Here is a 243,793-nt window from a genome sequence, read left to right as displayed (position 1 = left end):
GCTCTTCTCTGTTTGTTGCTTTTTTTTTTTTTTTTTTTTTTTTGCAGTACATGGGCCTCTCACTGTTGTGACCTTTCCCATTGCGGAGCACAGGCTCCGGATGCGCAGGCTCAGCGGCCATGGCTCACGGGCCTAGCTCCTCCGCAGCATGTGGGATCTTCCCGGACCGGGGCACGAACCCATGTCCCCTGCATCGGCAGGCGGACTCTCAACCACTGCGCCACCAGGGAAGCCCTGTTGCTTTTTTTTTTTTTTTTTGCCATGCTGTACAGCTTGTGCAGGTGTTGATTCCCAGGCCAGAAGTCGGGCCTAAGCTCCTGTGGTGGGAGTACAAAGTCAAAGCCGCTAGCCTAACAGAGAACTTCAGGTGCCAGGGAATATTAATTGGTGTGAGGTGTCCTGGAAGTCCTCATCTCAGCACCAAGACCTGGCTCCACCCAACTGCCTGCAAACTCCAGTGCTGGATGCCTCAGGCCAAACAAGCAGCAAGACAGGAACACAGCCCCACCTGTTACACACACACACACAAAAAGGATGAGACGACAAAAAAGTATGTTACAGACGAGGGATAAAGGTAAAAACCTATAAGACCAAATAAACGAAGAGGAAATAGGCAACCTACCTGAAAGAGAATTCAGAGTAATGATAGTAAAGATGATCTAAAATCTCAGAAATAGAATGGAGGTACGGATCGAGAAAATACAAGAAATGTTTAACAAGGACCTAGAAGAAATAAAGAACAAACAAACAGTGATGAACAACACAATAACTGAAATGAAAAGTACACTAGAAGCAATCAATAGCAGAGTAACTGAGGCAGAAGGACAAATAAGTGAGCTGGAAGATAGAGTGGTGGAAGTAACTGCCAAGGAGCAAAATAAAGAAAAAAGAATGAAAAGAAATGAGGACGGTCTCAGAGACCTCTGGGACATTATATGCAGCAGCATTCGAATTATAGGGGTCCCAGAAGAATAGAAAGAGAAAGGATCTGGGAAAATATTTGATTGTAGTCGAAAACTTCCCTAACAGGGGACAGGAAATAGCCACCCAAGTCCAGGAAGCACAGAGAGTCCCATACAGGATAAACCCAAGGAGAAACACGCCGAGATACATATTAATCAAACTAACAAAAATTAAATTTAAGGAAAAAATATTAAAAGCAGCAAGGGAAAAGCAAAAACTAACATGCAAGAGAATCCCCGTAAAGTTATCAGCTGATTTTTCAGCAGAAACTCTTCAGGCCAGAAGAGAGTGGCAGGATATGTTTAAAGTAATGAAAGGGGAAAACCTACAACCAGGATTACTCTACCCAGCAAGGAGACCATTCAGATTTGATGAAGAAATCAAAAGCATTACAGACAAGCAAAAGCTAAGAGAATTCAGCACCACAAAACCAGCTTTACAACAAATGCTAAAGGAACTTCTCAAGGCAGGAAACACAAGAGAAGAAAAAGACCTACAAAAACAAACCCATAGGGCCTCCCTGGTGGCGCAGTGGTTAAGAATCCACCTGCCAATGCAAGGGACATGGGTTCGAGCCCTGGTCCGGGAGGATCCCACATGCCAAGGAGCAACTAAGCCCGTGTGCCACAACTACTGAGCCTACGCTCTAGAGCCCATAAGCCACAACTACTGAGTCTGTGCACCAAAACTACTGAAGCCCCATGCCCTAGAACCCATGCTCCACAACAAGAGAAGCCACCACAATGAGAAGCCCACGCACCACAATGAAGAGTAGCCCCCGCTCGCTGCAACTAGAGAAAGCCCGCACGCAGCAACGAAGACCCAACGCAGCCAAAAATAAATCCATAAAAATAAATAAATTTATTAACAAAAAAAAGACACATGCACCCCAATGTTCATTGCAGCACTATTTACAATAGCCAGGGCATGGAAGCAACCATTGACAGATGCATGGATAAAGAAGATGTGGTATAGGGACTTCCCTGGTAGTCCAGTAGTTAAGACTCCATGCTCCCAATGCAGGGGGCCCAGGTTTGACCCCTGGTCAGGGAACTAGAGCCCACATGCCACAACTAAGAGCCCGCATGCCGCAACTAAGACCTGGCACAGCCAGATAAATTACATAATATTCCATTGTACATATATACAATGGAATATTACTCAGCCATAAAAAGGAACATAACTGGGTCATTTGCAGAGACATGGATGGACCCAGAGCTCTGTCATACAGAGTGAAGTAAGAAAGAGAAAAACAAATATCGTATATTAACACATATATGTGGAATCTAGATAAATGGTACAGATGAACCTATCTGCAGGGCAGGAATAGGGATGCAGACATAGAGAATGGACATGTGGACACGGTGGGTGGGGGAAGGGGGCTGGGGTGAATTGGGAGATTGGGATTGACATATATACACTATCCTGTGTAAAACAGAGAACAGGGAACCCGCTGTATAGCATAGGAAGCTCAACTCGGTGCTCTGTGGTGACCTAGATGGGTGGGATGGGCAGGAGGAGGGAGGTGCCAGAGGGAGGAGATATATGTATACATATAGCTGATTCACTTCATTGTACAGCAGAAACTAACACAACATTGTAAAGCAACTATACCCCACTTAAAAAAAAAAAACCTTGGGCTTCCCTGGTGGCACAGTGGTTGAGAGTCCCCCTGCCGATGCAGGGGACACGGGTTCGTGCCCCGGTCCGGGAAGATCCCACATGCCGCAGAGCGGCTGGGCCCGTGAGCCATGGCCGCTGAGCCTGCGCGTCCGGAGCCTGTGCTCCGCAACGGGAGAGGCCACAACAGTGAGAGGCCCGCGTATCACACACACAAAAAAACAACACTTCAGTTCCAGGGTCAGTTTGTTCCCAACTCTTTTATTTATTTATTTATTTATACTTTTGGCTGCATTGGGTCTTCGTTGCTGCACATGGGCTTTCTCTAGTTGTGGCGAGCGGGGGCTAATCTTCGTTGTGGTGCGCAGGCTTCTCACTGCGGTGGCTTCTCTTGTTGAAGAGCACGGGCTCCAGGTGTGCAGGCTTCAGTAGTTGTGGCTCGCAGGCTCTAGAGTGCAGGCTCGGTAGTTGTGGCACACAGGCTTTGTTGCTCCTCGGCATGTGGGATCTTCCCTGACCAGGGATCGAACCTGTGTCCTCTGCATTGGCAAGCAGATTCTAATCCACTGCGCCACCAGGGAAGTTCTGTTCCCATTACTTTGAGGCCAGCTTTTGGAATTATGGCAGCTTACATCATGGCTACAGTCTGGTCATCATGTAGTTTTCTTCTTCCACCTGGTGGGGTTTTAGTATCTAGAAGACAGCTCAAAGGATATGGCTCAGTATATTATCTATAGCCCTTGAGGGGGAGCTAAAGGTCCTTGACTTTGCTTAATGACTAACCTATTATTATTTAGTCTTGTTGGACTGTTTTCCTTTGTTTCTACATTTTCTCAATTCTCTGAATAAACTTATTCTTTGGCCAAAGTTTTTCCACAGGCAAAAGGCAGGTTGAGGATATGGGGGGCAAGGACCATAGGGGTCCTGCTCCATTTCAATTCCACACAATTTTTTAAATTTTATTTATTTATATTTTGGCTGCATTGGGTCTTCGTTGCTGCACGCAGGCTTTCTCTAGTTGCGGCGAGTTGGGGCTACTCTTTGCTGCGGTACACAGGCTTCTCACTGTGGTGTCTTCTCTTGTTGCGGAGCACGGGCTCTAGGTGTGTGGGCTTCAGTAGTTGTGGCTCATGGGCTCAGCAGTTGTGGCTCACGGGCTCTAGAGCGCAGGCTCAGTAGTTGTGGCGCACAGGCTTAGTTGCTCCACGGTATATGGGATCTTCCCAGACCAGGGATTGAACCCATGTCCCCTGCATTGGCAGGCAGATTCTTAACCACTGCACCACCAGGGAAGTCCCGATTCCACACACTTAATCCCCAAAGACAACTTGGTCACACTTGCCACAATGGTAGCAGATTCAAAGCAGTAATCAAAATGTGTACCCTCAGAGATCTGACTCCACCTGGCAGTGGAGGACAAAAGAATATGGGCAGTGTAAGAAGATAAGCAGTAGTTATGGCCATGTGACCATGTGACCAGCTGCAGAAAAGAGAAGTATAATAATTTCATCCTCATTTTTACACAAATATATTTGTGTACATATGAACCGATTTTTTTTCTCTTCTCTTCTCTCTCTCACTCACCGTCTATCATAATATGTGTTAATAGTGGTTATCTTTCTACGTCGGCATGTAAGTTACAGGATACATAAGGGGGGTGTGACTCAGTTGGAAGAGGGCTGAACATCACCCAGAGATGGATAAAGGGACTTTACGTCACCTTCTGGGGAGAGGGTAGCATGTATTTGGTTGTGTGTTGTCGGTTGAATTATGTCAGGCCGACTTTGCTCTTGGCTTTACTTGGAAGTGAAGTTAGACGGACTGGGGTGGATTTGTATTGGTCAACGTAAATTGCGCAAGGCTGAACCTAGGGTCCCAGACTCCTTTCCCCGCACAGTTCTGAGTTGGTGTGGAACACAGGGGACATTTCGCCCAGGATTTGCAGCCGTGTTCTTTTTGCACCTGGAAGGGTGATGCAGCGATTGAAGTGGTGTCCTAGTGATGTCCACTTCCATCCCATGATCAAAGTTAACAACACCAGTGATGGGACCGATCAAAATGGTGCCAGCTGATGGGATGCTGTGAGGATGCAGTGTCACTTCCATGGTGCTTGAGACAGAGATGCACAGCCTGCAGCTAATTACAAGGAAACACTGGGAAAGCCAAACTGAGGGACTTTCTACCAAACAACTGATCTATATTCTTCAAAAGTATCAAGGTCATAAAGGTCAAGGAAAGACTAAGGAGTGTTCCAGAGTGAGGAAGACAGAGAGACGGGACCTCCAAAGGCAACATGTGACTCTGGACTGGACCCTTTGGCCATAAAGAACTGGAGTGGAAGTCTCAGCTATGCCAGACAAGCAGGTTGTAGAGACCTATAGTTCACAGCTGGTACTGAGCACTGGGACTCTGTGTGAGAGGTGCCCTCACCACAAACACAAAACCAATGGGTATGAGGAAACTTGGGGGTGATGGATATGCTCATGCCCTTGACTATGGTGATGGTTTCACACAGGTGTTTGCATATGTCCAAACTCATCAAACTGTATACATTAAATATGCATAGTCATATATATCAATTAAACCTTGATATAGCTTTTTCTTTTTTTTTATAAAGAACATCATTGGGACAACTTATGAAAGTTGAATGGGAGCTAAGGATCACGTGGTAGGGACGCATGGTGTTACTCTTCTGACTCTGACAGTTGTGCTATGTTGTGATGGTGTGTGTTATGTTGTGGTTGTGTCTATGTATTGTGTGTTTTTGTGGTTGCGTAGGACAATGTCTTTATTCCAAGGAAACAGACACTAAGCTATTTAGGGGTGATGGAGTGTTAGTTTTGCAAATTACTCTCAAATGGTTCAGGGGAAAAGAATTCTTACTATCCTTGCAACTGTGAAGCTTTTATTTCAAAATAAAAATCATCTTTGGCATTTGAAAATGTGTCTGGAGTGTAGTGATGGCCTTGGCTGAGTGAAGCAAGTGCTGCTGGGTGTGATTTGGGTGGGTGTTGATGGAGGTAGGGAGATTTTTTAAGCTGTGGGTGTTTGGGAGAACACTCCCCAGAGGGACCTCTGTGTGGTCTTGGCCATCACCCAGGGGCATCAAGCCCAGTGCTTGCAGGGACCAGTTCCAGGCTATCTGACCCCAGCCAGCCAGGAAGGGGCATGTTCCCCACCCCAGGGTTTATTTTTAGTTTCTTTTCCAAAACCCAGGATGGCGCTTCTGGCTGGCACCTTTGGGTTGTGGGTGAGGACGGTGGCCCCTTCTAAGGAGACAGGTTTCTGCGAACAAGGAAGCAGAAGCTGCACTGATGCCTGGCCCCGCCTAGTGCACCCAGTCTTCCCTCCTCCAGCCAGCCCCCGCCCCCCCCACCACACACAAACCTGCCTGGCCCCCCAGCCTGCCCCAGCCTAGGCCTATAAACCCCCACGCCCTCGCCTCCTGTAGTACAGAGGCTGGGAGTTGGCACCACACTGCTGAATTTCAGTGGCCTTCGGGCCCTGGTGACAGGGCAGGGAAAGATGGGTGTGAGCGAGGCAGGTTGGGGGTGTGTGAGGGGCCGAGGTTAGAGAGCAAGGTGGCCAGACCCAAAGCCTCACAGGCCCATTATGCGGCCTGCAAGTCCCTTTGTGCCTGAGCCGGCTGATCTGGGCCTGGACTGCTCCCTACCACCCAGCAGGCCCCATTGGGACAGGATGCTAGCCTCTCGCTGGTCAATCCAAGAGCCCTCCTGTGAGGGAGGCCCTCAGAATCAGTCTGGGCAGATGGGGGGACCCAGCCAAGGCCTCTTCCCTCAGCCCAGCAGGAAGGGGCTGCCCTCTGGGCCTCCCTTGGCCGAATCCCGGCTGGCCGGACCCCTGACCCCCAGGCCACCAACCTCTGGCCAGCACTGTCTCACCGCTCTTTCCTGAGCAGCAAATCCGCAGCCTTGGCGCAGACATATTGCGCCATCTGGCTGCCCTGTGCACCCCTGCAGGGATCGGGTGGGACACCATGAAGGCCCTGCACGCCTCAGGAGCCAGAGTGGTGGCTGTGAGCCATACCAGTGCCGACCTGGTCAGCCTCTCCAAGGAGGTGAGGTGTGCAGCCCCACCATGGGCCAGGCCTGTGACCCTCTGGGATGCCTCACCAGCCTGCCAGGATGCCCCCTTTGGTCACTGGCCAATGCCTTCCCACAGGGCCCCGGGGTAGAGCCTGTGTCCGTGGACCTGGGTGACTGGGAGGCCATGGAGCAGGCGCTGTGCGACGTGGGCCCTGTGGACGTGCTGGTGAACAATGCCGCCATGGCGCTGCTGCAGCCCTTCCTGGAGACCACCAAGGAGGCCTTCGACAGCTGAGGAGTAGGAGAGGAGGTGGACTGGGGAGAGGGCTGCTGAGGAAGTGAACTGGGTGTGGCCATGGTGTGTCTGACTGTCCCCTCTCCCTCCAGGTCCTTCAGTGTGAAACTGCACTGTGTTCCAGGTGTCTCAGGTGAGCCACCGGGAGGATGTGGCCCAGTGCAGACATGGCCCAAGCGGGGGTGCGGTGGGGTCAGGGTGCCCCCTCTCTTGGCTTACAGATTGTGGCCCGGGGCATGATCAGCCACGGAGTGCCTGGCTCCAGCGTGAATGTCTCCAGCATGGCGGCCCACGTCACCCTTCCCAACCTAGCTGCCTACAGTGAGTCCCTCTGCCCAAACTTGAGCCCCCATTCCATGCAGGAGCAGCTGGGCTCCTGGGCTGGGCCTCATGCAAAGTGGGCTGAATCCTTAAGGGTCCTCAGTGCTGCCCTTTCCCCACAGGCTCCACAGAGGGTGCAATGACCATCCTGACCAAAGCCATGGCGCTGGGGCTGCACAAGGTAGGCATGGGGGAGCTGGGGGTGCCAGCTGGACTGGTGCAGTGTCCAAGGCCTGGGAAGGCACGAGGTAGGCGCAGGGTGCGGGTGAGGTGGGGGCTGGCGGGTGGTGGGCAAGGCGTCGGCTGGGGATGAAAACGGGGGTAGGGGGCGCCAGGGGGTGAGTAAGCAAGCTCAGTGGGGTCTGTGAGGGCGGGGTTTGTGCGCCGGCTGAGACCGCCCCGCCGGCCCCTCGGCCCCAGATCCGGGTGAACTCGGTAAACCCCACGGTGGTGCTTACCGCCATGGGCCAGGAAGCCTCGTCTGACCCCCAGTTCGCCCGGAAGCTGAAGGAGCGCCACCCGCTGAGGCAGTTTGCAGGTCAGCTGGGCTTCGTGCAGTGGCGGGCGCGGCTGGGGCGGCCGGGCCCAGACAGCCGGGCCGAGCCGTGCTGACCCCGCCCGCCACCCGCCGCAGAGGCGGAAGACGTAGTCAACAGCATCCTCTTCCTGCTCAGCGACCGCAGCGCCTCCACCAGCGGCTCGGGAATCTTTGTGGATGCCGGGTACCTGGCCTCCTAAGAGCGCGGTGCTCTGGACGGCCAGAGGGATGGTGCTCGGCTCCGCCCGGCCCCGCTTCCACGCCCCACCGCCCCGCCCCCAGACCGCCAAGGCCACCAGCCCACCACGCCCCTGGACCCATCTACGCCCACGCCCCGACCCTCCCCGCATCTCCCACGGCCCGGCCTACTGCCCCCGCCCCGCGGCTCGGCCCCACCTCCACGCCACGCCGCGGCTCCGCTCCACCAGCCCATCCCGCATCCACACTCACGTGCCAGGAGACCCCGCCCCTGTCGTCCCCACCCACTGTGTCCTCAGCTGTGCTGGAGTGGATTTGCCTAATTAAATGGAGGCCTTTCTCCTGCGGCTAGCCGTGCCAGGGCTCTGGCTGGACATGCCGCGAGGCTGGGGAGGGGAGGATCAGGGACTGGGGGGCACCGGTTAACCTTAGAAGAAGTAAAGAGAGGGCAGATCCGAAGCCCGCCGGATTCCACCGCTGACCCTGCCCTTGAGCTGAAGGGCCGAGATTCCTTGCAAGAAGATTCCTCGTGTCCACGCCTTTACCGCAACACCCAACCTTCTCTGGGCGGAGGGCAGAGGGCAGCGTGCAGCCACCTTTCCTTCCCTGAGGCTCTGGCTCCGCCCTTCAGCCCAGCATGCCCCCCCCCCCGCCGCCCCCACTACCGCCGGCCGGAGAGGGTAGAGGGTCTGAGGAGCTGCGGGGAGATGCTCTGGACCATAGGCTATCCCTAGGGAAGATGGGAGTGAGCGCTCAGCGCCCGGCGTGAGGGGCGGGGTGCTGGACCATTATAGCTTATCCAACCCTGAGCAACCAGCTCCTCCTTGGGGCACACCTTCCCCCACAAGACCACCCATGAGAGGGCAGCCCCAGCTGGGGAAGGTTCCACAGCTGCTGCTCTACCTACTGTCCCTGGCCTGACTCCAGACAAAACAGCCCTGCAGCTGTGGCAGCTAGAGGGTTTTGCAGGCCCTGCTGGGATTCAGCTGTGCTTACCTGGGTCAGGTTCCACATGACCCATGCCTTCTGAGTGTGGGTGTGATGAGGCCTGAGGCGGTCAGTCAGCTGGACTGGTGCAGTGTCCAACTCAGGGCAAGGGGGCAAGGTATGAGGGGCTGGGGTGGGGCCCTCCAGGCAATGGTACCACTGGGCTGAGAGAGCAAAGGGCACGTTGCAGGGATGGGGAGTGCTGAGGGCACTTCTAGCCAGCCTCAGGGCCTCCCAGAGCAAGGTTTGTGCCAAAGCAGGCTTGGCTCAGTCCAGCTGGTCCACTGAGGATCACGGGGCAAGTGAAAGGATTTGGACACCATTCTGGGGGCCAGGTAAAGACAGTGAAGGGACCTAAGCAGATGTCCCTTTCAGGAAGGACAGGCTGGGGGCTGTTCCCCGCCTCCCCTTGGCTTCTGGCAGGCAGACGGCAGGGTCCAAGGTTAGCAGCAGAAGGCAGGGTTTGCCCAGTGCCTAGAGGGTGTCGGCTGCACCACAGTGCCAGATCTGGTAGGGAGGACTCACTTGGCTATCCTCCAGGGGCTTCTCAAACCTGTGCCTCCTGCTGTCCCCAGCCACCCTCTCCTCCAGACTGTCCACCTCTCTGGGCCCAAAGCCACAGTGACCCAGAGGCCCTGCAATCACCACTTCCTTACTCCTGTCCACAGAAGGTCCTCAAAGGCAGTGTTTCTAGACTTTCCCACCATAACCCACAGAACAAAGTAGCTTTTACAGGAGGAGCCAATGGCACACATGGACACGTGAGCACACATATATCTCTGACCCTAAAGCTGCAGGAAGCAATGCTTGGCCACTGGGTACCCCATGACCCTAAGCCTATCCCTTCCCATCCTATCCAAGTTTTTAAAGTCCTGGTGGCCTTCTGTGGGTTGGTGGGGTGAGTCAGCGTTTCAACTCCCTTTGAGGCTAAAGCACACCTTTGCTGGCCTTGGCCTCTTCTTCAGGCTTATTGGGTTGTCCAAACCCTTTCCCTCTAAGCACAAGTGAGCCTGCATGAGCTACTCCCAGGTTTGCCAAACTTTTCTTCTCAGAAACAAAAGAAAGAAATGTTGGGCTTCCCTGGTGGCGCAGTGGTTGAGAGTCCGCCTGCCGATACAGGGGACACAGGTTCGTGCCCCGGTCCAGGAGGATCCCACATGCCGCGGAGCGGCTGGGCCCGTGAGCCATGGCCGCTGAGCCTGCGCGTCCGGAGCCTGTGCTCCGCAATGGGAGAGGCCACAACAGTGAGAGGCCCGCGTACCGCAAAAAAAAAAAAAAAAAAAAGTTAACCCTGACTGAGATCTCTTTCACGTACAGCTACGTATAATTACGTATTAATTACCACATCTGTTTTTTTGTAATAATCATCTTGTTAGGGGAAATATGCTAGCGGGGCCCACTAAACCTATTTCACTCTGGTTCGAAGGGTCACAACAGGGCAGTTTGAAAAACCCCGCCCAAGAGTCCAGCGGTGACCCAGCCTGCCCCGCCCCGGCCTCGCCCACTCCTTTCGGCCAATCGCCCCCGCGGGGAAGCCTCTATTTGAATATTCCCTCCCTCCCTCCCCAGGACACCGCCCTGCAATTGGCCCGCCGCGTCCCGCCCCGCCCCGCGCCCTCCCGGACAGTCGCGCGCAGCTGGACTCGGGCACGCAGTTGGGCCTCAGCAGTGCACAGGGCCGGTTCGAGCCTCATGGAGCTGAGCCTAGCGGGGCGCCGGGCGCTCGTCACTGGGGCGGGCAAAGGTGGGCCCGGGGCGGCGGCCAAAGGTGGGCCTGGGAGGGGGTGGCCGGGGAGGGGCGCCCGCACTGAGCCGCGCCCCTCGCAGGCATCGGGCGCAGCACTGTCCAGGCGCTGCACGCGGCGGGTGCACAAGTGGTGGCTGTGAGCCGGACCCAGGCCGACCTGGACAGCCTGGTCCGCGAGGTAGGCGTCGCCTTGTCCCAGCCCAGCGGGCGGCGGGCGAGGCTGAGGGCGGGCCGGGACTCGCGGCCGCCGGGCGCTAGGGTTCGCCAAGGACTCTTGCACACCCTCCCCCACGCCGGGCGCACGGCCTCTGTTGGGGGCCGACGGGTTGGGAGAACGACTCCTCCCCCTGGGCTTAGGAGCAGGCAGAAATGGCTGCCTTGCAGGCCCGGGGCCAGACGCGTTCGGGCGCTGGGAGGAAATAGACTGGCCGGAGGCGGGGCCAGGCTCCCGTTCCCGAAGCCCCGAGTTGCCCAGTGGCCCAGAGGCCGAGTTAACTACCCTCCACCTGCAGCAGCCTGGGATTCTGAGCCCCAAGAAGGTGACTGGCTCCTCTGGAACCCCAACCCCTCCCCCTGTCGAACTGAAAGGCCATGCAAACCCAGCCCTTCTCCCTCGCATGCCAGAGGCCCAGATGTACCCTTTCTTGGGCATGGATCCTCTGGTAGATGTGCCCCCTTACCACCTAATACACACAGTGCCCAGGGGTAGAGCCTGTGTGTGTGGACCTGGGTGACTGGGAGGCCACGGACCGAGCGCTGGGCGGCGTGGGCCCTGTGGACCTGCTGGTGAACAATGCTGCCGTGGCGCTGCTGCAGCCCTTCCTGGAGGTCACCAAGGAGGCGTGTGACACGTGAGTCAGGGTGGGGTGGAGGAACTCCCGGGGGGGGAAGGGCTGTCTCCTGCTGCAGCAGTCCCAGTCCCTGACCACAGTCTATCCATCTACTTCCAGGTCTTTTGACGTGAACCTTCGGGCTGTCATCCAGGTGTCCCAGGTGAGCTGCCTTCAGAGCCGGAGTGGGAACTGGGGGGTGACACCAGTTCTGCCTCATGCTTCCTCTGCAATTCCAGATCGTGGCCCGAGGCTTAATAGCTCGGGGAGCCCCGGGGTCCATCGTGAATGTCTCTAGCCAGGCCTCCCAGCGCGCACTGACTAACCACAGCGTCTACTGTGAGCAAGCCCCGGCTGTGCCCTGCCCCCCACCCCCTACCCCCCAGCCTGAGCAGCCAGCTCAGGCTCCACACAGGCTGTCTCTCCTCACAGGCTCCACCAAGGGTGCCTTGGACATGCTGACCAAGGTAATGGCTCTGGAGCTTGGGCCACACCAGGTGAGCCCCACTGGGATGGCTTCCCATCACCCAGCCCACGTGCCCAGAGAGCCTCAGCCCACCCAGCTGACCCCCTTCTTGTTCCAGTACAGATCCGTGTGAATGCACTCAACCCCACAGTGGTGATGACACCCATGGGCCAGGCCAACTGGAGCGACCCCCAGAAGGCCAAGACCATGCTGGATCGCATCCCACTTGGCAAGTTTGCCGGTGAGTCAGGTGGGAGCCCAGCTGGGAGTTGCATCAGTGGCTTGCTCAGGTGAGGGGTGGGAGGGAAGGATAAAGGGCAGCTCCTTTCAACCACATCCTGAACCCCACCCCGCCCACAGAGGTGGAGAACGTGGTAGACACCATCCTCTTCCTGCTGAGTGACCGCAGCAGCATGACCACGGGCTCCACTGTGCCAGTGGATGGAGGCTTCCTGGCTACCTGAGCCCCTCCACCCACACACACACATGTTCCATGCTGAGCCCACTTTTACCCCCACCCCCCTTCCCCATCCCTCCAATAAACATGATTCTTCTGCCCAGCCTGCACACTCATTCCTAGGCTGCAGTCAAGTGGCTGGAAGATGTAGCACTCAGGGCTGGGTGTGGGGATGAGTCCCAGGTAGAGGCAACCATTCAACTCACATCCTGGGCCAGTGGCAGCCTGTCCCTCCTGTGAGAGATTTTCAGGCCTGGCTAAGTCCCTGGCAGGACTGGGAGGTAGAACCTTCCAGAAGGCCAGCTCCTAATGAGGGTGGTGAATTTGACCGAGGATGGCCTTTGGCCCTGTCCAGAGGTCTCTGGTATGGAAGCAGTGGTGTGTTTAACATGAGTGTTGGTTGGCATTCCTGAAGTCCATGCATAAGACAGACGTGAACTGAGGATGCTGTGTGTTGGGACTTCATTACTTTGTTGATGACTTGAGCGACTTCTTTGCTGAATCAGATGACAGTTTTCAATTTTCATTCCCTCAACTTTGTGAGTTATTCACCACGTACTGAGCACAAGCTCCAGCTGTAGAATTTGCCAACTTCTATGGTAAAATACTCCCGCCTGTTTACTGTCCTTGAGGTGGAGCTGGGGAGAGACGCGTGTCCCCCACCTTTGTGTGGTGTCCCCACCACACAGATAGAAAAGCCTTACACCCGATAGCACAGATAATAGTAATATGTACAAAAACATTTAGGAAGTGATGTGTTTTGAGTATTTGTTAATTTCATTTTTTTTAATACAACTAATGTAAGTTTATATAATTATTAACAATAGCTGTTTAAAAACTGGCTAGCAAAATTCCTGAAATTCAGCAGTCCACCCTCTACACACCATTGTGGGGGTGCAGTGTGGCTTCTCATCACACCAGAGTAGTGCCTTGTGGCCTCAGGGGTGAAGTCCTAGCTCCAGGCCAGGCCCGCCCCTCACCTCCCACCGTTGTCTGCCCAGCGATGCCAGGCTGTTGGCCCACCTGCAACCCCTCCTGTCCTCTCCACACCACGTTTGTTCTACCTCCACGGCTGCAGGGTCCCTCTGCCTGGACGTCCTTCCTCTTGACGGTCTGTCTTCCTGAACACTCAGCTAGTGTCCCCTGGCCTTGCCCTGGGCTCCACAGGGCCCCATGGGGCCTGACTTGCAGACCATCCTGCCCCTCGCTCGCCTGGCTGTGCCCTCCCAGAGGCCTGAAGTCAGCGTGAGAAGGGCTTTCTTCATCCAGAAGGGACCAAATGCACTTGGCCCCACTTTGATCTGGGTCCTCCTTTGGAGACTGAGAGAACTCCGCAAACTTTTCCTCCTCTCCTCTGGCGTGTGTGTGTGTGTGTGTGTGTGTGTGTGTGTGTGTGTGTGTGTGAAGCTCACCTGCTCTGTACCCGTGGATGGTGGGGGTTGGGGGCCTGGCACCCTCAGGGTGCAGGAGCAGGCAGGGGGAGACAGGAGCAGGGCAGGTAGCAAGACAGCAGGAGATGATGAAGAACGTTTATTGTATAAAATAAAAAGGGGCTGCCCCATCCTGGGGCACAAGGACAGAACCCACCCCACAAACTCCCCCATCAGGGAAGCCCATCCTGGGGCTGCCCTGGACCTGCCCCTGCAGCCTGAGGGAGACCCTGCTCCCTTCCGGACTCCCTGGGGGCCAGGGAAGGCTGGAGCTGTACCCCCAGGTAGAGGAGGCAGAGTGGACAGGACCCCATGGCCCCAGCACCACCCCGGGAGCAGCAGCCTTGTCCCCGTGATTCTTCCCCCTCCCCACCCACAAAACTTCCCCACAGCAGACTCGGGGACACCAGACATCTCAACACAACAGATACAGGCGCGGGCGGCTGGGGGCTGCTCCTCCAGAAGTGAGGGCTCTAGAAGACCGTGCACTTCTTCCCCGGCTTCTTCACAGGAGGCGGGCAGAGCACAGCCCGGATGGCCTCATCAAACACAGTCTTCAGGCCCCGCTGGGTCAGGGCTGAGCACTCCAGGTACTTGACAGAGCCTGGGGACAGCAAAGAAAGAGAAGAGTGAGGGTGGCAGGCAGCACAGACGGGCAGCGGGGGGCAGCACAGGCGGGTAGCGGGGGGCAGCACTGTGCCCCCCATAGCGAACCTCTCCTCCCTGCACCGGCAGGCCTGTCCGTGCCCACTCACCGATCTCCCGGGCCATGGCCAGGCCCTGAGGGTAAGTGATGGGCGCTAGCTTCTTATCCCGTAGCCGCTCAATGGTGTCCTTATCGTCACGAAGGTCCAGCTTGGTGCCCACCAGGAGGATGGGCGTGTGGGGGCAGTGGTGCCGAACCTCTGGGTACCACTGTGGGGATGAGAGGCTCTGATCCCTACCCCTTGAGAGCTTTACCCTCAGCCTGGCCCAGAGCAGGCCATGGCTCCCAAAGGCCCCTTCCTTGTGCCTAGACCCACACTTAGCCCTTCTTGTTTCACGGGGCGACCACTGGGTCTGGTAGGGGAATGACCAAGAACAAAAATACCTAGCCAAGACGCTTCCAGGCCCGTCAGGTCCTCTCAGTCAGGGCCCTTCCTTCTCTGAGAGCCTCACTCACCACCCCTACCCCACCCCTGGCCCCTCATCACCCTCTGGGCCACTTTAAGACCTCACACCTGGCAATCTCCAAAGGACAATATGTCTCTGTAAGGCCCTCAAGCAAGAGACCCCTGCAGTCTAAGGGCAAGTCCTCTGGGCAGCTTCCTCCCCTCCCAGAAAGACAACTCTGCTTCTGGCCCTTTCCTACCTTGGCTCGAACATTCTCAAAGGAGGCTGGGCTCACCAGGGAGAAGCAGATCAGAAAGACGTCCTTGGGAGAAAGGGAGGGAAGAAGGGAAGAAGGGAGGGTACCATGTAGGAATGGTCAAAGAGGCTCCGAATGGCCTCTGCTCACCCCCGCAACACACATACACGCATGCACGCACGCCGGGCCCTCTGGGCCTCCACCCGAGCCACCCGGCCCCTGCAGGCAGCCCTGTGGTCCCCTACAGTTTGGGGGTAGGAGAGTGGCCGAAGCCGGTCGTAGTCCTCCTGCCCAGCGGTGTCCCACAGCCCCAGGTTGACAGGCTTCCCGTCCACCATCACATTCGCAGAATAGTTGTCAAAACTGCAGGAAACAGAGTGAGAGAGATCCCCCCCGTGTCTGGGTTCTCAGGCCTGCACAGACCTGGAGCTCTGTCAGCACCTCGCCTCACCCCGGAACCCAGACCAGGGCTACTTGGGCCCGACCTCGAAGCCCAGGGGAGCCCTGCACACAGGCATCCATACCCTCCCCTTGCCAGCTCTGGACCCGCCCGCCTGCTCACACGGTGGGGATGTACTCTCCAGGGAAGGCGTTGGTCGTGTAACTGATCAGCAGGCAGGTCTTCCCCACGGCGCTGCGGAGAGAGGGCAAGCCCACGCTGCTCCCAGACCCACCTCAGCCCTCTGCCCAGCAAGGGCAGCCCCCTCCCACGGTGCCCAGGGTGGGAACAGGGTTGCCTGCCCAGCAGATCCGCAGCGATAGAGGACCAGGGCAGGAGGGCCTCCGGGGTGGCAGAGTGGTGGGTGAGGGCTGGGGCGAGCTGCCTCAGAGCCCCAGGCAGTTGCCGGGAAGGTGGCACCGGCTGAGGGATCAGCCAAGGTGAGAGGCCTGGCCCCACCCACCGGGAGGCCAGGAGGGGCCGCTGGTTGCCGGCAGCATCAGGTGGGCCTGGGCTGGAGGCCTGCGCCCCGCGACCAGCCGGGACCCCGCCCCACCGCGTCCTCCCGCCGCTGCCCGGTCCCCCAACGCCCACGGGCCGGTCGGGGCCGCCCCGCCTGGACCCCAAGCCGGGATCCCCGGACCGCGCGCCGCCCCCTCCGTCCCGGCCGCGCCCCGGAGCCCCGCGCCCTGCCCAGGAGGGTCCCCGGGGCCAACCCCTCCCGGCGCGCCTGGCGCGCCAGGCCGAGCGGCCTCCGCCTCGCGCACTCACCCGTCGCCGACCACCACGCACTTGATGGCCTGCATGGGCGCGGGCCGGGCGGGCGCGGCCGCGAGCCGAGCTGCGGAGAAATGCCCGGCGCCGCAGCGGCCGCGGACCCGAGCCGAGCGCCGAGCCGAGCGGCCGGAGACAGCCGAGCGCCGCCGAGCGCCGGGCGCGGAGACAGCCGAACGCGGCCGGCATGGAGGGCGGGGGGCGCAGACCCGCCCCGACGCGCCTTCCAGGGAAATCTGGTGGGGGGCGGGGTCACAGGGCGCCCCGCAATCCGTGTCGAGCTTGGGCAGGCCCTCCCCAGAGCCCCTGTGACCCACGCCAAGGGGCGAGGGCAGCGCAAACAGGCTGCTCCCACCCACCTGAACAGGTTGTGGTCGGTGCACACAAGGTTTCTTCTAGGGAGAGGATTCCCAGGGCCCACCGAGGGAGGGGCTGAGGCCCACCCACCCTCTAACCACGAGACAGCTGGTGAAAACTCAGGTGTTTGCAGTCACTAGAGATCCACGAGGCAGGCAGCCCCCTGCCAAGCTGCCCCCATCCCCACCTGTCTGCTGCAGTAGCTGGACCAATCCCTACCTGGTAGCAGTTAGAAGGGGTGACCCAGCCACACCTGGAGGGCCTTTCCTGAAGGGCCCAAGCTTGGAGAAAAGACTGATACTGGATAAAGGCACTGGGGCCAAAATGTATCACAAATTGCAAAAGTCTGTATTTCAGAACACCCTGGAGTGAGCGCCGGGGCCTGCAGAACTCATGGTTGTGAAAGGTGACTGAACTGTGGTGGGTGGGGCCAGGAGAGCTCAGGCCTGCTCCCCCAGATCTCCTTCCAACATGGGTCTGTGTTCTCAGGCACATCATTCCTTGTGATTGGGATGAAGGAGTGGGGATGGGGATGGGGCCCTCTCCAGCGAGGTTCTGGACCCCCCGCAGGCGGGCACCCTGGTGGTAAGCTGAAGCCGTCCTGCTCTCACATCCATTCCAGCACTGATTTTCCAAGTCACCGTCTGTAGACCCTGCCTAAAGAGCCCGGACCTACCCATGGCCTGTCCCTTATAAAGAAGGGAGGAGCAGACAAAGACGTCCAACAGATGCCACCTTCCTGCCACTTTCAGATTTTCCCTGCCTCCCCTCACTTTTGGGGGCTCAAGGTCCTCAGGGGGGACCCCTGCACATAAGCCAGAACAGCATTTTGCAGGAAGCTGGCCCTTTGGGCCTCCTCATCCCGGATCCGGGCAATCTCGGCCTGCTTAAGGCGAAGCTTTTCACGGAGAGAGGCATTCTCGCTCTCCCTGTCCAGCAGTGCCTCCCGGTGGTCACTTGCGATCACTGCAAGGGAGGAAGCTCAGTGAGGAAGCGGCTCTGGGGACTGCCTGGGCTCCTGCCAATCCAGAGGTCCGCAGGGGGCCGGCAGGGTGGGGTTTGCTCGGGGTCCCCTGGGCACACACATACCCAGTCTCCCCTACCAGCACCTCCTGGAGCTGAGACCTAGGCCAAGCTCAGCTCTCCAGGCCAGCCTCCTCCTTCTCCTGTGGGATGACCCAGTAAGAAAGGCCCTGCAGAGAAGCCACAGGGGGGCGGGGATGGGGCTCAGCTCGCCTTTCAGCTGGCGTTCCAGGGCCGCCGCCTTCTCCTTCAGCGCTTCCTGGGCTGTCAGCTCGGCTTGCAGGCGGCCATTCTGCTCCTGCAGCTCCAGCCGCACCCTTGTCACCTCAGCCGCCTTTTCTTGGTCCTTGTTGCTCAGCTCCTGCCAGGCAAGGAGGTGGGGGGGGGTGAGGTGGCAGCTGGGGGCACCAGGGGCACCCCTGGGAGCCCTCGATGTCCCGGCTACCTGCTGCAGCTCCTCCAGGCGCCGCCTCAGGCCCTCCACCTGCCGGCCAAGCTGACTGGCCCGCGCCTGGGCATCGGCTACCACCTGCTTCTGCTGCAGGCAGGCGCTCTGAGCCTCGTCCCGAGCCTGCGCCAGCAGCCGCAGCTTCTCCTCCAGGTGAGCCAGGCGCTGCTGCTGCAGGCCCGGGAGAGGGGCTGGTGAGCTGCTTTCTGGCCTGTGGCCCTGAGCTCACGAGAGGAATGAACCCCCCAGCCCCACCTTCAGACAAAGAGGAGCGTATATTTGCAATGTGGAAACTGCCTTGTCACTAAAGTTATAGCATATGTTGCTCTGAATGGGCTCAGCTTGAATGAGGAGCCTCCCCCATGTCCCAGGCTGACACCATCCTGCCCTCTGGCCTCTGGTCCCCTACTTCCACCATGTGGTCACAGGCTGCACATTTGGGCCAAACCCCTTCCCCACCTTGGGGCTGGAGGACATTGGCTCTTTGCGTGGGCGTGGGGGGGGGCTGGATATGGTGCTGATGGGATGAGTGTCCTCGTCTAAGTTTTCTGCACCCCTGGACCTCCTGTTCCCTTGTCCCTCCCTACAGAGTCAGAAGACAGCCTTGGTCTGGCCCACTTAAGCCCAAAGGGCTGTGCAACCCAGGCAGCTCATGCCAACCCCTCAGACCTCTCTCCCCAGTGGGTGCTGCAAGCAGCGGACCGTGGCCCTGGGCTCACCTCCTCCAGGCGGACTTGGTTCTTGGCCTTGATGAGCTCCTCCTCAGCTTGGCTGCGCTCACTGAGTGCCACGGCCTTTGCCCGGCTCAGCTCCTACACCGCAGACAGTGATGGCTGGGCCTGCCCTCTGCCCCTGCCCAGGGACCCCTTCTGGCCACACCCAGCCTCCCTAGGGGAGAGCAGAGCCTGGCGCCCAGCTCACCTCCTCCAGGGACAGCCGCACAGCCTCCAGCCTCTGTACCCTCTCCTGCATGGCCCTCTCGCTCTCCTCCAGGTGGCGAGTCATGTGCTCCACCTGCCCAGGTGTGGGGTGGGGACAGGGCTGGCACGCTGGCTCCCCAGCCTTCCCCTCTGGGATCCCCACCCTGGGGGCAGGTGAATCTTGGGGACTCTGTTACTTCCGAGTGAGGGCTGCCCCAAGTGACCTCACAGGAAGTGAGGATGGACGGCACGTCCCAGTGCTGCACCCCAGGTGGCACAGAGCACATGGCAGCCTGCGCTCTGGCCCCAGCAGTCAGGGTCCCTTCTAGAAACTGGTGGGGAGGTTCTGGGTCTGACATCTACCAGGACTGTTGGAGAAATGCCACCAGCACCCCAAGGTTGTCGAGGGAAGCCTGGCCAGGAGTGCGCCTTGGGGACACCATGCCACACCGAAGTGTCTGCAGGCCCCGATGAAGCGGGGAGAGCAAAGGCCAGACGACACAACTAATGAGGCACCTCCTTGAAGCGCAGGTGTTCCGCGTCCTCCAAGCTCTGCCGGGACCTCTTCTTCTCCAGTTCCAGGCGTTCTGGAAGCACAGGGGAAGAGCGTGGGTAGGACTCCTCTGGGGGCCTTGGTTCTCAGGACCCAGTGGCAGGCCCGTGTGTGCCCACCTTCAGCCTGGACAGCCCGCATCTTCAGCTCAGCTGCCGTGTTGGTCAGCTCCTGCCTGGTCAGGAACAGCTGATCCTGCTGAGATTTCACTTTCCGCTCCAACTCGTCCACCTGGAAAACCGGCACTGAGGGAGGGAAGCTTTGGCCCCTTCCCTGAAGCCCTGCCCCAGGCCTTCCAGGGACCTGCCCCCACACCCTGCCCCCATACCTGGTTTTGCAAAAGCAAGTTCTTTTCATTGGCAGCAGACAAGTCTCTGAGGAGCTTAGACTCCCGCTCTGCAGCTTCCTGGGGGTCAGATGGGGAAAGGGCACCACTGGACACCTGCCACCACGTACCGCCTGCCTACCCCACACCCAACCACCTGCCCATCCAGCCCTCCCTGCCCACCTGCTGCTCCAGCCTGTGCTCCTTTGCCTGCCTCTGTGCCAGGCTCCGCTGTTCCTGCTCTGCGGTGGCCAGGAGCTCCCCCAAGTCCTGGGCCTTCTGCTCTGACAGAGCCAGGGCGGCCTCAGCCATCTGCAGCCTGCAAGGAGGGAAGGGCTAGCCCCACCCCATCCCTCCTCTAGACTCTGCTAAGTCCTTGCTGTTCTCACTCTTACCAGACTATTACCCCAGCTAGCGCCCACCTCCTCCAAGAAGCGTTCCCAGGTTACCATCCCAGCGGTCCCTCCACCTCCTTTGTACACTGGGGACTTGAGTCCTTGTCTGGACAGTCCTCCTCTGCCCTGTGGGCAGGTCTCTAAAGTGTTTTGAAGCCTCCGCACAACCCCGTCCTACTCTCTGCTCCTCCTTACTTGGCCTTGAGAGCGTTGATGATGGAATGCCTCTCGTTCAGGGCTTCCTGAAGCTGCCCCACGCGTGCTGCCGACGCCCTGTGGGCACAGAGGAGGGTTCAAGAGACCGAAACCCTGGCGCCCTCTGGGCCCCTCCCTGCAGCAGCTGCTGCTCCTCACGCTCACGCCACCTCCAGGTGTGGGCTGAGGAAGTCGCGGTGCAGCCCCTAACCCTCCAGCCAACTCCCTCAGTAAACACACCCCACAACCTTGTTCACGGGCAGGCGACGAGGCTCACGTCAGGTCACTCTAAGGCCAGAGTGAGGACCCGAAGCCCGGGTACTCCCAGCGCACCACCTCCCTGCCCCCTGGCCCTAGGGCCACACTCACTTGCTGGTCCTGACCATCTCTTCTCTCTGTCTGTCGATCGTCTCCATCAGGTCCAGAAACTGGGGACAGAGCCAGCCAGAGCCCGGTCAGGGCCCAGAGCCCGCCCACTCCCCACCGTCAGCGGACAGGAGGGCAGACATCCACTGAGGCAGCAGGACACGAAAGGGCTCGGCCTCATCCAAAGGGAGAGTGGCTCCCACGCAGGGAGGCCCAGAGGGGAAGCCCACCTACCCGCCCACCCAGCCAGAGGGCATCAGAACAAGAGGCTGCCTCCCAGGCCTGGGTATTGGCTGCTTGGAGAGGCTCCAGGGCCCAGAAGGAAGGAACAAGGCCATGGCACGGGGGCTGAGGGGGGCCCTTTGTCCATACAGCCAGGGCGGGGCTGGAGTCGGGGCGAGGCCCTGCAGTCAGAGGCGGCACTGTCCTCACCTGTTTGGACTTCTCTTCCCGGAGGTGCCGCACCTCCTTGCTGAGCACGTGGGCGCGGGCCTGGCTTTCCCGGAAGGCGGTCTGCCGGTCCTGGTTGTGATCCATGGCTTGCTCTGTTGGGAAGAGCCAAGTTGTCTACCGGGAGGCCGAGCCCCAGGAGTGGCCAACGGCCAGCCCAGCCCCATGCCCAGAAGACACTGCGCAAGGTGGTATCTCACCCCACAAATCAGACCCCTCAGTGCACTAGCAGGTGAGGGGCTCAGAGGGGGTGGGGGTAGGGACAACAGTGAAGCCAGGAGCCTGGGAGGGGGAACAGGCACACGGGGAGAGGTGGGGAGGCTGCTCAACTGCCAAAAAAGGTGGGCATTTGGGCTCCGCCCCAAAGGCCAAAGGCCAGTGTGTGACTTTTAAGAGGTGAATGGTGTGCTCAGCTCCCATGCTCTGGAAAGGTCCAGGCAGCATTTGGAGAGAGGCCAGCCCGAAGTGGCCACAGTGCCAACTGGGGTGACTCAGAGGCAGGCCCAAGAACCAAGAAGTGGGAGAGGACATGAGTTGGGCAGACCCAGCAGGTGGTGATGCCACACTAGATTGCAACCCAGGCTCGGGCCCTTGGGTGGCTGGCGCTGCCGGTGGGACAACGAGCCATGGGGAGTGGCAGAGTGCTCAGTGGGCTTGGGGCTGAGGAGTCAGGGTCATGACAGGCGGAGGCCGTGGTGCGAGGAGGGTGAGGCGCAGCACCAGGCAGTCGGCGCTCTGCAGGCTCCTGCTGCTGCCTTTTCTTCCCTGGAGCCTGCTCTCACTTCCTCTGTTTTTAACATGCTACCATCGTGATGCCGTGTTTACTTGTTCTGGCCCAAGTCACCCCTCCCTCAGTGGCTGAGTCTCTGACACAGGGAATCAGCTCTATGCCCTGCTCCAAACAGTGCAAGCCACCAGCGGCTCCATGTGCCCGTACCCACGGCTCTGAGGATGTCGCCGGGGATGCTGTTGCCAGCCAGCTCCAGCTTCCACAGGGTTCTGTTGCTGGGGAGACAGTTTACCAGGGCGCGGCCCCCCAGGAGGCCGATGTGATTCCAGCGCAGGTCTGGAGGGAAATCTGGTGTTGCCAGATGGAAAGCACGGGGCGGGGGTGGGAGGGCTGGCCCAGCCTGGAACACTGGTACTCCCTGTGATCGGCCACAGATCAGGAGCCCGGCTCAGCGTGCCCCTCCTCTCCCACCCCCACCCTTCTGGGAGAGGACAAAGGAAGCAGTGGGAGGGCTGAGGAAGCGATGAGATGCAAACCCTCCCCCTTCCCCCCCAGACCAAGACCTCCTGGCCCGGTCTGAGGACGAAGAGGCCAGTGCTGGCGGCCTCACCAAGCTGCTGGAGGCTGGTGTTGCTCTTCAGGGCCAGAGCCAGCTCCTCGGCACCCTTGTGGCTGATCTGGTTGTTGCGGAGGTCCAGCTGCCGCAGGGCACCATTGGCTGCCAGGGCCCCGCAGAAGGCCGCGAAAGCTTCTTCCCACGTGCCCAGGCTGTTCCACTCCAGGGTTAGGCTGCAGGAAGGGTGGACGTGAGGTGCGTGGCCCTGAAGGGCATCCTGCTCCCATGGGGTCCAGCGGGCTTGAGGAGGGGCACAGGCTTGGGTGTCTGGCAGAAAGGCTGGAGGCGCGTGAGTAACTCATACCCGCCTACTCCCCACCACAGAAGACCGGCATGAAGGCGTGAACTCTCATGTTGCAGAACCGTGTCCGCTGGAGCCAACCCAGAACCACGTAGAGAGAGAGCAGGGGCTCGGGGGAGAGCGGGGGCTGGGACCGCCACCCTACCTCTGAATGGACAGCCCCCTACCTCTGAATGGACTTGTTCTGTCGGAGGAGTTTTGCCAGTGCCTCGGCCCCTGAGGCGCGAAGGTTATTGCCCTAGGACAGGAAGAGGCCAGCCAGTCACTCCCCGGTATCCTGAGCTGGGCTCTGAATACCCTCGTCAGGCGGTGGGGGAGGCCATGGCGAACAGAAGGTGTGGCTCCTTTCAAATTCTGCTTTCCCTGCCCGCAGTGGCCTCCTAATGCAGGCTATTTCAGTTTGCTTGTGAGAACATTCTGGAACTCATGTTCCTGCCCTCAGAACACCGACACACGTGCGTGAGACCATGAGCAAATGGTGCGGAGCCTGTGTGCTAAGAGTGCTCACAGACACAGTCTCCGGCCACCATGCAGACCCCTGGTCGCCAGGACACCTGTATCTTCTCTACTCCTGCTCTCAGGTGGCACGCCCCTGAGTGCAGATCCACCCACCTTGAGATCCAGAAACCGCACGATGGTGTTGACACACAGCCCCTGCAGCAGCAGCACGGCCCCTGTAAGAGAGTAGGGCAGTCACTCTCCACCCCTGGTGGCTCCATCTTGGGTCAGCTCCCCACACATAGGGGAGAGACGGCTGTCCCAGTGGCCCCCACCAGCCAAGGTTCATGCCAAGAAAGAGTCACCCCACTCCTGTGTCAGGTTTGAAAAATCCGCCAGGTGTGGAGTCAGGTGGCTTACCAGCACAGCGGGACTCTCCTAAGTCAGGGGACACTAAGGCTTTCCCATTACAGAGAGAAACTGCCTTCTGCTCTTGGGTTTCCAGAGAGGATGCTGCTGCTTGCTTTATGACAGTAAAAGGGAGTAACCTCACAAAGAAGAGATCAGGTGGGACTGAGTTCTCTGCTAGAGATGCTAAGCACCAAGGACTGCGGCATGTGCAGCTAATAGCAGAGCAAAAAGAAGCCAGGGGAGCCCGGCCCCAACACTGAAGTTGGAAGGGCTGCCCTGGGCCGCCGGCCCTTGGTGCCCACCTTCCTCACTCAGCATGCAGTCACTCAGGACGAGCTCCGTCAGCAGTGCCTCCTTCTGTAGCAGCTTGCCCAGAGCCCTGCAGGTGTCCACTGTCAGGCTCTGTGTGGCCAGGTCTAGCCGGCCCTGCGGCAGCTGGTGCATTTGCTGCAGAACAGTCTCCTGGGGCTCGGCCCCGCTCTCCTTGCACAGCCGGCTGTAGGTGCGCCGGAACTCCTCCATGTCCCTGGGGTGCAGGAAGGGCTTCCCGGAAAGCGCCTAGACAGGCCTCACCAGGAGCCAGCTGGGACCGGGAAGCCGGGGAAGGGCAGTACGGCAGGGCCTCTCCCCTGGGGGCCTTCAGAGAGCCCCGGCGCAAAGACTCTAAGTCTTCAGCAGCCAAGAAACGAGGCGCAAACTGAGTTGGTCCAACAGGCGCGAGGCCCCAGGAGGGCAGGGGCGGGTGATTCTCAGCGGACCGCTGAAGCCTGGGACCGAGGAGGTGGGGCGTCCTCGGGGGTGGGGCCTCCAGCGGCGGGGCCGGTCCGTCCGGACGTCGCCCGTACCCCTGGGCTCCGGGCCCGATGCCCCAGCCCTCGCGCCGCTGACCCCAGCTCGCCCGTCGCGGCCGCCGCGCGCCTCAGTATCCAGGAAGAGCAGGGAGCGCCGGGAAGACCTGGCGGAAACTATAACTCCCAGGAGGCTTTGCGGAGGAGGGGCGCTCACCGCGGGCCAGTGAAGGCGAAGGAGCGGGCGCGCGCGGAGGGTCCATTGGCTGGAGGCGGGGAGACGGGGCTCCAGAAGGCGCGCTCTTTGTCGATTGGTTGGAGTCGCGAGGGAGGGTCTCCGGAGGGCGCGCTCAAGGTTCATTGGCTGGGGACGCGGGGGCGGGGCTCCGGAGGGCGCGCACCTTGGTAGCGGTCATGGAGGAAATCGGCGCCGGCTTCCGGAAAGTGAGAGAGGGCCTGCTGGCGGGGCGGGCTGGGGGCGCGGGGCGAGGCCGCTGGGGACGCTGCGGCTCGGTCCCCTGAGTGACCCACGTGCGGATCCTGAGCCAGCCCCCGCGCTGCCGTCGGGTGGCTTATAGGGTGAGCCCATTCCCAGAATCTGGCAATGACCCTCGTCCTGCACACCTTTCGTCCTCCGTGGATGGGATCCCGCGGCCGGGTAGCGGAAGGTTGGGTAGGCAGCCTGGTCTGCGGCAAGAGGGAGAGGGTCTGCAGAAATCGGGCAGGGGTAAGTGCCAGCACAAATGAGGGGAGGCTCAGAGAGGAGCCTGGGTTCCCGCCCCGCGGCTCCGGGATCCGCAGGACTCACCCTAAAGAGTTTAGCGTAGAGCACAGTGCGGCCCAGCTCGCGGGTAGTCTCGGCGCCTGCGTATTCTAAAGCTTCCTTTTGGCCTGTTTCCTATCACGCCAGCACTGTGCTTTGCGTCTCACTTGAGCCAGGCTGGCTTCGTTGCCTGGTGTGCACGTGGCTCTACAAGTGCTTTTCTTAGCAGCACACCCAGCATAGTCAGGCACTGTTACATGCACTTGAAATGGATTAGCCCGTGTAATGCTCAACACCATAGGAGATGGGTACTGGTACTACCCCCACTTGCCAGTGGGAAAGAGGCAGAACTAGGGTCAAACCCAGGCCATCCGCCTCCAGAGTCAGCCCCTTTGCTCTGCACCTGGCAAATGGGGCTCTGGGTGGGTGGGTGGTGAGGTCAGCTGCCTCCCACACCCCGCAGGCTGTAAGTGGTCTGAGTCTCACATTGTTGCTCTGTCTTAAGTTTAGGTGACATTGAGCCCTTGATATCAGGCCTTTGTGGGCAGGAGGGAGAGTCTCAGCCCCTCATGAGTACTTGTCCAGCCAGTCCCCAGTGGGTGTTCTCTCTCTATCACCCAGAATCGTCACTCTGCCCTGGCCTACAAGGGGTAAATAGTGTCAAAGGGAAAACCACCGAGGCAGGGGGTTGTAGGAATCCTCCACTGTAATAGCTGCAGAGGGGAGCACTGGGCTGGGCCTCCTTCATGCAGTCCTGCGCAGCTCTGGAGCCCTCACCCTCAGAGGGCTCTGGCCAGAGCTGGGGTTATGGTCATTACCCATGAGCAGGGCTGTCCCCGGGGAGGGGGAGGGGTCGTGATGCCTCCACACAGTGGGGCAAAGGCTGACCACATCCCAGGTCCCATCCTACCCTCTGCAAGTTTAGGGAACCTTCGCTCCCAGCTGGTGCTGACTGCTTTAGTTATCACGGCAACCCCATGCAGCTGCCCCCCAGCAGCAGCCTGGCCGATTTAGCTCTTCCCCGGGGTCCGGGAGCTGGCGGAGCAGTAGAGCCTTCTGTGCCTTTCCTGGTACCTTTCAGGTACACAGCAAGGAGGGCCAGCAGGTGGCGCCAAGCTCACGTGGTCACTGCTGGGAGGATGAGGCTGCTTCTTTGGTGCTGCCCCAAGTGACTGGTGAGGAGCTCTTACCCTCCTGAGCCAGGGCTTCGTCAGGGTCCGCTCCCTCCACTCTGCTCTCCAGCTTTGCTGAGCTGCACTGGGTGAGGCAGTGCCATCTCCGTGGCTAAGGCTAGAGGCCTGGTGGGTCCCCAGCTCACCTTCCCTGCACGACACCCAGTTTCTCCTGGGCACCCACTGCTGCTGTCCTCCCGCCTCCCCTGGCGCTCTGCTGGCTCCTCATTCGCAGCCTCTTCTGGCTGGTCCCTGCCCTCAGCAACCTCCCTTGGTCCACCCACGTGCTGCCACCTCCCAGATCCTCATTGCCAGCTTCAACCATCTCTGAGTTCCAGCCGCCCACTGGCCGCTCTGCTCGGGCACCTCACGTGTGTCCCTCATGCAACATGTTCCAAGCTGAGCTCCTGAAATGCTGATCCCCAGAATCTATCTCCGCTTAGTGGTGCCATACTTTGGGGCTCAAGCCTCTCCCTTGAGGAGTCTTGGCCTGGACCCGCCCTTGTCCCATCCTCATTGGTCAGGAAGTCCTGCAGATAGTCTGGGCCCTGCCCCATACCTTGACTGCCCATTGACCGAGGAGCCTGGCCCCTCCCCAGCTCTGCGGTTTCCACAGTGCCCTTCCCCATTACAGGAAGATCCGTTTCCACGTGTCGTGTTGTAGGCTCCAGGGAGGGACCTGGGATGGAGCTGACCCAGTGCCCAGAGCAGGGTCTGGCAAAGCCGGGCGGCATTGGTGGTGTGGACAGGCCTGTAAAGGGGCCCAGTGTGGGGAGAGCACCTCGTCCCTGGGGGCAGGAGCACAGGACTGCTCTGGATACCATGAGGACTGGAGCCCCAGAGAGCGGCAGGCAGGCACCTGGGCTGCTCCCACCGGTCTGCCACTTGCATCTAATTTCTGGCCCTCCTGGAGGCACTCACAGGGAGGTTTCTCCCCACTGCCTAATCCCCCCACCCTGGGAGAGCCCCACAGACAGCATTTCCAGCCAGAAATTACAACCCCATCCCATCCAGAACTAAATGCCTAAGGGGTCTGCAGCAGAGGGGCGGGGGTGGGGGCTCACTGACGCCCCCTCCGTCCCTCAGGAGCTGGTGAGCAAGCTGCTGCACTTGCATTTTAAGGACGACAAGACCAAAGGTGTGTGTGTGGTGGGGGGGGGGCCGGGGACTGCTGGGCACCTCTGCAGGGGCCAGAGCCTCAGAGAGGGCTGAGGTCGCCGGCAAGAGTGTGAGGTCAGCAGCAGTGAGGGCAGAGGGGGGCGGCAGGGAGAGGGTGTGTGTCTGTAACCTTCTCCCTTCACCTTGCAGTCAGCGGGGACGCGCTGCAGCTCATGGCCGAGCTGCTCAAGATCTTCGTTGTGGGTGAGCAGAGGGACCCAGCAGTGTTCTCTAGTATCCCACCCAGGCCCGTCCGGACCATTCACGACCGCTTTGCATTTTATTTTTCAGTGGGGTAACCAAGACACATTTTTCCAGTATTTCCCCAAGCACCTAAGCTCCCTGTCCCTGAAAAGCTCCGTGTTTCAGAGGCCCCAATCTCAGCCTTCTGAGCTGTCGGCTGGCACGGGGGTGGGCCAGCAGCCAGGGCTGAGGCGCACAGGGTTTAGGGTTCAAGGCCCCCCAAGCCTTCTCTGCCTCACTTCCCTCCTGCATCACGGCAGAAGCGGCCATCCGCAGCGTCCGGCAGGCCCAGGCAGAGGACCTGGCCCAAGTGGACGTGGAACAGCTGGAGAAGGTGCTGCCTCAGCTGGTAGGTGCACTTCCAGGAACAGGGCCTGGCCCGGGAGACGGGGGTGGGGGGGTGGCTACACCCAGGAGGCTCTGAGCGCTCCTCTCCCCCACAGCTTCTGGACTTCTAGGGGTTTCCACCCTCACTGTGGCCACCGCTCCACGTCACGGCCTCTGGCTTCAGACAGGACAGGAGCTGCTGATCCCCCAAGGTTCTCCTCCAGCTCCCAGGATTGGCCGGGTGCCAGCAAAGCACCACTCTCTTCCCCCTGTCGTCCCCTCTGCCTGCTGCTGATGGCCAGGATGCAGCAGATAGAGGGGTCACTGACAGGATGAGGGCCCTGGCACCTGGGTTGGTGCCCTCCCCTCATGCCCCCCGCCCTCAGGACAGCCGAGCACCCACCGATGTGGGAGAAGCACTCGGTCACCGGGAAGCAGGTGCGGGAGACCCGCCTGCCTGAGCAGGTAGCCTGTGTGTCCTCCACAAACAAGCAGAACAGTGTGGTTCTGCCACCGACATCAAAGCTTGTGTGTCACCTTCTAGCCATCTGATATTCCCCTCAAAAGATGCTTGCCTGAGCTGTATATTTGTTCTCACAAAGCAATGTCAGTAAATCAGAGCCACCTCCCCAGGCACAGCCTCCTGTTGCCATTAATCACCCAAAGTCAAGTTGCTTCAAAGCTGGGAGAGGACAGAATAACAAACAGCATGTGTGAGTGCCCTGCTGTGGGCCAGGCTCAAGAGACTGTGAAATCGGAGCCCTCGCACGTGTGGCTGCTCGCCTGGGACGGTGCCTCTGCCACAGGGCTGCCGTGAGTGTGGTGTGCCACCGGCCCGGCAGGGGTGCTGGTGAGGCAGGGGGAGTCACGCCAGCGGGAAGGACCACCGGTCCCAGGGCCACAGGGCCAGGCAGCTCAGAGCTGCTTGGGAGCCGCTAAAAGCCCAGTCGGGAGGCCTGGCTGCCCTCTGGGGCCCAGCTACCCTCCCCCGCCCAACACAGTACCCACCTCCCGTCAGTTCTGAAAGCTGCTGGGACTCATCAGCCCAGGACAGAAACACCCAGAGGGTCCTGGGCCCGGGGACCATGGGGTCAGGACTCACAGAGCTGGAGGACCTAGTTCGCTGGGGAGGGACGTCTGCCCCTGCTGCCACGGGCACCCAGGATGGCATGGGTGGGGGGCCAGCCCTCCCTCCCTAGTTTAGCCCCGCTGGCCCCTTCTTGCACCCGTTCCCCGCCTCTGCCCCCCACTCCCCTCTCCCCGCTCCTGCAGGGAGTCTCAGGGCTTCAAAGCTCTGGGTGCATGTGGAAGTCATTAGACCTGAGGGGAGAGGCTGGCGACAAGTGCCAGAGCCCGTGCCCCACAGCCACTTTGAAGTGCGCTCAGATGGTGGGGCGGGCGGGGCACCGGGAAACCCCAGGCCAGCCCTGCCCGGTCCCACCGCAGGGTGGGGGCTGCGTCCGCCCCTCTCCTGCCAAGGGCTGGGGGCCCAGCCTGAGATGCAGCCAGGCAGGCGATGCCTGGAGGTCCTTCTCCCTGAACTCGTGTCCTCCCTAGAGTAGGAGTCATGAACAACATCAGTGAAGTAAAAACCAAGGGGCAGGGGGTTCAGGGCAGACACCTGTGCCCTCGTTAAGGAGAACAAGCCCCAGCAAGCAGCCTCCCAGGCCCACGTCACCGTCCAGCCAGGCTGGAGGCCCGTGGCTGGGGACGCGGTGCAGGGGCAGCAGCAGGAGGGGGGCCGTGGGTCAGGACCGAGGGCCCCTGCCCTGGAAAGGACGACAGGAGGGTCTCAAGAGAGGCTTGCATGTTTATTCCCGCTCAGGGTGGGCAGGGGTCCTGTGGCTGGCAGAGTGGCACCTCTGGGCTGGCGGCTCTCACCTCTTGCTGGCTGCAGCGCAAACACATGGGATGACCTCTGGGCCCTGGGCTCCCGCCCAGCAGCCCCTCCCTTCCCGGCCACCCCCCATAGTACCTGGCAGCTTCAGCCACTTGGGCACCTTGCCCAGACCCCTCCTCACTGGCTGGGCCGTCCCAGGGCTGGGCTCAGGGGGGCCCACTGCTCCTTCTTCAGCAGTTGGCTCCAACTCAACGGGCGCAGGGTCAGGGGCTGGTGGCGGGGGTGGGGTTCCAGCAGCCCTGGACATGGACCTGAGAACGAAGGCCGAGGTGCCAGATGGTGGGCACTGCGGCAGCGGGCTCTCCCCACCCTCTGTGGACACTCACCTGGCCACCAGCACGTCAGCTGCAGACGGGGAAACGGTGTGTTCCAGCAGCGTGGGCTCCAGGTAGATGCCTGCAGGAGGCCCAGCCTACCCTCAGGCCACAGAGAAGGGGGTGCCCCTGCCTACTGCTGCTCTGCTCTGGGAGGGGGCGTGACCCAGCCTGAAGCCCCCAGGAGAAGGGTATGGGGGTATCGGGGCCACAGGTCTCCCTCCCAGACCCGAAGTCCCCTGCTCTGGGGCGTCTGATGAGCTGGGATGCGTGGCCCGGGGCTGGTCAGCAGCGGTGGGCAGAGGGGGGCCCCACCCACCTGTTGGCTCCTCAGGTCCAAAGTGCACAAGGGCAGCAGGGAAGAGGTTTGCCTGCAGGGAGGGCAGAGGAGAGCTCAGGGACCAAGTGGGCACCGTGGAGGATGGCAGAGAGGGCCGCACTGCACTTCCATGCTGGCCTCATGGGTGCTGCACCCATAAGGCCCAGGGCTCCGCTGAGGAGGGCTATGGCCCTACCAGGCCCCTCCCACCGCGCAGTCCGCTGCCCAGCTTCACCTGTTCCTCCTCTGGCACCAACCCCGGTGCAAGACAGGCCAGGGCATCAGACCATAGAATCCTAGGGCCAGCCCCAAGCACCAGCTGAACAGGAAGTTCTCGTGGTGTGTGTGCTCTGGCATTTTTAACTACCTCCCCTTCCTGCCCAGTTCCCGGGGTAAACAGTTGACATTCTGAAGGTGGGAACTAAGCTTGGAGGCCCCGGCCCTCAGCAGAGACTGCAGGAGGTCAAGAGGTCAGAGGAGATGCAGACTCACACAGAACTGCATGGGTGGGGGCACGGGTCACAGCCCGCCACGCCCCCCACTCCCCTCCCTCACCTGTGCTGTCCAAAGAACAGAGTGCGGGAGTCGGGGGCACTCCATAGGGACTGACATATGAGCCCAGGTGCACCGGAAGCAGCTAGACTGGAGACAGGAGCACCAGGGTAGGGACCCTCAGTGGCCCCAGCACAAGCGGAAGGTGGGGGGGGGGGCTCTGGGAGCCAAGCTGCTTTGGGAGTCCCAGGCTGAGAGGTGCCTCCAGGCCTACTGCCTTGACCCAAAAGCCCACAGGTGGGTTCCCTGACTCGGCACTGATCTCGCTTGATAAGGAAAAGCCAGTGCCAGCCAGTGTCAAGCCTGTCCTGCAAGGTGGGTGTTGCACTGGGGTCCCCACACCCCTCCCGGAGGCCTGTCCATGGGGCGGGGGTGTGTGTGTGTGCAAGATTTCTGCTCAGGACTGGCTCCACCTGCGCAGGTGTGGGACAAGGACACATCACGTGGCCCCCAAAACACCCCCGGAGGCCTCCCAGGTAGGGGGCTGGACTGTGGTGCAGAGTCAGGGCTGTTGCAGAGAATCCCGAAGCCCTCCAGTGTCATAACCTGCCTCTATTCCCGCCTCTGCACCCGAGGAGGACCATGGCTGTAAGCCCCAAAGCTGGCCTGAGGCAGCAGGAAGGCCACCGCCCAAGGCTCTGTGTCCTTAGCCCTGGAGGAAGGGCCACCGCTGCCAGCTGAGCGCATCCTCTCTGCCCAGCTCTGAGCTCCTGGCGTCTGGGCGGGGAGTATTCACAAGAGGAAGCTTCAAAGGCCAGGCCTAGGCACACTGAGATTGCAGTTGAAGCTGAGGTACAGAGAAGGGCCGTGAACACTCTGAAACCCCACTGTGATGCCTGGAATGATAGCCTGGTGCGGAGAGATGGGCTGCAGGGTGGAGGGCAGCCCCAGGGCCCTGGAGGCACCGGAAGCTGGGCGGGTGGGGAGAGAAACACAGGTAGGACGGTGCCTCAACCTTTCTAGGGTAGCGCAGTGAAGCCAGACCCTGACCCGGCCAACCCGCCAGGCACTGGGGCCACCCACCCAGCGGGCCGTCTGGGAGCTGCAGAGCTTGAAGTCTTGAAGGACCCATTTGGGCCCCTCGAGGCAGCTCCTCTTGAACCTGGCCTCCCTGCCTTTCCTCAGCACCTGCTGGAAGCCCCCTACCTGCCAGCCTGTGTCTCAGGGAATCCCATTGGAAAAGGGGTGAGTGGACAGCATAGAAGACCACCATGACCGCCAGGAGGGAGGGTGTACCCCTCTGCTCAGGCTGACGAGGTCTACATGGATCGTGGTGGTCTTCAGGGCCCACTAAGGGTGATGGAGGGGCTCTGGGCGAGGCAGTGGTGGGGGTGGCTGAGACGGGAGCTGAGTGAGCTCCCTGAGGCTTGGGGCAGCACCAGCACTAAGGGGGCTCAGTCCCAGGAAGCAGGTATGACGTGGGGGGTTGGGGACCTTTGTGTCCACGGACTGGGTCCTCTGCATCCTCCCATCCTTGGCCTCACCCTTTGGCCTCTCCCAACGAATAGTCACTCTCCTGATCCAGTGGCCAAAAAGGGCACTGGGCTGCCATCCCCCACACCCACCCTGAGCTGTCACTTTCTGGGGCGCAGGACCAGCTCCCGGGCAGCCTCCAGGGCAGCCGGCAGCCAGAACGCGGCCCTGCCAGGGACATGAAAGCCAGCAGCTTCCGCGCCCGCGCCTGCTCACCCGCAGGAGGGAGGAAGCCTTCCTTCCCTGAGCCCTGCCAGCTCTCTGATCGCGGGCGGGCAGGGACGCCACTCCGAGCAGAGGCCCCACGGCTCCAGGGCGAGCTGACGGATGAAAGGAGACGGCTGCTGGTAGCGGGGGCAGAGTGTCACCAGGAATCAGGCCACGTGGGCGGGACAGGCAGCACCCCAGGGTTCCTAATTGGAGGGGGGTGCCTGGACGCTGGCCCCTCTCCATCCCAAAGCATCCTCCAAATTCAATGTTTATCAACAGGCTGGCCAGCGAGGGAGTGGGGAGGGAGGGAGGGCGGGTGGGGATAGAAGAAGGAGGCCCAGTGCCTCTGGGGCTCCCGGGGGGCTGCAGACGGGGCCTGAGAAGGGGGAGTGGGGGCGGGGTAAGCACCCTGCTCCCACCAACCTTGACTCCTTTCCTTGGTGGGCTTCCAGCCTCTCTGCTGGTCTGGCCCCATCCCCCCATGACAGTGGCAGTCCTGAGCAGCAAGCAGACCCCCTTGCCCCAACTCAGACCTCTGCAGGGCCTGCTGGCCACTTAACAAAGGCCAGCCTCTGTTACTAATTAAAATATCTGAAGACACTTTAAGAGGAAACCATTAGGCTAGAGGGCTGGGGAGGCCTCAGGCTGCTCTCCTGGGGTGAAGGGACAGGACATTCCTTCTTGCTCTGGACTGCGGCCCAGCAGGGCACCGGATCAACGCTCCTCACCCTGGGAGCTCTAGGGGCCTCCAGCTAGCAGGGAGGGCCCACCACGGCATTCCCAGAGGAGGCCACAGGGCCCAGGGGAAAGGCAGGGGCAGGGCAGCAGGCCTGGCAGCAGCCCCTCCCGTCTGGGCAGCTGGCCACCTGCAGCCGAGGCCTCTGACCCTTGGCCCTTAAGGGGTTCCCCTAAGCAGCCCCACCTGCCAGCCCCTTCTCATCCAGACCCAGGGGCAGTCCTGGCTCAGGACGGTAGCAGCCAGCCGGGCAGGCCCGTCCCCACCGGGGCAGGAGGCAGAGGAGGCTGGAAAGCCCCACAACTGACCTCAGCAGCACTCTGCTCCCTCCTAGTCCACCCTCTAAAAGGCCTTATCATACTCCCGACTGCGGCCTCACGCTCCCTCCTGGGCAGGTGCCCCTCCCGGGCCAGCCTAGCAACACCCACCAGCCAGCCAGGCAGGCAGGCAGTACCTGAAAGAGGGTCAGCGTGTGGTCGTCCAGGATGGTTTTTGGAGGAGCAATGACTGCGGAAAGATGGTTGTCTGCGCTAGGAAACGCCTCGCTCCCCCCATCACCCCCCCATCCCTTGCCCATGCACCCCCTGCCCCAGGACAGGCCTGAGAGTGAGCACGAGGCCTGGGCCATAGGCCTCAGCTGAGGGATTTCTGAAGTACCCCTCAGCGCACATCCCCCTGTCCATCACTCTACTGCTGCAAAAACCCAGCAAGAAGCTGGGAAGAGGGCCTCGGGCGGACTCACCTGCAAGGGGACACCTGCCCTTCACAGTTCCTTGTGCAGCCCTGCAGCCTGACCCTTCACTACCCAGACGCCCTCCAAAGGAAGCCAGCAGCTCGCCCCTGTGCCCCCAGCCCCTACAGCTCCTGGCCAGGTGGGAAGCAAAGGGCACAGGGGCGCTGAGCAGGGTCAACCTCCCTCCCCAACTTCCCCAGTCCCGGACTCATGCTCGGACACCGGCACAGGACCTGCCTGCCCCATGATGCCGTTTCTGTGGGAGAAGCTGCTTCAAGCCCCAACTGGGAGGTGCCAGGGCTGCTGAGCAGGAGGTCCCAAAAAAGCACTTACACAGGTAGAACGGCAGCTTGGGGTTGCCCAGGTGGCTCCTCACGAAGTCCCGCAAATCCCCCACTGCAGGAGGAAGGGTGGGGTGAGCAGGGATCCCACACTCAGACCCACTCCAGGGCCGGGCCCCCTCTGCAATGGGATGAGCCAGGTCCAACCTGTGTGCAGACCCGCTCCCCAAGGTCACCAAGAACCCCACTCAGAACTGGTGGCACTGCTGCCTTCCTTCCAGGTGAGCTGCAGCCCCAGGCCAAAGACCCCGCTACTGGGTGTGGGGGAGACCTGGGTCCACCCTTCTCTGGGTGCCCCTCTGTCCCACCCATGCTCAGAACAGATGGGTGCACGGGGCCACCCAGTCCCACGGGTACTGCCCGGCTGGTCTGCCGAGCCTCCAACGTGAGCCGGTCCCCAGCCCTGCACCCGCTGCCTGCCCCATGGCCCAGAGGGAAGGAGCCTGGAAGAGCTCATAGGGCGCCCCCACCCTCCTGGATGCCCAGACGGGGCTGCTCACCGGTCTCGCTGGGGCGGAAGAAGCCCTGCAGGATGTAGCGGTCAGGAAACAGGACCCTCAAGACCACCTAGGCCAGGACAAGCCAGCTTGTCAACAGGACAGCTGGAGTCCAATCCAGGCATCCACACCCCTGGGCCCACGATGGCTAGGTCCCCCGGCCACACCAGGCCAGCGCCCCCTCACCTTGGCTGCCCCCTAACACTCCTGGCCCCATGGGCTGGACACAAGGACCAGTCAAGTACCCACGTGCACTTGTGAAAACACACTGATGTTTTTCATCTTAGAATGGGGCTGCCTGGCTCATTAACGAACCACGGCCGTGTAGGCCTGGGCTGAAGTACAGGAGACCATGGCCAGTGGCTTGTGGGCTGCAGGAGCCATAGGAGGCCCCAGTGCAGAGCCATGTGCAGTCCACCTCCTGCCCCAAGGTACCTTAGGGTAGCGCTGCAGCTTCTCCTTCATCTGAGCCTCTCTGAAGGCCTTGGTCACCAAGGGGGCTTCTTCCAGGCGCTTCCTGGGGTGGGGGGGTGGGGTAGGGGGTGGCAGTGGTGAAGGTCCCAAGTCTCCCCAACCAGAGCAGAGGCCCCACACCCGCTGGACTCTGGGTTTCTCCCTCGTCCCCCTGGACTTCGTGAGCTGCTCCCCAACATAGGGCCAGACAGGACTAGGAGCCCCCTGCCTGGGACCCCTCACCCTCTGAGGTGCTGCCAAGGGCACGGGTGTTTCTGAAGGAGCCAGGTGCACACCCACCGTTCACTCTTGAGCTGGGCCAAACGTCTTCTGACATCATCCACGGTCACTTCGAAGAACTCGTCAGGCAGCTCTGCAGGCCAGGCCTGGAGCAGCACCTCCAGGTCAGGGTGGCACACCACGGGGTCTCGGTCCACTGGCTAGGCAGGCAGAGGGCTTGGCTGATGCAGGTCCCGGGAAGGGCCCAGACCCCCGACCCCAGGGGGCTGGGGTGGCCTTGCAGACCCCGGCTGAGCCATGTGCTGCCGGCCCCGCCTGTTAGCCCATGGCCAGGGCCGGGTCTCCGTGATGGGGCACGGGACAGCCGAGCCTGTCCAGGACTGGAGCCCCTCCCACCATGCCTGCCTGCTTAGCAACACTGACACTGAGACCCTCACTCACCAACAGGGCACATGGCCCTGGGGTCTTGGCTTAGCCGGGTCAGCTGGCACCCTGACTGCTGGGGGGGTACTTGGGCAGTGGGTGAACAGCAGCATCTCTGTTCACTTCCTGTCTCCGTGGGGGCTCCTCACGAGCCCCAGGGAGCTACCTGTTATCAGAGTCTCCCAAGTGGGGAAAAAACTTGGGGAGCAGTGCCCTGGTCATGGCCATGTCAGCGGTTCCACGGGAAGGGCAGGAGAAGCGACAGACCCCAAATTACAGATTTGGCAAAAACCGGCCAGCTGCTGGCCCTATGGCCAGGCTGACCCCTCCTCCCTTCTCTGGGGGAGCAGCTGGCCCCACCCTCTGCCCACCGTGGGGACACAGGAAGGGACAGCGTCTCTCCTAATTGGCAGCAATGGAGAGGGAAATTATAAGGCAGGGCCTGCTCTGCTTGCAGTGCCTCCGGGTGGGTAATTGTAGCGGGTGTAGCCCAAGTGACTATGTGGGGAGACACCTTCGCGGCGCTGAGGCCGCCCATGGAGCCTGGCCCAACAGAGGTGTCCAGCTGCGCCGGCAGGGCCCATGCCAGGTCCTGCCCTCCCTCGCACAGAACACCCACAAGCCGTCTGGGGTGAGGTCACTTCTCTGCCTTCTGCTCCCGCCTGCCCCCTCCTCCCCGCCCCAGCCTGGCACCGAAATCCCACCTCCTGCCTTCAACACTCAGAGCCGGGCTCAGCGGGCTTCTCCGATCATCCCTTCCTGCGCTCCGGCCCGACCACAGCCCCACCCACTCTAGAGGTCAAACTCACCGACCTGGGGCTGGTCGAGGGCTGAAGCTGCCCAGTGCACCTGCCAGGTGTCCCAGGGCTGCTCCCCCAGCCACACCCGAGGCCTTGACTGCCCAGGCCAGCAGGTCTCTGCCATTCCTGAGTGCACAGCTGCGTCACTCCTCGTAATGAAGGGAGGTGGGTTCTCGCCAGGAAGCCCCACTGATCTCAAGGCACTGTGGCAGGGTGGCCAGGAAGGGCTGGCTGAGGCCCGGGCAGTGGGGTCTGTAGGTGGCTGATCGAGGCCCCTGGGGGCTGCCCCCTCAAAGCCACAACCCTCCTGCGGCCCACAGGCAGTCCACACCAGAGCTTTTTATAACAAGATGCCAGGCTGCCCCCCACAGCCACGGCGCCTGCATTCCAGAAGGGCTGAGCACTCGCCTGGGCTCCTGGGGGAGGGCGAGGGCAGATGTGGATGTTCCGGAGCTAGGCACCGCCGTGTCCACGAGTGCCAGGCCCCCCGGCGCTCGAGCACAAAGCCCACAAGCCAACGAGCAAGCTCTGGGACCTCCCTGTCCCAGTCCCGCCCTCCGAGGACCCAGTTCTGGACACATGAGTCACCCAGAGAATCCAGCAATTGGGTGACTTGTGATCCATGGCCTGGAGCTGAGCCTGACCATGAGACAGGCCCCCTGATCCCCCGGGGGCATGGCTGGGGAAGCCCGACCCTAAGTGCACGGGGCCACTCTGGCCTCCTTATCCTCCTGGGTACTTCCAGTGCACAGCCCAGGGGTAACCTGGAGGACTGCAGACTGCTAGCACTTCCCACAACCCTCCCACGACTTCCAGAACAGGGACGCAAGTGACACCAGCTGCTGGCTTCACGCTGCTCAGGAGCCACTGACTTTCAGTCAGAAAGTGAGCAGACAAAAATCTCTCTCCGTGTTGGATCTACCTTCGATTCACACCCCTCCTCCCATGCCTCAGCTCTGCTCCAGAAGCCCGTTTGTCTGTCCAAGAGCAGCCAGGAGCCGCGGTCCCACACAGGAACCAGAGCACTGGGAGAGAGCCACCTCAAGATCCCACTCTCTCATTCTCCTGCACCGCCCTGCGTCTTGGGGACCTCCCTGCTCCTGGGCAGAGGAGCCAGGGGTCCGAGCAGCCCCTGCTGCCCATCAGAGCCCAGGGGCCAGACCACCCAAGTCCCAGAGCTGCCGCCACGACCAGACCCCAGGCGGTCCCTGTCCCATGAGAACAGTGGATATCCATGGCTGGGCTGGTAGGACGGACCACCCTGTCCTACCAAATGACCGAGGGAGAAGCCAGGGGGCTTCAAACACCTCCACGAGGCCTGCCCAGCAGATATTTCCACCGCAAAGAGGAGAGAGACCAGGAAAGGAGGAGTAGGTCTGACCGCTCCACATGGGAGGAAGTAGGGCAGACACGGCACCAGCGGAGGCCAAGCCCTGGCCCTGCTCACTTCCAATGCTCTGCCGGCAATCTAGCCCTCATTTGCTGTTCCTTTACCCGCCGCTCCTTGGTCATGGGCAGTTATCATGCACAGCTCCCATCCTAGGTGGATTTATGGAGATGTTTTTGGATGGAGAATAGAGATCTAGGATGAGACACCATGAAGAAAAAAAAAAAAACGTATACAGTGGCCACTGTCAGAGGGCCTCAGCGCCCTCACCATGGGGACTGGGTTCCTGTGTGCTGACCAAGGGAGGGACACAGCCCCAGGGTCCAGGATGGGCCTCCAAGATGAACCTCCCAGTTGGTGCCCGAGGATGCTGGTGGGGTGGCAGGCCTAGAACCTTCCCAGCGCACCTGACAGCTGGCCCACCTGACAGCCCGAATCTCCAGGTCTGCTCCTCCAGATCCTACCAGGGAGCCACTCAGAGGACGCGCCTCCACTAAGAACCCAATGTCACCAGGCTTGGGTCATCCTGCCAAAGTTGCAGGTTCTCCATCATCAGCTCAAGGTCCAGCTCCTGAACGCTGTCAGTGTCCAGAGCACAGCCCCGGCCCCGTCTCCCGCCGCCCTCACCCCCTAACCCCAGGAAAGCCAGAGGAGCCGGTCCCTTCCCCGGTGGCCCCGACGCTGCGGGCATCTCACTGTCGGCTAGAAGATGGGCAGAATGAGGAGGAGGCAGCCAGAGCCTGGGGTCTGAGACCATGGGGCGGGGGGGGGGGGCGGCTACATGACAGATGAGAAAACAGGCACGGGCATGATCCTGAGGGGAGGAACGGCAGGTGTCTGCAGGCTCCAAGGGCGGGGCCACAAGAGACCCAATCCCTCTGGTGGAACGCCCAGCAGGGGTCTCTCATTTCCTGCAAGCACATGACCCTAGCAAAGACTCCCCTGTCCCAGCCTCCACCGAGGGTATTAAGACAAGAGAACACCCAGAAGACCAGAAAGGAGGGAGGTGGACGGAGAGAGCAGACAAGTCAGGCTGTCTGCGAACTGGAGGATACTGGCGAGGGGCCCAGAGGGCACTTGGGAGGGAAAGGACCCTCCAGAGGTGGGGGAACAGGAGCACCCTCTGCGGGTGACGTTCAGAGGAGGCCCTGGGTGACAGCCTGAGGCTGCAGACACTGGACTGACACCTGGGCCACTCAGCCATGGGGACTTGGGGACCCGCCACAAGCTGTGGACGGCCACCAGTGCCTTCAGGAAGAGCCTCTGTCACACCAGGATGGACCCTTCGAGGGAGACCCGAGGGGAGGAAGGTGTGAGGGCACTGCCTACCCTCAGCCCCATGCCACAGGCAGTGAGAGGCCAGGCCCGGAGGGGACCAGGGGACGGGGCTCTGGGCTGAGACGTGGGCCCATGGCTTCCCCCAACAGCCAGTGGACATGCTCCAGTAGCCGCCACACGAGTGGCTGAGAACCCAGTTGGGCACACAGGGGTCTCCTCATGTCAAAAGCGGCCTCACTGCCTGCTGAGGTTTCATTTTCTTGACAGTAATTTTCCAGGACATGATGACACAGGGAGAAAAAATGTAAAAACTATTTGGAGGTGACCTCAACCCCAGATTTTCCAGCTGCCCTGTGAGGGCTCTTGTTTTCCTCCCGCCCTCCCGCCTCCCTCTTACCCAGACTGTCCTCTGACAATGGTTTTTGGTAACAGGGAATGTGAAGCGTTTCCCCTTGAGGCTTGGAGCTGAAATGAAACACTACGCGGGAGGAAGGCGGGCCAAGCCTCCGTCACTCTCAGAGCCGGCCGCCCTCTGGAGGGAGCAACGCGCCAGCACGAGGCCGGGCCTGACCGGCAAGGCTGCACTGAACTCCAGCCCCTCATCTGCTGGGCCTGCCAGCGGCACAGGCGGAGGCCGCGCCTGCCCAGCCCTGGGCCAACGTCCACACCTGGGCCTGCCCGCCTTCCAAGCAGGAAAAATGAGAGCATCTTTAAGAAGAGGAGAAACGCTGGGCTGCGACAGTGACGCAGGCACACTTTGAAACCCGGTGGCTCCATGCCCTGGCGTGGCCCCACCTGTCTGTGCACGCAGTGCATGAACCCCCAAAGGACTGAAATAAGCAAATGTAAGGCATGGGGTGGCTCTCCTCATGCACAGGGGAAGACACCTGCTCCAGGCCAGCAAACCCAGGGGTGGACGCACACAGCAGACCAAAGGGCCAGGAGAAACCCCGCAGAGGGAGCCCCTTGAGCCCGATCAGGATGGGGGCCTGCAAACGAGGCTGCCTGGCCCTGCGGGCAGCTCTGGGGTTCCAGGGGGGTACTCTGGCAGCCGGGGCGCCCTGCCCACCGGTTCTCCATGGCTTCGCAGGTTGGGCATCTGTCTCTCCCCCAAGTCTAGTCATGGTTGAGACACAGCATGACAAGGACAGCTGGAGGGCACCTGCCTGTCACCAGGCTTTAAAAACCGCCTCAAGACTCAGTTGGGGCCTTCAAAGTTGCTGACCCATCTGCCAGCAAACCTCAAAGGGCATCCCAAGTTAAGGCCAAGGCCAGAGCCCCGGGAGTGTCCACAAACAGCGGCAGGACAGGGACAGGCTCACAGCACGCCCTGGGCCCACACACGGGGGGAAAGCGGGCTGTGCTCTTGGGGGCATGTCATGGACAGGCACCCCAGGCCAAGAGGAGGAGGGTGGCAGGGCAGCAAGGGGCACTGCTCTCGGTCCACCCCAGGCCCCAGGTCCTGGCCAGGCTCCCCCCAGCCCTGCGTGTTCTAAACCTTCCTGTAAACCGGGGACAGCCAGAGGCGAAGCTGACGCCTGCCCTGAGACATGGGTGCAAGGTGCGGAGTAAGCCCCCGGAGCCACGTCTTCAGGAGATGAGACCATACCCTGGAGGGTGAGGGGCAGGCACGGGAGACTGCAGTCAGCCCGCCCTTCCCAGGGGGTTGGGGCCTTTGATCACGAACCCCTGTGCCAGCTGCGTGGGGGGACGCCGGCTGGGAGCACAGCCCAGCAGCACAAAGAGCTGCGGGGCAGCCTCCTGGGCCAGCGGAAGGACTTCAAAGGACAGGCCAGGGGCCGCCGGGCAGCCCCAGCCTCTCTCCGCGCTTGGTTCTGACGGCCAGTAAAACTACCTTCTAATAATTAATGTTCTGACATCAAAGGCAGGAGCCGCCCGGGTCTGTAAACCATCCTGGGCCTCGGCCGAGGACCTGCCTGTATTTCATCCTGTCTCTTCTGACTCTTCATTCAAATCCAAAACCACACACAGGCAAAACATTAATGGGAAACTTGGAAACTCTTTTTGATTACTAAAGTGTACCTTTGAAGTTCCCCCAAAAGTTCTGATTTGTTCCCTTCTCCCCTCCCCCAGGACTCGAGGGGACACAAAGCAGACAGCATGTGGCCAGCCGGGCCTCCGGGTGCACGGCTGTCAGTGTGACAGGAGGCGCGAGGCAGGCGGGCGGGGGACGCTCCACAATCAACCAGCTGCTGGGGCTCCCAGATCAAAGACACGCACTGCTGGCGGCCAGGCGGACCCTCCCCAGGACTCCTCCTTCCTGGGGCCCCTGGGGTCAGCACTCGGGGATGCACTGGGACCCTGCGCCTGACAGCAACCACCTATCAGGCTGGCACCAGACCAGGCCACTCCCCACACAGCCCTGGGGAGTCAGCAGGCTCCCAAGAGATGCAGAGAGCCACAGCCTTTAGGGTGGGAGAAGGAGACAGCCAGCCCCGGTACTAGTTTTCTGGCCCCCAAACCTAGGGGTCCCCAGAAAGAGCAGGCCCGAAGGGAGTTGGGCCCCCAGCCCTGGCTCACCCCAACCACAAGGCTCTGCTTTCGAAAGCTGATTCTGGGCCCAGGTGACGAGCCTGTGAGACTGGGGGCTTCGTACTAGTGTCTAATGCAGCCCAGACATCAGCGTAGAAACCAGTGGGGTCCCTGAAGAGCCAGGGCACCACCACCACCTCCCCAGGACGGACATTCACGGGGCTTGGGACTGGCTCAGTTCCCCTCTCTTCCCCCATCCATTCAGCAAGGACACACAAAGCATGGTTCAGGAAGCAGGAGGAAGCCCCCGCCACCTGCCCCTCTGCAGGAACTTGGGCTCTGTCCCACCGCTGAGCCTCCGCACGGCCCACCCCGTGCAGGCACAGGTGCCTCTGTCCCTCCACCCTCCCCTTCAGGTATGTGACCTGAAAGCAAGAGTGAGGAGGGTGCTCTAGAAGAGACAGGATGCAGGCTCCAGCACTAAAATATTAGTTAACAGCAACTCAAGAGTGTAGCTAAACACATCACTGAAACTGGACTGACCCCTGGAATGCAAGGATAGCTTCGTGGGGGAAATCCATCCCAAACCTCAGCATGCAAACGAACTAAATGAGAGCGAAGGCGTGGAATCACCTCAGTGCGGGAAACGCAGCTCATAAAGCACCACTCTTGGGCTTCCCTGGTGGCACAGTGGTTGAGAGTCCGCCTGCCGATGCAGGGGACACGGGTTCGTGCCCCGGTCCGGGAAGATCCCACATGCCGCGGGGCGGCTGCGCCCGTGAGCCATGGCCGCTGAGCCTGCGCGTCCAGAGCCTGTGCTCCGCAACGGGAGAGGCCACGACAGTGAGAGGCCAGTGTACGGCAAAAAAAAAAAAAGCACCACTCTTACTTTTGATAAAGAAAAATTCTCAGAGAATCAGGAATAGAAACTCTTGATTTGATAAAGACTTTTCACAGCCCGCAGCATCTTTCACAGATAAACTAAGATTACTCCGTGTGAGATCAAGGTCAAGACAACGATGCCCACTAAATTTGCTGCTATTCAACAGAGACTCAATCACTGCAATACGACAAGAAAAAAAAAATGAGAAGTAAGGACATCAAGGAAAAAGATAAGCTGACATTATCTGCAGACTCCAATTGAAAATGAGAAACTGCTGGAACCAGTAAAGCAAGTGAGCAAGGCTGCTGGGTATAAAAACCAGCAGCATCCACTGCCCGGGTGGAGCCTCACCCTTCTCACTCCACAAGCTCCTGCTCCAGGCAGGGGATCCTGCAATGGCTCTCCATCGTCTGGAAAGGTGATTTGTAAAAAGGAATTCGTTTCAGCAGTGGCATCCTTCTCGTCACTTAAAACCTCAAGTGGACCCTGAGCGTTGGCACATGGAGCCACTCTGGCTGGAAGGAAGGGCAGAAGAGAGCAGAGAACCTGGAGGCCTCACTCAGAAGGTGCGGCTGCGTCTCGAATAACGCCCACATGCACCTGTGCAGCCTCAAGGGCTCCACAGGTGACAACGTGCAGCCCAGGCTGGAAACCCAGGCTGGCCCCACCGTAAGGTCTCTTTATTTGGAAAGACCCTCTCCAGCCACAAGCCAGAGACCTAAGCTGGACTCTGGATGAATGCCTGGGCCTCCCCGGGGTCCAACCCCAAGAGGCAGGCGGCCCAACACAGAGCAGGAGCCCAAAACGTTGGGAAATCTACAACACGCCTTTCCTGAAAACAGTCTGTGAGCGCTGCTGAGGGAGCAGTCACACAGAGGGACACAAAGAAGCCTGTGGGGGCTTCCCTGGTGGCGCAGTGGTTGAGAATCGGCCTGCTGATGCAGGGGACACGGGTTCGTGCCCCGGTCCGGGAAGATTCCACATACCGTGGAGCAGCTGGGCCCGTGAGCCATGGCCACTGAGCCTGCACGTCCGGAGCCTGTGCTCCGCAAAGGGAGAGGCCACGACAGTAAGAGGCCTGCGTACCGCAAAAAAAAAAAAAAAAAAAAAGAAGCCTATGGAAGCTCTGCCGTACGACTCATGAAAGCCCTACTGAAGAAAGTCCCAGAGGCACTCCAAGGAGAAAGTCCTGCCCTGGTGCCAAGCTTGAGCACCAACCCGACAGGCGCCACACCTGTCCTCCCTCTTAGGAGCTCCAACACGGCTGCAACTGCCCAGGGAGAGGCTGGCCTGACCCACAGAAGACCAGAGATGGCCTCCATCAGACAGCAGGGAGGCAGACACTGGCCACACGCCTGACTTCTGCAGAGGTGCCACCCACCTGGGGGTCCTCTTGCTCAGCGTGATCCAAGATGCAAGGCCCCTTCCACCCCTCATGTCTGTGTGTGGTCAGAGCAGGGGATGGGGGCAGGCATCACTGTGGGGGAGGATGTGAGACTAGGGCACAGCTCAAAGGTGCCCAAAGACAGATTCAACATCGAGAAGACAAAAAGCCTAACACTGCCCTAATGGTAGGTGTCTATTAAGTCGTACCTCAATAGAGCTGATCAGACTAGAAGACAGCGTCACAGAGGCAACCCAGGGCCTGGGCCGTTTCATCACAGCTCCGTGAGGGCTGCACGCCCTCCTCCCAGCCGTGGCTCAGACGGCCGCCAGGAACTTCCAAGAAGTCCCCACCAGAGACGTCCGAGGCCCCACCCACAAGCTTGTGAAGAGTGAGCAAACTCACCCTCTTCTGACCGTTTGGCGTGTTGCCCCACACGCCCACTGACCAGTGGTGGGACATAGCACGTGAGCTGCAGCATGCCTGGCTCAGGAGTCAATGTGGCGTGGGACAATCAAGGCCAAACCATCTTTCCGTCAAAAGCCAGTCAAACCCACCAGCCCAGGAGAAGGTGGAGGCGCCGCGTCCAAGGCTCTGGGAAGGATGGCTCTCTTGGCTGTGACATGGCCAGCCAAGACACACAGGTTTGTCAAAACCCGTCGACTGTACATCTAAAATGGTGCCTCAAGAAAGCTGATTTCAGGCAAAGCAAAACCAAAAAATCGCTTCCCTGGGAAGACGAAACCGCACCCAGCGACCCTGCTGCACCCTGGGCTGACCAGCCACGAGGTCAGGTGCAATTAAGAGAAAGGACCCCAGCGCCCAGCTTGCCCCTTACCAGCTCCGGCTCCGGCTGGGGCTCCTGGCCAGGCCTCGACTTCTTTGGCTGGGAGGGGCCTGCAGGGCTGGAGAAGGACTTTGGCAGTTTGGCTGAAGATGACATCAGAAGCCTCACGGACCCGGAGGGGCCCCCCAGTCGCTGTCCCCCACCCGAGAAGGGAACAAAGGGGGCTGGCGTGGGCTCCGTCGAGATCTGCTTCGCCTGAGCATCCACCAGCTTCGGGCCCAGGCCATCCACGCGGCCAGCCCCCGGGCTCGCTGCCTCATCCTGATGGCTCACATCGCCCTGGCTGAGCTCCGCTGAATTCAGTGGGAACAGAGGGCTGCTGGCTGCCTGGTCGGCCGACAAGGAAGGAGTCGGGCTTCCTGGGCTTTTGCTCCAGGAGACCCCAGGCTCCTGCTTGCCAGTGGAATCATGTCTTTTCATGGAAAACCTGAGTGGGTAGGCCCGGAAAGCAAATGAAACTCCATACACGGAGCCCCGTGTCTCACAGCGCCAGCATCGTATCTTCTGGTGACTACCAAACCAAATCCAATCCCCTGAAAGCACCCCACGGCCCTTCCCGACCCGCCTCAGCTCACGGGGGAAGAAGCGTGCATGGGGCCGCCACGCCAGCCCGGCTGAGGGCAGATCCCCCACCTGACGCTGCGCCCCATGGTGCCCAGCCCCCACAGACTGCAGGTGGGAGAAGCGACTGGCAAGGGTCTGGGCTTCCCCACATTTCCTGTTTCCTTTCCCTTGAGACCGCAGTTTTCTTCATTAAACCAGACTCAGAGACCCCCCACCTGATGATGGCACTGCCCCCGGTGAGGCCCAGTGACTGCAGCGTCGTGCTCTGCAAGGCGGCTCTACCGGTCACCTGTGAGGAGGGAACAGGACATCCTCGCTGCCTCCCCCAGCCTGGGCACTGTGTCACCAGCACCATGGGGTCCCCCAGCCAGCCACAGCTCCCAAAAGGCCTGGGTCCAGCCCCCTGCACCCCAATCTACACCCGAGCATTTGTTCGCTGGTCCATGTCTGTCTCCCCAACCCCACCCCATCCGAGGTCTGGGCGGGCAGGGCTCAGGCCGGGGTTAGGCACATCTGGCCAGCTAACCAGCCTTCTGAGGGCTGGAGCTGATCCAGGCCCAGGTGCCTGAGGCCCAGTGGTCTGTCTCCTCCAGGGGAGGACCCATCCCCCCAGGTCCCTCCCACTCACAGCCCTGGAACCCCTGCCCCACTGAGCCCTGGGTCAGGAACCTCAAACTGGGATAAATAGGTGGGTGTGCCCTGTCTACACCAGGGGCCCCTCAGGGACAGTGGCCACCCCAGGCCAGGAAAGGGCGCTTGGCCAGGGTTGAAACAAAAAGCCCCTGTGAGCCAGGGGACAAGTGCCAAGAGGGTCCCCCGTCACGGGCGGGCGGGCGGGGACAGGCAGGGCCTCAGTGCCAGGCCAAGCCTGCACCACGCCATACTCAGTTTTGAAAAAGATCAAAACTTTGAGCAAAGCAAATATTTATTAAAATGAAACCACTTTTGTGACTCTTGGGCTTTGAGAGAAGCTGAGAAAACAAACAGGGCTCTGAGGGAGGTTTGGGAGCAGCCCGGGCGGCCCGCAGTTGGTTCCAGCGGAGCCGGCGTCCTGCCTTTTTTCCATGAAACACATCATGCTTTCAGGGCCCAAGTCTGCCCATCGCTGCTTTGAAAGGTCTAAAGGAGTGAATTTTCCAGATTGGAAAGTGGGGCTGGGCCCATGTGGCGGCTGGGAGGGGGCGACAGGGCGCGGGCCCGGCGGGTGGGCCCACAGCTCACCTACCTCATCTCTCATGTACACGCAGACGGGGCTGGCCTCACACGGCCGGTCCAGACACTCCCTGAGAGGGGAGGGAAGAAAGCATCACAGGTAGCCACTGCCTGGGGACACTGCTGCCCTGGGGACAGCACCCTGGCCAGCCACTGTGGGGGACCCGCCCACCCTGGCCACCCCATGGCTGGCCATCAGCCCATGGCCTGGGGGTGTCTCCCACCTGCCCACGGCCTCCCGGCTCAAAGCAAAGGGAGGACACAGAACACGGGGACAGGCAGCACCAGCCACCTCCTGGACGTGCCTTGGGTTGCTGTCAACTGTGCCCAGGGTCGGCGATGAGAAAGTCCTGGGAGGGCATGATCTGGGCTTTTACCTGAAGCTGTCCCCTGAGAAGGCTGCTGCCCCAGAAGCACCAGGAGCACTTGGCACGGATCTATCACACAAACTCCGAGGAGAGAGTGGGGCAATGCCAGGACAAACAGGGAGGTGGGCAGCGGGCCCAGCCACCAACGCCCCTCCCCTATAAACCAGACCCTGAGATGGGAGGGAAGGGCCCCCAAGAAGCACAGCTGGGCAGGCTGGAGGATGGCAGGCATGCAGGCGCGCAATCGCGCACACACCCTCCGGATGGCCGACGCCACTCACACAGGCCTGCACCTCGGCAGCTGTACCACACAGGCCTGCGACGACCAAGGGAAGTTTATTTCTGCATTTCCTGACACATACCCGTAGAACTAGCCCCCAAATAAACGCGTGTCCCAGACCTAGCAGCAGTGCCCCAGGCCTGACCCTCTCCTCCGGGAAGGGTGACACAAGGCGTTGCGCCTGCCAGAGTAGGAGACCTGGAGCACCCTCAGGCCGTGCAGTGCTGCCCTGCCGAGCCCAGGGCTCAGACAAGGAGGTGGCTGGGATGGGAGACACAGAGGCTGAGCTGGTGACTGTACACAGACACTCGGACACTCGGCTGCCTGGGCCCGTCCCCGAGACCCGTGACACTGTCCTCTGCTCAGGTTCAGCATGTTTTCTCCCATCTCTCTTGTTTGCTTGCAGTTTATGCTTTTGCATATTCCTCAGGGCTGAGACACTCAAGCTAATCCAGAGGTTGCCGTGGGGGCCCCTGGAAGAGGTCCCTGGCCACCTCCACAGGCTGCCGGTCCCCATGGAGCTCACCCCGGGCTCTCCCCGAGGCTGTGCTCACAAAGCTGCTCCCCAGGGAAGGCTTCCAGCCCTCGACCAGAGCCTCATGGGGGCCGGCCACGGCAGGTGTGACCCCGCACACACAGCGTGACCAGGCCTCAGGAAAACACAAGACCCCAAAGTGCCAGAGAGACAACCCTGACCAGGCCTACACACTCTTCATCCTGAAGCCAAAACAGAGAAAGAGTGAAGGAAGATACTCCAGCAAACAAGATCCCAGGGCAAGAGAAGAGGAAGGCAGTGGGGAGACACAGGGGTCCTGCTCCTTTCAACGGCAACAGAGACAGCAGCTTTCAGGGCTGGGCTCAGAAAGCAAGCTGACTGCCCACCACGAGACAGGCAGAGTCCCTTCTGCTCTCAGGGGCTCTGGCCAGGCGTCCTCCCTCGAAATCCTTGTCCAGGGCACCCGATGCCAGCGTGGGGACCACAAATCACAAACAGGGACGAGAGCACAGCAGCACCCGGGAAGGCCTGCCTGCCTGCTGCCCTTGGAGGCCCCTGGACATCAAACAGCAGCTCAGCTTTGATGTCGGCTCCTCCAGAAGGATCGGATTCCCGCGTGTGGGATCTGAGGAGAGGCCTGTAAACACGCCGAGGGGAGGGGCGGCCGAGATCACTTCCAGACTTTCCTGGCCAATTAACAGCGCTCTCCCATCCGGCCGAGGACAGTGGACCAGGAGGTTCCAGCTCAACGGAGAGCCGAAGCCACCACTCCCTGCAACAGACATTGCTAAAGTTCCACGTGTCTCAGAGGGAGCCTAGAGGGGACCTCCCGGGGACCCTTGTGCCCCTGGACCTGCTCCCACCCCCCAGCCCAGGCAGAGCCACTGGACGCCACTTGGCCCAAGGGACGATGCGGGGGAGGAGTGGCAGGATCTCACTCTATCTAAGGCCGGCACACCTGCTCTCGGGGCCAGGCCTGGGGCCAGCAGGGTCAGCCAGGCAGGGCAAAGGCGCTGCTGCTGCTGTGCTCTTCAACCACCATGGAGGGTGTCACCCCATAGACACGGGCCATCCGCCCACCCAGGTGGCTCCTGGCAGGGCTCGTGGGGAGGTGATGCTGTGAACTGGGGGCAAGGCAGGCAGGCATCTGGAGCCCCTTCTGTTTTTGTCACCTGTTTGGGCCTGACCAAGTTGGGCTGGTACAAACTCAGGTGCCACCGACACAAGCCTGACACCACAGCACTCCCGCACAAGAACAACCAAGGGCTTCCCTGGTGGCGCAGTGGTTGAGAGTCCACCTGTCGATGCAGGGGACGCGGGTTCGTGCCCTGGTCTGGGAGGATCCCACATGCGGCTGAGCGGCTGGGCCCGTGAGCCATGGCCGCTGGGCCTGCGCGTCCGGAGCCTGTGCTCTGCAACGGGAGAGGCCACAGCAGTGAGAGGCCTGCGTACCGCAAAAAAAAAAAAAAAGAACAACCAAAACTGACAAAAACCAACTGAAACTAACAGAGCTGTGACTTCAGGCTCAGAGGGGTCCCTGCTGCCACAAGGAAGGCCAGGGTGGGTGAGGCCACGTCCCAAGGGGCCAGGTGACTCACATCCACCACCACCCAGCAGCCCAACCCACAAAGAGATGAGGTTGTGGCCGGAGGGAGCAAGGAGGCCGAGGTTCGGCCGAATCACAGAGACTCCTCCTCCAGAGCAGACGGAGTGGGAAGTTGCAGGGGGAAGGCAGCCTCTGGCCTTCCCAAACAAGACGGGGGGGTGGGGAGGTGCTGCACGAGAGCCCTGAACCTAGGCCTCTGGCTGCCCGCCCACAAGGCTCTGGGTCTGGGCACAGCGTGACCACAGGCCGGCCCCCAACCTCAGGGGCAGCCCCTCCCTGCAGCCCGCTGTGCCCTGGGGGCCCTACAACCCTGAGAGAACAGGCAGACACCTGCCTTTCCCAGGGACACTCGACTCCCTGCTTTTACTATCCATGGGATGAACACGGCTGAGATGGACCAGTGGGCTTGGCTGTGAAATCAGGCCAGATGTAGAGGGGCAACGGGCTTCAGGGAAGAATCCAGCCTGGCATGGCATGCCTGGAGCCCTCCCTGAAGCAGATGCCCGAGAAGCAGAGAGGAGGACGGGCCAGCCCACATGGAGCCAGTGCCATCCGTGGCGGCTGCCCATCCACACGGGTGCTGAGCACGCGCAGGGCAGCTGGCCCAGAAGGAGGCCAGCTCCAAGTGTGAGACACACCGGATTTCAAAGACCTCCTACCAACAAAGAATGTAAAATATCTCCTTTTTCCTGTTGATTACATGTTCAGAGAATATTTTGGATATACTGAGTCAAGTTAATTATATTCCTAAAATTAATTACACCTGTTTTTACTTTCCTTTGATGTGGCTACCAGAAAATTCTGAATTACCTCCATGTCCCGCACATGTGGCCCACATGGCATGTCCAGTGGACAGTTCATTGCTCCAGATGCTAGGGTCAGGGCCGGGCCACCATCCACCCTGATCCCCATGCATAGGACCTGCCACCTGACCAACAGTGGATCCAGGGTGCCAGCTCCTGGCCATGCACGGCACCAGCTGCTCTGGGACTCTTACCACTCCCAAAAGCATCAAGTGAGAAAAGCCAGCTTCCTACTTATCCCACTCTGTGGCGACTTGGACACTTGGAATTCCCAGAGCTTCCCGCCCCCGGCCAGCAAGGGAGCTGCTGTGAGCCAGCCGGAGCTCCCTTGCCTCACCGGACCTGTCAGGCAGCTGCCCCCCATGTTGGCAGGCCCTTGCAGTGGTGGGCAGCTGACGCAGCCCCTGCACAGCCCCAGCATGGTTTCGCCAGCTCACTGGGCATCTGGCCACGACGTTGGGGCTGAAGACGCTGCCCTCCCTCCCTCATCTGAACCTTGCTTCACGCTTAGGGAGTGCCAGCTTCCAAGGAAAGGCCCGGACCTGCACTTCTGGAGATGAAGCCGAGACAAGTCCCCATTTGCTGGGCCAGCAATTCTGCCTCCAGAGTAAATTCTCAGGGCGGAGCGGGGCACAGACCTCCAGCTGTCCACAGGATGGGCTGGGCGTGCGCGCGCGCACACACACAGGACAGGACTGCACAGCCATGGAAACGATGCTGAGGGCATTTCCAAGAAAACACGGAACAGTCACAGCAAGAAAGAGAGGGTGCGCGCCACGCCGTGCTCAACGCTGCATGAGCGTCAAGAATTCGTCCCTGCGTGATGACCCCTCCCAGGGCCCACCTCCTCCTGATGTCACCTCGCTTCTTATGCCGCTGTCCCCACTGCCCCCACATTCTGTTTCTTCTATCTTAAACCCAGGTTACTGAGTCAGTCAGTCCTGAGAGGCTCGTGTGAACCAGTGTTCCCAGCACCTCGGCCCCTCCACAGAGGCAGCCCCCAGACCGCCCAGCCAACAACTCAAGGGCCAGATGGGAGCATCAGGCTTCATCATGACAGGGCGACCCCGGCTCCCCAGGCCAACAGCTGAGGAACCACCCAGTCTTCCCGGGGGGATGGACCCCGTACCATGGAGCCCCGTCTCCTCCCTCTGGGTTACTCCTCCTTTTGGTGGTCACAGCCTAAGCGGGGGGCCTGGCAACGTGGGCTCCCACCACGCCTGTGTCTGGGGCCCACTGACACTCAGGAGGCCCTCGTCAGCCCCCCACGCCCCTCGTCTGCCTGCTTCTGGGTGGACCTGCCCGCCTGCCCTTTGATGGAGCAGTTAGCAGCTTGCTCAGAGGGTGTGTGCGGTAAATGGGTGACCTTTGTGTCTAAAAATGGCTTCGTTTCATCCTCACCCTTCAACAATCTAGCAAAATAGAGAATTCTAGAACAAATGAATTTCCTACAGTATTCTGAAGGCACTGCTTGGCCACCTTCCTGGTGGTGCCCCAGGGAGCCTGAGGCCTTTGTGCAGGACTGCTGTCCCTCTCTGAGCGTGGGGAACCATCGCATCATCTCCAGCTCCTGATGCGTTACAGTGATGCCACCAGATGAGGCCCCACCGGTACAGGCAGAGCCAGCCTGTCACTCTGGAAACGCATGCCCTTTGGTTCCAGGACGGTTTCCCACCATCTTCACCAGCTTCCTCCTGTGCTTCTGTTTTATTTCTAGAGACGCAGTATCAGGAGCCAGCGGCCTGTCCTGTCCCGAGTCCCCTTCCTCTGGCCTCCATCCTGTGCTTGGCCGCCTGGCTCTGTGGCTCCTCTCAGGAGGAGGGATGGCAGGGACCCTGCACCCCAGGTCCAAGCATCGGCTCCCAAGCCTCGAGTGGCCGACCCCACGTGCCCTCAGGCATTTGCCACCTCGGAAAGAATGCGCTCAGTCAGGCCGCAGACCAGCCAGTCACACCGGCTAACCCTCAGGCGCGTGAGTAGAACGGCATATCCTCAGGCCACCGGCCACCCCCAGACACACGGCACCCTGTCATGTGTGACAGGGATTGTGTCGTTTGATCCATAGCTGTGGCTGACCCCTGCACCTTCTACTGCAGCTTTCCGATCCGCTTCCAAGGGTTTTTTTTTTTTTTTTTTTTTTGCGGCACGCAGGCCTCTCACTGTCGTGGCCTCTCCCGTTGCAGAGCACAGGCTCTGGATGCGCAGGCTCAGTGGCCATGGCTCACGGGACCAGCCGCTCCGCAGCATGTGGGATCCTCCCAGACCGGGGCATGAACCCGTGTCCCCTGCATCGGCAGGCGGACTCTCAGCCACTGCGCCACCAGGGAAGCCCTTCCTTATCTTTGAATGTTTCTTTTTAATAGCATCCACTTCCAGTTCCAACAGCTTCTCCATCCTCGGAGAACAGGAACAAATGCTGTCACCCGTCCTGACAGCTGCCATCTCTTCCTGTCTGTCTGCATTGGCCTCTCACGTCAGCCTTGCTCAAATGTCTGGGAACCCTTGGCTGTGGGCTCCTGTTTATGCCCAGGGCTCTGGTCGCAGTGCAGCTGGCTATCAGTATCCAGGTGGTGATCTGGGAAGCCACCCATGCCCCCAACATTGGGAGCTTCCACCATTTTGGGAGCCACATGGGGGGCTCACGCTCACCTACCCCGGTTCTCGGGACAGCAAGGGCATCCCCAGTCCAGAGAGCCCCACCCTACCCAGGGAACCACCTCTGGCACCAGCAGCATGGAGTGCGAGGGGATCTAGGACCCCACGTCATCCAGCGCCTGCCCTGGCCACCCGCCCTGCCACCCCTGGCCCCTTGTCACCCTCCCCACCCACGTCCAGGTGCTGTCACTGCCTCAGCTCCTGCTCTCTCCATCCTCCAGGCTGTATCTCTGTAAAGTCCTTTAATGGCGTTTTAGTTGCCTTTTGGGAGGGAGAAGAATCACACGCTGTGTTCCATGTGTTTCTCCTCTCCTTATTTCTGCCCCAGGGCCTTTGCACTTGCTGCCCCTTTGGCCCAGATGTCTCCTCAAATCCTAGTGCAGCTGGCTCCTCCACGATCTTCCCCAACACCTCCCAAGGCATCTTCCCTTCTTCTTTGTGATAGCTTCTGATAGTTTCTTCTGGTAGCTCCGTATACCTGCCTATTAGCTATGGGAGACCAGGACTAACTTCCTACTAGAGCCCCAGCCAAGCCTGTGCTGAATAAATGAAAGAACGAAGTAGAAACAGAGGCAGAGGCCCCATCTTTTCAGCAGCTGAGAAGGCAGGTGCTGGCAACCCAGGCCCTGGGCTTTGAGAAGCCCCCTCCTCCCCTGGGTCTCTGTTTCTTCTTCTGAAAACAAGGGTAACAGCAGCCTGACCCCCCCCAGCTGACAGAGGAACCAGTCAGACAACAGGTGCCAAGAGCAGTAGAGTGAGGTGGCAGCCTGTGTACTCATCTTAGAAGCACTAATACTGTCAGAAGCCACCTGAGTGGGGGCACAGAGTTCTCTCAGGAGAGCATCTGGGTAGGAAGCAGAAGCTGGCTGCAGGGGCGGCATCCCCGGCTACCCAGGACCAGGCTCGTGGGAGGGGAAGGGGCCAGCTGGTCTTGGCACAGCAGCCCACCGTGGCTGTCAGAGAAAGAACTGGCAACAGGGGGACACCAGCACATCAGATACGGGGAGAGGAGTTCCATGGGAGCGGCTGAGGTGGGGGAGCAGGAATCTGGATGCTGGGACAGCAGGGGCAGTGGGTGCCACATCAGATCAGAGCAGGCTTTCCTAGAGGCCCTGTCACCGTGGTGGCCCTACCCAGAGTCCCTTCTTCTGCACAGACAAACCATGGGCAAGGTCCTGTTCTCGGCACTTGAGACACATTAACTCATCTGATCCTCACATCACCCCTGGGAGGCCCAGAGAGGGCAAGCAACTTGCCCACGGCCACACAGCAACCACTACCCCCTCCCACGGTCCCTTCCATTCTGTTGGTTGAGACCTTTAAAAGTGGACAAAGTCTTCCATCCCACAATGAAAAACCAAAACTTAGAAGACTACCATTTTGACACACTCAGAAATAAAGTTTAAACCATTAATCACCAGATAGAAACTGACACATGTTAACTGTCATCAAGATGTTTTCTTTAAATACGGCCCATTCTCATGACAAGGAAGTTTTACACCTGCAGCATTTATCAGCTGAGAAGCCCAGCACCCCACTTCTCCCCTGACTGCTCACCACACAGGTGGGGACCTCTTGGGTTCCCCACAAGCTCTTCCAGAAGGGCACGGCCTGGCTGTCATACCAGGACACCAAGTAAAAAAGATGAGCTACTGGTGACCAGCACCTGCTGGTATGAAGCCAAAGCAAAGCTCAGGCTTGTGGCTCTGGACTAGCCCCAGTGACCATGGCAGCATCCCCAGGGCAGAGGCCGGCAGAGCCCCAAACCTGCTCACTGACACTTACCTGATCTGGGCAAAACGGCAGAGAAGCTCCCAGAGTGTCTGGCCTGAGCAGAAAGTGTCTTGCAACCTGGAGCCATCATCCAACTGCAGAGCAATGCGCACCTGAGGGGCGAGATACAGGAACCAAGTCAGGAAGAGGAGCAGCTATCCCAGCTGCTGGTCTGATCCTTAGGGCACAGGCGGAGGGCATTGTGTTTGCTGAATTTTAGTAAGTGAGCACACTGCCTTACAGGATAATTTTAACAATTATCTCCCTAAATAGTGACACAAGTCTATAACCCACAAGGGGGTAAATTCTCCTCTGGTCCCTCTGTTGAACAACAGACACACTAAAGCACGAGTGCAGAGACCCTAGGTAAGGACCTTGCACAGCCCCACCTGTCACAGCCCAGCGCGTGACTCTCTAGGTCATTGCTACTCCTGCCCTTCTAGCCAAGGGACTCCTCAAGGGCACGTTTATTTACATTAAATCCCAATAACAAACAAAGGAGGAACTGTTCTGTGGGAAACTGCGAGGGGGTCTCCAGCACACCCAAGGAACCCACAAGGGAAGTCAGGGTGCTTCCATGTGAAAGGCTGAGAACCACAACTGTAATGGAAAAAGAGGTGTATTAATAAGCTCAGCCCCAGGCGCCTGACTCCTGGTGGGCTCTGGACAGAGAAGTAACACCCCAGGGAATGAGCCTCCTTGCCTCTCGACATGGATGAAAACCACTTCCCTGCAGTGTTGGGAGAATTTGCAGTTTTGTATGTAAAGGACCCGCTTGTGCACAAGAGAGCAGCTATCACCATGATTCTTGTCTCTATCCACAGTAACCCTAGTGTCATTCACTAAATCCCTAGGACATAAAAGTGACTGATTTGGTAGAAAGCAGTGGACTGCAGTCAGGAGACTCAGGCTGTGGTCTAGCCGAGACTGGTCAGAGGAAGCCTGCGCCCCTGAGCTGGGTGTCCTCGTCCCGGAAGTGAGGCTGCACTGGACACGGCACAGAGTCCTGTGGGCTCTAAGACTCTTGGTGATTTTCTGACCAGAAACATCAGGTTGTATGGTGGATGCTACCAGCACGCTGATACGGACACAGCACAATTAACCGCCTCTCCACCCCCCACCCCCCAAAAAAATTCAGCACAAAGAATGAGAAGTCTCACTTCCAGTCATCAGCTTTTGGAGTAGAAACGTGGCTCTGGCCTAACCTAGAGAAGGCAGTCTCACCCAAGGACGAGGACAAGTGCCTCGCCTGCACAGCCCTCTGGAACAGCCCACGCTCCACACCCCGTCTGCTCGGCCTGCTGATACATCCTGCAGCCCAAATGGTCTGAATGGAAGAGCCAGGAGGAGCAGTGCCACCAGTCCCTCCTTGAGAGCCACCTACCATGTTCTCGGGCCCCTTGCGGCTCCGGGAGATGGGCACCATCTCCAGCTTGGCGTTATTGGGCAGATTGGCGAATCTCCACTGGAGAGAGAGGTCAAGCACATTCCTCTGAAACCTGCAAAACAGACCGAAGCCACAGGCTGCCCGCCGACCCGAACACAGCCCAGCCCTGCCGGGACCACGGCACAAGCAGAGTGACGCCCACGTCTGGCTAGCAATTCCACAGCCCATGGCGCCAAGGCTGCAGGCAGTGACGGCAGGCAAGCCTGCAGAGACAGGGTGGGTCCCTGACTCCAGCAGTGGGTCTTCCAAAGGAAAGAGAGAGTGAGCACTGATACAGTTCAGGCAAGAACAGAGAGAACACAGACAGGTCACCCCTGGGGCAAACCGAGGGCCTGCTCTTCCAGACTGTGAAGCAGCAACCAGCCCAAGTACAAACTCAGAAGATAAAAGCTCCTGTGGGCATGACTAAGGGGTGTGCACTGTGCTCTGCGCAGAAAAGTTCTAACAGAACCATGCCTTGTCGTCACTGCTCGGAGCTGCAGCAGTCTGGCCACTGCGGCCACTCTCCCTGTGCTGCTGGCCATCAGCCAAAACAACCCGCTCCTGTCACTCCTGCTTCCTGCTACCCTTGGAAGCAGGGCCACAACCCCAAAGACCAGTGACAGAGGCAAAAGTTCTAGAGAACCACAAATGGAATGACCGGGCCTGAAGTCTCCATGGAGAGCCAGGCCCTCACGGTGGCTGAGATTCACAGATGAAGGGCTGAGACCGCCATTCCTAGCTCACAAAGCCAAGTCCTCCAACCCTGGAGCAGCCTTTCAGTCTCTCTGCCTGTGTCCTGCATGTTTTAGCTGCTGCACAGGGACCTGGCAGCTTAGAGCTTCCAACAGATGAGGAAGAGGCCCACATGGGCTTGCAGCCTCCTGACCCTCATGCATGGAGCTCCTGGATCCAAGGAGGGATGGTTCTTGGAAGGAACTGAGGGGAGCAAAGTGAACTGGTGAGTCAGGACGGAAATATCCACAGCCAGGAGAGGAGGGCAGGTGCAGAATCCAGGGACCTCCGAGACGCCTGCTGCTCTCTATTGACAGCCTGCCCTCCCGAGAAGCACAGTCAGGGTTGTGGTCACCCTACTTCACAAACAGGAAACTCAGATGAGAAGTGCCAGTAGGTAGCCCAGGCCACCCAAAGGCAGTGCTGGGACCGCAATCTGCAGCTCCTGATGTCCACCTCAGATCACACCTCTTTGGTGGACTGACAGGGAGTCAGATATCCACTCCTGAGAAGAGGAGAGAGAGGAAGGGGCGTGGGCTTTGAAGGCCTGGACACTGCCTCACCCGTGGGCAGGGAGGGTGGCGGTCAGGTGGCCCTGGAGCCTGAGTGACCCTGGGCCCTCTCCTCCTGACCCCCTTAGCTCCCAGGAACCCTACAGGAAGGAGAACCACCACTGTTAACCCTATAGATCACTTGGGTCTCAGAAAAGCTCCTGCCCACAGCAGAAAACAGTTCTGCCATGTGGCCTTGATTTTACAAGAGACAGACAGCAGCCAGAATAAATCACCAGGAGAGTGAAAAAGAGAACTTATTTATGCCTCTCAGAAATCAGACTGTGAGCTCTATTTTCAATGAACGTTTAGGGGGAAAACTACAGCACTAGTGAGAGAATGTGAGCTTTCAATATACACAAAGTGGTCACCCGATGGCATGAATGCCAAGATGCCTTTGGAAACAATGGTTTTCTGAACATGAATAGGGCGTTTACAAGACTTGGGAAAGAAACACCTTTGATACCCATCTTCAACACTGGCTGGAAATTGCCTTATGACAACCTCAACGTCAAGTGCAAGACAGGACAGAAGACCTAAGGAAAACCCGAGAAGCGGGGCTCAGAGCTCTGGAGATGAGAGGAAGGGGTCTCACACACGTGCACACACATGCGTGGGCAAAACACTGCCTTCGGTGGCAATGGCAGCAGTTTTTAAACAAATTACACAGTCGGTGGATACAAAGGAGACAAGAGAAAAATCAATACATGTTTTAACAGTCCAACCAGGCACCACGTGGAGATCTCAGGCAGGTTCAGGGAGAGCAAAGAAAGGGCACACAGCTCTGTGACAGGATGCCAGGGGACAGCCCAGCACTGGCCCTGGGATTCTCGGTGGCAAGAGGCAGAGACCTGGGATGACGTGAGGGCATCTCCACTCACACCTCCTCTACGTGAGAGGCAGCACGGGCCAGGTCTAGCAGAGCAGGCTCCCACCCCTTGGGCTCCTCTCTACCCCTGAATGTGAGGACAGCCAAACAGTGAAGGACACGCCGCTGCTAAGATTGGAAGCTCCCCATACGGGACAGAAATCCATACCCACCAGTGCGGGGTTTTGAGCCCTCCATTGCCTTAGACCCCACAAGAATCTGGTAAAAGCCCTCTCTTTGGAAAAATGCCTGCACACAAAGACCCATGCACACAACTCCAGGGTCTGTGAGCCCACCAGAACCCACCTACAGTTTGCAGGTTTCTTCCCATTTCTCCATGACCACCTCCTCTTGCCCTCAGAGCTCCACCAGGAACTTACACAACCAAATGCACAAAAGCCCTCTGCAGTGGGTAGAATGGTGGCCCCTAAAGAGACATATCCACATCTTAACACCCAGAACTCATGAATGTGCCTTATTTGGAAACAAGGCCTTTGCAGATGTAATTAAAGATCTTGAGATGAGGTCATCCTGGATTACATGGTAGCCCCTAAATTCAAAGACAAGTAGCCTTATAAGAGACAAAAGAGGAGAGACACAAACACACAGGAAGCAGGGAGGCAGAGACTGGAGGGAGGCAGCCACAAGCCCAGGGACGCCTGGAGCCCCCAAAAGCTGAAAGAGGCAAGAGAGGTGCCTCCCCTAGACCTCTGGAGGGAGTGCGGCCCCACCAACACCATCATTAGGGGCTTCTAGCCTCCAGAGCGTGAGAGAATAAACCTTGTGGGTTTAAGCCTCAGCAGGGCCCTGCGGGAAGGGTGGATGGATTTGGAGCCCGAGGCCCGGCCAAAGCACTCACTTCAGGTCGTACTCGTTGGGGTTGAAGTCCTGCCGATGGCACGTGTCCTCCAGGACCTAGGGGTGAGATGAGGGCATGAGCCACTGTATCTGGCCTGGTGGGCCCCGGCGGGGGTAGGCAAGTGCCACTGAGGCAGCCAAGGGCACAGAGTCCACCTCTTGGAGACCCGGTCGGCTCTGTAGGACTAAGTCTAATACAATCCAGGTGATGGACCGTCCACTCAACAGCTCCACACGTCTCACCTGCAAATCCTGCTCACTCTCCTCCTCCTCGCTGGGCCTGCTTTGTCAACCCAGCTCTGTGGGACCCAACAAACCGGGTCCCCAACAAACCCGGCACCACAGACATCTTCCTACACTCGGGGACACCCCACACACAGAGAATAAAGTTCAAACTCCACAGAGACCCAGCTCGAGTGGGTCCTAGGTGCCCCCCTGGGCGGGAGCCCCAGTCCCTACCCTGCACGCACTGAGTTACCATTCATCGTCTCAGTCCCCTGCACCACCGTGTACGTGCACCGTCCCCTACACATCAGGCCCAACAAGCATTTCCAACGTAATGCAATCGACGTCCGCCAGCTGCCCGGTGAAGTGCTGCGAGTGACTCAGCACACCCGGCCACAGCACACCGAGACGAAGGGCGACCCCGGGGTGGGGACAAGGTTCGGGGGCCCTCGGAGGCGGGCTCGTAGTACCGCGAGCTCCGGTGGGGGTGGCAGAGGCCGCGACCCCCGCCAGCCCCTGAGCGCGGCGCCCCCGCCCCCACGGACCCGGAGCCGGGCGCGGAAGTGGGCGGGCCCACCGCGCCAGGAGGCCGCTCATTGGACGTCACAGACCCCGCCCCGAGGGTCCCGCCCGGCTCCGCCCCCGCGGCCCTCGCAGGAACCGCAGGAGCGGCTGGCGCCGAGGCGTAGCCTTCGCATCCCTGCTTGCCGCCCGCCGCCCGCCCGCGGCCGCACCTGCAGTAGCACTGTGCTCGGCGTCACCTTCACCGTGTGGCGACGCCCGTTCGGGGCTAGCACCGATACCGCAGAGCCCCCGCTGCCCGCCGGGGCCGCCATCTTCTGCTCACGTGACCCGCCGCCGCCCGCCCAGCGTCAAATTTTATCCGCAACAGCCGGACGCACAGCCTCGCGGCCTCGGGGGCGGGCCCTGGGGCGGGGCGGGGCCAGCGCGCCTCCGGGCCCGCCCCTGCCTGGCCACGCCCCCAGTGCTTTCGCGGGGCCCGCGAGCGCGCACCCGACGTTAGGTAGGCGCGGTCACTCCAGCGCGGCCACGTGGCCCCGGTTCTGGGCCGGCGGTGCGGGCAGCGAGTGCGCCTAGGCCTCGGCTCCCTGTCCTCGCCGGCCCGTCCTGGGTCCCACTGCCCCCCTTCCTGCCCCCTCTGGTCCCGAGGGGTAGGGTCAAGCCCGGTACCCCTGCGGAGTGAATGTGTGCCGGCCGTGGGGTGGTGTCAAGGTCAGGGAGCAGCTGCCAGGAAAGGCCGACCAGAAACTCCAAACCAGAGAGCAGATTCAATGAAAGTCTGTGACGAACATTCTGCCTGTCCGTGCGCTCACTCTGCCAGCAGCTAAACTCTGACAGAACTTGTCCCCCAATTCCACCCGCCCAAGGCAGTGGAAGGGCCGGGAGGAGGGGCGTGTGGGATCCTGCCACCCCTCTGGTGTGGGTGCTGTCACGCCTTGGTGTAGCTGACACATCTGTCTCACAAGCAGTTTCATACTGACAAACAGACGACTGCATGCTTATGCGAGAAAACGGGAAAGCCTCAGGGTAGCCACAGCTCCACGGCCACCCCTCACAGTTTGCCTCACAGTCCAGAGGGCCTGTCTAGCACTCTGTGCAACCTCAGTGCCTCACCGAGCCACACACACTTCCTGGTCGCCATTGGCCAGTCCCCTCTCCTGAGGCCGGGGAACACCACAGGACACAGGACAGAGAAATTTTCTGGCTCAGAGACAGTGTCTGCTGACCTGCCCCACCCCCTCCTACCTGCTCACATGGGTCTCATCATCTATGTGTAGCCGAGTTCACGAGGCCTTGGAGCAGACACCTGTGGGGCATTTGTGACCACTGCCTGCAAGCTCTCAAACCCACCCTTCAGCCCAGCAGGGCCCCACATGCCGTTCTACAGCAGTCTGGCCCCAAGTTGCCCCCAACCTGGCCTCTTCAGCACTGTGGGGTTTCCTCAGAGCCTCATCTGCACTGGGACAGGCCTTTTGTGCCTGCTCACTTGTTTACTGGCTGTCCCAGGCCAGTCCCTTCTGTCTGGCCCTCCGCCGGCAGGCACGCAGAGCAGACCCTGGCACGGGGTGGGTGCTCTGCAAACATCTGTGAGAGGAATGACTATCGATGGGGGGAAAAAACGAATGCACAGTCCCCCGACATGTGCCTTCTCCTCCTTCTGCTGCCACTCACCTGGCAGGGGCAGGGTGCCCCAGGCTCAATGAGGTCTGTGTCCTGGCATTGGCACTAGGAGGTGGGAAAGGCAGAGCAGACCCGCCTCCCTTAGTGGCCTGGCTGGGCCAGACCTGGTGAAGACCAAGCAGGACAGACCAGACCCCACGGTGCTCCCATGAAGCAAGCCCCAGAGCCGACCCCTGGATGCCGGACCTCAGCTTGAGAAGCCTCCAGAGGCTGGAAATGCCCAGCAGAGGCTCCCCTGGTACAGGGGATTATTTCAGGCTGGAGGCAAAAATTCCAGGTTAACACACCAGCTCCACACCACAGCAGGAAGGACCCTCACCTGCCCGATGGCAAGTTTGCCATAGATTAGGACCCACACGCCTGGCCCTCCATTTGCTCTGTAGGGAGGCTGCCTCCTCGTGCTTACCTTCCTCAGTTCCTCACTGCAACTTGTCACCTTCCCTCAAGGCCCCATCGCCTCCTGTGGGTGGTCCAGGCACAGCTTTAAGGACGTGATCACAGCAGAGGTCACAGAGATGACTGTAGGGTCAAAGATCATCTTTGGGGGACTTCCCTGGTGGCCCAGTGGTAAAGAATCCGCCTTACAGTGCAGGGGATACGGGTTCGATACCTGGTCAGGGAACTAAGATCCCACATGCTGCAGGGCAACTAAGTCTGTGTGCCACAACGACTGAGCTCGCCAGCCTCAACTAGAGCCCACACGCCCTGGAGCCCTCACACCACAGCTAGAGAAGAGAAAACCTGAACACCACAACTAGAGAGAAGCCCACATGCTGCAGTGAAAGATCCCACGTGCTGCAACTAAGACCCGATGCAGCCAAAAATTAAATAAATAATCTTTAGGGGAAAAAAATCATCTCTGAGAGGCATTCAAGGCCCCAAAGGGGAGCCTCTTCTTCGTGCTCATAGTTCAGCCTCTCTCTGCAGCTCACATTTTTCTTTCCAAATTTGCCGTTTTAAAAAATAACAGATCTGTACATCAACTTTCACAGCAGCTTTACCTAATAGTCAAAAGCTGGAATGAACCTGGATGGCCTTCAACAGGTTGAGCAGTTAAACAATGTGGCACATCCACACATGGAGCACTGCTCAGAAATCAAGAGAAGGAACTACTGACACCGCAGCCTGGGTGAGTCTCCAGGGAAACACGCGGAGTGAAGAGAGTTGGTCCCCAAAGACTGCATACGGTACCATTCCATTTATATAGCATTATGGAAGTGACAGCATTTGCCTTTTCTCTCTGCATTAATATATGCATATGTATTTATATTTGAAAGTAAGTTGATGACATCCAGGCACTCTTCCCCCAAATACTGCAACAGCTCCTCCTAAGAACCAGGACCTTCTCCTTTTTAATCATAACCCAACACCACACCCAACAACCATGGATATAATGATATTATCTAATACACAGCCCACTTTAGACTTTCCCTTGTTGTCCCCAAATGGTCCTTTATAGCTGGTTGTCACATTGCATTTTGTTGTTGGGTCTGTTTACACTCCTTTAATCTACCAAAGTCCTGGGAATTCCCTGGCGGTCCAGTAGTTAGGACTCTGCACTTCCACTGCTCAGGGCATGGGTTCGATTCCTGGTTGGGGAACTAAGATCCTGCAAGCTGTGTGGTGAGGCCAGAAAAAAAAAAAAAAACCACCCTACCACAGTCCCTCTATTTTTTGTTTCGTTTTAATTTTTCATGACATTTGCATTTTTTAGAGCCCAAGGCTGGATCTGTGTGATCTTTTCCTGGAGTTAAACATTCAGTGCAGTGAGGCAGCACAGATGACAGCCCCCCAGGAGGTCCAGGATATCAGTTTGTCCCATTAGTGGGGACGTGCAGACTGAACCTCCATGTTCCAGGTCCCGTGTAGACTGAATAAGCTATGTGTGGGGTAATTCTTTGAGAGCACAAATATGTTTTTCCAAGAACCATTTACCCAGTGGTTTTAGCATCAGTTGATGGTCCTTGCCTGAATCCATCATTACATTTATGGTGCAAAATCACAAGCTTCCAACTTTATCGTTCCTCTACATTTAATAGGCATTTTTTGGTCAAGAATTTTTTTAATTCCTAAATATTAATATGAACTCATGGATTCTTTTTCTTCTTTCAGTTACTCTTTTTGATGCTCAAATTTGATCCAAATTTGGCCAGTGAGATACACACCCCCTTTAAGCTGGCTCCTGTGCTCCCTTGGGTGGGGGGGCAGTGACTTTTTATTTTCATATTATTTCAAACGTAGAAGTTGCAAGAACAGTAAAAGGAACTCCTGCATACCTCTTAGACAGACTCTCCAGTTGTTTACATGTCGCCCATTTGCTTCATCGTCATTATCTCTCTCTCTCTCTCCATATATATGTATATACGTTCTGAACCACCTGAGAGTAAATGGAGACATTGTACACCTCTGCCACTAAATACTTCAGTGTGTATGTCTCAAGAGCCAGGCCGCTCTCTTACTTCACCACTGAACTGTGATACAACATTGGGAGATCTGTCATTGATACCACACTCCGAGCTACTCTACCGTCACCTGTAGCACTCACATCTTTCCTGCATCTTTTCGATGTTTGTGTTGTTCTCTGAGCACTTCATCACTTCAGCCACAAGAAAGTATTTTAGGCCCCCCCAGGATGTCCCTGCCCCAGCCCTGAATGCCATTTCTCAAGGAAGCCCTAGTCCCTTTTCGAGGGGAATGAGATTTAGAAACCGAGGTCTGGAGCTGAGCACGTTCGTTGCTACCGGTGTGCCTCTGGTTTGTAGGCCCTCTCAGGGGACAGAACTAGCATCCTGAATTCACCACCCCTCAGTCTTCTTCTTCTTCCCTCCTTCCGTATTTATATTTGGTTGAATTGTATGAAATTGCCAATATTCAACCATTTTCAATCTACAAAAAAAGGTACAACCAAATATCCCCTTATCCACAGTGAGAACCCTTGTTTTCAGCAGCATCAATATATTTATTAATTTGCTCTGTTCCAAAATACCCTTCAGGGACTTCCCTGGTGGTCCAGTGGTTAAAACTCTGCACTCCCAATAGAGGGGGCCCGGGTTTGATCCCTGGTCAGGGAACTAGCTCCCGCATGCATGCTGCAACTAAAAGATCCCACATGCTGCAATGAAGATTCCCACATGCTGCAACTAAGACCCGGTGCAGCCAAATAAATAAATAAATATTAAAAAAACAACAACCTTCCTAATAGCTTTGGAATTACTACAACAATACTGCTAGTAACCAGACCTACTAAGGAAATCTCAAGATTTCTTTGTAGTTATTTTTGTCCTCAAAATATATCGTACAAAAGAAATACAGAGTATTGTGTTCAAAATTATTTGAATTAATTCTTTTGTGTGTGTGTGTGGTTATGTTAATTGGATACACATGTTCATTTATTACTGAATTTTAGGGTCTTTTTCACTCTTTTTTGATTTAATGTTATATTTTGATTATGAAAAATATTTATTTATTATTTGATTTGAATATTATTTGATTCAAAAGTTATAAGTATAAAATGACACATAGCCAGAAAAGGGTCCTCCTTCTTCATCCACTCCCACTCACACCCATAAGAACTAATCTTCTTCTGGTTCTGGGGTAGCTTTCCTGCCTTTTTGCAAAGATGAGCACATGCATGGAGCAGAGGCTAAGTGGACACAGATGCGGATTCTTCCTCTCCTTCCTTCTTACACAGCAGGTGACACAGAACATACCCTCATTTGTTCTTTTCTCTGCAGCCTACATGACCCACTCTGGGACCCCGTCTAACTCCGCTCCCCTCCACAGTGCGGTACACCCAGAGCACAAAGTCCTGGACGTCGTATAGGCTGTTACAGCATCCAGGCAGCCTAGGGAGTGGTCAGGGCATGGGGTCCCGGCTCCCCTACCTGCACCAAGCAGAGCTTTGACACCTCCTGGCTGCCCGGGCCTCCGTTCTTCATCTGTAAAACTCGACCCAGAGAGGTGGAGGTCAGCGCAGGTGAGCCAGACAGAACATCACAGGCGGCAGTTCCCCCCAGTAGCTGTGGGAAGCCCTGAGCCCAGTCAGAAGGTGAGGCTGGGGTCCTCACCCCAGGCTGCACAGAATCCTTTCAAGGTTGGCCTGGGTCCCACCTGAATGCTGGGGTGGGGTGTCCCTGGTGGGACCGAGGCTGTATTTTCCAAAGAAACAATGTCCCAGACTGTGGTTCTATTAGGACTTCAGGTCATAGGTTAAAGTTAAAAAGCCCATGGCTGGGCTGACCTGGGAACCGAAGCGCCTCGAACCTGTCTCTTTGGGAAAGTTATGGCTCATTCTCAGAGCAAGTGGCTTCTGAGGCTCTTCTGAGCTGGGCCCACGGAGGCACAGCCCTGCCCCACGCTGTGCTTACGGTCCAGCTGAATGCATTTAAAAATATGTTTGTAAAGATATATATAATTGTGGTTAAATTGCAGTTTAAATTTAATCAGCTTAAAATATATTTTTTTAAATAAATTTATTTATTTTATTTATCTATTTTTGGCTGTGTTGGGTCTTCGTTGCTGTGCGCGGGCTTTCTCTAGTTGTGGCGAGCGGGGGCTACTGTTCGTTGTGGTGCGCGGGCTTCTCACTGCTGTGGCTTCTCTTGCTGCAGAGCACGGGCTCTAGGCGCGCCGGCTTCAGTAGTTGTGACACACGGGCTTAGTTGTTCCGTGGCATGTGGGATCTTCCCGGACCAGGGCTCGAACCTGTGTCCCCTGCATTGGCAGGTGGATTCTTAACCACTGTGCCACCAGGGAAGTCCCTTAAAAATCTACTTTCCAGCATAGATCCTTTGGGAGTTTATCTGTATTATCAATAAGGCAGTGGCTTTCCACCGCCAAAGAAAAAAATGTAACTTCCTGGTGGCTGCGTGCTGCTCACTCTCACTGCTCTCCACAGCACAGCCTCCTTCAGCCCGTCCCCCAAGCCTTTCGTCAGCTCCCTCATGTCATGAGGGCTATGCCCACATGTCACCTGCTGGGGGACTTCCCTGACCGCATCCCACCTGCCACCCTCTGCCTGGTTTTCTCGTTTTCTCTCCCCTCCTGACAACACATTGTGGAGCCCCTTGGGCAGCTGTTTTCCATCATCTGCCCCCTCACCCCCAGCAGACAAGCCTGGGCCAGGGCTCCGGTGAGTGAGTGTGAGATCGTCAGGGACCCTTCCCCCGTGCATGGAGCTGCCCTACATCTGGTCTCAGTCGGTGGCCTCCAGGCAGGGCAGACACCTTGGACAGGTAAGAACCTCGGCTCATTCTCACACATGCAAGAGAGATCACACTATCGATTTCACGAAATGAGCTGCGTTTCTACGTTGCCACCCTACCCGCTGGCAGAATAATCAGTGCCCTTGACTCAGGAGCTTTCTGGGCCCTCAGCATTCTCCTCTGAGAGATGGATCCTGACTCCTAGGTGGAGGGTGGTAGTGCTTCTGCAAGATGGTTTAAGGAAAGTGTTCAGCATAGTTCCCACAGCCCTCTCACAAGTAAGCAAACACACTGGGGGCCGGAGAGGACAGGGAAGGCCACCTTCCTGCTCCTCCTCACCTCATCTTCCTCCCTCCCGGGCAGCGGCGAGACAGCTGTTCCCAGGCGCTGCTTTGAATTAAAAAGTGGTGTGGCCCTTTAAGAGAAGCATCCGCCACCCCCGCTGCCCTGCTGCCCCCTTTGAAGTCCCTGGCGCTGAAAGGCTCCCAGTGGCAGATCTGAGGGTTTGTTTCTGCCTCCCCAGAGGCCACGTGCGGATCATAGGGTGGGAGGGAGGGGGGGGCCGAAGGTCACAAGGCCGGCCAGGCCTCCCTGGCCGGCAGCCGCTATTGCAGCAGGCACTGAGGACCAGCAGGCTGCATGGAGGGGACCAGGCGGCTGGAGCTCATTAGGGCTCAGCAGAGCCAGCAGCTGGGAGAGCTAAGGAGGAGATGTCTCCCGCCCTCCCCGTGGGCCGGGGGCAGCCTGACTTCCCCAACGCCCTCTCACCTATACAGTGAGGAGCATGCGCTGGCACTTCGGAGACGCTCTGGCGACACCCCAAGAAGCCCCATCTGCACAGATGTGTAGGAAGCCCCTCCCATCGCCATGACCTTCCTCCCCCCAGCTTTGGAATATGGCTGGTTCCAGGTGGACCCAGGTGGACCCTGACACGCCACAGTTAGCTGAGGTCAGCTGTGGGTTGGCATCCAGGAGGGTTCTTCAGCCAGGACTGCCCACAAGCCAGGTGTGGCTGTGTGAGGGGGTTGGGCTGGCGCAGGGGCTCTCAGAAGCTGGCTCCCAGGGGTCGAGCCTGGGGCCAGAAAACGCTACTTGTCCTCTGTTCACCAGGCACCGGAGGATGGGGTTTGCAGCAGAGTGGCGGGAGCATCTTGGACTCAGCTTCCTCCCGCTCTCACCCATAAGTAAAGGGGGCTCTGACTCCCACATGTTCCCAGTCCTAGGGTGAGGTGTGTGTGGGTCTCTTCTGCAGGTGACCCCAAGGCTGCTCAGGCCAGGCCTGCAAATGGCCACCGATTCCCAGGAGAGGACTTCTTCTGGCATCATGCCTAGGAGCTGTCTATTAAAGCCTGTAACTGACCAGGTGGTCCCAGCCCCACCTTCCCCTGCCCCTGCACCAGATGGCTCCAATGGACTTTTCTCATCAAGGCCCCAGGATGTGAGGCAAGGGGGGTTCCTACTGATGGATGGGGGGGCTCGGGGAAACCAAAAGTGTTCGAGCTCTGTAATTGCACGGCCTGAGCTTAAGGCCCCTCCCCCAGCTCAGAGCCATCGGTGGGCTCTTGCCTGGCTATGGAGCGGGGTCTCCATTCAGGGCAAGCCACTGGGGGGAGTGCAGTGGTCTGCCCCACTTCCCTGCCCTCTTGGGCCTCGGAGGCCAGCAGCTGGGATGCAGAGCCGCCCAGGTGGTTGTGTGAGGCGGGGCGTCTGAGGCCCGCAGGCAACAGCTGGGCCCCAGACGGCAGGCAGCAGCTGCAGCACAGAACAGCCTTGTGCTCTTGGAGCCCTGGGCTCAGGGCCCTCGGGGATCGCCAGGAAGGAGCTGGCTGTGTGATATGGGGCCGTCCCAAGTCCAGGCGAGGGCACTGGGTCTGGAGCTCCTGGACATCCTGAGGACCTGAAGGCCCAGTCCCAGGTGGGATCCCCTGCACCACTGACTGTCCCCACCATACCTTCCTCCCCAGGGCCTGCCTGCCAGTCTGGGCCCCAAGCCTGCCTCAACTCGGGCCCTAGGTCTTGCTTCCTGAAATGTGCCATCTCTGACGCCCCCTTCCCAGGAATTGGGCACATGTCCATGTGTGGACCGCAAGTCTCATTGGCCCCCTCTGTGCTCCCTTCCTTATATCTTCCTCCCCAAGGGACCAGCCCCTGAACCCCCATCCTATACCTGGGGATGCTGCTCCGAAATAGGCAGAGGCCCCCCTCTGGGCTCTCATTTTCCCAGGCCTCCTTGCACCTGGGCATGCATGCGATCTTGACCAGAAGCACCTGCAGCCCACCTGAATGGGAGCCAGGAAGCCAAGAGGCAGGAATGATACAGAGCCCACCCTGGACATGGCAATGGGGGGGGCTGGTAAGCAGAAGGGTGGGTCCCACGTCCAGCATATGTGGTGTCCATGGCCCATGGGACCACTGCAACAAGGCAATTTGGGACATTGTTCCTGCTTCTCCTCCTCAAGCTTGAGTGTTGGCCCTCCAGACATTCCATGAGCCCCCGTGCCCAGGACCTCAGTCTACCTTGGTGTCTGAAGGATGGCCAGCATCCACCAGGGAGCAATAACTATCAAACAAGTCCTGCCTCATTTCATGCTCTCATGACCCTGGAAGGCAGGTACTATTCTCGTCTCCACCTTACACATAACAAGCCTGAGGTTCAGAGAGCCAGCTGCAGGCCCTGAATGCAGAGATAGGCTCCCAGTCCCGCAGCTACATCTCTTAGTGTGTGGGCCCCACAGACATCTGTCTAATGAGTGAATGGGGGCATGTACATCCCATGTCCCAGCAGGATCTCCAGGGTAGGACCAGCCCACCACGTTCATTCACCTGCCCCGCATCCCTGCCAGTCACCTGGTGCCTCAGGCCCAGCCTGCTGACCATCATTGGTTAGACCCATTGGTGTTTGGGGTTTTTTAGGTAAAATTCATAATATAAAACCGCTTCAAGGTGTACAACTCCATGGCATTTAGTACATTCACAGTGTTATGCAACCATCAACATGATCAATTTCAGAACATTTTCATCACCCCAAAAATAAACCCTGTACCCATTAGCAGTCACTCCCTGTTCCTCCCTGTCCCCTGGCAACCAAAAGTCTGCTTTTCTATCTCTATAGATCTGCCTATTCTGCATATTTCATGTAAATGGAATCATAAGGTATGTGGCCTTTTGTTTCTGGCTTATTTCACTTACCTTAATGTTTTTAAGGTTCGTCTGTGTCATAGCATGTGTCAGTACTTTGTTCCTTTTTATGGCTGAATAATAGTCCATTGTATGAATGGACCACATTTTATTTATCCATTTTATTCATTATGGACGTTTGGGTTGTTTCTCCCTTTTGGCTATAGTGAGTACTGCTGCTGTGAACATTGATGGTCAAGCTTTTGTTTGAACACCTGCTTTCATCTCTTTTGGGATTATACCTAGGAGTGGAATTGCTGAGTCATGTGATAATTACACATGTAATTTATCGAGCAGCCACCAAACTGTTTCCATAGTGGCTGTACCATTTTATGTTCCCGCCAGCAATGCACGGGCTCCAGTTTCTCCACATCCTCACCAAGGCGTGCTGTTTTCCATTTGTTTTTGTTTTTGTTTCTGTTTTTGGCCATACCACATGGCTTGCAGGATCTTAGTTCCCTGACCAGGGATTGAACCCGGGCCCTCGGCAGTGAAAGTGCCGAGTCCTAACCACTGGACCACCAGGGAATTCCCTGTTTTCCATGGTTTTGATCACAGCCATCCTAGTGGATGTGAGGTGTTATCTGAACTGCTGCTGTTTCACCAGGTTCCCCTCCCTCCCATGTGTCAAGGCCACAGTGGCCTCTGGGCTGAGTGCAGGCAGCCTGGAAGCAGAGGCCCAGAGCTGAGCTGAGTGGCTCCCAGAACCTGCTGTCCTAGAAACCTCCTCCCATATTTTGGGAGCTGAAAACTCTGAGCTGGCGGAGTCTGAGGTGCAGAAGGTAAAGCTGGCCCTTGAGGGGAGGGAACCCAAGGACAGAGCTAGTCTGTCTGAGTCGAGAGAAGGATACAGTGTGAACAGCCAAGGAAGGCTCTCTCAGGGGCTGTTACCACCAAGAGTCTGAGTTGGGGGTCTAAATCTTAAAGGGGAGGGTGTGGGGAAGGCAGAGACACAGAAGGACAGGGAAGTTCTGGGGAAGACTCTTCACTTCTGCTAGTAGTGTTGAATAAATCAAACGGATTCATTTCGGTCAAAGTGCAGGCTAAATCTCATTACAGCAATACTAGCGAGTCCAACATGCATGCTCCCGCCTCGCACCGGAATTTCATTGGCAATTGTAACTGCCATTCCCACAGCACCGAGCACTTTCATGCAAGGGCTCCCGTAATCCCACAACAGCCCTCTGATGGAGGTACGGTCATTGCCCCGCTTTAAAGAAGAGGAAACAGAGGCACACAGAGAGGTCACGGGCCTTGCCCAGGAGCTCCTGCCAGGAAATGGCTCAGAGCCAGGTCTGTGTGAAGTACAACCCTACACCGTCTTGCCATCCGGCTGGAAGCAGCATTTCCCTGCCTGGGACTTGGAATAACAGGCTCCTAGACGTAGAGGGTTCCTGGGGCGTGTTCTCCCCCATGCCTAGGAACACCTTCGCGTGGGGGACCTGTGTTTGAAATGCCTGCCTCTGGCCAGTCCCACGCAGGGCCTATATATTGACCTGAAGACAGGAGGGTGGCAAGTGTGGATTTCCAGATGAACAGCTCACTCTCAGCTCTTCTGCTGGCATGTCTGAGTCTCAGTTCCCCTCATCAGGAAAATGGGCGCCCAGCTGCACCACAGAAGCTTGTGGGGAGGACCTCTTTTTGTCACAGCTGCTCTCTCCTTCACTGAGTGACCCCAGCCAAGACCGACATCTGGGGCACCTCAGCCTGATGTTAGGCTTCGAGGTTTAATTTACCGCTTAAACCTCACACAGCAGCTCTCAAGGACCCTGTCTGGTCTCCTACTTTGTCTTCTGAGAGCCTGGCCAGAGCAGCCTGCTGTGTCTGTGCACGGGGTGGGTGTTGTAACGTTTTAACCCTCAGCCCATTACTCAGCCCAGGGACTGGTGAGGAGGACAGCTCAGGAGGCAAAGGCAGGAGCAGGGTCCCCGGTGCTGCCAGAGCCTCTGGCAACCTCTATTCTCCTGCCCCAGAGGGGCTGCAAGTGCCTGCCAGGGGACACAGCTTCCCCACTGCCCCGAATTAGGAGGGAGCTCAGGAAGCTCTACCTCAGCTCTAGACCCAAAAGGCAAGGTCTGTTTCCTGTCTTTACAATGGTGTAATGACATCCACGGAGCTGTGGCTGGGAGGGGAATGAGAGGTCTACCAAAGCTGTCTATGGCACTTTGTGGGTGTGTGTGGAGGGCAAATAAATGCCCTTTTTTTTCTTTTGTCTGCCCACCTAGCCGGGAGGAAGCCTCCTAAGTAAACAGCTGCCCCCTCATCCCATTTTGATTTCTGAGGAGGAATCTCCTTCTGTCCCCAGTGAGGTGCACTGGGAAGGTGAGGTGATGGGGCAGATGCATTACGGTGCTTGGAGGTCACTGAACAGAAACCAAGCTGGCAGCTCTTCCATCCACGACCACCCCAGGGGCGGCTGGGACTGCGGGAGAGGTTCTTGGGGGTCCTTGGCATGGGGTGCAAAGCGAGGGCGCACGCGGGGAGGATCCAGGACCCCGCCCCGAGGCCCACCGACCTCGATAAGTGGCAGCGCCCCCACTGCCCTCCGAGGGCCGCCCAGAATCTGTCCACCCAGGCGCGGGACAGGGCGACTCCCCCGTGGCGCCGTGCCGCGGCGCCCAGTCTCTCCCGCAGGTCGCCGAGGGCGCCGGGGCCTCGCACCACACCTGTCCGCTTCTCCGGGAGGCCCCGGCGCCTCTGCTGCCGGCCCCTCGGCGCGGAGCCCTGTGTCCGCCGTCGCTTTGATCCCGGGGGCCCCGCTGGATAAAAGTCCCGGGAGGCTCCGCGCCAGCGCCAGAGGGGAGGCAGCCGAGCCGGGCGTACCAGGAGGCTGGCGCTGGGCGAGCGACGCCGAGGAGCCGGGGCCGCAGGGCCGCCCTCGCCGGCCGCGGTGAGCGCAGGGCTCCGGGCCGGTTCGGGGTGGGAGTTGCGGAGCGGGGTTCTGGTCGCCCGTGGGTTGCTGTGGGCCTGGGCGGCGGGGGCGAGGGGACCCCGGCGGCTCAGGTGAGCGCTCCCCCTGTGCCCCCAGCCCGTCGGGCCGACCCGCCCCGTGGCGGACGGAGCTCCCCCCGCGCGGAAAAGCCCCGCTCCTTCCCCACCGGCGCCCCCCCACGCCGCCCCTTCCAGTCGCCCGGGGGCGGGGGCGGCGGCGCCGGGCTGGCCGCGATGAATGAGCCGCCGGGGCCGCCGGGCCGCGCTGCCCCCCACGGAGCCGGGCCGGGAGCGCCTCCGGCGGCCGCGGCGGGATAGTCCAGGCCCCTCCGTCAGGCTTGCGGTTTGGGAAGAAAAGGCGATGCCTCCGCCAAGAAAAGAGCGAGCGCGGCCCCCTCCCCCTCCGCCGAGCCCGGGCGGCGGCGGTGGCGGCACTTCTAACGCGCGGGCACCCGGGCCGCCGCGGCCCCCGCAAACTACGCCCAGGCTCGGCCCCCGCCGCTCATTGGCGCGGGCCGGAGCCAGCGCACCCAGACCCTGCGCTGCCCTCGGCCGGACGCGCGCGGAGCCCCAGCTGCCCAGGCCGACGGCGCCCGGCCCGAGAGCCTCGACGCCGAGCCGCCCTCGCCTCCTCTGCCGGGCCCAACGCAGGGAGCGGGGCGAACGAGCAGGCGCGGCTGGCGCCCCGCGGCCCGGGTGCCCCCGGCCCGGCGCCCTCGCCACCGCGCCGCCTCAAGGCCGCCCGCTCTCCGCAGGTGGCCGCGGGCCCGAGCAGCGCGGCCATGGGCCGAGGGGTGCGCGTGCTGCTGCTGCTGGGCCTGCTGCACTGGGCCGGGGGCGGCGAGGGCAGGAAGACCTGGCGGCGCCGCGGCCAGCAGCCACCCCCGCCGCCGCCCCCGCCGCGGGCCGAGGCGGCGACGGCGGCTGGGCAGCCGGTGGAGAGCTTCCCGCTGGACTTCACAGCCGTGGAAGGCAACATGGACAGCTTCATGGCACAGGTCAAGAGCCTGGCGCAGTCCCTGTACCCCTGCTCGGCACAGCAGCTCAACGAGGACCTGCGCCTGCACCTCCTGCTCAACACGTCGGTGACTTGCAACGACGGCAGCTCGGCCGGGTAAGGCCCGCACCCACCCGCCGCGACCGGCGCGCCCCCGCCGCTGGCTTCGGGGCCGCGGGCCGCCTCGTCGCCGGCGGGTTCGCACCACCCGCCTCCCTGTCCCCGCTCAGACGCACGAAGTCTCTGCACTGAACCCTCCCTGCTGGCCGCAGCGGTGCTCGCCCACAGGGGAAAGGGCTCCCGTCGGGTCTCGGAGGCGCTGGCCCCGGAAGGGCCCTGCTCGGAGGCTTGCCGCGCGGGGGTGGGGCAGCGCTGGCAGCGCTGGTCGCGGGCCAGCCCGGGCACTGACCCCTCGGCCACCGGTGCCCAGCCCCTGTGCTCGCGTCCTTCGTTCCCTGGGCGGGGAGATGGCAGTCCGCGAGTGGCCCTGGCTCCAGCAGGAGGAGGTGACACAGGGGGGCGGGGAGAGTCCTGCCGTGCCCCCACCCCCACACCAGCTCTACTCGCCCCGTCTGCTCCCTGCTGCTGCCGGGACTGCCAGGGAGCCCAGCCAGCCAGAGGGACAGGCAGGGGGCGCAGGTGGGACAGAAGGACCTGGGGTGCAGCATTCACCCCTCTCCAGACGGAAGCAGATAAAAAAGAATGAAAGGCTGAGAGTTGGGGAGGGGTTGGGGGCGCCCATGCCCTCAGCGACTCCACAGCCCGAGGAACTGGACGTTAGGTCGGGCCTCGGAAGGAAGGCTGCGACCCTGCCTCGCTGGCGCCCTCGCCCCTCCACGCGCGCCTGTCCTACCCCAGTGCCCCTGCCCCACGCACACTCCTCCAGCGAGAGTGCTTTTCACTCTCCAAGCGCCACTGCGCGTCCCAGGAGGATCCCGAGCCCCAGCGAAGACCCCCCCACCCCCGCCCGGCCGCCAGCGCCGAGGTTACAGCGGGTCTCTCGCGGGGCGGGCCGTGGGGATTTTCCACGGACCACACAACCCCTCGCCGCCCTTCCCCGCCCCGCGAGCGCCACCTCCCGGGACTGGCTGGCCGGGCCGGGCGCGCTCTGCGGGGGCCTGGCCGCTGGCGCCCCCGTGCGGTCCGCGCGCGCCCGGCGACAGGTGGAATGACCCCTTCCTTCCTGGAGCTGGGCCCTCCTGCAGCCCCAGCTGACCGCCCGCTCCGCCCACTTCCCTTGCAGCTACTATCTGAAGGAATCCAAGGGCAGCCGGCGATGGCTACTGTTTCTGGAAGGTGCGTCCTAGGTGCGGAGGTGGCGGGGTGGGGGTGGGGGTCCACTCGGCACTGGACCCTGAGGTGGTGGCTGTGCCCGCAGGAGGCTGGTACTGCTTCAACCGGGAGAACTGCGACTCCCGATATGACACCATGCGGCGCCTCATGAGCTCCAAGGACTGGCCGCTCACTCGAACAGGTCAGCATGCCAGGGACTGACCAGGAGCCCCCACGAGGCGGGGTCGGGGGGCGGTGGTGGTGGCGGGGGAAGGGGCTCACAATTGGAAGTCCTGGAAGAAGCTCCTCCTCTTTCACTCCCTAGAGGCCCAGAGAGGCCCCACCCCAACCATCCCCCCCCCAAAGTTAGGGATCATTCATTCTCACCTTTCATTCTTCTTCCACAGGTAACTTCCCAGGGGTCACCCTGGCTGTGCAGTACACAGCTGGTCCCTAGGTCAAAATATCTGGTGGAAGGGGGGAGGTTGAGGGCCATGTCCAGATGTCACAGCCTGGCTGGTCATCCTGGCCATGGGGACTCCGTGGAGTAACTAAACCCATCCATTCATTCCCCACTTCCTCAGCCACCTTGGTTCAGGTGGGTGTCACCACCCACCTCCTTGCTGTGGCCGAGTAGGATGCCCCCACAGCCCCACACCTTCCTATAGTCCTCACCCCTGCATGCCCCCTCCCACCAGAAAGACCCACTGCCTCTGTCCTCCCCTGCCACAGGCACGGGGATCCTGTCCTCCCAGCCAGAGGAGAACCCCCACTGGTGGAACGCCAACATGGTGTAAGAGGGAGCCGGAAGGTCTTTCCTTGGGGGTCCTGTCCTTGGGGGTCCTTCCTGGAGGATCCTTCCTGAGAGGTCCTTAGGGGGGAGTCCCTCCTTGGGGATCCCATCCTTGAGGGGGTCTGGTCCTGGGAGAGGTCTTCCTAGGGGGTTCCTGTCCTCAGGAGTCCTTTCTGAGGAGGGTGGTCCTTCCTGGGGTCCTCGGGCAACAGAGAAGCATGGCGGGCTCACACCATCCCTGTGTCACAGCTTCATCCCCTACTGCTCCAGCGATGTCTGGAGTGGGGCTTCATCCAAGTCTGAGAAGAGTGAGTCCCCTGCCTTCCCCCAACTCCCCCCCACCCCTGACAGAGGCAGGGCAGGGAGGACGGAGCTTCTGGAGAAATACAGACTTTCAGCCTTGTAACTCCCTCTAACCCGTTGATAGTGTGTCCCAGGGTGCCTGCCCTCAGCACCCATTGCCTGGCTTGTCCATGGCTGGCCTGACCCCGGGGCATCCTCACTCCTGGGTGTTCCCTGTGGGAGAGCCCCCAGCACAGCCTTGTGCACCTAACCCACCTCCCTCTAGTCTACCCAGACCCTGTTCCCATCCCCTCTAAGACCCTCCAGAGCCCCAGCTATAGCCCTCCTTCTGCCAACCTGGGGGTGGGAGGCCTTGCTCTGTGTCCAGGCCCCCACTTGAAGCCACCCTCTTTCTCTGTGCAGACGAGTACGCCTTCATGGGTGCCCTCATCATCCAGGAGGTTGTGCGAGAGCTCCTGGGCAAAGGGTTGAGCGGGGCCAAGGTGCTGCTGCTGGCAGGGAGCAGGTGGGCTGGGCAGGGGCTGGGGTGGGAGTGTGGATGGAAGGGAGAAGATGGGGCTGAGCCAGGGCAAATGCATGACCGGGAGGCTCAGCATCACGGGGCATCTCAGAGGTTCGGCTCCCAGGTGCTACGTAGCTGGAAGCTGTCCAGAGGATGCTTCTGGGTCCATGGTTGTTGGGTGTGAGGGAAGCCTTGGACTGCAGTGACCTAGGCAGTTGGTTAGGGGTTAGCTGTGAACCCATGTAACACCAGGGCTGGGGTCCCTGTAGGCAGGATCACACCTGCTGGTCACTGTATCCCAGCAGGCATGTAGGGGACCCAGGGGACATCCAAGGAATGGACGGAGGGGCCTGGGGCACCTAGTTCATCTTAATTTTCAGATAAGGAAACTGAATCAGAGAGAGAGAGGAAGGGAAGGAGGGGTGGGAGGAAGTGGGATGACCTGACACTTAGTGCTGGGTCAGTGCCGGGAGCTCTGCCAGGCCTTCTCTGCCTCCAAGACCTCGAAGGGCCTAGGGGACTTACACATGAACACAGAACGTGTTGGCAGCTCAGAATGCTCTCAGATCCCTGCCCGCTCGGGGATGGGCTTGGGGATGGGCTTGGGGATGGGCGGGCCCTGGCGGGTGAGTGTCCTCCTCATCTGCCTGGCCTGACATCCCGCCTTCCCTGCAGCGCGGGGGGCACAGGAGTGCTGCTGAACGTGGACCGCGTGGCCGAGCAGCTGGAGGAGCTGGGCTATCCAGCCATCCAGGTGCGGGGCCTGGCTGACTCTGGCTGGTTCCTGGACAACAAGCAGTACCGCCGCACAGACTGCATTGACACCATCACCTGCGCGCCCACGGAGGCCATCCGCCGGGGCATCAGGTGCCCTGGGAGGGAGGGCCCATCCTGTTCAGAGGGCCTGGGGTGTGGTGGCATCTGTGGGTGGAGAAGCTCATGGGAGGCCAGGGGCAGCCTAACCTGCGGCATGTGGCCTAGGTACTGGAATGGGGTGGTCCCGGAGCGCTGTAGGCGCCAGTTCAAGGAGGGCGAGGAGTGGAACTGCTTCTTTGGCTACAAAGTCTACCCAACCCTGCGCTGTGAGTGGGCATATGGGGCGGCGGGGGGTGTTTAGACTGTCTGCGCCTGCTGGAAACCCAGCCTGGAGTCCAGCCCTCAGAGGCTAGGCCCAGAGACCACTGTCCCACCTAGGATGGGTGACAAAGTCATCTGGGCTTGGCTGGGACTTTCCTGGTCTTGGCACTAGCAGTCCACTTGGTTCGAGGCAAACCAGGATGGTTAGTCATGTTTCCACATCCACGGTGAGGAATGCGCTTTGGAGCTGGATCCCAGTGCTGCCCCTGTGTGGGGCCTTGGCTGTTCCCCCCAGCCCCACACTTGAAGGGACATCATCACCATGTTTTGGTCAAAGTAGAGTCCCTGGGAGCCAGGCCAAGGTGCGGGGAGGGAACAAGGCATCTCTTCAAGGAAGAGTGCTGGGGATGCTGGGGGCCGGCACCCTGCACAGAGAGCCCGGTTGGCCTGTGAGCCTGCTATGGAGCTGACTGCAGCCTCGGGCCCCTGAGCCTGGGGTGGGGGGCAGAGCACCGAGGCGAGGCCCATCTGAGCCGTCCCCCCAGGCCCGGTGTTCGTGGTACAGTGGCTGTTTGACGAGGCCCAGCTGACTGTGGACAATGTGCACCTCACGGGGCAGCCGGTGCAGGAGGGCCAGTGGCTGTACATCCAAAACCTGGGCCGTGAGCTGCGGAACACACTCAAGGACGTGCCGTGAGTGTGTTGGGGACCCCACTCAGCCCCCACCCCAAATATACAGTAAACCACTTGACTTAAAAAGAGAGAGAGGCCTCAAAGATGGAAAACAGGAAGCAGCCAAGGGGTCCTTGAGTACGTGACAAACTGTGGTCTACGTAGACAAGGGGATTTTACCCAGCGCTAGAAAGAAGTGAGCGATTGAGCTGCAAAAAGACAGGAGGAACCTTAAAGGCGTGTTACCAAATGAAAGAAACCAATCTAAAAAAGCTACATGCTGTGTGATTCCAACTCTATGTCATCCTGGAAAAGGCAAAACTACGGACACAGTAAAAAGATCAGTGGCTGCCAGGGGTTGGGGGAGAGAGGTATGAATAGGTGGAGAACAGGAATTTTAGGCCTGAGGAACTACCGTGTATGGTATGGTACCACAATGGTGGATACACGGCATTATCCATTTGTCCAAACTCATAGAACGTACAACACCAAGAGTGAACCCTGATGTAAGAGTGAACCCTGATGTACAGACTCTGGGTGGTAATGTTGTAAGAGTGAACCCTGATGTACAGACTCTAGGTGGTAATGATGTGTCAGTGTAGGTTCATTGATTGTAACAAATGTACCAGCTGGTGGGGGTTGTTGATGATGGAGGAGGCTGTGCGTGTATAAGAGCAGGGGATAAATGGGAGCTCTCTATGCCTTCCATTCAATTTTGATGTGAACCTAAAACTTCAATTAAAAGCTAAAGTATATTAAGAAAGAAAAACAAAATATTCACCTGTCCAGGAGAGCCCCCACTCCGAGCAGGATTTGGAGGCCGGAAGGGACAGGGGTTAGTAGGGAGCATGTGTGCTGGGGGGGGACAAGGCCTTGGGGAGCCGCTGGCTGGCACAGCGGCAGGAGGGAAGTAGGACCCAAGCAGGGGACAGCCTCCCAGTAGAGGGGGCTGGAGCTGCTGTGACCTGTGGGCTTTGGGGGTGGGGAAGGGCTGAGGTGGGACATGGTTGCTCACAGGTTGTCTTCTCCCCAACAGGGCCAGCTTTGCCCCTGCTTGCCTCTCCCACGAGATCATCATCCGAAGGTCAGTGTCACCAAGCCTCAGGACAGCTCGCATCTATGACTCTCGCTCGAAGCATCTGCAGTGCCCCCACCCCCAGCAGGCCTGCCCACCGGCCTCCCCGGCTCTGGCTCCTTTCGGGGGCTTTCAAAATCACTTAGACAACCCACTCTGTGGCAAGAATTCACTGGTAGCAACGCCGTCCTCTGCTTTGGCCACACCTGAGTGACCCCCACCTGGGTTTCTGTCTGCAGCCACTGGACAGACGTCCAGGTAAAGGGGACCTCGCTGCCCCGGGCACTGCACTGCTGGGACAGAAGCCTCCACGACAGCCACAAGGCCAGCAAAGCTCCCCTGAAGGGCTGCCCCATCCACCTGGTGGACAGCTGCCCCTGGCCCCACTGCAACCCCTCTTGCCCCACCATCCGGGACCAGTTCACGGGGCAGGAGATGAATGTGGCCCAGTTCCTGATGCACATGGGCTTCGACGTGCAGACAGTGGCACAGCAGCAGGGCCTGGAGCCCAGTAAACTGCTGGGGATGCTGAGCAGCGGGAGCTAGGGCCCCGCCCACCTGCCCTCCAGGCCCTCCTGCCCTCCTAGGGCCGCAGGGCCCCGGCCATCCCCATCCTGGGTCTGGATGCCCTCCCCTGGCAGCCTTCACTGCCTCTTTCCCACTGCCTCTGGGAGGCCCAGCCTGAGATGGACCCACCGTCAGCCCAGCTGTGGCCCTGGGCCCCCTCCCATCCCTCCCTCCTGACTCCCGCCTCCAGCCCACAGTGGGGAGTCAGGAGCACTGGATTCCTCAGCCCCCAGCCCAGAAGGCCCCGCCCCAGCCCAGCCCCCAGCCTCGCCTGCCCTTTTGTAGTATTTTATAAAGTGACTTTTTTTATTACTTTAATTTTTTAAAAAAGAAAAATAAGCAAGAAATATATAGTGAATGATATTGTTTTGTAACATATTTTTTTTAAATAATGAAGAAAAAAGATAACAAAAGAGCCTCACCCTGTAGATGTGTTTATTTGAGGGGGCACTTTGCCCACTTCACACCCCTCCCCCAACCCCGACTCTCACCCCCCGTCCAGGGCGGCAGAGAGACTGGGGGTGACCACGGGGCCTCTTGCCCTTCAATCCCTGTTCCTTCTGTTCATCGTTTCAGCAAACAGCAGTGATGGGCTTGTTTCGGGCGAGCCCCCAGCAAGGTTTTATGCTCCCTTTCCTCTTTATTTTGTTCTTGGGGTGACCTTCACGCCGCAACCCCGCCATTTCTAAGTGCATGACTCAGCATTTGTACATCCACAAGGTTTGTCTCTACCAGCAACCTCCACTTTCAAAACTTTATCACAAAACACTCCCTACCCAGCTAACACTTTCTTAGAAGTTTGTATTGTGTTTATTTTCACTACGTCACACATGCACATGGTCCAGAATTTGAAAGAAGCAAAGCTTTGGAGGGTGAAAATTCTCCCTCTGGCCAGCCCCTGGCTCTGTATCTGTGGCTAGTCCCAGAGGACCTGGCCTCCCATAAACATGTACACACACACACACACACACACACACACACACACACACTACTTTTCCTTCCACATGTGACTGCATGCCATACACTTGCCGCCTGGTTTCTACTTCCCGTTGCATCTTGGGGCCGCGGAGAGCTCCATGCTGGCGGGACATGACCAGTGAGCAATGAGCTCTGTGCTTCATACCCTTTTCAGGTACGAAGGGTGCAGCGTGGCTAGCCTGTGTCAGCATCACTGCACGCGGCCGTCGTCTCTGTGGGATGCACCCAGAAGTGGCATGTGGGTCAAAGACAGTAAGCAAGCACCTGTGGTTTCAGTGACACACTGATAAGCGCCCCCCCAGGTGGCCAGGTCATGATCCTCCAACAGACGTGGCTTCCTCAGCACTCCCTGCATTAAGTGTCCCATGCACGTGGCACCCTGATTCCTCCAGGCGCCAGGCAAGTAGGTCTTATTATAAAACCCCAATTTACAGATAAAGAAACTGAGGCCCAAAGAGGATATGTGAAGGGTTGAAGGGACAGAGGGAGGATTCATGCCTGGGCTCTGCTCCCAGCCTCCGACCACCCAGCCTCTCTCAGGGAGTCTGCAGCCCCTGTCCCAGAGTAGGGAGAATCACAGAGACCCCATCGTCTCACTCGCGCCAAGACTGGGGGTGTCCCCTGAGGTCTCATCAGCTCTGGGCCCACCTGTGGCCCACTCATTACCAATGTCAGCTTCCCCAGGGGGAGCTAAGTGGCCCAATCATGGTTTTCTCTGTGGACCACTCTTGTGGGAAGCCACGGAGTCCCAGTGGCCAAGGGAAACAGTGAGGTCAGGGAGCGGGGTGGCAAAAGGCTAGAGATGAAAGAAGGGGTACCCAGGGGCAGCTGCTGGTTTGGGGGAGCAGCCCCATCCTTGGCCTCCCTGGAGGGCCATGGACAGGTCTCCCCATGCGACAGTGGGCTCCCAGCGGGAGAGGGGGCTGGGAGGACCTGGAAGGGGCCTGGCCTTCACCTACCTGGGGAGACTTGTTCAGAGGGAGGGGCCCACGCTTCGGTCAGAGCTGGGTGGGGGGGACCCCGGAGGTGCTGGCGCAAGACCAGTTCCTTGTGTGGAGAAGGGCGGCAGGCAGTGACATCAGCACAGATAGAGATGTCTTGCTCTGTTTGAGGTGGGCTGAAAAGAGTCAGAGGGTAGCTTTGTGTGTCTCAGGCATGCCAGGCCCACTGAATGTTATACTTGTGGGTTAGGCCCAGTGGGATTTCACCAAATGAATAAATCCCTTCTCCCCATGTTCCTGACAAAGAAGGAACATGGGAGAAAGGCCTACCTCCAGCCTCTGTGCTTTACCGTGGGGACTAGTGGCAAAATGAGCCCAGGACCCGTAAGGACAGTGGGTGACGCCAAACCTGCAGTGCTCAGTGAGCCATCGATGTGACACACTGACTTCCCGACTTTTCTTTTTCTATTTTTTGTCCGTGCCACGCGGCATGCGGGATCTAAATTCCCTGACCAGGGATCGAACTTGTGCCCCCTGCAGTGGAAGCTCGAATTCTTAACCACTGGACACCAGGAAGTCCCCAACTTTTCTAGAAATGTTGCTGCTTTACATTTTCCACATCACAGGCTTCCCGTAGCAGCAAAAATGCTCAGGACAGAAGCAACCAAGATTTCTTTTCAGTAGATGAACGGGTAAATAAACTGCAGTCCATCCAGACAATGGACCGTTACTCAGCACTAAGAAGAAATGAGCTATCAAGCCATGAAAAGACTGGAGGAACCTTAAATGCATATTATTAAGTGAAGGAAGCCAATCAGAAAAGGCTACATATGGTGTGATTCCAACTCTATGACATTCTAGAAAAGGCAAAACTATGGGGACAGTAAAAAGATCACTCGTTGCCGGGGGTGAGGATGGGGCTGACTAGGTGGAGCACAGAGGATTCTTAGGGCAAAGAAACAACTCTGTATGGTCCCACAATATGGTGGGTACATGTCATTACACATTTGTCCAAATTCATAGAAGGTACAAAACCAAGAGTGAATGCTGATGTAAACTGTAGACTCTGGGTGATGATGACAGATCAGTGTGGGTTCATCGATGGTAAAAAATCAATGGTACATCACGCTGGTGGGGATGTAGATAATGGGGAGGCTGTGCCTGGTTAAGGGCAGGGAGTATACGGGACTCTCGGTGCTTTCTGCTCAGTTTTGATATGAGCCGTGTTGAGAGCACGGACCCTTGACGTGACGTGGTGAAAACAGCAGCTCCAAGAGGACAAAGACTCTGGCCTCCCTTGTTCGTTGCTGTTTCTCAGCGCCTAGAATGAGGCCTGGCACTCAGCAGCTATTGCAGAAGAACTTGTTTAGTGAATGAAAACATTAATCAGAAGCAATAGAAAAAAAAGTAATAACACACTCCGGGAAATTTTAAAGCCACAGGGAGACGTGAAGAGAAGACACTCCAGGATACTTTAAAGCCACAGGGAGACGCGAAGAGAAGAAACCCAGAGGTTTTGGTAAAACCTGATATATGTGTACTACCTAGTTTTAATGACCTTTGCAGGCCCTTTTAGGAAAATTCTTTAAATATATTTTGAATAACATTGCTTTATTTGTACATGCAAATACTTGTTACAATGTGTGAAAGTTCACTCCAGCAGCAATGAGCACACCTGGCACCCAGACCTTAGTCTCTTACACCATCTCCAATAAGAGGAACCAGGGCTCCTTGGAAAACACCTAGCGGGAAACGTGCAGGATGAGCCCCGGGCATCTTGCAGTGCCTGCAGTGAGGAGGTGCCGAAAACCCCACCCCCATTGATGGGGGTACGTAAGGGGACACATAGAAGGCTTTGAGCAACAGAATAAAAAAATATAGTTTTGCACTATAACTCAAAGTATAAAATAAATGTATAAAGTATAAAATAAAATAAATTTATAAATAAATTATAAATAATTTATTTATAAATAAATTAAATTTATAAATAAATTATAAATAATTTATTTATAAATAAATTAAATTTATAAATTAAATATAATAAAATAAATTAAAATAAAATAAATTAAGTGGGGGAGAAAAAAAATCTCTTTGCAGAGTTCCAAATAATTTATGTCGATACTGTCCCCTCAAGGGGGGGAAGCATACACCCCCCTTAAGCGTGGGCCACGCATGGTGACATCCCACCCCCAGAGAGAACAGGATGGAAAGGGGGAGAAAGAGGAACTCCCCAGTGGAGACACCTGACAGACACACCTCAGCCAAGTGACCAAGGGCACAGCCACGGTGAGGAGTCATGTTGAGAGCACAGGCCCTGAAGGGATGTAATGAGAAGGGCACTTTCCCTCTGTGGTCTTCCTCCCCCAAACCCACAAGCCCAGACTGATAATGAGAAAGACATCAGACAAACTAGCAGAGGGACAGTCTGCACCTCCTTGCCCAGCCCTCCTTCAAACCGTCGGGGTCGTTCAAACCAGGAAAGTCTGAGAGACCGTCCCAGCCAAGAGCAGCCAGAGGAGATGTGGTGACTAAATGTCCCACGGGGGATCCGAGACAAGTCCTGGAGCAGCAGGAGGGCATGATGTTAAAACTGGGGAAACCTGAATAAAGTATTCACTTTGCTTAATAATAGTGTATTAATAATGATTTATCAATATTGGCTCATTAATTGTAACAAATGTCCCATAAGATGTTCCCAATAGGGGAATTCCCTGGTGGTCCAGCGGTTAAGACTCCACGCTTCCACTGCAGGGGGCCCAGGTTCAATCCCTGGCTGGGGAACTAAGATCCTGCAGTCTGCGTGGTGCAGCCAAGTAAAATAATAAAGAGAATTAAAAAAAAAAAAAAAAAAGGTGTTCCCGATAGAACACACTGGATATGAGGTATATGGGAGCTCTATCAGTGCAGTTTCTTTTTGCATCTACAGCTGTTCTAAGAAAATAAAGTCTATTTAAAAATTTTGTAAAAGGAAGGTTTTTTTTTTTTAATCTTTTTTACTTTTTTGGACGCACTGTGCAGCACGCGGGATTTTAGTTCCCCGACCAGGGACTGAACCCATGACCCCTGCAGTGGAAACTCAGAGTCTTAACCACTGGACCGCCAGGGAAGTCCTGTTTTCAATTTTTATTTTTTATTTTATTTTTCAAAGCAAGTTTTGTATTCATACAAGAATATAAACCTATTTATACTTCATTTATTATTTTTCATTTATTTATTTTAAAATTATTTATTTTTGACTGGGTTGGGTCTTTGTTGCTGCGTGGGGGCTTTCTCTAGTTGCTGTAAGCCAGGGCTACTCTTTGTTGTGGTGTGTGGGCTTCTCACTGCGGTGGCTTCTCTTGTTGAGGAGCAAGGGCTCTAGGCGCGCGGGCTTCAGTCGTTGTGGCTCTCCAGCTCTAGAGTGCAGGCTCAGTAGTTGTGGCACACAGGCTTAGTTGCTCCACGGCATGCGGGATCTTCCCGGACCAGAGCTCGAACCCGTGTCTCCTGCATTGGCAGGCGGATTCTTAACCACTGAGCCACCAGGGAAGCCCTACTTCATTTTTTTTTAATTATTCTTTTTTTCTGGTTTAGGAAGTAGTGCCTATTTATTTTAAAACTGGAAAACACTGAAAACCCAAAGAAGAACCAAAGCACCTCGGACGTGACAGTGGGGCATCTCAGGCTTTTACTCAGCCTTTCTCTCTCTTCAGAGGCACATGTGCCCACAGGTCCTTTTGTCTTCACGCAGATCGCTGCCCTTGTGATCTCCCACCACGTTACCTGATCTTCTATGAGGCGACTTCAGGGCATCCTAAGTGTCCCACATGTGGATGTGCTCAAGTTTACTCCCCAATCCCTACTGATGAACTTTAAGTGATTTCCGGCCAAATTTACTTTGTTGATATTTCCACGCTGTGGGAAGCTGTCAATTTAGAATCGCTCTGTTTCTGAAATTGTAACACGTTAGCAAAGCTCACGAGCAGAAAACATTGTCACCAAGTAGCCCAGTGGCCAAGCAGCTGGGAGTTGGTGTCTAGAATTGGGAGCATGGCCTATGGCAGGGTCCAGGAAGCCTCGCCATGGTCCAGCCATGAAGCAGCCGCCCAGACCGTGGTGGGGACCCCGAGCTACCCTGGGCCCTGTGGGCGGGCAGAGCTAGAACGGCAAAGCAAGGAAAGATGATTTTGTTGTGATTTGTTCTCAGATTCTCACGGCCTCTTTCAGAGAAGGAGCTGATAATTTTTAAATTATTTATTATTATTATTTTTTAAAGAATCATTTTTATTTATTTTTGGTTGCGTTGGGTCTTTATTGCTGCATGTGGGCTTTCTCTAGCTGTGGAGAGCGGGGGCTCCTCTTCATTGCAGTGCGTATGCCTCTCATTGCAGTGGCTTCTCTTGTTGCATAGCACGGGCTCTAGGTGCACGGGCTTCAGTAGCTGAGGCACACGGGCTCAGTAGTTGTGGCTCGCGGGCTCTAGAGGCCGCTGGCTGGGACACTTCAAAAAATTCAGTGTTATGAAATATTTAAAAAGCAGAGACTATTCCAGAATAAAGGAAAATGAGAGACATGACAGCCAAATGCAATGTATAATTCCAAACAGATCCTGGTGCAAAAATTAAAAATGCTATAAAGTGTAGTTTGGGGGCAGGTGGGGGAAAACTGCAGGACTGTATATTAGGTGATCATTCGTCATTTTCCCAAGTGTGGTCGCTGTGTTCAGGCTCTGTAGGAAAACGGCCTTGCTTTTAGGAGGTGTCCGTGGAAGTATCTAGGGGAGAACTGTCATATCTCCAGAATTAATTAATGTTATTATTAATTATTAATGGGGGGGAGAGAGAGCACAAACAGGGCAAAGTATTAATTATTCTTTTTTTTTTTGGCTGCAGCCCGCGGCATGCGGAACTCCCCTGACCAGGGATTGAACCCTGCGCCCCCTGCAGTGGAAGCACGGAGTCTTAACCACTGGACCACCAGGCAAGTCCCAAAATATTAATAATTCTTAAATCTGGGTGAAAGATATATGAGTGCTCATTGTGCTATTTTGCAACTCTTCTGTAAATTTGAAATTTTCCTAAATGAAAAGTTGGGGGAAATACACATAAGGCTGTATATATAGTGTGAGAGGGGATTGGTTCCAGGACCCCCTAGGATACCAAAATCCACTGATGCCCAAGTCCCTTGTACAAAATGGCATAGTATTTGTGTATAACTTATGCACATCCTCCCGTACACTTTATTTTTATTTATTTATTTATTTATTGGTCAAATTGCTCGGCTTGTGGGATCTTAGTCACCCGACCAGGGACTGAACCTAGGGACACGGCAGTGAAAGTCTCAAGTCCTAAGCACTGCACCGCCAGGGAATTCCCCTCCCATATACTTTAACTTATCTCTAGATGACTTATAATACCTAATAGAAAGTCAATGCTGTGTAAATAGTTCCTGGCTCATGCCAAATTCAAGCTTTGGTTTTTGGAACATTCTGGAATTTTTTCCCCCAATATTTTCAATCTGCTGTTGGTTGAATCCGTGGATAGGGAACCTGTGGATACAGAGGGCCAACTGTATACACGGGATGTTCATAGGGGTTGAATCTAGGAGATAGAATTACAGGCAAATTAATTACAGGCAGATTAATTGCTGGCAATCTTTCCTTCTCTTTTTCTGTGCTGATTGGGCCTGAGCGTGTACTACTTTTACAGTCAGAAAAATTTCTTTTCCTTTTCAAAAACATTTCATATACTTTTAATATTTTAGACTAAAACTGGGAGAGTTGAGTTTTTCCTAGGTATTTACATGTCTAGGAGAGACAAGTAAAGTGCTCCATTATGATCCCCCCAAATAATAACTAAAACTTAACTCCCCCAGGTCAGGCTGGGGGCTGTGAGAAGAATGAGGGTGGGCACCCATGGGAGGGGGCACAGGATCTCCACTCCCCTTTCCCACCACCTCCCAGGAATCCGAGCTGAGTGTGGGCCAAGGGACAATGACAATGGGGTCCTGAAACCATCCCAGCTCTGAACCGAGCCCTGCAGGGCTCCCAGATCCCCCACTGCCGCCCTCTCCTCCCTGTGCCCCTCCCCCTTGAAGCTGCTAGAGCTGGGTCGCCTGGTCCTCTCTGCTCTTCTCCCTCCCCCTCCCCCACGGGCAGTGGCACCGACTGACCGACAGAAGCAGGTGCTTTGGAGGTGGGGGTGGTGCCAGCAGCCAAGGGGTTAATGGTCCCGGCAGGGGCTCGATGGATCACAAGGGTCAGATGTCCCTCCTGGATAGGGACAGGCACAGGCACGCAAGCTGCTATTCCCGGGCTCTGATCACGGTCACCTATTTATAGAGCTGGGGGGGCCTCGGCCCTCCCCACACAGGCGGTGGAGAGGCTGCTCTGCTGCAATGTCACCAGCGTCACTGCCACTGCAGGCTGCTGGCGTGTGCCGCTGCCGCAGGCTCCGGGGCCACCAGGCACCGTGTGAAGCAGAGACTCGGCCGGCCACATGGGCAGCACCATGGAGCCCCCCGGGGGTGGGTACCTGCACCTGGGCGCTGTGACATCGCCTGTGGGCACGGCCCGCGTGCTGCAGCTGGCCTTTGGCTGCACCACTTTCAGCCTGGTGGCCCACCGGGGCGGCTTCGATGGCGTCCAGGGCACCTTCTGCATGGCCGCCTGGGGCTTCTGCTTCGCGCTCTCGGTCCTGGTGGTGGCTTGTGAGTTCACCCGGCTGCACAGCTGCCTGCGCCTGTCCTGGGGAAACTTCACAGCAGCCTTCGCCATGCTGGCCACGCTGCTATCCGCCACAGCTGCGGTCATCTACCCACTGTACTTCACCCAGCTGGAGTGCCTACCCGAGCCCGCGGGCTGCACAGCCAGGGACTTCCGCCTAGCAGCCAGCGTCTTCGCCGGGCTCCTCTTCCTGGCCTATGCCACGGAGGTGGCCCTGACCCGGGCCCGGCCAGGCCAGGTGGCCAGCTACATGGCCACAGTGTCGGGACTCCTCAAGATCGTCCAGGCCTTTGTGGCCTGCATCATATTTGGGGCGCTGGTCCACGACAGCCGCTACGGGCGCTACGTGGCCACCCAGTGGTGTGTGGCCGTCTACAGCCTGTGCTTCCTGGCCACAGTGGCCGTGGTGGCCCTGAGCGTGATGGGCCACACGGGGGGCCTGGGCTGCCCCTTCGACCGTGTAGTGGTGGTGTATACCTTCCTGGCTGTGCTCCTCTACCTCAGTGCTGCAGTGATCTGGCCTGTCTTCTGCTTCGACCCCAAGTACGGTGAGCCTGGGCGCCCCCCCGACTGCCTGAGGGGCAGCTGCACCTGGGACAGCCAGCTGGTGGTGGCCACCTTCACCTATGTCAACCTGCTCCTCTACGTCGCTGACCTGGCTTACTCCCAGAGGATCCGCTTCGTGCCTACCTTGTAGCCCGACAGGCAGCGGCCCACCCACCTCTGCTCTCCAGGGCCTCAGGCACCATGGGGGACCCAGGTGAGCCCAGACCTCCAGAGACAAGCCAGAGGGAGGCAGCCGGTAGAGCCGTGACTGGGCTTCTGGCAGTGCTCAACAGCTCATCTCGGGGAGGGGCAGAGGGGGCAGAACAGGTCACGGGGAAGGAGTCTCTGCCAGGCAGCTCCCAGCCCCTCTCTTTCCATGTCTATCTCTCTTGGTCTCTGTCTCTCTCCATCTCGCTTCATTTGCTGGCACACCCTGCCTCCGTGCTGGCCACTGTAACACATGAGAAGACTTTGAAGCAGGTGCTGTTGTGACCCACTTTGCAGATGGGGACCTTGAGGCTAGGATTAAGAAGTTGGCCCCAAGCGTCCATAAACGTCTGGAGACCACATTTGGGCTGAGTAAACTAAGTAGTGTGAAAAAGGAGCGTGGTGAGCCTGCGCTTCCTCTAGCCTTGAAGGGGCAGTTCCTGGAAACCTGGAAGGACAGCTATCCAAGCACGGCCCTGCTGGGGTATCTGTGCCAACTCGAGGAGGAGCTGGGAATCAGGACCCCGCCTTGCCGCCTCTCAGCGGCCACAGCTTTGGAAGCTGAGCAAGGACTGTGGTGTGGTCACACAGGACAGCCTCATCATGCTGGAGACAGTGCAGGCTTGGAGGGACCCATGGGGCGGCAACACTGACAAGAGCACAGCATGCTAAGGAGAAGCTGGGTTCCCACCCAGGCAGGGAGCCGCCACTGGGCCCCTGCTGTCTGCCCCGATGCGGCAGCTTCTGCAGTGCCTGCCATGGGCCCCGGGGGGCTGGCCTAGGGCAGCCCTGACCCAGGGGAGGACCAGCCTGGGGCAGCCACTGGGGCATGGAGCCTGGGCACCAGGCATCACCCTGGTGCTCACAGGCCCACCACCTCTGTTCAAGTGTTCATTTGCCTGGCTGCCAACCACGAGGGCCTCCTGGGGCCATTGCCCTCCACACTCCAGGGAGCTTCTCCCACTCAAGAACCCAGACTGGGCCAGCCCAGAGCAGCGCACTAGCTGCCGAAGCACAGCAGCCGCTCAGCCCATAGTCTGGCCCCTGGCCTTGAGCAGGAACTAAACACCAACGCTGATTTGCATGGAGAAGTTTCTGCTTAGGGGGTGGTAGCCAGAGGGGGTGGTGGCCAGCTGTACCTCCTGGGTCATCCACCAGCATGTTCCCAGAGAAGAGACTAGACTGGGCTTGGCTGAGGAAGGAGGCAGCTGCGGGAGGGCTGGGGCACTCTGGGGGTAAGAGTGGTCTCCTGAGGAAGTAGTGTCCTCTCCCCAGGTGGATGACAGCAAAGGGGAGGATGGGGGTGGGGAGCTCTCGGCACTCACCACCACCGCTGGGGTTTCCAAGGGCCCTGGGCATAGCAGTGGGCAGAGGGGCTGCTACACTCGTGGCAGCAGAGTCCAAGCAGCTGTTAGGCACGGGGTCCAAGGGCTCCCTGTGCTGGCACCATGCACAGTGTGAGAGAAGTGGCCTGCCTGCCCGCTGGGGAGGGCACACGCACAGGGGTCCTTTACCTGGAGAAGCCCGTCTTCAGCAGCAGATCCCTGAGGGGGCAGGGGCCCCTGTGTCCTGAGGCATCCTGAGGGCCCTGCTGGCTGAGGGAGGGCGGGGGTTGGGAGTGTGTTACCAGGTGACAAAGGAGCATATGGGCCACACCCTTCCCAGCTCACAGGGAGGCCTAGACAGTCTTCCTTTTCTAATCAAATTTCTGAAATGAGTTAACCGTCACCAACTCCCAATTTCCTCACTGTCCTATGGACTTCTGCCCCCAGAGCTCCACCCACCCTAAGTTTCAAAGATCCTGAGGGGGAGAGAGAGGAGGCAAGGGGTTCCAGGGCTCAAGATAAGCATGGCAGATGTCATCTGGCCTCCGGGAGGCTGCCCTGGGGATTGTCTTCATGCTATTCTCTCCCTGGATCAGAGGACTCTTGCTCTTTGGAGGAAGGAGTTATTTGTCGTTGTCACTTGAGAAACAATACTTTTTAAAGGATGGACTCTGTTCTCTGATTATATACAGTCAGTTAAAATGGAGTGGGACCCCCAAGTTTGCGTCTATGGGTTTGAGTCTGGGCCACTCCCTGAACAGTCCACTTTGGACCAGATCTTACTATAGCTCCTCCCTCAGAGGGTGAGTACTGAACACCAGAATAAACATACGAGGAGGCCTGGACATCTGCTGCGTACACACGCTCACTACACAGTGGTCTGGTGGTGTTGATGTTGGTCATTATTATGTCAAGAACTCACAGCCCTGCTTCTGCGGCACAATCGTCCAAGTAACACTGCAATTACATTTCAGAAGAGTCTGTAGTCACTTAAGATACAGAACCGAAAAAATAAAGCAGCTCGCCCCCTCCCCTGGTGGGGGGATGGGATGTCAATGATGATGCTTCTTACTTTGCCCTTAACCCTGCTGCCGACTGGGACCCCAGACTATCCTGAAACCCAAATGCAGACTCCGCTAAGACGAGCCCTGAGCACATCCTCAGGGGGAGATGACTAGAGCTTTTTTCTTCGGAAAACCTAGGGTCAAAAAATTCCAGACCCTTCAGATGAGATGTCAGGAGACATGGGTGCTCCGTGGAAACTGGGGGCACTAGGGGGTCATCTTCCTCTATCTACTGGTTGACCACCACCCACCGTGAGAGCCTGTTTGAGGAGGTTCACGTGATAACAGGCCAGTGGCCCCCAGTGTCATGCAGTTTTCAAAGGGCGCCTGAGCCTTAGAAGAGACTTGGAGAGCAGAAACCCCAGGTGGGAAGGAGGGAGTCCAGATCTCAGGGGGACCGACCTAGACCTCCCAGATGCCTCCCCGCTTTGAGATTCTGAGAAGGTCCGGGCTATGTCGCCAGTTTCCAAACCCGAGTGAGGGCCACGCCGTCACGGACGCCAGCCTGACGTGTCCGTGTCCATGTCCAACGACAGGGCTCCGAGAGAAGAGTCCTAGCCCAGGGCCACTCTTTGAGGGCCCAGCTCCTGCCGCCCCTCCCCCGGCGCTCTCAATCCTCAGGCGCGGTCCCGGGGGATGCGGGTGGGGGCGGCGAGGGTTTCGATGCGCTGGGGCCGAGACTGCAGGCGCAGGTTCGGGAGTGCGGGGGCGACTGGACCCAGCGGGAGGGGGCGGGGTGAGCGGATGATGCAACTGCCCCTCGGCGCCTCCCGCGCCCCCAGATTGGCCAGTTCCAGGGCGGCCGCGCCGCGGATTGGCTGGGGCGGGGGGGCCCCTCCGGCGCTGAGTGCCGCGTGGCGGGCGCGCAGCTGCGGACAGGGGGAGACTCGCAGCGAGTAACTGGGTATTTGGGAGCCAAGCTGTGGGTCGGGGTTCGGCTCGGGCGGGCGGTGGTGCCGCCGGGCAGAGGGAAATGCAAGTCCGCGCACTCGCCTCCGGCGTCGGGGGGGCTCGGACCTGGGGGAGCGTGGGCGTGGGGAGGGGATTCGGGCGTGGGGGCGTCCCCCTACCCCATGCCTCTTCCCGACCCTTTCCGGAGGCTGGCTCACCCCTCTCTGCCCCCTGTCTGGGACCCGCAGGAGCAGGTCGGGACGCTGCGGTGGGCGGGGGCACCGGAGCGGGGGAGAGTTAGACCCGCTGGGATGGGGGTCACCGGTCGGCGGTGGAGTGGCCAAGCCTGGCACTGTCCGCCTAACTTCTTGTTCTGGATTCTGCCCATCTTCCCGCAGCTGCTCCTGCGGAGACGGTGCCAGCTGTGAGGGCAGTGGGCGCAGGCCTCCAGACACCATGAGCGTGGGCTTCATCGGGGCTGGCCAGCTGGCCTTTGCCCTGGCCAAGGGCTTCACAGCAGCCGGTAGGCGCTGCGGCCAGGAAGGGGCCAAGCGTGAGAGGGTGGGCCAGTTACTCTTCCCCAGGCTGCGAGGTGAGGGTGGAGTCTGCATTAACGTGCCTCATTTGAGCACTGTGGGAAACGGTAGCCTTGGAAGGTTTGGGGTAAGGCAGGGTTTGCTGTCTTATCCTGGGTGGTGCGATTTCTGTTCTTCCTGAGGATGTGGTGGAGGGACACCAAGACTGGCCTTGAGGGAGGAACTCTGTCTCTCACAGGTGTCCTGGCTGCCCACAAGATAATGGCCAGCTCCCCAGACATGGACCTGGCCACTGTTTCTGCCCTCAGGGTAGGTGCAGGGTGGAGGGTGACCAGTCAGTATTTCTAGAGGCCAGTGTGTGATAGCCTTGACCCTGGAAGGCCAGGAGTAGCAGCCCCAGAGGGAGGCACCATGCCACAGTCCCCCACGCCAATGAGAAGAGGGTCCCTGGGCTGGAGTATTTAAAAGGCCCTGCTTCCTGGCTTGCAGATGGGTCCCCTCCCTATGCTTTTGGGAACTTGGTGACTGGCACATGTGCCGCTGGTGGTCAGGAATGGGGTTCCCCAAGTGGAGCCACCACAGGGGATCACAGTATGGGGGCCAGGAGAGACTACCTGGGGGCTGAATACAGTTTCAGTTTGCCATAACTGAGTGAGGGTTCCATGTCCAAGGGTGGGGGCAGGCTACCAGCTTGAGACCACTATCCACACCACCACTCGCACTTGACGAGGTGGTCAGGGGTTTGGGGGCTGCAGCCCTAGGTGGGGTGGGCTGGGACTGTGGTTTGGATGCAGTTTCGCTTGTCCGCCCACAAAAAAAATATCTTCCAGATCAGGATGCTTCCTCCACTTTTGGGTGGGAAGGGCAGTTAGACGGTGTCAGAGCCCCGTGCCTTGAGCCCCCAGCCCTGCCATGCCCACGTTCCCATCATCCTCTGTGCTGTTCTACACGAGGGGCTCTTGGCCTGCGGGGATACTAAGGGGGCCAGCCAGCCACATACAGCAGGCTGAGCTCGCCTTGGCGCTCCCTGCAGAAGATGGGGGTGAGCCTGACGCCCCACAACAAGGAGACCGTACAGCACAGTGACGTGCTCTTCCTGGCGGTGAAACCACACATTATCCCTTTCATCCTGGATGAGATTGCCGCCGACATTGAGGATCGGCACATCGTGGTGTCCTGTGCAGCTGGCGTTACCATCAGCTCCATCGAGAAGGTGGGCACTGCGGGTCAGGGTCCGGCGGGGTCTGGAGATGGGGAGGAAGTGTGCACTGCAGAGGGCTCAGGAGCCCTGTTGTGCTCCACACTTGGTTCTCCATCTTTGGAATGGGTGTGTTTGTATAGCTCACAGAACTCAGGAAGCATTCAGTTGGGTGGGCATGTTCACACCCGCACCCAGCACAGCATGCTGGGCAAGGGGCTGGGAGGGACACACAGCCAGTTTCTCCCCCAGAAGCTGACAGCGTTCCAGCCGGCCCCCAAAGTCATCCGCTGCATGACCAACACGCCGGTCGTAGTGCGGGAAGGAGCCACTGTGTATGCCACGGGCACCCACGCCCAGGTGGAGGATGGCAGGCTCCTGGAGCAGCTCATGGGCAGTGTGGGCTTCTGCACGGAGGTGGAGGAGGACCTGATTGATGCTGTCACGGGACTCAGCGGCAGCGGCCCAGCTTATGTGAGGACTGGGGAGGAGCGGGGGCAGTAGGCAGTCCCCAGGATCTCAGGGCATGTCTGCCCATCTTCCACCCTCCTCCTTGCTCTGGGCCCCTGCGGGCAGAGCTGCTGGGCTAACCACTGCCTAGAGGAAATGGTGAAAAGGCCTGGGACAGCAGCTTAGGTGCTTTCTCTCTGCAGGCATTCACAGCCCTGGATGCACTGGCTGATGGGGGCGTGAAGATGGGGCTTCCAAGGCGCCTGGCAGTCCGCCTCGGGGCCCAGGCTTTGCTGGTTAGTGTTCTTCCTGACCCTCTGGTGGGGGCCACTCCTTACCAGGACCAAGACTGGTGCTCTGGGGTGGATGGGTGGAGAGTCAGTGGGTGCTGCATTGGCTGGGGCTGGAAGCAGTACCCTCACAACCTTCAGCCCCCCCCTCTGGCTTCAGGGCGCCGCCAAGATGCTACTGGACTCCGAACAGCACCCAGGCCAGCTCAAGGACAACGTCTGCTCTCCTGGTGGGGCCACCATCCACGCCTTGCACGTGCTGGAGAGCGGGGGCTTTCGCTCCCTGCTCATCAATGCCGTGGAGGCCTCTTGCATCCGCACACGGTGGGCTCCCGCTGCTGCCTGCCCACTCAGTCATTCACTCACCAGATGTTTATCAAGCTCTGGCCTACCAGCGGGTAGGGTGCGGGGAGCCCTGAGGTTCCCTGGGGTGGCGGTGTGCAGCATCGCTCACCACTCTCCATCATCCTGTGAAGAGGGGCCCTCTGGGCCCACGCTGGGCTCCGCACGTGATTTCATCACTTGTGGCCTTCAGACTGGGGTGGTCATCCAAGCCAGGGAGGCAGACCAGGGGGAACCTCTGTGGGGCTGATGATAACACATTCCTCTTGGCCTTGCCGGGGAGACTGAGAGAGTTAGAAGCACAGGATGCGCTGGCACAACGACAGCACATGAGAGCTGAAAGAAATCCAAAGAGCAGGGGATGGACAGGCCTCCAGGATGGACAGGGCTCTTTCTCACCGTCCTACCTGCTCTCCAGTCCAAGCCCACAGGCTTCTCTGCCACTGCCTGACAGTGAGGCTAGAACGTAATGCTGCTCTCCTGGCACCAACCTGCAGGGGAGACAGATGAGGCATGTGTCCCGTGCTCAGGGCCATGAGGGCTCAGTGTCTGGGGGGCTGCTGGTAGATTCGGTGACCCTGAGCTGGCTTGAATGAGGTGAGAGGCCGCTGAACGGCAATCTAGGGGAGAGGTAGCTGGCGGCGGGAAGCGCAGGGGCAAAGGCCCTGAGGTGGGAGTGACAGCACAGCAGCACCCTAGGCTGGCAGGTGCTGGGAGCTGTGCGCTTCTTGCCACTTCCACTTGGACCCCTGGGCTCGGAAGGAGGCGGAGCCCTGGACACAGCCCTCCTCGCTGTCTCCCCAGAGAGCTGCAGTCCATGGCCGACCGGGAGAAGGTATCACCAGCTGCCATCAAGAAGACCATCCTGGACAAGGTGAAGCTGGACTCCCCTCCCGGCACCTCACTGGCCCCTTCTGGCCACTCCAAGCTGCTGCCCCGCAGCATGGCCCCGGCAGGCAAGAAGGACTGAGGTGTCCAACCTGCCCGCAGGCCACTCTCTGCCTTTTCCTCCTGGGCTCGGAGCTCTGTGCTGGGAGTGTCTAGCCCCAGGCCTCACAGGATGTCCTCACATCCCCCGTGGCTCTGGTCCACTTGGGTCAGTGGAGCTGTAGCCAGGGAGGGGGCACATCACTTCCCAGTGGGAACCTCCATGGTCCCCAAGTGTGTCCTGGTCCAGAACAAGGAAGGATTCTCTGACCTAAGCCTCCCCCTTCCTCTGCCCCCAAACGAGGTCAGGACCACCTTCCTCCAGAGCTCAGGAGGCTTGGGGGGCTTCAGCACCCAGTGTCAGCTGGCTTGGGCTTGAGTACAAAGGTCAAGGTCCCCCCCGACCCACCCCACCCCAACCATGAAGGCCCAGCCAAGGAGAGAGCTTGATCCCACTCCTGCCCTTTCTCCACTCTCCACTCCTTCCTCAGTGTGGGAAGGGCCAGAGGGTCCCTGGAATCCAGCAAAAGGGCCCATGGTTCTTGGCCAGCGTGACATTTGAGAAAAGGGCTCCTCAGATGGTTGAACATCCGAGGCCCCAATACACTCAGGCCATCATCTCCCATTCCTGGTCCAACCAACAGATGCTGTCATTTCTGTCTCTGACTTTTCAGGTTAAATAAATTGGTTTCCAGCCCCAGTGTCCTGACTTCTAACTTTGTCACCACCTGTGGAGGGAGGCCCAGACCTGTGCCAGAGGGTCATTGCTGTCCGATGTAACACTGAAGGCTGAGCCAGCAGCCCACAGGCCCAGAGCCCTGCATTCCAACGCAGCCAGTCTGGTTGGTGGGGCTGAGTCTCCAATGAGCAGAGGGGGAGGGGGCTTCTGGGGCCTCAGTCACTAGAGGCATGACTGGAAGCTGGCACTGTAGGCTGGGCTTGGGAGGCCCTGCTGTGGGAGGGGCATCAGCCTCAGCACCCTCTATGCCTCCTGGTTTGGTGGGGGCAGATGTCTCCCCGACTCACCCAGGCGAGGCCAAGGGTGGGTGAGGAAGAAGCTTCCTAGGAAAGTGTATTAGGGTTCTCCAGAGAAACAACCAGTAGGAGATGGCTTATATATATATAAGAGGGAATATAGAAACAAAAGACATTTATTATAAGGAGTTGGCTCACACAGTTATGGAGGCTAGCAGGCAGGCTGGAGACCTGGAAAGAGCCAATATTTCGATTCAAAGGCCATCAGGCAGGGAGGGCTCATGTTGCAGGTGACGTCTGAAGGCAGAGGCTGATGGAGAGTTCTGTCTTACTCTGCAGAGGGTTGGTCCTCTATTCAGGCCTTCAACTGCTTGAGTGATGCCCACCCACATATGGAGGACAATCTGCTTTATTGGTGAAAATGTTAATTTGGTCTAATGTTGAAGTCTACTGATTCACATGTTAATTTCATGCAAAAACACCCTCACAGAAACAGAATAATATCTGGTCACCCCATGGCCCAAAGGTTGATGTAAAATTAACCATCACAGGAGGCCCACAAGATCAAAGGAGCTGCTGAGGTCAGAACCCTTTATGGGGCCAGGTGGGCTCACATTTGTTTGATCAACAGTTACTGAGCACAGAAACAGACACACACACAAACACACACCCGGGTGAGTATATCAGAGGAGCGGGGCTGGGTGTCTGTAGGGTGTTGGCAGGGGGCACCCAGGTGAAGCAGTGGGTCCCAGGAGGGGCAGGGGAGGGGACCAGGAGAGCCCCTGGGCAGAGGTTTTCCAGGAACTACTTTGCAAGGTCTCAACTCCAGTTCGTTTCCTTCCCCTGGGCCTACTTAGAACCAAGGCCTGATGCAAGTGGGGTAGGAGAGGGAGCACTCTGAGGACAAGGACCCAGCCTTCCAAATCTACAGGAGACAGGAAAAACAGAGCAAGTGAGGGGCAAGACCACATACCCTTGACCCTGCCAGGGTGGCCTCCAGAGTCTAGGTCACACCCTACGTACTGACTGCCCAAGGCTCTCACGGGGCCTAGAGTCCCTACAGGGCCCTCCTAAGGCATAAGCCCCTGGCACAGGCCACCATGCTGGTGGATAGAAGCTGGCATGAGGTGGGCTGTGGGCCTCCCCTGGCAAAGTACTTGGCAGTGCAGGGAGACCCTGGCACCCTCCCTCTGGGGAAAAGATGTCCCAGAAGAGATTGTCCCAAAGGCCACACATCTGCCCAGGACCAAAGCTTCCCCCTGACTGTTCCCTTAAGTCAAGGCCAGTCTCACTGTTTGAGTACCTGCTGTGTGTGTCAGGTGCTGACCAATAAGACAAGGGGGGCATGCTGCTCCCACATGTGCCCTGGGTCTGGGGTCTGGAGGAAGCCAGCAGGTGGCTCTAAAGTGAAGAATCACACGTCACAGCCTGGGAGGAGGCACAGGAGTCCAGACGAGCTTTGCGGTGGGCTTTGCGCCACCCCGTGAAAAACACACTGGGTTTCAGCAGGCAGGAACGTGAGCCTTGGTCCCAACCACCAAAAGCCAGATGTGGGGAAGTGGGGCAGAGCCACATGGGCCTGAGAAGGGGTGTGATGCGGGAAGAAAGCTATGAGGTCTCTGGTGTTCTGCAGGGACTGACACCTGGGGAACCCCCTGCAAGTGTGAGCACAGATCTGAGCAGAGCAGGCCAGAAGGAGCCGGCAGCTGGTGGTGAGGATGCTAGAGGTCCAAAAGGACCTCTTTCTTGGCCTCAGAGGCAAGTCTTTGTGATTTAGTACAATAAAAGTTGAGGGCTTTGGCTTCTCTGGTGGCGCAGTGGTTGAGAGTCCGCCTGCTGATGCAGGGAACACGGGTTCGTGCCCCTGTCTGGGAAAATCCCAGATGCCGCGGAGCAGCTAGGCCCGTGAACCATGGCCGCTGAGCCTGCGCATCCGGAGCGTGTGCTCCGCAACGGGAGAGGCCACAACAGTGACAGGCCCGTGTACCGCAACAACAACAAAAAGTTGAGGGCTTTAGAAGTCTTGCCCTGGGCATATTAAGGCCCTGTAGGTTCAGAGGGAAGCTACTGGAGTCTGGCAGAGAGAGCTGCTGACACCTTGATGTCCCCTGGCTCTGGGGGCCTCCTGGGTTGGCCTCCATCATTCATTCAGTGGCACTGAATCCCCTTGAGGACCCAGCAGCCCTCACTCATCCCTCTTTCAGCTCACCTGATTTCTACTGACCTGCCTGGCAGGGTAGGTCACCCTTCCTGGCTTTACACTTGAGAAGGTAAATCAACGTAGAAATTGGATCCCTTCAATTTCCCTTCTTCCTTTCGTCACCTCTTTCTCTGGGAATTTTGAACAGCAGTGAGAACTCCTTACAGAAAGTGCAGGAGCAGACATGGACCAGTGACCTGAGTTCCAGGCAGATGTTGATGAAACAGGAAAGGAAAGGTGCAATTCCTACATCAACTATTAATTCAACAGATGTTTACCCCACACTCACCCTGAGCCGGACTCGTTCCAGGAACCGCCTGAGTCCTTGTCACTCATGTGAGCTCTCGGGATGTTGTGTGAAGACAGACCACTACACAGAGGATCTTGGAGGCGGCCTTGAGAAGACCTAAGTTTTGAATCCTGGACAAGCCCTTCACCTACAGGAGCGTATGGGTCTCCTGTGTGCCAGGCCACTGTTCCTGGCAGGGATGAGACCCGCTCCAGTTACGGAGGCAGTGCATGCAGTCTCACAGGCGGCATCAGAAACACCATGAGAATCTTCTCCATAATGAATGGGGACCTCGGGTCCGAACCTGCACCCTGGACACGTGGCCTTTGAAACGTCTACACAGAAGGCTCAGGAAGAGCATTTGGTTAGGATCACCAGGCCCCGCCTCGAAGGGGGCGTGGCTGGTCGGGAGCGCACTCCCGGGCCAGTCCCGCGAGACCTCACCCACCAAGCGCGGCTTGCGTTGCCCGGGCGACGGCGCCCGGGCGCGCAGGCGCAGTGCGGGCGTGCCCCGCCCCCCGCCGCCGCCGCCGCCGCGCCTTCCCCTTTAAGCCCCAGCCGGTCGCGTCGCCGCTTCATGAATGGAGCCCACGTGACCAAACATCATGTGACGTCTGTGGAGCGGCGGCGGCGGCGGCGGCGGCGGCGGAGGAGGAGGATCCGGAGCCCCAAGCCTGGTCTGGCCCGGCCTTCCCAGCGCGCTCGGCCCGGCCCGCGCAGGCGGCGAGCCCCCACTCTGGGCCCGGAGCCCCCGCGCGGCCAGCCCCGCGCGGCCTCGGAGCGCCCGCCCCGCCCCGCCCCGGCCTCGGCCCGCCGGGCCCGCAGTGTGGTGGGTGAGTGCGGCGGCGGCCGGGCCGGGGCCGGGGCCGGGGCCGGGGGCCGGGGCCGAGCGGGGGGCGGGCGGGTGCTCCGATCCGGGGGCGGGTGCTCGCGGGGCCGCTGCTCCTTCCGGCGGCCTGTGGCGGCGTGGTCCGGGTGCTCCGGGCTTTGGGTCTGCCCTGTGCCCTGCTGGCGGCCCATGCCTCGATTTCCCCACCGGTCCGGAGCGGCTCCTGGTCCCTCCACCGGGGGTGCTGGGGTGGGCGCGCGGGCCCGCAGGGGCGGGGTGGGGCGTGCGCTGGTCTTGCTCGGTGAAGCCGGGGAGTCCTGGAGGGAGGGACGGCCGGGGTGGCGGGAGGAAAGGGTGGGGTCGAGCGGGGCGCCCAGGGCTCCGTGGAAGAGCGCGGCGGCCCCAGCCTGAGCTGCTGATTCATCAGGTGTCTGTGTCAACGCCTCCCAGGCGCGGGGTCCTCGGCTGGCTAGGGGGAGGAAGCGGCACGTGGGGGTGGGGGTGGCTGGGAAGACCCTGCCCGCTCCGGCTTCGCTCCGTCACACGCTTGCCAGAGCCCAGAAGGAGACTTGCTGAGTCATCAGCATGAGGTCACTCGATGCTCGTCCTGATGCCTGGGGGGATTAGAGCTAGGGGCCTGAGAGGCCGGGAAACAGGGGTAAGAGAGAAACCGTGGGGAGTGAGAAGGGGCCAGGCCCTGGGCTGGGGCGCCTGCTTAAGTTTGGGCTGATGTGGGAGTTTAGGGTAGGGTGGGTGCGGAGTAAATGGAGAGGTCGCGGTGCAGGTTATCCCGGGGTAGAGGGTGAAGCCCCTGGCCTGTTCATCCCCTCCCAGGCAGGCTCTTCTCAGGCTGCTGGTCCCTGACCCGCCTCTGGGACAGCTCCCCAAACTGGGAAATAGTTCTGAGTGAGAAGAGGGGAGGAGCTTAGGGGGGCCGTGCTTGCGGGCTGGGAAGTAGGCTTTCCCTATGACTGGTCTGTTTGGCCAGGCTGGGAAGTCTCCCGGTGGGAAGAGGCCGAGGCAGTGGGTGAAGGAGGGATGCCTGTACTAGAGTCCTGGGTGACAGTGGACAGGGCAGAGGGCGAGTAGGCGCAGCTCTACCAGGAAATTGCAAATGAGAGGAGGCAGCAGGACTTAGACTCTGATCAGGGGAGCGAGGTGTCTGGTGACCAGGCTGTGGCTCTCTTCGCAGCCTGGCCTTGGGGTCCGGGTTGAGGCTGCGGGTGGTGGTAACTTTGAGGGCGCCCAGCAGGTGGACTGGTGTGGATGGCATGGGTTGAAGAATCCCAATCACCCCAAAGTTGTTCCACTTGAGGTTGGGGTGCAGTATTGTGCAGATTAGCAAAGAACGTGGCCCTGATGGGTGTCAGGCCAGGTGGTAGGGACTCCTGGGGAGTGACAGCCTCAGGGTGGTGTGGCTTGAGCCACTTTTCCTGGGTGTATGAATGGTTCCTGGTCTTCAGGGGTGGGGGAGTGTTTCGTCTAGACCAGAGCTGACCATTCTTGCCCATGCGTTCATGGCTAGGTAAGGCTGACCTTGTAGTTTGTCCTCAGGCATTCCCTGCCGCTGCCCTCTCCCCCATCCCTGAGCTTATAGATGCCAGATGTCTTAACACTTCAGCTGATCTTTTGGCTGGAATTTTATGCCCCAGGAAAATGCAGATTCCTGGAGGGATTTTTTTTCAGATCTTCTCAGCTACTTATGCTTTGGTGGAAATTAAGTTTTAGACTTTTTTCAGAGGGCTTCTGGAGGAGGTGGGTCTAAAGGGCAGGGTGGGAGTGTAGCGGGCTAGGTGGGGGCTCCAGAGTGACCAAGGCCACACCTGCCTTGGCTTGGGAGGTTTGGCCACTGGGGTTTGCAGGACAGGAGAAGGAACAGGGGCGGGCTGGCCTCTTGTCTACTGTCCATGCCCTGGAGTTTGGGCCCAGGGGAAGGGGATGGAGTCCTTTCCCCTTTCCGGCTGGCTCTCACCTTGAGTGGGTGGCCCTGAGTACCTTGGTGGATCAGTACTCTTGGGACCACCCATGCCTTCTCCACAAGATGTGCTCAGCCTCAGGGGGAGCAGAGGCGGGAGGAGGGCTGAGGGTTCTTGATCTAGTCTCTGGGATCCCCTCCCTCTGGTTTCTAGAGGTGCCCTGAGCCATCAATCCTAGCCCATGCCCAAAAGCTGTCTCTGTCCCATCAGTGTGTGTCCCCAGGTAGTGGAGACAAGGCCAGGAGGCTGGAAGCGTGGGCTGTGCTGAGACCCACCCCTCCCCCACCCGAGCACAAGCACACCTTTGATTAGGAGGCGATTGGCTTCACTTGTGCTGAGTTCAGGGCTTCTGTGGAGGGTGAAATCTGCCGAGGAGGCACTTTTCAGCTCCCAGCCGCCACGCTCGGCACTTTTCTGTGTGATCTCTTCAGGAAGTCACCGTGTGCTCAGCATTCGTGGGGTGGAGGGAGGATGGCGGGTGGGAAAAGCTGGTGCCAAGGCTTTTCCTTTGGACTGACAGTGGCAGGACCAGTGCAGTGACGCTGGACCTGGACCTGAGGTTGGGGGAGCTCCTCCAGCTCTGCCTTGAGGACTTGACTCCCGGGGTAGGCGTGGGGCCCTGAGGACCTTCTGGCCTCCAGCTCCTCTGCCCCATCCTCTGCTCTGGAAGAACATTGGGGCCGGAGCCTCGGGGCATGGCTGTGGGGAGGCGTCTCTGGCCCCCTTGCCTGCAGCCTGGCATCCTGATGCAGGGCTGGGTGAGGAGGGGTCTCTACCCTGAGTGAGTGTTTGCCTCCACCTCCCCAGCCATACTTTAGTGACCTGATAGGGCTGAGAAGACCCCGCAGCCCCAAATTGCCTGAGTGCTTGTAGCTTCTCCAGGAGGGCACCACAGTGCTTGTTAGGCCTCCGTTTACCTCCCTGCATCTAACCTGGAAGGTCATGGAGGGAGTTGGGGGGGGCAGAGGGGGTCCAGCTGAGCCAGGAATCCCAGGACTAGGTGGGTAAAAATGTCCTTGGCAGGGCTGCGGAAAAGAGGACCAAGTGGGTGGGAGGGGGGCCTCTGGTTTTTGTTCCTTGCCCTGTGGGTGCGGACCCTGAGCAGGGAGCCAGAGAGTAGTCAGTGGCCAGAGAGGGCTGAGCAGGCCGCTGGGGGTCGATTGTGGGCACACTTGTGAAATACCTTGGATGGGGTGGGGCAGAGTACAAAAGGCTGCAACCCAAAGCCACAGGATGGTTACTCCATCAGCAGCAGAGGTGGACGGAGAGGGCCAAGGGGCCTGGGGCCGGCTTCTCCGGCTGGAGTGTCCGCCACCAGTAGGCTTGGGGAACTCCCACCAGTGTTAAAGACAGAGTCAGAGCTGGTTGGACAGCTCCGTTTGCTGCTCTTCAAAGTGAGCAGTCTGGGAGAATTGGCGCTCTCCTGCATCCTCTCCTCTGCCCGAGTCCCCAGTGGGGACGCCCAGTGAGCCTTCATGGGAGCAGGGCTTTGCCGCAGGCCAGCTTAGGGGAGGTAGAGCCCTAGAGTACACACTCACAGGGACGCTGGCCCTGGCCCTCACCTGCCGTTGGCCAGGCTGGCCTTCGTTGCCCCAGCAGCTTGCTGCTGCCCGTCCCCTGGAGCTGTGTTGGCTGGCGGCCTTGGGGAGTGCCAGGCTGGTGAGAGAGCGGGAGCGATGTGCTGAGTCAGCATGACTCGCCAGGAACAGCCGTGCTCTGGGGCGCACTGGGGTTATTTTTAAAGCTCCCGGCTTCCTTCTAGGCTGGCCCCTCCCTCATCCTTCTAATCTCTCCCCTGGCCCCTTTTCTTGCCTCTGCCTCCCTAATAGCCCTTCAGTTCCCCTTCCCCCATCAGACCCTCCTGGTCTCCCACCTGGTTCCCTAGGGGCAGGGGGACAAGGAGCAGCCCAGCTTGGGAGAGGCGAGGCTGAAGGGCGGTCCTTGAGGCCAGGTATCAGGGGAATGGGCGGGCAAGGGGTGAGGCTGGGGACTGGGTGCCTTCCCCTGAGTGGGCAGAGGGTGTAAGGGGGCTCAGGGCTCTGTGTGGACTGGGTAGGGGAAGGGTCTCCAGGGTCCTGACCTACGCTCCCTGTCTCACAGAGTGCCTGCTTGCTGTGCCCTCGGGTTATGACGACCCCCAATAAAGGAAACAAGGCCTTGAAGGTGAGCAGATAGGGTGGGCAGTGTCTCAGGGCTGGGGTGGCACAGGGGCAGACTACCCCCACTTGGCCTGTGACCTCGTGCGCTATGCCCTCCCCAGGTGAAGCGGGAGCCGGGAGAGAATGGCACCAGCCTGACAGATGAGGAGCTGGTGACCATGTCAGTGCGGGAGCTGAACCAGCACCTGCGGGGCCTGTCCAAGGAGGAGATCATCCAGCTGAAGCAGCGCCGGCGCACGCTCAAGAACCGCGGCTATGCCGCCAGCTGCCGCGTGAAGCGGGTGACCCAGAAGGAGGAGCTGGAGAAGCAGAAGGCAGAGCTGCAGCAGGAGGTGGAGAAGCTGGCCTCGGAGAACGCCAGCATGAAGCTGGAGCTCGATGCCCTGCGCTCCAAGTACGAGGCCCTGCAGAACTTCGCCAGGACCGTGGCCCGAAGCCCTGTGGCGCCAGCTCGGGGTCCCCTTGCTGCTGGCTTGGGGCCCCTCGTCCCCGGCAAGGTGGCCGCCACCAGCGTCATCACGATAGTAAAGTCCAAGACGGACGCCCGGTCGTAGGGATGCGCTTGCCCAGGCGGGTCTGCAAGGGGCCAGTAGGCGCATGGCAAATTCAGCAGCCCTGTCCCCTTCTCCCTCTCTCCTCTTTCTCCTCTTCTCTTCTTTTCCTCCTCTCCTACCTCCTCCCTTCCCTGCAAAGCACAACCTGCACCCCAGGGGCGCCGGGCTGAGCCCCTTTGATCTCGTCGTTGTCATCGTGTGTTTTGTACGTTGGGATTGGTCAGTTTGGTGGTGACGTGGGGTCGCCCCTGCCCCCTTTGTCCCACGAGCAGGTGGGCTTGGAGTCCAGAGTCGGCCTGTGGGAGTGGACAGAGAGAAGGATTGACCGGGTGCTCTGGGGCACATGTGTCCCTGAGCAGGGAGGGCTGCAGGGCAGGAGAGAGGCTGTTCTCCTTGCAGAATGGCCCACAGGCTCTGACAGCTGCCAGGCTAGCGGGAGGCTGGGCAGTTCACTCTCAGCTCGGCCTGCAGGCATAGATAGGCACTGCTCTGCAGAGTAGGCTGTCCCTGAGGGCCCTGGACAGGCGGGCCACTGGTCTGGCGCTGGGGGGGGATGGGGTGTCGTGTGGCTGTGGGCCGGGGGCCTTGGCACTCACACCTGACGTGTTGCACTGAACAAGACCAAATCACTGGTTGTGAGCGTACGTGAAGGGTGTGTCCAGTGTCCTACGATGGGTCCCGTGTCACTGTTTACATGACCTATTTGTGTGGTTACATAGCCCTTTATTTAAAAGAGAGAAGTTCCTTTTACGAAGTTATTAAATTATATGTTTAAAAGCTAAAGAAAAAAAAGCTGCAGAGTATTTATAAAACTGTCTTTTTAAAAAAAAAAAAGCGAGAACATTTGACCGTATAAACAGAAAAGGGAAGAAAGTATAATAGAAACTTTGCTACTTTAAAAAAAGAAAAAAAAATCCTTTCTTGTAAACTTACAGACAAGTCTTTGTGGCTGTTGAAGTTTAGTTTTTATATACACAGAGTTATCAGACGTTATTTATAAAACTTAGTTAAAAAAAAGACAAAAAAAAAGCCAAGCCGTGAGCGACCAGAAGGCGCGTCCTGACGTCCTCTTTGCTATCTCTTTTGCAATCGTACCGAAAGTGACTTACTCCTTCGCCCTTCCTGCTCCGTCTCTTGCCGGTGCCGTGGTGTTGTCTGTGCCTGGTGAGGTCTTGTGCAGCGTCCCGTGCTGGTGCTTCTGGTGACCTTTGACCTGTGGGTGTCACTTCTTGTGTCTGTTCTCCCGTGTTTGTTTTTTGGATTTGGTTGTGGTTTTGCTTCTGCTGGCTTGTCAGGCCTGGGCTGTAGTGCCAGGCTGCGCCTGCTCCAGTGGAGCTTGGGGTGTCTGTGCCTCCAGCCCAGCCTCTTCTGCTTTGGCGCCCACCCCGAGCCCCCGGGGGGTCAGATGCAGGGCTCTGCCACACCCCTCTGCTGACCCTTGGTTTCGCATGTGTGTCTCAGGCTTGGGCTGATCCAGTGGCAGGGTAGGTGAAACTGGGGGTCATCCTGGGCCCCCCTCCCGCCCCCTCACTACTTCCTTGCCCACCATCTCTGGCCCTGGGTGGGGGCTTGCAGGGACCCACTGTGGGTGCCCGCCAGGCCAGGGCCAAGCTGCCCCCAACTGTCTTCCTTCTGGCCTCCAGTCAATGTGTTTGGGCTCCAGCCACCAATCTGGGGTTTGTTCCGGTGGATTTTGTGTGGGCCTCAGCAGGGGAACCCCAGGGGCCCGCAGCCCACTCATCCCAGAACTGTTTCCATGCTGCGGGACGGTGCTTCCCAGGCAGAACCAGGTGGTTTCGGGGCCCACCTGGGGCAGCCCCTTCTCCTTGCCTGAGGGCCTGGGGGTCTCCACCAGTGCCAGACAAGGGCTACGGTCTCCAGGGCCAGGTCCTGTCCCCCCTCTCCCCCTGAACATGCTGGCAGCTCTTGGCTATGGGCCTTCTTTCAACTCCCTTTGGGGTCTGTGTCTTCCAGGGATCCACTGCTTGGCTTGTGGAGGTGCTTCCCCGGGGCTGAGCCCACCTCCCCGTCCTGGCCACTCAGTGAGGCAGCCAAGTCTCCCAGACTTGGCTCAGGCAGCTGCTCGTAGGCATGTGATGGGGCTGCCTGTGGTGCCCGCTCCCCAAGAGGCTACTGCCCTGGCTCTGGCCGTGTGGGGCTTGGCTACTCCTTGGAGTTGCTGGTTGGCTTCTCTGGGGGTCCTGAACCCCTGAAAAGGCACAGACAAGTGAGCTAATGAAAAGAAAAACAATGCGGCCAGGCAGGGTTTAACCTTGTGGACAGCAGAATCTTCATCCCAGAGTTTACAGTGTGCCTGTGGGATAGGAGGGGGGATGTGCTGTCAACTTCTGTTGTCTTGATGGGCTGATCTTGGCCCTAGATATTCAGAGACATTCCTGGCTGTACCCAGGTTGGCCTGCAATGGAGATTTTGACCATTGACTCTGAATCACTTAGTGGCTTCCTTTGCCTCCCTGCAGTCTGGCTTTGTCTACCTAAGGTCCAGACGAGAGTAGTTGATGTTTCTTGTAGCAGCAAGTTGGAATCACATCATAAGAATCCCTAAAGAGAGATCATGCCCTGTCCTGGACAGGGGGAGGGACAGGCTCCCCATGTCCAAGTACGGTTCCCACTTTTATCCTGGCTGGGAGGTGGTCCTCCATCTCTGTGCACCCCTGCCATGCTGTAGACCTAGAGAGAGGAGGGTTTGAGGGTGAGCATGTGCTGAACAGAAATTGCAGGTCCTTGGTTTCATTTACAGACGCTTCTGGAGTTAGTGAAGCTATACTTCCTTTCGAGGTTTTTGGATTTGGAGCAACTGTTCCTTGGGTCTGGGGGAGCATCCTGCTCCCATCAAGCCAGTCTCTCTGGGGCTGCTGTGCCCCTTCTCCCCTTCACTTTGGTTATTGACAGTAGATCCTGTGTCCACATGTGACCGTTTGGCGTCTTTCTGATTCTCGTTAATTCGTTTTTCCTACTGTGAGCGTGTTGTGTTCTCTCTCCTCAACTTTTTGACACAGCGAATTGAGGGCTTTGGCCGAGGCCAAGTCTCCCAAACTTGTCCGCTAAGTAAACCATAATGTGCACCTTCCTTCACACCTTGCCCTTGCCCACATTCTCCCTATCCCAACATGGACACTCAGATTTCAGAGGAGAACCCTTTGAGAACAGGTCAGCTCCTTCCCAGAGTATGGCCCCAGGGAGCCCTCCCCATGGCTCTTGGCTGCTGCTCCAGGTGGCACTGCGTTTGCGCAGGTGAGAAGTTGTGGCTGCTTTGTGGTGTGCTGGTTTGTGCCGGGTGCCAGGCCTCCCTGGAGGCTTTTCTACTCTTGGTCCAGGCTTCAGGTCTGGGCATAACCCTGATTAGCAGCAGCAGCCTTGATGGTTGGTGGCTGGGCCCACAGCTCTGATGAGCTGCAGCCTGCTTTGGGATGGGGTGGTCGAGCCCCATCTTGTCCCTGTGACTTCCCTCTCTGGGGTGGCCGGTTGGCCAAAGCTTCCGTCCACAGCTGGGAAGCCACAGCCTGCAACACTGTTTCCGCTCTAGGATCTTTTAAGTTACTTTTTTAGGCTGTGGTTTGGTGAAAGGAACCAACACATTAACGATTTTTTTCCCCAGAAGCCACTGAATAATTCTTGCTGGCCGGTTTTCGCCTTCCTTTTGGCTGTCTGGTTTTGAAGCAGATGGGAAGAGGCAGGGGTGTGCCCTCGAGACTGATGGCTTGTCCTGCTCTGGCCTGTGTGTCCTGAGCATGTGCTGTACCTGTTGGACCAGTCGCACACATTTCCACCCCACTCTGCAGCAGCAGCCTTGGTACGTGGGTGTCCCTTCAGTCTGAGCTAGAGTGTAGGAGAGCTTGTCCCCGATGACCTGTGAAGGGGGACCCCTCTAACAGCCTCATGTCCCAGCCCCACCCTTCCCCACATCCCCTCAATCTGAAGCCTTTAACCAAACGGGAGTGGGTACAGAAAGCCTTCTCCTGGCATCTTAGGGCAGCAGGACAAGGGCTGTCCAGTGTGTCCAGCTCTGCTGCTCTCCTGGCGCTGAGAGGTGGGCGGAGCAGAGTTGATCAGACCCTGCCTGCCCTGCCTAGGGCTGAAGACAGGAGGTGGGGTGGGTACGCTGGGATCTGCCGGGGTGGGCGGGGGTTGTTGAAGATCCAGGTGGGGAGGGGCCCCACTGGAGCACTCTGGCTGACCTGGGTGGCGTCGGCCTCGCGCCCTCCCTACCCTGTGCAGTATTTATTGCTAAATTATTGTCCAGGAGGGGCGGCACTGGGCCGGGCCCCGGGTATTTATTGCTGTACATAGTGTATGTTTGTGATATATAAGGTTTTCTTTATTTTGTATATGATCAATAAACACCTTTTAAAGAGACTGGCAGGTGCTTCCTTGGGGCGACGCAAGGGCGGGGCGGAAGGGAGGGGCGGGCCTCGCGCGCATGTGTCGGCGCGCGGCCTGCCGGGAGGCGGAAGCGGAAGCGCGAGTCTCCCCGGGAGAGATGGCCGCCGGGGGTCTGAGCCGGTTGGAGCGCAAGGCGGCGGAGCGGGTCCGGAGGCTGCGGGAGGAGCAGCAGAGGGAGCGCCTCCGCCAGGTACGGCGTTGCCCGCCCCGCGCCGCGCCCCCAGTCCGCGCCGCCCTCACCGCCTGCCCCGCGCCCGCAGGTGTCGCGCATCCTGAGGAAGGCGGTGGCCGAGCGCAGCGCGGAGGAGGGCCGGCTCCTGGCCGAGAGCGAAGATCTGGTGACCGAGCTGCAGGGCCGGAGCAGGCGGCGCGAGGGCCTGAAGCGGCGGCAGGAGGAGGCGAGTCCGGGGTGCGGGCGGGCCGGGCGGGGGCGCGGGCGAGCCGGGGCCGGCTCACGACCGGCTTCGGCGTCTCGGCAGGTGTGCGACGACCCGGAGGAGCTGCGGAGGAAAGTCCGGGAGCTGGCTAGCGCCGTCCGCAACGCCAAGCACCTGGTCGTCTACACGGGCGCGGGGATCAGCACGGTAAGGAGACGAGGCAGGGACGGCCGCGCCCCGGGTCGGCTCCCAGGTTGTGCGAAACACGGACCGCCGGGGGCGGGCGTGGGGCGCCCCCTTCTGGGTGTCGGACCCCAGCACCGAGCACCGTCTTCTGTTAAGCAACAGTACCGATTCGCAAAAGCTCCCCTTAAAAGCACTTCTTCAGGGTCTTTCTTTTCTTAGAGAAACTCAGAACGACTCTATTTGGAACTTCGCAAAATAGATAAACATTCTTAAATGCTTGAATTTTTATTGTATCCAGTTAGAGACAGGAAAGGAAGAGGGATAAAAACGGGATGTAATAGTTTGGTGCTTGTCCCAAGGTTATATATTGGCAGAGCTAAACCCCAAACTATCTTCTGATTCCCCATTCGTTGTGTCCGCTGAATGTTGAAGTAAGGTAAGTGGAATGCAAGGCAGTATGCATTAGAGTGCACCAGGTAAGGAAGAGAAATGCTTTGGCTTTTGATAAGTTTTATCAGGAAGCTACCCGGGTGGTAGAATGTGACTAGCTTTGACAGCGTGGATAGCACGTTGTTAAATTGCTGGGTGCAAGTTGAGTGTGACCTACATGTAGGTCCAGCAGAGGTGAATAACAAGGATTTCTGTGGAGAGGTCCATAGGTGATGATAATAAACCATATAAACGAATGACTGTAATGTGAAGCTGGCTGTGCTAGGCTGCTAGAATAGAAATCCAGATACGCCTTCTGTGGTCTCTGAGAGCTGGGAAACCCATCTGGTTGTTTTTTTATGAGAGGTGGCATTGAGTCTGGGCCTTGAAGGGTGGGTAGGATTTTACAGATACTTACGAAGTAAGACACTCCATACAGGGATGACTGAAGAAGCCCAGTAGCGAGAATGCGTGAGGTATGTTAACTGCTTTAACTTATCAACACCTGGAGCCCTGGCACGTGTGACCTCTTGTCATTATGTAAAAGCAGTAATACCATCTTTTAAAGAACTGTAAGCAGCTACTAAAGCCACTTGCTGTTCATTAATTTGCTCTGTTACTGTTTGAGGTTTCCTTTTTCCATGTGGGTCAGACCCACTGGTCAGGTGGGCATTTTTCTGAGCTTTAGCAACAGGGAAGAGACAGGGCTCCCTACAAGGGAGGTCACTCACACCTCAGGGAGCACAGGGCACCTTGATCCTGGCACACTGTCTGTTTTCTTCTCTCGGGGTAGCTCTGTTTCACTGGATTGGGAACTTGGGAGACGTAGTAATGTTTATCTCATTGAAGAGGTTGGTCTGTGTGGAGGTAGGCCAGGAAACACTTACAGCATCAGGATGTGAGGACGTGGAGGGAGGCGTGCAGTGAGCCTAACCAGTCCTCCCTCTCAGTATGAGGACAGACATGGCCACAGAGCCCAGGCTGTACTACATGCTAGAGAGTCTCCCAGGGCGGGCAGGGCTCCTTGGAGCCTAGAAGGATGAGCTGGACCAGGTTTGGGTGCAGGCGTCCTGGCAGAGGGAAGGAGCCACAGGGGGTGCCCTCCATCTGGGAGGACAGGTTAGACTAGGAGATGCTCAGCCTAAGGAACGAATTGAGGCCAGTCTGTGGGCCAGCACTTCTCAAAGTGCTGGGAGAAATTATTGGGAATTCTGCCAGTGCCTACAGTGATGTCTTTTCGCTGGGCTTATCTCCTTTCTGAACCTGCAGGCGGCTTCTATCCCAGATTACCGGGGTCCTAATGGAGTGTGGACGCTGCTTCAGAAAGGAAGAAGCATTAGGTAAGCAGCCTAGCACAGCCTTCCCACCTAGGTAAGCAGGGATCTGACCTTGAAGCTCTCCTCACCTTCATTTCCCTTCTACCTGGCAGTGCTGCTGACCTGAGTGAGGCCGAGCCGACCCTCACCCACATGAGCATCACCTGCTTACACGAGCAGAAGCTGGTAAGAGCCCAGGGCGGCTGGTGTACAGCCATCCTTCGGTATCCCCCTTGGATACCAAAAGCTGAGGGTGCTCAAGTCCCTTGTGTAAAATGGCGTAGTGTTTGTATATAACCTGCACACCTCCCCCCATACTTTATTATTTACTTATTTATTTATTTTTAAAATAAATTTATTTTATTTATTTTATTTTTGGCTGCGTTGGGTCTTCGTTGCTGCGAGCAGGCTTTTCTCTAGTTGCGACGACCAGGGGCTACTCTTCGTTGCGGTGCGCGGGCTTCTCACTGCGGTGGCTTCTCTTGTTGCGGAGTTCAGGCTCTAGGCGCGCAGGCTCAGAAGTTGTGGCACACAGGCTTAGTGGCTCCGCGGCATGTGGGATCTTCCCGGACCAGGGCTCGAACCCACGTCCCCTGCATTGGCAGGTGGATTCTTAACCACTCGCCACCAGGGAAGTCCTCCCCACCCCCATACTTTAAATCATCTCTGAATTACTTGTAATACCTAATAAAATGTCAGTACCACTTCAACAGATATAAATACAATGTAAATGCTACACAGATACTTGCCAGCGTGTGGCAAATTCAAGTTTTGCCTTTTGGAACTTTCTGGATTTTTTTTTCCCCGAATGTTTTTGATCTTTGGTTGGTTGAATCTGCGGATGTAGAACCGTCAGATACGGAGGGCTGATTGTACTCACTGGGTCCACGGCGAGGACCGGGAGGGCCACCTTGGTGCCCAGGTGACAACTGCATCCTACTTCCATCAGCCAGTGGACCCTGTGATGAGTGCCCACCAAGCAGTTTAGATTCCTGGTTTGAGCCTACCTCTACTCCTCCTGTGTTTCCTCTCCAAGAGTAGAGAGCAGCCTCTCTGCTGAATCATCCCATAGAGGGTCCACACAGGCCCAGAGCTCGTGAGGGCAGCCCCTTCCCCTGGTGTTTCTCTTGCATTTTTCCCACAGACCTCAGGAGCCACCTAGATTCAGGGGAGGCTAGTAGGAAACCTCTGGAGATCCTCTGCTAAGCACCTGCAGCCGAGTGGGGAAGGGGTCGCGCCTCCTGGGCCTTCAAGGACCTGAAGCGTGATGACCCAAGAGAGCATCAGCTTGGGCCCCAAGCTCCTTTCCGGCCGAGAGGGGGCGGTGCAAACATTGGCCCTCCTGGGGGCTCCTAGGGCTTCTGAGTCGTTGGGGGTGGGCCCAGGGCCTCCCCACCGGAGCCTCCTGAGTCCTACTGGGACCAGCCTGCTGCCCGGGGTTTGCCTTCGATGCTTTGTGCAGGGTCGGAGTTGCCGCTGGCTTGGGGGCTCTGGGGCGGGCAGGGCTCGGTATGGTTTCACTCCTGAGTGCTGCTTCCCCTCTTCCTCCTGCTGACTGCCACTGTCGCCCTTTCAGGTGCAGCACGTGGTGTCTCAGAACTGTGACGGGCTCCACCTGCGGAGCGGGCTGCCTCGCACAGCCATGTCGGAGCTCCACGGGAACATGTATATCGAAGTGAGCGGTCCCTCTGGGACTCGGGGGCCTGGGCAGGCCAGTGGCTCCTGCTCACAGGGCCCTACTCTCCTCAGGTCTGCACAGCCTGCACTCCCAACAGGGAGTATGTGCGGGTGTTCGATGTGACGGAGCGCACCGCCCTGCACCGACACCAGACCGGCCGCACCTGCCACAAGTGCGGGGCCCAGCTCCGGGACACCATCGTGCACTTTGGGGAGAGGGGGACATTGGGACAGCCTCTGAACTGGGAGGCGGCCACCCAGGCTGCCAGCAGAGCAGACACAATCCTGTGCTTAGGCTCCAGCTTAAAGGTATGTGAATGGCACTGTGGATGGGAACGGGTGAGCCTGCCCGCAGCTGGCCAGCTCAGCCTTAGACCCCAGCTTCCTGTAGCCTCCTTCCCTGGTGTGTGTGTGTGGTCTGTCTGTCCATCCATCCATTCCCGCAGGTTCTAAAGAAGTATCCACACCTCTGGTGCATGACCAAGCCCCCCAGCCGGCGGCCCAAGCTCTACATTGTGAACTTGCAGGTAACTCAGGTGCTCAGAGGTGCCTCCCTAGACCTGGGCCTTAGGAGAGCCAGCAGTCCCTGGGACATTTATGTCCCACACTAATGCACCAGGAGGTCTGGCTGAGTAGGGGCCAAGGCCAGCAGGCCATTGGGAAGGAGTGAGGTGCTGTCCTCACTTACCTTCTCCTGTCCCCAGTGGACCCCAAAGGATGACTGGGCTGCCCTGAAGCTGCACGGAAAGTGTGATGATGTCATGCGGCTCCTCATGGATGAGCTGGGCCTGGAGATCCCCCGCTACAGCAGGTGAGGGGGCACAGACACATCCCCCACTTCCCTGCCCCTGTGTGGATGGGTTGTGTCTGTTGTCTTTTGTGAGCTGCGTGTAGAGAAAGCTCTGAGCTGCGGCAGATGGCATCTGAGGCGTGACTGCAGTGTGGTGGCCTCTGCAGGGACCAGCCCCAGCATTGGCTGAGGTGTCCTGGCTGACGTGATTCCTGCGGGGAGAGGGAATCTGCCAGGGCACACCTGGATGTCCCCCTTCACCTCAGGCAGCCTGGACGGGAAGGTGCCTTGAAGGGATGTGCTCTCAGCAACTCTGCTCGTCAGGATCTGGGTGCACTGGCTTGGGGAGCTGGAATACTTTGGGGAAGCTTAAACAGATTGTGCCTGAATACAGAATTTGTGATAATTGAGATGTGGTGTGTGTATTGAGTGAAAAGTTTACACTTTCTTTCTCTGTGAATTTTCAGGGTCTTATAGGGGAAATCAATAACTTCTTTTAATCAAAGGGTTGGAGAATTAAGGATCCCTTCACCTTCTGGGCCTGGCAATTCTTGTATGTTATGTTTGTGGTGTTCTGTAATGTGGGCCTGTTGTGTACTGTACTTTTTTTTTTTTTCACATTAACTTAGCTCATTTTCTTTATCGGTGCTTATCTGTATATTAAGTTTATGATATGTGGTTCTACATCTCAGTCAGACACATGATCTCTTCACGGTGTAGTGTTTAGGCCACGCCTCCCTAGTCAGCTTCCCTCCCATCAAGTCCTGCAGTCTGGGAAGGGGAAGAGGGTCTGGTCTACCTGTCCCTGGCCGTACAAGTGAAAGGTGGGGTCCAGAGTTGGCTAGTGACTCACCCCTCCTGGGGCTACTGCCGCCCTACCCCATGTGTGCACAGCCCCCTCAATCACCGACGAGGACTGAGTTCTGCAGAGGCTGGGATAGTCTGGGTGCTGGCCTTTGAGTTACTTGCGGAGCTTACCCCTCTCGCAGATGTTGTGGAGCTACCACTGAGCAAAGCCCAGCCATGGCTAAGACGTGGGAGGGACGCAGGGTGACCTCAGTCAGCTTTCCCGTCCTGGGGCGGGTTGTGATTGTGAGGGGCTCCCAGGCACGCCTGACCCAGCTTTCCCTTCGCGTAGGTGGCAGGACCCCATCTTCTCGCTGGCCACTCCCCTGCGTGCGGGTGAAGAAGGCAGCCACAGTCGCAAGTCGCTGTGCAGAAGTCGAGAAGAACCTGGGCCTGGGGACCGGGGTGCACCACTTAGCTCAGCCCCTGTCCTGGGTGGCTGGTTTGGCAGGGGCTGCACCAAGCGCACAAAAAGGAAGAAAGTAACATAACCTGTTGCATGACCGAGAACAATGATGGCACTTTGCAAATGACCGGGACTCTTCTTCAGGGGCAAGTGGCACTGTTAAGGCCAGGACTGCCCCTGGAATTCTCTGGGGGTGACATTTTCACCCTGACATGTTTAGCTATTTGTCATTGTGGAAAGCTCCCTTGCACTGCTGTGGTTGCCCCCCTGCATGGGCCTAATGATGGAAGACACCTCGCCCAAGCAGCCTCTTCTAAAGAGGTGGCAGCCACACCCTCTGTGAAAACAGGACTCACTTGGCCGCAAAGAGGAAGCACACGGCTGCCTTACCTCATTCACTAGGCTAGTCTCAGGGGCCTCAACTCTATTTCTACCAATTCTTACTAAAAATGTTAAATTTATAGAAGCCTTTTTCTGTATTGGGTATGCTGCAAAGGAGTGGTTTTTGAGCCTTGGCTCTCAGCAGGCCGTTTTATTGTTATTAAACATCTCTGCACTGTCTTCCTCGTGTCACCGAGTGACTGCCTTTCTGAAGCGGTGGGTGGGAGCGGGCGCCTGGCGAGACTCCTGGAGGGGCGGATGCGCCCCACGTGGTCCTGCCCCAACCGCCGCTGCAGGTGGGAGCTGAGGGCTGGTGGGCGCAGGCTATTGGCCGGGAGCGGAGGGGCGGGGCCCGGCCCGGGCGGGGCTCGCCATTGGCCGCGCGAGGGAGGTGAGGGGGCGGGGCTCCGCGCGCGGGGCGGGGCGGGGCTCGGCATTGGCTGTGAGAGGCGGGTGAGGCCCGCGTGACGGCGCGTGCGTGCGCGAGCTGCGGCGGCTGGGAGTAGGGAGCCGGCCGTGCCGCGCCGCCGGTTCGGGGCCATGATCCGGAACGGGCACGGGGAGGCAGGCGGCGCCGAGCGTCCGGGCCCAGGGGGCAGGCGTGCCGTGCGGGTGTGGTGCGACGGCTGGTGAGCGCGGTGGGGGGCGGGGGGCACGGGCGGGGCCGCGGTGACAGCTGTGGTCTCTTTCGCTGGGGTCGGGCGGCCGGCTAGTGCGGGGCGGGCGGCGCCTCGGCCGCGTAGGACGCCTGGAACCCGGGTCACCGCGTCGCCGCGGGCAGCGCGGCTGAGGGTTGCTGGAGTCTTTCTGCGGATCCCTACATGAGCGCCTTCCCCGGACGCTCCTTCTCTCACGTTTGCCTTTAAGCCGGAGACCCAGCCAGGCTGTCCCACCTGCCTAACTCGTGCACGATAGTGGCCAAAGTTGCGTGTCTAACCTTGATGACTTTAATCATTTCAGTGCCCTAGGAGCTCTTTTTGTCCGAAGGAGCCGTGCACCCAAAATGTCTTCCCAGAGTTCTCCTTGTCCGGCTCCCAGCTTGCCGGCACAAAACCAGGAAGGTTCTCCTAGGTATCTGGGCAAGCGTCAGCGCAGGCATTGCCCGATCTGCGTAAGACCCTAATGAAGCCCCCAGGCTCCTGGGTCCATCTGAGGAGGGCTACAGTGCCGAACTGTCCTCTTTTCTGGCAAGCCAGATAGCTGGAGTGGTGTTGAGATAGGTTTGAGGCCGTCAGCAGACAGGAGGAAAGTGAACCTCTAGTGATAAGTTGACGACTTGGATGCTTCCTCAGACCTTATTTGATGGAAGCAGAGAAAGAAAAACATCTGGCTAGCCCAGGGCTTCAGCGGCCAGCAAGTGGGGCTGCCATACTCCTGGGCCTGCACCTGAGTCACCTTGTGGAGGGGGCGTGGCTTCCTGTCCGTTGACTCTGACCTTGGCCCTGACCAGGCCTGGCCCCTGCCCCAGCAGGCCACAGCCACAGGCCACAGTGACTGGGATACAGCCTGGACCCAGGTCCACCCTGCATTCTGTGCCATGCACCCTCCTTCTGCCCAGCCTGTCCAGTGGGCACAAGGGCCTGCCAGGCTCCTGAATTTGGACTTCCCTCTTCCCTTAGCCCAGGACCAGAGCCCTGTGCCCCACAGGGTTGTCTGCTGGGGCCTGATGTGCTGGGGTGGGGCTAGCAGGTGGCGCTGAGTAGAATGGTTTTGTACACCTGGGTCACCTCGAGAAGCAGGGACAGCTCCACCTACTCAGAGGGCAATACAAGGCTGGGAAGAAGCAGAGTGAGAATGAGGGCCCACCTCAGGGCCCACAGAGAAGTGGATGTCCCCTCCGCCACACATGGCAACCCGAGTGGAGCTGTGGTGCTGTGTGTGGCCTTCAGCTGAGAGTTCACTCTTAACCAGGCCTGGATTTGAGAATGAAAGCTCTAGTACCAGGTGACGGGGAGGTGGTTGTTGGCCCCAGAGACCAAAGCTTCACTGAGTTTCCAGAGGCCTTGGGGAGCAGGCAGGATTTCTAAAGCCAGTGACTGCCCTTGTTCATTGGCTGGACTTTGTTTCGTGTTGGCCCCCGGGACTGTCTGGCTGTTTCGCGGTAGTACAGAGCCCAGTCCACCCCTGAACTAACATTGCCTTCTATTACCTTTCAGAGGGACTGCCCATGACAGTTTGTATTTGGGAAGGGGAGGGGCTGAGGGCAGAGTGCTGTCCCAGGTGTGGGGAGCAGGGGCTGTTCTGTGCACTCACCAGCCCTCAGGTCTGCCAGGCCTTGTCCCCAGGCACAGCCATGCTCGCTCAGACTGACCTTGAGCCCAGGGGCCAGTAATGTGGAGAGCTGAGCACCCCGCCCCTCTGAAAGCCCAGGCCCAACCGGACCCTGGGAGCAGTTCCCCATGGTGGCTTCTCAGAGGGCTTCCTAAGGATACTGCAGAGGAGCAAGACTGCACCCCCAACACTGGGATGATGGCCCTGCCCTCTCCACAGCTATGACATGGTACATTATGGCCACTCCAACCAGCTGCGCCAGGCACGGGCCATGGGTGACCACCTCATCGTGGGTGTACACACTGACGGTAAGCCGAGCTGCCAGGCCCACCCTCCTCCCCCACGGCCGTGACAGACGCCACAGGTCCCCGTGGTGGGTAGGGCCAGGCCCGGCCGTCCTCCCCAGAAGTGCAGCTCCACAGGCTCGCCCCAACCCCGGCCCGGGCCAAGCCATCCAGAGCTTTCCCGTCTTGCATCCTGTCGTGAGCTTGGGGGGCAGGGGTGGTCCAGTGGATCAGTCCAGGTATGCCGCCCACTTCCTACCGCCTTCCTGGTTCCCAGGGCCTTAGAGGACAGAGCACCCAGCCATCAAAAGGGAACCCCGGACCGTACCTGGAAGTCTGGTTGGCTGGGGGTGAGGGGCGTGCATCCGCAGCGCCTGTACCGGCTCCCAGAGGACAGAGCAGGGCTGCTCCTTGTGGTCCTGCCTCGTGGGCTGAGGGCCCGATGAGAGACAGCCTCCCACCGTGAGCCCTCATGTGGCCGCAGACCCAGCTCGATTCTGGGAGGGGACTTCTGAGGAGGAGCCAGTGAGCCTGTGGCCAGCCTTCCAGGGGTCACCCACCTTGTTCTTTGCCCTCTTCTCTCTCCCTAGAGGAGATCGCCAAGCACAAGGGGCCCCCGGTGTTCACTCAGGAGGAAAGATACAAGATGGTGCAGGCCATCAAGTGGGTGGACGAGGTGGTGCCAGCAGCCCCCTACGTCACCACGCTGGAGACGCTGGACAAGTACAGCTGCGACTTCTGCGTCCACGGCAGTGAGTCGGCAGGGCAGAGCCCCCGGGGCAGGGGAATTGGGCAGCTCCAGACCTGACCATCAGAGGGGCGTCCGGAGGTGCCGGCCTCCTCACACTTTGGGGAGCACAGAGCTTTTGAGGGTCTGAGGAAGCTCTGGGTCCTTCCCCAGAAAGGAGCGCATGCACACCAGGGCAGGCCTGGAGCCGGGGTATGGGCCTGGAGGTCTTCATGGCTTTGGGTTAAGATCCTTGTTCTTGTGTGCGTGTCACCCCTTAGATGATATCACGCTGACTGTAGATGGCCGGGATACCTACGAGGAAGTGAAGCAGGCTGGGAGGTACAGGTAAGCTCTACTTGCTGAGCGCCCCGCTTTTCGAGGAGCGGGGCTCCCAGCTCCCATCGAGCTCCTTCTGCCTGTGAGGGCAGCGTCCGGGCCGCAGCCTGTTTCTCATGGCCTGGACTGGAGCTGGGGGTGCCATACATCTGCATCGCCCAGTACGGTAGCCACTGGCCACGGGCAGCTGCTAAGCAGGGGAAACGTGGGGTATGACTGGGGAGCTGGCTTTTGTTTAAGTCACTTTCATTGAAAAGGCCAGTGTGGCCAGCAGCTCGAATGGGGCAGTGAAGCCTGGGGTTCCCTTGGCAGGGAGTGTGTGATGAGGCAGGACCTGGGCGTCAGTGGACAAAACAGGACCAGAGCCACTCTGTATGGCCTGCTCACCCCGACACTGCAAACTTGGGGCTTAGTGACAGCGTTCTGTCCAGTCATTTCCTTTGGTTGATAAAATCTCAGTGGTCTCTCCACTCTCCTGGTCTTGGTTTTTTGTTGTGGCTGAGAGTGGCGAGGAGGTGCCCGGGTCTGTGCACAGCATGGCTGGGGGCTGGACCACGGTAGACTTAGCCACAAGCAGAGTTGCCCTTAGGTGGGGCAACTTAGGTGCCCATAGGAGGTGCAGCCTTGCAGGTGTGTCCCAGGAGAGAGCCCCACCCCCAACTCCTTTCCCAGAGAATGCAAGCGCACCCAGGGGGTGTCCACCACAGACCTCGTGGGCCGCATGCTGCTTGTGACCAAGGCCCATCACAGCAGCCAGGTGAGTCCTGGGGCCAGAGCGGAATCCCCGAGGTCCCAGAGCTGGGAGGGAGGGATCGCCTACCCTACCCTTGCCCCTCAGTGGGCACTAGGACAGCAAGCTTCGGTGTCCTGGGGTTGGTTGCGTCTGGAGGGCAAGGTCCCTCAACCCCCTGCCCTTCCATGCAGGAGATGTCCTCCGAGTACCGGGAGTACGCAGACAGCTTTGGCAAGGTGAGTGCCGCCTGTGCTGTCCGGGCCGCTGCCCAACCCCCAGGCCACCCCTGGGGAAAGGCTGGCCTGGAGCCTTGCCCTCTACCCTGCTCCCTGCTTTCTGGACACTGACCGGGTACTGACCGCCGGTCTTGCTGGCTGGCCGGTCCCAGCGGCCACTGCATGGAGGAGAAGTGAGGACTGCCCGCGTACGAGGGGTCTCTAACCAGGTGGCCTGGTCCTCTCTTCCTCTGTAGCTCTCTCACCCGACACCCTCCAGGGAGACACTTTCCTCAGGAGGCTCCTCCCAGGTGACCAGACGGTGGCCTCAGGGTGCCAGGTCCCCACGAGGGCCATGTCCACTGGCCTCTTCCTAGCGGGTTCGTTGCCAGGCCAAGGTGGTGTTGGCTGCAGCGCCTGCTGTGGCCATGGGACAGAACTCCAGTCCCACCGGCCGTAGTGGCCCCGCCCAGCCTGGTTGTGGTGTGAACCAGGCACCTGCCAGCCAGCCCTCGGCATCCCTGCCTGAGATGTCTGCCTGGAAACAACAGCAGAGCGACAAGCGAGTGGCAGGCTGTGGCTAGGGGTTTGGAGTCCCGGCCTATAGCGCCCATGCCTGCCCCCGCCATCTCACACCTGTGCCGCCCAGAGCAGACTGACAGGCGGATGCGGGCAGGCCCAAGGATGGGCACAGGCAAGGGACGTGCCTGCGAGGCCTCTGTCGCTGACCAGGTTGTTCTCGGCTTACAGTGTCCTGGGGGGCGGAACCCTTGGACGGGGGTGTCCCAGTTTTTACAGACATCCCAGAAGATCATCCAGTTTGCTTCGGGGAAGGAGCCCCAGCCAGGGGAGACGGTCATTTATGTGGCTGGTGCTTTTGACCTGTTCCGTATCCTCTGGGACTGGGTCGGGGGTTGTCCCTGCCCCAGGCCTTTTCTGTGCATTTCCACATCTGCCCCAGTGGGCTGTGGGGGCTAGAGGGGCCTCCCTGACTCCCAAAGGCCCAGGATTGCAGTGGGGTGCAGGGGCACCACTATCAGCATGGAGAGGCTCGAGCAGGTGGGTGGGAAGGTACCTGTCTGAGCCCCTGCTTCTGTGGGCAGCTGCTCCTCGTTGGTTCCTCAGTCCTTAACCTGGGCACAGACATCGGGCACGTGGACTTCCTGGAGAAGGTACATGGCCTGGCGGAGAGGCCCTACGTCATCGCCGGCTTGCACTTTGACCAGGTCTCACCCCGGGCAGCCGGTAGCGTGGGGGCTCTGGAGGGGCTCCTAGGGTTGGGGTTGGGCACAGGCGAGGCAGAGGTGGCAAGCTTGGGCCTCTTCCCAGGGAGAAGCCCAGGGAGAGCCTGCCATCGAGGGCTTCCCCACACTGGCAGACGCCCCACGAGGGATTGTTGGGAGGGAGCACGGCCTCACTCCCACCCCAGCCCACCCCTGAGGTCACCAGCTGACCCAACCTTGTTCTGGCTCTAGGAGGTCAACCACTACAAGGGGAAGAACTACCCCATCATGAACCTGCATGAGCGGACCCTGAGCGTGCTGGCCTGCAGGGTGAGTGCAGGCGGGCAGGTGGCAGGCCCAGTGGCGTCTCCTTCCAAGGCTGGAGCTGCTTCTCCGCAGGACCCTCCCCGGGGTACAGGAGTCTGGGGCTTCACCATGCTGCCTCTCAGCCCCTACCCCATAGCCTGGTGAGGCCCATCTAACCAGCTGTGCTCCCTTTCTGCCCAGTATGTGTCCGAAGTGGTGATTGGGGCCCCGTACTCGGTCACAGCAGAGCTCCTGGATCACTTCAAGGTGAGGACGGGGCTCCTGGTGGGCGGCTTCCAGGGAGGGTCTTGACTGAGTGGCACCAGGCCAGCTCTCTGAGCCCAGGCTGCTTCCCTGGAGAGGGCCTTCTCGGGGCAGGGGACCATGGGGGGAGATGCTGGGAGGGCGCCCTGACCCCCGCCTCCTCCCCAGGTGGACCTGGTGTGTCATGGGAAGACAGAAATCATGCCTGACAAGGATGGCTCCGACCCATATGAGGTGGGTCATGCTGGGCCCTCGACAGACATGAGGTGGCCACTGCCTGATGCTTCCCAGCCACCTAACGCCCCCGCACCTCATCATGCCTGTCTGGGAAATGGGCGGGATGACAGCTGCCACGCTGATGGCCTCACGGCTTAAGGAGGCAGGTTGCTAACGGGTGGGAATAACTGCCCCCGCCACAGTGGGGTGGGAACTCTCTGAGCCAGGGCAGCAGGGCAGTCTTCTGGGGGTCCAAAGGAGGGCTCTCACCTCCTCCTCCTCCTGGCCTCCAGGAGCCCAAAAGAAGGGGTATTTTCTGTCAGATCGACAGTGGGAATGACCTCACCACGGATCTCATTGTCCAGCGCATCATCAAGAACAGGTGAGTCTCAGCCAGGCTGCTGGGGGCACTGGAAGCCACTGAGGCTTGGGTATGGGTGCACCACTCACCCCCACCTGGCCCCCAGGCTGGAGTACGAGGCCCGGAACCAGAAGAAGGAGGCCAAGGAGCTGGCCTTCCTGGAGGCCATGAGGCAGCAGGAGGCGCGGCCCGAGAGGGAGAGCGACTTTGACTTCTGACCAGAGGGGAGAGGTCGCCAAGGGCCCTCCGAGTGCTGGCCGTGTCCCAGCCCTGCCTCGAGAGCTTGGCTCGGTTTTTAACAAGGCTGCGGTGCCCTCCTTTCCAACCACCTGGCCATGCAAGGGCTGGTGTGGAGGACACTGCCTTTCACCCCGCCTGTGAGGTGTCCGTCTTGCAGCAGGCCCTCCTGCCCTTCCTGCCGAGCTGCACAGTGAGGGGATCCAGCACAGTGGAGCAGCCCAACAGGCAGGACGAGCAGGGGGCACCTTCAACAGAGGGGTGCCACCCTGCGTGCCCAGAAAGGCCCAGTTTCCATCCTTCTGGCTTCGCTGCTGCTCTCCATTCTGCCCCCAGGAAGCTCCTGCAGACCCTGGATGCCCCCCACCGCCCAGCTCGAGGCCGTGGCCTTCCTGCCCGCCCGGCCTCCGTGGGAGCCAGCTTCAGGGAGCAGTGACCCAGGGCCCCGCCCCCTTTCCTCCTCAGAGTGCAGACCATGCCACCTCCTACATGAGCGGCCTCTGCCCTGCAGTGTGTCCCTGGCGCCCCGGGGCCTGTTGCCCGGACGCTGCACCCCCTGCTTCCCGGGCCAGCCTCCCCACAGACTGTTCTCGGTTTTGTACCTGACCAGCTGGTGTGCAACCAAATAAACCTGCTAGGAGGTGCTCTGCCTCGGGCTCTCAACCCTGCAGGGCAGGACCAGGAAACCCGCCACCTTGGCCGTGCTCCCCGCTGCCCACCCAGCAAGGAGGGGGCCAGCAGGCAGCATGACGGCAGCAAGGAACCCCCCAGATCTGGGCCCCCAGACACCTCCAGCTGCCTCCCACGTGGCAGGCGACAAAAAAAGGGGAGGGAGGCAAGGACCAACAGAGTACCTTTAGCCCCAGGGTCTGTCATGGGGAAAATGAGAGGCGGACACCCCGCGGCCCACATAGAGCTACCTGATCCAGGAAGGAATTAGGGGCTGCTCCCTGGCCCAATCCACAGAATCTCAGGGTCTTCTGCACCCAAGTCAGGGTACACTTGGAGGAGTGCAGTGGCTGCAGGGTGCTGACCCAGGTCACCTCTTGATGGGGTGGGGGGAACAGTGGCAGTGGTTTATGGCTCTGTGGTGTTCAAGAGTGAGGACTGTGATGTTTTCTCAGTCCTCTGCCAGTTTCCTCCAGAATGGCCTCTGCCCTGCACTGCTGAGCCAGATGGGGCTGGAGTACCCTGTGGCCCGGCCCCATGGGAGCCCCTGGCCAGCGGTCACTCCTTCTGGAAGGTGGGCCTGTCCTTTCTTTTGGTCCTTAAGGTCCAGCCTAGAACCCGTGCAGGAAGCTGCAGTGGGGGACTACAGTGCACGCACCCTGGCCGGGCAGCTGCTGCCTTGCTTCCTTTGTTCCCTCCTCGAGTGGGGGGAGCTCACTAAGCTGTGAGAGGCACAGGGCCCTCCCTGCACCCCCACCCCACCTGGGCCCCCAATTTCAGGAGCCCGGTGATGCCAGACTTTCCCACGCTCAGATCCCTGGGCGGCAGGGATCAGCCAGTCTCCTGTAGACTGATGTAAGTGTGGGACACAGGAGAGGCCGGAGGGTTCCTCTTGAGACTGGAGTCAGCCCTAGGCCTGCTGAGAACCCCCTGCTGGGTGGCACCGCAAGGTGAGGACTGGGGAACAGTCCCCAGCAGCAGTCGGGAAGCCCCAGGTGAGCCACGCATGGTTGGAGGAGACTCAGGGCCTGGGGGTCCAGGAAGTGGGCTCCTCCAGAGACTGGTCCACCCAGGTGCAGCAGGATTGTGGGTCCCACCCCCAGCCTAAGTGGAGGGCCGGTAGGTCCAGCTGGCAAGGCCCCATGGGGGTGGGGGACACCACTGAGACAGGCTGCAGACCTCTGGGACCAGGGCTCAGGCCAAGGACTCAAGTCAACTTCATTGGGGGTGGGGAGGGCAAATCAACCTGCTAAGATGCCCACGAGTGAATTAGGGAATTAGCCTGAGTGTGAGGTGGGGGGAGGCTGGCACAAGGCAGCTGTGCTCAGGAGCTTTGGCCCTACACAGTCCCTCCCTCTTCAAGGTGGGGCAGCACCCATTGCTTTGGGGATATCTGCTTCCCTGTGGGTCTAGGGAGGGCTGAACAAAGAGTTCCTAGGCCTGGGAGGAGCCAGCTGCCTGACGTCAGATTCAGGATTCAGCTGCGGTGGTGCCCAGCTTTGTCATCCCCCTGGTGCAGCCCCTCCAGGTCCTGGAGCTGCACATCTGGCTGCTTTCCCACTCCTGCTGGGCCCAGCCTATTCATTAATTCACTTGGCACAAGTATTGTCCTGTGCTGTGTACTTTGAGGAATTTTGGGGGGCTCCAAGAAGAGTGACCCCAGAGCCGCCCCTCTGGTAAGGGAGATCTTTGGTCTCAAGAAACCTAGGATTTGAGGCAGGAGGGCCTCCCGGTGTGGAGTGTTCAGGGGAAGCTTTTATAAGGCAGGACATTTGAGCTGGCCTAATAGACTTGATGGCTAGTGGGCGACCCAGGCACCACCTCCTAGGAGGATCCAGGAGCTGCGTGGACAAAGGCAGGGAGGTGTCAGGTAGGGGCTGGAGGTGGGGGACGTGGAGAGCAGCCTTGCAGAGCCAGATGTGGGGCTCCAGAAGATGTCTGGGGCCGATACAAGCTGGAGGCCCAGCAGCATTTTGCCAGCAGTGGGGCTTGGGAGCTCCTCTGCAGGTGTTTCCGTGAAGCCTCTTGGCCTGAGGGCCCTAGTTGCTGTCTGTGCTCCTAGGTGGCCAGAGTCCGGTTTGGAGATTCACAGGTACTTGCCCACTCCGTCTGCTGGGCCACCCGCCCCCTGGAGGCTGCGAGTCTCATTTATTCATTAAGCCTTTACTATGGGGATGGGTGGGCGGTACTGGTGCCATCTGGTGCCAGGGAAAGGGCAGGCCCCAGGGTGTGCCCGCGGGAGCCAGGCCAGGTCACGTTCGGATCGGGCTTCACGTGCTGCGATAGTCCGCGGCGCGGAGTGACAGGAAGACGTCGGCCTTGCACTGGAACATGGCTCGGCCGTCGGGGAGCCGCTCGCAGCTCTGCAGGTTCCGGGTAACGTCCTCGACGCACACGGCCTGGGGGCGGGGGGAGGAGGAGGGGGCGTCCGCACCCTCCAGCGCCCCGCACCCTCCAGCGCCCAGTACTCACGAGGCTCCGCAGGCTGGGGCGCAGCTCCGGGAAAGGCGCCAGCCCGTCCCGGGGGTCCCGTGCCCACGAGGGGGCTCGCGTCGCGCGCACGGCGACCTGCGGAAGCCGGACAACAGGCCCGCGGCGCAACCCACGGGAGTAGTAGACCGGCCCCGCCGCCTGCTTGTACCACGCGAGGCCGGGGGGCGCCAGCAGCAGGCACAGCGCCAAGGCAGCGGCCACCAGCATCACGAGCCCGGCCATGGGGACGCGGGCGGCGGCGGGCGGCGGGTCGCAAAACAGCAGCACCGGCGCCTTATATCTGCGGCTGGGCGGGGCGAGGTGCGAGGGCGGACGCCGGGACGCAAGGGCCTCCCCATCCCAGAGGGAGAAGCCCCATGGGGTCAGCGCCTATTGGGCACAGCGGCGCGCTGGAGGAACAGATGGTCGAGAGCTTGGTGGTGATGAGACGCCCCCTTCTCCCCCACCCCGGCCCACCTCCCCGTTTCTGACCCTGCCTGCTCTTACTGGGAGGCGGCCCCCAGGCCACTCCCACCAACCTTGGTCCCTCCTGGGTCTGGCCTCAGTGGGAGCGGGGGCAGCAGTGCTGCACTGAACCCTCAACCAGTCCGATGGCGCCCCAGCCCCGAGTTACCCCCGGAGGTCCCCAGCACTCATGAGGCTGGAGAGAGAGCCACTGACTGCACTGTGACCAGGGGACAAACAAGCAGTTCCCACCCTAAAGGGGAACTGACCAGACGACAAGGGCTTCCTGAGGAGGCACGGAAGTCTGGGAGGGCCTGGGGGCAGAAGTCAGTTTCAACAACTGGTCTGGTCCTCAGAGCTGATGGCAGGACAGGCAGAATGGCTCACAGGAGAGATGAGGGGAAGCCAGGGGAGAGCATTTGCAAAGGCAGGTGCTGTGATCCTGTGCCACCACGGCGGAGAGGGAGCTGAGGTTATGGGATCCTGAGGACCTGGTGTGGCCCCTGAGCTTCCCGGGAGAGGGCAGATGGCTGGACTCTGGGTGTGTGCAGGGCCTGGCAGGCAGCTGTGTGTCCAGCTCAAGGGGACCAAGCAGGCCCTGGGAGGACTGGGCTGGAACCCAGGAAAGAGTGGAGAGGAGCCCACCTGGCAGGGAAGGGCCAGTGGCCTGCCAGGAGGACCATGTGACCTGTGGCAAGCTGTGGACCCCTCTGGGGTGAGTGCACCTGTCCCAGTGCAAGAAGGCTAAAAGCCTGGAGGCTGGGCTCAGGGTCTGGCACCCCAGGCATGTGGGTACTTCCTGTCACAGGAGAGCATTCCCCAGGGAAGGAAGGACCTCAGGGAGGGGAGGTGGACTGGGGGTAGGCCAGGCCCCGCAATGGGACCCCTCTACAGTTGCCACAGCCCACTTCTCAGTGAGGGCTGGTCCTCCTACTGGTCTGTGAGCTCCTTGGTGACCCTGGATCCAGACAGTGTAGACAGGCCCCTAGAGTAGAGCTGCTGCCTAGAAACTGGCAGCTAAGTAGGAGCACCCAAGAGGCTGAACCCAAGGGTCCAAGATGGAGGGCACACAGCAGGCCACGTCAGCCATTAGGCTTGCTCAGCCGCCCGTCCTCCTGCTCACACTTTCCAAACATCCTGGCCACGTGCCTTCCCAGGACAGACACCAGCACAAGGGCCCTGGCAGTTGGGTTTCTGGGCAAGGAGCACATGGCCTCCAGGTTCTGTGAGGGCTTCCTTTCCTCTGGGCACAATGTTCAGATGGGAAGCATGGTACCACATGGGTGACCATGCACTGCCCAGTCTTCTCGCCTGGGGACTGGGGACAGGTAAAGTAGCATAAAGGTGCTCAGCAACAAGCTACAGGACAGTGGCCCTGAGGGGGGAGGTCACTGAGAATAGACTGGAAGGAGCCAGTGCTCACAAGACATGCAGCCTGCAGCGGTCTCCACCCAGAAGCTGCACAAGACCATTAGGTCTGGGACCACTGCCCCTCAGGGGCCACCACCCCATGGGAGCTGTGGTGGAACAGAAGAGCTCAAAGATGGCCCAACGGCTGTCCTTCCCTAGGAAGGGAGACCCTCAGACACCTGCAGACACATCCTAACGTCAAGGACATCACCCCTGACAAGGAGCTGGCTTTCAGTTGGAGCAGGGGAGAAAGGGATCAAGAAAACCCATCACAGCTGCCTCAGCAGAGCCGGTTCGGCACCACCAGCACCTGCTCCGGGGGGCCCACCGGCAGGAGGAACCAACGCAGTGGCCACCAGCTGTGTCCTGCCAGGGTCCTAAGGACCAGCCTGAAGAGTGGTCCCCAGGCCTCCCCGCACGGCTAGGCCCTTCCAGCCGCTGAGCCCGTCCCTCCTACCCTGGCTCCTCCGGCCGATCCCAAGCTCCTCCTCCTCCAGGGGATGTGACTCAGGGCCTCGCGGAAACACATCGAGATGTTTATTCATGAGAGGTTTCATTTCGGCGCACACCAAGACAGCCTCAGCACCTAGTAAACAAGCAACGGGAGGCCTCTGGCCAGGCTCATGCGGTTTAATGAGCTTTACTTATTGGATAAAAGTGTCAATGTTGTGATGGAAAAAAACAAACGCAGCTCCAGTCCTCGTTTCAACCCTGTCACAGCCCAAAGGGGACTGTCCCAGTGGAGACCATGGCCACCCAGAGCTAATGTGGGGGTGGGGCCGTCTCAGGGCGAGGGGGGAGTAGGGCAGTGCGGCCTCACTCCTTGAACTTCCACTCCTGGCGGCACATGGGGCAGTGCTGCTGCACCTGCTGCGCGTTGAGCCACTTGAGGATGCAGTGCATGTGGAAGCAGTGCGAGCACTGGCCCCACACCAGCGGGCAGTCGTCACCTGGCACCTTGCCTGCGGGTGGGATGAGAGGACTAGTGAGTCACAGAGCTCGGGACAAGCCAGGTGGGGGACGTGCACCCAGGGTGGCCTTGTGTCTCAGAGAGGACAGGTTTCAGGAGTGAAACCACAGATTCTGCCGTGCAGCTGCCCCAGGTAAACATCTGCAAAGCCCACCCAGGCTGCTCCTGCTTCCACTCTCCCCTCGCAAGGGGGAGCAGCTCAGGGAGCTCAGCGGCAGGAAGAGCTCTGGCCTCCCAGGGGCTGGGCCCATCTGCAGACACACCACAGCTCTGCCACTATCACCTGGCACCTGTGATGCCAAGAAGGTTACATCAGTGTGTCAAGGAGCCTGCAGAGGTGACCCGCCTCTGAGCGGTGAACTATTCCTCTTGATCAAGGTGAGGTGGGCTGGGGCCTTGGGACCTAGATGGCTCCTTCCTTAGGCAGCAGGGACCCAGTGCAGTACCAGGGAGTGGGCTGGGGACACTGAGGTGCTCATGGCCCAGGCTGGTGGCAGCTGGGAGTGATACAGCACTACCTTCCATTTCCTTTCCATTTCTAGCCTAAAAGGATCCTACCTCCAAGGGCCAGGGCACCTGCTGCTGGCACTCCACCCCACACACCTGGAAATGCTACCTCTGTGGAGAGGGCCTGGCACAGAGAGGACACGCTACACTGCCTGTCATCAAGAGAAACTAGCCTCTCTCTGATTTTCAAGAATCTAGAAAACCCCATCACGCAGCTGGTGCCAGTAGAGCACAATGGCCTCCCCCAGCCTCGAGTCAGGTCCCCACGGGCATTAAGGAGCTGCAGCTTGCTTCCTCCACCCTCTCTTAGGGGTGTCATTCCCCCAATCATTGCCCTGCGGGCCCTTCACGCCTATCAAACACGAGCTGTATCCAGATGTCACTAGCGCATAAACACGGTGCACCAGCCGGACAAGCCAGGGCGAACAGGGTACATCCTGTCCACGAAGTGGTTCCTAAGTGCAGGGCTGAACCCCTGTGACCACAGGGCTGGGCTGGTCACCTGTGGTCCTGGTCCTCACTCGACACCAACCACAGGGACAGTTGACTGTACAATGCGTTAAAGAGATAACACCATGGCTGAGCCACATGACAATGCTCTCAAAACCTCATGTAGCACCTGCTCCGAGCTGCACAAGGGGCTGGGAACCTGGCCTGTGCGCTCATCCAACCTCACGGTGCTCCCGCAGCCTCCGTCACCCGACCTGACAGACAGGAGGCCAGGGCCACGCGACTCACGAAGGCAGATGCCACTGCCTGAAGGGACCAGGAGGCTGGTATGGGTGCCAGGTCTTAAATATCCTTCAATGTCTGCTGAAAACATTCAGCTCCTTCCCAATTCGCAAGCAGCCCCTGCCCCACAGTGGTACCTAAACCCCACGGAGCCAGAAGGGATGGGCACTTCCATCTTTCTACTCTTTGGTTTGGGGCAGTGTTCCTCAATCTTTTAAAAAAATCCTTTCAATAACGAAACGCCACACCCTTTCTGAAACTTTTATGACAAAAAAAACAGAAAATAATTTACTTGGCAAATACAAAACGATCTAACTCACTCTGCTTCCCAGGCCAGGGGGGTGGGGTGAGTAGGACTCTGTGCCAGGAACCCACAGGGTGTGACACCTGATTTATACTGGTTCCCACCCACCCAGGGTCTTTCCAACCTCAGCAGAACTATGCTTGGAATCACCCCTAACACATTAGTCCCTACAAACAGAGTCTGGAAGAGGGTGAGCAGGGGCCAGCCAGCCTATTGGTGGGGGTACCCAGCCATCCTGTCCGTTTGAGGCAGTGCTCCTGGAGGCAGCCCGCCGGGGCATCTGACAGCACAAGTGCAAGCCGACAGTGACTCATGCCAGTGCCGGTGGAATCTTCTTAACAAGACTTTCACTCCCAAAGCCCAGGGACGAGGAGCAGATTTATGACAGCCTGAGTCACTCTGGATTCTCCATAGGAGTTCCATTTCAGCAGAGAGAAACCCAGTGTCACTTGATCTGTATAGAAAGCGCCCTGGGCTAGCCAAACACTTTGCTCATTACAACTGGCTCACTCTAACCTCATAACCAGCAGGTCCAAAGTTCAGACTCTAAACCCCCTCTTCCTAGCAGCCAGCACACGTGAGCAAGCACCGCACACTGGGATGCGGCCCCTGGTGCCATCTCAGACACAAAGGCTCACTGGCCCACATTAGGCCGAGGGAATGGCCACATAAATGCTTCCGAGGACTTTTCTGTTCAGAGGTCACAATCTGCTGCTGAGGAAGTTGCAAGTACCTACCCACAGCCTGTGCTGTACCCTTAGGAAGGGTGGTTTTAAATGGATTAAACCAAGCCAGACCTTGTGCTTCTACTTTCCTTCCCTGTTATGTAAAACCTCATCAAGTAGAGCCAATCACTGATTTCCCAAGATTATATCCCACCTATTTGATTAAATCAGGATAGATTAGCCCCTGGGTGATGAGATTTCCTCTCAGGAGATGTAAAGATTAAGACTAAGATAAAATGATATTTGCACTACAATTCAATAATTTCAATTTCATGGTAAGAAGCAAAAACCTATGATTATTCCAATGCTCACAGCCCCACAGTGACAGGCCTGGTCACTGACTTCTCATCAGTCCCCAAGTCCCACTTCTCTCTTGGGACCACCCTTGTCCCCTAGGCAAAGCCTCAGATCCTTTCAGTTGGGTCTGACTAAAAACTAAATTCACTGGTGCAAAAATCTGCTTCTGACCCAAATATATAACCAAACACTTTCACTTCACAGAATACAGTGGGGACAAAGGAACAATGCAAAAGACACCACCAAGAAGAAATCTGATAAAACCTGAGCGCAGGCATTCTGCAAGACAACACTTTCTGAGATAAATAGATGTCTTTTTTTAAAAAGAGAGAGAGAACTCGAAACAGAACTGCTCTAGATTAAGTAGTGGAGGAACAAAGTGATCACACCTTGGGTCCTGGCTCACACCACCCAATAATAAAAAGACATTTGGGGGGCTTCCCCGGTGGCGCAGTGGTTGAGAGTCCGCCTGCAGATGCAGGGGACATGGGTTCGTGCCCCGGTCTGGAGGATCCCACATGCCACGGAGCAGCTGGGCTTGTGAGCCATGGCCGCTGAGCCTGTGCTCCTCAACGGGAGAGGCCACAACAGTGAGAGGCCCGCGTACCGCAAAAAAAAAAAAAAGACATTTGGAAACAACTAAAGAAATCTGAATAAGGACTAGGAATGAGGGGCAACAGTAAGGAACTATCGTCATGTTATCTGATGTGACAACAGTGGTGGGTAAAAGTCAGCACTACATTTAGAGACGCAGCTGAAGTGAGTGGGGTGAGGCTTCACATCTAGCATTAACTTTAAAACATCTGGGCAAAAACAAATATGGACACATGTTACTCACTGCTCTATGTGCTGCATGGGGGATGACCTTATAACATTACGTTTTTGTGTTCGCTTGAGAATTTTCAAATAAAAGGTTTTAACACAACTTTTTGTTCCACGTGTCTCATAGCGACTTCCATCAGGATAGGAAGCTGTGCTCTTTTTCTTACAAAACTTTTGACGGGGTCTTTGTACAAATATGGGCCCAAATAGCCTGGCTTTTCTCTATTAACTTTTCCTGGGGAAAGGAAACCAAACCCTAGGGACGCTGTGCAGGTATTTCTAGGGACACGCCAAGGCCGGAGGGTAGGCAAAGCTCGAGAGAGAGCGGGCAGGGGGCACTCACAGTCCGGGCAACAGCCATTGAAGGCCATCCGGCAGATGCCGCAGTTCTCGTCGTTGGCCACCCAGAGCCAAGTGGCCACGCCGTTCCAGCACTTGATCTTCACCTTCATGGCGCGGGAAGCCTGCGGGGAGGAAAGAGACCACCAGGCTCCGTTGAGTATGCGGAGCTACAGCACTTGTGAGCCAAAGAAGGAGTGCCGCCCCGAGCCAGAAGGTCAGCGCAGGCAGGAGTCGCCGCCGAAGGGCAGCACAAGCTGTCTACAAGGGGGCTGGGGCTGGGACCGACTCCTCGGGAGACCGGGACGCTCAAGGCGTCTGGCAACACCGCACTTCTGCGCGGGCGTCCAGAGAAAGGCGCGTCGGATTCCGTTAACAATTGCAAAAACGTGCTCTGCGCAACTTCTGAAAGGGACACGACTGACGGGGTGAGAGATGGAGACCCACGCCCGCTCCCTACGAGGTCACGCCGTAACAACCCCGGGCCAAGTCGCGCGAGCCGCACCCGCTCCCCGCCGCGGGACTGGGGTGCGGGGTCTGGGTGCAGTGGGGGAGGGGCAAGGGAGGGTCGGCACGCCCAGCCCCGCCCCAACGGCCTCACCCCCGCCGACCTAATCGCGCGCCGCCCCACCCGCTTTCAGTTGGCAGCGCCGGCGCCGCGCGGGAAGGTATGTAAACGACTGCGGCCGCGGCCCGGCAATTCTCAGCAGCGCCTGCCGAGCCCCTTGGCCCAGCGCGCACGCGCCGCCTCGCTTCTTGCCGACGCCTCCGACCCACAGCCAATCCACGGCCGCTCCGAGGACGCGGCACCGGAAAAACCCTCGCGGCGCAGGAAGTGACGTGCCGACGTGCTGACGCGCGGGCTCAAGCCGAGGCCGATTCCGCGCCCGCCATGGCCGACAAAATGGATATGTCTCTGGACGACATCATTAAACTGAACCGGAGCCAGCGAGGCGGCCGCGGCGGGGGCAGGGGCCGCGGCCGGGCCGGCTCCCAGGGCGGCCGCGGAGGCGGGGCGCAGGCCGCAGCGCGAGTGAACCGAGGCGGCGGACCCATTCGGAACCGGCCGGCCATCGCCCGCGGCGCGGCGGGCGGCGGCGGCAGAAACCGGCCGGCGCCCTACAGCAGGGTGAGTGCGGAGGCCGGGTGGCGGGCCGCGGCAGGGGAACGGGCCGGCGGCGCGGCGCCGGAGCGGGCAGCCAGCCGGCCAACCGGGCTGGGGGACGAGGGCGCCGGCCGGCTGAGCGGACGGGGAGGTCGCGCGCCGGCCGGGCTCCAAGGCGGAGACCCCGGCGGCCTTTGTCTTGGCTGGGCGCCCGGCCTCATGGCGCCGGGGGCCGAAGGGGCGTTGGCGCGACCGCCCGGGAGATGGGAAGTTAGGTGGAGGGAAGTGAAAAGTTGCGGGACGTGTGGCCCAGACGGTCGGCTGCGGCCTGGAGTGGGCGGGAAGCGGGGGCTGCGGGTCCCTCTACGCGCCTTCCTCCCTGCCGTGATGGGGGAGGGTCTTGCTATGGCCGGGAGGTCGAGGGCTAGCCCTGGAGCGAGACTCACGGGTCTCTTTCTGTTCTTATCTTTACTTTTTCTTTAGCCGAAACAACTTCCTGACAAATGGCAACATGACCTTTTCGATAGCGGTTTTGGGGGTGGTGCCGGCGTGGAGACCGGTGGGAAACTGCTGGTGTCAAATCTGGATTTTGGAGTGTCTGACGCTGATATTCAGGTAAGGGACTGGAGCTTCTCGGTGGGCAGGTCACCCCGCACGGAATTGATTGTGGTGTTTGGGACGTAGCCCTGAATCCCCACCCACCTTAGGACAGTGAACCCTCCCAGGCACCCAAGGGCTAGCCACTGTGCCCTGTAAGGGGCTCCAGGAATGCAAAGGAGAGGTCAAGCTAGAGTTGAAAGTCTGACCAGTGGGTCAGTTTGTGCTGGAAGACAGGCCCCCAGCTTAGTCTGAGGACCCGCTGCTCTCCGTTACTAAGACGTGTTCGTTCTGTGGATGAAGGCCCTTTGCCTGAGCTTTTCTAACAGAAGCTTGGTTGAATGTGTGTCGTTTCTGTGTTATTGAAAAAACTAGGCTATTTGCCTTCTTTACTTTGTGCCTGTTTTAACGGTTTGTTGGGAGGAGAAAGCCTTTCATTTGTAGAACTGACAAAGCACAGAAGCAGGATGGTGCCAGCATCACTTTGGCTCCATTTGCCTTAAGGCCTATGTCTTATATGGAATTTTGTTCCCTGTTTTATTCTCACTTATTTTCACTCCCTGGGTTTTGTTAGTGGCATGATTCTCAAACTCATCTTTGGTTGAAGCCTCCTTTTCTTCTTTCTTTTCTTTTTTTTTCTTTCTTTTTTTTCTTTGATTGAACCCCAAAGGCATTTAAATTTGCTTTCTATAATGATATCTTGGGGGTCAGTCCAGGAGATGGCTGGGTCAGGGTACTGGGCCTTCCTGGGTTCAATTTCCCAGAGCCCAGCCACTTTACCGTGGGAGGACAGAGCAAGGCCGGTGAGCACTCACAGTGTCTCAACACTTTTTTTAAGGTGGTTTCTGGCATCCACTGGAAACCGCTTTTGGTGAACTCCACTTCCCGCTGTGTGCCTGCGGCCGGAGTAGCCCCACACTCTGGGTTCCCTCTCCAACTCCCAGCCTGCCTGAGGTCAGGGCAGTTTCCATGGCAGCGCTTGACTTCAGGCTTTGCGGCAGGCTTGAGTAGGAGGAGAGGGAAAGGTGAGCCAGAATCTGCCCTGGGGGAGGGGCTGGGTCAGGGCTCCCAGTCAGCGGGCCCTTGGAGCTGGTCCACAAGTGGATAGAGCCCCTTGCTCTGTGATCTTGACCTTTGCTGCTTCTTGGCACAGTCCTTGGGTGTGTTGTAAATTTTCCTTTGTTGAAGAAGGTAGCGACTTAATTTTGTGCCCTTCACTGGTGGGCTTTGTGATCCTTTACCTGCATCGTGGTGCAGATGTCAGGTCCCCAAGTGGGCAGGAGCCCTCGGGCCCAGCTGCTCTTGGAAATTGTTGTCCCACCTGTCCCATCCCATACCCCAGACCCTACTACCACTGCCCTGCCCCCAACATGTATGTCTGCCTCCCAGGGAGATACCCCAAAGCAGTTCATACTTCCAGGGAGTGTCCCTGGGGCGCCAGAAGAAAAACTGCTTTGCTGATAACTGCTCTTTCTGACTCTCAGGAACTCTTTGCTGAATTTGGAACTCTGAAGAAGGCGGCTGTGCACTACGACCGATCCGGCCGCAGTTTAGGAACAGCTGATGTGCACTTTGAGCGGAAGGCAGATGCACTAAAAGCTATGAAACAGTACAACGGTGTCCCTTTGGATGGTGCGTTTGGGATTGGCCCAGAAAGGCTACAACACTGTAGCCAGTTTGTGGAGCCTGGGGCTGGCCCCAGCCCTGCAGGAGTAGGACCCCCTCTACCTGAGGACACTTTGCATTCGCCCCTTTGTCTCTCTCTTCCATTCTGCCACTTCTCATGCTGCCCCGTACATCTGGACCAACCTCTTGTGAACCCCCATCCAGCAAGCTACATTCCTCCCCTCCTTCAGCTCCTTCCGGAAGATTCACTTCTGTGAAGCCTTCTCAGCACCACCATAGTACACCTCTGAGTACCGGGCTGTAGTCATAAAGACAAAGGTACTTTTCCGCTTGTGAGCACCCCGAACACCTGACAGACATCCACCTACACTGAGTGAGAAGGAGCAAGGAGGCACTGGTGGGGCTGTCGTTGGCAACATTTTGTTCTCCCACCAGCATCTCCAGGCTGTTGCTCTTGTTCGGAGCACTGAGATGCACAGCGCCCCTTTCTAGTGCTTCCGTGGAGGCCAGGGTGTGTGCCGCCAGCAGGCCTCAGAGCCCTCTAACAGAAGCTGGTCCTCTTGTGTTCTCTGCCGCAGGCCGCCCCATGAACATTCAGCTCGTCACCTCACAGATTGACACACAGCGGAGACCTGCACAGAGGTGAGTTTGGGGCCTCTGGGTGGGGCTGCCTGTGGGTGTCCACTTACCCCGCAGACCTTTCCAGGCATGTGAGCAAGTTCCCTTTTTTTGCTAGCATAAACAGAGGCGGGATGACTAGAAACCGTGGTTCGGGAGGTTTTGGTGGTGGCGGTGGCACCCGGAGAGGCACCCGTGGAGGCAGCCGGGGCAGAGGCAGAGGAACCGGCAGGAGTTCAAAGCAGCAGCTTTCTGCAGAGGAATTGGATGCCCAGCTGGATGCTTATAATGCAAGAGTAAGTCCCAGAGGAAGACTGGGTGGGGGCCGGTCAAAGACCAACTGGAGGAGGACCTCATTTTGAGCGAGAACCTCTCTTTCTCTGTTTCAGATGGACACCAGTTAAACAGACTGGCAAATCCGTGCATGGACCAGGACCCGGAAGTCTCGTCCGTGCTCCCTGGTGGGAGGGGTGACAGACTGGGGCTGTGTGGCCAATGATGGATTTGTTTCCTTTATGTTTTAAAATAGGATTTAAAATTCATGTAAAGGTTTCTTTTTTTTTTCCTTTTTTTTTTTTTTTTTTTTAATTCTGAAACAGACCTGTTTTGTACTGAGTTATTTTTGGGATAAATTTTACTGGTTGTTGTTGTGGAGAAGGTGGTGTTTTCACCTTTGCCATAATAAAATAGAAATGTGTGTAGAACTGGAAGTGTTTAATTCATCTCACTCTTGGAGTCCTCACCTGGGCCAGAACTCTGGTGTGGTCTGGCGGGCAGGAGGGACACAGGATCTGAGGGGGAAATGGGGCAGGCCTGCCAGGCACGTGGCACTTGGCCTGCAGGTTGGAGTTAGTCCTGCAGGAGGATGGTGGCTGCCACTCTCCCATCTCTGTTCCCGCAGATCTGAACTCCTTTCTCTCCACCCCCAACCCCGGTAGGTGGGAGGACGTGGAGCAGTGGTCCTCAGCCTGCAGCTGCCTGTGCACTGCCTGCACAGCCAGGTGAGGGGTGGGGTGGGGTGGGGCCGGGTGCCCTGTGTTTCTGCCAGATTTCATATGGCTTCTGGGTTGAACTGTTCCTTTCCTTCTGATGCTCTGGTTCTCAGAAATGTGATTTAGCAGTTCTGACTTTGCAACATAATCCCCTCATGTTTTTCGTCTTTTGTGTCATCAAGGAAGGAGCACTGTGTTAGGGTGTTTTCTTAGTTGCGTACTTGGTGATGTAGCTAGTGGGAGCTGCGGAAGAATATAACTCGATCTGCTGAGAACTGGAGGGGCTGGCAGACGCGGGTGCCCATCTGGACCACTCCTGGGACAGAATAGAGCTGGACAGTGACGTCACATGCTCGAACGCCAGTGACCTGCCGTGCAGTTTCTGTGGTTCAGGAGGGGCCGAGATCGGAATGCAGGGCACGGACACCCCTTTGTGCCCCCTCTCCTGAGGGCATGCCTGTGAGCTACTCACAGGGTCCTGGTTCTGTGGCTCACAGGTACATTCCAGGGTGGGGTGGGAGGGGGAACCTTTATCACCTGATGCTGGGTTGGTTAGAACATGGTGACAGCTTTTTGAGAATAGAGACTGTGGGGAGGGGTGGGTGGGGGCCTACAGAATGGAGCTCAGAGTCACCCCAGCCTTATGGCAGCCATTGGTTCTTCCGGAGGCAGCTGCCATGGTCTGCAGCTCAGGAGGCCTTCAGGCTTCCATGTTTGGGATGGGGCTGGAGTGAGTCACGAGGAAGGGGTGTGATTAAGGGGTGGCCTTTTAACTGTCAGTTACCGAGCTATCACTGCAGAGCCAGCGGCTGCCTGAGCCATGTCAGGCGCTTAATGGAAAGATGGGTGAGGTGACTCATCCCTGCCCTCAGAGGAGCCCAGTCTAACAGGAAGGGATCGTCCAGGGCCTGGCTTTAGGTGCCATGGTCATGAGGGGTGGGTGTGGTAGAGGTTGGACCATCTGGGCAGAGCTGGGCAGCATCCCTGAGGAGGTGGCCTTGGGCTAAGCAGGCACGTTCCAGGCAAGGAGACTGCTTTCTGGATGTTGGGAGAGGCGGTAGGACATCTTGCTCTGCTCTGCCTGGAAGCTGAAGAGCACCTGATTGAGGGGTGCGCTGGGCCCAGGCCAGAGGCTGTAAATGGTGGGACTAGTGGCCCCTGGGATGGGGAGCCGTGGGCTGTTGGCTCAGGTGTTTGGAGCTAGTGATGGCCAGGATTTGGGGGCTTGTAGGGCATCGTGAGGAGTGGCCAAGGGGTGCTGCATGGGAGGAAGATGTCTTTAGTGAAGAGAAAGTTTCAGGAAGAAAGCAGGCCAGGGACAGGGGCTGTGCTCAGTGGTGGGTCCAGGTGGGCAGGCGTCCAGATGTGGACCCAAACGAGGGTTGCTTTGAGCTGGATGTCTCTGACCTGGAAGTTGGCTTGGGGACACTAGCTGGAGGCAACAGGAGTAGGCAGGGGGTGACATGGTTGCTGGAGGCCTGTGGTGGGGAGGCGACCGAGTCAAAAAGCCTGTGTTTTGGCAGGGAGCTGAGAGAAGCCTCCTCACCATTTTAATCCTCAGTCTTCTTATTTGTGGAATGGGAAACCCCACATTACTTCAAGGGCTGGAGGACCACGTGCTTTGCTGTTCACGTAGGGATACTCTTGGAAAGAAGGGACTGGTGAGTGTGCAGTGGCAGCTTCTGTGCTCCAAGGCAACTCAGGCTTCTGGTCACCTGAGGGCAGTGCTGGGTGTCCCTGTGATAGCCAGCACTTCCCCCAAAATACTGGTCGAATGAGTGAAAGGATGAAATAGACTTGGTGCTCTTGCACGTTTTCTCCTTCATGTTCTTTGCTCAGACGCTGGATTGCAGTCTCGTAGAACGGGTGGATGGGGCTGCCCCTCTTGCTGGGTCAGGCCCCCACTGGGATGTGCCCCAGCCCACCTCCCACCATGTGGTCTGAGTGGAAAGCTCAGTGATTGGTCCAGGAGTGGCAACACGCCTCGCCTGGCTGGTCAGTTAGTCTTCGGGATTTTCAAAGGTGTTGAGAAGAAAGCCAGCGCCAGGTAGGGTGGCACACCCACTGGGACTGGGGCTTCTGGGCTCTGATGGGATGCTCGGGTGGAGAGGAGCCACTCAGCTCCTGGGTGTGTTCCTGACATTTGCTTGGTTGAGCAAAGATACACGTGGTTTACAGAGCAACGTGGATAAGGAGGAACAGCCCTGTTCCTTGGCAGGTGATGGGAAACCCAGCAGGAGCCAAGGTGCCAGAGTCGTTGAACAGTTGTCACACTCAGACATGGTTTGAAATACCGGAAGAGGAAAGTTGCTGTGTCTGTGCTCAGCAACAGTTCTCTAAACAAGGGTTTTGTTCTTGCATGCAGAGAGCTGAGGCTGTAATACAGGAAACAAAAGTGAGAAATGATAGTACAGTCTAACAACTACAATAGAAATAAGTGAAGCAGAACATAGAGCATTTGTGTTCTGCTGGAACGTACATTCCAATGGGGGAAAGGTGGGAAAAGTGAAATACAGTATGTCAGGTGATGACAAGGCTGTGTAGGAAAACAAAGCAGAGGATGGTAAGGAGTGGGGAGAGGCCTTTGCTGATGAGGTGGAGGTGTGAGCACCTGGATATTTGGAGGGGAGCCTTGCTGGCAGAGAGAAGAGCAAGTGCAAAGGTCCTGGGGTGAGAACGCCAGGACAAGCCAGAGCCTAAGCGTGGCTGGGTGGAGGGGGAGGAGATTGTGGGGCCTCACTACTGGCTTCTGTGCTGGGCTTTGAAGGAAGTAGCCCTGTGGGGGGCATCTACCATAGGTGCAGCTTGGCTTGGGGAGGGGCCGCCAGGGCCTAGCATTTGGAGACTGACGTGGGTGACATCCATAGACAATGACTGAAAAAGCAGAGATGATGGAGTAGGCTTTTGTGTTTTTGTTTCAATGTGTATGGAATGTGAAGTACTCTCAAGAGCACTAGTTTTTTAACTGAAAAAAAAAACTCAGTACAAAAGGGTAATGATGTAAACAATCACCTTCCCAGCATTGTCCAGACGAGACCCTTGTTACTGCAGGATTTTTTTTTTTACTGAGAGCTTTATTAACATGTAACTGACATACTATAGAGTTAACCCAGTTATAGTAATTTTACTACATTCACAGAGTCACAAATCCACTACCACATTCAAATTCCAGAATATTCTCATTACCCCAAAAGGAAACCCATTAGCTGTCATGCCTCAGTTCCCCTCTCTTAGCCTCCACTTGTCCACTTTCCGTCTCTGTGGATTTGCCTGTTCTGGACATTTCATACAAATGGATTTATACAATATGTGACCTCAGTGTCTGGCTTCTTTACTCAGCATAATGTCTTAGAGGTTCATCGTTGTTACAGCCTGTGTTAGTATTCAGTCCTTTATCTTGCCAAATATCCTATGGTGGTTATTTCACATTTTGTTTTATCCGTTCATCAGTTGATAGATATTTGGGTTGTATCTACTTTTTGGCCATTGAAGTAATGCTGCTGTGAGCATCTATGTACACATTTTTATGTGGAGGTAGTTTTCAGTTCCTGTGGAGTGGAATTGCTGGGTTATAAAGCAACTAAGTTTAACTTTTTGAGGAGTTGTGGATCTTTCCACAGCAGCTGCACCATCTTGCATTCCAGACAGCAGTGATAAGGGCTCCAACTTCCCCACTTCCTTGCCAGTAGTTGCCGTCTATTTTTTTATTTTAGCCATCTATATAGGGTGTGAAGTGGGTTCTCATTGTGGTTTTGCTTTGCAGTTTCTTTTCTTTATAATCTTTATTTTTTTTAATGTCTGGATTGAATAATAGTTATCATGGATAACACGTTCCTCCCTGGACAATTTGGAGGCCTTTCCTTGCAAACACTCATAGCCTAAATGGAATTGAATGTCCTGTTATTATCACCAACATTCATCACATTCAACAAAATAAAATCGTAAAAGGTTGATTTAGTTGAACATGATGAGTACCTGTACTCCAGTTTTATAAAGATGAATACAGAGATCTCTTTATATTACCTGTATTCTTTAGATTTTATAGAAATGCTCAATCAGAAATGATGTGATCTTCTTGAAATTGACATAGCTAGCATCTTCCCTAATCATTTCTATTAAAGTCGGCCTATTTCTCCGTTTAACTGTGCATGTTCTTAAGTGTCATTTTGTAATTTTGATATTCAGATTTATAGAAAAGAAGTGAGAATCATACAAAGAATTCCTGGATCCTCACCCAGACCCCCAGATGGAACCCCGCTCCTTTTCATTCTCTGTTTTTTTCTGAACTGATGGAGAGTAAGTTGCAGCGTGATGCCACTATACCCCTAAATCCTTCCACGTGTATGTCTTTAAAAACAAGGACATCATCTTACATAATCAGACCTTAACACTTGATAACAATACCGTTATCTGAACCACAGACCTTATTCAAGTTTAGCCAGCTGAACTAATAGCCTGTGTTGTAAATGCTTTCTCTGGTTCACATGGAAGAGGAATGCCTGGGCCACTGCCTTGAGCTAAAGATGTCTGTAGTCGTCTGTAACTGGTAGTACTTAGCCTTTTCGTGTCTTTCATGACCTTGACACTTTTTGAAGATCAGTCTCATTGGGGATTGTTTTGCTTCGTTATGATTAGTCCAGGGTTATGTATTCCAGGCAAGAATACCACTGAAAGGGTTTCCTTTCAGCATGGTGGTCTATCTGTCTGATTACCCATGCTGTGACCTTGCTTGTGTGGTTCAGTAGGAGCTGCCAGGTTTCTGGACTGTAGCATTATCCTTCTCCCTATAAATTTATTGGAGGAGAACTTTGAGACTAAATGAATACTTGTTTCTCACCTCATTTTGCCTGCTGATTTTAGCATCCTATGATGCAATAATTATTATGGTGTTTAATGGTGAGTTTTTTACATTTCCCACATTCTTTCAACATTAATTGGAATTTTTTTCTAAGAAAGAGCAGTCCCTTCACCATTTATTCGCTTATATATATCAGTATGGACTTGTGGGTATGTATTTGATTCTATGAGTCATAATCCGGTAACTGTTAACTCTGTTGCTCAGACTGTTAGGATTCCTCCCGTGCCCTTTTGACATGCCGTGTCCTTTTTTTTTTGGCTGAGTTACATGCAGCATGTGGGATCTCAGTTCCCCAACCAGGGATTGAACCCATACCCTCTTGCAGTGGAAGTGCAGAGTCTTAACCGCTGCACTGCCAGGCAAGACCGCCATGTCCTCTTTAAAGCACGTCCTGACTTTCTGGCCCCAGGAGAGGCTCCAGGCTCACCTTCTAGTCCCTGCTCCTTTCATGGCGACTGTATTTAGCAACCAAGATCTGGATATTGGGTGTGCTCTTTGCTACTGAGCTGTTGTTGCATCTGAGCCCTCTCAGGACAGAGCTAGGAACTGTATATACTAATTCATGCATACACACCTATATTCACTTCTGTATCTATTTAGCTGTATATATGCATTTTTAAAAACCATGAGTTCATGCTGGTATCTCTGATTCCAACCCAGTTACATAGGATTCCTTCTCACCTCCCCTTATTTGTAAATTCTTTCCCTGACAGAAATGTGGCTCTCGTTATCAACATGATATTTGCTTATATGATGTAAATCCCTTAAGTGTCCACCTAACCTGATTTTAGAACTCTAACATATAGTCCTGTGAGAAGCATTTACTAACTAGGGTACAGAATTGGGTTCTTCTGTGAGTTGAGCTCAACGCGTAGAAGAGTATCCAGTGAGAAAGTACTGGTTTCCAAAGTTGCTTATGCGAGTCCTTCTCTTCCACCCCCTTCAGTGTAATTTGTACTATAGTTAGTTTCTTTTGTTACACCTTGCATTCCATTGTGGCTTCCTCACATACCCTGGTTGATTTTTTTTTTTTTTTGGTAATTTACATATATTGTCATGGAATTACATACGATTGTATAATTTTCATAAATGTTTATATGGCTTACATTAATTAGCTGTTATTATTAATGAGTCACCCTGGGATCAACTGACCATTTAGGGGAAAATAGCAATAAATAATATATATCATTAAAGATTTTAATATAAAAATAAACCATCAAAGTACCAGGAGGTAATCTCATATTAGTTTTATTTTTCTAATTTATTATTATTTTTAAATTTATTTATTTTAGGGCTCCCCTGGTGGCGTAGTGGTTGAGAGTCCGCCTGCTGATGCAGGGGACACGGGTTTGTGCACCAGTCCAGGAAGATCCCACATGCCGCGGAGCGGCTGGGCCCGTGAGCCACGGCCGCTGAGCCTGCGCGTCCAGAGCCTGTGCTCCGCAACGGGAGAGGCCACAACAGTGAGAGGCCCGCGTACCGCAAAAAAAAAAAAATTATTTATTTTATTTATTTTTGGCTGCATTGGGTCTTTGTTGCTGCGCGCAGGCTTTCTCTAGTTGCAGCGAGCGGGGGCTACTCTTTGTTGCAGTGCGTGGGCTTCTTTTTGCAGTGGCTTCTCTTGTAGTGGAGCATGGGCTCTAGGCGTGCAGGCTTCAGTAGTTGTGGCACACAGACTCAGTAGTTGTGGTTCTCGGGCTCTAGAGCGCAGGCTCAGTAGTTGTGGCACACAGACTCAGTAGTTGTGGTTCTCGGGCTCTAGAGCGCAGGCTCAGTAGTTGTGACGCATGGGCTTAGTTGCTCGCGGCATGTGGGATCTTCCGGAACCAGGGCTCGAATCCATGTCCCCTGCGTTGGCAGGTGGATTCTTAACCACGGCACCACCAGAGAAGCCCAATTCTCATTAGTTTCAAATACATCAGCTTGTGTAAGCTAGGCCAGAGTTAATTTTTATGTTATCTATGTGGGTTGTACAAACAAATTATAAAATGTTTTAGCACGTTAATTGTAAATTAATATCTGTATATAAAAATCAATGTGGAAAAAAAAAAAAAAATCAATGTGAGCATTCCAGTTTTTTTAAATGTACAAAGCCATCATAAACAAGCCATTCAAGTTACCATTAATGATTTCATAGAGTTAATATTTCTTTCTGGGTTGTTTTGTTTTTTCTTTTTCTTTTTTTTTTTTTTTTTTCAAATATATAAACATCCAAGAGTTGATGATGATACTTAAAAAAATCTAATGTTCACCTCTGGAGATTACTTTGGCACTAATTCATTCTAAAAATTGACAAATAAAAGCAAAGGAACAAACATTTAATGTTTTTTTCTATACAAACTGTAATTTGAAGGGATTAAATAGCTGATGACTGGAGGTTCTTTTAAAAGCATTCCAGGGCTTCCCTGGTGGCGCAGTGGTTGAGAGTCCGCCTGCCGATGCAGGGGACACGGGTTCGTGCCCCGGTCCGGGAGGATCCCACATGCCGCGGAGCGGCTGGGCCCGTGAGTCATGGCCGCTGAGCCTGCGCGTCTGGAGCCTGTGCTCCGCAACGGGAGAGGCCACAACAGTGAGAGGCCCGTGTACCGCAAAAAAAAAAAAATTAAAAAAAAAAAATAATAAAAAAAAAAAAGCATTCCAGCTAAGAAATGCAGAAATGTTAGAAAAATCACCATTTTGTGATACCTAATAAAATGATGCATGTTGGGAAGAGTCCTCAGCAGCTGATGTGGTGATGGATGATGGTGGACCAGGCAGCTCCTGGAGCCTACTGCACCTCACTGCAGGTGGGACCAGCAGAGTGTCCCCTGAGATGAAGCATTGGGAAGCCCACAGCACCTCCCGAAATTGACCTGGGGCTCATCCCCCCTGAGATGTAAGGGGAATAGAAGACCACACCACACTACACCACACCTAGAGGATTCACCTAGCAAATCCAGAAGTGCCCACGGGAAGTTCTCACCACAGGTGTCCTGGCTTCCTCCCCGCCTAAGTGCCACAAGCATAGAAAAGGAGTCAAAAGTGACTGTGGTATAATAAATAAGTAGTAAATTGATCTTTCTCCCTGGTTCCTGGGACAGAGCTCCTAAATCCCTTGGAATTTCCTGAATGATAGGATCGTCTTTTGTTATTCATAACAGGGCCCTTTCAATTCATGTTAATGAATGACTCTTGGTCGGCCCCTGGATAGTTTCAGGCTGGATGCTGGTCACCAGAAAGACCAAGACTTGATTACTGGGTTGGAACTCTCAGCCCCACCCACCCACTCACTATCCCCTGAGCTCTGGGGAGGGTAGAGGGGCTGGAGATTGAGTTAATCACCAACATTCAATTATTTAATAAGAATCCCCCTGCCAATGCAGGGGACACGGTTTGAGCCCTGGTCCAGGAAGATCCCACATGTCATGTAGCAACTAAGCCTGTGCGTCACAACTACTGAGCCTGCACTCTAGAACCCGAGAGCCACAAACTACTGAGCCTGCGTGCTGCAACTACTAAAGCCCGCTCGCCTAGAGCCTGTGCTCCGCAATAAGAGAAGCCACCGCAATAAGAAGCCCCGTGCACTGCAACAAAGAGTAGCCCCCGCTCGCCGCAACTAGAGAAAGCCTGCACACAGCAACGAAGACCCAAAGGCAGCCAAAAAAACTATATGATGCCATCATTTTAGGACATTAAATTGTCAAAGATACGTTCTTTTAAAAGATTAACACAAGCTTTTGTTGGAAAGGGTAAAACCAGGGATTTTCATAGAGGTGACGTGATCCTACAGGTACAAAATCTTAAGGAATTACACAAACTTTAAGAACTAGTAAATGAGGGCTTCCCTGGTGGCGCAGTGGTTAAGAATCTGCCTGCCAATGCAAGGGACATGGGTTCGAGCCCTGGTCCGGGAAGATCCCACATGCCGCAGAGCAACTAAGCCCATGCGCCACAACTACTGAGCCTGAGCTCTAGAGCCTTCAAGCCACAGCTACTGAAGCCCACGTGCCTAGAGCCCGTGCTCTAACACAAGAAGCCACCGCAATGAGAAGCCCGCGCACAGCAACGAAGACCCAACGTAGCCATAAATAAATAAATTATTAATTTAAAAAAAAAGAACTAGTAAATGAGCTAAGGTTGCAGAATATAAGGATATAACATCAGTACATAAAAGTCAACCAACAATTCAAAAATGAAATTAAAATTCTATTTATGTCAATACAAAAAAGAATAAAATTGGGACTTCCCTGGCTGTCCAGTGGTTAAGACTCCGCACTGCCAATGCAGGAGGCATGGGTTCGATCCCTGGTCAAGGAACTAAGATCCCACATGCCACTCAATGTAGCCAAAAAAAAAGGAACAAATTTAACAATAGAAGTGCCAGACCTGCACACTGAAAACTGAAATACTGCTGAGAGAAACAAGATTAAATAGTTGTGTGGGGGTGGGGGAGGGACAGACTGGGAGTTTGGGGTTAACTGTTACAGAATGGATAAACAAGGTCCTACTGCATAGCACAGGGAAGTATATTCAATATCCTGGGATAAACCATAATAGAAAAGTATATAAAAAAGAATGTATATATGTGTATAACTGAGTCACTGTGTTGTACAGCAGAAATAAACATATTGTAAATCAACTATACTTCAATTAAAAAATTAAAGGACTTCCCTGGTGGTCCAATGGTTAAGACTCCCTGCTTCCACTGCAGGAGGCACGGGTTCGATCCTTGGTCAGGGAACTAAGATCCCGCATGCCACAAGGCATGGTCAAAAAATTTTTTTTAATAAATAGATGCATAGAAATCTCATGCTTTGGGTTGGAACATTCAATAGTTAAAATGGCAATTCTCCCCAGATTGCTCTATAGAGTCAATGTAATCCCTATCAATAGGTGCTTTTGTAGAAATTGAGAACACATTTTTAAGATTTATATGGAAATTCAAAGGACCTAGAATAGCCAAAACAATTCTGAAAAGAATAATAAAGTTGGAGAACCTACACTACCAGATTTCAAAACTTACAACAAAGCTACAGCAATCAAGAGGTTGTGGCATATAGATTAAGGAACAGAATTGAGTCTATAAATAAACCCTTAAGTTTATGGTGAATAAAATTTCAACAAACGTGTGAAGACAGTTCAGTGGGGAAAATTATTAGTCTTTTCAACTCTTGACACGTGTTATTCAACTCTTGACACGTGTTATACACAAAAATTAACTCAGAATGGAGTACAGACCTAAATGGAAGCTGAAATTATACACATAACAGAAGCAAATATAGGAGAAAATCTTTACAACTTTGGCTTAGGCAAAGAGTTCTTAGACACAACATCAAAAGCATGAGCCATGAAAAAAAATTGATGTTAGAATTCACTTAAAAGGTTTTGCCCTTCAAAAGACATCATTAAGAAAAACAAAGTCACAGAAAATATATCTGACAAAGGACTCCCATCCAGGACCCATCAATAGTCTTACAACTGAATAGAACAACCAAACTTAAAAATGGACAAAAAAACTTGAATAGATGTTTTACCAAAGAAGACTCTTCAACAGGGAAATGCAAATCAAAGCCACAAAGAGACACCATGTCACATCCACTAGGACAGCTTTAATCAAAAAGACAGATAGGGACTTCCCTGGTGGTGCAGTGGCTAAGAATCCGCCTGCCAATGCAGGGGACACAGGTTCGAGCCCTGGTCCGGGAAGATCCCACATGCCATGGAGCAACTAAGCCCGTGCGCCACAACTACTGAGCCTATGCTCTAGAGCCCGTGAGCCACAACTACTGAGCGCACGTGCCACAACTACTGAAGCCTGCATGCCTAGAGCCCATGCTCCACAACAATAGAAGCCACTGCAATGAAAAGCCCACCTGCTGCAATGAAGAGTAGCCACCGCTCGCCGCAAATATAGAAAGCCCGCGTGCAGCAATGAAGACCCAATGTAGCCAAAAAAAAAAAAAAAAAAAGACAGACAATGCCAAATGTTGGCAGGGTGTGCCCAACTGGAACCTTTTCACATTGCTGAAATGTGAAAAGGGGCATCCCCACCTTGGAAAACACGAGGAATTTCACACTTGGCAATCTACCCAAGACAAATGAACAAACGTTCATGCAAAGACAGCAAATGTTCACAACAGACAAAAAGGAAACCAAAAGTGCATCAACTGACAAGTGAATACAAACAGAATATGCTCTACTTATACAATAAACAGGAGAAAATGTGCATTCTACGCTGTAGATGGACTGCAAAACATTAGGTGAAATCACAAGACACCAGAATACTATATATTGTGTGATTCCACTTACAAGTAATGTCCAGGAAAGACAAATTTACAGATGCACAAAGCAGGACAGTGGTTGCCAGGGTCTGCGGGGGAAAAGGGGACTAGAGTGGGCATCAACTACAAATAACTCAAGGGAAACTTTCTTGGCATGAGGATTATGCACCTCTACAAATTTACTAAAAAATTCTTGAATTGTAAACTTTCAATGGGTGGATTTTGTAAATTATACCTCAGTAAATCTGCCTTTCTATGTCATTAATATTTTTATTTGAATAATATAAGAAGTTTTAATTAATCACAGGGTTTTTTAATTAATATATATTAATATTTACTACAGTGTAGATATTCTGGGGCTGCTCAGTGATCTGCTCTGCTTTTCAGATCCCTGTTAGGAAAACGTTTGATATTGTAAAAGTGCCGAAATAAATGTCCTTGCAGCTAAACCTTTGCACACAGCCATGGTTCTTTCCTCAGAATTCTGTTAAGGTTCAAGGTGTACTTTCATAGCCCTCCCCAGCCCCGCTGGGCATTCCGGGTGTGGCCATGCATGTCACATCTTTTAGGTTATTTGCTAATTTGATAAAAGGTTCAAAGCAGCGTCATTCCTCCCTTGTGATGGTGCAGAAACACGTCACATTCCAAGGGGTCCAGCTCCTGCAGGTCCAACCTGCACCTGTGGAAAGGATGAAGGGCAGGGACACAATGTCAGCACTGGGTATGGTGTTGCCAGCCAGTCCCAGTTGTGGGAGACTCTAAGGACCAGTGATCCTGGTCCTTCAACAGGACACTGCACAGAGCAGAGAGGATGATCCTATTAAAGAAGACCCTAACACAACTAATGCAATGTATGAAGCTCTAACAAAAAGTAAAAGAACTCAGTACAATCAAGGAAAATATTGGTTAGATCTTTAATGATATTTAAGAGTTTGTTATATTTTCTTGGTTGGTATTCCAGGTACCTACTGCTCTTTAAATTACTCCAAAACGTGGTGTGAAACATATTTTACTATGGTCACAGATTCTGAAGGTTAGGGAGTGAGACAATTGTTTCATCTGGTGCCACAAAGCAGGTCTTCTGGGTCTTCAGCTCCAATTTTCAGATTAAGAGAAGCCACACCCCCCAGCCTCACCCTCACCAGTCTTGACCAGAAGCCATGACGGGATGAGACTTCTGGGGGTCCTGGGAGGCAGAGAGTGTGTTTTACACGAGAGGGTCACACATCCTTTGTTTCTATTCCCGTTGAGAGGTGGAATCTAACTCTGTTATGATGTGATTTCTTTTCTGTTATGATTCCTACTCATCTTGTGTGAAACTTGTAGGATTTAAGCTATTGTTAAGACATGTTATGTACTTCAAAATGGAGTCACACTGGCCAACGTGAACGTCCACATTAATTGTTTTGAAATGTCTGTTGTAGCACTGCGAGTATCTTAAGTGATAAACTAAGAGTGTTACTTTAGATAAGAAGTTTGATGGATGATGTATGTCACTGGAAGAGAAGGAACAACTGATAGAGTGAAGACCCCTCCCCCAGGGGGTAACTGTTGCTCCTTAAGAGACCACTAAGCCCAGTGACTTGAAGACTCTTCCCTGAAGGACCCGACTCCATGTTGTTGAGAGCTGTTCCAGCCTTTTGAACGTTGCCAGAGGCCCTGTCAGAGCAGAAGGCAACTTCCCATTCACACTTGTCTCAAGACCTGTGGCCAGACCAGAGATGCTGCTTGTGCTGAGACGCCTCCTTCTCAGACTTCTTCTTGGAGTGGTTCATTACCCCCTTTCCCCTACTTTGTAACCGTGTGTAATAAACTGAGTGATTCGTGAATTGAATGTTGGTTACTGTTCCCTACATCTCCATTCCTGATTCTCACCTGCCCTTACTGCTAGGCCGTGCCCTTCCTTCACAGTAGACAGGCCTCTTGGAACATTTGCTCTTGGAGTCCAGCGGCCAAAATCCCATGGGAGTTGTGTGGGCAGTCCTCGGGCCAACAGCCCAGGCTGTTGAAATGGGGCCATCTTGACGGCCAGTCTTCATGGCCAGTCTTTGCGGCTGCAGCGCGACCAAGCTGATTACAACTGCAGGAAAGAAAGCCCAGCCCTCAGCCCACAGAATAGGAGAGAACCATAAACCGCTGCTCCAGGCGTTTGGTTTGTTTGTTTGTTTTTAGGCCGTGCCACGCAGCATGTGGGAATATTGGATCTTAGTTCCCCAACCAGGGATCGAACCCATGTCCCATGCAGTGGAAGCGCAAAGTCTTAACCACTGGACCTCCAGAGAAGTCCTGGAGTGGTTTGTGGGATGACTGTACTGCTATTATTTACTCCCAAAGGATCCTTTTCTTTTTTTAATTTTTTTTTTTGGAAAATTTATTTATTTATTTTGGCTGCATTGGGTCTTCGTTGCTGTGTGTGAGCTTTCTCTAGCTGCCGTGAGCAGGGGCTACTCTTCGTCACGGTGTGCGGGCTTCTCACCGCGTCATAGGCTTCTCTTGTTGCAGAGCATGGGCTCTAAGAGCAGAGGCTCCGTAGTTGTGGCGCACGGGCTTAGCTGATCCGCAGCATGTGGGATCTTCCAAGATCAGGGATCTAACCCGTGTCCCCTGCATTGGCAGGCAGATTCTTAACCACTGCGCCACCAGGGAAGTCTGGATCCTTTTCTTTAGAAATAGATACACGCTGAAATATTTATGACATTTGACGTTTGCTTCAAACTTGCTGCATGTGTTAAGGAAATGAGGGCACACATGACACAGGATTGGACACGAGCTGGTGGTTACCTGTTGAAGCTGGTGATAGGTCCCCTGGGCTTCATAATCCCATTCTTTCTACCTTGGTCCATGTGGTGGGCCGCCTCCTTGTCCTCATGCTCCTGTGCTCTCCTCCGGCGCTGTACTGGGGAAGGTCCATGTGACCAGCAAAAGCGATGGCACTTCTGACACTAGGTTGTAAGGGACACTGCAGGATTGTTTTTGGCACTTTCTGTTTCCCTGGCTTGCGTTCTCTTGCTGCACGCAGGATCTTCGTTGCTGCATGCGGACTCTTAGTTGTGGCATGCAGGATCTAGTTCCCCCACCAGGGATTGAATCCTGGCCCCCTGCATTGGGAGTGCAGTCTTGCCCACTGGACCACCAGGGAAGTCCCTCTGTTTCTGTTTCTGAGGCCTCACTTGGGGGACGCCAACTGCCTTATAGAGACGCCAGAAGCTGTGGGCAGCGGGGAACTAAACCCTCCAGCCAACAGCCCGCTGCATATCCTTGAGACCACGTCCCAGGCTCACAGCTGACCACAACCTCACAACACTGGAGCCGGAATCACCCCGCAGAGCAGCTCCCTAATCCTCGTTCAAGATAGTAAATGTTGGTCGTTTTAAGCTGCTAAATTCCAGGGTACGTTTTTACCCAGCAATAGGTGACTAACATAACAAGTTTGGTATTTTTCAAAAAGCACTTGGGTTATGGGAAAGCAAACTTTTGCTCAACCAGCGATTCAGCAGTGCAGCTGGACGGCTGGCTCTAGCATCACGGTTTTCAGTGGCAGGAAGCCTCAGAAGCACACACCGAATAAATACCATACTGGAATGCTCTGTCTTTTGGCCAACTCAACTTCCTACATGTAAAGGGGACAGTGAGACTCTTAGATACAGAAAACTCGCAAATACTCATCAAAAGTTAAGACATTTCGAAAAGATACCAAGGTCAGTATTTCGCATTAAGTTCTATGGCCTAAAAGGCCCTCCTACGCGCAATCTAGGGGGTGTGTGTTTGTGATGATTCTGGTGTTGAACATTTGGGGGCTCAGACCCCGCGAGGAGGAGGAGGAAGTAGGGTGCTTGGCGGGCATTGGCGGCGCGGGCTCCGCCAGGCCCACCACATTGGTCACAAATCATGGGCCCCACCTGGAGCTGCAAAATGCTCCCGGGTTGAGCGCATGGGCAAGTGTCCAATACTCGCCATGCGGCTGGAGAACCCGGGTCGGCCGTGGCGTCTGCGGCAGGAGATCCTGGCAGGGCGACCACATGCTGACTTGGTCTGGAAGGAGCGAAAGGCTCGGCAGGCGCACCGACCCCTCTCCTGGAAGGGCGCGCTAGGCCGACACCCGCGGATGAACGTCCGGCGGTAACTTCCAGGAGGCCGGACAGCAGCGACTGGGCGCGAAGGCCGCCTCAGGCTGGACGGCGACCATCCGCTGACCCCGGCTCCTAGAGGCGACAGGCCGGGCCCGCTTGTCCTCGCAGAATGACGGCTGCATACCCACATAAGGAGGTGTGGCCGTGGGAGACGCGCCCGTTGACAAACGCGCGTTCCAGCACCTCGCGGAAATGCCACGCCGCGCCCACGTTCCGCGTGGGGCTCAGCGAGACTGTGACACTGCCCCGCCCCTTCAGCTTGCGGGCTGACCCCTGGGGATGCCTGGGTCCAAAAAATGCCTGGGGCAAAGGTTGCAGAAGCCCCAACGAGATAGGCCTCCGCAAACTTCCCCACCGTCGCACCGCCCACGCGGGACGCGCCCACGAGGCCGTGCCCACGAGGCCGTGCCCACAAGATGGCGGCGCGCGCAGACGCCAGGCCCCGCGCGCATGCGCTCACCGCAGCCCGCCCGTCGCGAGCGGAAGTCGCGTGACCCCGGAAGTGGCCGGCCGGGCGCGCGCGGGCGGGGCGGCAAGGTTCGTCATTCTGTGCGGGAGGGAGCGCTAGAGCGGCGAGGACGATCCTCCGGTGAGCGCGGGCGGCGGGGCTGGCGAGCGCGGTGGGCGCGGCAGGCGGGGCGGCCGCGGGGGAGGAGGCCGGGGCCGCGCCTTTGTTCTCGCCGCCCGCCCCGCCCGCCAGCCCCGCCGAGGGGTCTGCGCCGGGCGGGGGCGGCATTGACAGCGGGCGGTGGCCCGGGCGTAGGGCGGGCCCACGTGCGGGTCGGGGGCGCTGGGATCCGGAGGCGGGGGCTAGGGTGCTGGGGGCGGGATCCGGGGGCCGTGCAGGCTTCTTTTGTGGTCGCCGCTCGTGCCCAGGACCCCCTCCCCGCTGGTGCGCGCGGGCCCGGGCCAGGCCGGACGCCCCTTCCCGTGGGCGGTGAGGTCCCCGCGCCCCACCCCACGCGCCGGGCCGCGCCCGGCCCAGATTGCAGGCCCTGCGGAAGTGCGGGCCGCGCCATCGCTCTTAAAGGATCCTGTCGCCTGCGGCCGCGATTGAGTGGCGTTAGGGCGTGAGTCTTCTAGAGGAATTCCAGAGGAAGCAGCAGGGAGGTCTGGAAAAGCGGGCTGGCCCCACCCCGCCTGCGGCGGCCGGGCGGTTCCGGGTCCCTAGCGACCCTTTGTAAGATCTGATCCTTGCGCGGGTCCCAGCCTTGGCTATCTTTACTGGCAACTGGTGGCCCTGACCCACCTCCTGCACCTCCAGGTTAGATCTGAGCGGGTTTCAGATACTCCTCAGGGATTCTAGGGGATGCGACGGTCATCCTTACCGAAGGAAGCCCAGTGGCTGCCCCATCGCTGCTCCTCGCTTTGTCAGCACTGCTGCGGGCTCTTCTGGGGCAGGGTCCGGAAGGAGGGTCCTGAGACTACCACATATTTGCAGCGGTTCGCAAATTCTAGGTCGCAGACCCTCACAATTGGAGATATGGTTGGCAGACACTTAGGATCTCTCATGCCATTTTAGGACTTACCTGTGAGACTGAGGTTGGCCTTGTCATCTGAGCTTTAGGAGAGTCCTGTGTTTGAAGGGTGAGACAGAACTGACCCGTGTCTTGCACAAAGGCTTTGGTTTGCAGCTAGGACGTGTCCGAAGGAACCCTCTGGTTAGAGAGGACCCAGCAGGAGGGGTCCCTTGAGGCAAGGGCCTGGGCAGTTCAGGATAAGCAGCAGGACTTGGTACTGATGTTGCCTGGTGGGACCAGGGTGCTGCTGTTTCCTGGGCAGCAGGGGAGCTGTGCCTGGTCTCCCCTAGGAGCAGGCTGCAGGTTCCATTTAGCTCTGGGTGCTGGACCTGGGGTGGGGTCCCCTGAGGTAGGCAGGGCAAGGAGGTAAGTGTGGCCCCTCTGGGCCTCAGGAGCCAGTGTCTGGGGCCTTTTCAAAGTTCTGGCTGTCGTTGCTTTCCTGTTACAGAAGGTGCACCTCTCCTTGGACCCAGGTGGGGCTTGGCCACCTGCAGAGATCTGACGCAGATCACCTGGGGGACCTGCAGAGGGGGCAGGAGGGGGAACACTGTGGGTCCCTCCGAGATGCCACAGCCCATGCTACCCTGCCCACAGGTGTCCCAGACCTAGCTAGAGGTGAGTATGGCTGAGCAGGAGCCCACAGCCGAGCAGCTGGCGCAGATTGCGGCTGAGAACGAGGAGGATGAGCACTCGGTCAACTACAAGCCCCCGGCCCAGAAGAGCATCCAGGAGATCCAGGAGCTGGACAAGGACGACGAGAGTCTGCGCAAGTACAAGGAGGCCCTGCTGGGCCGTGTGGCCGTGTCCGCTGGTGAGTGGGCCCCGGTGGGTGTGTGTGGACACCTGTCGCTTTTCTGGATGTTTGCTACTATTTTCCCCACTGGTGAAACTCTAACTTGCTGTCACTTTGCAGACCCCAACGTCCCCAATGTTGTGGTGACCCGACTGATCCTGGTTTGTAGCACCGCCCCGGGTCCCTTGGAGCTGGACCTGACAGGTGAGTGGCATCTCTGAGGTTCCTGGCTGGGGCTGCCTGGCACCCTGTTGCTTCCCCTAAAAATAGTTTGTTGGGGTGCTGGCGCCCTCTTGTGGGAAGCACAAGAAGTGTAGCCAAGTGGTCTTAAAAGGCTCTGGCTTTGGTGTGGTCTAGGTCTGGGTTGCCAAGGCTTATGTTGGGGGGCCAGGTGGAAGGGGCACCCCACCAGGGCCAGAGGCTTCCCCTGGCTGAACCTCCTAGTGTGGCGTTCCTCTAAATGCAGGTGATCTGGAGAGCTTTAAGAAGCAGTCCTTTGTGCTGAAGGAAGGTGTGGAATACAGGATAAAAATCTCCTTCCGGGTAAGGAGGAGGCTCAGGGAGGTGCCAGGGTCTGGGGCTGGGGATCCTGGCTGAGCCCTGCTTGGGGTGCCTCCTTGCAGGTGAACCGAGAGATCGTGTCCGGCATGAAGTACATCCAGCACACGTACAGGAAAGGCGTTAAGAGTGAGTGAGGGTGGGCGCCAGGCCCGAGCCCCCAGGAGGGAGGTGGCCACCCAGGGGCTCAGGGATCGGGAGGAAGAGAGGAAACACCCAGCTCTGCTCCCTGACTGACGCCTTTTCTGCATCGCAGTTGACAAGACCGACTACATGGTGGGGAGCTATGGGCCTCGGGCGGAGGAATACGAGTTCCTGACCCCGATGGAGGAGGCCCCCAAGGGCATGCTGGCTCGAGGCAGCTACAACATCAAGTCCCGCTTCACAGATGACGACAGGACTGACCACCTGTCCTGGGAGTGGAACCTCACCATCAAGAAGGAGTGGAAGGACTGAGCCGTGGCTGGGAGGTGGGCAGGGCGGGCGGACAGAAGGACGGACATGCCCCTCCCCACCCCTCCCGACCCCAGACCAAAGTGCTGACAGGGCCCGCCCACGCTGCCGCCACTCCCCCTGGTCTGCCTCCTGGCCGGCCTGTCTGTTCCTCCTCCACCCTTCCAGCCTGCTGGCCCCAGCCTCCTCGGTGGTCTAGTGTTGTTGCTGCTTCCGCCTGTGCTGTGGGGAGGGAGGTCTACACCTCCCCTTCTGTATCCCTTGAGGTTTCCCCACCGTCCTAACCCGACCTGAGGTCCTGGCAAGGGAGCCAGGCATTGCAGAGGGGCTTAGGTCCCCTGGGCCTTCTCTGTTGCCCCACCTCGTGTTCTGGCACGCCCTCCTGGTGGGGGTGGGGTGTACCACGTGGGGCCTCGTTGGGCCGGTCGTCCTCCAGCTTCACTTCTCCCCGGTCAGTCCATCCATCGCTGTCAGTAACCGTCTAACCATGATGCCTTAACATGTGGAACGTGTGCTGAGGGGGCGTCACTAATCTCCTAACCCCGTGTCTGCATGAGCATGTGGTCTCCCCCAGTCCCTGCCCCGTCTGATCCCCGTGGCCCGAGAAGGTGTGTGGGATGTGCTGCTGCTGCTCCCCGGTCTGCCTGGGCCTGGCCAGTCCCCCTCCCCCTGGCCAGGGCTGCGGGGACGGCCCCCGGGGCTTGGGAAAGCCAAATGCCAAACCTTGAGCGGCCTCCAGTCCCATCTGGGAGGCTGGGTGTCCTCACACCTATGCCTTCTCTGTCCCGGTGGGCAGTGCCTAGAGCCCACGGCCCCAAGAGAGAGCCCTCAGCAGACAAAACCAGTGGCCAAGCCTTACCTGTCCCGCCTGGGCCTGCCGGCCTGGAGTCATGTGCCTGGCCTGTCGGTATTTATTGCCTCCATATGTGCCGTCCTCTGGGCCCACTGGCCTGCTGCCTCTGCCCCCAGGCTCGGTGCCACCATCCCCAGCAGGCCAACCGGGACCCAGCCAGGACAACTGTGGGACCAAGCTTGCACAGCTGGAGCCGTCCCCTGTGCCCCCCACCCAACCCTGCCCCTCCCCGGTCAGGTCCGGGCCTAGAACGCACAAGAGCCTGTCCTGCTTCTCCTTTTCTGACCGGGAAATAAACTCCCCCTAAGGAGCCAGGGTGTCTGCTGGTCGTCTCCTGGTGGGAAAGGGGAAGTGGGGCCCCATTCCTCTGCTACCCCAGGGCACCCAGAGGCCGGCCAGGGGCCAGGTGCAGTCGCCACTGCTCCTGTGGCTGTTGAAGGAGAATGGGTTTTAAGCCCTTTCTTAGTCACGTCAGCCCGCGTGGCCAGTGCTACCCTTTCAGCTCTTGTGGGGAAAGGGCGGGGCACAGTCAGGCCTTGGGCCCGGTGGGGTGTCCAGAGTGACTCCGGCACCCGACTCATGGGCCCTGTCCGAGCCTCTGGGAGGGAACGCTTTCAGCCTCAGAGAAGAGGAATCGTGCTGAAGACTTGGGAACAAATGAGATGACTGGGTCACAAGGGACCTGGGATAAGGACTCCAAGCTAGGTAGGAGGGTGGAGAAGTTGGCACCATGGGCAGCAGGGCCAATGGAGGGTGACATGGAAGGCCGGCCAAGCCCCTGTGCCCTGTAGGGCCAGGCAGGGCCAGAGGTCTAAAGGTGGGATTGGTGAGGTGAGATGAACGGGAGGAGATGGGGACCCTCGCTGCATGGAGGTACAAAAGAGCACCTGGTGAGCCCTGAAGGACTGCCAAGGGCCATGCATGTTCCACAGCCAGTCCCGCTGACCATCAGGGTCTCTTCAGGACCTTGGGGTAGGTAGCAGGGACTGTGCTGCCTCAGAGCATCACCCTCAAGGGCACCTAGTACCTAGAACACCCTTTCCCAGCCCTGAGGCAGGAAAGGGCAGTTAGGAATCCCCAGCTCCGGAGTGTCGGTTCCAGAAACTCCCTTTTATGGCTCAATGTTGGTTGCAAAATCTCCCTTTGTGCTCTGAGCTGGAGAGAAGAGTGGTATGTGTCACACCTAGGCAGCCGCTTCCCTGAGCCCGCCTTGGCTGCACCTCCCAGAGCTCGTCACTCCGCCCAGTGCTTATCCGTAGGGTGAGCCCTCCCAGGACCTTATCACCAGCTGGGATGGACTCGGAGGTACCCTTTCACCTCCACCCGCAGTTCAGTGACCACATGTCACGCCAGGATGGCACCCACAGGGCTGGTTATCTCCTGGCCTTCCTTACCAGGGCCCTGGTGGGATTTTGGAGTCTGGGCGCTGGGCGGGGTAATGGGATAAAATGCCACTTGGTGCAGCAGCTGGCCCAGACGTAAATCCAAGAGCCGTACCCCCCAGCTCTGGAATCCACAGGGGTCAAGGACCCTAACCAGCCTCTCCCAGGACTGTCTGCCGGAGGCAGGGGTAGGTAGTGAGACTGCACAGCTCTGGGTTCCGAGGCCCAAGGCCTTTCCCACTAAACTCAGACACAGCTACCTCTGAAACAGCTCTACCTTTGGAGGGGAAAGGCTCCCAGGCGGTGGCTACAAGTTCCAGTCTGCAGGAGCCCCAGGGCCAGCCACAGACGCTCTCTCTCTCCCTGTCCACCTCTTAAGAGGTCCAGTGAAAATCTTCAGACCTAGGGTCAGCCTGTGCTGGCAGCAGTGTGGTTTATTGGGCGAGGGCCTTCCAAGGCTCCGGCAAGCAGAAGGCCTACTAGCTCTTGGATTTTCCAAGCTTTGGTTTGATATGTGAACTCAGACCCCAACTGCCAAGTAGTACAGACACGCTGCCAACAGCCAGGACTTTGTTCTCGTTCCTCCTCTGGTGAAGGATTACATGAGGTGGCACCTGCAGGACCTGCATGACGTGTCTCTCAGGTCCCAAGTCTAACCTGATCCTTCTGGTTCCACCCCAAACCCAAACCTGTCTGTACAGCTCAGTGCCGCTGGGCCTGGGCTCCCTGCCCTAGTGAGCCAGTGCCTGTGACCCTTCCTCTCCACTCCCTCCCTCTGTCCATAGCCCTAGTCATACCCAAGCTTCTGCCTCCTCAGCCATCCCCTAGATGGACCCTTCTTCCACTGAGGAGAGTGGCAGTGGATACCAGGTCAGTGCCTTTATTGTGACTACTCACCAGTTATTGTAGCTTGCTAGAATCTTCTCCATGCCCAGCACTGTCATACTTTACAATCAGGGTCCACTTCAGTCCACCAGGGCCACGCTCACCACTGCACCTTCTTCCTATGTCCCAGCTCACCCATGTGCAGGGCTGTGTGGCCCATGGCACAGCCCTCGCTCCCCTGCTGCTGCTCCACGGTGGAAACCTGCAGTCAGGAGGACTTCCTGGGTGTCCACGAGCCAGCTGTTAACTCCCTCAATGCCTCCATTTGGGTTGAAAGGGAGTTGTTTTATTCTGAGAACTTTTTTTGTTTTTTTAATTTTTGGCCACACCAGGCGGGACGCAGGACCTTAGATCCCTGACCAGGGATCAAACCCGCGCCCCCTGCTGTGGAAGCGTGGAATCTTTTATTTTTTTTTATTTTTCTGGCTGCATTGGGTCTTCGTTGCTGCGGCGCAGGCTTTCTTGAGTTGTGGCGAGCGGCAGCTACCCTTCGTTGCAGTGCGCAGGCATCTCATTGGGTGGCTCCTCTTGTTGCAGAGCACGGGCTCTAGGCGCACCGGCTTCAGTAGTTCTGGCTCACGGGCTGTAGAGTGCAGGCTCAGTAGCTGTGGCGCATGGGCTTAGTTGCTCCGTGGCATGTGGGATCTTCCTAGACCAGGCTCGAACCCATGTCCCCTGCATTGGCAGGCGGATTCTTAACCACTGCGCCACCAGGGAAGTCCCCAAGAACTCTATTTTTGAGAGTAGTCTTTATCAATATGTTTTATCACTCAGTTGTTCACCCAGTGTTTAATGAGCACTTCCTCTGGGCGTGAGAGACCCCTGGAGGACATCCTGAAGCAGCTGTGCTGGGTTCAGAGAGATGCCAGAGCCACAGCCACTGGGGCTCTGCTCTCCAAAGGTGCACTCCAGCTCAGGGCACTGGTATGAGAGTGAACACGGCTCCGTCGCCTCTTCCTAGAGTTGCCCATGAAAGGCATGTGAGTGGCCTTAGGAAAAAGACAGATGCTGACCCTCCCCTCAGGACCAAGGCTTGCAGAGGTGTACAGTGAACCTGGCCTGTGTCCTGGGGGGAAGGATGCACCCCTGCACCTCACCCAACTACTGACCAACCCCAGAGACTGGAGACCTGGGGCATCCCCAAACCTGGCCTCCCTCCAGCTTTCTGGGAACCCCACTTCCCTGCGGACGTGCTTTGAGAAGGTGCACCAATGAAGGCAAGGCATGAAAATACCGTGCCCTGCCCAGGCCAGAGCCCTGGTTTTCACAGAACGATGACTTGGCTGGGTTCACCAGGGCTTGGGCTGCAGAACAGTGGCCTGTCATCACCTGCATCAAGGTGTGTCCCAATTACCCTTGGCTTTGGTCATGGAGGCCCAGACTGAACCAGAGTGAGAGTCAACCACAGCCAGCAACCCAGATCCTTGCTGTTCTGCGTCTGGTCTGTTCTCCCCTTGGTCCCAGTATTCTCATCTTTTGTAACTACTTTACCGTATGCTGTGAGGCTAATCTGCCTCCAAACCATCACAAACTAATAAACATCTTGGTATCTCTTCACTCTGTCCGTATCAGATGAAAAAACTAAAGTCCAAAAATTTAGGCATCTAAACTCTGATTTCATGAGTGCCTCTGAAATCCAGACGTGGTACAAATGTCCCTTGTCTCAGACCCAAATTGTGGTCTGTAAATCGGGGTCATGGCAATCACAAAAATGTTGGGAGATAGGGCAGGAGATATGAGGCAATTCCCACCTTTTCCCAGAGAGCAGAGGGTGTCTGTGATGGCTTATTTTGAAGCACTGCCACTCAGCAGGCCAGCACCCGGGCCAGGACCCCACTGAGCTGGGGTGGAGGCTGCAGCTGCAGAGACACATGTTCATAGCCTTTCGTTGCCTGAGGCCCAGCTCCTGTACAGTGCCTTCTGTGAGGTAGACAGGCATCCCAGGAGCTACAACCACCTCTGACTGACTCTTGTTCTACTGGCCCTGGGGGAGGGGCACAGAGAACCTGGCCTTGACCTTCAGGAATTCATATTCTAGGTGAGGAAGTACCACAAGAGATGAGAAGACAGGCCCTCAGGAGCTACGTGTCAATAAATGCAAACTCTCAGAAGTACAAAAACATCTTTCTGTTTTACCATTTCTAAAATCAGGATGTTATTATATAGCCAACGTGTACATTTAATGTGGGAGTGTCCTCCTTTTTCCTGTCAAGTTATTAAATCGATGAATGAAAATCAGTGGGGTTGGCATTTCACAACCGAGGAAGTGAACACAAATGAAGAAGAGAGTGTAGACGGGGGTGGGGTGGGGTTAGAGTCAGGCTTTGAGCTGTGAAGGAAAAGGAGCTGCTCCGTCCAGAGCCGCGCCGCCCGACAGAAGCAACATTTGGGCGACGTATGTTATTTTAAATGTTCTAAAGCCACGTTAAAGAAAAAAACTGGAGAAAAACAAAAAGCTTTAATACTTTTACTTAAGTCGTCGTATACAAAATATCTCAACATGTCAATATAAAAAGGCATCAAGGGAATATCGTACACTCCCCTCCTGTCCTCAGTCTTGACGTCCGGTGCGTGTTACGCTCACTCCCAGTCACGCTGCTCAGCCGCATTTTAGAGCTCGGTGGCCGCTAGCGACTCCCCTAGTGGACGGCGCGGGTCTACCCGGGCGCCTGAAAGCGACCCAGAGGCTGCTTCGTGGGACTGGCAGCCGGTGGGAGGGAGGGAAGGTGCCGCAGGAGACGGTGCCGGCCCTGACCCTCTCACCAAGGCAGGCGGCCCCATTCTGGGCCCAGCTGAGTCTTGCCGGCCCCATCGCGTCCTGCCTCGGTCCTCCCCGCGCCCCCCGCGCGCCGCCCCTGCGCCTCGCTACGCCGCCACCTGGAGCGCCCGAGCCGCCCGCTGAGGCCCCCGGGGCGACGCCCGAACCCGAGCCCCGCCACCGCAGGAGCCGCACGGGCCTCACGCGCGCCGGAAGCGCGTCAGCTCAGTTTCCAGTCTGCAGAGCTGGGGGGCGGTGTCAATTGGGGATACGCGGCCCAGTCAGAAAGCAACACGAGGGGTTTCGGAGGCGCAAGCGCGGCTCCGCCCCTCAGCTGGGGACTCCGCCCCATTGCCACGTTCGACGAAGGATCGCGCGGGGTGCGCGCATGTCTCGGCCAATCAGGAGTCGCAGAGCCCAGGCCCCCCGAAGGTAGCAGCCATTCCAGACCCGCTGAAGGTGTAGGAGAAAGCCACCAGTCACAAGGCCAGGGAGAGAAGGTTCTCCGCCAGGAGCCAATGAGAGGCCGGGAAAGAGTGCGAGCGCGAGCTCCTTGGCCAATCCTGGGCGAGGGCGAGGGAGGTGCCCGTAGTGATTCCGAATCCGGGGCCGTGGCCAGTGTGGACGCCCAATGCGAGAGCGGCGGAGGCGGACCCCGCAACCCACCGGCCAATCGGAGGTGGGCGCGGGCGGGCGCGCGCGCTGCGGCCTGAGTTATAAGGGCGGGGCGGGCAGTGCGCGCTCTTGTGGCCTGCTGTCCTGGCGGCGCCAACAGGAGCCCTCGGATCGTTTCGACATGCTACGCCGTGCTCTGCTCTGCCTGGCCCTGGCCGCGCTAGTCCGCGCGGGCGCCGGCGCCCCCGACGAGGAGGACCACGTCCTGGTGCTCCATAAGGGCAACTTCGACGAGGCGCTGGCGGCCCACAAGTACCTGCTGGTGGAGTTCTGTGAGTGCCGCCCGCTCGTCCGTCCGTCCGGGCCGGGCCTCGCCATCACCGCGGCGTGGGGACGGAGTGGGGACAGAGGAGGGGCCAGGGGTGCAGGAGCACCGGGGGGACAGAGGGACGGAGGGGGGCTGGAGGGTGGGGGGGCGCGGGAATCCTGGGCGCCCCGCCCCACCCTCCCTCCCCCGGGCCCGCCAGAGGTGGGTTGGGGGTCTAAAGGGCTGTCAGCTTTCCGGCCACCCCATGGATGCGCTGACTCCTAGCCCCTGGAGAGGCGCATCCTTAAGCGGAAACAGCTCACACACCTGTCAGCGTCCGTGCGCTGCCCGTGTCTTGGGGGCATCCCTCCTGCCCAGCTGGACCCTGAGGGTGACCGAGGGCTTTTATGCCTGAGGTCCACATGGCAGGATGTCTTGGATAGCCTAAGTAAAACAGGGTCGACTGTGTAAGCTGCTACAACTACGAAGGACCACGCAGGGTCCAGTCCCCTAATTGCTCGCCTGGACCAGTTCCCAGAAAACACTGCCCCTGCCCACACCACCTTCCACCAGGAACAGCTGTCTTCTGATTAACAGTGTTGCCAACCAGAATCCAAAACCTTTGTGTCCATAAGTGAGCCCTGACTATTTCAGGGGGAAATCTTAGGCCTAACACAGCTGCTAACCTGAGTTCAGAGAGAGTCTAAAGAACTCGTGTTAGACGTGAGTCTTGTACTCCTGATTAGTCTCACCGAGTATACGGTTGCCATGGCTTTAGCTGCCTAACTTCTTTGGTTCCTAAAGGGAAATTCCAGGGACTCAACTGCCCTGATCGCCTGCAGGTAGTAGGAAGTTACTAATCATTGAAGACAAAGCAGAGTGGGGCTGGTGGTTTGTCATTCATGGCCTCTGTCGGATATTGCCCAAGAGAACCAAGCTATCAGCTCAACCTGTGGGTTCAGAGGGGTTATCTTGGTTCAAAGATAAGGATTTTATGGAGGGAAGTACCAAAGGAGAAGGGAGGGGAGGCAGTGGAGTGGGTCGGTGCTGCCTTCTAGGTCTTGCTTTCTCTCCCAGATGCCCCATGGTGTGGCCACTGCAAGGCTCTGGCCCCAGAGTATGCCAAAGCAGCTGGGAAGCTGAAGGCAGAAGGTTCTGAGATCAGACTGGCCAAGGTGGATGCTACTGAAGAGTCTGACTTGGCCCAGCAGTATGGCGTCCGTGGCTACCCTACCATCAAGTTCTTCAAGAACGGAGACACGGCGTCCCCCAAAGAGTACACAGGTGTGACCGCGGCACGTCTTTTCATTGCCTGCAGTTCTTGAAGATAACAGAGGCGTGGAGGAGAACCCATTCTTGAACCCATTCTAGGTCTAGTTCAGACTCTGAGGGTCGTGTGAGGAACATTCTCTCATTCCTGAACCTCTCAAGTGGAGAGGGTCATCCCAGGGGGGTGGCTAGTAGGCTGAGGCTTGTCCTAAGGTTGACCAGTAAGTGGGGGGAGGCTGAGCAAATGGAGCAACACGTCAGCCTTTGCTGGCTCTCTGGTGTGCCTGCCACCAAGGCGGGAGCAAGGGCCTTTCACAGAGGAGGGGCAAGCGGAGATCCGTGGGTACCGGTCTGGGGCTCGTGCCGGTCGTGGCAGAGCTTGAATCCATGCCCGGCTTCGTCTGCGGCACAGGCCCTCAGTCGCTGCTCGGCCGCCTCCCCTGTGTAGCCTGGTCGGTACCAGTGACAGCGGAGAATCTTTGTCTGTAAAACAGGTTCTGTGGCTTATCTGCTAGAATCCTTTAGAGCAGCCCATCTTGTTAGTTCTGATGTCAGCAGCTCTGGTCTTCTCAGTAGGCTGCTGTTTCATTGCTCCCACTTTTACTTATGTTCACTTTTGGAATGGAAGTGCCTTATGCAGAGTTACCATGGTCCCGTCACTAACACTAAGGCTTTATAGATGAGACAACTCTTCCTGACTCCACCTGTAACTGATAGCACAGCTTTCACTTATTCTCTGCAGAATGCTTTTTTTTAAACTATTTTTTAAAGATTTATCTTAAGTGTTTTGTTTCTTTTTTGTTTTTTAAAAATATTTATCTATTTGTAGCTGTGTTCTTCGTTGCTGTGCGCGGGCTTTCTCTAGTTGCAGCAAGCGGGGGCTACTCTTCGTTGCGGTGCACAGGCTTCTCATTGTGATGGCTTCTCTTGTTGCGGAGCACGGGCTCTAGGCACGCAGGCTTTAGTAGTTGTGGCTTGTGGGCTTAGTGGCTCCACGGCATGTGGGATCTTCCCAGACCAGGGATCAAACCCGTGTCCCCTGCATCGGCAGGCAGATTCTTAACTACTGCGCCACCAGGGAAGTCCTAAAGCTATTTTTTTTTTTTTTTTTGCGGTACGCGGGCCTCTCACTGTTGTGGCCTCTCCCGTTGCGGAGCACAGGCTCCGGACGCGCAGGCTCAGCGGCCATGGCTCACGGGCCCAGCCGCTCCGCGGCATGTGGGATCTTCCCGGATCGGGGCACGAACCCGCGTCCCCTGCATCGGCAGGTGGACCCTCAACCACTGCGGCACCAGGGAAGCCCCCTAAAGCTATTTAAAAAAAAATATTTTATTTATTTTGGCTGTGCCGGGTCTTAGTTGCGGCATGCGGGAACCAGTTCCCTGACCTGGGATCGAACTCGGGCCCCCTGCGTTGGGAGCGTGGCGTCTTACCCATTGGACCACCAGGGAAGTCCCTAAGGCAGAGTTCTTTTAAACATGAGATTGGCAACACTTTCCAGGTTGGACCAGGTAGTTGCACCCTATGAGGGAAAAAAGGGTAACTAGTCTCAGTCTCAGGAGGAGCAGTTTTCTTCCTTTTCGTTTTATCTGCTTGGGTGGCGTGCATGGGCTGATCTCTTCTTCCTGTCAGTCCAGGAGGCATGTGGGGCGAGGACACCTGACCAACCTTGGCGGACGAGGTGGTAGAGCCCAGCCCGTTTTCGCAGGGGAAAGCTGGCCTTGAGGCTGACTTGCTAACCAGCCCTTTCTTCCAGTCCTATCTGATTAAGATGAAGCCTAGTGTGAGACCACTGGGGGAAAGTGCACATGTGTTTAATGAATTTAAATGTCAAGGAAAATTTACAAGATGCAAAGGTATTAGTGGAAAAAAATGACTTGTAATCTATTATCCAGAGGTAACCACTGCCTTTTCCTCCTTTAAACACAACCACAGTCTCCCATATACTCAGAAAATCCTTTTTAGCCCTGGAATTTGGGCAGGTATGTAGACAAGATGCCTTTTCTGTGGCAAGAGGATGTTTTGCTCTGGTTTTGGCAGAGAGGTCGGATAAGGATGGGCGGGGAGGGTGGGCGCACCCCTGGTTTCAAGTGGACCCTGCATGTGTTTGGGTGCAGCTGGCAGAGAAGCCGACGATATCGTGAACTGGCTGAAGAAGCGCACAGGTCCTGCTGCCAGCACGCTGTCTGACGGGGCTGCCGCGGAGGCCTTGGTGGAGCCCAGCGAGGTGGCAGTCATCGGCTTCTTTAAGGTAGAGGCTTTGGAACTTCATCCCGGGTCTTCCTTCCTCCTGCTGTGGCCTGGGCACCACAGTCTGCCCTGTTGCTGACCAGGGCAGGGGTTCTCAGTGTTGCGGTGGCAGCCACCTCTGTTTCTCCTCTCCAGGACATGGAGTCGGAGTCTGCCAAGCAGTTCTTACTGGCAGCAGAGGCCACTGATGACATCCCCTTCGGGATCACATCCAACAGTGACATGTTCTCCAAATACCAGCTGGACAAGGACGGGGTTGTCCTCTTTAAGAAGGTGAGTGGCCCTCGGGCAGCGTCCCCCCCCCCCCCCGCCGTGGGTAGCTGCGGTGCTGTGCTGCAGGGCTGGTGTTGCCTTCGAGGACCTTGCCCGGGCGGCGCTGGCTGCTGGACTGAGGTCCACCTGTTATCAGGGCCCATTTTGCAACGTCAGGTTGTAGGAGCCTCTTAAACAGTGGCCTTCAGCCCTTCAGCTGTGGGCCCTTTGTTCCAGCTTCTGTGGTGGCCCCGGTGCAGTGTTCTATGGAAGCCAGGCGGCTTCGGAGTGTTAGCTTGTTAAGGGAAAGCTGTGGTGACACCTGTACCAAAGTTTGGCATTTTAACCACTTCTAAGTATAGGATTCGGCGGCATTAATTACATTTGCGATGTTGTGCAGCTGTCACTCCTATTTGTTTCCACTCTGGAGTATTAGTGGCATGTGTTCCCACCCTGTTGGTAGAGCCTGGCCCCAGGGCTCCCTCGGGCTCCTCCGGGCTCCCCCAGCCCCATGTCTGTTATTCCTTCCGTGTGTCTTTTAACCACTCTGCACTCTTGCTAGGACACAGCTGAGATTGGTGTGTGCATGGCATTACCCGAGTGGGCGATGGGGGTCTCTCTTTTATCTTAGCCAGCAGACAGTGGCTGAGCACCCATGCTCTTGGGACACAGCTGTCCCTGGACTGGGTGCTGAGTGGAGGAGGGAAGGCTGGGGGGAGGGGCTGGGACTGGAGGCATGTCTTCAGGGGCTGGGGCTGGGCCTTTGACTCCTGTCCTGTTTTGTCCCCAGGGTTAGAAGGTAGTTAGAAGTAGTGTTACAGCAAAGTTGTAAATCGAGTGGTCAGAAAGGACGCAGTGTTTGGGGGGCTGATCCCCCCACTGTGTGTGCACTCCCAGTGGGGCACTGCTGAGCCTCCAGCATCTGGGGGTGGGGAGCATGGGGCGGGGGCAGGCCTCCCAGCTGCAAAGGGTTTTGGGGCAGCTTGCTTTCAGCTCTTTCTGAAGCCCCTTTTTCGAAAGAACTCAAGGCATTATATATGCTCTTTTCTTAGTAGACATCCTCATGATGTCCCCTAAAGGGAAGAGAATTGCTAAATTAGTCGATTGTCTTCCCAAAAGTGCCCAGGAAACTGTAATTAACAGCTGATTAGGAAAAAACCCTGCCGAGTTGGATGGAATTGAGTGGAACAAAGGTCCTGGGCTCACCCTGCAGTTCTGGGTGAGGGACTGGGAGACTCAGGCCTGTAGAGCTTGCAAATCCCCTTTCATCAGCTTGGTCCACACAGTTCTTTTCCATTATCCTTGAGATCTGGAGTGGCATTTGTCACACTGGATCGATGGTTTTGGTGATCATATGTCCTTGAAGGTTAGCACGATTGTTCCTTGTTAGGCAAAGACTGTAGTCACGGTAGCTCATCTGTTCTTGGCCTCAAGTCTTTGGTGTTCACGCAGGCTGGGCACAGCCGACCCCCTCCGGTCTGGTGCCAGTGGGCGGGCATCCCCTCTTGCACTCGTTTGCAAGTCCACACAGTGACTGTGCTGGAACGGCATGGCTTCCTTGGGCAGCTGTGAGGAAGAGCCTGGCAGAGCCCACAGGCTTTGTACCAGGGGTCAGACAGCTCCTCAGATGAGAGGAAGAAGATGCAGACTCCTGCCCGGCCTGTGGTCCCCATCCTCTGCCGTTACTTGTTCCCCTTCTTTCAGGCTGTTCGCCTAGTTCCTCAGAGTTAGCTGGGTCTTCCAGTGGGCAGCCTCGAGAGTGGGATGGGGCTCCCAGGAATGGCCAGCTGCCACTTGAGAGAGAGGATGGTGAGGGTGGGGCTCCAGCAGAACTTGAGCCCGAGATTCCCAGCTTGGGTCCCAGGTCAGCTGGGTTCCAGGTCGTTGGAACTTGGACCACTGGTTTGAGAGCTGATCACCCTGTGTCTGTTTGGTGTTTACTTTGTTTTTCTTTTTCATCTTTGAAGCTGGGGGCTTAAGAGTGGCTGTGGGGCCTTTTTGTGACATTCTCATTGTGGTCTGGAGGGGTGGCCTTTGCCCAGGACCCCAGGCCTCCTGCAGCTGGCTGTTTGGTTTTTACCAAAGCAGACACCGAACATAGTGTAACATGGCAATATTACCTCGAAGACTGCGTCCCAACAGAGGCACGGCAGTTTTGGAGGAGTGGAGATGGCGGCCTATTTGCCTCTAATGGGGGCTCCATTTTACGCCTGATGGTGCCCAGCCGTGGCCAGGCCAGCCTCTCGCCTCCGTCTCCTTCCTATTTCTCTGCACCTTCCCTTTGTGGCTGTGGGGAAGGCAGAGCAGGCTTCAGCTCCCTGCTCCTGGCCCTCCGTGTGGTCCTACTTAGCAGCACGTGTTGTGATCAAGCCATGTGTCAGGCCCCACATAAGTGCAGTGGGAGTGGGAAGTGGCCACCTGCTTTTCTGGAAGTTATTTTAGGAAAACACAGAGGGAAATGACCCGGAAAGGAAGGTGAGTGGTTTTTCTCTCCAAGTCCCATTTGAGTTCACAGGGGTGATGGGAGGCTCACTGACCTGCTGGACAGGCCAAGGCACAGCTCAGCCTTCCTCACAAGGAGCTGTGTCTGCCATCCCCATCCAGAGCAGGGCCGCATCTCGCGGCTCTGTGGCGGCAGCCCTCGCCCTTCGTGCCCTCAGGACTTTGAAACCCTTGACAGGTTACTGGAGTTCCCAGAGCTTCTGTGTGTGTGGATTACACCTATCCATTTTTATTGTGTTAGAAGTGTTAGAAGTTAGAACTGAGAAATTAAAAAAAAAAACAAATAACTTGTTCATTTTGAAGTAACAGTAATAAATGTTAACATGTTATCAAAAATGACATTTTGGAAAAAAAAAAAAAAATGACATTTTGGTGGAATTCTCTGGCGGTCTAGTGGTTAGGAATCCGCGCTTTCACTGCAGAGGGCCTGAGTTCAATCTCTGGTTGGGGAACTAAGATCCCACAAGCTAGATGGTGCAGCCAGAAAAAAGATATTTTTGTGAAAATTAATTTTTCCCAAACAACAACATCTTAGGGGTAAGAGTGGTATTTTAGATTTCTGCTGGTCTCTAATGTCTGCCCAAACAGAAGACAGCTGGGTTCTCCTGTTTGCCTTTAGTCTGACGTAATGTCACACCGTACTGCACACTCCGGGGGGAAAGGGTGACAAGGCACCTGCCGTCTGAGCATGATTGTGAAAATCACTCTGACCTTGCATACACCCTGGGAGGGCCTTGGACCCACAGGGGTGAGGCCCGCACTTGGAGAGCTGCAGTTTTAGGGACTTGGCAATGAGGAAGTCCTCTGGCACCCAGGACGTGGGGTTCTCGTGGCTTGTCAGGAACATGTCGGGGCAGGGTCTGGGTCAGCTGCTGCCATCCTGGCACGTGGGATGCTGCCTGCCAGTGTTCGTGGGGAGCCTGCGTGCGCTCCTAGTGACCTCACTGTTGCCTGGTTGCCCAGAGGATATGTCCCTGCAGCCGTCACCTGGTTTTGCTTTGGACGGAGGCACGTGGGTCCTGCCCCCAACTGTGCTCAAAACCCAGACAGGAAAATGCTGCAGACTGCGTTCCTGGCCAAGTCGGGCCAGCCGGGGCAATAGGGGGCTTTGTGGAGAGCCTCGGCATCCACACCTTTCTCTCTCCACAGTTTGATGAAGGCCGGAACAACTTTGAGGGGGAGGTCACCAAGGAGAAACTTCTGGACTTCATCAAGCACAACCAGTTACCCCTGGTCATCGAGTTCACTGAGCAGGTGTGGCTCTGTGCTGCTGGTCCTGCCCCTGGTGGGGGGAGGTTTCGGGGGGTCATGATGTTCGGTCGTGGGGACCCCCACTTGCAGAGCCCCTGCTGTTGTCCAGGCTTGTGGTGGCATTGGGGCCATTGAGAGAATAGCCTGTGTCAACAGTTTGGTTTGTGACTCAGACCAAGTAACTTGCGTTTCTAACACAGACAGCCCCGAAGATCTTTGGAGGGGAAATCAAGACACACATCCTGCTGTTCCTGCCGAAGAGCGTGTCTGACTACGAGGGAAAGCTGAGCAACTTCAAAAAAGCTGCCGAGAGCTTCAAGGGCAAGGTGAGCACTCCCGGTGGCCTGCGGGCGGCTCGGCCCCAGGTTGAAGGCTGGTCCAGAGTGTTCTTCCTGCCTCAGGACAGCCTGTTTAGTCTCGGGGTCCCAGCTGTTGGGAGTGGGCAGCAGGGAGGCAGAGGGAGCCCTTGTCCTACAGTGCCGTCAACGTGCCTTTTCTCCCCCAAGATCCTGTTTATCTTCATCGACAGCGACCATGCCGACAACCAGCGCATCCTGGAGTTCTTCGGCCTGAAGAAGGAGGAGTGCCCGGCCGTGCGCCTCATCACGCTGGAGGAGGAGATGACCAAGTATAAGCCAGAGTCGGACGAGCTGACGGCAGAGAAGATCACCGAGTTCTGCCACCGCTTCTTGGAGGGCAAGATCAAGGTACAGGCCATGTCTGGGGGTGGGTTGGGGGTACTGCTGAGGATCCTGGTGGCGCACCTCCTCCGGAGGCTCTGGAAGCAGCTAGGCAGCGGAGGGGTCCCTGGGTGACTGCGCATGCCTGACCCTGCTCTACCTGCCCTCTAGCCCCACCTGATGAGCCAGGAGCTGCCTGATGACTGGGACAAGCAGCCTGTCAAAGTGCTCGTCGGGAAGAACTTCGAAGAGGTCGCTTTTGACGAGAAAAAGAACGTCTTTGTGGAGTTCTGTAAGTGAGGCCCTCCAGCTCCTCAGGGCTCGGTGGGGCAGGGTACTTTCCGGCCGAGCAAGACTCAGAACGGCTCTCTTTCAGACGCCCCGTGGTGCGGTCACTGCAAGCAGCTGGCCCCCATCTGGGATAAGCTGGGAGAGACGTATAAGGACCACGAGAACGTCGTCATTGCCAAGATGGACTCCACAGCCAATGAGGTGGAGGCGGTGAAAGTGCACAGCTTCCCCACGCTCAAGTTCTTCCCCGCCAGCGCCGACAGGATGGTGCGCCCGCCATCGAGGGCTGGGTGGGAAGGGTGTGCGGGGGCAGTGGGGGGCTGTCAGGTAGGACCGCTTCCCGCATCTCATTCCCCTCCGCACAGGTCATCGACTACAATGGGGAGCGGACACTGGACGGTTTTAAGAAGTTCCTGGAGAGCGGCGGCCAGGACGGAGCCGGGGATGATGATGTAGGTGGTCACCGGACCCCGCGGCCCATGGGACATGCTTTCTCAGTGCTGCCGGGTAGCACTACACAGGGGTGTTGCGAGGGTTTTTAGGTGCCAGTGTTTGCTCAGGAATCTTCTCAGGCTCGTCTGGTACGTTCCCTGTCGAGCTGAGGTGCTCTGCTGGGTGTGAGCTCAGGCCTGTCCACATCAGCGAGGGTCACCTGGGGGTAGTGGGGGGGACGTCAGAAGTGCCAGGCCAGGAGGGTGTGGCAGGGTGGGCGTGGTGAAGGGAATGGTCAGCTGAGGCCGCAGGGCCCGCCCGGAAGCGGAAGCGTGGGGATGTGGGACCAGCGGGCAGACCTGCTGGGGGGCGGGGGCAGGTGAGGAGCGCCAGGGCCGTTTGTGCCGCTGTGGTTCATGGGCTGCCACTGGCCTCTCAGACTCCAGGGCTACAGGGGTGGATGTTACACATCAGCAGTTCCCTGCTTGGTCTTCACACTGGGGCAGTCCCTGCGCTCACCTGCTGGATGGCGTGGGCTGGGCTGCCACAGCACCAGCTCTGCTTCCACCCTGTCTTGTGGGCAGAAGTCCCCGTGCCTCGCTCTCCTCGGGAAGCGCACCCCACATACACGCACATCTGCTCACAGAGACCAAAGTTGGCTGCTTGTGTCCGAGTGGCCAGCTGGTCCCTGGCGTACTTGGCATGGGTGTGGGGGCCTCAGCATGCCAGCTTGGCCTGGACCTCTCATTTCCCTTCCTTTTCATCCTCCGTCCCAGGATCTAGAAGACCTCGAAGAAGCAGAAGAGCCTGATCTGGAGGAAGACGATGATCAAAAAGCTGTGAAAGATGAACTGTAACACAGAAGCCAGGCCTGGGCACCCAAACCCGGCACCTCCCAGCGGGCTGCACACCCAGCAGCACAGCCTCCGGACGCCCACAGACCCTCCCGGAGAGGGAGCGTCGATCGGAAATGCAGGGAACTTTTTTGAAGCCACACTTCACTCTAACACACGTGTAAATCTAAACCCGTCTTCCTTTGCTTTTCAACTTTTGGAGAGGGGTTTATTTCCAGGCCAGCCCAGCCCATCTCGGCGGGCCTTTTTTTAAATCGTGATGTACTTTTTTGTACATGGTTCTGTCCAGAGTGCCCGCTAAAATGTTTCGGAATCTCACGCTGGCAATGTCTCATTCCTGTTAGGTTTATACTATCACTTAAAAAAATTCCATCTGTGGGATTTTTAGATGTTTTTGGAAGTCAGGGTGTCTGTTCCACCTTGGCCAGGCCTCCCTGGTACTCCTGTCCCCTGTGTGGGGCGGGACCAGGCCGGTCTGGACAGGTCCCTCACCTCATGCGGTGTTGCCATGGTGGAGCGTGGCTCCTGCATCGTTTGGTTAAATGGTGACTTCAGGTTTCTGTCACAGGGGCCCCCCATGACTGGAGGGTGCAGCTGCAGCCCCCTCCTTCCCCAAGCCAGGGTCCTCGTTGCTCTGTGACATCCAGGGTGGCCTGAGGCCTGCACCAGGCAGAACCAGGACCCTCTGTTTCCAGGCTGGGAGACGGCCAAGGATGCTTGCTTGAGCCGAATCACATGTTGACAGTTCTTCAGGCATTTCTACCACAATATTGGAATTGGACACATTGGCCAAATAAAGTTGAAATTTTCTGCCTGTTGTTGCCTCTGCCTTAACAACCTCCAGGCACGGGGAGTGGGGCTGGAATTCCAAGTTTCTCGGGAGAGGAGGTGGGCTTGGTGGGGGCCGCTCTTGTTGAGACATCTCTTTCTTGGAACGCAGCAGAGACGCAGAAGCGTGCACAAATCCTGTGGGCACAGTGTGCGGAGCTGTCACCATCATGACGGGGTGAGGGGTGCCTCTCGGCCCTGTTCCTGTGCCGTCAGGCTGGCTTACCTGTGACGCAGTTCGGCAGCTTTATCCGCCGTGGGTATCCAGTGGTCACAACATGGATTCTCCCCATGTGCCATGTCAGGACATGATGGTCAGGGACGCGTGGCTCTAACCTTAAACCTCGGGTGGGGAGTGGCCCCTCCCCACTGCTGCCTGGAACCACTGCAGCTTCTGATGAGAAATCAGGGGCGTTCAGACTTCAAGAATGCTGTGTTCATCATCAAACCTTCACGTAAAAGAGAATCTGGAGTTTAGGTCGCAAATCTCTAGTTTTTCAAATGTAATTTGACTTCTAGAACCTCTGCTTACTCATAGTTTACATAGGGAAGAGTATCTCGATTGATTTTTTTCCCCACAAACTCAAAAGCTGCCAGCCTGGCTGCAGTGTTGGGCTGATGGCACCTGAGCCTGGATTGGTGACACCTCTTGGGCCTTGGGGAGAGCTCTGAGTGGGAGACCCACAGGGGGCCAGCCGGGCTCAGGTGGGTGTCTGTCCCCCCGCCAGAACAGCCCTGCCCAGCCCAGGGCTTCCCGTCTGTTGCTCTGTGCACACATCTGTAGCCACAGGTAGGACAGCAGGGCTGTTGATGACGTTATTGGAGGGAACAGGTGGAGATCCAGTCCACTCAGGGAGGTCAAGGACAGACCAAATGTGGCTGGGTCTCCGAGGAGCCCGGCCTGTCGCTCCGCGTGCTCCAGCGGTCCCTCCAACTTGCTGCCTGGAGTAGGAAGTGTGCATGCATTTCCTGATTCCCAGCCCCCACTTCTGATGCTGCTGGGACCTTGGAGGTGGCAGGGGCAGGTCCAGCAGACGTGACCATGAGACTTGCTGTGAATGTGGTTCCCTTTGTGGTCTCGGCCCATGGGGAGGTGGGTGTGTCATGTCCCCCATGACCACAGCTACGCTCCAGCCAGAGGCCCAGGTGTCTGCTCTTGCCCTCACAAACCCCAGGACTGCTCCTGCCTCTCACCTGGGCGTGTGGTACGCAGCTGGTGTCCAGGGAGAACCTGGTGTTAGCACCCTTGGCAGCACCAACCGAGCCCCGGCTTGTCCACATGCTCTGGCATCCAGGTACCGCTCCCCAGCTCAGCCCATGGCCAGACTCCCTTCCCTGGTTCTCAGGTGGTCTGTGCTAGGGCTGCTCCAGGGTCTGTGTGTGTTGTGCCTCGGCTGTGCTGACACAGTGAGCTGTGTATCCGTGAAAGAGTGAGCTCGGGCACTTGGAGCTTCTGTGGGAGATCGCTGGGGAGATGTTAGCTCTGCCCTCCTAAACGTGAGCGGGTTCCCCAGGGTTATGCGTGTGGTTTCCAGAGGAGGGAACCCAGGGTGGGCTGAGAGCAGGGCTGTCAGGAGTCACAGCTGCAAGGGGTGGGCTATGCCCTGTGACAGGCGTGGGTGACCCTGCAGACCAGCTGTGTGGAGCCTGGCCCTCCGCATAGAAAGCTTGGGACCAGGTGTCGCTGCCCGGAACAGGGCCGTCATGTGCTCCTGGGAGGGGGAGTGAGTCACCGATACCTTTCCCCTTTTGCCCAGGCAGCTGATTAGCACATTCCCGGGTCTGGGTTTGCTGGGACGTGGTGGTTGGAGTCCCAAACCCGGCAACGCTGGTGGATTAGCGAAGTAACTTTGCAAGCTATGGGGTAGGCAGTCAAGGCTTAACAGCCTGGGGTGTCCCAATCTCTCTCTTCCTCTGTCCAGCTGGTAGGAAGCTATTGGCCTGGAACTAAAAAGCAACTGCTGGGCCTGTGTACTGGACCCCCGAGGTCTGGCTTCTGCACCTGCCAGGAGGCAGCTGAGTGGGCCCTGCACAGACTCCCCTCCAGGCCCCTGGCTTGTTTTCTGCTAGACGCAAAGCTTTGCTAGTTGAGTTTCCTTGGACTTTTCAAAGTAAGAGTTTTGCCCTGAATGTTTCACTTGCTTTAGTTCTCCAGAAGGCAGAACCTTAAAGTTGTGCAAACCAGGTCACTCGAGAAGTTCACACGGGCAGAGGCTCAGGGGCAAAGCTGTGTAAATACAGGTTTGGTGCTGGTGTGGTTGTGTGAAGAGCAGGTTAGACTGCTCATGGCTGGCTTCTGCCGAAAGGCTTCTGAGTGAGTTGCTGTAGGCCATGTCCGTGGCTTTGAGGACGTGCTGCCCGTGTCCTGAACAGAATGACTTTCAGACATCTGTCCCTTCTTGGATCCAAATATCCAAACAGAAACCCCAAAGCCGAGATCCTGAGCTCTCTCAGCTTGCCTCTAGCAGGAGAGAGCGGGAGGGTCGCTCTTGGGGTCGCCAATAGACCCACCCTGATGGTTTGCCCTGCCTGGCCTAAGGCCTGTCACTGGTGGGAAAAACCATGCTGTTGGTGGCAGCTTCATCGGAGTTCTTTCATTTGATCCTCTGAGCAGGGCAGGCAGACAGAACTTTCCACAACATCAGAAAAGACAATCTTCACATCAAAGGAAAGTTCTGTCTCTGTGTACAGCATAGGACTTTGTCTCTGGGCTTCGTGTAAACAAGCCGGAAGAAACTGTACCCAGTTCCTCCCAAGTGACCAAGAGTTAGGGCCACCCAGCGTCATACTCTGAGCCTGAAATGCAGGAACACTGGGAACCACCCCTCCCTCCGGGCCCCTGCAGGGCCTGAGTCAGGTGGAGTTTCCCATGTAACATTAGTGGCAACAAGGCAGGCAGAGAAACCCTGTCAGGGCAGGGAGCCCACCGTGGGCAGTTGCCTATCCTCAGCAGCATTTGGCCCAAGGCTTTGCACCTCGGGTGCTGATGCATTTGTTGATTTGATTTTGTTGGATCAAGATCAGCCTGGTGATGCAAGGACTTCCGGTGCCCAAGTCCCTGCCCCCCATACAGAGCGCTGACTATCCGTGGTTCTGTCAGCATCCAGGCCTTCAGTGACTGCCCGGAGGATCTTGCCAACGTTAGGGGCTGAACCGCACCCCCCTCAATATTCATGTTTTGAAGTGTTAACCCCCAATACCCCAGCGTGTGACCTTATTTGGAAGTGGAGTTGTTGCAGATATAATTGCTTAAGATGAGGTCATACTAGAGTAGCGTGGGCCCTAATCCAATGGCTGATCTCCTTATGAAAAGGGGAAATTTGGACACAGACACCTACTCAGGGACAGCACCATGTGAACACGAAGGTGGAGATAGGTGATACGTCTACAGGCCAGTGAACGTCAAGGACTTGCCACCAGAAGCCAGGAGATGGGCCTGGAGCAGATTCTCCCTGGGAAGGAAACAGCCCTGCCGGCAGCTTGATCTTGATCTCCAGAACTGTCGTTTGAGACCCCCAGTCTGGTACTTCATTACAGCAGCCCTGGAAGAGCAATACGGCCAGCTTCAGATGCTGCGGGAACTGTGTGGACCCCACAGGCCCAGCTCTGCTCCCAGGGCGTGTCCCCTGTGCGCGTCCATCCATTGGCTCTTGTCTCGCACTGAAGCCTGAGCCCCACCTCGGTGGCCCTGCTGGTGTAGCTAAGGTGGCCCTGCTGGTGTAGCTAAGAACCCTAAGGGCTTCTGGAATCTCATTTCTGCCTTGTTGCCCTCCCAAGAGAAAACTGCAAAAGTCAGTCCGTAGTTTCAGACTTTGGCCGCCGCACTGAAGACAGCCAGTGCTGGCCCAGCCTGCTGGGATATCTCACAACTCCGCTGGTTGTACTCCTACAGGTAAGTATGTTCTAGGTCAGGTGCAGAGGGCACAAACCGCCCAGGATGTGACAGCTATGGCGTCACGGTCCTTGGGTAGCAGACTAGATACCATGTTGAGTGTGAGCACCTGTGTTCTTGGCAGGAAGCAGCAGGAGCCTGGAACCAGGAGGAATATAGGGGAATGGGAAGGAGGGGAATGAGGACCTGGGGGTGGAGGGGGCTGGGGGGGGGGTCCCAAAGTAAGGTCGGATGGGTTGAGTGGGAGCTGAGGCATTTAAATTCTAATCTGGGAGATTTCCAAGCAGGGCAGTGCCACTGAAGCCCACGTTTTGGGAAAACTGCCCTGAGAGTGATACGAGCCATGATGGAAGGTGATAAGTGACAGGGAGATGAGTGGGGATGGGCCGCCTTCTCCACAGCAGGACCCTGTCCTGTGCTTCCTCAGGTGTGGGTGGCTCCCTTGCCTTCCCAGGAGTCAGAGGCAGCTGTGCTCACCACACATCATGCCCTTCTCCCCAAGTTCCCGGGACTGTAGGAGACCCTGACCTTGGTACCTGTTTGCCTTCCTTATGGGCCCTGCCCTTCTAGCGCCTCTCCTGCCCTCTGTCAGGCACCTTCGAGGTCCAGCTGAGGGGCAGGGAGCAGTGGCCAGGAAGGATCTGACCCCTTTGGCCAGGAACAGTGACAGGTGGGTTGAAAGATGAACCACTAAACATGATCCTGAGGGCACGGCTGGAGCGGCTCAGTTTCAGCCCCTCGGGTGTAAGCATGACTGCGCAGCTTTATATAGCTCTGCGGGCCCTATATAAGCAGGAGGTGCCCTGGCCAGCGGGAGCACGGAGAGCACTGAGGTGGCTGTGCTGGAGATCATCATCAGCCGGAAGAGCCTGCACACCACTCTGGTCTGGGCACCTTCCTCCCCCAAGCAGTAGGGTCCCCACAGGGGTGGCCCACACCATAGCTGCCAGGATGCCCAGCAGAACAGTCCGCTATGCCCGCTACAGCCCGAGGCAGCGGCGCCGGAGGCTACTGGCTGATCGCAGTGTGCGCTTCCCTAACGATGTCCTGTTCTTGGACCACATCCGCCAGGGTGACCTGGAGCAGGTGGGGCGCTTCATCCGGGCTCGGAAAGTCTCCCTGGACACCATCCACCCCTCAGGTGAGTGCCTGTGGGGCCACTGAGGGTCTGTGGGGCGGCAGGGGAAGGCCTGAGCCTTGACCCCTCCTGTCCTGTTCAGGTCTGGCTGCCCTTCACGAAGCAGTGCTTTCTGGAAACCTGGAGTGCGTGAAGCTGCTAGTCAAATACGGGGCGGACATTCATCAGCGAGATGAGACAGGCTGGACACCCCTGCACATCGCTTGCAGCGATGGGTACCCTGACATAGCCAGGTGAGAGGGTGGCCTCGAGGATGTGGTCCCCCAAAAGGTAGCCCTGCTGGTGTAGCTAAGAACCCTAAGGGCTTCTGGAATCTCATTTCTGCCCTGTTGCCCTCCCAAGAGAAAACTGCAAAAGTCAGCCGTAGTTTCCAAAGGGTCTGGTTTCTTCCTCCTCACCTCACCTGGAAAAATAAAAAACAGGTGGACCTCAGAACCCCAGCCTGCTACCCTGGGGCAGGGGTGAGCATCCTGCAGGCCACCTCCCTTCCTCAACCAGGGATGCCCTTTGCACCCAGGTACCTCATTTCCCTGGGGGCAGACAGAGAAGCAGCCAACGACGATGGTGATCTGCCCTCGGACCTCATTGACCCTGACTTCAAGGACTTGGTGGAGTTATTCAAAGGGACTAAGATGGACTGAGCCCAGCCCCGCCCTCCTAGGGCTCTAGCCTTCCCTGGAGACGTCAGGTGCCCACCTCCCCCTAGTGCCAGGAGTGCCCCACCAGCCGGGCTGGGGGCCGCCCAGGCTGGCCAGGACCCCATACTTGGGCACAACCCTCGCCCCCCGACCCCGGCCTGGCTTTTCCTCCAGGTGAATTTTTTATTGCGACACTTTCTACTTTTTCAATAAACCTGATTCCCAAGCCCGTGGTGATGGCCTGATTACTGGGGACCGGCCCGTCCCAGTCCTTCGGCTCCGGCTGCTCCGGTGGTCAGCGGACCCCGCCCTCCACTCTGGTCTAGGGGTCCGGCAGTGCCGGAGCAAGGAGCCAGAGCCCCGCGGCTCCCGACCGCTAGTCCCTGCAGTTCGTCGACCCCGCTGCCCCCCGGCCCTGTCCCAGGACCCCGACCCCGCCGGCCCGGACCCCCCAGAACCCCGCTGCCTCGAGAGCCCGTCCGCGCCATCCCCCGTCCCCCGTGGCCGCCAACTCCACAAACCCCACGGACACCAGACCCTCAACCCCAACCTCAGTCTCCGCCCCTACCCTGCGCCCCGGCGGTCACGTGGCCGGCGCCCTCGCGCGTGCGCGTGCGCGGAGGTGCGCGTCACTTCCGGCCGGGCCCCTGGCAGCTGTAGCGGCGGCCGAGAGGGCGAGGTGAGGCGGTGGCGGCGGGGGCGGGGGCGGCGGCGGCGGGGGCAGGGGCGGGGCGGGGCGGGCGCGGCCGGGACCCGCCCTGGCGCGGCGGCCGCGAGGGGAGGGCCCCGGGCGGGGTCGTGGGGCGCCCGGCCCGCCTCGGCGGAGGATAGGGAGGGGCGCGGCGGGGCGGGGAGGGCCCGCCGGGCACGGGACTCAGAGGGGGCAGCGGGCTGCCCTTTTCCGACCCTGAAGCTGCAGCCGCCCAGTCGTCCGGGGAGCAACCCTGATGATGCTTCCTGACCCTTGAGCGCGGCCGGCCGGGCTCCCGCGGTTCGCCTTCCGCCGCCGTCCAACCTGTCCCAAGCTCCTGGCCTCTGAGCCAGGCGGGGCGGTGCCGGGTGCGGGGTGGGAAGCGGGTAAGAGGCTGCCCGCCGTCGGGGAGCTCACCGGGCCCCGGGGGCTGCCGGGGTGGGCGGGAGCCGCAGCGGGGAGGCCGCAGACATCAGATTTCCAATTACAGAAGCAGCCCAGGTTGTGAGAAACTTCAGGTAACGTGGAGGCTCACAAGTCATGTCCCCGACCTGTCTCAGGGAGAGTTCCCAGAGAAGGTGGTCGTTAGCCGGGCCCCCAGGGACCAGCGCGATAGTTTTGGGTAGACAGGACATTTTGAGCAAAGGCCCTGAGATGTCAGTGGGGAGTGTCCAAAGCTTTTAGAGAGGAGTGCAGGTGGGGAGGGAAGGGGGCAGGAGCTGAGTCCTGAAGGAGGAGGCTTGATTTGGGGTGAGTGGAAGGGCTAGCGAGATTTCCACGTGAGGAGGGAGGGGGTGCACACACTGGGGTTTGTTGCTCGGGAGGGGAGCTGCTGTTGACACCCAGGAAAGTGGGGGAGGGGTGGTGCAGTGCTTAGAGGCTTTGTCTGGGGGACTTCAAGAGACTGCCGGGCCCATTTAGCATCTAATACGACAGTGTCCTGCTGGCACTTCCTTGGGTGATAGATCGTTTTCTAGAAGTCTCATTGGTAGAAACTGGGCTGTTGAGAGCCCCAAAAACACCGAATATTGAAGGAGAAGTGGAGTCTAAGAAAATTTGAGTACCTATCAAAAATTCTAAAGGAACACAGAGTGGCTGCAGTTGTGTCATTGATTGTAACTCCAGAATATCCACTGTCACTTTCCCAGACCACAGAGTGTCATCTCGCCCAGTCCTTAGGCAGATGGCTGTGTGTGGGGAAAGAGTTCAAGGCTGGGGGCCTGGAGACTGGGCTTTGGCGCCCCTGCCCCCATGCCTCCTCCCAGGAGATCTCTGAAGCCCTTTGTTCCCATGGAAGAGCAAGGTGCTACATAGATCCATCCAGGAGGACTCCCTCCCTGTCTCTGAACAGAACCACATCAGTGCCAGGGGTCAGGAACCTGCCAGAAGTACAGGCAGGGGTGGGGGCAGGCTCTCGGGTGCTCAAGCCAGCTGAGCCATCTTGACCTAGCCCTGACTGCTGTGGCCCTGGAGGCCCAGAGGTTGGGAGGCCCTTGTGGTCCAGACCGCATTCTGCTGGGTGGAAGGTTGCTTCACCTGTCAGGCCTCCAAAATGGGGGTTATCGGGGTGCTACCTGGCTCAGTGCAGTGGCCACCCTACAATCGGCCCTTGGCAAATGTTTACCGTGGCCGGCAGCGCTGCTGCCCCTTCACAGTGTACTCTACGTTTGTGGGTCTCCACCACGCCTGAGTGGGCTGTCTCTGCATTCGGTTTGCCCAGGGCTATCCTGGCTCACGGTTCGTAATCAACAGCAGCCCTTTTACTCTCAGGAGTGCCCAGTTGGACAATGCATTCCTTCTGTGATTGCCCTGTCCACCATCATGTTGGATGAGCAGCCACGGAGGCCTTGTTTGAGATGGTGGCTTCATGTGGCTATACTTGGGTCCCTGTTGAGCAGGAAGGCCTGGTGAACATTCTTGGGGAATGTTTTGGCTCAGATGGGGATTCTGCGGCCCATAGAGGGAAGAGACTTGCCCAGGGGCAACAGAGCAGGGATGGACGACCGCCACTCACAGAGTGGCTCTGGACCCTGCCAGGTGCCGAGCATGCAGCCCGCTGGCTGCTATGGGCTAGTCAGCCGTGGACAACAGTCAAGGCCTGCAGAACACACTCGGGGGCAGTGTATGGTTCTCCGTGGCGCTGGCAGCAGCAGAGGTGGCTCTGAGGCACAGACTGTGTTTGAGGGGTGGGCCCAGTAGCTGGTGACACCTGATGAGATAGATTGTGGCCAGACTGAGGGCTTGATGGCAGTAGAAGACCCTGGTAGTGTCCGGGTGGGGAGTGACTTGGCAGGGTGGGTCTTGGGAAGATCATGCTGGCGTGACGTGTACCGGGGATGGAGAAGAATAGTGCAAGATACTGTCCCGACACAGGGGTTGGAGGGTGAGCAGTGGATGTTGGACCAGGGGTGGGTGGGAATGGGAAGAAGTAACTGAAGAGCACATGCGTGGAGGCTTGAGATCTGTGGGCCGAGGGGAGACTCGTTGCATAATCAGATCTAAGACCTCAGTGGTGTGAGCTGGGTCTCCGTGGTCCGCTGAGAATGGAAAAATGCTGCTAACCTTTGTGCTGGTGATTGCCAGATGCAGCCCAATTTCAAAGCTATTAAAATAGGAAAAAAGTTTCTCAGAGTTGATGGGATATTGGAAATGTGATGAGGTTTTGAGCTCCAGTCTTGAGGAAATAATTGTGCCTGATGATCACTGTGAGCAAAAGTCGGAAAGAAAACAAAGGGAGGGAGATGTTTGCGGAAGTGGATGCTCCCTCCCTGCTGGCCAGATGGACTTGAGGCTCCACCCTCAGTGGGACTCTTGTGACCTGCTGGGCCTTTTTACGTGTCCCTGGCACTTTTCCAGGCATGCCATTCACCTGGTCCCTCCACACCGGCCTCTGTAGTGGCCCCGCTCAGCACTTTCCTTGGGCAGTAAACGTGCTCGGGTTTCCCTCCACTTCACTCCACACGCCACTGTCAGCCCAGGCCTCGCACCTCCCTTCGCAGCCAGGGACAGGCAGTCGTGGCTGATGGTCCCACTTCCTCCCCTCGCTCCACTGAGACCCTTTGTGCTAGGTCGATGGAGATTTTGTCATGCTGGTCCAGCGGTCACCTCTTCGTCCAGGTCTTAACCTTGAGTCCAGCTGCCCCCTTGGTCATCTCTTCCCGGACCTTGTTCTCCCTCCCCCATCCATGTCTTTGTGGCTCGGCCCTCTCTGCTGGAGCAGCCGTGTGTCCCCAGGCTTCTGTCTTTAACATCAGTGGTGTGATTTGCCCACTGTTGCTGTGGCTCGTGCTCGCGGCTGTCACCTTCTGTAGTGGAAACAGGCCCCGTGTATATTGGTCCCTTTCAGTGGCTCCACCCTCTGGGCGCTGACAAGTGCCGCTTCTCTGGTCACTCCGGTGCACCTCTCAGTGGCCACGTGGCCCTTTCCCTTGGATACACACCTAGGACTGGAATAGCTGTCATGGGGTGTGCATATTTGTTAGAGTTTTCATGGAAATTTCCTTTGGGGTCGGCGTGGGGGCCCAGCTCCCTGGAGGAGCCCCAGGAGGTGATGAAGGTGAGCCAGTGTAGCTCACTGTCCCTCTGTCTTCAGGGGAGCAGCAGGGACCTGGCCTCTCGGGAAGCTGCTGGTACACTCAGGAGAAGCCTTGGTGTCTCTGCGTCCCACCAGGTGGCAGGATCTCAGTGGGGGCAGGGCAGGGCCAGCACAAGGTTCTGAGGAGAAAGGCCCCTGGAGGGAGGCTGAGCTGCTGGGAGAAGACGGAGGACTCAGAGGTTCCTCACATCTAGGAAGGCCAGCTGGTAGGACACAGGCCATTAAAGATGGACCTGGTTAGGTGTGACCTTCCCCATTGAGAGGAGGCAGACGGTGACTCCTTTTTAAAGAGTCATTTTACTCATCCTTCAAGTCCCAAGGACGTGAGAGGGTGTCCAGCACCTGGCCGAGGTGTTTCCCGGCCACTCTGACCAGGGCACCAGAAACCTTGTAACTCAAGTAGCACATCTGTATGGGCAGGCGCCCAGTGACAGGTGCACAGCTCTGTGGTTTATGGGGGACACTAGCCTCTGGTTGGGAAGCCGAGCCAGTGGGGGCAGCGAGGGGTGGGTTCCCACTGTGGAGACTGAATGCTCCAGGGGTCCGGGGCACAGGCCTCGGGACTTCAGTGACCAAGGGGAGCAGGTAGGTGCCCAGAGAACCCCAGAGCCACGTGTTCACGTGCATGTGTGCAGGCAGGGCGACGGGAGCTGTGAGGGTCTGGCACCTGAGTCGGGCCTGAGACTGAGCAGGGGGCCCTAGGCCAAAGGCATGTGCCCGTAAAGGCTAGGCAGCCCCCAGAGGCTGTGACCAGAAGAGGCCAAGGCTGCCCTGGAAGGAGAGGCCCCAGGGATGGGCAAGGCTGGGAAGGCAGGTACCCTGAAGAAGTGGCCACTCAGGTCCGAGAGGACAGACTGCAGGAGGGCTGAGGGGGCCTGGGCGGGAGGGGCCAGCCTAGAGCGGTCAGGGGCTGGCTGGTCCTCCGGGGACCTCCCTCCTGTTGCGAAATTGGAGCCTCCCACCTCACCCTGCTGCCGACAGCCCCCTGGGACTTGAGTGTTCTTGAGCCCTTTGAGTGTCCCCACGGCACCCTCAGGCCAGAGAGGGCTTTCCCTCTGTGCTCTGGTGTTCGTGGGGCTGGCGCCTGGGCAGGAGAACCATGGGCAGTGAGATCCCCCGAGTCCAGGAAAGAAGTCACTTTGTGAGGAGCTGGGCCTCTCCCCTGGGATGGCACAGGGTTCCACGTGCCCCCCCCAGGAAACTGGCTTTATGCTTTTTTGTTGTTGTTGTTGCCTCAACCTGTGGGCTGTGTTTACCTGTGCAGGTGTTTTTTTTTTTTTTTTTCCCATCCGCACTGTGTGGCATGTGTGATCTTAGTTCCCCGACCAGGAATTGAACCCGAGGCCCCTGCAATGGAAGCACGGTGTCTTAACCGCTGGACTGCTAGGGAAGTTCCCCTGTGCGGGTGTTTAAAGGCCAAGGGAGCCAGAGAAGTACCCACCATGTCTCATCCTCCTGGCCCTTCACGAGAGGCTGTGGCTACATGCTCTAAGCATTCTGGGGCCCCTCGGCTCCAGGGGTGTGTGGGAGAGGCACTTGTGCTCAAAGGCCCTTCCCAGGCTTCCCCCCGACACCCCCAGCATCTGGGGTTGCCCTGCTCTGGGGCAAGGCCAGGCCTGGGACTGGCCCTGTGCAGCCAGCTTCCTCAACCTGCGGTGTGTGTCCTCAGCCAGAGAGAGCACATTGTCCAACTGGCCAGTTTGAGAGTGAACCTAAAAATAGACCCCCATCCAGGGCTGTATAGTCCCCTGGGCTGAGAGAGAGGCTGTAAACAGCACACACCCCAGAGTCTCGGTCACTAGGTTGGGCCTGGCGACTTCCTCCAGGCTCACAGCCCTCCCCCAGCCCTTCCGTCACACCCCGGGGACCAGGAAGCTGGGCAGGCTCTGCTGGGCTTCTCACCATTGGGAAGCACATCCCCATTTTACAGATGGGAAACTGAGGCTCAGCAGAAATGACACACTAGGCCCTGCAGGCAGTGAGGGCACTGGGACGACCGCAGGCCTTCCCCACAGACCCACGCTGTGCCGGCAGTGTGTTCTGAGACTTGAACTGGGAATGTCAACAGAGCTGCCTGACTCTGGGGAAGGTGCTCCCAGGCAGCAGTGGTCCAAGTGCCGGGGCCACTCGGAGCTCATGCTGCTCTGGCTCGTGCATGTCGCCGGCCCAGCCCCATCTGGCTGACCCTGCCGCACCCTTAGCCAGCTGGATTGTGGCTAGACCCTGTCTCCTGGAAGGCAGGGAGGCCACAGCTAAAGGGAAGAGGCAGGTGCACCCCACGCCCTTCCAATCTCTGGAGCCCTTCTGGAGAGGGTGGTCTCCGTCCCATTCCTGTGTCGTGGGCTTCCCTTCCAGAGGCCGAGGGGATCCGGCAGCGGAGTGCGAGGACCAGACGCCCCAGCGATGACCAGGTGGGTCTTGGGCAGTGGAGTGGCCTCCAGGTGGGAGGGGCCTGCCCCCAGCCCCTCCTCACTGGCCGGTTCCCCCAGTTCCCCTGTCTCCAGAGTCGTCTACAACGGCAAGAGGAACAGTAGCCCCCGCTCTCCCCCCAACAGCAGCGAGATCTTCACCCCGGCCCACGAGGAGAATGTGCGCTTCATTTATGAAGGTACACGGGGTGCCCCCAGCCAGGCCCCCTGAGCCCCTCCTGCCCCTGTACCCTCACTCTGCCCCAGGCAGGTGGGGGTACCCAGCTCTGGTCACGGGAGGTGGTCAGCGCTGTGGTGTTCCTGACAGGGAGCAGCCCAGAAGAGGCAGTATTTGGAGCCAGTGGTGTTTGCTCGGGGAAACGGGGGCCGTGGAAGACAGTGCACCCTGGGAAACCTGGAAGTGGTGTGGCTGGGGTGTGTGAGCATGTGTGCACATTTGTGCCAGGAGGTGGGGGATGGAGGAGGCGGGAAAGATGGGGGGCCTGCCTGGAGGAAGTGCTGTACCCCAATGAGTCTCATATGCCACTGTGACTGCAGCTCTGGTCATGGTACCATGAGGCTGAAAGGGGCATGGTCTGGGCAGGGCTCCCCGAGGGAATGGGGATGTGTTGGGGACAACTTCAAGTCAAGAGCAGGCTAGGCCAGGGGGCCAAAAGCTGTGAAGCGGGAGTTGGGGGCAGGGGGCCTGTGGGGACACTCTGACTGGGGGGGAAAGGTCAGGAGAGGGTGTCCTCCAGCTTGGACACTGCCTGATGCTGCAGGCCTGGGGGTCTAGAGCCCCTGACCACCCCTGCTTCCTGCAGCCTGGCAGGGCGTGGAGCGGGACCTGCGCAGCCAGATGTCGGGCAGCGAGCGGGGCCTGGTGGAGGAGTATGTGGAGAAGGTCCCTAACCCCAGCCTGAAGAGTGAGTGGGGCTGGCCTGGGAGGGAGGGGCCGGCCAGGGGGTTGAGCTGGGGGCAGGAAGGCCCACCTGCTTCCAAGACAGCCTGGCAGGGTGGGCTGGGTCCCAGGGCTTTCAGAGACAGGGGCAGGACGAGGGACAGACCCTGCCTCTCCACCTGCGCCTACCGCTGACCGCTCTGTCCCCTGGCAGCCTTCAAGCCCATCGACCTGAGCGACCTGAAACGCCGGAACACGCAGGACGCCAAGAAGTCCTAAGGCGCGCCGGTGCCCCTCCCCTGGCCTCTGGGAGATCTGGGTGCAGCCCGCTGCTGGCCTCCTCCTCTCCTGTGGGCCCACCTTCTGGGAGGGGAGGGGGCCTTGCTCCCAGTGGTCTGAAAACCCCAGGACCAGGACATGATTGATGGCCGAGGCCTGCCCCTCCTCCCTGAGCCCCCTCCTTTCCTCTTGGGGGATCTCAAGCTATCCCCAACACTAGGAGGGCTTGGGCCCTGCCAGCCCCTGCCCTCCCGTGGGCCTAGGTGGCTCTTTTGAGCTGCCTGGCCCTGCCTGCCCCCCAGGGCCTTGACCCTGACTCCCTTCACTTTCCCCTGCCCCCACCCCCCTACCCCTGGCCACTTCCAGGATCAGGAGGGAGACGAGGGGGCCTTTGTTGTCTCTCGTGCTGGTGGGATTGGGGTGGGTTAGCTCCTGAGGTGGCCAGGAGGCAGGACAAGGGTGATCCCACCCATGCCCAGCATGGGTCCCCCACTGACCCCTGCTGCGTCTCTGGCCTGGACACAGGGGGTGTCTGACCCCTCGCCCCACTCTCCAACTTGACCCCTTCCTTCCCTGTGTCAGCTTCAGGATGGCACCAGCTGCCTGGGCCTGGGACACTGCTGGGTGCCCCCTCCAAGGGGTCTTGGGCAGCCAGGCCTGGCCCCGCCTTGGGAAGGGGCATGGGGCTGGCCTGAGCTGGTGAGGCTGCCCAGTGGGTCCTGCCCTGTGTGGTGCGTTGGGAGGGTCTTCAGGGCCATTTTTTCTTCCTGTGCCCTCCAAATCCAAGTGTCTGACTGGAACCTGAGGACGAGTGAATAAAGGCGGGGTGGCATTGGCGTGGCCACTTGGTCTGTGAGGCCCTTGTCTCGGCTGCCCACACAGGGCTGGAAATCCAGGGTCATGGTCCAGGCCCAGAAGTTCCGTCTGATCCCTGGGCTCCACCAGGGGGCTTGGGCCTCCTGGGGGGCAGTGGGAGGTGGAGCTGGGGGCCCTGGAAGGTAACACATTCCACATCCCTCTGCGGCACTGGGTCCTTGGGGAGCGGCTCCTCTGCTGTCCGGATGGAGGAGTGGCTGCTGGGCTCAGAGCGCCCCAAGTGCACTCAACCTTCAAACCTGGACACAGCCCTGGCAGACAAGCCAAGCCGGAATTTATTTTGGGAACACCCTTTCCTGTAGAGTATTCTGGGCTCCAGCAGCCCCACAGGTGGCTCTGGGAGGTGTCTTTTCCTGGGGGGAATTCCCCACGGATGGGGGTGCAGGAAGGATGGTTCATGGAATAAGCAACAGCCATGGCTTGCTGCCAGTGGGTGCTGGCTGGTGCCAGGCCCTGAGCCAAGTTCCTGTAACCACACAGGCCTGTTTGCTCCCCAGGGACCTGTGGGGCATCCTGCCAAGGGTCTGCGTGCCTGCTGGGCTGGGTCACCCAAGCAGCCCCTCCGTCTGTGGCTGGAAGGGGGTGGGCGTGGCCTGCCTGGGGTGCAGGGACCTGTGGCCAGAGGCTGAGTGGGCACACAGGCACACATGCCCTCCATCCAGCGTGTCCTAGACCACTAAGGATGGGGTGACGTCCAGCCAGGCCACTGCTGCACTTGTGGCATTGAGCGGGTTGCTGAGCCTCCAAGCATCAGTTTCCTCAGGTGCTGCTCAGCACCTGCCTCCTGGGCGGCTGCCCAGTGCTAGCGCTTGCTGCCGCTATCAGTCACCTGGTGGATGCGCTTGACAGGGCACTCAGCCACCAGGCTTCAGCGGGGCTGGACATCTGCATCCTGGCGACCACAGTCATGGCCTTGCTGTGAGCCCTGGGGCATGTCACTCTCCTGTCCCACCTCAGTTTTCCCATGTGAAGTGAGGGTATGGGCTGTGGTGGTTCAAAGGCCTCTCTCCGAAGGGGTGCTGGAGCCCCCTGGCAGCACACTGGGGAATGTCTAATATCTTGCTGCGTTGGTTAAAAATTGACTTAACTTTGCTCCCAGCCCTCTCTAGGTCATTCCTCCCTCCTGTGGGGCTGGAAGGTGGGAATGGGGCCACACCGGGCCCCAGCATCTGGGTCTCCCCTGCCCACAGCCACCCTCCTGCTAGCAGTGGTACCTTGCCCCTGTGTGGGTGGGCCCATGGGACACCCCGCAAGGCCTTTTCATTCCCGCTTTCCCCGCCAACTTAGATTATCTGAAATAGAGGCCCTGCACCTGGAGTCTTTGCCGAGAACACCTTGAAGGTGGGAATGTGGTTAACAGGCTTTGCTGGGGTGGGGGGTGAGGAACTCGGTTGGGGGCACTGGAGACGGAACCCTCACCAGCACAGTGGGCTGCCTGGCTGACCATGAATGGCTGGAGACACCTCTCTCCCCCTCAGACAGTGAGGGTAGAGGAGATGAGGGGAGCATCCTGGTGGAACAGGGGTGCCCAGTCCTCCATCATGTTCTACCCTTGGTGGCGCTCCTATCACTGTCTGCTTTCATTCAGGGCTGACATCTCGGGGGGCGGAGGGTGGATTTTATTACCTTGATCTTACATATGAGGAAATGGTGACCTCTTGTAGGAGACTGGCCTTAATCTGATTTTTAAGCTTATCTGAATTTAGTAAGTACTTCCTGCGCACGTACCCTGAGCACGCTCATGTAAACATGAACAACAGTTCCCTAATGTCATCTAACACCCAGTCCACAGTCCCCTGCTGTCTAAAATAACATATTCCACATGGGTTATGGACTCAGAATAGAAAGGCCAAGTGCGTCGGCTGAGTCTGCTTGATGCGTCCCTTAAGGCTTTCTTAGTCACAGTACCTCCTCCCACATTTCCCCTCCATTTATGATTGAAGACCCGCCGGATACTTGATGTTGGAGTTTCCCAAACTCTGGTTTTCACTGGTTGCATCTTTGTAGTGTTAACAGACTCTTTTGTCGCCTGCATTTCCGTAAACTGAGGTGAGAGATGGATGCTTGATGGGATTCATTGGAGGAAACTTTGGATGTAAAGGGATCGCGCTGGTTGCTGTGTTGAGAATAGGCTGCAGGTTCAGGGTAGAAGCGGGGAGACCTGTCAGGAGGGCTACCTCAAGTGAATCGTGGGAGGAAGAAGCTGGGTGAGGGGGCAGGTAAGGAGTTCGATATGGACTGTGGAATTTAAGTTGCCATTGGATGTCTGAGTGGAGGTGCCAAGAGGGAAGCTGAGTCTAGAGTGGATTTGGGAGGGCCACAGAGGTTGGAGATATAGTTTGGGAGTAATTTGAATATTGGTGTTTTTTTTAAGGTTGATAAAGAAGGGAGGAGGGTGGGACCTGATCCCTGGGCACTGCACTCAGGGAGAGGAGGAGGAAGCAGGACCAGGGACTGAGAGCAGTAGAGAGCAAGGTCAGAGAACGGGCAGGTGGGGGAGGACCTGGGGCTGAAAGCTGCCATAGAGTCCAGGAGGAGGCCGAGGCAGTCAGAGTTCGGCTAGTTGCAGCCCTCAGACTTCTCCCACCCTCTCACCCAGAGCCACAACCACTTTCAACTTTCCTGCTGATTCTTTGGTTTGTACTTCTATGTCTAAATAGCATACATGAACCGTTACTTCTTGGTTTTCCCATTTCATTCCATCCCCCACTCCCACTACACATGTGCTCTTACCATCCGCTATCCTCCCTAGATCTTTCTCTCATAACTTTGGTTCCATCAGTGTTGAGTATTTATATTATGATGTCTATGTATTTAGAGATGAGCCTTGTGGTAAATTGTGGGGGGTTTTTTCTGCCCAACTTTTTGTTTTCTTTGAAGTTATTGCCTTCTTTTTTTCATTTGCTTAGTTGTCTATGTACTAAGTCCTGAACCCTCCACCAGGTCATCTAAGTCTCCTCTCAGTGTGTTCAGTCACTTTGGTCCACTTGAGGACGTCTCTCCTGTACTTTCGCCCTGCTTGAGGCTCCTTCCCCCCAGTGACCCACTCTGCCTGGCACACAGCTGCCATCCTGGGGATGCCCCTCAACTCTCCTAGGTTTGATCAGTGTTTATTGTAGTCCATGTTTTCCTCTTTCTTGGTCTCCACACTCATTTTAGTAGCATGCGTGTGGGGTGACACACACACACACACACACACGTACGTGCTGGGTGGTTCCCATGCATTCTTTTAGGGGAAGTGCCTGAGATTTGGACTGGGGTGGAGGTGGGAAGGGAAGTAGAGATGGGGAAGGGGCAGAGGGCCTGGAGTGTTTGTCTTCCTGAATGGAGGGTGATGCTGTGTGGGTGCTGGGCCCTGCGTTAGAAAGTCAGGTTCCCCCACCATCCCACCTGCAGGACGGCCTGGTCAGAGCCAATGTTTATTGGCTGGATGAGCCCAGCCCCTTCCAGGCCTCCACCTCCACTCCTGACTCCACCGGCCTGCTCCAGTTCCCTTGGGGACAGGGACAGGGTGAAGGAGGACAAGGGCAGAGGGAGTCAGGATGGGGAGGGCTGTCAGGAGGCCCCTAGGTGAGCGGCACACCCGCAGGGCAGTCACCAACCCTGAGCTCAGCTGGCGTGAAGGAGAACTTGTGCCCTCCCTGTGCTAGGCTTCTGGGCATGGAGGGCTGGCAGGGGTGCCCCTGTGGGCAGGGGCTCAAAGGAGCACTAGGGCCTAGGGAGCCTGGGATGAGAAGTGACCTGAAGCCTCAAGGTCAGGGGTCTCAGGTCCTCAAAGGTGCAGCCAGCCACACTGCCTCCCTGCCCTGCAGTCCCCACCGATCATAGTAACATCGCATCCCACCTGGGCCACAGGAGAGCCCAATCTACCTTAACTCACCTCCTGCCCCTCCCTCCCTGCCATATCCGGTGGCACGAGGTGAGGGCCCCCTCAGGAGGGCCCCAGTGCCTGGCAGGTGAGTAATTCTATTTACCTTTCCTGAGAGGCCTCCTGTCCTTTCATTTGCTGCAATTAGCTCAGCTCTGCCTAAGTGGCTCCAGCCCACGTGGCTGGGCAGGGACCGTGGACAACCCCCCCCCCCACCCCGGGTCCCAGCAGTCCCCCCCGCCAGCTCCTAGGAGCAGGGCCGCCTGGCTGGCCCATTTGGCTTGTGCTCTTGGCTTCTGTGGCCCCTTCCTCTTTTGACAGTGCCCCTGCTCCTACCCCCTTCCACGCATACCCCACACCAGGCATCATGGCACCGGACACAAGGGGCGCTCTTGAGGGGTGACTACAGTCCTCGCACTGCTCTTGCACTTGTCTCCACCCTCTGCATCAGATGCACCGCGCCCCGGGGGGCAGCTTGGACTCAGGGCGCACCACCTGGCTCTTCCTGCATGAGTGCCAGCCCTCATTGACTGCCAAGCAGGGTGCCCACCCACCAGGCGATGGGCAGCACCCTCGCACACAGCTGCCCTTCCGCATGCGCTTGGAGCAGCAAGGACTGCAGTGATTCTCTGTGAAGTGGCTATGCTGGGCTGTGCCGCAGTCTTTGGGAAACTGTGCTGCGTCTGCACTTGGACGGTCTCGATTTTGGGGTCCATCTCTCCCCGCTTCAGTCGGCTACATGGGCTGCGGATTGCTGGGGTGGCTAGAGTTGGGATGAAGCAGAGGCCAGTAGAGGATATCCAGTTCTGGATTATCTAGTTCTGGATTATCCAGTGATGCCCTTGCTGGGCCTGAGTCCAGCCCCGGCTTCGGCTCTAGCAGGGAGCCAGGGATATTCATGTGGGGTTGGTAGAAGGACTGTGATGTCGGTGGCTTCCCTCGGCCATTGACGCCCTTCATGCCCCTCTGCGGGCGAATGTTGACACTCCGGGGGTTGAGGGGCCAAGACTGAGTGGGGCCCGTCCACTCTGGCCCGGGGTGGGGGTGAGCCACTCCCCCACCCTGGCGCAAGGGCTGGGGATGGCACGTGCTGGTGGGGCACCACCAGCCACCACTCACACACACCCTCAGGGATTCCAGCTCCAATTCACCTGTATGATGGGGCAACAAGGAGAAGTCTAGAAGGAGCAAGCCAGCACGGGCCATCCATGGCTGCTCCCTTCTCATGGGGAGGCCCTGGGCCCAGCTGGCCCCTCTCCTCCAGCCCAGCTCTCCACCCAGGGTGAGCACAGTGCTCTTTATTGTTGGAGGACACATGTTTTCTCTAACTCAGACACACTGACACACACGGGAACACACGGGCATGCATTCACAGAACAGCTTCCCCGCCACACCCCCTCCCCCACCCCTTGGCACAGAGCAGGTGCCCCTCAGACCACCATACTGGGGAACATGTGGACAGCAGGGTGCTGTCTGGCTCCCACGCTCTTGCCTCTGTTGGGCATCGGTTATGGATTGTCCAGTGATGCCCTCTCTGGGCACCTGAGTCCAGCCACAGCTGAAGTTCCAGGAGGCTTCAGAAGGGGTTCTCAGCCAATCCAGGGAGGCTGCCAGCCAAGTGGGTCTCCGTAGAGGGGTCCTGGCTAGTCCTGTTGCTGCCACCGCCCCTTGAGAGCAGCAGCTTCTCACTGGGGGGGCCACCAGTGGGCCTGGCCGTGTGGCTGCCGACATGGCACTCCTCCTGCAGTGCTTTGCCCTCGCGCCAACGATGCCAGCGCCGCAGCAACTCCGACTGCACCTGGGGTGGGCAGGCGGGTCGGGCCAGTCCCAGGGCCTGCCCGTGCCACCCTCTCAGGATCCCCAAGCCCCTGGCCTTGAAGGGCTATGTGGCGCCCTGGGTGTGGAGCCAGGCAGGCTCTGTCACCACAGAACGCTGGGGTCTGGGAACACCTGGGGACCCCCTCACCCTCAGGTGCACTCCCTGAGGATGGGCTGAGGCTGACCCATCTCAGCAGGCCTGACACCCAGTGTCCTGGAAACTGAGCCCAGTAAGTGCAGGTGGACACGAAGGGCTCACACCCGAGGGGTGGGGCCAAGGTGTCTACACTCCCCCTGACCCCAACCCCAGCGCTGGTTCCAGATCCCCCCCCCCAACCTACCTCCTTGTTGAGGAAACAGTAGAGAACAGCCACCAGCAGGCCCTGGAGAGATGGGGGAGGTCAGGGCTGCACCCAGGCTGGCCTGGGGGTTGGGCGGTTGGTTAAGGGGCGGGCAGGCACCTGGAAGGAGCTGAGGAAGAGGTCGAAGAAGAGCTTGGCGGAGCGCAGGGTGCCCTGGGCATGCTCGTCGGTCACAAAGGCAAACACCACCTCGTGGACCCCCAACAGGGGGATGAGGGTCAGCGTGGACTTGGCCAGCCTGCGGGGGCAGAGACTGAGCCACCAGCCCAGCACCCCCTGGGGCTCTGGTGCCCCCACCCCCACCTACACTCCCTCTGGCCCCCGGGGTTCCGCAAGCCGCCTGGCGCCCTCCCACTCCCAACGCCCACACCCACCGGAATTTGTAGTCAGTATAGCGCATCTGGTGGGCTTGCAGCTTGGCCGCCAGGAGGTGAAGGATGCGGACGAAGATGAAGAAGTTGATCTGTGTGTGTGGGGGACACAGCTCAGGGCAGCTCTTGGCCCCCATCTGTCCCTCCTGGAGGTGGGCCTGGCAGCCAGACAGACCCTGGCTCCTGGGGCCCTGGGGCTGTGGGCACCCAGTCAAGGATGGACAGCCTGGCCCAAGGCCCAGGGCGCCAGCCAGTGTCCTGGGTGAGTGCCAGGCCTCCCTCCCTGTCCACCCAGGCAGGATGCTGTCTGTCTCCTCAGGCTGCTGCAGGCCGATGAGGAAGGAAGGGGCTGGGGGGCCAAGTCCTGGCCCTCCCTGCAGTGCCAGCAGGTGCCTCATTCCTCACCAGGATGGCCAGGAAGACAGGGAAGCGCAGGATCCACCAGAAGCCCATGTTGTCATTGCTGGTCCAGCACCTGCAGGGTGGGGCCTGCTCGTGTCCTGGCAGCCTCGTAGCCCCCCCGCCCCCTGATTCCTTGGGATCTAATTAGTGCCTCAGGAAAAGAAGGGAGATAATTACCAATGACCTCCACCCCCGGGTAACCAGGTTTGCTTAGTGACCCCCACTGCCTCTGGCCGGAGACCCCTGAGCCACTCCCACACTCTGAGCCACATGGCCATTCCCCACGGGGCCAGCCCAGCACCTCCCAGCCAGGAGAGGCGAATCCCCCTGCTGGCCCGCCAGTCAGATACTCACTGGATGTTCTCAAACAGACACTTGACCACCACCCAGGGGGTGACGAACAGCATGGGGGCACCTGTGGGGGAGAACAGCTGTGGTCCCGTGGCCCTGGCCAGCCCGCCGGCCCCCTGCGCACCGGCCCACTCACCCCAGCCGATGCCCAGGTAGAGGGGGAAGCAGCTCCTTTCAGGGATGGTGGCGAAGCTCAGCAGGCTGTGCAAGTACACGCCCTCCACCAGCAGCCAGCAGTAGTTGGCCACGACGCCGTACTGCATGAACACCGCAGCCACCCGGCAGCCGGCCACTGCCTGGCCGCAGGGGCAGCATGAGTGCGGGCCTCCCAGCTGCCTGCCGCCCAGGGCCCGGAGGCCAAGAAGCCGGATCTGGGAGCTCACCCCGTCACTCAGCCAGACGCTCACGCTGAAGTCGTCCCCAATCCTCTGGCTGTAGCGGGTCTTAAGCAGTGTGTCGATGACCAGCACAGAGCTGGCCTTGAGCACGAAGGACGCGAACAGGTTCACGTGGATGTAGTTTCGGGTGCAGTGCAGCTTGCTGTGGGGACAGCGAGTCAGTCCCCGCCCACCCTGCCCGCTGGGGCCCCCCATGAGCAGGGCGGTGGGCATACCTGAGGCCCAGCAGGATGGCCAGGGCCAGGAGCAGGGCCCCCAGGGACAGGGAGTAGCCCACAGTGTACATCACCTGGAAGCTGCTGTACATCTTGGCCACCTCCTTCTGAAAATCGCAGTGGCCAGTCAGGGCTGGAGAGGGCCATCTTGCCCCTCCCCACAAGCCCCCACTGCACCTGCCACGGGCTGACCTGGACCTCAAGCTCTTTGTCGTCCATCTGGCACTGGGAAGCATTTCGCCATGGCTGCCCCTGCGGCCCACGTACCCACTGCCCATCAGGCCCACACCTCTTGAAGACGAGGCGGTGCTGCACTGCGGGGGCAGGCGCTGGTCAGCTCCCCACCCCTGGGCTGAGCCCCCTCTGCCAACCCCCCACATCCCTGCTGTGGTTACCTTTGTGGTGCCAGGGCAGGTACCAGGGGCAGGAGATGTTGGCTGTGGTGTTGGGAGGGGTGTCCGGCCAGCAGGAATATTTGTCAAAGGTTCTATTACAGACCAGCTCTGCAGAGGCGGGGACAGGGTTGCTCCTCAGCAGGGCCTGGCCTGCACAGCCCCCTGTTGTATGCTCTCTGCGCCCCAGGAGGCAGCCTCCCAGATCTCCCTGACCATCCTGCCTGCCCTGGATGCCTCTGTCCAGCCTGATCCTGAGCTCCAGCTCTGCCCAGCCACCTCCCCTCAGATACTCCGCATCTCCACCCAGGGTCTTCCCTCTTCCTAGTGCCCTTCTAGCAGCACTTCCACCTCTGGAGGCTGAACCCCAATTCTGTTGGCATCCTTCTTGGCCCAGCACCGGCCCCCTCCCTCCCCCAAACAATGGCTCGGCCTCCCACGCAGCTCCTCCCGCCCCAGTGTCTCTCTTTGCACCTGAGTGGTCTTCAGAACTTGCCCAGAATGCTGTACCTCAGTCTGCCTGAGCACTCCAGATAATGGCCCATCTCCTTCCCCCTCACCAGCCCTGGTGCCCTCTGCCTGCCCCTCTCGGTCCACCTCCCCCACACACTGTCTGCCTCCTGGGCCACGAGGCTTTGCTCCATGGGAGGAAAGACGGTGTCCAGGCCGCAGGCCTGAGGGGTGCCCAGCAGCAGGGGAGGGGCACGAAACACCCCAGTTCTGGGGCAGTTCTACCATTTCTTAAATGTCCTGGTCTGTGGCCCTGGGCTAGTCACCAGCTTCTCTATGGCTCAATTTCCTCACCTGTAAATGGTGGGTGGGGGTTGGGGGGACTGCACTCGGGCCGAAGGCGGGGCTCACCAGTTGGGGGGGGCAGCAGGCTCAGGTTGTGGAGACACTGGTCGCCATAGAGCTTCCACTTCTCAAACAGGAAGTCCATCACCTGAGCGGAGGGGGCCTGCGGCTGGGGGTACAGATGGATGGACAGAGGGGACAGACTGGCGTCAGCATGAGGGGCAGGCAGGCTGGTGGGACAGGGGGACTGGCAGCAGCGCTCACCTGGCAGGCCAGCAGCAGAAGCAGGAGGAGGTGGGGGCAGCGTGGCAGGATGGGGGGCATGCCTCTGGGCAGCTGCCCCCCACATCTGGCTGGGGTTGCACAGCTGGGGCAGAGGTCCTCGTAGGCGCACTGTCCCCTGGGGGCTGCTGGGTATCAGAGCAGCAGGGTCTGTGCAGGGACACCCAGGAGTGAAGAGGCCCAGCTGGTCTCCGTTGTGATCAGCAGGGTGTCCTGCTCCCCTAAAACCATCCCTCTGAGTCTCCGAATCCTACTAATGAAGTGGGAGCTGGGAGGGAGGGGATGCCAGAAATGGTCACTCTGCCAGTGGCAGGTTGGGGGTCTGGCCCTGCACCTGGGGGTTCTGCCCAGGGTCCTGGGGGCTGCTCCATCTCACAGACCGTGGCTGTCTGTGTGGCGGCTCTGACAGTCCCAGAGCCCCTCTCCTACATGTTGGTTAAGCGGCCCCAGTCCTGCCTGGTCCCAAAGATGTCAGAGGAGGGAGCAGCCTCCCTAGCTGCCCAACTCCTCCCTTCGGCTCTCGCTATTTTTCCCACCTATTCTTAGCTCCTGGGAAAGTCAGCATGGCAGGCTGGGGCAGGGTACCAGGACCATCCATCACTTGGTCCCCAGGGGCATGGTTATCAAGGTGACCCTGGGCCAGCTCCCAGACTTGGCAGGGGCCAGGAGTGCCAAGCATATGCTTAGGGTGGTCCCTGTCACACCCATGCCCCCTGGCCCAGGACTGGGGTGTCTAGGTGCTCCCTTGGGCCACGCCCAGGACTCCGGCCGGGCTTCCTGGGTCCCATGGGCCATAGCACACAGGCAGCTGCAGCGCATTCCTTTGAGATGAGCGCTGCCAGCTGCCGGGGGCTCAGACACAGGACCCCTGCCCTCGTGGTGCCTGCAGGGGGGACCTGAGGTGCCTGGTCCTGTCCGGAGCCTGCACTGGGGGCATCAGCAGCCCCGTAAGTCATCGTGTCACTGCTTCCAGAGTCCGTCTTCTGATCCACTGAATCCCACAAGGGCAGTAGGAAGGGGCTTCCTTTGGGGCCTAGGGGTGGGGCCCCTAGGAACTACTCATGCAAGCCCCCTTAGGGCTGTGGATGGCATCCTGCCACAGAGTGAGCATGTGATGGACCGATGGAGGGACAGATGGACGAAACTGGCTGGCTGGAAGGCAGTGCTTGGGAGAAGCCAGGGAGAAGGTGGGGAGGAGGGATGCAGGCTGTGACTGAAGGTGGAGGGTTGCTGGACAACCCTGGATCTCAGCCTCCTCCCATCAGAGTCCAGATGGGCCCTCATGGGGCCAACTCACGTGGGCTCCTCTGTGATCCACTCCTCACCCCTAACGGGACCCTGAGATGCCACCGCATGGGGTGGGCACCTGGACCATAGCCTGCTGTGGGGCTCCTCACCCTGGCCCTTGGGCCACAGTGCAGGTCAGGCCTGGTGAGGCAGGGCCCAGTAGTGGCTGGTCCCCAGGCCCTGGTCCAGGTGGAGGAGCCAGAGCGGCGGGCCTTCTCAGGGGAGTAGCCCCCAGGCGGGTGGAGGACAAGGGGCAGTTCAGGTGCCCCCAGCCCGAGGGGCCTTATCTCCTGATTCTTATCAAACAGCCCGGTCTTCTGCCCTGCCCTTGCCCACCGAGGCCACGGAGCCAGGTGGGTGAGGACCACTGTGACCAGCTGCTGGAGGAGGGGAGGTGGCTGGGAAGGCTCAGGGAGACAAGGGCAGCCTGGATGGCTAGAGGCTCTGGGGGCAGGGCAAGGGGAGAGTGACAAGGGATGGCTGGGGTGGAGTAGACAGTGGAGATGCAGGCAGGGAACATGGGGAGGAAGGATACTGCCCCCTGCCCAGGGGCCCTGCAGCCGGTGGTGAAGGGAGGATGAAGCTGCGGGGATAGTCCAGTGAGGAGCTCCAAGGCAAAGTGTCAGCCCCTCAGAGTCCAGCTGGGGTGTGGTGGCCAGGCTGTGCCTCAACTTTCCCATCTGAAAAGTGGGAGTTCACCTTGCTCACCTCCTAGGGCTGGTAGGAGAACCCAAGGTAGGCGGGGCCACACCCAAGCAGCCTGCCTTCCAGCTAGGGGTCAGTTAGTCTGGGAACCACAGAGAGAAGCTGAGCCCCGGGGTAGAGGGGAGAGAGGGATGGGCTGCCCTGGGGCCCCTCCTTCACTGCCCCTCCAATGGCAGCCAGAGCAGAGGAGTAGGGAGGCCTTTCCATAACCCCTGCTCCCATCCCTGGTCTGGTATGTGGGGTTGGGAATCCTTGAAGATTCACCCCACACAGTTCAGCACCTACAGATCACAAGCTGGTACCCCAGCTCAGAGCACCGGTGGCCCCACATCCCTAGGGATCAGGGCCTCAGCACCCCCCAAGCAATACAAGAGGGTGAACCTCTCACTAAGTCTCTGACAGAAACACAAGGGGCAGAAGTGGATGAGGCTCCCATGCCTGTCAGGGGAGTACGGGCAAGACATCTAGACACTTCTCTGAATGAGGACTGGGCAGAGCGTGGGGCTGTGGAACGACTTGCAGCTGTGCAAGGCTGAGGTTCTAAGGTCCCTGCCCTGAGCACCCAGGTGTGAGGCTGCCGCCACAGGAGCGGGGGACGTTGCAAGGCCCAGTTCTGGTCCTGGGACCAAGGGTAAATAATTCAACTTCTCAGAGCCTCGGTTTCCCTACTGGAAAAGTCCCTGCCTCCTCAACACCATGGAGGACAATGAGATGTGCCACTTGAAGGGAAGGACAGATTATCACGTGCAGGCCCCCTCCCTTCCGTGGGGGACACTGCAACCCCAGAGGCAGCCTGCCAGCCCCAGGGATAAATAGCTGTTGAATGTGTGAGGGCTGAGGCTGGGGTGCGGAGGTGCCGCTCCAAGCCTCCCATTGGCCTTGGCGTCAGCGCTGCCGTTTTCCACCTTATTACCCTCCCCGGCACGGCCCGGGAGCCGGGGGAGGCGGGGGACTACGGGCCAGGGACCAAGCCTTCTCCCTTCATGGACCTGGAGGCTTCGCTCCCTCTCTGGCCCTGGACTGCACCTGCCCAGCCCAGATAGCTCAGAGACTCTTGGCGGAGTGGGAAGGAGGGCCAGCTTTCCCCCGGCCCCAGCCCACCCCCTCCTCTCTTTCCCAGCCCCCTCTCTCCACCACGGGCTGGCTGGCTGGTGTTCTGCCTCCCTGCCTGGCAGAACACACCACTCCTGGGTGCTCAAAGCTCAGTTGTTTTCTCCAGTTTCCCCTGGGGATGCCCCAGGACTCCCAGACCTGCAGCTGGGGGAGGGGCCCCCAGGATGGGTGGATCTCCATGGAGGAGAGTGGGGCGCTGGTCACCCCAGCTCCTCCCAGGATCTGAATAGGTGTGGTTGTGGCCTGCCAGCCTCTGATGGGTATGGGGGTGGGGGGTGTTTGTGAAAGCAGAGCAAGTAGCGGAAGGTCATGGCCCCAGGGCGGGATCAGGGGCCACAGGTTGTTGACAAAGCCTGATTCCTGCGTCCTCCTCCCACTCTGCGGGGGCAGGGCGGGCCTGGATGTGGGCCAGGGTGCTACTCCCCCACCAACCCTCATCCCCCAGCACAGAAGGGCCGAAAACAGCCCGGACAGGTCCTCGGAGGATGCGGGCTCCCAGACCTCAGGAGTCAGTCCGTTTCTGGTGGGGGCAGAAATCCTGCGGCCCAGAAGTGTGAGTGGGGGCCGCCGGAGACGAAGGAGCAGGCAGGGCAGTGACCTGCCCTCCCTGCGGATCAAAGTGACAAGTGTAGGCTCCGCGGATGACGCCCCTCGGCCCCTCCGGGGAAACCCGGGTAACCAAGATACTGCTGGGGAGCTTTGGGAAGCAGGGGCCCGCTGGAGGGAAGCAGGGCTGCCCCCCGCGCCTCTGGGGGTGTCTCCGAGGTTCTGTGTATGCGCGGGAAGGGGGGGGCGGGGAAGCGGGGGTGCTGGAGGGAGGAGTCGGGAGCGGAGAGGGGCAGCAGGACAGCGCGCCTGGCGCTCACAGACACCCCACCCTTTTCCCCCCGAGACGCGCTCCCCAGGGAGGAGAGGCAGGGGGAAGCGCTGAGACTCCCAACCTTCTCGATAGTGCGGAACCAGGTTGACCGTCCGAGCTGGAAGGGCGCATCCTGGGGTTGGGAACGGGGTGTCCGACGGCGATGAGGACGGCGACACCCGGGGCCCGAGACCGCCCACCTAAGATAGGGGTCCACGCCGGCCAGTCCCGCGCTCCCGCCTTCGGCCCCCGGCCGGGAACGTGTCCTCGAGCCTGGCCCAGGTGCTCACCGCGCGCCGCTCCGGCCGCTTCGCGATCCCCGTAGTCCTCCGCGCGCACGGGTTAGGGGCCGGCCGCCGCTCGTCTCCACGGCGCTGCCAGATCAGGGTCGGCGCCGGCTCCGCGCCCGCGCCCCGCGCCCCGCGCCAGCCTCTAGCAAACTTTCCGGCGGCTACGCTCCGCGGCGGCGGAGGGAGAGGAGGAGGGGGCGGGGGCGGGGCGGGAGCGGCCCGAGGGTCCCCGCCCGCGCCTCCGCCCTCCTGCCGCGCCTCGGGGAGCGACTGCGGGCCCGGGAGCCCCTGCCCGCAGACCCCTCCCCGCGCGCCCGTGCCCGACTCTTGCCTTGCGGACTCCTACCCCGCGGGGCCCTCCCCGCGGACCCCGCCCCGCAGAACTCCCAACCCAGAGCTCACTCGGCAGACCCCCGCCCGGGCGAACCGGGCCGGCAGACGGCAGCTCCCCGCGGGGACAGCAGCGGTGGATGGACAGGTGCGGTGTGTGGCGGGCGCGCGGCCGGGCGTGGGGGCTGTGACTCCACGCCCCTTCCTCTCGTCTCCTCCGGGCCCTCACAGCTTCTTTCCCGGGTACTGATTGTCGGAAGGACTGACCCCTCACTTACCCCGCACCGTGGCTCCTAGGCGACCCTCCCACCGCGCCGGAATGGAGTGGGGGGCCAAGGCGGGGAAGGGCGGCCCCGGGGGTGCCTCTTTAAGCCCGAGGGTCCCGCGCCATCTCCCTTAAGCACCCTCCAGCACCGTTCATCCAACAGCACAACCCCTCCCTCCGGGACCCACCCCCCCCATCTCCACACACCCCAGCAGTCAGCCCCCAGTGACCGCAGGGTCACCAAACCTCATGCACACTTTGGGGCCTCATCTTTCCTGGCCTTTCAGTATCTGGGGACATGGATGGTCATGCCCTCCTTCTGGAAAGTTCTCCCATGGCTCTGGTTTCCAGGCTGGCGTTCCCACCTCCTTCTCTCTGCATTCCCCTCCACTTTCGCTTGGACAGTTCCTAATGTTCCCACTGCCAGATGCCCAGGACCCCACCAGGACCCCTCTCCCCTGACCCTTTCCCATCTCCTGAATGTACTTCCTCTGCCCACCCACCTGCTGGACTCCTGGCAGGGATCTTGAGGTCTCCAGTGCATCACCAAATCCTGATTCTCCCTCTCGCATTTCTCTGGAATCTGTCTGGGCTACCTCTCCACTGTCAACCACTGTCTGGCCACCATCACCCTGGGATGCCCTCCCTGGCCCTCTGGGTCAGCTCTTTTGTTAGATGCTGTCCTTTGTGTTTGGGGCCCTTCTCCCTACTGCTGTTTTGGGGGACATTGGAACCCGTGGTTCTCCCCTACCCATGGCTCCCCCCTCCCTCCAGCCCCCAGAGCAGAGCTGAAGCTGGTTCCAGCACCCTGTGACATACCCACAGGTAGCTGGTGCTTGGTAACCTGCCCTGCCACTGTCTGAAGGCTCAGGAGGAGGGGCATTTCTGGGGGTGCCCTCCAGACCCCCATTCTTACCAGCCCACCTGGAACCCTGTCCCCAGAGCAGCCTGTTTTGGTTCAGGCAGTCGCCAGAAGACAAAGGTCAGAAGCAAAGGTCAGAAAGTCTGGGCTGCTCGCATAGGGCCGAACGCGCGGTGCTGGATGCAGGTGCTGGGGGAGGGGAGCTTTCCGAGATCCTCTCCCCGCTTCCCTTGCACCCCTCTTCCAGCTCTCCTCCCACTTCTCTTGGGGCAGGGCACCCTTACGGGCAACAGAGATCTGTGTAGGTGCCCCCTACTCTCCCTACAGCTGTGATCTTGGGATCTTGTTTGTGATCTGGGGGGGCTCCTGCCTGTGAGCAGGGTCCCTGGCGCCACGCTGGGTGGCTGTGAGGCTCAGGGGAGAAGCTACAGGTTCTTCCCAGAGGTGGGATAAATCTGAGGAGCTGGGAAGGTCATCCCTGCTGTGTGACCTTCAGAGAGGCCCTTCCCTCTCTGGAACTTATTTTCCTGAGGAAATTCTGGTTGGGTGGAGGCCCAGCAGTCTGGGGGAGGGGCTGGGTGGCCCGAGTTGGGTTCTGGCAGGAAGAGATGTGAAAGAATAAATGTAGAGTTTATTCATAAATGTATGAAATGGGGGGGGCGTACTTGAAACGTGTGGACACAGTGGGGAGCAGAAGGGGGAGGGAGAGGGAAGAGATGGAGGAGGGGGTGCCTTCCTGGGTTGGGCCACCTTTATTTACATAACTGAATTCATAAGACATAAATAGAGCAGAAACTGGGAATGAAGGGGCTGGGCCTTCCCACGGAGCATTGGAGGTCTGGGAAGTGAGGAAGGGGTCTGTCCATCACTGAGTCCCTGAGGGTCCCGATGGGGGTGGCACCCTGGAGGTGTGCTGGCTCCTGTGTGCCAGGGCAGGCCGGGGTTGGGGGCTGCCCTCCACAGCCCCAGGAGTGCTGTTCCGTGTGTCTGCGCTGTGGGCTCTGAAGAGTACACCAGCAGAGCTCAATTCAGGCATCTGGCTGAGTGTCATGAACTGGTACTGCGCACAGAGCCTGGCAGGGAGAACCAGACACCCCAGCATCGAGTTCTGGGCGGGAGATGTTGATAAGTGGCCAAGAAAGTGGTGGCCAGATTGGGTGGTGCTGGGCAGAAACCCAGGGCAGAGGGACCCCCCCAGCGCATCAGGACCCAGAAAATGTGGAGCTGCAGGAAAGGATTCAGGGGGAAAAGAGATGGTGCCCCCAGACAGAGCTGCTGTTAATGTCGCAGGGTGGTTCCTTTCAGGTCTCTTTACTGTTGCTTTTTTAAAATTAATTAATTGTTTTTGGCTGCGTTGGGTCTTCGTTGCTGCGTGCGGGCTTTCTCGAGTTGCGGTGAGCAGGGGCTACTCTTCGTTACGGTGCATGGGCTTCTTATTGCAGTGGCTTCTCTTGTTGCGGAGCACGGGCTCTAGGTGCGAGGGCTTCAGTAGTTGTGGCACGCGAGCTCAGTAGTTGTGGCGCATGGGCTTATTTGCTCCGCGGCATGTGGGATCTTCCCGGACCAGGGCTCGAACCCGTGTTCCCTGCACTGGCAGGCAGATTCTTTTTTTTTTTTTAATTTTTTTATTTATTCATTTATTTAGTTTTTGGCTGCATTGGGTCTTCGCTGCTGCACACAGGTTTTCTCTAGTTGCTGAGAGCTGGGGCTGCTCTTTGTTGCGGTGCACGGGCTTCTCATTGTGGTGGCTTCCCTTGTTGCGGAGCACGGGCTCTAGGCGCGTGGGCTTCAGTAGTTGTGGCTCGCGGGCTCTAGAGAGCAGGCTCAGTAGTTGTGGCACACAGGCTTAGTTGCTCCGCAGCATGTGGGATCTTCCTGGACCAGGGCTTGAACCTGTGTATCCTGCGTTCGCAGGCGGATTCTTAACCACTGCGCCACCAGGGAAGTCCCCTACTGTTGCTTTTGATAGAGTTTTGTGTCCAGCTTTCCCAGCATAGCTGGTAACATAAGCATTTCCCCATCTTAATAAGAGATCTTCTCAACACCATGGTACCTGGGCACTTAGTATTCTATTGTGTAGATATGTCAGACTTTACTCAACCATTCACAAGCTATAGGAATCAGAAAAGGGAACAACCCAAAGCCCCAGCGAATGGGCACTAAGCTGCATCCTGGTGCCTCGCTCAGACATTCTTGAGAGACAGAACCAATGGAAAAGAGGACACTGGATGAAACAGAGCTAATGCAGAGACCAGCTAATGAAAGAGTCCTTGTGAAATTTAAAAAAAGAATCTAAAAACTTAAAAATTTAATAGAAGGATTGAAAGAATGAGTTGCGGAAATCTCACAGAAGAAAGAACAAAAATCTGAGAGACAGAAACTAGGAAAGCGAAGATAAGAGATGGTGGAGGATCTGTGCAGAAAGCCTAGCACTTGAGGGGCAGAGTTTCCAAAATGAGATCAGAGGAGGAGGAGACAACTGTGAACAAATAATACAGAGCTCTTCCCAGAACCTCTGTAGTGGAAAAGCCGCCAAGCGGCCAGCACAGTAAAAACAGCAAACCAGCTAACGGATTCAAAAACTCCACCACGTTGCATCATCATGAAGTTTCAAAGTCATCAGAATAAAGAGAAGATATTGAAAATTTCTAGAGTGTGAACGTAGGTCTCCTGGAGAGGGCCCTGCTCAGTGTGGCATAAGACCTGTCGCCAGCAGCCAAGCGAGCCGCATTCCCAGGGACAGGACTTCTCACCTCACATCCTCTCTCCAGGCCCACCATCCTCCAGGTCGTGCTGCAGGTGCTAGGGCAGAATAGGACATTTCCAGACACCAGAGGACTCTTACTTCCCACGCAGCTCTTCTTAAGAAGCTCCGAGGTTGAGCCACCCATCACGGAGCGGGGTGCCATGCCAGTCAAGAAGATACTGGATTTTGAAGGCTTAGTACAAAAACAGAACGTAAAGTATCATGAATTGTGTGTGCTGGTCACATGTTGAAGGGATCCTCTTCCTGACAAATTGGTTTAAATAAAAGGTATTACTAAAGTTAATTTCACCTGTTCCTTTTTAAAAAATTTTTATTTATTTTGTTTATTTATTTTTGGCTGCATTGGGTCTTCATTGCTGTGCGTGGGCTTTCTCTAGTTGCCGTGAGCAGGGGCTACTCTTTGTTGCGGTGCGCGGGCTTCTCACTGCGGTGGCTTCTCTTGTTGTGGAGCACGGGCTCTAGGCACGTGGGCTTCAGTAGTTGTGGCACATGGGCTCAGTAGTTGTGGCTCGCGGGCTCTAGAGCGCAGCCTCAGTAGTCGTGGAGCCTGAGCTTAGTTGCTCCACGGCATGTGGAATCTTCCCGGGCCAGGGCTTAAACTCGTGTCCCCTGCATTGGCAGGTGGATTCTCAATCACGGTGCCACCAGAGAAGTCCCCCCTTTCCTTTTTTTTTTTTTTTTAAATTTATTTATTTTATTTATTTATTTTTGGCTGCGTTGGGTCTTTGTTGCTGTGCGCGGGCTTTCTCTAGTTGTGGCAAGCAGGGGCTACTCTTCATTGCGGTGCATGGGCTTCTCAATGCGGCAGCTTCTCTTGTTGTGGAGCACGGGCTCTAGGCACGCGGGCTTCAGTAGTTGTGGCACGTGGGCTCAGTAGTTGTGGCTCACGGGCTCTAGAGCACAGGCTCAGTAGTTGTGGCACACGGGCTTAGTTGCTCCGTGGCATGTGGGATCTTCCCAGACCAGGGCTCGAACCCATATCCTCTACATTGGTAGGCGGATTCTTAACCACTGCACCACCAGGGAAGCCCCCCCTTTCCTTTTTAAATGCGGATACAAAATATTTGAAATGACTCTTTGGTTCACACTTGTGCTGCGTAATATTTCTGTTGGGCGGCGCCCTTTAAAAATGCCAAGAGACTGTATAAATAAGGAAATGTAATAACAGCCCCCACCCCCCTCCCCCGGGCTGCCCACCGACCCTTCCACCAACAAAATGTACCCAATTGCGGTGTGAATGCAGATCGTTATGCCTCTGGATTGAAGGGGGGCGGAAGGGGTCAGAAGCAGGTGGGAGGGCCCGTCTCTGGTTGGGGTGCCAGGAAGTCGGGATAATGCTGAACAGTGCAAATCAAGACCGATTCAAACATCGATTGAGCCCCTGCAATGTGACAGGCACTGTTCTGGGTGCTGGGAGACAGAGGGCAGCTGACATCTTAGCAGAAGGAGGCAGACGATACACAACCCAACAGATCGGTGTATTCCTACTGCAACGTGAGGTTCTGTTGAGGGCTGTGAAGAAAATACAGCAGGTGAGGAGATAGAGTGAAGAATGTGGCTACTGTAGAGAGTTTCTTCTTAAAGTCCCGGATGTTCCGAGACCTTTTCCAACCCTCCCCGCAGAACTCCCACTGCCCTGAATTGGGTGTTTCTCTCTCAGTTTTTCATACTTCTGTTAAACGAATATAGGAATGATTCATGATATCCATGGCATGTTCTTTTTTTTCCTTTTTTTATTGAAGTATAGTTGATTTACGATTCCGCGGCATGTTCTTAAAGCACCGGGTCTGATATATCTGCTTTCGGGCTGCGTTTATGCTGACCCAGGTGGCTCTGGTTTGTTTATTTAAAAAGAAATTTTTTTTTGAAGTATAGTTGGTTTATAGTGTTGTGCTAGTTTCAGGTGTACAGCAAAGCGATTCAGGTATATCTATACCTGTATTCTTTTTCAGATTCCTTTCCATTGTAAGTTATTACAAGATACTGAATATAGCTCCCTGTGCTATACAGTAGGTACTCGTTGTTTATCTTTTATATATCGTGTCTTTTCTTTATGTAGTACTGTTGATCCCAAACTCCTAAATTTATCCCTTACCACCCTGATTCCTTGATTATTTAACTGCATGATATTCCAGCGTCCAGGGAAAACCCACCTGCTTTGTTCAGGTTTCTGTTGGAGGACATTTGGCTTTCTTCCTCCCTGTCCCTCTTTGACCTTTTTTTTTTTTTTTTTTTTTTTGCGGTACGCGGGCCTCTCACTGCTGTGGCCTCTCCCGTTGTGGAGCACAGGCTCCGGACGCGCATTCTCAGCGGCCGTGGCCCATGGGCCCAGCCACTCCGCGGCACGCGGGATCCTCCCGGACCGGGGCATTGGCAGGCAGACTCTCAACCACTGCGCCACCAGGGAAGCCCCTCCCTGTTCCTCTTTTCCTTTCTTTTTTTGACCATGACAATAGAGCTGCAAGGAACGTTTCGGGACAAGCCTTTGGTGCATGCAGGGGGCAGGGTCTCTCCCGGGGAGGGGTGCTGTGAACTGCTGTGCTATCAGGGGGTGCACATCTTCGCATCTTCAGCCTCACTAGATATTGACCAATTGTTTTTGGAAATGATGAGCCCATTCACGGTCCCACCAGCAGGGTTTAAGAGTTCCCGTACATACACTCACTAACACCATATTTTATTTTCAAATGCACACATGTATTAATTTCATAGCATGTGTTAAAAGTCAGGTTTATTGAGACATGATATACTCTTGAAAAATGTACAATTGAATGAGTTTTGACAAATATATAGTCATGTAACCACCACAGACAAGATGTAGAACATTTTTGTTGCCCCCACATTCCCTCAGGACCCCCTGTAGTCTGTCCTCCCCCCGCAGGCCCCTGGCCATCACCCACCTGATTTCTCTGCCTATAGATCTGCCTTTCCAAGAATACATATAAATGGATCATGTAGCCTTTTGTACCTGGCTCCTCACTTACTGCCAAGCTTCTGAGATCCATCCATGCTGCAGCCTCTAATAATGCTTACTTCTGTTTATTGCTGAGTCCTACTCCACCGGATGGGTGGCCCGAGGTTTGGTGATTCGTCCAGTTGGTGGACATTTGGGCTGTTCCCCGCTTTTGGCATAGTGAACTCTTCTGCTCTGAACGGTTGTGTGCAGATCTTTGTGTGGACACGTGTTTTCCTTTCTCCTGAGGAAACACCTCGGAGTGGGACTGTGGTTCCCAGGCCCTTGACTAACTTTATAAGAAACCGCCAAGCTCTTGTTCTGAGCAGCTGCACCGTCCTGCGTCCCCCCTCCCCGCCTCGACCCCTCGGCTCTCTCGGGATCTTCAGGATTTTTGGTTGTTGATTCTGATTTTTTAGCCATTCCACTACATATATAGTGGTATCTCATTGTGGTTTTGGTTTGCATTTCCCCCAAAACTAATGATGGTCAACATCTCTTCATGTGATTCTTTGCTATTTGTATGTCTTCTTTTATGAATCACCTGTTCAAATCTATTGCTGATTAAAAATTGGCTTTTTAGGGCTTCCCTGGTGGTGCAGTGGTTGAGAGTCCGCCTGCCAATGCAGGGGACGCGGGTTCGTGCCCCGGTCCAGGAAGATCCCACATGCCGCGGAGCGGCTGGGCCCGTGAGCCATGGCCGCTGAGCCTGCGCGTCCGGAGCCTGTGCTCTGCAACGGGAGAGGCCACAACAGTGAGAGGCCCACATACCGAAAAAAAAAAAAAAATTGGCTTTTTAAAAAATTACTTATACATTCCAATACAAGACCTTCACCAGATATATGTTTTGTAAATATTTTCTCCCGTTCAATGGCTTGCTCTCCTACTTTCTTTTTTTTTTAATTTTATAAATTTATTTACTTATTTATATTTGGCTACGTTGGGTCTTTGCTGCTGTGCGTGGGCTTTCTCTAGTTGCGGCGAGCGGGGGCTACTCATTTCAGTGCGCGGGCTTCTCATTAAGGTAGCTTCTCTTCTTGCGGAGCATGGGCTCTAGGCACACGGGCTCAGTAGTTGTGGCTTGAGAGCTCTAGAGCGCAGGCTCAGTAGTTGTGGTGCACGGGCTTAGTTGCTCCGTGGCATGTGGGATCTTCCTGGACCAGGACTCGAACCTGTGTCCCCTGCATTGGCAGGTAGATTCTTAACCACTGCACCACCAGGGAAGTCACTCTCCTACTTTCTTTATTTATTCTTTTTTTTTTTGCGGTACGCAGGCCTCTCACTGCTGTGGCCTCTCCCGTTGCGGAGCACAGGCTCCGGACGCACAGGCTCAGCGGCCATGGCTCACGGGCCCAGCCGCTCCGCGGCATGTGGGATCTTCCCGGTCCGGGGCACGAACCCGCATCCCCTGCATTGGCAGACGGACTCTCAATCACTGTGCCACCAGGGAAGCCCCCTGCTTTCTTATTAGTTTTTCAGAGATCAGAAGTTTTTAATTTTGATGAAATCCAAATATCACATTTTTGTTTCAGGACTTGTGCTTTTTTGTGCCCCATCTGTGACACCTTTGCCTAATCCAAGGTGGCTAAGACTTTCTCCCAGGTTTTCTCTTCAACTTTTGTCATTTCAGCTCTTACACTTCGGTCTATGACTTACGTCCCAGGTTTTCTCTTCAACTTTTGTCATTTCAGCTCTTACACTTTGGTCTATGACTTACGACGGGCTAATCTGGCGTGTGGCGCAATGTGTGCTTATTTGTTTGGCAGATACACCCAGTTGCTCCAACACCATTTACTGAAAAGAGTATCTTTTCTTCACTGAGTTACCTCAGCACCTTTGTGGAGAATCTCTTGACCATTGTTGTGGGTCTCTTTCTGCACTCTCTCTTCTATTTCATTGATATGTATGTCCATGTTTTTTTTTTTTTTTTTTTTTTATGTCCATGTTTATGTCAATACTACGCTCTCTTCATTACCATAGCTTTGTAGCATGTCTTGAAACTGCGTACTGTGACTTCTCCAAATTTATTCATCTTTTTCAAAGATGTTTTGGTGATACAGATTCATTGAATTTTCATTTGCATATTAAAATCAGGTTGTCGGGACTTCCCCAGTGGTCCCATGGCTAAGACTCTGTGCTCCCAATGCAGGGGGCCTGGGTTCGATCCCTGGTCAGGAAACTAGATCCTACATGCCTCAACTAAGGGTTCGCGTGCTGCAGCTAAAAGATCCTGTGTGCCGAAACTAAGACCCGGCACAGTCAAATAAATAAATAAATATTTAAAAAAATAATAAAATAAAATCAGGTTGTCAATTGCTACAAAAAAGCCTACTAAGATTTTGATTGAGATTCATTTGAATCTATACATTAATTTGGGGAGAAAGGACATCTTGACACTGAATCTTCCCATCCATGAACAAGGTGTATGTCTTCATTTATTTGGGTCTTTAACTTCTCTCAGCAATGTTTGGTCATTTCCAGTACACAGATCTTATATATATATTTTTTGTTAGGGAAGTATTTCATTATTTTTGATGCTATAGTCAATGGTGATTTTGTAAAGTTTCCATTTGCAGTTGCTCATTGCTAGTATATAGAAATACAATTGATTTTTTTGTATGCTGATTTTGTAACCTTCGACCTTGCTAAACTCACTTATTAGTTCTACTGGTGTGTATGGATTCCTTGGGTTTTTGTATGGAGATGACTGTGCAGTCTGTGAGAAAGGACGTTTTCTTCCTTTATAATCTGTGTGCCTTTTATTTATTTTTCGGTAACTTATTGTATGGGCCGTGACCTGTAGTACAACATTCAGTATAAGTGGCCAGAGCTCATATTCTTGCCTTATTCCCAATCTTTGGGGGAAAAGCATTCAATTTCCCACCAGTAAGTATGATGTTATTCACAGTTTTTTCAGAGTTGCTCTTTATCAATTTGAGAATGTTTCCATCCACTCCTAGTTTGCTGAGTCTTTTTTTATTTTTTTATTTTTTGCTGAGTCTTTTTTTAAATCATGAATGGATGTTGAATTTTATCAGATGTCTTTTCTTTTCTTTTTCTTTCTTTCTTTCTTTTTTTTTTGCGGTACGCGGGTCTCTCACCGCTGCGGCCTCTCCCGCCACAGAGCACAGGCTCCGGATGCGCAGGCCCAGCTGCCATGGCTCACGGGCCCAGCCGCTCTGCAGCATGTGGGATCTTCCCGGACCGGGGCACGAACCCGCATCCCCTGCACCGGCAGGCGGACTCCCAACCACTGCACCACCAGGGAAACACAGATGTCTTTTCTTTTTTATGAGATTATCTTTTGATTTGTCTTTCTTTGTCTATTGCTGTGCTGAATTATACTGATTTTCAAATGTTTACCAACCTTGCATTCCTGGGATACATTTCACTTGGTCAAAAATATTATCCTCTTTATATATTTCTGGGTTAGATTTGCTAACATTTTATTAAGGATTTTTGCATCTGTGTTCATTAAGGATTTTAGTGTGTAATTTTATTTTCTTGTAATAAGAAAGTTGTCTGGCTTTGGTATCAGGATGATACTGGCCTCATAAAATGAGCTGGAAAGTACTCCTTCCTCTTCTGTTTTCTGGAAGTCTGTATAAAATTGGCCTTATTACTTCCTTAGATGTTGGTGGAATTCACTGGTGAAGCATCTGGGCCTGGAGCTGTCTTTTTGTAGGAAGGCTTTTAACTACACATTCAGTTTTTAAAATAGACATAATGCTATTTCCCTAGATATTGGCCCATTGCTATTTGAAATTATTATGCCGATTTTTAGTACCACTAGCAGGATTTAAGGGTTTCTGCTGTGGGAATTCCCTGGTGGTCTAGTGGTTAGGACTCTCCCCTTTCGGGATCTCAGTTCCCTGTCCAGGGATTGAACCCAAGCTACAGCCGTGAAAACCCGGTATCCTAACTACTAGGCCGCCAGGGAACTCTCAGTATTTTCTTAAAGTAAAGCAAAAGGGTGCTGGGTCACAGCTGGTGGAAATGTGTCTGGGATGGGGTGGACCCTTCCTGCTGGGGCAGCTCAGAGCCGAGGTCCCTCCTCCCAGGTGTTCATTGTCATTCCTTCCTGACCAGCCGGCTCCTCCTCCCCTGATCTTGATTTTTTTTTTTTTTTTAACACCTTTATTGGGGTATAATTGCTTTACAATGGTGTGTTAGTTTCTACTTTATAACAAAGTGAATCAGTTATACATATACATATGTTCTCATATCTCTTCCCTCTTGCGTCTCCCTCCCTCCCACCCTCCCTATCCCACCCCTCCAGGCGGTCACAAAGAAACTCCTGCAGGTGGCCTTCGCTGGCCCTGCTGCTCTCAGGCCTCAGCAGCCTTCCTGGGTTCCACTGCCACGGTCCTGGCTGGTCACTACTGAGCCCCACTCCAAGCGCATCCGCTCACACAACCACGAGCCCTCTATCCGGCTAAGACTGCCCCTCACGCGGGCCTCCTCTGTCTCTTGGACGCCATGGCCGCTCTCCTGCTGACAGGGACCCCCACACACACCGAACTCCCCTCCAGCCTCCATCTGTGTCTTCAAGATAAACTGAGGCTCTGGTGGCCACTGTGCAAATGGGCCATGCCCAGACCCCACCCCCAGAGGGCAGGTGGTGTGCTCAAAGGTGTTGGGGAGCCGGGGACAGGGAGAGGCCGGGCCCCCCATGACCAGCCACAGCCATCCCCAAGTCTAGACAGCCTCTGGGGCACCGAAGACCTGTCCCCACTCACTGCGCATCTCCTGGGAACGTCAGCTCACCCGCCAGTGTTTACCCGACTCCTCTGCAGATCAGGCTCGGGGCCAGCCCCACCTACACACCTTCTGAATTCTCCCAGCCAGTGGGTGGTGAGGGGGCAAGTGGCCTCTTTCAGAAAAGGTAAACGGAAGAACTCAAGCCTGCCGAGGACCCTTAGCCGAGGGTGGGGGTGGTGGAAGCCCAGAGCCCACGTCTTGACCAAATGGGACACTGGGCCTGGAGACCAGTCTCTGTGGAGGGCTGGGGTCCCCACTTCCATTTTATAGATGGGGAGCCCGAGGCTCTGGAGGTGAAGTGGCCGGTCCAGGGCCTTCAGCCCCCTGCAGCCTGTCCTGGGGAGGGGCCCTGGTCCCGGCTCACACGAAGCAGGGCTGGACTGAGGGGCGCAGCATCCTCCCCCCACGGCCATCGTTCTCTCCCCGAGTGACCCCCACCCTCTGAGTCCTGGCCTCTTGTCTCGCCAGCTGCCTCTCGCCCTGAGCCACCATCAATGTTGTTAGGCTGAGCAAAGTCACATTCGGTGGCATCCAGCACGGCTCAATCAAATCAAGCCACTTAGAGGGATGGCAGCAGCAGGAAGGGGCCCTAGGGCCACCAGTCCTAGATGGGGCCAGGCTTGGGTCAGCGACAAAGCAGCGGGGTTGGGGGCCGGGCAGCGTTGCCCGGGAGGCCAGGGGACAGGTGGACAGGTGGTGCTTGGGCACAGAGGGGCAGCATGGCAGGCGGCCCCTGACCCAGGAGCTCAGGATGATGGGGGCAGACAAGCCCAGGCCCCCATCGGGGATATCGGGGCAGGATGCGGAGCACAGGTGAGGTGGGAGCAGAAGAGGCACGGCCCCCGGGGCTCCTGCAGAATGAGCCAGGCCAGGTGGGACCAGGGGGTGGGGGTGTGTGACAAGGAGGCTGGGAAGGACAGGGAGGGGTCCCTCAAGGCTGGGGGCCAGGACGTAGGGAGTTAAGCCTGGAATTTTGCTCGAGTTGGACTCGCCCAGAAGCACAAGCACATATGGGTTGTTCTCACTTCTTCCCACCATATCGTGTCCTTACAACCTTCGATGGCTCCCCTGTGCTCCCAGGACTGAGTCTTCTCTCAGTGATGCACAGACGGCCCACAGGCTGGCCTGGCTGGTTTTCGTCAACTGGCTTGCCCTGTTCTTTTTTTTTTTTTTTTCTCCCTGTTCTTGTGTCACCCACTCCTCCAGCCGGCCCCAGAGCTCACTTGCGCCTGCCCATCTCTGCCACGGACTTCCTGCAGAAAAATCTGATGGCTTCTCTGAGTGATGGATTCAACCCCTGAGAAGTGGGAATTGGTGGAACCCTGGGGCAAGGAAGCTGGGGTTTACCCACAATTCCCATCCCTCAGGGGCCGCTGGTGATAGCGTTGTGATGGCTGCTCGCCTGGAGTGGACTGGCCTAGGCAAGCTTTATCTCTGGCGTTGGAGAGATACGGGGGCAACAGAAATGTTGAGGATCAGACATTGACCAGCCTGAGGCCTTGAAGAAAGTTCAGGTCATCCAGTAGCAATTCAGGGCTGCAGTGAGATCCAGGGCCCCCTGTTACCAGCTGAATTGCATCCCCCCTAAAATGTGTATGTTGAAGTCCTAAACCCTAGCACCTTGGGATGAGACTGTATTTAGAGATAGGGCTTTTACAGAGGTAATTAAGGTAAAATGAGGCCATCAGAGTGTGCACTAATCCAAGCTGACTGGTGTCCTTATAAGAAGAGGAGATTAGGACACAGACACACACAAAGGGACGACCATGTAAAGACACAGGGAGAAGGCGGCGTCTACACACCCAGGAGAGTCCTCAGGAGGAACCAGCCTGCTGACGCTTTGATCTCAGGCATCCAGCGTCCGGACTGTGAGTTGATAAGACTCTGTAGTTTAAGCCACCCAGGCTGTGTACCCGCTGTGGCAGCCCCAAGACATTCATACAGCCACCATGCAGCACGTAGAGTCACAGTCCCTAAAGCCGGAGGGCAGGTTTGCTGGAAGTTGGGCCAAAGACTTGATCCTGGGGTGGTGGGGAAAAGGAAAGGATGGCTGTGCTTTGCCATCTCCTGGGCCAGTGTCAAGATCCATAGTAGAGGGTGGACCCCATGACCCAGACGGGGTATCAGGGTGGAAGCCCCCAGCGCTGGAACTCGGATCCCCCCGAAACTGCTGGTAGCAGAAGTGGCCACAAACCTGCTTGGAGGAGACCAGCCTCCTGCTGCCTGGGCCGTGCAGACCTCACCTGAGGCAGATGTCCTTTCCGAGATCTGCCTGCCTCCCCTCCAGGCCCCCGACAAGTCATGACGGGTGACTTCTCATGTGACCTGACTATGGGCAGAGATGGCTTATTCTCCAGGTAGCTGTGGCCAAGCAGGCTTGCACCCGCAGGACCCTGGAGAAGGGAAAGTGGATATTCAGGATCTGGAGTGGGGAGTGGAACTGGGCTGGGGAAGGGGGAGTTATTGATATGGGGCGTTTTCCAAATCCTGGCAAGGATGCCTGAAATCTGTCCTCATGTGCTGCTGGAATGGCTCCTGGGAGTTTGGGGATGACGGAGGCTGGGGAAACGAGGAGGGCTGGGCAGTGTATTTGCAAGAGAACCTGCAGCTGATGGAGAAAGCCCTGGGAGGGAGCTTCCAGGCCCCCATGGCCGTCACATCCTTAGGTCCTTGCTGGCTGCTGGCTCCTTCCTTGGGGCCTGAGCAAGATGGCAGCCACAGTCTTTAATCTCCAATCTCACAAGGGACGTCCCGTCACTTTGTCGCCTTCTATTTGTCAGAGGCAAGTCACTGAGTCCAGTCTGCACTCAGGGGAGAGGACTTCATGAGGGCATGGATGCCGGGGGAGGGTCCTGGGGCAGCTTAGAGGAGCCCCCTCAGGGAGTGGGGGTGGGCAGCCGGTGACGGCATTGCTTCACTTTTATCCCCTAAAAAGGTCAAGGGTGGGTGACCCCTCCCTGACACTCCAGACCAAGCCTGGACTCAGGAGAGAGGAGACCACTCAGATCTCTCCAGAGCTGCACATGAGGGTCTGAGCTGACCCTGAGTCCAAGACACCAAGGTACTATGAGGCCTCTATGTTAGGTGGGGGATTCCAGGGTCTTAAAGACTTAAGACACAGGCACCTCAAAAAGTTAGGCGTGGAATCACCATGTGATCCAGCAAGTCCACTTGGAAACAGGGAAGATGTTTCTGGTTGTGAGTCGCTGGAAACTCCACTAACTGGCTGGAAGGATAAATGGATGGGAAGACAAAATGCTTTAGGGTCCAACCTGACCCTGACCCTGACCAGGGCCTGGTGGACCCCCTGGAGGGGATGGTCTGCAGAGCCCACAGTGACCAGGCCTCCAGGGGTGACGGGTTCTGGGGCCGAGCCTGGACACCAGGACCTGTTGTGGGAAGTGGCCCACCCCGGGTGCAGGGTGTCCCTAGAGAACTAATCACTGCTGCTAGGCGTGACCCCTGCAGTGGCCCTGGGTAGCAGTGTAAGAGATGATGGCTGGTCCTCCAATTCCCCTCACTGGGGGCTCTCAGTGTTGGGTGCTGGGAGAGAGGGAGCCCCACAGGGGTCCTGGGCTTCCTGGTCACCCTCATAGGGTCTGGAAAATAAAGCTGGGCCCAGCTGGCTTGTGTGAGGAAGGACCTGGTCGCCCACAGAGCAGGAGAGGTGGGTTGGAGGCTGAAGGGCAAGGTGCAAAGACCTGGGGGGCGGCCACACTGGAAACTTGAACAGGCCCCTCTCAGCACCCTTCCGTTGCACCCTGCGTCCAGTGCCCCCAGGGCCTGCGGTAACCGCTTTCCTCTGCAGTACCCTCTCCTTCCAGCCTTCCAGTGTCCCACCTGAACCCCACCATCACACCCCCCAAATTATTCACCAAAGGAAGCCAGAGCCTTCTTTCTACACTCTGCCCCACAACCAGCTGGGGTCCTGCCCCTGCTGCAGAGTCCCCACTGTCCCCAGCAGGAATGAGAACAGACAGATACTCCTGGTGGGACACACTGGCCACAGGGTCTGGCCTCGCCCCCTTCCATCTTCCCCAGAGAGCTCTCAGAGCATACTGAATGGTTCTGTGCTCTCCCTGCAGTCACCCAGCTGGCCCTTCCAGGCCCGACCTCAGCATGCTGTGAGCCCTCCTGGGTTGCCCCTGCACCCTGCCTGCCTGCCACGCCCCCATCGTGGGTCTGGCTCTGGTGTCTGCATCCTCTCTCCCATCAGCCCAGTAGCCTGCACTGGGTGCTGGCGATGCTGGTGGACCGTCTGGCCCTGGACCCGGGTCACACCCCTCTCCCCAAGGCTGGCTGAGTTCCGGGAAGGCCGCGGGTATGTATGGAGGAAACGTCGCCCCGAAGCCTGAGTTCTCCTACCACCTGGGCCCGGCCGCCCTCTCTCTGAAGCCCCTGAGTTCCACCCTGTGCAGGTGGCTTAGATGGGATCTGGACCCTGGCATTTTGGAGTTTTGTACTTTCCAGACCGTTCTTATTCCTGGAAAACATTCCAGCCAACTTTTCCTTTGGTTGCCCCCCTTCACCCTGGAATGCAGCCTGGCATAGGGAAGCCCCCGCCTGGTGGCTGCCAGGCAGCATCCCTGTCACTGGGCCACAAACTTTTCTGTCACCACCTCGCCCAGCCCAGCCTGCCTGCACCTCTGGCTCCCAGCCCTCCTGGCTGTCAGTGTCACCAGGCTGCCAACCAGCGGCCACTTGGGGAATGTCCAGCTTTCCCTTTGGCAAGTGGCCTACTTGGTGGACCCACCCAGGCCCAGCTGCTTCTCCCACCTCTCACTCGCTCACTCATTTGTTCACTCATTCATTCATTTAGCAAACCACAGGGAGTTCAGCTGAGCCAGGCCAAGGCGGGCTTCATGGCTGGAGGGACGCGGCCAGGGAAAACACGCAGCCCTCCTCCCTTTGGGGCCGACTTTATAGCGGGGACACAGACATGGTGCATATAATTTAAAACAACTGGGCAGGGCTTCCCTGGTGGCGCAGTGGTTGGGAGTCCGCCTGCCAATGCAGGGGCCACGGGTTCGAGCCCTGGTCTGGGAAGATCCCACACGCTGCGGAGCAACTGAGCCCGTGTGCCACAGCTACTGAGGCTGCGCTCTAGAGCCCGTGAGCCACAACTACTGAGCCCACACGCTACAACTACTGAAGCCCGCGTGCCTAGAGCCCATGCTGCACAACAAGGGAAGCCACCGCAGTGAGAAGCCTGCGCACCGCAACAGAGTAGCCCCCGCTCGCTGCAACTAGAGAAAGCCCACGTGCAGCAACGAAGACCCAACGCAACCATTTAAAAAATAAAATAAAATCCGAAAAAAACATGTACAGTTCAGTGGTTTTTAGTATATTCACAGCCATGCAACCATCACCACAGTTAATTTTTGAAACATTTCATCACTTCAAAAGGGAACCTCCTGGGACTTCCCTGGTGGTCCTGTGGTTACGACTCTGCACGTCCACTGCAAGGGGCACGGGTTTGACCCCTGGTCAGGCAACTAAGATCCCACATGCTGCGAGGTGCAGCCAAAGACTTAAAAAAAAAAAAGAAAACCTCCTGCCTTCTAGCCCGCAGCCCTCCAGCCCTCCCTCCCCAGCCCTAAGCAAGCACTAATACACTTTCTGTCTCTATGAGTTTGCCTGTTCTAGGGAACCTCAGGTAGTGGGATCATGCATTGTTTGTCCTGTGTCTGGCTCTTTTCACTGAGCTTAATGTCTTCAAGGTGCATCCGTGTTGTAGCAGGTGTGAGGCCCTCATTCCTTTTAAAGGCTGAGTAGGAGCCCATTGAATGGTGGATCACAATTTGTTTATCCCTTCACACACAGATGGACATTTGGGTTGTTTCCACCTTTTGGGGACTGAGTAAGGCTGCTGTGAACACCCGTGTACAGCTTTTCATGTAGACACATATTTTCATTTCTCGGGAATAAACCTAGGAGAAGAATTGCTAGGTCATATGGTAACTCTATGTTTAATTGTGTGATGAACTGCTAGCCCAGGAAATCCTTTAATATCCACACCTGACCCAGTCATTACCTTGATTAAGGCCCTCTAACTGCTCCTGACCGCAAAGCCCAGGCCCTGTCAGCCCGCCCTCCGCCCTCCGCCCTCCGCCCACAGGCTTCCATCCTGGGACTCAGGCCCCGAGCTCCCGCCCACCGCAGGGGTTTAGCGAGTGGTCGGTTCTCCGGATGGAGCTCTCCTGCCTCTCTCCCGCCTTTCTTCAGGTCTCAGACCCAGCAGGCTCCGGAACTCCTTTCTTGTTTTGCTTCCATGGTGTTTGTGCAATTAGTTAATTAGAATCCAGGTCTGGACGCCCCAGGAGGGCAAGTACTCTGTGTTTTAAAGCATGTAATAGATGTTCCAAATCATTTGGTGGAAGAAGAAATTCTCTGAGCAGAAAGGGGATCCGGAGCTGTTTTAATTTCTTTCTTTCTTTCTTTATTTTTTGTTTGTTTTAATTTCTAAATGGGGTTGCGATGGGCCCACTCTCTTTTGCCTACACAGCAGTCTCCGGTCTGTCCCCACTTTTCTGGTGAGAGTATCTTGGTTTCCCTTTGGGGATTCTCTCCCCACTCAGTCTGGGGGAAGCTGAAAACCCAGGCTTGGCGGGCCAGCCTGTCCTTGGCAGCTGAAGTTGATTCAGGCAGGCAAATGGCTGAGGTGGGGGCAGTGAGAGGTCATCCAGGTCTTTGCTGTCCCCTTCTCCATGGGGAATCCAAGCTGGCAGAATGTGGACAGGATTTGAGGAGAGGCTGCCTGGGAATGAAGCCATGTGGAGGAAAGCAGGACTGAGACAGGAAAAGAGAAATGGATGAAGCACCTGGATTGAGCCATGCCGGAAGCTCAGGTGAGCCAATACATTCCCTCATGCACAAGTCGGTTTGAACTGGGTTTCTGTACCATGTAATCAAAAGATTCCTGATTAATGCAGGGTGTACAGCCCAGAAAAGGTTTGCAGTGTTAGCCCATTTTCCTATCAGGTGGTTTTTTCTTAGTACGGTAATTTGTAAGAGCAATTAGTATATTAGGAACTTTTTATTGTATACTTTGCAAATGTTTTCTCTGGTCTGTTGTGTGCATGTTTGTGTGTGTATTTCTTGCATTTTTTTTTTTTTTTTTTTTTTTTTGGCCACACTACGTGGCCTGCGGGAACCCAGTTCCCCTACCAGGGATTGAACCCATGTCTGCACAGTGGAAGCGCGACGTCTCAACCACTGGACTGCCAGGGAAGTCCCATGTGTGTGTATTTCTTTATAGAATCTTTTGCCATGCATAATTCCAAAATTTGTTATATAATCAAATGTCTATCTCTCCTCCTATAATTGATGGGTGTTAATTTTACTATATTGTTTGAAGACAATGCCCTTTATCAGATCAAGAAGTTGTTCTTCTACTCCTAGGCTGCCAGGCGATTTTTTTAAAATCACAAATGAGTATTAGATTGTCTCAGATCCTCCTTCTGCAACTACTGAGGTGATCGTGGATTTTTTTCTCCTTTAGCCTGGATCGGGAAGTACATTAATCAGTTTGCTGGCATTGAAATCCTGCTCTAAGTCCAGCATGATCAGAGGTCTGACATTTTTGATATACAGCTGACTTCAGTTTATTAACAGTTTCTTTAGGCTTGCTGCATTTATGATCAGAAATTAGATTGGTCTTTTCATTTTCATTTTGGAGTTGAGATCATGCTAGCCTTCTGTGAAGATTTTAAGATAGCGATTTTTCTGCTCCATGAACGCTTAGTAAAAATTCACCTGTGAAACCAGCTAGATCTGGTGTGCCTGTGTGAATTTTGGTAATACATATTGTGGCTATAACCGAAGACCACGCAAATGAGAACAAGCGGGGCTGTGTACTCAGCTTGCTCTAGCAGGGAGACAGCCCCATCACTTGCATGTTGGCAGAGACTCAAAGGCAGGCAGAGGAGGGGACAGCTTCATAGTGAAAGGGGGGCTCAGATGTGCCCCGAGTGGGCTCGGGGAAGCTGTGGGCGGCCAACTGAAGGTGCTGCAACCTGTGTGGTTGCTTAGGGGAGCCTACTTGGCTTTCTCTGATTGGTCCTGAGCTGGAAGCGGAGGCAGAAATTAGGGAAGCTGGCAGGTGTTGGCCAAGTCCTGGCCGTTTGGGGCCGGCCAAGTTCTGTTGGCGTATCTAATAGCCATTGTCCCAGTGTACATTCAGCCTCTGTGTTTTTATAGAGCCTTACCCATTTCTTCTTGCCTTTCAAATGTACTGGTGTCAAGTTGTTTGTAGGATTCATTAATAATTTCAGTCTCTAATATTTCTTTTGTATGTTTTCTCTCGTTGCAGATTTGTGTCTTTTCTCATTGTCCTTGTTGGACGTGTTAGTGGTGTGATGATTTGACACATCTTTTTATTTTTTTTTATTTTATTATTTTTATTTTATTTTTGGCTGCGTTGGGTCTTTGTTGCCGAGTGCGGGCCTCCTCTAGTTGCAGCGAGCAGGGGCTACTCTTCATTGCGGTGCGCAGGCTCCTCATTGCGGTGGCTTCTCTTGTTGCAGAGCATGGGCTCTAGGCACGCGGGCTTCAGTAGTTGTGGCTCTCGGGCTCTAGAGCACAGGCTCAGTAGTTGTGGCGCACGGGCTTAGTTGCTCTGCGGCATGTGGGATCTTCCCGGACCAGGGCTCGAACTCGTGTCCCCTGCACTGGCAGGCGGATTCTTAGCCACTGCGCCACCAGGGAAGCCCTGACACATCTTTTTAAAGTACCAGTTTTGAGTTATTGTGAGTCATTTTCTATTTCATTCGTTTCTGTTCTTATCTTTGGTACTTTCTTCTGCTCTCTCTGGGATTTACTCTGTTCTTTTTGTAATTGCTTAAGTTGAATGCTTAGATACTTTTTTTTTTTAACATAGTTTTGTGATAAATGCATTTAAGGCTATAAGCTTCCCTTCAGTGTTGTAACTTTCGATGTGTCATATTTTCGTTGTTGGGCAATTCTAAATTTTTCATAATTTCTGTTGTGGTTGTCTCTTCAGCAGCTGTTATTTAGGGGAGCACATTTTAGTTTCTAAGAATATGACATTCTTAAAAAAAAAACAAAAAACAACTTTCTTTTTACACTAAAAAGAAAAATTTAGTTCTAGGAGGTGTTTTGTTTTGTTTTGTTTTCTTCTTTTGTAGCATCCTTGGGATTTTCTACATAGATAGTCATATCATCCAAAATAGGGGCAGTTTTAGTTCTTCCTTCTCATGTATGGCTGCCTTTTATTTTATTTTCTCATCTTCGTGCACTGGCTAGAACCTCCGGTACTACGCTGCATAAAGGTGGTGAGAGTGGACAGCCTTGCCTCGTTCTGATTTACAGGGAAAGCATTCAGTCTTTCATTGTTAAGTATAATGTTAGCTGTAGGTTTTTTGCATCTATATCACGAGAATTGTTTTTCTCTCGTTTTCTTATTTTGTATTGTCTTTGTTTGGTTATGGTATCTGGGTAATACTAGCTTCATAAAATGAATTGAGAAGTATCTCCTCCTCTTCTATTTTCTGGACGAGATTGTGTAAAATTTTTCTTTAAATGTTGGTAGAATTCTCCATGAAACCATCTGGGCTGGAGAGTTCTTTCTTTGGGATTTTAAAAATTATGAGTTCAATGTCCATAGTAATTATGCGGCTATTCCCATGATCCATTTCAAATTGGGTAAGTTGTGGTAATTTATGCTTTTCTAGGATTTGTTCCATTTCATCTAAATAGTCAACTTTTTATAGTTGTTTGTAATATTCCCTTACTTTCCTTTTGGTGTCTGAAAGATCTGTAGTGATGTCCCCATTTATCAGTTTTTCTAGAATTTGTCAATTTGATTGATCTTTTCAAAGAAATGCTTTTTGTTTCATTGATTTTCTCTATTATTTGTCCATTTACATTTTAATTGATTTCTGCTGCCTTTAGAATTTCCTTTCCTTCTGCTTGCTTTCGGTTTATTTTTGCTCTTCTTTCTCTAGTTCATAAGGTAGAAGTTTACATTTTTTTCATTTGAAAAATACATTCTTACATAGTCTTTTCTAATATAAACATTTAATGCTATGAATTTCCCTCTAAACCCTGTTTGTTGCTGCCCACACATTTTTGTATGTTGTATTTTCATTTTTATTCAGTTCAACTTATTTTGTAGTTTCCCTCTTTTGACCTACTAATGATTTTGAAATGTGTTGTTTAGTTTCCAAGTGTTTGGATTTTCTTGTTATCTTTCTGTTGAAGAGTTCTAGTTCGAGTCCACTGTGGTCAGAGACATCATTTGTATGATTTCAACTCATTTAAATCTGTTGAGGCGTTTCAACAGAATGTGTGTCCAAGTGACTCCTGGTGGCTTGCCATGATCGCGATTGTATGGTGGCTAGTACGCTGTGTTGTGAAAAGAAGTTGTGTCCTGCTGTTGTGGGTAGAATGTCCGATCAATGCCGATTAGATCCTGTCGGTTGATGATGCTGAGGTCTTTTACATCCCGGGTGATTTTCTATCTAGTTTTTTGTCAACTACTGAGAGAGAGGTGGTGAAGTCTCCAGCTATGATTATGGATTTGTCTTATTTTAAAAAATAAGAGGTTTTGCACGTTTGTCGTTCTCTCCGTCTGGACTAGAGGCTTCTGTTGCAACCATGATCCGCCAGATCATCGGTCAGGCCAAGGAGCATCCTAGCTTGATCCCCCTCTTCATATTTATTGGAGCGGGAGGTACTGGAGCAGCGCTGTATGTTTTGCGCCTGGCATTGTTCAATCCAGATGTCAGTTGGGACAGAGAGAATAACCCAGAACCCTGGAACAAACTGGGTCCCAATGATCAGTACAAGTTCTACTCAGTGAATGTAGATTACAGCAAACTGAAGAAAGAAGGTCCAGACTTCTAAATGAAATGTTTCACTGAAAAGCAGTTTAGAATGAAGTTCTTCCAGAAGCCATCCGCACAGTTTTCCACTTAACCAGGAAATATTTCCCCTCTAAACGCACAAAATCATGTTGGTGTATTGTGATGGGGTTTACACTGATTAATAAATAGTTTGAAACTAAAAAAAAAAAGTCTTCAGATAACTAACTCTTGAGTAAAAGAGCAAATTAAAAATTTTAAATGACAAATAATGAGAGAACACTATTGGTCAACAACTTGTGGAATAGAGCCCAAGTCAGTCTCAGAGGAAAAACTTTATCGCCTTAAATGCATAACTTAGAAAACATGAACAATTAGTAATCAATAGTGATTAAAAGAATAATAAGGTAATATTATAAACAGCTCTATGCCAATACCTTTGACAAATTCCTTGAAAAACACAAACTACCAAAGCTCACCAATGAAGAAGATAACCTGAATAGCCCTGTATCTATTAAAGAAATGGAACTGTTAGTTTAAAATCTTCCCTTGGGAATTCCCTGGCGGTCCGGTGGTTAGGACTCTGTGCTTTCACTGCCGAGGGCAAGGGTTGGATCCCTGGTTGGGGAACTAAGATTCCGCATGCCGTGTGGCCAAAAAAAAAAAAGGAACTAAACTAAACTAAACTGAAATCTTCCCATAAGGAAAATTGAAATAGGTTGGTGGGGTTATGTTTTTCAAAATTCAATAAAAAGAAAACAATTTAATTGTAAAAACATGGTCAAAGCATTTGAACAGATACCTCACCAAAGAAGACACATAGATGACAAATAAGTAAGCCCATGAAAGATGCTCCACATCTTTAGTCATTAGGAAAATGTAAATTAGAACCACAGTGAGACCCCACTACACACTATGAAAATGGCTAAAGTTAAAAAGACTGACTCTACCAAGTGCTGGTGGGAGTTGAAACTCCTCTGCTACCAGTGGATGAAAATGGTACAACCACTTTGGAAAACAGTTTGTCACTTTCTTAGTGGTTTTTACCAAGAGAAACGAAAGTGCGTGTATGTCCATACAAACGTTGTACACGAGTTTTCATAGCGTTATTTGTAATATCCCCAAACTGGAGACAGCCCTGATGTCCATCAGGGAGTGAGTGTACAAGCACACTGAGGTATCTCCGTCCATAAAATGGGATGGTGCCCAGCGTTAAATGTCGTGAGCAACTTGGATGGACCTCAGAGTACTTATGCTGAGCCAGGAAGTCAGACAGAAAGAGAGAACGTTACATGTTTCCATCATATGAAAGTACAGAGTCTAGAAATCCATAAGAAATCCATGAAATGAATCTATAGGAATCTACAGCCTGTCAGTGATTGTCCGAGAATGGGGAGAACGAAGAGGGGCAGGAGGAAACTTTGGGGGGGTGATGTTTGGCCATCTTGCCTGGGGTGATGCTTTCAGGGTGTATTGTCTGCACAAACTTCTAAAACTGTGCACTGGGGCTTCCCTGGTGGCGCAGTGGTTGAGAGTCTGCCTGCCGGTGCAGGGGACGCGGGTTCGTGCTCCGGTCCGGGAAGATCCCACATGCCGCGGAGTGGCTGGGCCCGTGGGCCACGGCCGCTGGGCCTGCGCGTCCGGAGCCTGTGCTCCGCAACGGGAGAGGCCACGGCAGTGAGAGGCCCGTGTACCACAAAAAAAAAAAAGAATAAATAAAACTGTGCATGTGATTGGGTGCAGCTCATCGTGTGTTAGGATAAATGACACGTTAGTGAAACTTTTTTTTTTTTTTGGTTGCGCTGGGTCTTAGTTGTGTCAGGTGGGCTCCTTAGTTGAGGCATGTAAACTTTTAGTTGCAGCATGCATGTGGGATCTAGTTCCCTGACCAGGGATCAAACCCAGGCCCCCTGCATTGAGAGCACGGAGTCTTTTTTTTTTTTTATAGATCTTTATTGGAGTATAATTCCTTCACAATGCTGTGTTAGTTTCTGTTGTACGACAAAGTGAATCAGCCATAAGTATACATACATCCCCATATCCCCTCTCTCTTGAGCATCCCTCCCACCCTTCCTACACCACCCCTCTAGGTGGTCGCAGAGCACGGAGCTGATCTCCCTGAGGAGCAGGGGGTCTTAACCACTGCACCACCAGGGAAGTCCCCTCAGGGAAACTATTAAAACCTCTCAAGTGGTCTTCTGGAACACTGGCTCTGGGAAGGTCCCTCTGGAACCTAGTGGCCGTGCTGTGAGAGCCACAAGCCACAGGGAGGCCACTCGGCCCTATGGTCAGCAGCCGGCCTCTCTTCAGCCCCTTTGTGGGAGCCACGTCCCGGCTCTGTCACCACAGGCCTGAACCCAGCTGCTGGAGCACCTTGGCCAGAGAGACCAGCGTACGGAGGGTGGGGAGGCCTCTGCTCCTGGTCTCCCTGAGCTCCGGCCCTGGGACTGGGCGGCCAGGTAGCACCCCCTTTGGCTCCACCCTCTTGGGGCAGGTCCCCCGGGAGGCCCTGGGCCCTGGGCCAGGGTGGAGGGAGGGCAGCCGCCGAGGAGCCCGGGAACTGAACTGCTTCAGAGCAGCGGGGCCAGAAACGAGGCAGGCCCAGATAAGGGGCAGAGTGACCTGCAAATGGGGTGCCAGAAACAGAGGAAGGAAAGGGGGGCAGAAAAAGAAAGTCTGCAGGCTGCGCGGAGACACACCAAACACCCAGTCATGGAGAGTTAACCCAATCAGGGGCCAAGGGCATCAGAAAGAACTAGAGGAATCGCTCCAATTAACCGTCCGCTCTCAGAGAGGAGGGGACACGGCCATGGTGAGGGAGGGGTGGCTGAGGGAGCAAAGGGCTGGAGGGCGTGGACAGCAGGACACGGACTAGAAACGCCAGGACAGACAGGAAGGTCGAGGCCAGAGAAATGGTCAGAGGTGACTCTGTAACTCAGGCAGAAAATGTCCTCGAAGACACCGCAGAGGCCAAGCAGGGATGGGGAGGAGCTGACGTACAGACCAAGGGCAGCCCTGTGGCTCCAGGAACTGTACCAGGACGACCCCGAGACAAACATCCTGGTTGTCACTGACATTCAGGCCTAAAGAGTCATTTAGGCCTCAACTCAGAACAAGCCTGTCACCCTGAGAGGGTGGGGAATCGGGTCAGTGTTTACAGGGGAGGTGGAATCTGGAAGCTTTCAGAAGCCAAGCTGTGGTTCAGGTCCAAAGGCGACAGGCAGACCCCAGACCTCCAACCCTGCCCAGCCTTTCTGGGAAAGACCATCCACAAATGAAATCCGGGCAGGCGGGTGAAAAGATTGCTGGAGAGGCCAGGGTGGGGGCAGGACCGCCAACCGCCTCCTCCCAGGAGGCCGGGACAGGCTCCCTCGGTCCTGGACACTGGATGGCCCTCCAGGCCTCCAGGGAGGGCGGGGGATTTGGGCATCCTTGAGCAGAATCAAGACCAGAGCTCAGCTGTTACAAACGTGAGGGAGGCAAAACCTCTGTGCAACAAAGATACACAAAACACAGCATTTAGTGTTTAGATTTCGATGATGTAAAGCTATGGCGTGTTACCGAGTCCAAGCTCGTACTGCTTGCCGCGTGACAGGCCAGTAATCGAGAGACAAATTGTTGGGGCAAGGAATAACGGCTTTATTTGGAAAGCCCGCAAACTGAGAAGATGGTGGGCTCGTGCTCCAAAGAACTATCTTTCCTGAGTTAGAATTCAGGCTTCTTTTATACTAAGGGAGGGAGTCAAAGTCAAGCATTTCCTGGTTCAGGAATTAAATGTGTTAATTTCTTCCTCCCTGCAGTCATTCACAGGTGGGCCTGGTCAGGATGTTTCTTGTGAGCTAAACAAAGGTATTTTAGCTTAATGCTCATTACCTGGGAGGCAGGGTTCCCAGAGATGGGCCATTATGTATAATTTAAGCTTATAGGCAACATCCCTTTAGCGATTAACATGTAATAGAATACAAAAGTTCTTCCCTATTACAGTGTGGCTGTGAGGATGGGACACAACGGGATGGGCCGTCCTTAAGGGTCACAGGTGTGGGCAAGGAGAGGGCAGGATCCCCACTCCCATCAGCCCTGAGAAGGGGTCCTCCTGGCCACCGAGCATGGATCGGAGCTCCAGGGACAGACCCCCAGCTTGTAGCACCAGCAGGATGGCAACTTGGCCATGAGGACAAGCTGCACACGCCCCCCAGCCCCTGCTACTGCCAGGCAGTTGGGTGGTCTGGGAAGGCCGCTGCCCAGCCCCTGGAGATGGGGAGGGCAGCTGTGGGGGCCAAGCTCAGAGCAGCCTCCCAGAGGTGGTACTGGGCCTCTGGGTGCTGTGTTGGGTGCTCCTTCCACTGCCTTTTGGTCCTTCCAGCTTGTCAGCAGTTAGGAGGTGGGGGAGAGGGTGGTGTCAGAAGGAGGGGAACCAAACCAAGTGACTCCTTTTTCCCGGTGTTTCCATCATCTTTTGGGAACTAATATCTCTTGTAAAAAATAACTACTTTCCAATGACTGGAGATTCTTCCACCTCACTTCTGTTTTTATTTTTTCTGTTAAATTTAAGCAACGTGGGGAAAATACCTGGTGGCAGTGGTTGTTCTTCTGGGGAGGGGTCAGGGCCCGGGTTTGTCTGGAAGGAAGTAAATTATCCCCAGAAAACCCTGCTGTGTGTGCAAATTTGTATTGTGGTGAACCAACTTGAAACAAATATTTATAAACACGTAGACTGACCATTGGCAGTAACAAGGGAGTAAGGCAGGGAGGACCTGGATGGCGCAGCCATGTCCCTGGGTCGGCTGGTGGAGGCCAGCTCCCTTCCCAGGCTGCCTGCCCTTACCTGCTCCATCTGGCCCTCTGTGCTCCTTTGGGCTGATTTCAAGATTCACGCCTCGTCCCCAGCTGTCCCAAATGCCAGCAGCCTCATTCCAGGATCCAAAATTCTACGAAGGGCTGGTTCAAAGGGCCGGAGCAGGGACTTTCCTGGTGGCGCAGTGGATAAGACTCCGTGCTCCCAGTGCAGGGGACCTGGGTTCTATCCCTGGTCAGGGAACCAGATCCCACATGCATGCCACAACTAGGGATCCTGCAAGCTGTAACTAAGGCCCGGCGCAACCAAATAAATAAATATTTTCTTAAAAGGGGGTGGGCCTGAGCAGGATGGGCACCTGTGAGGAGTGTGTACATCACAAAGATGTCCTCACGTCCCCTCTTGTCCCCAAAGTCCCCAGGGTCCATCATATCAGTGTGGCTCTCTGACCACCTCTGGCTCTGTGGGCGCGGCACCTGCATCCCTCATTTAATGTGTTCCTTGCATCAACCCAATTCTTTTTTCCAAGTTAAATATATTCATCTCCCTTCTAAGCAAAACATGTAATGAACACGAGATTTAACATTTTTATGAAACATTATAAATGATGACATATGGTGTGATCCCATCTTTTTTTAAATAAATTGATTGATTGATGGATTGACTGACTCATTGATTGGCTGTGTTGGGTCTTCGTTGCTGTGTGTGGGCTTTCTCCAGTTGTGGAGAGCGGGGCTACTCTTTGTTGCGGTGCGTGGGCTTCTCACTGCGGTGGCTTCTGTTTGTTGCAGAGCACAGGGTCTAGGTATGCGGGCTGCAGTAGTTGTGGCACGTGGGCTGCAGTAGTTGTGGCTCGCAGGCTTTAGAGTGCTGGCTCAGTAGTTGTGGTGCACAGGCTTAGTTGCTCCGCGGCATGTGGGATCTTCCTGGACCAGGGCTCAAACCTGTGTCCTCTGCATTGGCAGGTGGATTCTTAACCACTGCGCCACCAGAGAAGTCCTGGTATGATCCCATCTTAACGAGAAGTTTTCTTTCTGTGTCATCTACACCCACACCGGCTGATGAGGCATGGATAGACGCAGAAGCATATTTTTTATTTGTTTTGCTCTCTTCTCTCCACCATTCTGTATTGCTTGAATTTTTTTTTAAATTGAAAAAATATGGACCGTTTCACAAATCTGCGTGTCGCCCTTGCACAGGGTCATGCTAATCTCTGTATCATTCCAATTTCACATACGTGCTGCCAGAGGGAGCACCAGACAGCATCACTGAGACACAGTCCGATGTCAGATAAACACAGCTGGATGGTGAAGTGCAAAGGGCAGGCTCTAATCAGCACTACACTCGAGTGGGGACAATTCCAGGGTGAACTGAACTCAATTTCAATTTGTGTGGCGGTGACTGGTGTTTTAGAGTGAGAATGTGGGAACTGGGAGGGGCAGCTTAGTGGAGTCAGGCAGCAGACAGCTAAAGCATGCAGGCGCCTGGACCCTGAGACCCCCATCTGGTTCACGAACAGCGCTTGTCCAAGGTAAGCCTCTGTTTTCCCACAGAGACCCGAGATGCCCGTCCTCAGGCGGGCACTTTAAGGGGGGCTGGAGTCACCCCGGGGACGCGGCTTGAGCTGTCAGAAACCAAGGCTTTCTAGGCCTGATGCAGAAGCAGGCCCAGAGTAACCTGGCTAGAGTTTGGTCAAGGAGCGAAAACCTTGGTTACCACATACCATACAACCCCTCCATTCAAAGTGCACAATTTGGGCTTCCCTGGCGGCGCAGTGGTTAAGAATCTTCCTGCCAATGCAGGGGGCACGGGTTCAAGCCCTGGTCCGGGAAGATCCCACATGCCGCAGAGCAACTGAGCCCGCGAGCTACAACTACTGAGCCTGCCTGCCACAACTACTGAAGCCCACGTACCTAGAGCCCGTGCTCCCCAACAAGATAAGCCACCGCAGTGAGAAGCCCATGCCCCACAAAGAGTAGCCACCGCTCACCACAACTAGAGAAAGCCCGTGCACAGCAACAAAGACCCAACGCAGCCAAAACTAAATAGATTTATTTAAAAAAAAAATAAAGTGCACAATTCAGTGATTTTTAGTATATCCATAGAATTGTGCAACCATCACTATACTCCATTTGGAACATTTTCATGAGTCCAAAAGGAAACCAGTCTCCTTCAGTAGTCACTTCCCACTTCCTCACACCTCATCCCGGCTCCTGGCAACCACTAATCTACTTCCTGTCTCTGGATTTGCCTGATCTGGACACTTCATACAAATGGAATCACATAATAATATGTGGTCTTTAGTGACTGTCTTCTTCCACTCAGCGTAATGTTTTCAAGGTTCATCTATGCTGTAGTGCGTCAGTGTTTCCTTCCTTTTTATGGCCAAATAGTATTGCATTGTACAAAATATACCACATTTTACTTATCTGTTCATCAGGGAACGGACATTTGGGCTGTTGCCACCTTTTCGGTGTTATGAGTAATGCTGTTCTGAAGTTGCCTGTGTGAGTTTCTGTGTGGATGTGTGTTTCTAAGCCCCTGTAGCAACCGGCCCAAACTTGGCCAATAACTACCAGCTTCCCTAATTTCTGCCTCCGCTTCCAGCTCAGGACCAATCAGAGAAAGCCAGGTAGGCTCCCCTAAGCAACCACACAGGTTGCAGCACCTCCAGTTGGCTGCCCACTCGGGGCGCACCTGAGCCCCCCTTTCACTATGAAGCTGTCCCCTCCTCTGCCTGCCTTTGAATCTCTGCCAGCATGCAAGTGATGGGGCTGTCTCCCTGCTAGAGCAAGCCGAGTACACAGCCCCGCTTGTTCTCATTTGCGGGGTCTTCGTTCATTTCTACAAGTTTTATAGTTTCAGCTCTGTGATCCATTTCCAGGCGGTTTGTGCATGTGTGTGGGAGGGGCCAAGTTCATTCTCCACGTGGATGCCCAAAACCATTTGTTGAAAAGACCGTCCTTCCCTGCTGCCTTGTCTTGGCACCCTTGTTGAAACTTCTTGACAACGGATACTCATTGTGTAACTTTTTGTAAACGATCGTCTTTCTTTAAGAAAGAAAGGCGGAGATTGAGTCATGAAATGCTGAACTTGCTTCCCTGCCAGAGTGTGAAATCCATGCTTCCTTACCTGGGGTCAGGTGACCTGCAGGTGGGGCCGGCCCACTGCTTAGCTCACCTTCTCAGGCTGCTTCTGAACCCACAAAAGTGGAGAACTCCCCGGGGAAGGGCCTTGCCCCTGACCTGCCCCAACCTTCCTGCTGCCTCCGGTCTGCCTCGTTTTCTTTCCCCTCTCTGTGCCCCTGTCCAGGAACCTGGGCCTCTGCAGGGCGGGTGGGCAGGCACTGTGCCCGAAGCCCACCCCCATGGCCTACGTGGAAACCTAGCATCCCTTCACTACTCTCTGCACCCCCACCCTGCAGTGCCCCACCCCAAACCAGATGGGGCTCCTCCCCCCACCACACACTGGTCCAGGGAGCGCCACATAAACTGGCTGGGCTGGAAGGAGGCTGGTGAAATGCCAACTTCCCGGCTTGCCCGGGCACTTTCGCAGGCAAGGAAAGAGGATCCCAACGCTCCAAATCAAAGCAGCTTTAAGGACAGAGAATGTGGCCCTGTGTGGTCAACATTTCTGAAACACGCTGCCTTTTCAACTTGCCAGGGGTCCGAGAGAAGCAGCAGCCTGCCCCACGAACGGTCGCGTGCCCTCACCCCTCCTGCTTTACAGTGTGGGCTCTGGGTTCCAACTGCTTCAGCGGGGCTCCAGCCTGAGCGCGGGGGCAGCATCACGCCAGACCCAGGGCGAGGCTCCTTGTGAGACCCCCCCCCCCGCCCACCCACCTGCCCAGGGCTCAGGAAGTCTGGCCCGCACCCCAGCCCCCAACACCGACCATGCGTTTCCAGGCCAGTAGCTGCATCGCGCCCAAACGCTGAGGCGGGACATGCACTCCATACCCTGTACAGTAGCCCAGAAATGTGACCCTAATCCAGATCCATCTGCCGGTTTTAGGAAATTCACAGACGGAGGAAGGAGAGGCAGCTGGATCAAGGACCTGGCTTATCCTGTGAAGAAAGGATGGGGAGGGGAGGCCGGCAATAGATGTGAGTAGGAGACCTCAGCTGGACTGGATTCAAACGAAACCGACTTAACAACATGCATGTGGCAACTGAGAAATCTGATGATGGTAACACCGGCCACTTTGTTTCTTACGTATCAGTTACTATTGCAGTTACGTTAGATTTTCTTCAAGAGCATTTTCAGAGACTTGTGAAGTACTTATCTATAAATGACAGGACATCTGCGATCTGCTTCCAAATAATCCAGGGGTGGGGAAGGGTCTGTGGGGTGTGAACACCTCAACATGAGTCTGATGAGAGCTCACCGCTGAGGCTGGGGTGGGGGCATGTGGGTTTTATTTTTTTGCGGTACAAGGGCCTCTCACTGTTGTGGCCTCTCCCGTTGCGGAGCGCAGGCTCTGCAGCACGTGGGATCTTCCCGGACCGGGGCACGAACCCGTGTCCCCTGCATCGGCAGGCGGACTCTCAACCACTGCGCCACCAGGGAAGCCCTGTTGTTTTTTAAAGTAACAGCTTTGTTGAGATACAGTGGTTATCAGGTTACAGAGCTGTGCAACTATCACCACGACCTAAAATTCTACTTTTTTATCTGCTTGAAATGCTCCACAGTTCTTGCTTCACGGCTAGGGTGCGAGAGGCGTTGATGTCTGAATGAACTGCCCAGGGCATCTGTCCTGTCCCCTGGCTGGGGCAGCAGGAGCCCTGGGGCAGCTTCTACCTGTCCTGGGACATCAAAAGGCCTCAGGATGGTACTCTCACCAGCTCCTGCCCTAGCCTGTCTGTCTGAGGGTCTGCAGCCCATAGAACCAGGGTCTCCCAGGCCCTTCTGGGTTTGCTGGACAATAGGCCAGTGTCCAAAACCCCAGGGCTCTGACTCAAGGGGCACCTCTAGGGAGACCAGCCAGTCCTACTGGGAACTCTTATTCCTAGGGGGTTTGTAGCACCAGATGCTTGCTGGGAAGGGGCAGCCCTGCGGGATCGACAGTGACCTGGATCCAGGACCTCAACACTGACCACCCCTAAATGTGTAGGCCCCGCTCTCGCCCCAGCCATCTGTCCACAGGCCATCCCAGTGTATCCAAGCAGGGCTGCAGCTTCTCCCCTCCTCTGGGCCCTACTCCTCCATAAACCCAAGAGCCCTCCTTGGAGGGTGCAGAGGATGGTCTTGTAGCCTGAGACAGCGAGGCAGACCAGTTAGTGGCCTGGACACAGAAACCAGACCCAGCACTTCACCGTCCTTTATTAACACCCTTGTAGGGCGACGTGGAAGTGCTGGCCACTTGCTGGGGGGCGGGGGGTGTGGCACAGTGGCCAGGTGACTGGGAGAGGCAGACAGATGCAGCTCCCAGCCCATCTGCAGGCTGCTGTGGCAGTGGAACCTGGGCAGTGGCGTTTTGGCTGACCAGCTGCTGGGGACCTTGCAAGTGACTGCTGTGTAGACAGGAGCCCCTGTGGACAAGCCACTCCTGCTCAGGGAGCCAGGAGGGGACACTGCACGCTCCATGAAGACAGCAGCCGCCTGCTGGCACTGAGAGGTTTTGGTGAAACTGATTGTTAAAGCAATGGGGGGGCAGGGGTGTGGGGCACCTGTGGGTCACACCCAGACCCTCCCTCCTGGGTACTCATTCTGCCCTGGCCTGGCAGCTGTGGGTGCGCAGCTACCTTTGAGAACATCATAAAAGCTATGGTCCCTCTCCTGGGATGAAAGTGCAGGCGCACGGGGCATTTGGTGAGCGATGCCGGGGGTCCACACCCCCACTCTATCACCCAGGTCCTCGGTGGAAGCTGCTGGAAGACAGTGCTGGGGGCCCTGGGCTTAGTGAAAGGAAGAGACTACAGGGGCTGGAGACCCCAGACTGCAGAAAGCCTGGACAGCCTGCCCCTCCCAACTCCAGGGTTAACTGCCTACTTGGGGAGAGAGAAAACTGAACCTGGGGCCTAGACACCTCCCTCTGAGGGAGTCACTGGTGTGCAGAGGAGGCCACTGGACATCAGGTGGGGAGAGCCTGGGGTGGGCAGCAGGGGGTGGAGGTGTGGGCAGCAGCTCAGGAGGGGACGATGGTCACTGGGCTGGCCAGGCAGGCTGGGGCGGGGGTCCTGAGCCAGGGAGGAGGGGGTTGGAGCACGGTGGGCAGGTGCTGGGCTCAGGGCAGCGCTCAGCTGCTAACCCTCCAGGACTCTGGAAAAAACTGGGGCAGGGGCCTGGGCATGACCCATCTGCTCCCACGGCCACATCAGGACGGCACTTTGATGCCGAAGTGTTTGCGAAGCTGCTCCAGAAACACAAACGTGAGTACGGTGTGGGGCATGAGGCGGATGCCGGCAGGCACGAGGCCCTGAGGGAGAGAGGAGGGGGGACGTGAAGATAGCCCTGGAGGGAACCCCCCTGCCCTGCCCCCCTGCCCCAGCCACGCCCCCGCTTAACCTTGTAAAAGGCCAGCGGCCCAAGCTTCGCTGTCTCCATGGCACAGTGCAGAACACCCTGCAAAAAATGCAAGATAATGCAATAAGATGGAAAGCTGCTTCTCGAAAGGCATGAACGCCCACCCCCCTCCACCCCCGCACCCGATGGCAGGCATGAGTGTGCAAAGCAGCCTGCAAGTTCAAAGGTAAACATGGGAGGTGGGGTTGGCAGGCACAAAGGTCAAGGGCTGCCCTGCCCACTAACCAGGCAAAACTAGAACCTGAAAGCACACCCAGGGCCAGGGTGACCTGCCAGGCACCTATGGTGCTTGAGCGGCTGCCATAAAGGCACAGAAGACACTGTGCGTGATGGAGGGAGCCTCGGACAGGTGCTTGACCCCAGGCGCTGGACCTGCCGACCTGCACCGTGCCGAGTTTCACTGACTGCAGTGACCCAACTGCCTCAGTTAACGTGTCAAAGAATCTGATTTAAAAACACACACAGGTGGCTTCCCTGGTGGTACAGTGGTTAAGAATCCACCTGCCAATGTAGGGAACACGGGTTCAAGACCTGGTCTGGGAAGATCCCAAGTGCCGCAGAGGAACTAAGTCCGTGCGCCACAACTACTGAGCCTGCGCTCTAGAGCCCACGTGCCAACTACTGAAACCTGCACGCCTAGAGCCCGTGCTCTGCAACAAGAGAAGCCCGCGCACCGGAACGAAAAGTAGCCCCCGGCTCGCCACAACTAGAGAAAGCCCGCGCGCAGCAACAATGGACCCAACACAGCCAAAGATAAATAAATAAACAAATTATTAAACAAAAACAAACAAAAACACACACAGAGCCCAGGCTGCTGCAGACCTGACAGCAACCGGGAGGGATGCAGTCATGGGTGGAGGGGCAGAGACTCGTCCACACCCTGGCACAAGGACACAGGCTCACCCAGCAGCAGCAGCAGCAGGGCGAGGCCCCCACTCACCTGATACTCGCCCTTGGCATTCATCAGCCGGGTCTTCAGCACATCCAGGGGCTGGCACAAGAAGGTGGCGCATCCACCCTGGAAGGCAAGGCGGGTGGGCACCCCTCACCTCCCTCACCTCCCTCACCCCCCTCACCACAGGACTATCCTGGACCCCCAGGGCCATGGAGGACAACAGGAACAGTCTCAGCCTGGGCTCTGGGGGATCCATGGACTCCTCCCCAGGACCCTGGCGCCTACTAATGCAGCCTGAGAGGGGCAGCCACCAGATGTGCCAAAGCCTCCTGCCGTTCTGAGCCCTTGCTCATCCCAGGCGCCCTCAGCTCCCAAGGCTGGTCAGGGCCCCACCTCCGCCACTCACCGCAATGAAGCTGGCAATAAAGTGAGTGAAGATGCTGTCGGACAAGTACCCCGTGCTGAGAACCAGCTGCTTGGCTTGGTCATAGCAGGACAGCTGTTGGGGGAGCAGGGATGGTCAGGGCCCAAGGGACAGCCCACAGCTCGGGGGAAAGCAGATGGGGCCCACAATGACACCAGCTGGACTGACCAAGTACATGCTCTGTGGGTCATCTACCGTCACCACACCTGGGCGGACAGATGAGGCCCAGACCGGCCTGAGCCCACTTCCCCGGCTCCATGTGTGTTTGTGCCCACTGCCTTCCTCTGGGACCTCTCAGAGGGCTGCGACCAGGCCCCCCAGATGCTGCCCGAGTCCCACCCCAAGCGGAAGCCCTACCTGGCCCACGGTGACCAACATCCCTCGACTGGACGCCATAGTTGCGCCCGAGAACAGCTTCTTCAGACCCTCTGTCGGGGGAAGGGAAGAGGTTGGGTGCCCGGCCCAAACCCCTCCAGCCTCCCCCCAAGTCCTTAACAGCGCTCTCCCTAGGCCCGCTCCTGGGTCCCAGCTGGAGGCTGCCCCAGGCCCCCACCGTGCAAAGGACCTCCCCTCTCACCTTCTCGGGCCACGCGGTACAGGCCGTCCAGGGCGTGGGCATAGCTGCCGGGGGACAGAGAGTGGGCCCATGTGAAGCTCTTCCTGACCACTGGCTCCCTTGGGAAGGCCATCCCCATCACAGGCCATGCCCCCATCACAGGCCAGGAGGAACTCAAAGTGCCACAGGGGCCAGAGAACAATGGCCTTTTCTGACAGCTCAGAGCAGTCTCCCTGCTCAGGGGACTTCAGGGCCTTGAAGATCCCAAGTTCCACAGGAAAACACCCTCTGTTGGGGGGTGGGGCGGGCTGCCAGCTCTGAGGCTAGTCCTGTCTGCAGGCCGTTACCAGGGGCGGGAGGATGGGACGCCGTGCCGGGCCCCCTTCCCCACAGCCTATGCTCTGGCCAGTGAGTGGCCAGTGGGATCACCTGGAGCCACACTTCTCCCTGAACTGGCTCTTACCAATGCCCATGCCCAGTGTCTGACTACAGCATCGGTCCATAAACAGGGCCTCAGAATCCACAGTGTCTGAGGTTTCACGCAAAACGGTGTTTTTACCACGAAAACAACCACCCAGCTCCCAAACGCTTTTGAAGACCAAACTCATTTAAACTTCTAAACCACCCTTCATGCAAATATGCACAGGTGCAAGAAGGAGTAAAGAGTGACCAACCCCTGCCCACCTCCCAGTCCAGTCCCCAACCCCGGGGTCCTCCCACAGGGGAAGAAGAACCCAGAGGTCCTGGAAGCCCCCTGAGGATTCCAGAACAGACGCTCACAATGTATGTTTCCAAAGGCTGTCAGCCGCCCGACCTGCTCCACGTGACCCCACAGGAGTGGTGCCCTGTTGGAGTCCCCACCAGGTCCCAGCAGAGCTGCTCAGGGGTCTTCTCAGCCCCGTCCCCCAAACCCCCGGGCACACCATGCTACTCACTTTCGGCGCTGATTCTGGGGCAGCTTCATGTCATTCTGCATCCTGAAACAAGCAGAGGGTTCAGGCGGCGGCAGGGCCAGACGCCCCACAGACCCCAGCAGGCGTCAGGGGCTCCCTCTGGCAGTGAGCAGCCGGCCCCGCCCAGGGCGGCCCCGCCACAGGCTCAGCGCCATCCCCTAGTGCCCCAGACCCTGAGGTCTGAGTGGCTTGTTCCAGGCTGAACACACTGAGACCCCAGCGAGCGAGGCCGGCCCCACCAGGGGACAGCAAGACCCCAGCCTCGGGGACTGCACTGACCTGACATTGACCATGTCCGCGGGGGTCCCCACGAAACCGCCAACACAACCTGTCACAACAGCCAACATGTGACCATTGGCAAGGGGTCACATGACCCCCGCCCCACCTGCCCTGCCGCCGCCCACCCGGCTGCTCACCACTGATGGAGCCCAACAGGACCTTCTTGTAGAAGGGCAGGGGGCCCTCGCTGCCCTTGGTTACCTGGTCCCGCACGGTCTCATAGATGGCAAATCGAGTCAGGGAGTAGGTCATCTGGGGAGAAGGGGCCCAGCTCAGAGGGTGCAGGGGAAGGGACGGCGCTGGGCAACCCCCACACCCCTGGCCCTCCAGTGCATGGTCGTCACCACGTGGACCACAGGGACACCCAGGGACCTCTCGGCCAGCAAGCAGCTGAGCCAATTCGTGAACCCAGGGCTGGCTGAGTCCAGGCCCCGCACCCTCCTCTTCTCCCGCCTCGCCCCTGCCAGCCTCAGTATCCCCATCTGTAGGCGGAGGTCTCGGGCCGGCTGTGAGAGCACGGCCAACCCTGTGCAAGGCAGAAGCACTCACACTGCCACGCCCTGCACCCACCCGGGGGGCTGCTGGCTCCCCAGGCCTTACGGTTCCTTCCTCCTAAGCAGCCTTGAAAAGGAGAAAGTAGCTTCCATGCCCACAGGGCATCCACGGTGGACAAGAGGCGCGACTGGCCTGGGGGAGGCCAGCGACCCCTCTGCCTCCTTGGGCTGAGTGTGGGCTCTGGGATCAAGACCTAAGGGACCCCTGGCCGTGAGTCCCACCCACCCACTACCCCGGGAGGTGGGGAGCCCCCCAGAGGTACCTGTCTGCACAGGGAGGCGCTCAGCCCATTGTAGAGAGCCAGGATGCCATCGGAGCGCACCACCTGCAGCGCCATCCCCGTCATGCGCAGCTTCACCTCCTGCTGCGTCTGTAGATGCACCTGTGGGGAAGCGGGTTGCACCTGCTCAGAGCCACGGCCCATCTGGAGCCCACCAGGGCCAGCTCTGCTCTAAGCCCTTTTCCACAATCTTCCACCTTTACATGGTGAGCCTGTGGGCCAAGTGCTACCAGCACCCGCATTTAGAGACAGGAAACGGAAGCCTCAAAGGGCACCAGCTGGGGAGTGGAGCCGGGACTGTGTCCACGTCTGGCGCCAACCTCTTTTTCACACCACCATCTCACAAGAGACAATACCAGCCGACATGTGAGCCCAATTCCACCTGCCATGGGGTGGAGTCGTCAGCTCCACCCTTTAGATGAGGACACTAGGCAACTCCAGGGCCCCACTTTGTAGCCTCGCCTGCCTCTCGAGAGAGACAGAGTTAGGGGGGCTCAGAGTTGACCTGAAGAAACATGGGAGACTCGGAAGAGGTGGGTGAGAATCCAGGGGGTGCACAGAGGGAAGGGCGCCTCGGAGTCCATCCCTGCAGCACACTCTCCAGCCAAGTCAGGTCCTGGCTGGACCCGCTGAGGCAAGTTACTGATTCTTCTGCCTCAGTTTCTCTCAGTGTGCTGTGAGCCAGGAACAGAAGGCCCTCTGGGCCTGGGGGCAGGGTGGCCACACAGCAGCCTCCGTGAAGGCGAGAAGCCACTGTGAGGGTTCAGCCAAGACGTGGGGCAAAGGGAGAGCTCAAGGAGTTTTAAGATACTTTTTCCAAAGACGATGACGAGAAGTAAAAACCCTGGCCAGGGCCTCCCCTGCTGGAGGCCTCCATGGCTGCCGGCACCGCCCGCTTCACCCCAGCACGGGACCGTGTGCTCCCTGGGCCAGAGGGCGGCCACATTCCTGTGTCTGCCGGCCTCCCAGACTCCCACCCCTGCCCCAAGCGCTCTGCAGCAAAACAGCACCTGGGCGGAAGGGAGGGGGCAAGGGGCAGTGACGCCCCAAGGAGCCTTGGACAAGTGACTCTAGGCTGGCCCAGGGCCAGGGAGGGCTCCAAGAGCCCCCGGAGGCTGTGTCCACATCCAGGCAGAGACAGTGAGCCTGATCCTCCCGAGCCTGCGATGGGGGAGGCAGGAGGGCAAAGGGACCTGTACGGGCATCCAGAAAGTAAAACAAAACAGACATGAGAAGGGGTTCCTCTCTCCACAAACCAAAAAGCACCTTCCTACCTGGCCCTGCTCTGCCAGGCCACGTCACAGGCCCTGGGGGCTACCAGGAGCCATGCAGGCCTCTCCCAGGTCTCTAAAATGCCAGAGGGGCTACCAGCTTCAGCCCTACCCCGAACATCTGCTAATCTTGCTTTTCCTGGTGGCCAGGCTTGATGGGTGGCTGGGTCAGCCCAGGACACAGGTGCCAATCCCTCCCAGGGGGCCAATGTGGGATGCAGGCTGCTCTGGGTGGGGATAAGGAAGGGGGTGGCCAGGGGGCTGCCCTTGCCAACAGGCCCCACAAGACCACAGCCCAGGTTCCCTGGCCCAGGGCCCACTGGCCAAAATATGCTTTGTGCCTCTGGCCCTTCTTTGTTGTTTGTGGTGAGAAAAGGGCAGAAAACTGGCCTGCCTCAGGGACAAGGGAATCTCTGTCTTGTTCTGCCCCATAAGCATTTTTTCAAAAAAACGCAGAAACAGTGTGATTGCTTCTCCCTGGGAGAAACAATCACCTTCACTGGGCAGGACCTGTATGCAGCCTTGGGATCATGGCTTCCAGGTGCCCACCTCCCAGAAAGAAGCAGCCCAAAGAAGGGTTGCCGGCCACATCCTTCCTCCGTCTGTGTGTGTGTGCTTGGCACCCAGTAGGCAGAGGGAGCGCGTGGTCCTGCCGGGGTGCCTCCAGCTGCGCTCAGAGAACCACCCCCTCAACGTGTCAGCCAGGAGAACGAGTGTCCTCAAAAGTGCGGGGTAAAGTGCCTCAGAGAGGCCAAGGGACCAGTCCAAGGTCACACAGATAGCAAAGTGGGGACCATGGGGCACCTCCGCCGCCCGCTCCACGCAGAGCCTCTCGGCAGACCCTCCCCGCGCCGCACTCACCTTGACCAGGTCCAGCGGGTGCGTGCAGCAGGCGGCCCCGCACGACGCCAGCCCACCGAAGTACCAGCGCGACACGCGCGCCTCGGCCGCCATGGCCCGGACGCCGCCGCCACCGCCGCCGAGGAGCGCAGGTGTCCGGCCCCGACCCCGACACGGCCCTTGAAGCCCGGACACCAGCCCCGCCCCAGCCGCGACCCGGCCCGTTCCGCGCCGCCGCCCGTTCAAAGGGCCGCCGGCCACCCGCGCCCCGCACAGCCAATGCGCCCGCGCGGCCCGGGGGAGGGGCCCGAGGGGGCGGGGCCTTTAAGACCCCGCCCCGAGCCCGGGGGCGGGGCCCCGCCTTAAAGCGGTCGCGGCCCGCAGGTCAGCCTCATGGGCCCCACCGAGCCGCCTAGAGGACCCCCACTGGTGCGGGCCGCGCGAACCGCAGGGAGCTAGCGGGTGAACCTCCCTCACTCCCCCCAGGGACCTGCGTCCTCCCCCACCCTGCGCCGGCCAGCCCGCGGGGCCGCCCTGGAGCCTAGGGCACGTTTGCGAAGGTCACGGCCCGAGTGGCCTGGGCGCTCTGCCAGCCCCCACCCCTCCTAGAGGCCTGCCTCCCTTAAGTGCCCGCCCCCTGTCGCGGCCCTGGACTTGCACCCAGTGTCCCACCCCCGCGGCGCAGGCTCCGGGACGCGTACAGCTGCTTAGAGGTTGCGGCAAACCTCCTTAGGACCAAGCTGCGGATTACAGGAAAACTAGGGACAAAGGCAATTCGGAGAGACTAGCCGCCCCGCCTACCCGCCCCTCCCAGAACGCCCAGCCAATTCCAGCCTTAGGCCTGC

The 243,793-nt window shown here is 57.2% G+C and overlaps 21 protein-coding genes, 2 non-coding genes and 1 pseudogene across 31 annotated transcripts; 15 read left to right on the top strand and 9 right to left on the bottom strand.

Moving 5' to 3' along the window:
- Window positions 1-5,800: 5,800 nt before the first annotated feature.
- LOC136139022 (carbonyl reductase [NADPH] 2-like) lies at window positions 5,801-7,983 on the top strand. Its single transcript, XM_065897938.1, is given in 10 exon segments — window positions 5,801-5,864; window positions 6,035-6,112; window positions 6,564-6,661; window positions 6,766-6,919; window positions 6,965-6,967; window positions 7,017-7,057; window positions 7,146-7,245; window positions 7,368-7,426; window positions 7,666-7,783; window positions 7,880-7,983. Coding segments are annotated over 10 exon segments (819 nt in total).
- Window positions 7,984-10,660: 2,677 nt separating this feature from the next.
- DCXR (dicarbonyl and L-xylulose reductase) lies at window positions 10,661-12,475 on the top strand. The gene is made up of 8 exons (XM_065896714.1): window positions 10,661-10,712; window positions 10,796-10,893; window positions 11,412-11,566; window positions 11,666-11,708; window positions 11,785-11,884; window positions 11,978-12,042; window positions 12,135-12,252; window positions 12,372-12,475. Exons 1-8 carry the CDS (start codon window positions 10,661-10,663, stop codon window positions 12,473-12,475), a joined length of 735 nt encoding a protein of 244 aa, XP_065752786.1.
- A 1,874-nt stretch (window positions 12,476-14,349) lies between these two features.
- On the bottom strand, window positions 14,350-16,491 carry RAC3 (Rac family small GTPase 3). Of its 2 annotated transcripts, none has more exons than XM_065897619.1 (6): window positions 16,457-16,491; window positions 15,809-15,880; window positions 15,492-15,609; window positions 15,250-15,312; window positions 14,654-14,813; window positions 14,350-14,502 (listed from the first exon to the last, which is right to left on the bottom strand). In XM_065897619.1, the coding sequence occupies exons 1-6, from the start codon at window positions 16,489-16,491 to the stop codon at window positions 14,372-14,374; spliced, it is 579 nt and encodes a 192-aa protein (XP_065753691.1). In that variant the 3' UTR covers window positions 14,350-14,371. The 2 variants fall into 2 exon arrangements, with proteins under 2 accessions (XP_065753691.1, XP_065753694.1); XM_065897622.1 differs by having other exon boundaries at window positions 14,442-14,502; window positions 14,650-14,813.
- A 653-nt stretch (window positions 16,492-17,144) lies between these two features.
- LRRC45 (leucine rich repeat containing 45) lies at window positions 17,145-24,954 on the bottom strand. Its single transcript, XM_065897687.1, has 17 exons — window positions 24,290-24,954; window positions 23,751-23,812; window positions 23,306-23,376; window positions 22,832-23,010; window positions 22,429-22,557; window positions 21,474-21,586; window positions 21,045-21,103; window positions 20,676-20,753; window positions 20,269-20,404; window positions 20,089-20,166; window positions 19,880-19,991; window positions 19,724-19,794; window positions 19,209-19,301; window positions 19,007-19,099; window positions 18,285-18,458; window positions 18,053-18,200; window positions 17,145-17,782 (listed from the first exon to the last, which is right to left on the bottom strand). The coding sequence occupies exons 1-17, from the start codon at window positions 24,507-24,509 to the stop codon at window positions 17,586-17,588; spliced, it is 2,013 nt and encodes a 670-aa protein (XP_065753759.1). The 5' UTR covers window positions 24,510-24,954; the 3' UTR covers window positions 17,145-17,585.
- Window positions 24,955-25,189: 235 nt separating this feature from the next.
- On the top strand, window positions 25,190-28,569 carry CENPX (centromere protein X). The gene is made up of 5 exons (XM_065897937.1): window positions 25,190-25,219; window positions 27,797-27,848; window positions 28,019-28,072; window positions 28,372-28,460; window positions 28,555-28,569. Exons 1-5 carry the CDS (start codon window positions 25,190-25,192, stop codon window positions 28,567-28,569), a joined length of 240 nt encoding a protein of 79 aa, XP_065754009.1.
- Window positions 28,570-30,228: 1,659 nt separating this feature from the next.
- ASPSCR1 (ASPSCR1 tether for SLC2A4, UBX domain containing) lies at window positions 30,229-60,964 on the bottom strand. Its single transcript, XM_065897228.1, has 16 exons — window positions 60,856-60,964; window positions 59,898-59,953; window positions 56,843-56,957; window positions 55,471-55,571; window positions 47,491-47,548; window positions 46,481-46,554; window positions 45,693-46,128; window positions 36,267-36,406; window positions 35,949-36,030; window positions 35,517-35,583; window positions 35,009-35,071; window positions 34,397-34,449; window positions 30,972-31,023; window positions 30,665-30,734; window positions 30,414-30,589; window positions 30,229-30,329 (listed from the first exon to the last, which is right to left on the bottom strand). The coding sequence occupies exons 1-16, from the start codon at window positions 60,955-60,957 to the stop codon at window positions 30,316-30,318; spliced, it is 1,659 nt and encodes a 552-aa protein (XP_065753300.1). The 5' UTR covers window positions 60,958-60,964; the 3' UTR covers window positions 30,229-30,315.
- Window positions 60,965-71,159: 10,195 nt separating this feature from the next.
- On the bottom strand, window positions 71,160-71,232 carry TRNAE-UUC (transfer RNA glutamic acid (anticodon UUC)). Its single transcript has one exon. It is a non-coding gene; the product is annotated as a tRNA-Glu (tRNA).
- A 3,185-nt stretch (window positions 71,233-74,417) lies between these two features.
- On the top strand, window positions 74,418-80,872 carry NOTUM (notum, palmitoleoyl-protein carboxylesterase). Its single transcript, XM_065897703.1, has 11 exons — window positions 74,418-74,749; window positions 75,876-75,928; window positions 76,011-76,106; window positions 76,637-76,697; window positions 76,947-77,005; window positions 77,403-77,505; window positions 78,178-78,369; window positions 78,484-78,584; window positions 79,125-79,272; window positions 80,288-80,335; window positions 80,566-80,872. Exons 1-11 carry the CDS (start codon window positions 74,418-74,420, stop codon window positions 80,870-80,872), a joined length of 1,500 nt encoding a protein of 499 aa, XP_065753775.1.
- An 8,416-nt stretch (window positions 80,873-89,288) lies between these two features.
- On the top strand, window positions 89,289-90,212 carry MYADML2 (myeloid associated differentiation marker like 2). The gene has a single exon (XM_065897831.1). It carries the CDS (start codon window positions 89,289-89,291, stop codon window positions 90,210-90,212), a length of 924 nt encoding a protein of 307 aa, XP_065753903.1.
- Window positions 90,213-93,962: 3,750 nt separating this feature from the next.
- Window positions 93,963-97,991, top strand: PYCR1 (pyrroline-5-carboxylate reductase 1). 3 transcript variants are annotated; one of them, XM_065896734.1, is made up of 7 exons: window positions 93,963-94,071; window positions 94,323-94,393; window positions 95,118-95,297; window positions 95,535-95,756; window positions 95,936-96,028; window positions 96,183-96,346; window positions 97,169-97,991. In XM_065896734.1, exons 1-7 carry the CDS (start codon window positions 94,005-94,007, stop codon window positions 97,332-97,334), a joined length of 963 nt encoding a protein of 320 aa, XP_065752806.1. In that variant the 5' UTR covers window positions 93,963-94,004; the 3' UTR covers window positions 97,335-97,991. The 3 variants fall into 3 exon arrangements, with proteins under 3 accessions (XP_065752806.1, XP_065752808.1, XP_065752807.1); XM_065896736.1 differs by lacking the exon at window positions 95,535-95,756 and having other exon boundaries at window positions 94,005-94,071; window positions 97,169-97,334; XM_065896735.1 differs by lacking the exon at window positions 95,936-96,028 and having other exon boundaries at window positions 94,005-94,071; window positions 97,169-97,334.
- A 3,391-nt stretch (window positions 97,992-101,382) lies between these two features.
- On the top strand, window positions 101,383-107,282 carry MAFG (MAF bZIP transcription factor G). Its single transcript, XM_065897445.1, has 3 exons — window positions 101,383-101,588; window positions 105,661-105,723; window positions 105,821-107,282. The coding sequence occupies exons 2-3, from the start codon at window positions 105,688-105,690 to the stop codon at window positions 106,271-106,273; spliced, it is 489 nt and encodes a 162-aa protein (XP_065753517.1). The 5' UTR covers window positions 101,383-101,588; window positions 105,661-105,687; the 3' UTR covers window positions 106,274-107,282.
- A 3,466-nt stretch (window positions 107,283-110,748) lies between these two features.
- On the top strand, window positions 110,749-117,264 carry SIRT7 (sirtuin 7). The gene is made up of 10 exons (XM_065896824.1): window positions 110,749-110,866; window positions 110,937-111,074; window positions 111,156-111,260; window positions 112,938-113,008; window positions 113,098-113,170; window positions 114,561-114,659; window positions 114,734-114,970; window positions 115,108-115,188; window positions 115,366-115,472; window positions 116,590-117,264. The coding sequence occupies exons 1-10, from the start codon at window positions 110,774-110,776 to the stop codon at window positions 116,786-116,788; spliced, it is 1,203 nt and encodes a 400-aa protein (XP_065752896.1). The 5' UTR covers window positions 110,749-110,773; the 3' UTR covers window positions 116,789-117,264.
- A 342-nt stretch (window positions 117,265-117,606) lies between these two features.
- Window positions 117,607-124,910, top strand: PCYT2 (phosphate cytidylyltransferase 2, ethanolamine). Of its 4 annotated transcripts, XM_065896626.1 has the most exons (14): window positions 117,625-117,713; window positions 119,575-119,663; window positions 120,230-120,391; window positions 120,648-120,714; window positions 121,378-121,462; window positions 121,630-121,674; window positions 121,911-121,964; window positions 122,404-122,542; window positions 122,797-122,879; window positions 123,129-123,206; window positions 123,384-123,449; window positions 123,615-123,680; window positions 123,956-124,044; window positions 124,130-124,241. In XM_065896626.1, exons 1-14 carry the CDS (start codon window positions 117,625-117,627, stop codon window positions 124,239-124,241), a joined length of 1,224 nt encoding a protein of 407 aa, XP_065752698.1. The 4 variants fall into 4 exon arrangements, with proteins under 4 accessions (XP_065752699.1, XP_065752698.1, XP_065752702.1 ...); XM_065896627.1 differs by lacking the exon at window positions 121,911-121,964 and having other exon boundaries at window positions 117,607-117,713; window positions 124,130-124,910; XM_065896630.1 differs by lacking the exons at window positions 120,230-120,391; window positions 121,911-121,964.
- A 2,289-nt stretch (window positions 124,911-127,199) lies between these two features.
- NPB (neuropeptide B) lies at window positions 127,200-127,644 on the bottom strand. The gene is given in 5 exon segments (XM_065897771.1): window positions 127,200-127,328; window positions 127,402-127,434; window positions 127,436-127,468; window positions 127,470-127,535; window positions 127,537-127,644. Coding segments are annotated over 5 exon segments (369 nt in total).
- Window positions 127,645-130,092: 2,448 nt separating this feature from the next.
- Window positions 130,093-134,085, bottom strand: ANAPC11 (anaphase promoting complex subunit 11). Its single transcript, XM_065897686.1, has 2 exons — window positions 133,977-134,085; window positions 130,093-130,238 (listed from the first exon to the last, which is right to left on the bottom strand). The coding sequence occupies exons 1-2, from the start codon at window positions 134,083-134,085 to the stop codon at window positions 130,093-130,095; spliced, it is 255 nt and encodes an 84-aa protein (XP_065753758.1).
- A 760-nt stretch (window positions 134,086-134,845) lies between these two features.
- On the top strand, window positions 134,846-138,622 carry ALYREF (Aly/REF export factor). The gene is made up of 6 exons (XM_065897538.1): window positions 134,846-135,101; window positions 135,561-135,692; window positions 137,159-137,306; window positions 137,879-137,942; window positions 138,037-138,214; window positions 138,308-138,622. Exons 1-6 carry the CDS (start codon window positions 134,865-134,867, stop codon window positions 138,320-138,322), a joined length of 774 nt encoding a protein of 257 aa, XP_065753610.1. The 5' UTR covers window positions 134,846-134,864; the 3' UTR covers window positions 138,323-138,622.
- A 17,650-nt stretch (window positions 138,623-156,272) lies between these two features.
- ARHGDIA (Rho GDP dissociation inhibitor alpha) lies at window positions 156,273-157,598 on the top strand. Of its 2 annotated transcripts, none has more exons than XM_065896727.1 (5): window positions 156,273-156,489; window positions 156,592-156,675; window positions 156,938-157,014; window positions 157,095-157,158; window positions 157,286-157,598. In XM_065896727.1, exons 1-5 carry the CDS (start codon window positions 156,300-156,302, stop codon window positions 157,483-157,485), a joined length of 615 nt encoding a protein of 204 aa, XP_065752799.1. In that variant the 5' UTR covers window positions 156,273-156,299; the 3' UTR covers window positions 157,486-157,598. The 2 variants fall into 2 exon arrangements, with proteins under 2 accessions (XP_065752799.1, XP_065752800.1); XM_065896728.1 differs by having other exon boundaries at window positions 156,300-156,489; window positions 157,418-157,485.
- Window positions 157,599-164,112: 6,514 nt separating this feature from the next.
- P4HB (prolyl 4-hydroxylase subunit beta) lies at window positions 164,113-174,877 on the top strand. The gene is made up of 11 exons (XM_065896724.1): window positions 164,113-164,307; window positions 165,360-165,566; window positions 167,669-167,802; window positions 167,937-168,074; window positions 171,705-171,809; window positions 172,007-172,132; window positions 172,313-172,513; window positions 172,658-172,778; window positions 172,863-173,044; window positions 173,143-173,229; window positions 173,986-174,877. Exons 1-11 carry the CDS (start codon window positions 164,157-164,159, stop codon window positions 174,064-174,066), a joined length of 1,533 nt encoding a protein of 510 aa, XP_065752796.1. The 5' UTR covers window positions 164,113-164,156; the 3' UTR covers window positions 174,067-174,877.
- A 4,723-nt stretch (window positions 174,878-179,600) lies between these two features.
- Window positions 179,601-180,785, top strand: PPP1R27 (protein phosphatase 1 regulatory subunit 27). Its single transcript, XM_065897779.1, has 3 exons — window positions 179,601-179,924; window positions 180,004-180,154; window positions 180,439-180,785. The coding sequence occupies exons 1-3, from the start codon at window positions 179,735-179,737 to the stop codon at window positions 180,560-180,562; spliced, it is 465 nt and encodes a 154-aa protein (XP_065753851.1). The 5' UTR covers window positions 179,601-179,734; the 3' UTR covers window positions 180,563-180,785.
- Window positions 180,786-186,876: 6,091 nt separating this feature from the next.
- MCRIP1 (MAPK regulated corepressor interacting protein 1) lies at window positions 186,877-189,275 on the top strand. The gene is made up of 5 exons (XM_065897639.1): window positions 186,877-186,934; window positions 187,201-187,256; window positions 187,335-187,453; window positions 188,078-188,179; window positions 188,369-189,275. The coding sequence occupies exons 2-5, from the start codon at window positions 187,249-187,251 to the stop codon at window positions 188,431-188,433; spliced, it is 294 nt and encodes a 97-aa protein (XP_065753711.1). The 5' UTR covers window positions 186,877-186,934; window positions 187,201-187,248; the 3' UTR covers window positions 188,434-189,275.
- Window positions 189,276-194,464: 5,189 nt separating this feature from the next.
- On the bottom strand, window positions 194,465-198,641 carry GCGR (glucagon receptor). Its single transcript, XM_065897003.1, has 13 exons — window positions 198,546-198,641; window positions 198,348-198,450; window positions 197,490-197,597; window positions 197,287-197,408; window positions 197,095-197,201; window positions 196,865-197,021; window positions 196,618-196,777; window positions 196,485-196,545; window positions 196,134-196,203; window positions 195,732-195,820; window positions 195,457-195,595; window positions 195,337-195,378; window positions 194,465-194,975 (listed from the first exon to the last, which is right to left on the bottom strand). Exons 1-13 carry the CDS (start codon window positions 198,603-198,605, stop codon window positions 194,754-194,756), a joined length of 1,440 nt encoding a protein of 479 aa, XP_065753075.1. The 5' UTR covers window positions 198,606-198,641; the 3' UTR covers window positions 194,465-194,753.
- Window positions 198,642-225,372: 26,731 nt separating this feature from the next.
- Window positions 225,373-225,621, top strand: LOC136138888 (cytochrome c oxidase subunit NDUFA4 pseudogene; annotated as a pseudogene).
- Window positions 225,622-231,527: 5,906 nt separating this feature from the next.
- On the bottom strand, window positions 231,528-231,629 carry LOC136139558 (U6 spliceosomal RNA). Its single transcript, XR_010657081.1, has one exon. It is a non-coding gene; the product is annotated as a U6 spliceosomal RNA (small nuclear RNA).
- A 5,057-nt stretch (window positions 231,630-236,686) lies between these two features.
- On the bottom strand, window positions 236,687-243,062 carry SLC25A10 (solute carrier family 25 member 10). 2 transcript variants are annotated; one of them, XM_065896649.1, is made up of 11 exons: window positions 242,970-243,062; window positions 240,820-240,939; window positions 240,140-240,254; window positions 240,003-240,051; window positions 239,706-239,747; window positions 238,792-238,835; window positions 238,572-238,642; window positions 238,184-238,289; window positions 237,836-237,939; window positions 236,878-236,934; window positions 236,687-236,788 (listed from the first exon to the last, which is right to left on the bottom strand). In XM_065896649.1, exons 1-11 carry the CDS (start codon window positions 243,060-243,062, stop codon window positions 236,687-236,689), a joined length of 903 nt encoding a protein of 300 aa, XP_065752721.1. The 2 variants fall into 2 exon arrangements, with proteins under 2 accessions (XP_065752721.1, XP_065752722.1); XM_065896650.1 differs by having other exon boundaries at window positions 237,836-237,913; window positions 238,197-238,289.
- Window positions 243,063-243,793: the final 731 nt, after the last annotated feature.

The sequence above is a fragment of the Phocoena phocoena genome, chromosome 19 (assembly GCF_963924675.1).
Source record: "Phocoena phocoena chromosome 19, mPhoPho1.1, whole genome shotgun sequence".
In the NCBI taxonomy this organism is placed as follows: Eukaryota; Metazoa; Chordata; class Mammalia; order Artiodactyla; family Phocoenidae; genus Phocoena; species Phocoena phocoena.
Note: the sequence above shows the minus strand (reverse complement) of the source record. Positions and strands in the feature narration are given on the sequence as shown.

Excerpts from the sequence above, each read along its gene's own strand:
- DCXR (XM_065896714.1), top strand. The coding sequence starts at position 10,661 with ATGGAGCTGAGCCTAGCGGGGCGCCGGGCGCTCGTCACTGGGGCGGGC. Across the intron at positions 11,567-11,665 it reads ACCAAGGAGGCGTGTGACAC|GTCTTTTGACGTGAACCTTC; the intron begins GTGAGTCAGGGT and ends ATCTACTTCCAG. Across the intron at positions 12,253-12,371 it reads CCCACTTGGCAAGTTTGCCG|AGGTGGAGAACGTGGTAGAC; the intron begins GTGAGTCAGGTG and ends CCCCGCCCACAG.
- RAC3 (XM_065897619.1), bottom strand. The coding sequence starts at position 16,491 with ATGCAGGCCATCAAGTGCGTGGTGGTCGGCGACGG. Across the intron at positions 15,313-15,491 it reads CACTCTCCTACCCCCAAACT|GACGTCTTTCTGATCTGCTT; the intron begins GTAGGGGACCAC and ends CTTTCTCCCAAG. Across the intron at positions 14,503-14,653 it reads GGCCATGGCCCGGGAGATCG|GCTCTGTCAAGTACCTGGAG; the intron begins GTGAGTGGGCAC and ends TGCTGTCCCCAG.
- LRRC45 (XM_065897687.1), bottom strand. The coding sequence starts at position 24,509 with ATGGAGGAGTTCCGGCGCACCTACAGCCGGCTGTGCAAGGAGAGCGGG. Across the intron at positions 23,377-23,750 it reads TGCGGTTTCTGGATCTCAAG|GGCAATAACCTTCGCGCCTC; the intron begins GTGGGTGGATCT and ends TTCCTGTCCTAG. Across the intron at positions 19,795-19,879 it reads GCGGGCTGTCCAGGCTGAAG|AACGCCTGGAACTGGAGAAG; the intron begins GTGGGCACACAC and ends CTGTGCTTCCAG.
- CENPX (XM_065897937.1), top strand. The coding sequence starts at position 25,190 with ATGGAGGAAATCGGCGCCGGCTTCCGGAAA. Across the intron at positions 25,220-27,796 it reads TCGGCGCCGGCTTCCGGAAA|GAGCTGGTGAGCAAGCTGCT; the intron begins GTGAGAGAGGGC and ends TCCGTCCCTCAG. Across the intron at positions 28,073-28,371 it reads GCTCAAGATCTTCGTTGTGG|AAGCGGCCATCCGCAGCGTC; the intron begins GTGAGCAGAGGG and ends GCATCACGGCAG.
- ASPSCR1 (XM_065897228.1), bottom strand. The coding sequence starts at position 60,957 with ATGGCGGCCCCGGCGGGCAGCGGGGGCTCTGCGGTATCGGTGCTAGCC. Across the intron at positions 35,072-35,516 it reads CTTCCGCCCCAGCGAGACCG|TGGGGGATTTGCGGGACTTC; the intron begins GTGAGCAGCCCC and ends TTCCTCCTGCAG. Across the intron at positions 30,590-30,664 it reads GCTGACGTGCTGGTGGCCAG|GTCCATGTCCAGGGCTGCTG; the intron begins GTGAGTGTCCAC and ends CTTCGTTCTCAG.
- NOTUM (XM_065897703.1), top strand. The coding sequence starts at position 74,418 with ATGGGCCGAGGGGTGCGCGTGCTGCTGCTGCTGGGCCTGCTGCACTGG. Across the intron at positions 74,750-75,875 it reads AACGACGGCAGCTCGGCCGG|CTACTATCTGAAGGAATCCA; the intron begins GTAAGGCCCGCA and ends CTTCCCTTGCAG. Across the intron at positions 77,506-78,177 it reads CTGCTGCTGGCAGGGAGCAG|CGCGGGGGGCACAGGAGTGC; the intron begins GTGGGCTGGGCA and ends CCTTCCCTGCAG.
- MYADML2 (XM_065897831.1), top strand. The coding sequence starts at position 89,289 with ATGGGCAGCACCATGGAGCCCCCCGGGGGTGGGTACCTGCACCTGGGC.
- PYCR1 (XM_065896734.1), top strand. The coding sequence starts at position 94,005 with ATGAGCGTGGGCTTCATCGGGGCTGGCCAGCTGGCCTTTGCCCTGGCC. Across the intron at positions 94,072-94,322 it reads CAAGGGCTTCACAGCAGCCG|GTGTCCTGGCTGCCCACAAG; the intron begins GTAGGCGCTGCG and ends TGTCTCTCACAG. Across the intron at positions 95,757-95,935 it reads GCGGCAGCGGCCCAGCTTAT|GCATTCACAGCCCTGGATGC; the intron begins GTGAGGACTGGG and ends TTCTCTCTGCAG.
- MAFG (XM_065897445.1), top strand. The coding sequence starts at position 105,688 with ATGACGACCCCCAATAAAGGAAACAAGGCCTTGAAG. Across the intron at positions 105,724-105,820 it reads AAGGAAACAAGGCCTTGAAG|GTGAAGCGGGAGCCGGGAGA; the intron begins GTGAGCAGATAG and ends TGCCCTCCCCAG.
- SIRT7 (XM_065896824.1), top strand. The coding sequence starts at position 110,774 with ATGGCCGCCGGGGGTCTGAGCCGGTTGGAGCGCAAGGCGGCGGAGCGG. Across the intron at positions 114,971-115,107 it reads GCTTAGGCTCCAGCTTAAAG|GTTCTAAAGAAGTATCCACA; the intron begins GTATGTGAATGG and ends CCATTCCCGCAG. Across the intron at positions 115,189-115,365 it reads TCTACATTGTGAACTTGCAG|TGGACCCCAAAGGATGACTG; the intron begins GTAACTCAGGTG and ends TCCTGTCCCCAG.
- PCYT2 (XM_065896626.1), top strand. The coding sequence starts at position 117,625 with ATGATCCGGAACGGGCACGGGGAGGCAGGCGGCGCCGAGCGTCCGGGC. Across the intron at positions 122,543-122,796 it reads TGGTGCTTTTGACCTGTTCC|ACATCGGGCACGTGGACTTC; the intron begins GTATCCTCTGGG and ends ACCTGGGCACAG. Across the intron at positions 123,450-123,614 it reads AGCTCCTGGATCACTTCAAG|GTGGACCTGGTGTGTCATGG; the intron begins GTGAGGACGGGG and ends CCTCCTCCCCAG.
- ANAPC11 (XM_065897686.1), bottom strand. The coding sequence starts at position 134,085 with ATGAAGGTGAAGATCAAGTGCTGGAACGGCGTGGCCACTTGGCTCTGG. Across the intron at positions 130,239-133,976 it reads CAATGGCTGTTGCCCGGACT|GCAAGGTGCCAGGTGACGAC; the intron begins GTGAGTGCCCCC and ends TCCCACCCGCAG.
- ALYREF (XM_065897538.1), top strand. The coding sequence starts at position 134,865 with ATGGCCGACAAAATGGATATGTCTCTGGACGACATCATTAAACTGAAC. Across the intron at positions 135,693-137,158 it reads TGTCTGACGCTGATATTCAG|GAACTCTTTGCTGAATTTGG; the intron begins GTAAGGGACTGG and ends TCTGACTCTCAG. Across the intron at positions 137,307-137,878 it reads CAACGGTGTCCCTTTGGATG|GCCGCCCCATGAACATTCAG; the intron begins GTGCGTTTGGGA and ends TCTCTGCCGCAG.
- ARHGDIA (XM_065896727.1), top strand. The coding sequence starts at position 156,300 with ATGGCTGAGCAGGAGCCCACAGCCGAGCAGCTGGCGCAGATTGCGGCT. Across the intron at positions 156,676-156,937 it reads CTTGGAGCTGGACCTGACAG|GTGATCTGGAGAGCTTTAAG; the intron begins GTGAGTGGCATC and ends CTCTAAATGCAG. Across the intron at positions 157,159-157,285 it reads GTACAGGAAAGGCGTTAAGA|TTGACAAGACCGACTACATG; the intron begins GTGAGTGAGGGT and ends TCTGCATCGCAG.
- P4HB (XM_065896724.1), top strand. The coding sequence starts at position 164,157 with ATGCTACGCCGTGCTCTGCTCTGCCTGGCCCTGGCCGCGCTAGTCCGC. Across the intron at positions 172,133-172,312 it reads CCGAGAGCTTCAAGGGCAAG|ATCCTGTTTATCTTCATCGA; the intron begins GTGAGCACTCCC and ends TTCTCCCCCAAG. Across the intron at positions 172,779-172,862 it reads GAACGTCTTTGTGGAGTTCT|ACGCCCCGTGGTGCGGTCAC; the intron begins GTAAGTGAGGCC and ends GCTCTCTTTCAG.
- PPP1R27 (XM_065897779.1), top strand. The coding sequence starts at position 179,735 with ATGCCCAGCAGAACAGTCCGCTATGCCCGCTACAGCCCGAGGCAGCGG. Across the intron at positions 179,925-180,003 it reads GGACACCATCCACCCCTCAG|GTCTGGCTGCCCTTCACGAA; the intron begins GTGAGTGCCTGT and ends TGTCCTGTTCAG. Across the intron at positions 180,155-180,438 it reads GGGTACCCTGACATAGCCAG|GTACCTCATTTCCCTGGGGG; the intron begins GTGAGAGGGTGG and ends CTTTGCACCCAG.
- MCRIP1 (XM_065897639.1), top strand. Across the intron at positions 187,454-188,077 it reads TGTGCGCTTCATTTATGAAG|CCTGGCAGGGCGTGGAGCGG; the intron begins GTACACGGGGTG and ends TGCTTCCTGCAG. Across the intron at positions 188,180-188,368 it reads CCCTAACCCCAGCCTGAAGA|CCTTCAAGCCCATCGACCTG; the intron begins GTGAGTGGGGCT and ends GTCCCCTGGCAG.
- GCGR (XM_065897003.1), bottom strand. The coding sequence starts at position 198,605 with ATGCCCCCCATCCTGCCACGCTGCCCCCACCTCCTCCTGCTTCTGCTG. Across the intron at positions 197,022-197,094 it reads GCCATCCTGCTGGGCCTCAG|CAAGCTGCACTGCACCCGAA; the intron begins GTATGCCCACCG and ends CTGTCCCCACAG. Across the intron at positions 195,596-195,731 it reads TATACTGACTACAAATTCCG|GCTGGCCAAGTCCACGCTGA; the intron begins GTGGGTGTGGGC and ends CTGCCCCCGCAG.
- SLC25A10 (XM_065896649.1), bottom strand. The coding sequence starts at position 243,062 with ATGGCGGCCGAGGCGCGCGTGTCGCGCTGGTACTTCGGTGGGCTGGCG. Across the intron at positions 238,643-238,791 it reads GTACCGCGTGGCCCGAGAAG|AGGGTCTGAAGAAGCTGTTC; the intron begins GTGAGAGGGGAG and ends TTCCCCCGACAG. Across the intron at positions 236,789-236,877 it reads GGCCGCTGGCCTTTTACAAG|GGCCTCGTGCCTGCCGGCAT; the intron begins GTTAAGCGGGGG and ends TCTCTCCCTCAG.